Raw genomic sequence first — 280131 nt, 5'->3', positions numbered from 1 at the left:
AAGATGGGTCAAAAATTAATAGGCAAGCTGAGCACGATTATTTTTCAGAAAGCCCTCCTATTCTTCCCTTCCATTTGCCATAGCCAGGAGTGATAAAAAAAAATAATCATTATTCTTCTGAAGAACTATTAAAATAATAAAAGAACGCTCTTAATTGTATACTGGTCTGTTATTCGAATTATATATGCCACATCAAAACAAAAGCCAGATTATTTCTAAGAGATTTCCTCTTCAACTATAGTTTTCACTTATTTTTATTCAGCTTAGTTATTTCAGCTCAATTGAAGTTGTAATCTAGTTACTAAACCAAAGCAAATGCGTAACATCTGGTGTGCTTTGCATGCTGAGGACCAAAACTCGTGAACTCAGCTTTTGCCCATCAAACACTGCGTTCATAGAGCTCTGCTGAAATAAATGCAAGTTGCGAACCACCTGTACTAGAGACATCTTGCATTATCTTATCCTAGTTCTTTTAGGAGTAGTGATTGTAGAATCCTAGAATGGTTTTGGTTGGAAGGGACCATAAAGTTCATCCAGTTCCACTCCGCCCTGCCATGGGCAGGGACATCTCCCACCAGACCAGGTTGCCCAAAGCCCCATCCAGCCTGGCCTTGAGCACCTCCAGGGATGGGGCATCCACAGCCTGTGCCAGTGCCTCACCACCCTCTGATTTAAGAATTTCTTTTGAATATATAATCTAAATCTACTGTTTTTTAGGATAAGATCATTATTCCTTGTTCTATCCCTACACTCCCTGACAAAGAGTCCCTCCCCAGCTTTCCTGTAGGCCCCTATGTCTCCCTGGAGCCTTCTCTTCTCTAGGCTGAACAACCCCAACTCCCTCAGTCTGTCTTCACAGGAGAGGTGATCATTTTTGTGGCCCTCCTCTGGACTAATAGCTCCGCATCCTTCTTGTGATGGGGACCAAAGAGCTGAACACAGTGCTTCAGGTTGGGTCTCACATGAGCAGAGGGGGACAATCACCTCCCTCGCCCTGCTGGCCACACTTCTTTACATTTGGCCCAGGATATGGTTGCCTTTCGGAGCAGTGAGCACACATTGCCAGCTCATGTTGAGCTTCTCACCAACCATCTCATATGTCCTTCTCCTCAGGACTGTTTTTAACCCATTCTCTGTTCATGATACAAAATAGGAAATGAATGGTCCCTTAGTGCCATTGGAATCACATTGTCTTTATTTATAATGCCTTGCTTTCCTCTTTAAAAAAGGTTCTCTCATAACCTGAGATCTCTAGTTAAGTCACAGGCTGTGATAAGGGCTGCTCCTCAGTCAGTGCACAAAGACAGGACTCCAGACTTTATTTAGGCTTCATTTAGTTCATAATTATTAGCACTGATGAATTCTAAGGCTTCTTTATTCTTTAAATCCTTCTTTATACCTTCTGAATCCTTTGAGTTAGCATCAGGTAGAACTGAACCTGTAATATAATGTAACCAGTCTGAAACTATACATTGATAAAGTATGTGATAACCACAGGCATAAGGTCTCCCAACTATAGCACCTGTATTTGTTTAATAAGATCTTGCAATGCTGTAATTAAAGCACTGATTCTACTAAAAGGAAACCAGGCATTAGTACTAATGCTATCTACTACTAACACTGTCTCATAGTAAGGTGGCAAATGATGACTTCAGTACAACCAAAAAAAAATTAAAAATCCCAGTCATGGATATGCTAAAATCTCAAGCAAGGTTTAGTTGTTGCTAGAAAATTGGCAATATGAATAAAAATAACAAAATGAGAATCATTAATAACAAATGGTATGGTAGGCTACCATAAAGATAAAACAATCCTATGCTATTGTTCAAAAATACTTGCAAAATAATTAGATTAACAGTTGCATATTTAGTGGCTAGTAAAAAGGTAATATACTACAATCAAATCTGATAGATACGCTATAGCACCAGCAAAGGAAAACTATTATCAATCTGTTTTCTGAACTGAAATCAGCTGAATAAACTTTTGAAAGAGAAAAAGTACAAGATGTTTAAATAAACATTTGTCTTGTTCTAGAATGCTGTTGGGGGGGGGGGGTCAGAAAGAAACATTTAATACAAAATTTGTTCTTAATAAGTCAGTACAGTAATTCTTCCCAAATCTAACATCAAGTTGTCTGCTTGAGCTCACTGGCATGAGCAATGAAGTTTTACATAAAGGAGCAAAGGTCCATCCAATTACAGGATCAGACTCTCCTTAACTGTAACTGATGTTGACAGTTCCTCAGGACTTCTCTACAAACCTATTTGACAAAAGGTTGGCTCAACTTGGAACACAGGGAATCAGTCACAGGTAAAGCTAAAATTCATGCTCCTGTTGCTAGTGAGACTAAAACAAGCAACATCTCTTCCTCTAATAAGGAAGATACGATAAGTGCTATTGTATATAGTCTCTTTATCAGGAGTTAGATGTTGTCCTTAAGATTTTGGCAATTTCTTGGTGCAATCTTTCACACAGAGTTTACCTACCAAGAAATTAAAATGGGTTTTTCATCTGCTATGACTTTTTACATGTTGTTCTTTTTGTAAGACTTGAACTCAGTGTGAAATTTGAGATATTTGAGGGAGACGTGGAGAAGAACAAAAAGAAGAAAAAGTTACAGTAGAGAGACAACTTCAGAAAGCAGATCAGTCTAACTAGATGTACTTGGAAACAAACTAAACTTACATGAAAGTCATATTTTTCAAGTCACTAATTCTGCATTGTTTCCCTCCATAGGCCACTTCTATATAAACTTTACTGCATCAAGTATAGGAATAACAGTGGCGTGCATTAATTTTAGATTTGTTATTAACATGACTAAACTATATAACCTTGAAAGTCATGCATTTTCATTTTAAGTATCGTTACCAGCTATACAGTTCCTATCCCAAAGTGTGATTCCCAAAACCACGATGTAACATCTTAAGTTTCCAGACTAGCAGAAACTGTAATTGTACTTCAAACAGAACAGATAATGTTAGGTTTTAAGTGCGGTTTGGAGAAGAAGAGAAATACAACATCAATTTTTCCATGGAGATGCATACTATAATTAGACAGGGAGAGAAAAAAGATGATTTAATATCATCACATGGAAGGAATGTTACAAAGAGTTCTTCAACCTGAGCAAGAAGCATGATTTAAAATAAAATTGAAGCATACAATTAGTAAATATCATTTTTGAAAGAGAGGCATTGTTTCTGTCAACAAAAGTTTTGTTTGAAAGCTATGCCTAAGACATTAAAAACAGAGTGTGATGATCACTGTGTTCCTGCTAGGCACTTAGATCTCCTATTCTCTTTTCTAGTAGTTCTCTGAAAAGGATAAGTATTTACCTCTAAGAAAAATCTTTCCTAGAACAGGTGAAGCTACTAACTCCCAACGTTAACAGATAAACACCACTCTGCAAGGAGTATTTATCCTCTCACACAGCATTTCTTTCTCCTATGACCACAGAAGTATTCCACACGAAGTGTGTGGACCAGGGGAGGGTGCTCTGGGTGATACAGAACAGAGAAATTGCAGTACCCCTTTTCTGGGGTGGTAGACACTGGAAAAAATGCATCATAAACACTTAATTGTAAACACAACTCACATTAGAAACAAAAATAACATGTAGAAAAACTCTCAATTTTTTTTTTATTCAAAAGCCTTTACTTTGATATCCATGCTATCAAAGCATTTTACCTTGGCTGAAAGTAAAATACTTGGAAAGGACTAAATCTTTTCTAGCCACACAAAACAAAAGGAAAGCTACCAGCTTACTTTAGTTCCCATGAGAAAGAAAAAAAATTAAATTCTTTTTTCAGGCTATATGGCTTATATACACAACAGTATTTGTTTGGGGAAGACAAAATCTTGTAAGTCTGGTGTCCTGTCATTTTTCAGAACAGATCTGAAAAAATCTGGGTCAGTGCCTTGGCATCAGTATCAGGTGAAGCATGTTCCTCACCTCAGATACATGGTTACTAGCAGCACCTGCTTCACCAAAACCACCTGAAATACTTCAATCACTTCAGTGATGTCAGTCAGCCACCTCTGACTCATAGGCATGGGCAGACTTAACTTAGCAAAAGCTAGTTATCTGTCTCAGCCTTAGGGAAAGTACTACTGAACCACAAATAAGCATCTTCTGACCTAATAAAGTTTGCAACACTGCATGTTGAGTGCCTGTTTACCTTAGTACAGGAGGCTGTAAGCTATGGTTCCTCTAGAGCTGTTTTACACAAAGTTCAGCTTTCCCAGCCATAGAAACAGCCCCTAGGACAGGATAAAGAGCAGAATTAAGTTATTGCCCATTTTAGTTCCACTAAATTCTTGAGAGGGATCAGACAATAAGGCAGCAAAGTGCAAGACAAATCTTTTAGCAACAGTAGAACTCCTGCTAAAGATATCCCCTGTTTGAAAGATAATTCCAATTAAAGTGTTTTAAACCATTCATATATTTATAAACGAATGCTATAATAATAAAGATAGCTACTTTTTTTTTTCACTTACCATATGTTTTACAGATATAACTTTATATTAGTCATTTAGTATAGAGGCATCTAAACAGTAAGTACAACAGTACAACAGCTACCTTATTTTACAGATTTCTTTATTTTCTAAGTGTCACTATGAAATTAAAGAAAAAAAAGCAACACCCAACAACACACCTTTAATAGATAGCTTATTAGCTTCATCTGCTTGATAAGAAGAAAAGGGACAGATGGGAGAAACCAGTTCAGCTGTGCCTTGTTGGGAAAGGAAGGAAGGGATTGGATGTTGCAGCCTTCATTGAGAAGAGGTGGCTTCTTATGACAAACGTTTGGCTATTATAAAAAGGTAGTGTTGCCTACTGTGGGGAGGTTGGAGGATTTTGTTGGTTCTTAATTGCAGTTTTTTTTTTTTTTATTTTTATTTCCTTGTATGGGTGCTAAGAGTGAGAAGGCCGATTCAGAAATTTTACAGGTAAGGGATTCTGCTATATCTGTTCTTCTTAGTAAGAGCTATAGCTTGTCTTCTTTTATGTCTTCTGTTCTGATCTGAGAGGTGTAGTTAGCTCTGAGATGGGAGGAAATTATACTCTGGTTGTGCTTGTGAGTACTATTACTTTGCAAACTTTCTGTGGAAAGAGACAGTCATGTTTTGAGTTAATGTATTATTGGTTGCTTCCTGTATTATGCTGCTAGGTGGCCTCCTTGTTTGCTCTTGATCAAAGTGAATGCTCTGTTTCAAGGATCATCATAGATGAAGAAAGCAATTTAACAGCTTAAGAAAATAACTCATGTTAGAAAACTGAGTAAAGTAAGGGTGTCTAGTGAAAGAACTCATAGTCAAATTATAGAAAAAAATAACAGCTTTTAATTTAGTTTCTTTTAATTGTGGATTTTAAGTAGTCTATGGCTTAAATAGGAAATAAGAAATGTAGGTACTACTTTCAATTTAACTGCTAAAGTGTCTTGATATAGTATAGCAGACATTTATTGTAGTATTTGGGGGTTTTATTTGTTTGCCTTATTAAGCTGCCTATATATGCATCATACCTGTTGCATTCCACTGTCTCTAAGAGCTGGAATAGGGCTGTTTGAAGTGGCAGGTAATGAAACCTTAAACCTTCAAGCTTTTGGTAATGTGTATGATAAAAAGTGTACAAATTAACCTGAAGAAAGTGCTCCTCTCTGACGTAAAATCTAGTATTTTATGTTAAAATGTTGACTTATCTTCAAAGACAGTACTGTCTTTAACCTAATTCTGTTAAATGACCTAAGGTATGTGTTGGCTAGTAGTGTAACTTCATAGTGGATTCTTTATCTTGTGTTGAATACTCCAGACCTCCATTACTTGACACTATACTTAATGGTGTTGTCTTTTTTTTTTTCCTCTCTTACTGAAAATAGTGTGATGTAGGAAGTAATTAACATTGCCACAGAAGTATTTAACTGCTTAGGAATTTAGAGAAATCAGCTCCATTCATGCAAAAGCTAATAACAGAGCTGTAACTGCATTTCAGCAGGTGTTAAAAAGTCACTCTAGGTAATCTAAAAAAAATGAAGTCTGACTTTTGAATAAGACTACCACTGTAGTATGAGTAACATGGACAAAAGTCTTACAGTTTGTTTTGCACACTGTATTTTTCAGAAGTAGTGCTATTCCCTTTTCATAGTGGATCTTATAAACCCAGTTTTATTTATAACATCACCAGCCTTTTTGCATGTTGTTGTTCAGCTCTTGTTTATGTAGAATCAGTAGATCATAACATCGCTGAAAGACTTTAGCTGTCCATAGGCTTCTTGTTGCTGTTAATTGAGAAGAAGAGCCTCATATTCTTGGTTTGAAATGTATGCTTTAGAGCGAGCAAGAAGAGTTTGAAATGTGTGCTATGCTCACTATCATCTAGCCTTCTAAAACAGCACAGTAAGTAAGCTCTGGGGATTTATTATAGTCTGGCAGGGTTTATCACTGGGTGGTACATGGACTGAGCAGAGATCTGAGCCCAGCACAACAAAGAAACTGGAGGATTCTGGGCGATGCCTATTCAGCCTCCCAAATAAAATAATTGGTCATTTTGAAAGTACCTGATTGGCAGTAAAACCCTCTTAGAGTCTTAACCTGTCATGTTACCGTGTCTTTGCTGCTGAAGATAAAAGAGCTCCCTGCAGAACGAATCTTATGTGTGTCTTCTTCTAATTTATTTTTCCTTTACTTAAAAAAAAAAAAAGCCTTTTCACTTCCCAGTACCACTCTGGGACTACTGAGCTTGGAGGCAGACATCTTTTGCATGTGGACCCTGTTGGGTGGAAAGTGATTTTGCTTTTTTCCTTCTTAAGTACTAAACACAGTTATGCTAGAGCTTTGTCATTTTGATACCTGTTTATTCTCTTTTAAACTGAAAAGAAAAATTAGAGTAATCTGTCAACAACAGTCCTTGTAGGAACAGCAAGAGTTGGAGGCCTGGTCACAAATGTGCAATTTTCTGTTGGTGTGATCCCCTCTCAGATGGGGACTGGGCTGCCCCAAGACAGTGTGGGGTGCAGGCACTCTGTGGTTGGGAGATGTGCTTGGGTGAGGGGCAGCAGTTGGCCCTCCCAGCTGGGCCTGCTGCTGAAGGCTGGCCAGCAGCTGGGGAGGCTGTGTGTAGTGATTCTGAACTCATGATATAGCCCTAAAGGCACAGTACTTACTTGTATTTTTCTCCCCCTGTGCATCTGGGGGAGGATTTCATGCAACTAACACAGCAGATCAGAATAGAATTTCAGTCTCTGTTACCTGGAGCTTGTCATCCAGTACCCCAAAGAGGGAGGTGACTTTGTTACCCTTGTGGATTCAATACACTGCACCCTCACTAAAACCTGCTTATTTGTTCCCTTGAAGGCCCTGGATACGTTTTATATTTTGTTCCCTTAAAATAACAACAAATCTTGTTGAATAAAGTTCCCTTATCTGATAGAGGAGAAGGGGACAACATAATGAATCTTGATATCCACACTGTAAAATCTATTATGGACCTGAAGAGTGGTGCATGGGTGTGCTCCCGTTTGCTTTCACTCCTCCACCTCTGGATGTGGATAACCTTTATTCTGGTACAATGTTACTGCATTAGATCTGAAAGGTCCCCTGACATCACACGGCTAATCGGGGCTCCTCAGTGAATAGGATCTGGCCTTTTAGCAGTATCCTGAATGCACTATTGATTTGCTGACAGGAAGCCCTGTAGCGATAACAAAAGAAGAAATGATTCAGCAATCACCGGAAAGCCTCCCTTGATTTCACATCTGTGAGTCCATCTACTTCCATGCCAGCTGAGCTGCCTTCACATGAGAGGGAAGTTTCTCATTGTTCTGTACTTTGTTCTTCTTTTCTTTCTTTTTAGTGTAAAATGTCACATTTTCCACAGGCGCTATCAAAACCAAACTAAAACAACTGCTAGGGTGACAGTGTCAAAAAGTATTTACTACTAGCTGTAGCAGCAAATGAATACGTGAAGACAAAGTGCTGCATTATGAATGTCAGGGCAACTTCCAAAATTAGCTTAAGAAAGTCCAAGGGATTAGGGTATTGTTTTACAGAACTGTGACAGACCATTGCAGTCTCCAGGGTGACTCTGCTGCAGCCCTTTAATAGTGAAATCCCAAATCCTGCTTTAGATAAGTAGTTCTTGGTTTGTAACCTCAACAAAAAGGCACCATTCAAAGTTTAAAATGCTTTTCCTTTGTATTACAGTACCCAAAGTGCTTAAGTAACCAAGAAAATATTAGGGAATTCTTCTATTTAAAAAAGAAAGCAGTAAAGCCAGTCTCTGTTGATCCATGCTTCTGGTCCGAGTTGCTGAGCAGCGTGCTTGGCGTGACTGTGAGAATTCTTCTGCTGTATTTGGGCAATGTGTGTGCTAGAGCATTTTTATACTTATCTGGATGAACTCAAAACATCAAATGTTCTGTTCCAGATACTGGAACATTCAATGTTGTGTGCTTCCTAGTATATTTATTAACAGTTGCCTAACCCTAATTTTGCTTTATGATGCATAGCACAAAGTAGTGTGAAGGCTATGTATCCCTGTTTTAATGCAGTTTGTGATATAGAAATGTACAAATCACCTTATGAAGTCAAAGTAGTTGTCCATGTACTTTCAGTTCTTCTTAATTAATGAACAAGTCCGAGGTATTCCTGAACTTGAATCCTTTGCTCTAAGTCAAGAGGGAAATATTGCTCCTTTCTATAGAGAAAACTGTCTTCTTTCTCAAGCCTAGCTTTCCCACATTGGGGGTTGAGTAACTTTGTGTTATTTCTTCTCTTCTGGGTATTTTTTGGGGGTGTCTATTTTCAATAATATATTGCTGCATCGCTTCTGGGGGTTTTTAACTTAATTTAGGACTCTTGGAATTAATTTTTCTTTTGTGACTATACTGGAACAGCATTGCAGAGAAGCAAGGATTGTTTGCTGAGTCATCCTTAAGATCTGGTGTGAGGGTTTTCTTAAGGACTTGGGAAAACTTTGGCAGACTGATGCTCCTGCAGAGGTGTGGGGGATGCGACCCAGCATCAGAGGCACTGGAGGCCAGCCAAGGCACAGCACATCTTGCACTTGTTCCCTCCAGAGAGAGGGTAAGACGATTATATTTAAAACAATGAAGCAAGTCCTGCTTTTAGGTCTTGTCTTTGGAAGCTGCTAGCTGTCACTCCAGGGCCATGCCTGTGGTAGGATAGGGCTGCCCAGAGGGTGAGTGGATGGCAAAAGCTTTCTCTGGGGACTTAGTGAAGTGGTAGTCTGTAAATTGTGGCAAGGCTACTACGGAGTTAAGCACTAAAATGGTGTTAATCTAGAGCACCTCTGCAGTTGCTTAGTCTCCAGCAGTGTGGCATCCTGTTATAACAACCAGAGGGACTTCTCTGGAGTGGACCTCTGCACCAAGCTCTGGTGCTGCTCCTGCATGGAGTCACACAGGGGGCTGGGGAGTGCTGCAGGACCACCCCAGGACTCTCCCAAGCCCCTCATGGAGGAAAACATGACTTCAACACAAGCCTCTATGAAGGGAACGTCAAGCTCTGTGACTCAGGTTGATCCCTGTGCTGTGGGAATACAGACCATGACAAGACCTTAGGGGAAGAGCACTGGAGATAGTGCTTGCAGGAAAGGATGTCCTCTGGTGATCTGGCATTCAGCTGTGCAAGTGAGATGGGGGCATGAAGCACCTTTTCCATCGCTTAGGGACCCTCTGTTGCTATCTGCAGGCTTTATTTCAAATTCTGTCTGTTCGGAAAGCCTCTGGTCCCCCCCAAGCCCTGCAGGGGCCGGCCGCGGGCGCTGGAGGGCACTGCTGGACGGCTCAAAAACGCGTTGAGCCTGCTTGCAGGGCTGTAAGCGGCTCGCTCGGGCAGAACAGGCAAATGCAGACCTTTGTGGATGACTTGCATGCCCCACGCTTTTTTCTTTCGGGAGAAATCAACTTTTCCTCTCTCATCCCTCTAGCCCCACAGCTCGTTCCTGTGGAGCAGGGGAGGCAGCACAGGAGCACCACCTCCTAGCAGTCAGTGCACCGGCATCCCTTTTCGGCCCATTTTTGCAGAGCTTGGCCTCTGCCAGGAGCTGGCTGGACCCGTACAGGGCCAGAATTTGCATTCCTTGGGCTCCCCAGAAGGCCCTGAGCATGGGCGTCCCCTGGGCACCACAGGAAGGGAAACCCTGGGGAATCGGTCCAAGGGTCCCCAGCTGGAACAAGCAGTGTCCGTGTCCCAATTCTTGATAGGAAGTATCTAATAACACAGTGCTAATTGTTGTGTTTCTGCATACTTCATCACTAATTTTCTAGCAGACAGGCGGATACTGGAGGGGGCTAGCTGATTCTGTTCCATCGCACAGGGGGGCTGAGTGCAGGAAGTTGCATGTTATGCTTTCACATGGAAACATGATTTTTTTTTCTCCTTACGCTGCTATTTTTCCATGAATTCAAAGTAACTTGAAACTTATGGCTGTTCATTGAGTATGTGAAGTATTAGCCAATGTGACAGAATAAGTATTCCATATAAAGGAAATTCTTGATCACTGAAAGTCCATTCTAAAAAAAGCTAAATATTTATTGAATGTTGCTCCTAATGTGAACCTTTTAGCTGCCCTCGGGCAGGAAAATAGTAAATGGAGATGCTCTATAAAACTCTTTTGTTGCATCCAGGTTTCTTTTGTGGTTCTGAGGAGGCTCAAATTCTTTCTGAAGGATCTTTTTATTTATCTGTTTCTTGCCAGATTACTTAAGTGACTTATCTGTTGTTTCCATCACGGGAATTTTTTTTAGTGACCTTTGTGTCACTGGGAAATAATCATTTCTCTTAGCTACTGTTGATGCTTTCTTTCTCTAGAGCTCCCCAGGGAAGCAGATCCCCCGAGTCCCTATTCAGAGAAGAAAGCAGAGCGATTACTTACGGACTTCATTTGTATATGTAAAGATGGCTCATCTTGCTAAGAATCACTGTGATCAAGCCATCTCTGCTGGGACTTCTTACACTGATAAACAACATACATCACTCCTTACTGTTTATAAGCGCAGTCCTTATTCTCATGTGCAAAAAATGGTGCTATGAAAGAAGTGCATCTCAGTTTTCTTTACTGATGAAAGAGGCATATAATTCTTAAGGTGTTTAAATCACAAAAACAATTTGTGGGTGTTTTCTTTGACTTTGCCACAATGATAATATCTGGTTCATACAGCATGCTGATGGGTAACATTATTTTCATTTCTTACATGGGTACTGAGGCACAATGAAGTAAAATAACTCCCTGGAAAACACCCAAGCAGCACATGCCAGAAGTTGGAAAACAGTCAAGTATTCTCAGAGCTATCATCTGCTTTGTGCACAATGCTGCTCCTTCATTAAAACTGGAAGGATTTTCTTTTAGAGATGAGGAGGTCAAGCACTGTGAGTGGCATTTAAACTCTAACTTAGCTCCAGTTAGCTGAAAAATAATGCAATAGTGTGCACTACATTTAAAATGTAAATAACTTTACAAAAATTATTTTTAGTAAATCCTTGTAATGGAGAGAAAGAATGACAAGAAGAAAAAAGTACAGAGATGTCTGTTTAAAAAATGATTGTATGGCTACAATAACTAATGGCATGTAAACTTGATACAGCTAACCTGACAAGACCTATTGAAAGAATGCAAGGCTTGTTTGCTATGAATGTATTTTAGCCCTATAGCTAAGCTCTCATTATCCTTTATTTTTGGAAAAAAAAAGTGAGTGGCCTGTCCAACCTCTGTTGTAGGTGGTCCCCCATCTACAGCGTACTCTGAAAGGTGAAGGATCCTATTTACAGGACAGGTGCCATAAAGCATATGCTTATCAGCCATGACTGAATCAAGCTCTTTATCCTGTCCTGTCACATTTTTCCTTTGAACCTACAAGCCAGAGAAAGTGCCTTGTGATGTTGAAACTGTTTTCACAAAACATCAAAACTCCCACTTTGGACATCAGAAAACAGCCTCACTCTGTTGGGCTGAAAATAGAAATCCCTTTTCTTTAACGATCTGCTTGTCTGATCTCATGCCAGTAGGTCACAGCAAGGATTATCATTATATTGCTGATGCATCCCACTTTTCCTGTCCTCCTTCTCTTGTGACTTGAGGGTAGAGTATTCCTCAGGACCTCCAACCTGCCCTTCTTGTAGCCCTGCAAGGATTTTTCAGGGGCTGGCACTCCTACCAGCCCTAGTGCATGCTAGGTTTGCACCCACAATAGCTTGGGCCTGGCTGATCTGCCTTTTTGTCTGTGCAGAACAGTCATATACTGTTGAGTTTCTTGCTCAACGTCCAATGATCTCCATGTCATTGCAGGAGCAGGGAGCCATTCTCCAGAAAAGGGAGTTTCTACCTGTCCAGGGGGCTACTATTTTGGTACTGGCAACGGCCATGTGCAGTCTGTGGAGAGATTTGTATTGTGGTTTGGCCTTAAGTTGTGAAAGAAAAGCTTGCTTTAAGGTAATAAATGTTCATGATTGCTGTAAGACTACTTGAAAACATTGGTGTTTGTTTCAATCCTTCAGAAAGTGAGCAAATGTGCTGGTTCTGGTAAGTTTTGACAGGCAACCTTCTAATAACCATCAGCATGATGAACACATGATGCCTGTTCACTGTGAGAAAGCTAAGAGGAAAGTTGAATTCTTATTTCCTTCTCATTTTGGGGATTAAAGCTGGGAGGGATCACCTCTTACCTCTTATATCTGGGTCTTCCAGTCCCTTCTCTGCTAAGCTGAGAAGCTTTAAGATGATGGCCAAATGTGCCTATAAAACTCTGAAGGCGAGGGGATGTTGTTTCTGAAACTATGTGCTTGTGTGGTAGGTCTTATCTTTGGTGTTATGGCCCATGTGCAACTGCCAAGACTAAACAAATATTTTCAAATAGATTCAGCTCTGGCAACCAGAAAGTGTGCTGTTTAGCACTGGTGTATCCTAGAGACAGGAAGGGGAGAGAAGGGCAGCCGTGTGGTCTTCCACACTGGAAATGCAGGGAGATGTTCGTGAGTTACTGATTGGAAAGGTATGTGCTGCTTTCCAAGTCATGTTGAGCAAAAGACATATTATAGTTATTTCTGGTGAGTTTGCTAGCAATACGTTATTATTTAAGAATGTAAAAAGATGGCTGTTCTGGTCATTTTAGGAGTAACTTGCTCTTAACAATTTCAGTGTTGCATTTCCTATAACGCTTTATTTTGACGATAAAAATGTAGTTGTAAAATTTATTTTACTTTTTTTAAAGTCTGGTTTGCATTTGAGGTCAAAAAAAAGCTGCAAACGTCTAGTTTTCCAAGTGAGCATTTTCCAGCTCTAATAAAAAAAAATCACATCAATCAATTTATAACTATTTTTGAACAGCCACTACTCTACAGGAGAAAACCCTGTGCATGTGCAATTGTTTGACAGAGTAGCTGCCAGTTATCAGCTAGAATGTATTTTTTGAAAGTGTAAAATAGTGTAAATAGAGATACTTGTTTTTAATCAGTCAGTATACACAGAAATGTCTCAAAACCAGCAGTTGTAACTAAACTAAATCAAAACATTGCAGACAGACTTGTTGACTTAGGATGGAGGGTTTCAATTGGGCTTATTGGGGGCAGAAGAGAGACTGAAGGCTAGGGGGTAAGAGGTGGTCTCTTAGACTGCCTGACCAGATGCACAAAGGGAAGAAGGCTTCTTACAAATAAGTAAGAGAAGTCTCAGGCTCTGGTCCTCAAGGGAGACTCTTACCAATCAGACACTTGCTGAGGGCATGTTGTGCCAGCAAAACAGGCAGTGCCCAGACTGCTGTGATTGTCTTTAGTGACAGTTTCCTGATGTTCACTTTAAAGAGGGCAGGTGGGGTAGCTTTCCACTTGACATCAAGGAACCGGGGAAGAATAGTTGACATGCATGGTCACAAGCTGGCTGTAAGATCGCATTTTGGGCTGCAGTGGCAATGACTATGACATGACTGAGTTCACAGCCCAGAATAAGGCTGGGCAGGTAAACTGTGGAGTCATGACTCTAAGAAGAACAGGCTTTGGCTCATATAAGGAATTGGAGAGCAGAATACCAAGGGAGGCTGTTATGAGGTGGGAGGGTGCTGGGGAGAGCTTACAGACTTTGAAAGAAAACTTAAGAGGTTGTGAACCTGTTGGGCTGGAAGGGAAGGCCAGGAATTTAGGTATTAAACTTGCTTGACTAATAAGGAAGGAGCTTGTTATTGAACTACGATGCAAAAAAAAGAAGTATATAGGAAGTGGAAATGTAAGCCATGGAATGAATGATGAGCCAAGTGCTGTTTGGCTGTTTAGTGATGAATTTGGGAAGGTAACTGGAGATAAAATTAGTGAGGCATGTTAACAGTGACAATAGAGATACTACAAGGAAGCTAGTAGCAAAAAAGAAACCACAAGTAAATGTGACTCTTTCGGTTTACAGGTACGTCTGGAGAAATTGTAGACTAGCTGGCTCACCTCAGGGTCCTCTTGGGGTCTGTTTCCAAATGCATGAATGACAGGAAAGTAACTGGGAGCTGTCAACAGGTTTCAATTTACTATTGCCAAATCCTGCTTGACAAACACAATGACCTTGTATGATGAAACGACTGGCTATGTGGGTGAAGGGAAAGATTAAGGTAATTTAACTTTACTGAGGCTTCTTATGCCATCTCCTGCAGCATTCTCAGATTAACAGATATGTTGAAAACTTTGGACCACAAGATTTGGAGGCTAGGTCTCTGGTGGCTTGAAACGAGCAAAGTGACTCATAGACTAATACGGAATCTAATATTGAAAAATACCTCCTGGTGACCTGGACAATTCAGTGTACCCCCAGCAAATTTGTGGGTGGTACTTGACTGACTGACAAGCTAAATGCTAGAATTTAAGTCCTGAGTGGCCCTGAGAAACTTGGGGACAGGGCTAATGGAAACCTCATGAAATGCACTAGGGAGCAGACTGAAGTCCTGCTCATAGGGTGGAATGACCCCATGTTTGGCCAGGCTGGGGATGGAGTGGCTGAGTGACAGCCCTGCTGAGTACCTGGAGGTTGCTGTGGGCACCAGGTTGCAAATAAGCCAGGAGGGCAGTCTCTTTGCAAACTAGGCACCTACTGAGTTTAATTTTGAGCTGTTATGAATACCTACCATAGGAGGAGCGTGGCTAGCAGACTAAAGGAAATTACTAGCCTCTTCTGTTCAGCACCAGCGTGGCCACACCTCAAATATTGTGCTCAGTTTTAGGGACTCCCCAGCTCAGAAGGATGGGAGACAGTGTCCAGTGGAAATCACAGAATCGAAGGGGTTGGAAGGGACCTCGAAAGATCATGGGGTCCAACCCCTCTGCCAAAGCAGGTTCCTTAGAGCAGGCTGCCCAGGTAGGCTTCCAGATGGGCCTTGAATATCTCCAGAGAAGGAGGCTCCACAACCTCCCTGGACAGCCTGTTCCAGTGCTCTGTCACCCTCACTGTGAAGAAGTTCTTTCGCATATTGGTGCAGAACTTCCTGTGCTCTGTCTTGTGGCCATTACCCCTTGTCCTATCCCCACAAACCACTGAAAAGAGGTTGGTCAAATCCCCCTGTCTCCCCCACCTCAGGTATTTATACACATTGAGATCCCCTCTCAGTCTTTTCTCTATGCTGAACAGACCCAGGTTTCTCAGCCTTTCTTTAAAGGGAAGATGCTCCAGGCCCCGTATCATCTTTGTGGCCCTCCGCTGGACTCTTTCCAGGAGATCCTTGTCTTTTTTGTACCGGGGAGCCCAGAACTGGACACAGGCCTCCAGGTGAGGCCTGACCAGGGCAGAGTAGAGGGGGAGGATCACCTCCCTTGACCTGCTGGCCATGCTCCTTTTAATGCATGCCAGGATCCCACTGGCCCTCTTGGCCATGAGAGCGCACTGCTGGCTCGTGGTCAACCTGTCATCCACCAGGACCCCCAGGTCCTTCTCCTCAGAGCTCCTCTCCAGCAGGTCATCCCCCAGCCTGTACTGATATGTCTGGTTGTTCCTTCCCAGGTGCAGGACTCTACACTTGCTCTTATTAAACCTCATTTGGCTTCTTCCTGCCCATCTCTCCAGCCAGTCCAGGTCTTGCTGAATGGCAGCACAGCCTTCTGGCATGTCAGCCACTCCTCCCAGCTTTGTGTCATCAGCATACTGGCTGAGGGGAGACGCTATTCCCTCATCAAGGTTGTCGATGAAGATGTTGAACAAGACCAGACCCAGCACCAACCCCTGGGGAATGCCGCTAGTCACAGGTCTCCAGCCGGACTCTGTGCCACTGATCACCACCCTCTGAGCTTGGCCAGTCAGCCAGTTCTTAACCCACTTAACTGCCCACTCCTCTATCCCGCACTTTCTCAGCTTTGCTATCAGGATGTCATGGGAGACAGTATTGAAAGCCTTGCTAAAGTCAAGGTAGATGACATCCACTTCTCTCCCCACATCTACCCAGTTGGTGATGCCACCATAGAAGGCAATGAGGTTGGCTGAGCATGACTTTCCCTTGGTGAATCCATGCTGACTACTCCTCATAACATTCTTCTCTTCCAATTGCTTGGAGATGACATCCAGAACAAGCCGTTCCAACACCTTTCGAGGGACAGAGGTGAGACTGACTGGCCTGTAGTTTCCTGGATCCTCCTTCTTGAAGACCGGAGTGACATTGGCTATCCTCCAGTCTTCAGGCACCTCTCCTGTTCTCCAGGACCTTTCAAAGATGACAGTGTAGTTCGGCGATCACCTCTGCCAACTCCCTTAGCACACATGGATGCATCCCATCAGGACCCATGGAATTTGTGTGTGGTGAGCCCACTCAGATGCTCCCGAACCACTCTTGTCAATCACAGGGGAGCCCTCCATTTCCCAGCCCCTTTCTCCCCCCACCAGGGTTGGGGAGTCCTTGAAGTAAAGACTGAAGCAAAGAAAGTGTTCAGTATCTCTGCTTTCTTGGCATCTCCTGTTACCAGGACACCCCCCTTGTTCAGCAAGGGACCCACATTATCCCTAGTCTTCTGTTTACTGTTTACATACTTAAAAGACAATAAGAAGGGTTTTTTTAATCTCTTTTGCTAGCCTCATCTCTAGGTGGGCTTTAGCCTTCCTCATCGCATCCCTGCAGGCCCTGACAACACTTCTATGCTCCTCCCAAGAGGACAGGCTCTTTTTCCACATTTCATAGACCTTCCTCTTCCTTTTGATCTTATCAATGAGCTCCTTGCTCATCCACACAGTTTTCCTGTCCCCCTTCCCCGATATCTTATTTTTCAGGATGCACCGATCCTGAGCTTGGAAGAAGTGCTGTTTAAATGTAGCCCAGCTCTCACAAGCACTCTTGCCTTCTAGCAACCTAGCCCATGAGATACTCCCAAGCAGGTCCTGGAAGAGGTCGAAGTTGGCTTTTCGAAAGTCCAGGGTAGCAATCCTGCTTTTAGCTGTACTTCTTCCACCAAATTCCATCTTGAACTCCACCATCTCATGGTCGCTGCATCCCAAGCTGCCCCCCAACCTTCACATCCCTAACAAGCCCATCCCTGTTGGTAAGGACAAGGTCCAGAAGCACCCCCCGCCTTGTTGCCTCCTCCACTACCTGCGTCAGAAAATTGTCTTCAGTGCATTGTAGGAACTGTTTGGGCTGTGCGTGCCTGGCTGAGCTGTGTACCCAACAGCTGTCTGGATAATTGGAGTCCCCCATGAGAACCAGCACCCATGATTGTGAGGCTACTACCAGCTGCTCGTAGAAGGCCTCATCGACCTTCTCCTCCTGATCTGGTGACCTGTAGTACACCCCCACAACAGTGTCCCCCATACCAGCCCACCCCTTAATTCTCACCCACAAGCTCTCCACTTGTCTTTCACCCTCCCCCAGGTGGAGCTGGGTACACTCCAATTGCTCCTTCACATAAAGGGCAACCCTGCCCCCTTGCTTCCCCATTCTGTCTTTCCTAAAACAGACATAGCCCTCCATGACAGCGTTCCAGTCATGCAAGCTGTCCCACCATGTCTCTGTGATCGCAATGAGATCATGGCCCTGCGACTGAACACAGATCTCGAGCTCATCCTGTTTATTTCTCATGCTCCGCATGTTGCTATACAGGTACTTTAGGGAAGCAGCAGGCGCAGTTACCCCTGGAGCAATGCAAGAAGATTCCGGACGGGGCATCGGGATCATTACCTTCTCCGAGGAGCCCTCAGACAATCCTGTGGAACAACTCAGAGGTTTTTCCCTACTGTCTTCAACAGTGACAGCAGTGACAACTTCCCCCAGCCTTTCTCTGTCACTTTTAGCTCCCCTCCCTTCCCCCGTCAAACCTAGTTTAAAGCCCTGGTAATCAGCCCAGAGAGCTTGCTCCCCAGCACACTTGTGCCCCACTTGCTGAGTTGGAGTCGGTCAGCAGCCCGCATACCCAGCTTCTCAGAGGAATGCCCAAGATCGAAATACCCAAATCCTTGGTCCAGACACCACCCCCTCAGCCAGTCATTTACCTGTCCTGTTCTCCTCCTCCTTTCTGGGTCCCAGTCACCCAGAAGGAGGACAGAGGAGATCTACCACAGTGGTCAGGAGCCCAGAGCACATGAACTGTGAGGAAGAGCAGGGCAGCTGGGCTGGTTTAGTTTGACAAAGAGGAGTCTAAGGGGTGATCTAATAAATTTCATCTGCTGAAAGTATTTTTCTTAGTGGCATGTGGCATTACGGGGGTCAGCTGCAACAAGTTCTTGCTTGGGAGGGTGTGAAACACCCACTCATATCATGGGAAAAGTTTGGGGGTAGTAGAAAATTGCTTTTGCTATGAGGGTGGTGCAGTATTGAAACAGGTACTTGGAGAGGCTCTTCATTCTCCACCCATGTGGTTTTATAGGTTCAGTTGGACAAAGCCATGGCTGATTTATCTAATATTGGCAATAATCTTAATTTGAGACTAGAGATCTCCAAAGGTCTTTTTTCCATCTCAAAAAAAAAAAAAGCCAACAAAAACACACAAACCAACAGGAGCCTGTGAACAGTAGCAACTATCAGCTTTTGGAGGCTCTGATTCTGTCTTCATTCTCTACCTCCAAGGCATGTTTTGTATGGTTGTAACAAAGGTGGGTTTAAACGTAGGTTGGTGTTACAGGACTGTGATCTCCATTGCTTGAGCAGGGATTTCCAAGTTTGTTGCTGTTTGTAGACATGTTTGTGATAGTCAGCCTGGGGGAACAGGTGCTGGGGTTGGAGCCAAGCCATAGGAGGCATTGCAAGCTAGGGGAAAAAACACTCCACAGACTTGGCGTTCTGCTTAATTTGTCTTATGCTTGAGAAATTGCTCTGCCAGTCCCTGGATATGTCTGTACTACAGTTGAAGGTGTGACTGTGGTTCATGCAGGCATGTCTAAGGTAGCTTTAATCTAGCTAGCTCACGTACCAGTAACTCCGTAGCTACAGCAACAGCATAAACCACAAGGTTCTTCTGAAATGCTGAGTAAAAATACAGGTAGCTTTCTTGTGTTAAGCTGTCAACTTTCTCAGCTATGCTGCAAGAATGGAGACTTTTTTTTTTCAGTGTGAAAAGGGCCTCATCTTATTTTTTTGCAAAACTGAAGCTTTAACCCTCACTTGCAAGTTTTTTCTATTCAAAGCTAGCAGAGTTGGACTGTGTAGACTGTCATGATAGGAGAGCTCCAAAGTCCTTGGAAAACAGGCCCTCTAAGTGGTCAGACATGTCCAAGTCTAACAGCCGTGCTGGGTCAGCCCAAGGACGGAGGGGATAAAAGCATGGCTTAAAGCCTTTTCTCCCTGTCTCAGCTTCCAGTATAGCACTGTTTAGTCAGGCCAAAGAATCTACTGGATTTCATCCAGACTTTCCTTGTTCTTAGGGTTGTATTTACTAGACTTTAAATAACAAAAAATGTGAACCGATTTTGTCAATCTGGCTGCTCTTTAGGTCTCAGACCCCTTTAGCCATTCCTACTCTCATAACAAGCAGCCTTTTCCAAGAATGATACAACCACAGATCTGGCAGGCCAGTATGCTGCTAAAAACAAAGCGTGTAGGAGTTAGATCCCAGGATGGAAAAACTGCTGGCTCGTGGTCTGTGGTCAAGATCCAGCTGTGGTATTCTTATATGAGTGTCGGTAACTCTGGTTGATGGTGGTTTATATGTTCAGGGTGCTGCATCCAGTATCTTTCCCAGAGCAGCCTTTGCCATATGAACTGTTGAATAGCATAATGAGCTAGTAGCATAGCCTGGACATGTTCTGTCTGCCTTTCCTGAGCTAGTTTTAACAGGGAGCAGGCAGCTCCGGTCCCTAGCTCAGGAAAGACTCCCAAGTGACTCTATGAAGTAGAACTCATTTGAGAGGGGAAAAAAAAAATTCCTCCTTAACTGAGGCACCAGCTCTGACCCATCAATTGAGGAATATTTGATGGCATGCTCCAGCTCCTGCTACCTACTGATGTCCCCCAGCTTGACGTTGGAGGAACTCTGGAGAGCTGTTATATTGCTGAGTCTTCTTATGCCCCACAAAGCTGATGAGAGAAAGCAGTGTGGTTTACTGGGATATGTACACACAATGGTTTGTGAAGGCAGTGGCCAACTGCCTGGAGGAAAAACATGTGGAAATGCTCATTTCATTAACCTGTGTGAGCTGGGGTGACAGCTCCTTTCTGAACAAACTATGAGCATCCTGCAAGAGATTTGTTAGGTCTTTACACCTCTTCTCCCCTCCAACCAGCTTGCTAACCTGTTCAGAGCACAGAGACCACAGTACAAAGGGGGACCCTGGGGTTATTCAAGTGTGGGGAAAAATCTCAAAATTCCCCTTCTCAGAGCCAGACTCCTCCAAACCTAATATTCAATTTCTTTCTCACTAATTTTCTTCCTTCCAATACTGGTGCAGACTGAAACCATGTAAAGGCAAGCTGTTCATTTGAATACCAAAAATTTAAGAGTGCTCTGATATTCACAGAATGTATTATGGCCTTTACAGAGTCTGAGACATTAGTTAGAAGTCAGGGATTTGTAGGAAATTGGCCTGTTAAGGGGTGCAAAAAGCTCACCTCTTTTTTGACAGCAACAGATCCTTCTTAGTGTATATTAAAAGGGATAAAATCAGAAGGGAGGTAACACAGGTGGGGTGAGACTTTAAATCAGTGTGTGGATTGGTGCATTGGCTAAGGCTGTAGTTTCTTTGACAGAGCTTTATCAGTGCAAATTATCCATGGTCACCAGCAGCCTGGTGTTCATCATCTAAGAACCTCCGTCTTTCCATACATATCTATTGGGCACGATCTCAGGAAGCAGATCACTTTCTAGATGATATAGATCTTCTATATGATGATGGATCTTGAAACTGGAGGATTTTCAAAGTGGAGAGGAATTAGGGATAGTAAGGGATAGATAATATTGACTTTGGCTGGGCTTTCCTGAAAACAAAGCTGAAGGTGCTAGAGGAAAGGGATGACTCCAAACAGAGCTGCCTCCTGCTCTGTGGGGAGCCTGGGCATGCTGACTGAAGTTGATGTGCTGTTATGGGGGGCCACCTCTGGGCATTTCTGCTGTTAGAGGCTGCAGACTCACAGCACGAGCAGGCAGGGATTGTTCCAAAGTTAAAGGGACATGACAGATTGGTGACATTTTTCTGCAAGATAGATCAACAGTGGATTTGACTTGGCCTTTTTCTCTTGATACTTTAATCACTGTACCATTTCATACAATGAAGGTTAATATGTTGCTGTCTTCTATTAGTTCATTCCAGTTTTTAGGTCTTTAAGCCAGTATCATTTGCTTGCTGTGCACAGTAGAAAAAAATAGGGAAAAAAAAAATAGTGGAAAGGTGGTTTTGAGTTGATGGCCAGGAGATTTGCTGGATCCTTAAAGATTTGGTTCATGGTCTTGACCAGAGTTCTGCAGCATGTTGGGGGAAAAAAAAAAGATTTTATTATTTATTATAGGGGCAGCAACAGTCATAATGTAGTGATGTTATCTGGAGGTATCATGTTCAGTTGGAGTGCAGCTGGGAAATATCTCGTGCAAACAACCTGCCAAAATAAATGAATGTATAAATAGATAAATCTCTCCTTTCGGAAGCTTCCAATCCAAGTAGCTAAGACAGAAAAGAAGGCAGCCACTGAAGTGACTTGAGATCAGTGTACGGAAGTGCAGGAAGGTGGTTTGCTTAAGCTATATACCTATCTCTTAAATATGTGACATTATTCTAGCCAAGCAAGCATAAATCTGTCCCTTTCCTGTTTATGGGGCCTCTTCATGCTGTAAGAATGCTGTCCTATCAAAACAGCCTGCACTACAGTGAACATCTAATTACAACAAACAGCAGTAGTGCTCAAAGAGCTTCTGAAAGCACCATTTCTATCATTTGTTTAGCAACAAATGTGGCTGATGTTGAATTAAGTGATGTGGAGCATCTGTGGCCAAGGAAGAGCAAAGACTCCTCTACAGGAGCATTTGCTGTACAGGAAAGAAAGGGTGACTTGCTGCAACTGGGTCACAGCAACAGAAACACCATTGTGTGTATTGCTTTATCTTGTATTTACTAGGAGTTGTCTAGAATATGAAACAATGGGACTGTGTGGGCTCCGAAGCTATGTACAAAATTTCAACAGAAGGCTGAGAATTATTTTGTTGCCTTTTTTGTAAGAGTAAGGTTGCTTTCCCATTCCTTGTTACATGCTGGCATGGATTTTATGCTTTTTGACTGCTCTTGTGGTGACTCGGGCAAAGTGTTGGGGTGGGGGGTCAGTGATCCACAGCTGCGGGCATGCTGGCTCTAGCTTTCCTACACCAGCAGAGTACTGTTCCCAAGCCTCTTCCCAGCTCCCTCCCCCTCAGCATGGAGGGATGTGAATATCTTCCAGACAATAGCTTCTGTATTCTGTAAACACACCAAAGGTCATAAAAATATACAGTGCTAACATTAGCTCCTGTTTTTCAGCCTCTGCTACCCCCATTTGACCCCATATGGTTATGCAAAAAAGGTGAGTAGTTATCTTCAGCTTCAACAGCAGGGAAAATGCTAATGTTTGATCACTTCTGTAACAAGAGAAACTTTCTTGGTAGGTGTTAATGGTTTCAGGGAATTTTGTTGTTTTTTGTTTTATTGCCTTGCCAGCACTGCAAAGAGCTGCAGTAAGTTTCTGCCCAGAGCTTTGCTTACTGTGCATTTAACAGCACAGACCTGCCCTGTCCCACACTGATAGGCTAAATAGGTTTCATTCTGTAAAAGTAATGGAAGTAATTTGTGCTCTTTTTAAAATACTTGATGAGCTCTTCATAGAGAGGCATTCAGTAGCCTCTAAGTAGCATGTTAATAGATTGAAATCAGGTCTATAAAATTGAGCTTTGGTGTTCTCTGACATTCACTGATTTACAGGCTCTGTTCACAGTCTCCCTTAGGGATGGCAAAGCAGTGAGGATCTGTTTCTGTGAATGAGTGGACTCCTTTCCCAGTGAACTGGAGGCGTGTTTCATCCTATGGTACCATCTTTTTGCTCTAATAGCTTCTAGGAAATACAGCTTCTGTGTTTATGGTTGGTGATCAACAATGTGAAAATATAGAAAACTATTTCTTCTGTTTAAGTTGTTCCTTTCCACTGCCACCTCCCTCCCTGCCTTGAAGTTGGAAGTGTCTTTTCTAACCTCTTTGAGACCAAGAAGTGTGAAGGTTCATACTTGCCCCAACCTATTTAAAAGCCTTCACAGATCTGTAACCTCACTGAAGTTGATTTGTCTAAGCAGGCTGTTGGAAAGAGACACATCCCAAACTGCCAACTGACACTTCAAACACTTGATTTCAATGTCTTGTTTGGAAGTGTATTACCTGATACCTGTTTTATTTATGATCGTGTAGGTAACTCCCCCAGCTCATGTATTTCTCTGCTGCTCCTCTTGAGTCATAGAGAAGGAATGGCTTAGCTTAAGCTGTGTTAACTCTTGCAAGATTTCAACCATCTTATTTGGCTCCAGGACTCCTTTTACATGAGACTTGCACTGATTCTGGTCCAGCTCTTTACATCTAGCTTCCTTGTTAATTCTGCCTTTCCTTTGGAATGGACTTCAAATTCAGACCATCACACACTCGCGTCATTAGTCAGAGATGTGATTCCCCATTTCCTTAAAATCATAGAATCACAGAATTGTAGGGGTTGGAAGGGACCTCATAAGATCATTGGGTCCAACCCCTCTGCCAAAGCAGGTTCCTTAGAGCAGGCTGCCCAGGTAGACGTCCAGATGGGCCTTGAATATCTCCGGAGAAGGAGACTCCACAACCTCCCTGGGCAGCCTGTTCCAGTGTTCTGTCACATAGTGGCTTGGGTTGGAAGGAATCTTGAAGATCATCTAGATCCAAATCCCCTGCCATAGGCAGGGATGCCACCCACCAGATCAGGTTGATGAGGGCCTCATTCAATCTGGCCTTGAACACCTCCAGAGACGGAGCATCCACAGCCTCTCTGGGCAGCCTGTTCCAGTGCCTCACCACCCTCTGAGTGAAGAATTTCCTCCTAACCTCTAATCTAAATCTGCTGCCTTTTAGTTTAAAACCGTTCCCCCTTGTCCTGTCACTATCTGAGCAAAAAGTGGCTCTTAATATTTGTCTCTTTTAAGTACTGAAAAGCCTCAATGAGGTTACCCCTGAGCCTTCTCTTTTGGCTGAACAGCCCCAGCTCTCTCAGCAAGCCTTCCTTATAAGGAGAGGTGCTTCAGCCCCTTAATCATTTTGTGTACCTTTAAAATACCTTAATTAAAATACCCTTAATTATTTGCATTAAAAGCAATAATAGCTTAAGAGAAGGGAAATATATATATATGTATATACTTCAAGTAGTCCTAACTTCAATTCTTCCTGATCACTGCCTCCCCTTTCCTAGTTTGTGATATCAACAGAAGTCTTGAAGGTGAAGAACTCTTTGGATTTCACTGTCTGGTTTAGAGTCACCATACTGAGAAAGATTTCAGACCCTTCTCTCCTTCTGTCAAGTGAACTCTTAAGAAGTAAAAACAAAAAAAAAAAAGTATGAAGAAAAGCCAAGGTTTCTACTAAAAGGGTGTGGATGGATGTGGGCCTCCTGAGCAGGGTGCAGCGTACATCTGTCTTCTGGAGCAGGAAGCACTAGTGTATCACCTGCCCACAACCAAGGGTGCTGCTATATCCCTCAATATTGTCACAGTTGTCACTGCCTAATCTAGACTTGGACTTAATCTGCACTGGTTACCTGCCTAGTTGCTCTAGATTTGCACTCTCTCCAAGCACTGGAAATTCCTGAAGAGTTTCTTTTCTACCTTCTCCCCAGGCCATTAAACAAGAACATCCACATTACTACTGTGGGTCTTGGGCACTCATGAGCTTTAATATTTTGAAATGATTGGGGTGGGTGGGAATCCTGTTTTCTTTGGAAATTAAATAAAACTAAATTTTTGAATAACTAAAGATGAGATTGCAATTAAGCTTAATGTAGGATGAATGCAGTGGTATGGTTTTATTCCTACAATGTATTTATATATACATCCAGCACAAGAAACACTTATCTTTTTTTTTTTTTAAGGAAATTATACTGTTATCAAAAGAGAAGCTTTCCATGGAGCCTTTCTAGCATGGTGAAAGAGTCCCAACCTTGCTCTTGTCTGTACTCAGCTACACTGGCAAAGCAAGGCAGCTCAGTGTGTGTGTTTGCACAGTGGCACAAAATCTTATACTCTTGCTGTACAGTTACTGCTGCTCCCACATGCTCCTTTTTATCTCCTTATGGCCATACACCAGGATAAAAATAATGGCTTTTTGGAATGTAGGAAACTCCAGGAAGTTGTGATCAGGAAAGGGGCCCGGGGGCAGAAGGTCCAGCTTCTGGAACTGCTCCTGCTTCCCCCTTCTCTGAGAATGAACTGGCTGATGGAGGGGGCAGAGACCTTCTAATTCCCTGTTATATTTGTATCAGATAAGGCAGTCATTTCTGACTTAATCTTTCCAGGGGAGCAAACTGTCACTTCATTAACACTGGCATCATTAGCGGGATGGGGGTAATTCACTGTGTGATCCAGACCTAGCGGTGACCTGTGTGGAGTCAACCAGCAGCAGGGCTAATTAGTGCCTCATTGCTAGGTGAATGCTTCTCCACCATCACTTTGTCTGAGACCACAACTCCTTTCACGTGAACCACTAAGCAGCCCTCACCTGGGAGCAAACTGGGGCCTCTAACTACTTAGACGAGACCTCCAGCCCTGCCGCTAAGGATAAATGACATCCTGTTTTCATCTGTCCTCTGGACAGCTGTTCAGTTCCCTCAGCAGCTTTGGTTTGCAGCCTCCACTGAAGGATAGTGCTCCAGGCATTGCAGCATGTCCCTGATATGGATGTGAATAATGAGTGTGATTAGGGGCTGACGAGGGGAGAGATGCATTGGGATCACAGGGGAGGAGAGGAGTGTGTTTTGGCAGGGACGTGTAAGAAAGACAACTTGAACTTTCTGGTTAACTAGGCTTTGTAGCTGGGCCAGGCTCTAGAATCCCTGCTTTCACTTCTAGAGATGGGTCTCATACTGACAATGAAATTTCAGTCAGGGGAGTTCTTCCCACTCTGAGCATAGGTTGGCAAAGTCAAAAAAATCTTGACTTTTAGGGGTCAGTCTTTGGCTGCCTGACTGGGCCACGTGACATACCACGTTGGTATGTGTGTTACCTCAGAGGAAAAGAAGAAATTAAGGTGAATCAGTTCTCAAGAAGTCAGTGGTGGTAAAGGAGCTATTACCTCTAATGAGAAAGTATCTTCTTGCCAGGAGTCCAGAATATTAATTTCTCTTTTGCTGTTAAATTATGGTTTGGTGTTTATTCTCAAGGACTGATTTGGTTTTGACCAATATATTTTAGCTATTTTCCTGGTGCCTACTGTATTATATGCTTGAGACAGCTCCTGCCCATTGCCTCAAGAACACATCCTGTTTGACTAGTGAGCACTTCAGTGCACACACACACATCTTGAGAGCGTGTGTTAACTGCTGGTCTTTCACTGAAACCTGCCAACACGTTCGCTTTTATCTGCTGCAGTTGACCATGGTTAACCTAAATGCTGCCTAAATCAAACTTCTGGGGAATACGTTACGAATAATAACAAGAAAAAATGTTTCTTGTAATAATAATAATAGTAATAATAAAATAATAATGTCTTATTACAGAAGAGAAAACTGCTAATCTAGTCTTTTGATTCTTAAACCAAATCACAGCAAATAGGGGTCCCACTAATGCAATATTCAGAATGTCAACTTTAGGAATTTTGTACTGAGGATATATTTTCTGCATTGATATTTTTCTCTGTCAATGTTTAGCTTGCATTTCACCATGAGAAATCAACTATTTTCTCATGGAAGCTTCAGAATTGCAATAGGTGATACAGTAATAACAAGGTAGGAAAATCAAGCAACTGGTTTAAAGTTGAAATTTACAGTACTTTCACAGACAGATTGTCGTGTAAAGATCTCCACATAGTTCAAATAAGGCTAAACAAATGCATTTACAGGCTGGCTTCCAAGTACTCAAGCTGTTGGTTTTCAGCTACAGGGCTGAGCTTTACACTGAGGTAGAAGTTTATCTGCTGGTGAAGGAAGATGTGCCACTGGAGCCTCTGAAGTGAAGCATAAAGTCAAAAATCCCCATTGTTTGCAGACAGTAAAACTTGCATGACCATCTACGTAAGGGGCCTATTCTATGGTTCTGGCCATATTTCAGTTTGTGTTCATGCCTGACCTTCTTAAGATATTTTTTCTTCTGGCTTCTGTACTTCATTGAAGTTGTGCTCTGCCCTTTGCTTTACAGACCATTGCTATATAACATTTAACAATTTCGAATTGATCAAGTTTATTGAAGGATGAAGCGATCCTATTTGTGTGCTTTTTTCTGAAGTACTGCTGTCAAAAGCTATGGAAACATAGCACATGACTACTGTTTATGGTAAATTACACTTGTTCAGCATTTGTCAGCAACATACTCTGTTTTCAATTAAAATAAAACATTTTTGTGTTTTTGTCATTTGGGTTAATAATTAACCTGATCTGACAAAAACTATCTGGCAAAAGTAGCTAGGCCGGACATATGTGGCAGAAGGCTCCTCAGCAGGAAGGAGGCAACCTTTGGAAGTGGCCAGCAAAGCCAGCGTGTTAGCTCTACAGAGGCTCAGAAGCAGTCTAGATAGATATTCTTTTTTAACAGTGAATTGCAGTTTAAACCATGCTTTTTCTGTTTCTGTCACCAGTATGTTCTAGTTTTCTGCCTCTCCAAGAACATTGCTCTGTGTGATGGCAGCCAGGCCAAAATATGCTATATAAGCTGCTGTTCCAAGTCAGGAAATTTGAGAGAATTTGTGGACCATGGGGAGAAAGCTTTATAAAACCTTTGACGTGGAACCACAACAAAACTTCTGTGTTTCTGGGCTTAATTACACTTCTAGTTTACCTTTCTAGTTTATTTTTACCATAAGTAGCCTCCACATGAAAAAGGCAAACTAGGGTGACCTACCAGTTTTCTGAGGGCAAACTAAGAGAGAAACCAGTTTGGATTTTAAGCTACAGTATGAGTTGAAAAGCAGGGAGGATGCTCTGACTGATGGCATGCCAGTTAAGGTGAAAGGCAAAATATGTGTGGTGGGATGTCTTGGATTTTCTGGCTTCTAACAGATTTTCCTTGACCTGCTCCTGCGTGTGTGTTTGTTTGTTTTTATATAAAAATAATAATAATAGAAGTGCTTATGTTCTTCATTATCAAGGGCAGTGGAAAATCTGCAAAAATTTGTGACTTGAAAAACAGAGCAGATGAAGTCAGTGGGTGGTCTGGGTTCACTGCAACATCTTCTCAAGTGTCTGGACACTGAATTTGTTGTAATCACTTCTGCTTTATAAGCATGTATCTGGGTGGGGAGGGAGTGGGGGAAAGAGGAAAGTAACAAATGTTATTTACTGAAACAATATGTTCTTACCAATGCTGATTTTAAAAAAGAAAGTAAAGAGGTTTCCGGAAAGGAAACATGAAGCAGTGTATTGTTAGGAATCATTTATATTTTTGTATTGTGGCCCAGCCTTAGTGCTTTTGTGTCACTGTCTTTAATTTCATTTTAAACCTTTCCTTTGTTTCTTCCTTAAATGAAGCTCATATGTTAAATACTTCTGGTTCCTTCAAAAAATGCTGATCAGTTGTAGGTCAGAAACCAATGGAAATTTCATCTCGTTGTTGTCTAGAAGAGGCGGCCTTTCCTTCTCTTTGTTTTCTGAGGCCACGCCTCCCTTGCTGTGCATTCCCCATAGCGCAGTAGGCTGCAGAGAGATCAGGGAGGTGCAGCTCTACATGAGTGGGCAGTGCTTCTTGTGCTCCTAGGCAGGTGTTCCTAGCTGGATGTAAGCAACAGAAAATTGCTTTTTGTTCTTTTTAAGGAAGAGCAATGAAACTTCTATTTTTAAAGGTGTGGAGAAAGCCATTTTATATTTAGTGTGTACCCACAGCGTACAGTGTAAATATAGCTTGTGGGTAGCGGGGCAAGCTCCACTGTACAACCTCTTCTACGGCGAGTACCATGCTTGTAGATGTAATTCCACGTTTACAAACCCCTGCTGTACTACATCACTCTCTAGATTGTTGTTATGGCCTTCCACAAAGTCTTCTCAATGACTTCTTCGCTAGCAGAGCAAGCCTCCAGCTGAACTATGTTAAGAGAATATCAGACTATGTTAAAAGAATTCAGATATCAGACTATGTTAAAAGAATTTTTGCTCTAAGGTAATTGGGTAGTGCTCTACATCACTGATAGCCGAATCTCACTGTCTTGCAAAAATCATGCTGTAGGAAGTTCCTCAGATAATGTAATTTTGTTTCCTGTTTCTTTCAAAGCAAGAGCCAGGATTTTTTATGTCTACATCCTCTGTACTCCTCTTTCCTTTGGCTTACTGGGCAAAGTTGAACTAAAGTAACAAATGTGACTACCTCACGGATGGGTGGGGTTTGTTGCAACTCTGACCTATTACTGAAGTTAATTCCATTATTAAGTTGCCTCCTGAGACTGTTCTGTTCTGAACTACTGTGTTCTACCTCAGAGCCAAAATAATTAAGCTCAGACACTTTCACACACTTTTTTTCCTTTTTTTTCCTTTTTTTATTATTGTTTTTTAATAATAATAAAACCATATTGGTACACAACATGGTGCAGGGCTCCTTGCAGGAACATGCAGTGTGGTGTTCCTGAAGCTGAGCAGTCCTCTCCAGTTGATGCTTGCCCGTCAGTAAGTAGCAAAAGTCAAGTCCCAGTATTGAGACCATCACCTCTAGGGGCTAGGCTGATGCAGAAGCAGCATTCAACTGCTTTGTGCTACTCTGCGCGTGTGCAGGGCTGTTCCTGCAACCTGTCTCCTTGCACATGTGAAGCAGCAGCAACAATAGTCCTGCTGCTCGTGAACAAGATCTTTTGCAAGCAGAGGAGAAGACATATGCTGCCTGGAAAGCTGTTCCAGTTCTCCTCTGTGTTAGAAGTGGCAGGTGAGGTAGGAACAATTCATATTCCAGATGCAGGGGACAGGCCATTATTTCTGAATAAAAGTAAATTTAATTCTAAATGTACACTTCATTCTTTGTAAAGGTTAAATGCCTCTTACATATTATTGATAATACACAGGATTTCAAGTTTCAAATGTTTTTCAGCTGTAGTGTGAGTGAATTATATTCTGTGCTTTATGTCATGGATTATATAGCAGCTAATTCAATGTGTCCCATAGCTTCTCAGGACTGAACAAATGGATGTGAAGCCTTATATATAAATCTCCTAGCACAAGGTGTGGGGTGTTTTTTTTAAGCTAGTAGGGGATCTGCACTTTTATGTTATACTGTTGCATTCAGCTTGAGCTAAGTGTACCTTCTACAGTTTCTTTAATGTCTCCTTCCTTGCATAATTTATATCAGTATTTAGCCCTCTTTATATCACCAAAATGGTACAAAAGAGCCTTAAGATGCATGAAGACCAAAGAAAGCCTGTTTGCTGGGCTGTACAGCTTTTCCTGCTTTGCATGTTAATGCTGATTATAACAAATTCAGTTTGACTCAACTTCATATTCAGTCTAAGTGCTAAAATTGTGGATTTAACCTGGGGTATATCCATGTCCTTTTTATAGTAGGCGTTTAGTTAATTGTAGAATCAAATGACTTTGTTTTCCACTGCTGTTGGTCTCTATTGAATTTGGCACAAGTTCAAACAGCCTGGAAGCATCCAGCCTTTGCTGGATCATAAAGCAAAGACCCTCCCTAGGAACACAAATGGCATTTCTTTCCACTACTACAGTGAGATTAATGACGGTGTTAGTAGGGTGTTTTCTCTCCCTTTGTCCTGTAAATCCGAGATCTATTCGACTAAACTGCCTTTTAAAGAAAACAAACTCAAGCTGCCCGAGTTCTCATGAGGCACCGCTCAAGGGGTAGGGTTCTGCACACCACACAAACCTTACGCTGCACTGTGGATTTGGGGTGGGAGATGTATACAGGAGTGGGAAAGCTGGCAGAGGATACTGGAGCTTGCAGTTGTGGGAGAATGGGGCCACACATCAGCTGATGCTGCTGATGTGGTGATGGATTAGTGAACAGAGAAAGGTTTGCATTGTGCTAAAAATGGAAGGATTAGCAGCTGCCCTTGTTGACTCAGGTTAGAGGGAGGAAGACACTGTATGAGCCAATGTGCTGTGGCACTGGTCTGAACTAAATTCACTATCAGCATCCATTGCTGCTAAACTCCTTCCCCTAGCTTCAATGAGAGAAATATTTCTGGAGAGCTTCCTTCATATCAGAGAGGGAGAACTCTTATTTTTATTCCTTCCTCTTTGCTTACGTCATTTTTGCTATGATTGATGATTGCATCTTTAATTTTCCAAATATTTTTGTTCCCAAGTTACTCCCAGTAGCCAGGTGCTATCTTATCTGCAAAAGGTAGAGCACAGCCTGAGGTAACAACCAGAGATGTTTGTGCGTATGGATTTATGAAGTGCTACAGCTGTCTGGCTGGGTAGTGTGTCCTCACCGACATACGTTTGTTCCCGTGATGCGAGGTCTGAGTTCAGATCCACCTCTAAAAATTGGGGGTGTGAACTGGGGTGTGAATGGGAGCAGACGTGCTACCAGGGAGCTCCTGCCTGCTGCACCCCCACCAGCCCGCAGCCACGGGGCAAGTGGTGGGGTACCCACACGTTCCCCAACCTGCCACAGCTCCAGGGGCTGTATGTACGTGCTTTGCTGAATTAGGCTTCCACCCCTTCGAGGTTCCACAAGACTTTTAATGCCATTTGGCCCAATGAAATCATACTCCTCAAGGAAACAAATTTGCATCAGCAAGATACCTTTAATCCTAGTGGAGAACTTGGCCTAATGGTTAGAGGTGAACAAAACCCTGTGGAGTCACCTTGCAGTCAGTGAAGTTTTGTTTCTTTATGGGTGATCTAGAGGTAAGGATTCCTCTGTGGATAAAGAGGCATAAACCAGGAAGCTTAAATATCTGGCTGTCAGGTCGTGAGACAGTGTACGACCCAATAGTCTGAGCACATGCAGAACTCATCCTTTCTCACTCATGGAAACTCTCCATTAAGTCAAGTCACACGTGCAGGTTTTTTGGGGGTCAGCAACTTTTTACGTGACCCAGAGCTGCTACTAAGGGCAGCAAAATTGGTCTCATGCTAATACAGGATAATCATCTGTGGTATTTTTAAATACCTGCAAATAGCCTTGTGGATTAGTATTGGCATTTTAGATCTAATCATAGATAGCTTTTAACTGAAAAACAAAACAAAAACAAACAACACAAACTGCTAAAATGTCATAGTATAGTACAGCCAGACAAATGATTCTGAACTACTTGCCATTAGCCAGTGTGCAATATCTTTTGGCATTCCAGATTTCTTTTAATTTAAGGAAAAAAATAAAACAAAATTCAAAACTTAAGAGCCCAAATTTTTAATATGGAACAGTTAAACTCAGAACAGATTTTTTGTTTGTTTTTTTTTTTTTTAGTCCTATATGGTTAATCTTCTGTGATCCCTTCAGAAAACAGGGTTATATGCTTCACTATGTAACTATGAATTAGATGCTTAATTTGCATTTACTCATTTGAAAATATTGTCTCTGTAAAAGAGTTTGCTCATTTGAAGAATTTCATTTAACGTTATTGTCGCAGAAACTAAAAGAAAACTTTTGAAAATAGCTTGTTTTAAAAGAAAAGAAAACAAAGAAATAAAATACCTGCAAAAAATTAACAAATGGAAGTGCTGATCAGATCACCCCTCTTGTCTGAGGGCAGACCAGACTCCTTACGTTGCCTTGGGAAGCTCACCATGTGGGGTCCTCTCAGCCACATATATTTTGAACAATGACAGAGAAACATTTGAAGACAAGAGTACTCCTGCTCACTTGTCAGAATTGTAATTTGCTGCCTGTTTTGTGTCACATAATAATCTAAAATATTTAGGATCTCTGCCTGAAATCAGAGGGAGAGGCATTGTGGGTAAACACAGGAGTGCTGCTGAAGAAAAATAATGAGAACTTGCTGAGTTAGAAAGCATTTAATCACCTGTCCTCCCAAAGTTGCTGGAGATTTTAGGAAATAAGGAATCTAGGCAGAATTTGGCTAAGGCTCACTTCCCGATTTTTCTTCTTTGGGAAACCAAATCCATTTTAAAGCCAGAAGTCATAACTTGTGAAGAAGAGGGGAATTCATTAAGTGTAATTCCTCATTTTGCTGTTTTTAGATTGCAAGAATCAGTTCTGAGCCATCTCTAAGTGTTACTGTTGTGTGTGGCTCTTGTTATAACGAGAAACTGTCATAACTGTAAAGGATGCCTCAGGGATAACTGAAATCAATACTGCAAAAACACCACATCTTAAAGACTTGGAAGGAATCTCTGATGATCCCCAGTTCACCCTCTCATGCGAAGACTAGAACATGCCACTGCATCACACCAACTGAGGCTATTTCTGGCCAAATCTCCTGGGTAGAGACTGCATATCTGCTCTGGGTGCCTGTGCTCGGCCTCCAAAGCCTTCTTGAAGAGTAAAGTGAGAAACTTCTGCAATAATTATTCTCATAGCAAACATACACCTCATGTACCTGTAGACTTTTTCTTCATGGAGGCAAGGGGATGGAGAAGTTTATGTTTTTAGGGATTAAAAAAACAAAACAAAACAAAAGTTCTGTACTCTCAATAAAAGTCAGAAGGTTATTTGGAAAACTTATTAATCTGTTCTAATTGGAATATTTATATCATGTACTTGAAAGCATATTTATGTGCTTATTACTGTGCTAGTGAAATGTATGGGGGTAAAAAGCATGTCTAGAATGTGAGTTTTTTAAACATATCCTTGAAGTAGATGACTTACTAGAAACAAGGAATAAAGCTCTCTCTTGACAATACTAGGTAAATATAAAATCAAGACCATGTAGCTTGTTGAGGTACTTGGATCCATATACTTAGGGCTTTGTGACTTTCTGTTCAGTGATTCATTTAAGCTAATCCATGAAGAAACTGGAAACAAAGGCAGATGTTGCAATCTTCTCACAACAAGGGGACAATGTTTGAGATCCTGAAGAGGTTCTTTAGTAAATACTAATATCTGTAATTTTCAGGATAGTGACTTAAATAATACATTTGACAGAAGAAGAAGAAGAAGAAGAACAACAAGTCCTCCAGCTCATGGTCAGTAATTTGAGTTGCTTAAGAGATGGAAGTGAACCAAGAAGACTTTCTAAGAGTTATCCATTGAACCTCTGATTAATTTCTTCCTCTGTTACAGCTCAAGCTGTTTCATAAATTTCCCCTGGTTTTATTTAAAAAAGACAAAAATGTGGCTCACGCAGGCTGACAGTGTGAGATAGTTGGCATCCCTCCTTCCCTTCCAAGGGCTAATATATTTCCTTCTCCCTGCAGAGAAACAGCAAAGGAAAGCAGCACGTTAGTGTATGCTCTGGGCCTTTGTGTGGGCTTCCCTGCACACCCTGGCTAACCAGGCTGTGGAAGCAGCAGTTGCCAACCTGCATGGAGGTGGATGTGTCCAGCTGGTGTCTGAATGTATTTACACAAAGATTAATCACTTTCTAATGTTAATTACTTTTTACCCATTTAAAACCCCACGGTGAATTGCAGCAAATCCCGCTTCATGGAAAGCTGATGAAAACTTCCATTCATAGGCCCAAGGTGGCCTTCAGATGGAGGAGCAGAACCTTGGTGTGCTTTCTCTAGGTCAGGCAGGACCCTGGACACCTGAGTACATAATGCATTTTGCTAACTGAGTATCTCATTTGTGTTTTAGTTACCAGTGCCTTTCACACAGCTTAAGTGCCTATGCTGGACATGTTTATAACATCTTGAATTTCTGCTGATGTCGCTGCAAGTTTGGCCTTTTAGCAACTGCAGTAAAATGCTTTGTTAAGATGAAATAAAATGTGGATGCTATTACCTGTATTATTTTAAGAGTAGTTTGAATTATTTTGGCATAGTCTGAGAAAAAGTTTAACATTTCTTTGTTCTACAAGGTTTAGATATGAACTGTTCGAAGTATTCTACTTATGTACAGCACAGGCACCAAAGGTGCTGCAAGTTTATATTTTCTTTCACCTTCAGAACTATAATTCTGAGCAACATTCTTCAGTAGTTTGAAAGCAGCAAATGAAATTTTCAGCTATGGATGTCAATTCTTTTTTCTGAACACAGGCGGTGTCAGTTAGGATTGTTAGGACATTATGAATACAAAAGGCTCTCTTTTTTTTTGTGTGTGTGTGTCAGGAAACAACCTTTCCTGAAAAATTTATACCTAAACACTCTTTATAACTGAATTAAGTATTAATACATGTATGAATCCTCAGTTTACTTTGTGTGTATGCCAGCCCTCCATGTATAATTAGTTTCAGTGTTAGTGAGTCATTTCCCTTATTTGTGTAGGTCATTCAGCAACAACAAAAGAAGATATCTCAACCTGAAGTTTCCATTTTTTATTAAATGGGCTTTTGATTATCAGTACTCCTTCAGCCTTAACACTGTCAATGACTCCTCTCTCTTCAAGAATTTTTCATTTGAAATAAATTATGACCTAAGCATGACAAACAATGCCATTTGAGAATAAGTATACCTTTATTTATTTATTTGTTTTTTTATTATTTAATCTTTTGCTGTCTAAAATGTCAGTTCTGCTGTAGGTCTCGGAGCGGATAAAACTACAGCACCGGTGTAGGTGCACAACTTTTCCTAATGAGGTAGGTACTCATGTGTTCATCAGGTTTGTGTGCTTGTACAGCAGGAGAGAGGATCAGCACAGTATCTTTGAAAACATTGCTTTCCTCCTGCCACCCCACTTCAGCCGCAGTTACTATTCAACAAGTATTTTATTCACAGGCAAATGGAAACGGAGAAAGAAACATGATGAAAAACCTCACATACTGTTGGGAGCTGAGGAAATTCATAGACGCCAGTCTCATATCCCAGTCGGTCAACAGCCATACTACAGTGCCATGAAAGTGGCAAATTTTAAAGTGAGGACACCAAATCTTCAGAAGAGTGGCAGAACATCCTCAGCCTCTGATGGTAACGCAGTCTTCATATACTGACTTGACAGCAGCAACGATTACACCAAGAGTGGTGAGCATGGGAAAGTTCTTTGCCCTGAAAAAAAAATAATCATTTGGGAAATATTTTCTGCTGATGCCTAGGGAATAGGCACATGTTGAAAAACTTTCTAGCTTGCAAGCACGGACTGAATGGAAATAGATTTCCCCTGGCTACCTGAGATGTGCAATAAATGCACTTAAGGTAGATGCTTTGTGGGAAAAGGGGAAAAGAATGACGGAGGAAGGAAATGCAGAAAATATGCTAAGCTCTTGACACAGCTTGTACTCACCTCCAAGTGTAGCAAAAGTAATCCTCTTTATTTCTGTGATTAGAATTAAAGGAATCTGTGATATGAAGGTTAAACTAAAACGAGACAGATGATTTAGTAAAACAACAACGTACTTCATCAAAGGGCAGCATGTTAATGCTTTTCATTTATCAAAATATTTGCCATAATACATGCGGTAGTGCAAAGCATATTAAACAAAACAGCTGTATTTCAAATACAGACAAGAAGTGTACAGCCTTATTATCTGTTACCAAAGACTTGAGATTGGGCTCCACTATTTGGACTAATGGTGTATCTGAACACTGACATTCTTTCAAGAGAGCTTAGTTCAAATGCTGCTTGGGATCTAGAGATGGTAGCTAGCACCAGTGAGCAATGCTATTGCAGGAATCTGGCTCAGTTTCAGGTATGCAGGAACTTAAGACTGTTTATCCAAAAGCTTGAATCACCCTCACTTGCATTCTGAGCAGTCTTGGCTGGCAATCAATCAGGAAAGCAGAATTCCTCACCAGCAGAACGCTAGAGGCAGGGATGTGTTTCACAGGCAGGGAGGATGCAAGATGTCATTGCCGGGCCAGGAGGAGAGGAAGCTGTTGCTATGATGATGGAATACAAACAACCAAGTCACTTCGTCTTTGAAGATAACAGCACAACTGTGAACCTACGTATCTCTGCAACCTGGAAATGCTCTAGTTTTCCCCTGTGGCAGTTTTATTAGTTTTTCTCTCTTGCAAGTTTGTTCTTCCTACCATTGCTTGTCTCCCAGCAAGTCTACAGACAAAATAAAATTGTTGATAATGGGATAAAACTTGTCTGACTTCAGATGCTAGCACTGGATATGGCAGCAGAAACTGGCATCTGAAGTCTGTTGGGATCGAAGTGTGAGCTACAGAGATTGCAAAACTGTAAAGCTCCTCTGCAGCCTGGAACTGGACTCACAAAGCACAGGTGTCAAAATAACCTTTTCTTTCATATTCCTTGTTAAGAAAAGAGATTTAAGTAGTATTCACTGTGTGAAAAGAGAGGTGAAGAATAAGAAAGGACAGAAACATTGGGGCTTGAAAAATGGAATTCAACCATTAGAAGTATATCTTGGCTTAGCTGTTGACTTGTTGTGTGGCCTTGGACAGCCTGGTTTATAAAGCGTGGAGGGGAAACTGGCACAGGAACATCTGAGGATTAAATGTTTACAGAAGGCTTTGTACTTACATCATTTTATCTTTTCAAAGTGTTTATTAATTTTGAGATAATCTGTTACTTCAGTGTAACAGCACTGAAGTTTCCACAATTGGATGTGCATCTTCACAAAAAAAAAAAAAAAAAAAAAATCACATGTACATAAGTAAGACACAATGCTCCACACAAGCTCTAACCAGTTATAGAAGTTTTAGTATCATTTTGTGGGTATTTGGTGTGGAAAAAGATTGGAATCTCTAGGAAAAAAGTCTTTACGGGGTAGCTGTCCCATGAAACCTTCCTTGTAACTGTATTTGTTAATTGCTCAGTTAAGGAAATATTTATTTGATTGAGAAATGTTTTCTAATGCTCTGCCATTTTAATTTATATTAACTTAGTGACATCTTCTGTGGCAAGAAGTCTTAAGAGAATTCTGCAACAGACCTTTCTCACTTTTGTATATGAGAATGGAGCTGAAAGTGGGCACTAGTGGATGGTACTGCCTTCAGGCGTTGCCATGCTTGTTTCAAGAGACACGTGTTAATCGTCATCACAGTATGAAACTACTAGCTGCTGCCAATTTAAGAGTTCATGCAGAGTGATTCCCCTAAACCCACTTGTCTGCATAGTCTGGCTGTGTTTCCTGGGAAGCAGTTGGCTGACCCTTGAGCCACTCTGGTGTGAAGACCAGAAGAAGGGGAGGTGGGAAACAACTTGAAGTCATGCCGATCACTGGTATTGCAGTGAACAAAATGCAATAGGTCAAGGGGCTGAAAAGTTGCAGAAATAGATGTATGCTATCATAAACATATACTGTAAACACTCAAGAGAAACAGAATTCAGTTATACAGAAAAACCTTTGAAGACTGTGATCAGTTGTATAAACAGTCTACAACAGAGAAGATACCACAGACACATGAGATCACATTTGTTGTACACATGCATTGAAAGCCTGGAGTTCTTCTGTACACATTAGCAGCGAAGCATATGTTTCTGTGCTCATTTAAATGGTTTATGGGGTTCAGAAGCTCTGGAGACCAGCTATTGTCAAATCTGAGTGTGGTAGCTAGTATTTTGCATTGTTAATCATCTTGCATTACTGTCTGCTTTTGCAAAGCAGCTCTGAATATTCAAGAAGTCATACCACATGTCTTTGGATGGCTGGAACCCTTAATAGCTTTGTGGCACCTTTTTTTTTTTTTTTACATTTCACTACCTTCAGAACTACAGGTCCATTTTCTATAAGCTCAGGAAGCAAACTATAAGGGCCAGGGAGGAGAAAAGTGGGGGAGAAAAATACACCTGGTTCCTGTCCTTGGATTTTTCAGGAGTGAAGTCATGAGAGCAAATGCTTCAGACTCATGTGCCTTGGTCTGAGACTCACACTCGATGTTGATACATAAACAGTCTGATTTCCAGGGATGTCAAGATGCAGAGCAAACTACAGACACAGGTGAGAGTTGTGTGACAAACAGAAACCCTGAATACCAGGACCCTGGTATTAAATGCTGACCATCAAAAACCTAATCTTGAAAATGCTGGCCAAAATGCCACGAACTTGCGCTTCTTTTTGTAAATGCAACCTGTTCTTTTTAAAACTCTCTTGTGTAGTGCTGTAGACAATCTCAATTTCCACTATAATATTGATGAGCAGGTCATTTTTCAGTGGAGAAATAGATTGGTTTGATTTTTCTCTCATTGCTCTTTTTTCCATGGTCATGGTTGAGAGATTTGATTTGAAATGATCACTAGAGGAAGAAAGATCTCTGCTTCTGCCTTTCCAGCTAAAACCCTTGTAAGAAAAAGTGCTTCTTGTTCTTGACTCTCATTCCAGGAGGTTAGATGTCCTTCCATCAAACTGTTCTTCAATTTGCTTGACGTGCTTCCCTTGTGCATTTTACTTAATGCCTGTGTAAAAATGGATGAAATGTATTCTTAGGTTGTTAATGCATATGGCTGTGGGCATGAAAGGTATGAAATCTTAACAGTCTAATGGTTCTCAAACATAGATTAAGTCAGATTATTGTGAGGAAAGCATGGCACTTGTATTCAAGAGTGCTATTCAGTCTCTGTCTGCTAATACTGTGGTATCTCAAACCATTCCCAAACTTCTATTTTTTTTTTTTTTATCTTCTCTATTGTCAAAACATTCATTCAGGAGAAAGGTGAAATGAGACTGGGGTGGAGCATAACATTCCTACTGGGTATATGTGTTGGGTTTCTCCAAGTTATATTGTCTTTGAGCTGCTTCTTCCTGTCCAACAGGCTCTAGTAAGGCTTAAAAATCTGCTTCAAAACATCCTGCCAGTTCCAGTTGCATTGGCATTTCTGAGATTTCAGAAGATTGATTTTAAAAGATAAATTAACTAAAGATTGATGTCAGTAACAGTGGATACATAGGAGAGCTACAGCATTTCATGTGACAGAATTCAGATGTGCATTTGTTCACTTTCTCAGCACTTCCCAGAAAGACCTGCTGAACCTTGGTCTTGCCTGCAGACAGCTGTACGGCTCACCTACTGTCTTCTGCCACTGCTGCAGGCCTGATTGGCACTCACCCTGCTGCAGAGGAAGGGATCCAGGAGATGTAGTCTAACAGCAATAACAATTCCTGTCTGTTGCATAACCAGTGGTATTAGATGCAGTAATAGCTGGGCTTAATGATCCAATAAAACTTAAAACCTAACTGGGTGTGCATATGTTTAGCTTAGCATGTGGCACTAAAAGCACTCTAATCACCTTTCTTTCTTTGTAGTTGCGAGTGCAAAAGCTCTAGATTGACAAGAAATTTATGATATGTATAGGTGATGTTTAGCACCAGCTCAGTAATAGTTACAACATCTTTGTCTTAGCAAAGTTCTCAGGAAGAAATTCTGGGTGTGCTCTTGTCAGGGACTTCAACTCTCACTGCCCACAAATGTTGTGCATTTGGCAGGGCAGGGTAGTTAATGAAGAAACAGAAATGAGGAAGACCTTTCTGGCCAAGGAAAGAGGGAAACTAAAATGGAAGCCTCAAGATCTGTCATGGTATGGTAACATCTTGACATGTTGTTCTTTGTCAACATGCTTGACGTTGCTTCTTGGGCATTACTTCTTAGGGCTCTCCTGTGAAAGCAAAAGGGCTCAAGGAAGGCACTGTCCTAATGACTGGGGTGTCAGAGGCAGCAACATCCCCAGAGTCCTTCCCTTTCTTGCCTTGCATTTATCTGCTGTTGACCATTACAGGAGAAGTCTGTCAAGGGCAGAGATGCGTTACTATAACAAGAAAAAAAATGTAGAAGCAAACCCTTGTCTGGACAGTGTTTCTTTCAGAGCTGGTGTTACCCAGACAAAGCTGAATATAGCTTCTGACTTGCTAACATACTAGAAGCTAGAGCCTAGCTAGTATATAGCCAGAAGATATTTTCCTCAACTGTTTTCTTTCCCTGAAACATATAGCTCAGGGGGCCCTACCTTGTTTCAACATACGATGAAGTGAGACACTATACACACATTCCTGTGGCTACCATAAAACCTTTTATTTTATTTTTTCTCATACAGATCCTTCTTTTCTACCCTTTATGTGCCATTTGATAAATAATTAGTATTTAAATTCCTGTCTGTTATTTATCTATCATTTCTTTCCCATCTGATCCGGGGAAGCAGGTTTCAGACTACCATGCTGTTCTCAGATGAGAGGTAAGAGGCAAGTGCTGATGACTAGGGGTAATAAAACAGGTTGAAGATGAACACCTCAGCCACATGCAGCAGGTATATATGCTTCAGCTGGGAGCCTTACAGCAAGACAGATGGACCTAGGCACTGGAGAAACAGGGATGCCACAGGTTGTGGGAGGGGAAGTGGCTGAGAATAGGAGGCACTTAGAGGCAGTGTCAAGGACAGAGGTCAGAAAGAAGCAAGAGTGAAGCAGAAGATGGGGAACTGAAAAGTGGGAGGGCAAGCAAGGAGAAGGGGGGTTTGAAATAGGATGTATGGGGTCCATAGTGAGCCTAGATTTGGGTGGTTTGGAGGACACACTTAGGAGGAGCAAATAGTTTCTGGGATGGCAAGGATGTGTATGGGAAGAACATTGAGAAAAAGGTGGGTGAGGCTGGATATTCAGGTTGGGAAATACTGGGAAGTTCTGGAGAAAGAGCTGTAGGGATATTTCTTAGGCACGCTGGGACACAAGAAGATGGAGACAGAGTTTGTCAGGCAGGAGAAGTGGGACTGGACTCTGGAATATTTTAGCTGGTAATATATGAATGTAATGTGCTATAATGCAACACAGTGTATGTTACAATATAAATATAACTTAGCTATATGATTCAGCAACTGTAAACATGAAGAGCCAGCGAAAATATCCCTCAAGTAGTGGAACAGGAGCGCTTCTCCTTCCCCATCCTGTCCATACAAAATCTAAGGAAATTATAGAAGTTAATCTCAATTTCACTGCAAATAACATTGCAGGCAAATGCCCTCCATTCAGACAGATCCCCACAGATAAAACGCTGGAAGCAGAAAGTCTATTTTACAGACATTTACAACACTGTATTGAGGTTACCTTGTCCTCTGAACCAGTTACCATCAGTGTCCTGTGGAGATAACAGCTACTAGCCAATGTCACTAGCTATGAGGATAATGTCACTTAATAAGCAGCCTGATTAGTTTTCGGCAAATTTTGCTGGTTTTGAGAAAGCTATTGTTGCTCAGAGAAGAAAGGTTTGTAGTACCGTCAATTGCCATTTTTCTTGAGAATATTTCCCTTCCCAAAGACTGAGAGCCTGTCTCCGTCTAAACGCTGCCATGTTGTCTCTCTGCTAGGAAGAATGACGCTCACCCTGAAGAAGCAGTCTGTAACCCAGTTTCTGAACTCTGTTGTTGGTGGCGGAGAATTGCTTAGGTAAATGTTCAGGTGAATGCGTAGGCAAGCACATCGTCTCACTTCTTGCACTCAGCTTATAACCAGTGTGGGCTTCTCTTTTTGCCTAATTTGTAGTCTGTTCACCTCAAGTTTGTTTATACCTAGCAAGTAGGTTTATTGCTTGTTTGTACTTCACTTGCAGCTTGTTTGCATCCAGGTTACAGTAGGTTTACTAGCAAATTATACCCAATTTGAAATCTTCATATAATTAACTGGTTTGTTAATACCTAGTTCGCTACCTGATTACAAAATTTGACAGAGAGGCATTTTTTGATATTATGCAGATCCCAATACGAGGAGAGGAGGTTTATACAGGTTCAAAATATACATGATTCTGGGCCTTATTTGGCTGAACTATTGAATAGCCTGCCATGTTTGTGGAATAAAGAAATGGGCTGTATATTTTAAGTGGGGAGAAAATTAATAATTCAACAGTAAGGGTCAAATTGTCCTGCCAAGAAAAACCTACTGAAGAGGAAGTACACTGAGTTATAATTATTTGCATTGTAGATAATAATATCAATTATAGTTTCCAGCTGGAATCAAGCCTCTCTACTTTTGGCTTCTGTACAATCACGGAGTAACAGTTCCAGTCGCAACAAGTTTGAGCCAAACAAACACAAAGCTTAATTAGCAAAACAACACAAATTTGCAGGAGCATGGGGTTGGACAATTAGAGACTGATGTTTGGATATAGTTACATATGGCAATTTGGTGACAATTAGCAGCACCAATCAACATTTATAGTTAATGCCATTTTGCAGAAAGTAAGTTTTAACCCATCCCAAAATCCAGATCAAAGAAAATCTCTTCTTAGACCTGACAGGAACCATCTGCATAGGATTAAACTCCAAGGTCCAAGCAAATTTGCCATCCCCACCATGTTTTCTGGTAAATCTCATGCTATTGGCTTCTACTAAAAGCCCTGGCTTCTGGAATGGGAGCAGGTTAATCAGAAATGAACGTTAGCTCTGCCATTTCCCGTGGTGGGGAACCCCTTACACCCAGGGCCAGGAGGGTTGGAGCAGCGCCCTTCCCTCCCCTGCAGCCAGGAGCAAACCGATGGGTGCTGGGGTACGAGCAGCTCGTGCAGACCTTCAGCTGTTCTCTGTTGGAGGGCAGGGATCAGGCTGGTTTGAGGTATGGGTAAAAGCAAGTGAGGCAATCATGTTTGCAGGCTTCTGAGGGACTGTGCCTGGCACAGAGCCCTTAACACCAGGCTGGCACTGGCAAATGCTGGGAGTGTAGGGAAGCTGTAATGCCAAAAGGGCAACCCCCCCTCCAGTCACTCCAAACCTTTCATGGCAGCAGGAGCAGAAATCCTGGCTTTCTGAGGTTCTCCCCTAATTTCCCTTTCCTAGTTTCCCTCAGTTTCCCGTGTCTTTCCTCACCTCCCTCCTCTTCCCATAAAAGTAGCTTTGGTCCCTCCCACCTTGAGTTGCAAAATTCAGTTTTACCTAAATTTCTGAAAAGCTTCATTCTGTTTCTGTTCCAGATGAAGGACTAACTTTCCATAGGATTGAGTAGTGAGGACCTCACAAAATCTAAGAGACTAAAAACCACCAGCAACCTCTCCAAAAGCGAAAATGTTGAAGCAGGGGCATCAGTCTCCTTGGGAGGGACGTCGAGCATTCATGCATGTCACTGACTTCCATGGAGTTGGCAAAGGTCTTGGTACTTCTTGTACCACTGCCTGTAAGAAATAACCTGCATATAAATCAAATGGCTCTGATGGTCCCACTGTGCTGCACAGGGCATTAACTGCAGTTCTCAGATTCTGGGAAAACTCAAGTATGCTTCACTAATGGGACAGAGGAAGGTAAAATGAAGAGAGAAGACATGTGACTTGTCCCTCTGACATTATGTACAACCATAGCCAGCTCTCTAGAGTAGTTAATCTTGACCTCTTCATCTTTGGAATACAGTTTTTATTTATTTATTTAATTTATTTTTCAAGTCAAACCCCACCAACCCTAATAGGCGGTAGCAGTGGAGCCAGCCAGAGACTTGCCTTCTTCTTGTGCCACCTGACCCTGCTGATAGAGTCAGTGCATTGGCTCACACTGTGTTGGTTCCTCTTCATGCGTCCAGTGTCACTGATAGCTGCAAATGCTTCTTTTATAGGACACTAATCCATAATTGACTGCCATTTTAATAACTGAGTGACAGGTGAATAGAAACACTTCTTCATCTTTTCTTTTTCTGGCTGGTAGGAGAAGACATAAGCTTCTCTTCCACTTCCCACCCTTTAGGAAGAGGAAGCATCTTTTTCTTCTGCTGCCTAAAGGACACAGTGAGAGGCCTCACCCTGTGTTACCTTGCACAGTTGTGGTCATCCAGAAAGGTGACCTATTTTTATCTGCCATTAATGTCCCCCTTTGGGGGACAGGTGAGTCTGGCTCCCTTGTCCCTCTCAGGGGAATCCTGCATGCTCCCAATTTCAGATTAGATCTCAAGACTTACATGTTTACTGGCAGGGTTAACATGACAGGACTAACTGGATTTGGCACATACACACCCTTTATCTCTGTTGTGACAGCATTTAATTGAAGTGACTCAGAAAAAGGCTTCTCCGAAACAATGTCATGTTTATTTGTCAAAGGAGCATCCACAGAAGTGTCCACAACAGCCAAGAGCCTGTAGCTTCTCTTGACCTGCTTGTAGGTCTGGCTCTGCCCCAGCTCGGTAGAGAAGCCTGCTACCTGCTATGTTGCCTGTCTGCCAAAAGCTTCTCTGTTCTCTGTGGGTAGCTGCTCATCCCTGCTCCTTGCCAAGCCAGAACCTTTAATGTGCAAATTCCTTCTTGGCCTTAAGAAGGATCAGCACTGCCCACCTGAGAGGAGTGGGCCAAGATTAGACCTTTGTTCTTCAGGAACACTCACATTCTTCACCCTTTTCCTTTCTTGCTTTCTTCCCATTAACAGTTTAATCATATTTTCACTTCTGTTTCTCAGGAAGAATAAGACATGACAGACAAAATGAGACCTACATGATATATGCCAAACAGTACATATTTTTATTACTCAACTGAGATATGGCAGGAAAAAGGAGATACTAATTATTTTTTTAGTACTATATAGAAAGGCATATTCTAGTATAAAAAGCATCATGCAAGCAAAAAAAAAATATCCTGAAACAAAGTCTCTTTCCACTTATATTCACTTAAATGTCATTGAGCCAGATGGACTCTGAGTTTGTGCGGTCCTTTAGAAATATCTGTGAAAGGCCTGTGCGATTCTGGCAGCACTGCTGTGCATGGGAGATTCCCAGTGAGCAAGAGGTGATTCCCCTCACACGGCACAGGTACCAGGGGGACCGCAATTGGAAGCATGGTACCAAATCCGTCAGCAAGGAGAGTGGAATTACTCAGGGCTGCTGGTAAGACAAATATCAGCCTTCTGTATTTAAGGTTTCTCTAAAAGATATTAACATTACTGATGGGTATTTGACTGCCACAGTTTCGCCTGTCACATGTAAGCACAGGAACTGAAAAGAAACATCCACTCTGATCATAAAAATAAGGTACCATCCCTAATCACTGCACAAATAAAAGTAATCGTAGTACAAAAAAGGCAGTAGCCAAAAGAAAACATACCATTTCCTGCATGACTTCTCTTCCAGATGAAGAAATTAGCTCTGAAACCTGATGCACGTATTAACTGAAAGTGCTTTGATAGTTGAACTTCCACCCATGGTGAAGCAAGCAGGTCAGAGGCTGTGTCTTAAAACAAATATTCCTGAGCTGAAGAAAAAGCAGATTAAAGATCTTGCAATGTCTGTGTAGTCTTTCCATTTTATTTTATTTTCATTGCCTTCTGTTTGGGGCACAGAGTGTATGACAACTTTTATTTGAGTATCTCAGGCATTTTTGTATTCCTTATCGAGCTGTTAATTCTGTATGCATGCTATCAAAAACAATCGGTTTTTTGTCATTCACAGTCACTATTCTCCTCAAGTTGTAGCACTGGTAGTCCTTGAATCATGATTCTGTTTCTCATACTTCCATCGAAAGTCTGAAAATCCCTACTTTATTGAGGTGTTAGGTGATGTTCAGAATCTCATTGAGCCCCCTTGGCAATGAAGGCCCTTTTGGGACATGGTACCACTGAGAACAGAGAGGTTTAAGATGAAGAAAAAAACATCAGAATAATCATTTGGGGCTACAAAAGAGGTTGTATAAATTGATTTGTAGACAGCACCTACTCTCTGTCAATGTTATGGTGTCTGACTGGAACCTTACTGGAGTCTTTGAGTTTGGGGAAAAAGAGGGCGTTGCAGGACCATGGGCTTGTTTCAGCCTCATTTTTTTAAGCAAGGCTTAAAGGAATTAGTTTCTTTGAGCTGAAGTTTGTAGGTGTTGGAATATGCGTTGAAATATTTTTTACAACTTACTTTCCTACTGACTGAAACTAACTGAACTTTGTACCCTAACGTAGTGCTCTTGAATATTTGCTCTTTATTCCCCTCTGGTTCTAACAAAATATCTTGCAGTTCCTTTTTTTTTTTTTTTTTTAATCTATAGCTCAGGAATCTGTTGGCATTATAAATCCTTTATGAGGTGATGTAATTTGTCTGAGTAAAAAACAATTCTTACCTGAAATGTAACACAAATAGTGCTGGTCCTGGAAAACTGTATTTTTTTAATATATGGACATTATTTTCATGTTGATTTCAAAAAAAAAAAAAAAAAGAAGAAAAAAGAAAGAAATAACAAAGAACATTATTTATACTGTAGCTTGTCAGAAATAACTTTCCTGGAAACTAAGCATAGAATTGAATACTACTGGATATGGCGATCAGGAAAGACTGATTCCTTAAGGAACCTTCCCTCCCCTCCAATACAAAAAGCAGGAGTAGCTTTGAATGGTAAGTCAGAGCTAGACCTGTCAGGGCTTTTTTTGATGTTATCAATTCACATTTTATCTTCAAGTGATTAAAATTCAGTTTATCTTTCTAGTAAGGAAAGAAGACTCCCTTTCTCAGTATCCTGTGTACGTTTCACATCATGGCAGCTTTGCTCTACAAGTCAGCTTAAAGCTTACATATTTTGCTCAGCATGTATTAAGATTCAGTTAAGCTAACAGACTTTGTATATTCAAAAAAAAACATCTAACAGCAAAATAAGGAATGTATCTACATTTCTTTAAAGGCTGAGATATCCCAACCTCTGTTTTTGCATCGTAGAATCATACAGTCATTTAGGTTGGCAAAGACCTCTAAGTTCATCAAGTCCAACAGTCAACCTAGCACTGCCAAGTCTACCACTATAGGAGCATCCCTGCTCCTGATCAGCTTCGCAAGCATTCATGCTTCCTGGTTCTCCACATGCTATCTGCAGGCTTGTAGCAAAGACAGTTTGATTTAAACACTTTGTACAGAGTCATTTCTGTGCAATTCCACTCTGACATGGGGGTCCTATGCTTAGACAAAAGAAATTCATGATGTAAGATAGAGACATGCATCAGTGACTGAAGCTCTTTTTAAATATGCTTCCCAAGTATTAGTGATGAGAGGTACTCAATGTGTGCACATAAGAACGTGCATGTGTGTTCATGTGTGTGTATATATTTATAATTTATATATCATTTATGTATTAAATAATTCTCATATTACGTCCCAAATGAGTACAGTACAGAGTTTTATTTTTTATTTTTCCAGAATTTATTGCTGTTCTGAAACCATTAATGGTAATTGGAGGAAGATGTCATTATCCCATTCCTTACAGTTGTCCTTTACAGCCTGCAGTATATTAAAGTTGTTATGGTTATGGATATGGTCCCACAGCTAAATGATGTACTTAATCACTCAATATTAATTTACATGTCAGACAGTAACAGTTTTTTAAAGGCTTCTTTCCCTCCATTTGTTGGGAAACTTTTCTGTTAGTCATTTTAAAAACCATTGCTGAAATAAAATGTAAACAAAATGTTTTGTTAGCAGTACTAGACTTGAATAGTTAATCAGAGCAGATATATTTGATGAAACACAATCTTACTCTTATTAAACTTTTTTGTTTGCCAATTTCACATTCTCTTTCTTTCAGATACCACTGAGACAACCATACAACCATCTCAGTGACATTCCAGGTTTGTTAGTTTTGTTGTTTTTTTTTAACTCCTTTCTCTGTACAGAAAAAAAATACAGTGAAATTATATCGGGGAATATAACGTAAAGCAAATAATTATATAGAGTTTTCCTTGTCACTACAGAGATAAAATAATTTAAATTAATTCATTATTATTTAAAAATAGACACTAGTAATTAGTAGATATGCCTTTAGAAATTACTTATTCCATATGAAAAAGTTGCCAGAAAACTGGTTAAGTTTACTGGTCTTTCGACAATGGTATGTCAAAACAAGTGTGTAAGAACTGCCGTTCATTACTTTAGAAGTATTATGAGAAATATTGTTTTTCTAACATATTAAAATTCTAAACTAAGGATTATATCAGAAATAGCTTTCTCCCTTCCCTTCCCTTCCCTTCCCTTCCCTTCCCTTCCCTTCCCTTCCCTTCCCTTCCCTTCCCTTCCCTTCCCTTCCCTTCCCTTCCCTTCCCTTCCCTTCCCTTCCCTTCCCTTCCCTTCCCTTCCCTTCCCTTCCCTTCCCTTCCCTTCCCTTCCCTTCCCTTCCCTTCCCTTCCCTTCCCTTCCCTTCCCTTCCCTTCCCTTCCCTTCCCTTCCCTTCCCTTCCCTTCCCTTCCCTTCCCTTCCCTTCCCTTCCCTTCCCTTCCCTTCCCTTCCCTTCCCTTCCCTTCCCTTCCCTTCCCTTCCCTTCCCTTCCCTTCCCTTCCCTTCCCTTCCCTTCCCTTCCCTTCCCTTCCCTTCCCTTCCCTTCCCTTCCCTTATGTTGTCTGGATGGGCAGGTCACCACTTGAGAACAGTTCTTCCTTCATGCCTTTTGAGTAACAGATTTGTATGTTGTAAGTATATCCATGTCGTAACGATCTAAGCCTGGAAGTCTGGTTATGCTTCATTATGACATTTTCAGTGACAGAATTCAGAGCATTTTAGATCTCAATCCAACATGGCTACAAAATATTTCTCTGCAATGAAATTTTACATCTTCCATTTGCGCCTGGCCTGTGCATTTGTCATATGGGTCATATCCAAAGCCTCGTTTATGTCACTTGCCAATGTATAGATTTTGACAATTATGGGAGGAATTCAGGAGGTACCACAAACACTGTGCTATATTAAACATACTGGTGATTGTGTAGTGTTCTTAAGTGTAGATTAATGAGATTATTACAGATTAACTGCAGTAATACTTCACTATAAGATTAGGTAACTAGCAAAGGTATAGGGAAACATTTGCAGGGCAGAGAGAGCAGTTGGACTGTCTCTGTGAGATGTGAATGAAGTTGTCTTCCTATGGCTTCAGCTTTAAGGTACAGAGTTTATTCTGATGTTTAAGCACCTATAATACCACAAAGGTGATATTTCCATTTCTGTTAACACTATGGTTGTTACTGACATGCCCCACTCTTTCTGTCAACAGTTATAACATAGGTGGGATCCATCCATGTGCCACAGGGCTGTTTGTTCTGTAAATGTTTTGTTTCTAAGGTTAAACATTAATGGCAAAGCATGTTTATGTCCTGCTGTCTTTATGGGAGCTTGAAAATATATTGCAAAAGATGTGTTACAACCTTTATGAAATACTCCAGTGTACCATTATTGCACTAGCACTGCCCTTGTCCCTCCCTGTACTTCAGCTGCACCAGCATTGGTGATGGTGGGAAACTCCACACGCCTGGGAAGACTAAGAGTGCTTTCAGCCATTTGGTGGCTCCAAGCCATCCTCCAGAAGGAGGGGATATGGCTTTGTGCTTATGGTAGCACTTAACTGTATTGCCAAGAGAAATTCAGCTGCTGAAAGCATTTTTGAATAAGGGCTATCATAATTTGTGACCCCTACCATTAAAACAAGTCCAATTCAAGGATGGTGGAGTGGACCACCAGCCTCACCCCACCACTTATGATGTGTCTTCATCACTGTGCTACAAAGATATATTGGGGAGCACATACTGACACTTGTGAATCCTTTAAGGACAATGCAAACCATGGTGAGTCAGACATACCTGTGCTGTGGTGAAATGTGGAGACTCCAGGCAATGGGAGCTGCCCATTTTACGATATTCACTGCTGTCCTCCATGTGCCAATGCCCAAAGAAATATTTCCCACGGTTGAGTGAGATATTAAGTCCTGTGGGGAAGAGCAAGACATTGTGGGAAAATATGTGTCATGTCACATACCTTATACTTGGCGTGTCTGAGGTAATGCTTATGCGTAAGATAACAGCAGCTAGCACAGGGGAAGTGGGTTGAACATGCAAAATAGTCACTATACCCTGAGGTCTTAAACACTCCCGTGATTAGATATGCCCACCTTCAGATCAAGTAAGGATTAGACGAAAGGTGTAACTGGCACACATACTCCACCCTCCCCCCTCCCCCCCCCCAAAAAAAATATAAATAAAGAAGAGCCCTTAACCTACTGAGTCCATAAGCATATGGAAATAAAAATAGCAAACTGAAACTCTTCCAAAAAAGACAGGTGTGTGAATAGCTCCTGCTGAAGGGAGGTATAATGCTGTTTACATTGCTGCTGTTAAGCAAGACTTCACTTCACCACCTCCCAGAGTATAAATATTGAGCTTTTTAATGAAAACAGCTGCAGGATATCTATGAACAAGGAGGGTATCTTTGGATCTGAGTATATTGGCACAGGCTATGTTAACCCCATAAGTCAGGAAGTAATGAAGTAATTTACTTTTTTTTTTTTTTTTGGTTCTAGATTCAATAGCAGAGATTAGCAAGGCAGAACCTTTTTAGAATGTTTTGTCCATGCCTAATTACCTCTACATTTTGATAGTTTAAGATAGATTAAAATAAATAATGACTATTGTGGGTCAGTGTACCAAACTAACTTGGCAAAGCTTGTTTTTATCAATTATACCCTATATTCTCCAAACTGATCAAATCCGGGGGAATCTTCTGTACAGACTAATGGTAACAAACTGGGAAACTGGCCCAGCCCCGCTATGGGGACCCACCATGGTCCCTGACCCCCAGCACCCAGGAGACCTGTGGGTGCTGGAGTGCTGCTACAATAAGCACTTCCACCATGTAGGAAAGGAACAAAATAACCTAGCACAAGACACCAAAAGTGTTTGAGATGAAAACCTACTAGTGGGTTCCCAACCTCAGACAGCTAACCAGCTGTGTCCACTATCTATAGTCTGACCGCTGTTCTCTGCTTCAGTGGCATTGACTACACTCGATTCTTCCAATTATCCTCTTGTGCTGAATATGGAAATTTTTCAAAGAAAATGTAGTGTTTGAGAAGGTATGACAATAAAAAACAGCATTTTATTTGGTTGCTTAATCAGCCAGTTAATGACCCTTGGGAGGAGGAAAACAGAGAGAGCATAGCAGGTAAGCGTGAGCTGACCATTTTGGATCCTAAATCAGTAGTCAGTGATGGACAGGGAATGGATACACTCTTGTTTACACACACGATTGAACATTTGGCATTGGGAGGGTGGAAGAGGGCTTGACTTGCCCTAAAGCAAATTGAGAAAGACAAGTTATTAGGCAAAGAGGATCAGTGACTTTATCCACTCTTGGATATCCTATTTTTTAATTTTATTTATTTTTAATTTAATGTTCACACCTGCCTCACAGAAGATGGGATATATTGGTTAAACTAGTATTGAAATCACACAGCACTACTCCTTGGTGTTACTGAAGGCACAGCATAGGTGCTGGGCTATGTGTTATGGTGTAGCTGTCTAGGATGCACAAAGAGTGTTAACTACGTTTCATTAAAAAAGAGATGTAACCAAAATTTGTTTATCTTAAGAACTATGAGTTAATATAAACTTATAAACTAAGAACTTGGAATGAGTTGGATGTTTAAACTGAAGTCTTTCAAATTCAACAAAACTAATATCTCTTTCTTTTCTGCTGTATTTGCCTATGCCCTTCTAAAACTTTTGAACCATTTCATTTACTTTAGACACAGGCATAAAAAGATATGAAGCTCCCACGCATTTAAGAAGAATTAGTGCCTGAATAGCGGAATAAGACCCAGAGAGGTGTCCCTGCTGAGGAAAAGGCTGCAGTATAAGGCAGTCCATTGACTCACAGAGACATGAGTACCAGCTACGCAGCCAACATGGACCCAGAGCCAGCCACAGTACATCCTGTCCCCTCCATGTGGGACTGGGAGTGCACCGTGTGGAGCCAGGGGTCTTTTTTTTTTTTGGAGGGGGGGGTGGAAGGGTTCCGTCAAGTGTTGACAGAAGGGGTTGCCTGTATGAAGATGCCAAGGAAAAATGCAAATTCAAAAGGAAGAAAAAAGGATTCATCAGGTTTCTCTTCATGGAATGACTTGTTTTGCTTGTATTTTAAAACACACAGTTCAGAAATTATTAAAAAATATAAAAAAGCTCTCTATCTGATAATGTAGCAACATTATCATGTTAAGTTACTGTGCTGGCTTAACAAGCAAAAGTATTTTTCAAATGACTTGAGGTTTCAGAGAACTGTAATTCACACTGACTGAAATACAGCTCAATTTCTTTCTGAAAGGAGCCTTTCTCACAGGATTCCTGGCACCACTTGGGTCCAGCTGGATCAGAAATAAAATACAAATAGCCTCTCTCTGAATTCAGTGTTTCTTCTCTGACCACAGTGTCAATTAGGAAGTCAGCAAGGGTGTGTATGTGTGTGGGTAGCTAAATGAATAAGTGAGATTACTTTAGTTATTCCCATAGATTTAACTGTCACCTTTGTGACAAGGTCTCTGAAAATCTATTTCTAACCTTCCCCACTTTCATATATAACGCTGGACATGTCACTGGTGTCTTCTTAAATCAAACCTACTCTGCCTGCCTTCCTCCATCAACCACCTGGGATCCAGCCAGGTCACATAGCTTCATAACAGCCCTGAAATCCATTCCTGCTGTCACCAGCTTGATTCATCTTATGACTAATTTTTAACTTTGTTATTGCAGGTTCTTTATGTCTGTGTACAAGAAATACATTTGTATTATCTGTAAAGCTTGTGGGTGCACAAGTAGCTGTGTTAGTTATAGGCACTAGCACTGTCCCGTCCTCCCACTGTCAGGTGAAAAGGGAATCTAAGAGAAGGGCTACAAAGATGCTGAAGGGCCTAGAGGGGAAGACGTAAGAGGAGCAGCTGAGGTCACTTGGCCTGTTCAGCATGGAAAAGAGGAGGCTGAGGAGAGACCTCATCATGGCCTACAGCTTCCTCACGAGGGGGAGTGGAGGAGCAGGTACTGACCTTATTCTCTTTAGTGACCAGAATATGACCCAAGGGAATGGTGGCAAGCTGCAGCAGTGGAGGCTCAGGCTAGACATCAGGAAGAGGTTCTTCGCTGAGAGGGTGGTTGTGCACTGGAACAGGCTCCCCAGGGAAGTAGTCAGTGCACCAAGCCTGTCAGAATTTAAGAAGTGTTTGGACTGTGCACTTAGTCATATGGTCTGAATTTTTGGGTAGACCTGTGTGGAGCCAGGAGTTGGACTCGATGATCCTTGTGGGTCCCTTCCAAGCTGGGATATTCTATGGTTCTATGATTCTAATCAAGTTTATTGCTTGTTCATTTTTCATAGAATTACAGAATGGTTTGGGTTGGAAGGGACCTTAAAGCCCACCCAGTCCCAACCCCCTGCCATGGGCAGGGACACCTCCCACCAGACCAGGCTGCCCAAAGCCCCATCCAGCCTGGCCTTGAGCACCTCCAGGGATGGGGCATCCACAGCTTCTCTGGGCAACCTGTGCCACTGCCTCACCACCCTCTGAGTAAAGAATTTCTTCCTAATGTCAATCTAAACCCACACTTTCTTAGTTTAAAGCTATTACTCCTTGTCCTATCAGTATACTCCCTGATGAAGAGTCCCTATCCTGCTTTCTTTTAGGCCCTCTTTAAGTACTGAAAGCCTGCAGTGAGGTCTCCCCAGAGCCTTCTCTTCTCCAGGCTGAGTAACCCCAACTCCTTCAGCCTGTCTTCATAGGAAGGGTGCTCCAGCCCTCTGATCACCTTTGTGGCCCTCCTCTGGACCTACTCCAGCAGTTGGGGGTCTCAGAGCTGAACGCAGCACTCCAGGTGTGGTCTCACAAGAGCAGAGCAGAGGGGACAATCACCTCCCTCAACCTGTTGGTCATGCTGCTTTTGATGCGGTTGGCTTTCTGAGCTGCATATGCACATTGACAGCTAATGTTGAGAATTCTCATTTTTCAGAATCTAGTCAATTTTATTGACTCTGATTTTCTTAGTTAATGCAGCTTGGAGAGTCAGAGCATGAAGAAACAGGGGTAGTTTGTATGTGTTGTCATCATATTGGGTCAACCGTGGGAGGCTCCAATTTGCTTCCTGTCTGGTTGCAGTGCCTGTGTGGCGCCAGATACCTCCTGGAAAACAGGATACAAGGTTGCTACATTTGATATTATTTTTCTATAATGGAGAAAAGGATTTTCTATTATCCACACCCTCCATCTATCAAACAGCTATTTTTTTTCTCCTAGCTGGCCCTTTGAAAAATGAAAGCAAAGACCATATTCACTCAGATTATCCTAACTGAAGTGATATACCCTCATATCCAATAGCGGGTCTTCTGTCTGTTTCTCTAGGTGGGATTTGGGAACTGCTATCAAAAGAATGATTATTTATTACACAGCATTTCCTGAAGACACTAGAGAACTGTGATATATTGTGCTTGACAGTGTAGGATACTTACAATATCTCCAACTAACTTGCCATCTGAACAGCCAAATGAAACAGAAACACAAGGAGCTGAAAGGCACTGCTGAGTCAGAAGTACCACATGGCTGGCAGTTCTGATAAGAAAAACCATGATCATCCAAATTTCACTTCCATGCTTTTTCCACTGGCCTGTTATCATTGACACGTCATCGTAGTTTATAAAACCTTTAAAAAAATAATAAAGAAAAGAGACAGATAGAAATTACATTTAAGAACAAGCCCTCCATAACATTTTCCCAGCTTATCCTTCTAATAGTCCCTTGATGCTTGCAGGGTTAATATATATATATATTTATATAAATACATAAAAAGAGATAAATCTTATTATTTACATTCAGCTGCAGATCTGTGGTATGACTGCCAGGCTGCATGCAGCAGCATGCACGGAGTAGGGAAACTGTGGGTTCAGGCACAGCACTTCCAGCCTAAGCTGTATTCCTTTTTTCTGGAAGCACCTCATTGCTTCAAACGGGTTATAGTCCTCTGTGGCCACTGAACCCAAAGACTCAGCTTGGCCATGAGTCAGGCATGTGAAGAACACACGGCTTTCTCAATGCTGAGAACTTTTGTCGTACAACAAGCTCAATTAGTAACACAGGAAAATTGTCCTGAGGATAACTAGAGCCTCACTGTTCCTCACGTGATGGGATACATAATTCAGTCAGTGCTTGGAAGTGGGAAAAGAAGATATGACAGAGGATTGTTACTTTTTTCATCTAAATTTTCCAGGACTCTTCCTGAGTCCTTGGCATGAACAGTTACCACAGCATAATGGGAGGACACTCAGTTGTTCTCACTCATAGCACCAAGGGAAGAATTTACTGTTCTCTTTTTGCTTTGTTTGCTTCTGTAGGCAGACACTCCCTTCAGTGAATGAGACAAGAAATGATGTTGTAGCATCATAATTTGAAAGGGCAAGGGCAAATACTGTGCTGTTTGTATCATCCTCTTAACCCCTCCAAAGCGACTGTAAACATCTGGATGTCATTTTTTGCCTGTCTACCGATTAGACAGGTTCTACAATGGAGAATGACTCCAATGTTGTAATAATATTGACCTGGAAAATGTCTGTAGAGCTTCTGTATGAAATTCTAAAGCCTTCTTACAAACATTAATGAAAAACATTTCATAACCATCTTGTCAGACAGGTAAGTGTTACTGTCATCATTTGATGTCTGCAAGAACCGGAACAGAGATTATGCAAGTTGCTCAAAGTGCAGTGACAGAACTGAGTATAGTACTCAGCTTGCTGTGCAACAATATACAAAATGTAGCAGATTTCCAATCTGTTTAACTTACTAGCAAAAAAAAAAAAAAAAAAAAAAAAAAGATTAGTGTAATGATGAGGAACATAAAACATAAAAATCAATTTAATTTGTGTGGTGACACAGATAACTATTATTTTTTTAGTAGGAATTGTATGAGAACATTTCAGAGAAATCACAACAGATACAATGGGGATGATGTGTCAGGGTAGTGGCCCTGTCTAAGCAGAGGCATTGAGACACTGGGCTTCTGTTTCTGCATCCTGTGTTTATCTTCTGGTGAAAGCCGGTGCAAGGGATCACAACTCTGACTATTGCTTGATCCTTACAGTTGTTGGAAAAGTCTTAAAAAGAAGTCTGTGTTCAGGGTTTGGCTACTGACAAACCTGCTGAGACTGGCACTGTCCTTTTTAGTATATACAGGAAAAGATAGCAAAAGATGGTTTGTTATCCATGCCTGAACTTTCTTGTAACAGAAGTAAGCAATGATTCCAATCCCATGTGACAGCCAGCACATTTTCTTGCTCTCACCTAGAAGGAAACGGATGAAGTTTCTGCAGATACTAGGCAAGTTGCATCAGGGAGGATTAAAACGACAGCTTGTTCTATAAATCCTTAAGGATTAAGAACACATATGTCCAAACAGTAAATCACAGAAAAAGGACAAGAGGAGCTTGTTTTTGGCTTGGAGCATTATCACAGCTGATAGCAGAGAATAAGAATATATTCAATAAAGTTGAGAAAATGTATAAAAGTAGAATTAATTTTCACTATTTTTACCTTTCTTTGTTCATCAGGTCATTGTCTTGTCATGTATTTATCACAAGTGTGAGCTAAGGTTATATTTAGATTTTTATTTCAGAAATAGTTTATATTCTCTTCTCAGTTAATGCATGCGAACTGTATGATGGGTAGAAATAATTAACCTTTTTCACATCTTTTGCTATGTATTCTATCTACAACAACTAAATTCCTGCTAAATTTTGGATGCTTACCTGTTTGAGCTATTCTATTTAAAAACAACGAAAAAGCATCTCCCCTGAGTTGCGGTGTTTAAACGAGAGTGTGCATTAGCTTTGAAATAATCTTGTCATAAAGTTTTTTTTTTATGATCTTGTCTTTATCTAATTCATTGTATAACCCCAAAATTCATTTCTCATGAACTCTTAACAATTAGCAGACCATGGAAGTAAGATGTACGTATTTGAGAGGGGCAGGATATTGTACTGGCATTGTTAAACTGAATTCACTTGTCACCAAACAGGTGTCAGTTTTCCAGGGTTTACAAAGAGGTGAGCTACACTGGGCAAACATCAGAATGTGCTACTCTCTGTCCCTGTCAGAAGTGTACACTGAAGAAACTCCTTAGCTGTAAGAACAGTTTTTAAATGTAGCTAAACTTTTGGGGATTTAATTTTAGGCCAAACCTTGGTGATGATTGATTTGCCTGTTTAGTTGTTCTGGGTGTTGAAGAATTCTTACTTTCTGCCTTTTGAGTACCTACACCAAAGTACTTTAGCAAGACCCTTGCTCTTTGACAATTTCCGTCTAAGATTCAAAGCTCCTCTAAATGATCAAGATTATGCTTAGACTGTGAGAGAAACGCACTCACGGAACCTTAATGTCCTGTGTTATTGTCTGTCCCAGTTGTCCGTCCCTCTGTTTTGGCATTCAAAACATGGTGATTATCACTACAGACACAGTCCAGTTGTAGCGTATGGTGAAATAGGCCAATACAGTAAATTATATATTCTCCTTGTACACACTCAGACATCTCAGTATCAGATGGCTCCAGAGGGCTTCTGTCCCTCCTCTGGCTGTGCTTGTGCCTCTGCTGTGCAGCTGCAACACTCCTGCTGCAAACAGCTTAGTCCTACTCCTTAGCTCGTCCTACTTGCGGAAACGATACTGCACCATCAAGTTCTCTTTGAGAAATAGCCTGCATGTTCATATTCCTTAGGGACAGTATTGAAAATCTCCAAGAACTATAAAGGTGTAATAGGGATGCAGGGAGCAGAATGATGTAACTCGGTCTTATTCTGTGATATAAGATACTACGTAAGTATATAAACTTTGGTGATGAAGAATTACATCTTTTCCTTCTTTATCTTTAATTAGCATCTAAGCCCTTTGTATATATTTATAAAGAATGTAGCATAAGACATGCAGAGATTTTCCTTTTTTTTTTTTTTTTTTTTTTCTGGATTTCCTTGGTGCATACAATCAACATATATATTTTTTTAATAATAGAGATATTCTTCCTACTACACAGCTCTTCTATAGTGACTTCTTCTAGGTAGAATAATTGTTCAAGATAGCAATATTAGATGCATAAATTCTAGTGATCAGGCTGGAGGAAGCTTCTATTTAGAGGCTCAGTCCTGTGAAGTGCTGTGTGCTGTGGACTGCCTTAGACCTCAGAGGGAATATGCACATCTAAAATGAATGGTTCGCATCTTTTAGAACTGAACTCTGTTTCCCTCAATGGGTTTGTGGGCTGAAGGGTAGGTGATAGTGTTGCTAGTCTCTCACATGTCACGTGCAGCTAAAAACTGGGGACGCTGTTGACCATTTGTCCATTTTCAGTGTCTGACTACAAGATGACTGCAGAAGCTGAATGTTTGCTGCACTGTGTGTCTCACACACCAAAACAAGAGAATTCCTTTTCCATTCACTTCTATGGGTTATAGCATCCATGTGTCTACAGACTAAGAAATATTTGTCCCTAAAACTAGTTTCTTTGTGTCAGAATCTGGCATAAGCAGTCTTCCTTAAAATACATTTTTGAGAACTCTTATGTTTTACGACTCTAATGCAACCAAACCACTATTACCTGAAAGTGAGATTTCATGGACTCACATTCACACAGAATTTATAAATTCTGGATAACTGATACAAAAAGAATTGGACTGAGCAATTACCTTTCTTTCTGTACCCCTTCTGGATCAAAAACTGTTTAGGCCAATGTTCACAAAACTCATCTTGCTGCAAATTATTTACCTTTTCTAAGAGTTTATTATTTCTGATTTCTTTCCTGTAAAATAGAGCTGGAAACTTTGCTGCACAAACTTTTGAGTACCTTTCTGGCTTTCAGACTCCAAAAACCATTGCAGTTACAGGACTGGATGTGCCTCTTTGTCTTCCTGTACATCAGCATGTTGACATTTCACTGGTGACATGAATGTTCCGTGTGACTTTTATTTAGTTATTAAAACCTGCCTGCATATAACTGTTTCAGAGTTATCTACTCTCAGAATCATTATTGTGCTTTAAAATGCTTGCAACTGTGAAAACTCATAGCCAGATGTTTCCTAATGAACAGTGTGTGCCATGGCCAGTTACATTTGAACTGCATAAATACGAACTTTTCAAAACAATACATGTTTTGTGGTCGGGTTTCTCCAAACTAGTAACTGTCCCCACCAAAAGCAGTTTCCTGAAGGAACGTAAGACTACAGCAGCTGTTTGAGGGAAAAACCGACCCCTGTTGCTGGAGTGTTTTTATATCTGCTCGATAGATTTTTTTGAAGACCACCAAAATTTGCACTGAGAATTCACAAAATAACATGCCAAAAAGGATCCTCATATACACTAGGTATGGGATAAAAGTGCAATTGTGGTGCCATTAGTTCTGTATGCAAGGCTTCGTGTTTAGGAAGCTGAGCAAAAACTCAGTTTTCTGGGGGTCAGGCACATTTATTGGTAGGAAAAGATACTTTTCTGGGGCCATATTTCCTTGGCAGAGTAAAATTGACTTTTGGAGGGACTGCATATATTCAGGTCATATTTAATCAATTGACTTACTCAGCATCTTCACTAACTCTTTCTGAAAATTCAGAACAAGCAGAAGTGGTAATTTCAGCTTAAGAGGTATATTTTGTTAACAAGCTGTTTGCATTTGGGTGCTTTTAGGCACATAAATATATGTATTACAAAAAAAAAAAAAAAGACTTTAAAATCCATTTCAGCTATCATTAATTACGGCTTTGGTTTATGCATTTGTCTTAGCTTCTGTATTGATCACAGAAGATTAACAAAGTCAGTGTATTACGTGGGATGCTTCACTTTGTGTTTTTATTAACTATTAATTACATTTTTTATTTCAGTGGGAAAGAGGAGAAGCATACACCATGTTTGTTTTATGATGTTCTAAAAAGCTACAGAATGCAGTCTCAAGGCATTCCCTTATCTATACCAGAACATTACATATTTCCTTGGGTTCTTCCTAGAATATGAAGGTGGTTTTTTTTTCTTCAGTTGAAGTAAAGATGTGTATTTGTTTGTCTTCTTTATTCTGGGAAGCATGTAATAAGGAAAACATTTTAAAATTAATCATTATGCTTCTAAACATATTAAATATGTATACATTTGGATAAAATTTATTCACTTTTGTATTTTATTTTATGACTTGAGTCCCAGAACAAAGAAGGCAAAGAAACTCACGAAAATGCAAGCCGAAGAAATAGCGTGTGAGAGCGTGTGTCTGCATGCAGTAATTTATATACTAACTTCATTACACAGTAATACAAAACATCTAGACAGCAACGTTCCCCTGCTTCATTACACTGTGCACAGAAAAATTTAGTTTTATATTAAAAAACTTGTTGTATTCATTGCCATATGAATCTTTAGCCTCTTTCATTGTTCTGCTCATCTCAATTTAAAACACAGTTCTGATTTTGATCTCAGAGTACTATAAATCCAAAATAAATCTAACAACTTCAAAGAAATGTATTTCTGCTTTACATAGTTATAACTAAGATATGAATCTGGCCCATAGGCACATTCATTTCATAGCAAGTTAAAACATGCACCCTTACTATTGGCAAATCCTTAAGGTTAACAGACATACATGTGCAGTTAGAATAGAAGCTATAGGTTTGTTTTTTTTTTTTCCCCCATCCAGAGCTATTTTTGGTTCCTTCCCCTTTAACACACATTCCTGGTAACAATTAAAAGTTTCTTTTCTTAGTACAAAATTAAAGCTGAAAGCTCTTAACCGAGCACTTTATCAAGTACATTTTCTGTTTAGATGCTGATCTAAGAGATGTACGTAGAGTAGAAATGTGAGGTATGATTCCTCTTTTATTTGCAATGGTGTAAATCAGCAGCGGTAGGTTGCAAGGCATTGGATAGGAAAATGATTCTGTGGATCCATTCATATTTGTTGCCTGTCCATCAAAAGAAGTATGTGACAGAGAAACAGGGAGACCCTGAGCCTTCATGGGCTCAAAATGATATCTTGTGCCTCTATGTGGAACGGCTACTTGGATGAGAAAGCAATGATGAGGTCATTCACAGCTTTCCTCTCCTGAAGGAGCCAGAGCTGACCCTGCAGCACATTAGTGAAGCATTAATGGAGTTTGCTTTGACCTAGGTGGGGAAGGTAAGATCTGCTGGAAAGGGGGTGCTGCCACTGTCCCTGCAGACCATTACGTTGGAGTTTTAGCTCCCATCTCCACTGTGACACAGCTGTTGCCTTTGCAGGTTGAGATGGACCTGGTATCTGTGCTTCGTCTGAGGGTAGAGTCTACCCTAAAGGTGGAAAGAGAACTGGATGACCTTGCCCAGCACAAACTCCTACAGTGGACCTTTATTCTGCCTTCACCCCCAGGGGCTCTACTTATGTAAACTACTGAGTGCCCCAGAGTCTAACTGATTTCCTCTAGGTACTCCATTAAGATGTGACAATATTTTGGGGGGTCAGCCTCAGGGATTCAGGGTTCTCCCCTCCCCGTATGACCTGGTGTAGCCAGTAATATTTCCCGGGATGATGTTATGCTAACTCACTAGGTCTAAGTTTCTAGGTCCAGGTAATGAAAGGCTTTTGGTGGAAAGCCCCTGGGATGTTGATCCATTTCCTCTTTTTTCCATTAGGATCCAGATTTTCTGACTTTCAGTGTGCACAACTAGGAATACTTATTTAATTTAACATTCCTGAGCTTAGGCAAAATGCCAGGAGGAAAAGAATTTATTTTATCAGTGAGTGGGGTTGGCAGACGGTGGCACAGCTTTGGGCACTTGCCAGTGGTTGGCAATATCATTTGTTTATTTTTCTTTAACCGTGCACTCTGCCTACACATGGAATTATGGTAATGGGGGCAAATACCCATGAATAGTGATGAAGGAGATCAGCTTCTAAGATCTCCATTAGGATAGAAGGGTGTTAAACTCACAGCCTACAGTCATCTGTCTTGACTCCATGCAGCCTATGCAGCCTATTAACCCAGTTCAACAACATAAGTCAGTTAAAGTATAAAACCCTGGCTCAGGAAAAGTTTTCCTTCAAGGCTAGTATGAAGGATTTAAGTTTAAGTGAGTGGGATCTAAGCATGTGCTTGTTTCCTGAAGTTGGAGTTTGCTAAATTTCATTCTTTCCAGCTAAGCTGAAGGACTGCTGTCTATTCTTCAGAGAGAAGATGCAGCTGGAAGGTCAACATTTCCACTGAGATGAGCTCTTGCATCCAGAGTCACTGGGTTTTCAAGCAGGTTGCAATTGCATTTGAAAATGGCCAAAAACACGGGGTAAAAGGATGCTGTTTCTATCGTGTTTGCTGGAATAAATGCTAACAGTATGGTCACCAGTGGATGAAAAAGACTTGATGTTGTATCAAGTTATGTTTTGCCAAACACATACTTCAATGTAAGAGTAAGTGTATGGTTTAGTAAAGAATGTAAGAATGAAGAGCGTATTTATGTAAAGACTAGGCTATTTATATACATGGTAAAACACGCAAAGGAAGCTCTCATGTGGTGTGAGTAAGGATCATACAGCTGGGCCTTAAAGTCAATAACTGGACGTGACATCTAAATCACACACTTTAAGTAAGGCAGACCCGTTATTTTCCCTGCTATGACATTATTTGAAATTGTTCCAGTGCTTGCAAGCTTATGACACTCTAGGAAAGCAGAGCACATACAACAGCGCATCTGATCTCCAGCATTGCTCAGAAGACGGGTGCTGCACTTGGGTCACAACAGCCCCACGCGGCAGTATAGGCCTGGGGAGGAGTGGCTGGAAAGCTGCCCAGCAGACAAGGACCTGGGTGTGCTGGTTGGAAGCTGTCTGAACACGAGCCAGCAGTGTGCCCATGTGGCATCCTGGCCTGCATCAGAAATAGTGTGTCCAGGGAAATGTTTGTCCCCTGGTATGTGGCGATGGTGAGGGCGCACCTCGATTACTGTGCTCAGTTTTGGGCCCCTCGCTACAAGAAGGAACTTGGGTTGAGTGTGTACAGAGAAGAGAAATGAAACGGTGAATGGACCAGAAATTAAGGCTTATGAGGAACAGCTGAGGGAGCTGAGGCTGTTTGGTCTGGAGAAGAGAAGGCTGAGGGCAGACTGCACCACAGCTCTCTACAGCTACCTGAAAGGAGGCTGCAGTGAGGAGGGTGTCGGTCCCTTTTCCCAGGTGACCAGCGATAGGACACAAGGAAAGGGCCTCAAGTTCTGCCAGGGAAGGTTTAGACTGGATATCAGGAAGAATTTCTTCACAGAAAGGGTGGTCAGGCATTGGAACGGGCTGCCCAGGGAAGTGGTGGAGTTCCCATCCCTGGAGGTATTTAAGAGACGTGTGGATGTGGCACTCAGGGACATGGTTTGGTGGTGGACCTGGTAGGATTAGATGATGGTGGAACTTGATGATCTTAAGCGTCTTTTCCATCCTAGATGATTCTATGGTTCTATGATTCTAATATAGTGTCACAGTTTCCTGGGATTAAAAAGGCTGCCATAAGCGTTCATTAAAATGCCATCTATGCTTTTATCAGGGCTACATGTTCACAAGTGATTAGTCAGCTACTTCTTTGCACTTTTTTGGGATAATGCTTTTTTGTATAAAGTTGTTTATTTGAAAAATGTTCAAAGGATAAGCATCATCCTAGCCTTGAATGTGCAGTCTGTTTTGTGAGCATTACTTGTGCATGTGACAGCCTGTGTTTGAACCTCAGAAACTGTGGGTGGCTTTCTTCTGAGTGTTGCATGTGCTCTGATCATAGTTCCTATAATATTCCAATATATAAAGACTCAGTGCAGCTGAACCTTGTGTTTGGCTCGTGTTAGTCAATATTCATCATGTGTTAAGGGCCAAGTATTCCGGTTAGATTACACCTGTTGTTACAAACTCTGTTCAAGTGAATCCTGTGATGCACCATGTCATAAAGTCAGGTGATGGCTATTTTGCATCAGTGGAGATGTTGTATAACCACAATGCTCAGCCCAGCCCAAAGAGAGCAAGGTACTTGGTCTAGAGCTCCTATGAGGCAATTGGCCATAGGAAAGAAAAACAACTTAGCTAACTGACTTAAAATGAAACATCTTGAGTCAATTCAACAACTAAAAATACCCTTTTTTTTTCCCAGAAAAATATATATAAATATAATTTTCCTGTGGAAAACAACAACTTCATGGGAACTGCATTTGCTGTTGGGAAGACACTGTAGTGAGTTATCCTTGATCAGCTTTAAACACCGTAACTTTATGGGGTATTATTTACTCTATCAAATAAACAATACAGTGCTGGGTCCTTTGCTCTGTTTTTAACCTGTGGTGTCCTCCTTTCCCTTTCTCTGCTCCCTTTAGTCTGCATTGGCCTTAAAATGCTGACTAGAGAAACAGATCATCTAACCTCACCCATCCAGTCATTTTTCAGCTAATTAACTTGTGCTCCCAACCCCCAAGCAATTTTCATGTAAACATGTTTCAGGAAATATGTTTCATTGTGGATAATTCCCTTGCCACCCTCAAGTTCAGGCAGGTGTTTTATTTGTTTTTGTGCAGGTTCTTATTCTCTATCATTAGTCTTTGTAAGTCATTATTTTTGTTTTAACTGCTTTGATCTATTCACTAACTTCAAACTAGTCTTTCTAAGTAAAAGTTGACTCCTGTATGTGTTCATTGATTGATTTTCCTGTTATATGAATGTTCCTAAACACAGCTTAGCTTCATTCAGCTTTTCATCTGTGCCCAAATAAATAAGATTTCTGCCACAAATGAGACCCACGGATCTTTCTTTCCCACAAGTAGAAATACAGATCATCCCATGGCAGCAGCTGTCAGGTAAAAGCCCAGTCTAAATCTCACTGGGGATGTATGTACTACTGCAGGAGCATCCCTACAGCACCACAGGAGGCTCAGCTTCAGCAGGTCACACCACAGAGAAGACCCAGATATTTCAGAAGAACACAAAAGATAGCTAGGATGACAGCCCCACTCCCAAGGGGCAGAAATGAGCTCAGGTGAAGCAAACTTCCACCTTGAAATCTTCATTCTTTCTCTTACCTCCAACTTTTTCTTTTCCAAACTCTCATCTCCAGCTGTGACTACTAAGCCTGGCTTAAATTCGAAGTAGGTGATGTTGCTTGATGATTGTGCTGATATATATGATTATTCTTAGATATTCTCCAGCAGATGCAGTAGGTCACGCTCCTGATTTCTCATAAGTAGTTCAAAAGATTGCACAGTCCTGGAGGAAAGGCAGGGCCTCTTGGTATACACATCTTATGAAGAAGTATAGGTAAATAAGCTGCCTAAAAATGTGAGTTTTAAAGGATCAAATCACATGACATAATAGAGTACAGGGGTGGTAGCGTGTTGTGGTTGCCAGTGAACATTAAAGCTTCTCTCCTGACATGCTGAAAACTGAGATAGCATGTCAGACCACTTCTAAATTAACTGGAATTTTGTGCTTAATTATCCAAAGTCCCTTTAAAAAAAAAAAAAAAGTCTGTTTTTTTTTTTTTAAACTGCTGAAGGGAAGGTGTAGTGCTAAAATATTTCTGATTTTTATTGCATTTGGTGAAAAGTGTATAAAAAGGTTGCAAAATCACTTAGGGAAACAATGATACTTACCTAAAGCCTTTCATGTCTGTAATTGGTCTGCTCGGGTGTACACAAGCCTGTATCAATGTCATTATACTCCCTGAAATGAGCTACATGTTTTTGTTTTTTGTTTTTTCTCTTCGTAACTGAGAAATACCTCTTAGGAGAATTCCCCATCATCACCGATACTAGTTACACCTTCATTAGTCACCAGTGGGAAATCCGTTAAATCCCCTATAGAAATTCTGTTGATTTCAGCCAAGGGAGCAGCAAAGACACCGTGAATTTCCAGGACCCTGCTGTCAAATAGAGTGTGCAGAAAGCTATGATTTAGAATTTCCTCTCTAGGGTTTCCCCGCAGAGAGCCTAAACACAGAGTGTGGGTTAGGGAACCCACATTCTCCCTGAGGAGATAAAACAAACACTCCCAGCAGCCAGAAAACAATCTGTTCTCATCATATTTACAGCTTGCTTTCGAACCAGCTGGGATTTCCATGCTGTGAAACTTGGATCCAGATAAGAACAACTGTGTGGTACTTTGACCCTAATTTTACTTCCAAGCTTTAGGGTTTTGTTCACCTCTGGGAATAATGCAAAATGGATTCAGGATGGGCATAGAGGCATAAACATACCTGTGCAATACCATTGGCTTCATGGTTAGGGATTCTTGCTGCCTACCTCAGTCAGCAAGCCATTCATGGCGTCCCTTGGATTATTTTTTTTTTTTTTTTTTGCCTCTTACACCAAAGATAAATACAAGAAAAAACTTCTTTTGCAGAAACAGAAGTTTTGCAGACATGATTTGACTTGGCAGTAAAAAACAGTGCTGACATGGCTGCGCCATCAGGGCCTGATGTTGCCTGATGTTAGTTCACATGTGGATGCACTTACCTTGTCTTCTATTCCTGTCTCCATGCTTTATAAAGTATGTTGGGCTATGTTCTGATTTCCTCACTACAGGATGCTGAGATGTCTTTTCCAAATAAGCATAATAACTGCCTTCTCAAGGGATAATACAATGTATTGCCAACACTGTTAGTATGTGAGGAGTAGCTGCAGCATTCCTCTCGCTGTGGTGGCTGACGGATAGGAGAGAGCACTCTCACTTTTCTGTCTCCTACCTACATCACACAAATATCTCATTTCCCCCAGTGCTTACTCCTGTTTTTTAGAAAACTTAGAGAAAATGTCCACAAAAATTCATCTATGGTTAGGATTTTAGTTTACTTCCTTCCCTATGCTTCTGAAATTATATAGGATTTAACAAATTGTTGAATTTAATATCTTTACTTTCTCCTCAACTTGCAGATTTGGAAGCAGAGTGGAAACAGACATGGTTCTGTGTAATCTGTAATATTATTTCCTTCCATTTTCTCTCTTTTCCCTTGAAAGTTAGTTCCCTAGAGCCTACAAATCTGGGACAAATTGGCTGGTGATACTTTTCAATTGTTTGTTGATGGAAAAGGGTGTAAACTGATCTGTGTAACTGGACAAGTTTTAAAGTAAGTCTTCTATGACATGCAAAGCCCTGCTTTGTCTTCACAAAATTAGCTTGTTCTCATAAATAGGCAACGCTTAACAGAATACAGTGTTTTTTTTTTTTTTAATGTGTGTTTCATTAATATTATACTGTAGTGATGTAAGGTCACAGCAGCAGAGAATTGCGTGAATTTACTCCAGATGTTGCTTTAAAAAATCAACTGATTTTTACTCCAGATGTTTGACAATAAAATATAGACCATGACATCTAAGAACTTTTGTAAATGTAACTCACTGTTATAAACTTCTCATCAAGGTGCTAAGGCTCACTGAAGTTATTTAGTGTAGCAGAGGAAAGTTTGTGCCCTTACTGAGGGAAATTTCTAGAAGCGAGCTCAGCTGAAATACCAGCCACTAGAAAATGCCACATGGGAGAAAGACAATGGCAATCTAGAAAATCACCCTGATCAGACACCGTACTTTGTTAGGAAGGAAATAAATCACATGGCACATAGAGCCACCAGAAACTGAAATTCATGACTTCTGCTGTCAACCGATCTCTGATTTAAACAAGCTGTGTTGCATACATCATTGTCAAAACATTTTGATAAAAACAGCAAAAGTAGAAGTTTTGAACAATTTTAAAACAGGAAAGTTGTATGGGGTTCTAGAAACCCAGAGCACTATTTATTCCATCTTTTATTTTATTATTATTATTTTTTAATCTGCATAGCACCTTGTGCCTGGCACTCATGGTATTGACACTATTATTATTTTCCAAGTTTCAAACCTTCACTTGTGGCTCTGAGAGATGCCTTGTGCTGAATCAACCCATGCTCCCCAACAGTGTCCACTGCACCTTTCTACCAGAGCTGATCTTCTCTGCTGCCAAGTTTCCACACAGCCCGATTGCTTGTACTGAGGCTGATCCAGTGCACACAAATAAAAAAGACTTCAGCTAGGGCTGAGAGGCATTTCAATATCCTAATTTAAACCATCCTAGCTATATTCGTCAGCAGATGGTAGCCACTTTTGTGAAATGTAGACAATTGCCAACCGAATGGGTACAGAAGTCAGATGCAGTGGAAGCCTCACCAAGCTCCTTTACAAAGTTAGATCACAATTCAGAAATGTGCTTAGGTATGTCCTCTGCTTTGGGTACTCAGATTTAATTCCAACATGAACCTGTGTGCTTAAAGCCAGGCATGATCTCTAGTGTGTGACTGAATCAGGGGCATGGCTGTTTGTCACGGTTTTGGCTGGGATAGAGTTAATTTTCTTCCTAGTAGCTGGTATGGTGCTGTGTTTGGATTTAGGATGACAACAATGCTGATAACATGCTGATGTTTTAGTTGTTGCAGAGCAGTGCTTACACAGAGCCAAGGACTTTCCAGCTCCTCATGCTGCCCTGCCAGCAAGGAGGCTAGGGGTGCACTGGGAGCTGGGGGGGACACAGCCAGGACAGCTGGCCCAGGCTGGCCAGAGGGGATGTCCCATGCCATGTGGCATCGTGCTCAGCAACAAAACTGGGGGGGTTGGCTGGGGGAGCTGCTGCTGCTTAGTGTCTGGCTGGGCATCATTCGGCAGGTGGTGAGCAGTTGTACATCACTTACTATGTTTATTCTTTTTTTTTTTTTTCTTCCTGTCTTTCTTATTAAACTTCCCTTATCTCATCCCACAAGTTCTTGCACTCTTCTTTTCAGTTCTCCCCCCATCCCACTAAGGGTGGAGAGTGAATGAACATCCATGTGGTGCTGAGCTGCCTGCTGGGTAAAGCTACAACAGTCCTTTAACAAATTTGTTATAAACATGATGTCCATTTAATAGTTGTTGGTCACAACACTGATTTATTTGTTTACAGTGTTGACTTATTTGCTCCAAGGGTTGTTTTTCTTAACCTCTTTCTTGTTTATCACCTCTGGGGGCTGGCCTAAGCTTGTTTATGTTTTTGCCAGTTTGTACGAGCTCATGTTACACTGACTGTGAATTTAATCTGGTGTTTGCCGTCATTCTTGCACTTCAGGAATCCTATCATGGAAACTATTAACAAGTACACTCTTTACCTTTTCTCCTCCAAACTAGTTACAATAGCTCTTGAAATTTTTGAATATTCTTGGGATGCTCAAACTAACATGAACCTATCGCTATGTCTTCTGCATGTGCTTTTGGTTTTGTCTAAGGTTAAACAACTATTTAGGAATACCACCCTGAGATCCGCCCTCTGTCAGGATGGTTATGGGTAGCAAGGGGTGTGGGAACATATAGGCAGGTATCTATCATGGTTGTCACCTCTGATGGCTTTGTACTTCACACCTGAACAAGTGCAGAATTCTAAAAATCTAATAGAAAGTTTAAAAATGGTATGTCCTGGCCCTGGAAATTCCAGAGAATTACAGCTCACCACACTGTGCTGGGGCCTGACCTACACCTAACACTATTCAATACTATTCAGCACTGTCAAGAGGAAGAAAATACCTCTGGATCTGATCCAAATCCTGCAACAGGCACTGTGGCTAATGCAGCTCCGATGACAGACACTGTGGCTGAACCAGAGAACCAACGTGTGGCAGTATCAGTCTTCCCTACATTCAAGAAGAAACAATGGGAGCAGAGGCCAATTTGTTTAGGAAGAAAAGGAACTTCTGCTAGAAGGAGGAAGGAGGAAGGAGTGGATGAGGCAGGCTATTCCAAAATGGGTCCATCATGACATCAGGAGGAGGAAGGGACAGGTCTCATAAACACAGCAGTAACTACCCTGTCCCTGTCCATGGGTGAGCTGCAAGATTTCAGCCATCATCCTGGCAAGTATCTTGCCACCTGGCTGCTCCCTGATCCTTGGGATAATGGGGCCAACAGAAATGGAGTAAGAGGGCAAGCAAGCCAAGCAGCTGGGATCCCTTGCTAGGGAAGGGGGCATTGACAAAGTGATTGGAAAAGGGGCACAAGGCCTTCACCTCTGGAGGCGGGTCCTGTCAGGTGTGAAGGAAAAGTATCCCTTCAAGGAAGATGTTGTATGTTACCCAGGCAAATGGACTGCCATGGAGGGGGGTATGCAGGTAATTAGCCATGTTGGAGGTGATTTATGATGACTTGGACAAGGACCAGATATCCAAAGATCCAGATGAAGTCAGGTGCATGCAACCCATGTGGTGGAGGTCTGTATGGAGCGCACCATCATCGTATGCCAGCTAATTGGCAGTAATGACCTAGAAAGACCAAAAGGGACAAACAGTGGATGAATTGGCTGGCCAATTCTGCCAGTACAAAGAAAGTCTCTCTTCCTCCCTACAAGCCTGTGTTTCATCGCTGGAGAAACTGGTTCATCAACTCAAAGAGAGAGAATGTCTTCTCTCCCACCGCACAGACCAGTATTTCAGCTATTAGGAGTAAGCGTTCCTCTGCTCAACAGTACTGCAGCCAGATGATGTGAGCCCTGGACCTTCTCCAATATTGATTTGTGAATGACCATGCAAGGACAAATCAAAATACTGTACTGTGACATAATTCAGTGAAAGGAAAATATTCCTTCTGCTTAGCTTTGCCTGATAAGCTCAATATTACATTTTTTCCCCTTTTCTTTTGAAGTTTGATTTTCATTAAAGTTAGTGAGACCTCAAAGCGCCTTTTGCAATGTTGTTTTGGGACTGTCTGTTAGTAACAAAAATAATGTTGCTATTCTACTGAAAGGATTGTCTCCAAACTCTATTAAAACAAATCCTGTGATGCACCATATCATACAGTCAGGTGATGCCTGGTTTGCATCACTGGAGATGCTGTATGACCACAACGCTCCTCATGATTGCAACAGCATGATATAAGGGATGAACACCTAATATGCACGTGACATTGTGTGATAGAGATCACCATCTCAACTTGTTGCGTGAGAATTTTGAATTTCAATTTCCAGTAGCATGAGGAATAGCATGCATTTATTTGGCAGCATGGATTTTGATCTCCGGCAGCACTACCAAAGCATTTTGGGAGGAAAAAAAATGTGTGAAAACCACTATCTTTCTATTTGAACCTGGATCACATTCTGTCTTACATCAAATGACAGGCTTAAATACACTTCATACTTCACAGGATTGCTGAGCCCAGTATGACCAAGATGACCTTTGAGATAAAACTGAATGCAGACAAAATCATGGCTGGTATCTAATTTGTAATATCTGCTTTATCAAAGAGCAACTTCTTTTGATTCTTCTCTTTTCTATGGAGTATTCTTCACATGTTTCCAGAAACGTGTGATGTAATCCAAATAGCTGTCTCATTCATTACTTATATATCTAACATGCTTGAGTGGGGTCTTTCTGGGGACTGACTTTTACATTATCACCATCCTGAAGAAGGGTGGTTATTGGGAGACATGGCCCTTTCAGATGTCAAAGAGCAGGCATTGAAGGCTAACTGCCTCAGTACTATATTATGTATTATTACTTGCTTCTGCAGTATCTGTGTTTTTGTTTATGCCCTTTGCCTTCCTACTTTTTGATGTGTAGGGCCTGCCAGCCCCTGTCCCTAGAGTTTCTCCATCCCCTATCACGTTCTCCTTGGCACTCAGACCACCCTACTGCAGCTACTGCGACCCCTCTAGCCTTCAGCTCCTTCCCTGAAACACATGTCTGAATGTTGTTGCAAGGACATTACCAGCACCAACACGCCAGTAACTAAAACTAAATAATCCTGCCTTCTTCTTTGGACACCTCTGCCCTCAGGAAAACATGATTCCTACACCACAACGCCAGGCACGTGCCTGCAGTTTGGTGGTTATCTCAGGCTGGTTAGAAGACAAGCTCCTTGAGGCACAGCTAAACCCTAGGCTATTGTCTGTATCAGCCCGACTGCACCTTTGGCACATAGCTTGTAGGAAAACATGTAATACCAGCCCACAAAAATCAAGAGCTGTTATGCTGTTAAACACTTTCCAAGGTGCAGGTTTCAAAAGTAAAGTGCTTAAGGACTTCTGAGTCATATTGAAGGAGGAGGAATAAGTCAAGTTAAAGGGTTACTAATGTGTATGGAGAAAATAGTTTCAAAATTAAAATAGCTTCATCCAGCATCTCAAAACTGAGTATAGACAAAATATACATAGCTTGTCCTGACTGATTCATTGGAACATTTTGGCTGGCTTGAGTTGTTTCTTTTTCCTTTCCACAGGTGTGTAAATAACCAGATATTTGGACAAATAAAAAGAGATGAATCCTCTTGTAGACTTCTCGATATGCTGAACACATCAGGACTGCACAAGAACTTTCTGCATAGAGATACTATCACCTACCTAAACTTCCTAAAAAAGGTCTGCCAAGTCACTGCTGAAGCCATCAAGAAGACTGAGGTAATTATTGCCATCTCCTGTTTTATGCAAACTCTATAGCACAATTAAAACTGCAAAAGAATACATCACATTCAAAACGAAACAAAAATAAACACGCAAACAAACAAAACCCACCTCAACCAATTTGGAAGCTTTTGATATCAGCTATTAGCCAGGTATCAAAAGACTAAAGAGTTAAATAGGGAGTATAAATAGATGTGAATTCCATAAGGATAATTAAGCATAGCTATAGAAGGATGTTTCCCAAAAGGCGCAGAGTTTTCATTTAGTTCAGATGATATACTCTTAATAACTTGGCTATTTATCTGTAGCTATCTTTTGAAGTGCAGAAAGCTGAACCTAATTCTGTTTGTATTGAAGTTGGTGAGAGATTATTCACTGATTTTCTGTACAAAAACTTTTTGTGTGCCAGCACTGTGCCTCACTTCAGCATTTGAAAAAGAGATGTACACAGCAAATGTCACAGTCCGTGCTCACAAGAAAGTTTTAAAAGACTTTGACAAAGAATAAAACCAACATGTGATGTCTGAGATTACCACCAAATGTGGTTTATTTCATTTAATAAATGGTCCAATGAAGACCATTGGTCTTTAGAAACAGTAGTTGCTTAATATTTTGAAAAGGTACTGTATACCTAGAAGAGTCTACAAAGAAGTTGTCATAAACTGCATGTATATTTCAAAATTATCTTTATAAGTACAAGAACATTAGTGCATTAGAGACAATGGGAAAAATGAATGTAGTGAGGTAGTAACTGCTTTTTATTCATCTGAGGCTTGATTTTATCTCCATTGGAGTGAACAGTTCGGTATTTCAAAAAGAAGTCATTCAAAGGTTCCAGCACCCCAAAGACCACTCATTTGGATAAATGCAATGCAAAATCCCAGTAGCTCCATGAATGCATTTCTATCTCGTTATGGCCGATTTCAACTCTCCAAATTAGAACTTACACTGCTGACCCTCCCATCATTACATTATTACAGCAATGGCATGATAATGATGATAGCATTTTTTGTTACAACAAACAATCTGTCCCACTTCAAAACATTATGAGTTTAATCCTACTCCCATTGAATTCTCGCTCTTCTTGGCTTCAGTGAGAGCAGGATCAGGATGCACATATTTTTCACAGAGATGTGTGAAAAATAGCCCCAAACTCCAGCCATTAGAGACTTTGGTTTACTTGGCAGAGGAAGACAGTATTACTCAAACAAGTCTTCGTTTGTTTGTTTGTTTTTGTTTGTTCATCTGCACTTTTTGTTCCTGCAGCTACAATGTTTGGAGGAGCTAGCCATTGTAAACGGCATTCATGAGAAAAACATATGGAATCAGAAAGAGCTGGGAATGCACTACCTGTTTTTATTTCTGAGATTTTTCCTTTAAAAAACAAAAAACAAATACTAAAAGTAAAATGCCCACTTGAGCCTTCCCTATTTTGTAACTATTCTCAAACTCAGTGCTAAGAATTGTTTGCGCAAGTTGTGCCAGCTGCTTAGTGGTTAAAGACTTTACCTTTCTTCACATTAAAGCAGCAGGGAAGGAGACACATGGGGAGGAACTTGCAATTATGAACAACATAACTGATCATCTAAAGACCATCTGGAAAATATGCCTGCCGATGGACAAACTGCTGGTGAAGGACATTTAACACTTAACACCCAGCACTACATGATGTTTACACAAGATACAGACTTAGAGGCAAGCTATCTGGCACCAGTAGTTTCTGTTTGGCCTTCCACACTGCTTAAACACATGAACCTACATTTTCAGAATTGTTTCTTCACTTGAAGTAAGCTAAATGCACTGATCACCTATATTTTCCAAGCAAGATTTCCCTGAGAAGCTAACAAAGTTTCTCTTATTTACTTTGACTATTTTTATTGTTTCTTATGGGGCTGAATCCTCTTAAATTACATATTACTATAGTACTGAGTTTTATACTTCCTGACTTACAATGGTATATTTGACTAAGAGGAGCTCATCTTTGGATTTTTAATAAAAACAGCTCTTCTATCATTTATCAGGAAGTGGAAATATTTTTTCACATATATGATTTTTCCCTTAAATGAGTCATCTCAGCTTAGCCCACAGCATTAAGGTTTCATTCCACAAAGTACTTAAACACAAGTGTAACTTTAAACATATGACTAGTGGTACTGTTTCAAAGGATGGCTCATGCCTGTGCATTTGCAAATGCTGAAAAACCTTGTTGAATCAGCAGCTTCAGCAAAATTGGCAAAGCTACATTCCTCTGGATCATATTTAGTTGCTTTTTTTTTTTTTTTTTTAAGCATAGGTCTTAAAAACAAGAAAAACAGTGGGAAAAATCCATGATTCAACTGGCATTTCACAGAGGACATAGCAATTATAGTCAAACATACAGTCCTGTGAAACCATGCCCGTTAGTAGATAATTACTCCCAAAGACAGAAAAAAGATTCATGCTTCACCAGGCAAGTCGTCCGTTTCTAAACCTATTTTGTTCAGACTAGCAGCCTGACCTACAGACTGCGTTACTGAGCGTACACTAGTGCAGTAAAAACCCAGCTACCCAACACTGATCACAAAAAAGCTAGAATTTTATCAAAAGATAGCAAAATATTGCTATATAAAAGATTTTTCCAATACAGTAACACTGAATGAAAAGAGAATTGTGAAGCCTTTGGGATATATATATTTTATTTTTCCATTGCATTTGGCTCCTTTCAGAGCATAAACAAAGGGTTCACGGTGCTTTCTGTCTTTCCCCTGCTTCTCCGGGCAAAAGGATTTCTGTTGATCACTTTAATGTGACATCTATGTGTTCGCTGGTTTTGTTAAGAAGAGGTTTGTGTTTTGACACAAACACTGCAGAGGAAGTTGCCGGGGAGCGAAAGGAGCTAGGCTTCAGGCAGACTTACCGTAGGCAGTATGTATATGAAGGATCTCATTCACTTTACTGTCAATTAGGTCGTTCTAGACCAAATCTTGACCATGCCAAGAGGCGGTGAATGGAAGAGCTGCTACTGGCCTCCAGAGCCAAAATTCACCCAGAAATCTGCCAGCATTCCTGAATGGGGGTATACCGTTTCCACTCCTTATGTCAAAATCCTGTAGCATCATTTTCAGTCATGGCTAAAATTACCTTGGATGTGGTCCCATGAGAGCTGCAGGTGCTCAGCTTTGAAAAAACTGCCTGCTCCTCCCTTGTGCAGACAGTGGGGACAAATTAAGCTATGCAAGAGCTTAGAGGAACCCCAGTTCTCAGGGTTTTTTGAACAAATTTGAGTAAAATCTCCTCAATTTCTCAATTGAAATGCCTAGAAAATGTCCCAAATCAACATGTAAATTAAAGAGAGATATTTCAAGATTACTGGAAGGACTTAAGTGTTCAGATCTTGCTAATGTTTATCAGGAACATTGCATGGAAATTGGTGGATGAGCATCTCATCCCACCCACTTCTGAGCTGTGTACATTTACCCTCTGCTGATCTGTTCCTGTGGCTATTGTAGTTGGGGAGCCACTAGGCAACACTGACCTCAGGGGACCCCAAGCTTTCTCTCGGACTCATTATAAATAATAAACCAAGCAGGACTTAGTATAAAAACAAGCATCTTCCAGTGGCCAGGCCCAGGGTCACCTCTGTTTTTCAGAACAAGTCATTTTGTGAAAATACCAGGGGAGGTCCTTACAAATAATTTGCTGTATATGGAAGGGCAGAATTGCTTTGGCACGGGTACGGAGCCTGATCCAAAGGCCATTGCTGCTGAGTTGCTCAGCATATTGTACCTTTTATGCCTTCCTGTGCTGGAGTTTTTTGTCTCTGTGTCCTCCCATGACCATGAAAATCCACTTTAAAACTAAAGAACAAATGCTAAAAGCATATAACGTCATAAACTAAACAAAAATAAAATAAAATAAAATAAAATAAAATAAAATAAAATAAAATAAAATAAAATAAAATAAAATAAAATAAAATAAAATAAAATAAAATAAAATAAAATAAAATAAAAAGTAGGCCCCAAACTAATAAGTTGCAAATACAGCTCTGCGTATGTGGGAGGGACAGAAAATTGAGGGCTGGATTACAGTCTTGAACCCTAGCCGGATACTTGTGCCTTTTCTCTTTCAAGGAGCATGTGAGAGGTGCCAGCCTTCCAACAAAACACTAAATATTTAAAAACAACAACTCCACTCATCTGGTGGCTGCAGTTGAAAGAGCAAGCATCAGTCCATTGTTTGGCTTCTGCCGTCATCTTGTACACACAGAAAGCCAAAGACTCCAAATAATTTTGTGGCCTGGGGCATCAACAATAAACAATGTATATTTGATGTGTTGGCCTAATTTCTATCTGGCAAATCTGCCATTTTGAAGCTATTTGCATCCTTTTTATTTTATTTATTTTTTAACTTAAGTTCTTTATATGCCCCGTGATCTTTCTCCGTACCTTTCTGAAGTCCTACAGTTTCCCATTTAGGACGCTATTCTGAAGAAGAGGTAACCAACATACTGTTTTTATACTAAAAGACCACTGTAGAAATGATTTTTGCAGAAATTTGCAATTCCAACCTGGTGAACTCCTTGATTGTCATGATATTTTTAATTACATTATCAATTTTTGGGGCAAAAGTCCTGAAAGAGGGGGAAAGGAAATATAATTATCCTTGCAGTGGAGACAAAGAGTACTTACTGATTGTGGTTTCCAAAGTTTTTTTGGCAGATTTCAGCTATGAAAATTATTGTCCTGAAGGGAGGCTGTAAACCTATTTTTGAAGATCAGTTTGTTTTAAGAAGAACTATCGTACTTCAGATAATTGCTTTACCCTTTACATATGATTTATAAGCTCTTCCAACACTTGTGGTACCGACATTTGTTTGTGACTTTTATTGCTCTCAGAGCAGTCACTGATTCAAATGACAGAGCTGTTCTTTGGTTTGTGCAAAGCTATATTTTCAGGCAACTAAATAGGCCCTTTTTCCTCTCCATTCCCCTGAGCTCTTCTCCCTAGGGCTTCACTTTGCATCCCAGGCTCAGCATGACCAAAGAGCCAACTTCTCTTAGAAGCAAGAGTAATATACAGTCTAAGGAAGCATCATGTAAAATGTAGTAATTCATTAGAGGAAAAAAGCTTGTGAAGAACATACAGGAAATATATCAATGCTGATCCTTGATGAAGGAATGGCAGATACGAAATTCTCAGCAATGAAGATAAAAAAGCTGTAATGTACAAAGCAAACCGTTGAGCGTGATTTATCATTTCATTTTTGAGCTGTGTTTTACCATACTGGTACTTCACTGGTACCAACAGCGTTGCTGCGAGGGCAAGTGCCACAGAGTTGAGGCTGTCTCCTCCAGATTATGTCCATGTGTAGACGTGAGGAGAGCTGGCCATGTAAGGGTATGAGTCATAAAACCTAAAAGGCTTAGAAGGAAGTAGCTGAGCCATGCCACTAGGGCTAGGCTGGGGAAGTGAGCAAAGTTAGCACGTGAATCCCAAAAAGGCCTTGTCCAGGAGACAGTCACTGCTCTGCAGAGCTTGACCGAGCCTGGCCTGAGGCCCTGGGGCAGCTGTGGCCATAGCGAACCAGCTGTGGTTTGCCAACCTATTGCCCTCCCTCTTACCCCTTCCTGGCTCCTTCTGCAGCCCCCCTGCCACTGACGACTGCCACGCCAGGGGAATTAAGTGGAATCGTTTCCAGAAACCCCTCAGCCGCTCCTGTGCACAATCAATTGGTGATGACACTGTTAGAAGGAGGTTCATTTGGGCTGTACACCCAAAGTTACTGTTAAATACCCTAATCTGAAAACATTTAAGCATGTTCTTGTCATTGAATGTAACAGCATTACTCCCATGGCTAAATTTAAAGCACTTCAGCATCAGTCTTAGTAATTTTCTTAGCGTTGCATGAGCTGCTTCTGAGAGAGCAAGGCTTTGAACCTCTTTCTTTTGAAACTGAGTTAGGCTGTCTCAACCACAAGACCACAGGTATTTTGTGAGATTTCTCATTAATGTTTGCAACATGTTTTAAGGCCTGAAGATTTGACAATGCTATAGAAGATACTGTAGCACTAGCTTGTTTTCCAGCTTTCTAGAGAAACTCATGCTGAAGGTAATGGAGTTTTTGATTCCAATGAGGTTGATTTTCTCTACAGTTGTGATACTGCTGCCTATCTACTTGAAACATTTAAATACATGACAATTAGTGGAAAAAAAAAATCAAAGCTCCTGTCCAGCTACTGGGTGTTATTTTTAAAGCTGAGCAAGTATTAAAAAAAATAAATGTGTATTTCCTGTTATTCTTTTCCACCCTTCCATAAAAAACCTTCTGTTTGCATGTAAAGGTCTAGTGAATGTGGTTAATGCTCCTTTCTTGTATTTCAGAGTCTGCAGATAATTTTAGGCTATGAAGAAAAATGGTTGAATTAAAACTTTTGTGCATCTTACATCCTTTAAAAGATGCAGTGAGAGCATTCTGTCTCCTTTTGAGGCCACACAGCTTTTCACAAAGTTCTGCATAGGCACAGGAACACAGATTCAGCCAGGCTGGCTTCAAGTCCTTTTGTCTGGTGTTTCCTGGTGCCTGAAGACCTAAGTCAGCGGGTGAATAGGAGTTAAAGTGATTTAGGTAGGACATGGGCTTCTTGAATCTGGGTCTGGGTACGAGTCCACGTTTGTGTGCCTTTGATAAATGATGGCTGGAAACAGCTGTAACAGATGGAGCAGATGCTGTTCCTGCTAATTTTTCAAAGTGCTTTCCCCACTACACCTTTTCTTCGCTTGTGTTAAACTCCCAACAGTTGCTTTCCATTTGGGAACATAATTCTTCTGTATCTGATCACACTGACTGGTCGGGTGTATTCCAGCCAAATCTTTCTCCTTATGCGCCATTTGGGTGGGGAAATAAGGGCCAGGTAAAATCTTCTATTAACGTACACAAAAATCTTGCCGTTTACTTTAAGTTACTATTTAAGCATTGACACTGGTGAGTTTTGTAATTTTACACAAATCATGTTTGTGCTCAGTTTACATGAGAGTCAGCTTCACAGCCAGGTAAAGGGACCCAAGGGAGGTCAATGTAAATTTATAATCCAATTTGTATTAACTATGACATATATTTATAATACATTTATATCTTGCAAAACAGTTTTGTGATCCTCTTCTAAAACATATGGTACCTTAGCACAAGGTGCAGTGGAGGAAATGATTTCTGTGCAGTGAATTGAGACTCATTTAATAAAACCACCTTGTGGACTGAAAATGTAAACATATAGTAGTAACTCAAGGCCTATTCCCACATGCTTGAATTAAAATAAATTACTCAATAAAGCTTAGAGGATTTTTCTTTGAGTAAAAACTTCAGGAGAAGACCTTTTTACTTACTGCTTATCTCAGTTTAGCACAGCATCATCAGCATACATGTATATCTGCATCTTTATATGTAGACATATATACACCTATAGCAGCAGGCAGTGGCAAGCAACTTTCATATAGCTAGAAACCCGTGAAGATTATTTTAAACCTGAATGGAAAAAGGGAAGGACAATCCAAGCATAGGATTCAATGCAGCTCCTATCCTAAGGACATAAGTAGTGCAGGAACCTTATATTGGAAAAAAAAAATATATATATATATATATACACATATATATATATATATATGTATATTCTGTAAACAATCCGATAGTCATTGATAAATGTGGATCTTGCTAACTTTACTTTGGTTACTAATAAACTGACCATAAGCATAGCCCTCTTTATACCATACATGTTGTGCTAAGGCCAACTATAAATACACATAAAATTAAATGAATTTAGCAAAACCATTAGAACCACTCTGGTATCCATCTCTTCATCTATTTTTTCTTACTCCTTTGTACTCAGAAACATTTCATGGCTTAGAAATTTTTCCATTAACTGGAGTTAGCAATTTATTTTTATTTCAATAGTTATTTCAGATATTTAGAAAGGAAATAATATACTGGATAAAGAAAAAAAAATGGTATTTCTCAACAATTCATATTATTAACCTTTAAGTGGTGAGGAGATGGAACTATAGAGATGAAATGATTTGGTCCAGGTCACCAAGAGACATGGTGACAGCACTGAGATCAGAATTCATATATTTTTGTTGTTTCCTTTTCCTTGTAATACAGTATTTCATTTACGGCAAAACCTTTCATATAGTCATTCTGATCTGAAATGCTTATTTTTGTTTTATTGAAGAGAAAACTTAATAGCTTTATTCAAATCAATCTGAATTCATGAAAGTAATACATGAAATGACAGTACAACTTGGTCACTCAGTTCTCTCCAAGGCACAGGGAAGGCACAGCCAGGACGTTGTTTTTCCAAAGCAATGAAGCCAGGAAGTTCCTCAGGTTGTCCTCTTTACTCCATCCAGCCAAAAGAGATTCTCTTTGTATACCTAGTATTCAGGTGAGGACTACGCAGACCTATTTGTCATACCAGGGTACACCAAAATCTTCCATACGGTCACGTATAGGAAGGAGATCCATCACTAACAGTTGTGTTATCAAGGTGAGAAGTAGGATGTTGATTCTTGTGTAACAAGTTGCTCCATTAGTGTGACTTTTTAAAATTACATGCTTAATGGAACGAAACCCAGTTCTGTACCTGACTCAGTCTGAGTCATTTAATTTACAGCTGTTGCAACTTCCCAATGAACTTTAAATACTCACTGACCTTACCGGGAAGCTCTAAATTCTAGTTAGGTAGGGTCAGATTCTCTTGCTGTCATGGAAAAAAGTCCTACCGACTTCTGTGGACCATGTGTATGAGTAAGGTAATGCTTGGAAAGTCATATGCAAACACTAATTTTTTAGTAGTGGCAGTAGCTGTGATGTACTCTGAAATATTATGAGTGAGGTCAGGGAATGACCATTTCCCTAATGACCATCTGTGGATTGTCAATAGATGCAAACAGTGGATCTTTTACCCATATACTGGCTTTTATTCCTAATATTTTAAATTTGTCCATTTTCACAGCTTTCAGACATTGCAATATGCTGACTCCTCTAAAAATTGGATTAGGAAGAAAAATAACTTTTTGTGGCCTTGAACAGAAAATCAACTTTTAAGACTTGGTATGTGACCTTTGGCTACAAACTTGTTTATTCATCCCTCTAGAGATAAGTGACAGTGGTTACCTCTGAGGCCAAGGGACCTTCTGCCCAAGTCTGACTGTAGTCCTACCAACAGGCAGCCCATGATGGAGCTACTGGGGGACACCAGCAGCTGCGTGCCCTGAAGCCAGGACCAGGCAGGACCAGTGAGGCAGCAGGAGCTGTCTGTTAAAAGACTGTCTAGGAATGGCAACTGGGGCTGAAAAATGCAAAAAGCGAAAATTCTGTCCTTGCAGTTCTTGACAGCTTTGCTACTACCTGGTACATGGACACTGGAGCCAGAAACTCCTCCAAAAGCATGCTGCAGCCACATGATGTAAAGTGATAATCTGTTCCAAACTCACACAACTCAAAAATGTTCAATGTGTTTTGATGTGTTATCCTTACGCAACTATTTTTTTTTTGGTTTGTTTGTTTGTTTGTTTGTTTTTGGTGTGTGTGTGTGTGCGCTAGATCAGCCATTGTCTGTCACCCTGAAGACAGCTTAAAATTTGAATACAATCCATATTGTACACTTTGGCTACTTTGTGAGAAATGTGATCATCTGTCTGCCATGCATGACTCAAATCCAAGCTGGTGACCTGGTAGCAAGCAGGTTTGGTATTGAAATCTGTGTCTAAGAGGCACGTCAATCAGGCTGTGTTTAGATAAAATGGTAAATCTGATGTTAAACCAGGCTAAAGCCAACATACTGCTGAAATGATGCAAACTTTCCAATGATTCATATATATATATATATATATATATATATATATATATTGTCTTGGAAAGGGAAATTTTTCCCAGTAGACTTTATGTTGTAAAAGAATCACATGTGCTGCTTCTGCTGGCCAGCTGCTAGGATAAAATCCTGAAGGTGACATAAACACCGTAGCATCCTCTGCTAACTTGACAGGGGTGCAGTTGTGGGATTAAGACTGTTTTCTAAGTCTTTGCTGACGGGTGATGTGACAGTGCACGGTGCCATGACCTGTCATGACTGTAGAGCCATGATCTGATCTATACTGAGCTGTGTGCTGCCAGATCATCCATGTGAACTACGCTGTTGTCCCTTTGAACATCTGGTCTGGGTATGGGGAGAAGAAAGAAAAAAATAAATAAATAAAAGAAAAGAGAAAACGAAGAAAACAGGGAATCAACAAACAGTTGGTCTGAACGCTGTTTTAAATCAAAGCACTGTTATCACTGGAAAATTATAACTAATGAAAAAATGTGCACTTCTGGAGAGCTGGTATTGGGCCTTGCCACAGCAACATAGCAATGAACTCCACATGTGGCTGCAAGCAGGGAAAAAGAACCAACATGTTTCCTGATACTCCTTACTGGCACAAAACTTGTAAACTAATCCATAGAGCATCTGAAGATGTGCATGTAATTTTTTGATCCATAGACATCAGAGAGAGATGGATTTATTTATTTATTTTTAATTTCTTGAGGCAATGAGTATTTTCTTGAACAAAACTACCTTAATCTACAAACAGAACTCCTAATTGCATCATGTCAACTGACTACTAGTTAATCTCATCTCAGATAAAACAGGCATTGAGATGATGCGATTATGAGAAAAATCAACTCAAAAGAACAGTTGCAATCTGGGCTTTAAAAGAGCACAGGTACGCAACTTGGCTAGGAACCCATCTGAGAAACTGAATATGTGCTTCTTTCCCCTTTCAGCTTTACTTCGTTTGACCAGAGCAGGCTGCAAAGCAGTTGGTGTTAAGGGATATAATAATGTAATCAAAGAACCCAGAGTCACTACAATATTGTCCTGCTGACAAAAACAAACAAACAAACGAACAAAACACAGCAACAAAAAAAGTAGATTTGTCATCTTGAAAATTATAGAAAATGATAACAATGAATAATGGATTTATCAGATTGGCAATCTGCTAGCAAGTGACCAGATCTGCATGTCTGACTCACAAAATCTGGTGCTCATCCTATCCAAATAAGACATGGGGACTGGCCCAAGACATGTGACAGAGAAGGATGACAGCAGATGACTGCTCCAAACACCAACAGTGAGAGACATTTGCTTTCCTTCCTGCAACCTTGGGAAGCATCTGTGTAGTTAAGACGGAAGCACTGTGACACTAACTGTTGTGAAACCATTAAGAGGGCACATTGCAAGGCCCATCTGTTCATTCGGGCCTCTGCAAGGGTTGGGAGCTGCTGCTTTGTTGTTTTTGAAGTGTGAATGACACACGTTTCAATGGGGAATCAAGAAATTTTGGATTGCTCCACCAATATTAAAGTTGTGGTGAACTGCATTTTAATCTTTCAAATATGCAGAGAGGTGAACTGACAAGCATAGTATTTCACACACCAAAAAGCAAATAAACAGTTTAGCTTTAACAAATTGCCTTTACAATCAAGCACTAGAAATTCACCTTCAGCCACCATGTGGCAAACAGGAGGAGCAAATGACTAGTTTTTAGGAACATATGCAAAAAGGCCTGTCTGTTTTTCACCACTGCTTCCCAAACCTAGAATCTGTGAGGTGCCACTTCTTGACTCCGTGGCCAGGCTCTGCAGCAGGGCAGGCTCCCTCTGCCGCGGCAGGAATGCCAGTCCCATCGGGCACTGCACAACCATACACAGAACTGCCCGTCCCTACACTTCAAGTATATGTCTAGGGACAGCAGATGGATGGAGAAGGGAGCCTCTGAAAACTGGGGTGCTGGACAGTCTCAAATCCCAGCTGCTTACTCACTCTCAGACACTGCCTAGCGAAAATTTCACAGCGTTCCTTTCACAGAAGAGTTCACTCTGCTCTTCTTCACTGAGGAACAGTGAGACCCTTCTGCACGTTGCAAAAGGACTTCGTGATGGATTTTGGTGCTGAGCCAGATCCACTAAGTGAAGCATGTAATAAAAATACATGTTTTCTCCATGTCTCCCTGCTGCATCACTGATGGAAAATGGTCTTCGGGTGCATTTAGGAGAAGGGAGCGGAGCAGTGGAGGTCAGTATCTTGAGCATGAAGCTATGGAGGTCAGCAGTTAAACCTCTAAGTAGACACTCCCAGGGTTTACACAGCCCTCAGGAGGTGGCCAGGGCAAAAGTGAAATAATGCCTGTGAGGAAAGTGAGACTGAGGTACACTGGACGGCTCACTGTAGCTCCCAAGTGAGAACAGAAAAACAGAAATAATCTGTTATGGTGAAATGGCCACCACACCCAAGGGCTCTTCTAAGTGCAGGATTCAGAAATAAACCAAATACCAATACTGGGAGAAGAGCGGTTGATGGCAGCCTGCAGCGGCTGCTAAAATTGCCACAGGGCTGTGACTCACACGGAGCCGCCACTGAAGTGCCTGGCCACCAGGCCACCCTTGGGCAGGTCCTGGTTGTGGGGCAGGACAGCAGGCGGCCCCCTAATCGCCACCCTTCTGCCCGCCCGGCCACGGTCAACCCACCCCTTCAGAAACCGCAGCGAGGAGAAATGTCCCACGTTTCCGTCCGTCCTTCCCTTCCACACAGCACAAAGCTACCTCAACAGCAGCCCCCCTCTTGCACACGGAAATCCTGAGCCTATAAAATATGTTAGTTTTAAAAAAATATGTTTCTGAGAGTTCAAAAACATTGCTTTTTTTCACATCTGCACAGCATATATTGAAATTTAATTTGCCTTTTTGTACACAGTGTGTTAATACACCGACCCCTACAATGTTTTATATAAAACTATAAACGCTACAAAGCAACTGTGACTGTGAAAGGCACAAATAACACTTAGTAGTTTCAAAAGAAACAAACTGCTGTAATTCTGGAAATCATCCCTTTGTTAAAGTCTCTACAGTCTATTGACTATTGGCTTTATTGGAGTCATTCACGTAGCAGGCACATTTGTCATCGTGCTGAACTTTGGAGGTCTGCACAAGAAATGCCAGTGTAAAAGGCAACATTTAATTGCTTTGCAGAAGAAAGGAGGATCTGTATCTGTTTTTGACCCCACTTCACTTTCTTTTAGCGTGCTGTGCAGAAACACCATGTAGAGATTTCAGTCATGTTTACGTAAAAGTGTTAATTATCAAAGTATAATGCCATACATCATGACACATATGTTACAGGGGCTGTGTTCAGCATGTTTTGAAACACACTGTCCGGTACGTGTATATAAAAGTTTTCTAATCCAAAATGTGCAGAGTAAACTGAAGCAACCACGACAGAACTGTTCTTAGGAAGGCTACAGCCTACAAGGGACATGATAGGTGATGGCAGGCTTCTCGGTACTGGCACAGAAAACCACAGTTTTCTTTTCGAAGCCGGGATCTTGAAAACTTCACTTTCTGCGTGTTGGTTTTGTGTATTTATTTATTATTTTACTCAAACGCTCGATCCCTCCCGGAGCAGCCTCCCTGCCCCGCCGCGGCCATTTCCTGCCCGGGCCGGGCCGGCCGCCTGGGGGTTGCCATTTGGAGGGCAGCTCAGACCCCGAGCCCCCACAGGGACTTTCTCCTCGGCGCTTTTCCACATACGGCGCCGGGCCGGGGACAGCCGGCTCTCGCTAGGCCCTCGGGCCGAAACCCGCCGGCCCTCAGGCCAGCTCCGGACGGCCGAGGGGAGCCGGGCGGCAGCACCTGGGGGCGGAGCGGCGGCGGGGCGGGCCCGGCCGCGGCCCGCGGGAGGAGCCGGCCCGGGGGGACGGCCCGGCCGGCGCGGGGCGGGCGGGGAGCGGGGCCGCGGGGATGGGAGCCTGAGAGGGGGCGAGCTCGCGGCCGGAGGAGCGCGGCGGGCGGCGGCAGCGGTGGTGCCGGTGTCCCGCAGGGGCAGGTCCCGGCGGGGCCGAGCCCGCCATGGAGCCGGTGACCAGGTGGAGCCCGAAGCAAGTGGTGGACTGGACCAAGGGTAAGGGCGCCTGCGCTGCCCGGCACGGCTCGGCACGGCCCGCGGGAACTTTCTGGTGCCGGGCTCGGCGGCCCCGTGGACGAGCGGGGCCGGCGCCTCCAGCGCCGCCGCGGCGGTGCCAGCCCCAGCCGCAGCCCCGTCCCGGGAGCGGGCGGCTTCCAGGCCGGTTCCCTCTCCGTGCCCGTGAGCCCCGGGCGCTTTTTCCTCCCTCTCCGGGGTGCGGGGGCGAGGCGAGCCCCGTCGGCAGGGCGGGCGGCTCCGGCGGAGCCCCCCTGGCGCTCGCTCCCGTCCCCCTGCGGCCGTGCCCGGCGGGGGCAGCTCCCCTCCTGCCGGCCGGTCGATAGGCCACGCGAGTTGGCTTGCAGCTTTTCGGAGAGATACCCGCCCGCTGGCCGAAAACACCTTGGCTTGTAAGTTAAGCAAAGTTAAGTGAAGGAGGAGAGCTCGAGTTAAGCAAGGCGTTCGCAAAGCCCGTCCGCTGGTGCAGCTCTGGGAAGCTGTTTCCTGAGAGAAGGGAGGTGGGGGCTGCGAGCTGTGCCCCCAGGTGCCCCACGTCCCTCGGGGGGGTCACCTGCCGTGCTCGGTGGCTGTTTTTATTTATTTATTTATTTATTTGTGAAGGCAGTGTTGGCTTCAGCTGTGTCAAGCCTGGTCGGACACTGCCAGTGCTTTCTGAATGGCAGTTAGAGGACTGCTCTCGCAGTTCCTGCTCTGCAGTGCGAAAATCAAAAGGGAAATAGCTCTGAATTAGGTGAGAGGCTTGTGACTTGTGGGATGGACTGCTGTTGTCTCGCAGGACTGTGTTTTAGGGCCATCACCCTTTGTTACATAAAGCGTTTTCCCAGGCTTTGCTTGATTTGAAGTTGATGCAAAATTACGAATGCTTTGAGAGTTGAAAGCTCCCCTGGATTAGCAGCGGCACTCACTTATAGCAGCCATTACTTCGATGTCTCAGGACCATAATGCTGATTAGACTGCATGCCTGTGGTCAGCACTTGGCAGGAGTTTGGTTCGAGACTGAGTCAAATTTGGAAAGCAGGCTAATGTTTTCGTACAGAGAGCAAGATGGATACTCCCAGCCCTCCTGAGTGTGAACATGTGTCCGGGCGTGCCGGTGCCAATGATGGACTGTGAGCGCAGCCTCTGGAAGGAGAGGAGTCCGCACAGACGTGCTGCAAAGTTGTGCGTTAACATCTAAATAACTTCCCCAGAAAGACCTCTCTTTCTGCTATTGGTATTGGTTTAAACAGGAGTGCATTGTTACAATGAAATAAGCCTTTTGCTTTGGCATGTGGAATATTTATATAATGCTGTTCCCTCATTGTGTCTTTTCTCTTGGGCACTGAAAGTTTGTTACCTTGCCAGATTAAAGAGTAAACCTGCTAATCATTTTAAAAGGCTTTATTATACTTGAGCATGCTTGGCTTGCTTTCTTGCATAATTTATTTTACTTGCAGGTTCCTTGAACAGGTAACTCTTTAGTTGGACCCTCAATTAGTGTTATGCAGAATAATTTGAGGCCTGGCTGTAGTTGGAAGGTGAATCTTCTGACTAATGCTAACGCGTGTCCTTTGAAATGCAAAGGAATAAATTAAAGACTGCTAGTGACTTTTGTTTCTGCTGTTGTTTTTCAGTTTCCAGGTAAGCATTTGACTTCTTCATTGCACGGCGTCTTTTTACGTCACTCCCTGCATGACAAGATTGTAATAAAGAAATGAGATGTGGAAAACTTTATTTTTTGGTTAGACTTTCATCGCTGCTCATTAAAATTGACACTTTAATAGTAGCCTTATTAATACTACGTTTCATGGCTTATTTCTAAGCCAAAATGCTTAACTACTATGTAGTTCACAACCACTGCATTTTATGTTTGAGAAGAGACCAATAGTCTGTATTTTAACTTATGAATATTATCTTCAATTCTCGAGGCTAGTTTTATAAATATACTGATTAACAGAATGTTTGGAGAGGAGCTTATGCCTTTTGTTTGACTATCACTGTCCATCTAGGGACATAATACCGTGATCTTCACTCAACTGGTCAAGCTATGGGAGAAAATGCTTTGGCTGGTGATGTTTGCTGCCTGTAGTTAGTGCTGTGGTGCCGTGGAGATGTATTCTAGGAGAATGACATAAATAACTATGGTGGGAGTTGCCAACTTGCAGTGGGGAGATTGGTTTTGCAGATAATGATGCATGCATGTCATACAACGATAAAAGCATCTTGGAAAAAGTTAAGGGAGTAGTGGAAATAAATGGTCTGATTTAGTCCATTTTTAATGTTCAATGGAAAACGGAGAAGTTCAGGAACTATTTTTCTATTTTGAATTTGTTGACAATCAAGCATCTATTAATTGATACTTTTAAATTGAAAACAAAACAAACAAAAACAGCAACTACAAAAAAAAAAAAAAGACGACAAAACCCCACCTTTTCCCAACTAAAAGAAACATAGAAACTTTCCCCTATTCCAGGAAGCAATTACCAAAAAACCAAGTCCAAAAGTAAGCTGTATAACTACATCTGGACAGTTAGCTTATTTGCTTTTTGTGAACCTGGCTTCCTTTAAAAAACAGACAAAACTTTAACTTTTTTTTTTTAACAGGACAACTCTTATCCTGAATAGTCCCTTTCTATGATTTTTGAGCTATTTGCTTCTATGCAGATTCTGTAAATAGGCTTTATCTGTAATTTAAAATAGAACCTATTTTGAATTAGTTACAGAAAAGTGAATATTTTTAGATTTTTGTAGCCAGATTTTAAATGAAAAGAGCTTTGTCTATCTCTAGCAACAATAGGTGATACCAGAAGCTGTCGCTTGTGTTCTCTTGTTAATTCGGACTAGAATGCTGCTGTTTTTGTGTGAAGAAGGGTGTATTTCTGGCAAAGAGACTGTACTGACAGTAGTAGAATCGCAAAGAGTGGGTCCAGTGAAAGCGCAGCTCCTGCTGAAGGAGTTGTACTTTTGCTCACTAGCAGCTTTGTAGGTGAAGCATTTCTTAAGCTTTTAACAAGGATATGATGAATCTTCAGCTGCCGCATCAATATTCGGAAACTGATAACTGTGTGGGCACCTCTTTGATTTCTGTCCAGAAGAGGTGCTGGTGTAGTTACGGGCTTCTCTTACAGTGTGACATGGACTTGAGCAGTATTTGGGGGCTTTCTTTAGCAGTGGAAAGGTACTTTTTTTTTTTTCTTCTAGGTTGTTGTGTTGAATTGACTTGCTTGCAGATGGTTGTGGAGCTTGTTTAATGATTTGGCCTTCACTGTTTTCTTGGAACTGACTGAACCCAGATGTTGATCTTCTTGAGATGATCCTTTATGGGAGAGAAATTAACTCCTGCCTGGCATTGCAGCTGACCTGCAGCCTTGCTCCTGTGTGGGCCAAGATGTTCGTAGGCTCAGAGTCCTCACTTCATTCTCACACTGCTCTTGTACTTCTCCTCCCCCCCAGAGCTTTTAAAGAAGGGAGTCCTGGAGTAATTCAGTTGTGTTGTATTGTAATTCAGTTCAGTGTTGGGACAGGCTGACAGCCGTAGAGATCACAGCACATCTGCTGTACTGCTGATGGTATCATTTGACTGTGGGCTTGTAGTTTTCTGGGCTTTGGCTATCCTGGATGCAGAAGCCATCAAGAACCCATTGACACAGGGCCACGTGTGTGGAAAAATCTCAAGAACCCACTGACATAGAGTGGAAAAATCTCCAGCACAGAAGTAGCATAACTCTTCTGGCAGAGGAACAATTTGAAGAAAACGTAATAATGTGATCATGTTCAGAAACTTTCTGTAGTCCCAGAAGCTCCTGGCTACTGAAAACCTTGCAGCTAGGGTCATTCCTCAAAAGATGTGAGAGGAAAAAGTTGTGTAAGGGGGATTCTCCTCTGTGAAAAATGTCACTGTCTTACTAGACAACATCGTTGTATCTCCTCTTTGTTTTCAGTAGCCTGATTTCCCTCTTCCCCGCTGCCCCCAGGCCTAGCATACTTATGTGACTTGTGACTTCAAGCCAAATTTTACACGGTAAAGACAGTTTGACATGCTTGTGGTTAGATGCCGTCGTTGTTGTGAGTCTCCATCACAATCTGGCCTTTGTTCCTGTAGCTGTGGGCTCAGCTAGCTCTGGATCGAGCTGGCACTTTGGTCTTTTTATTGCGCTCTAGGTTCAGTTATTCCATTACCCAATAGTTCATGGGTGTCATTTATTCCTGTGGCTGTTATGTCACAAAATACTCTGATTTCCATTCCTGGTAAATCTTGAGGGAAAGCGCATTTATTTATAGGTATGCCTGGAAGGAGGAAGAGAAATATGCTAATTTATTAATAGTTAGCAATTAATCGCGAGGACCTGGTGTTCTTTTTTTAGAGCTATCTTGCTTACCCAGGGAGATTTCAGCAAGGTCAGCCGTGTTAACTGTGTGTGCCGGGAGCCGCAAACCGGAGCTGGATTTCAGCAGCAGTTATGAGTGGCACATAGCACTGAGGTTGTTTTTTATCTTTTTTTTCTTTCTTTCTAAGTATTCTGAACACTGTTGTGTTCAAGTTATTTGGAAAAAAAAATCTAACACTAATAAACTCCTACTTAGTTCTTAAGAGAGTATTTTGCTTTCAATGAAGAGTAGTAGAGAGAGCTGACCATAACTGCAGAGCAGTTTCTCTGTTTGCTTGGTTACTTAAACATATATTTAAACAGCCTTATTAAACAGATCAGGAAATGGCACTGAATGAACACTTTCTCTTTTCAGGTATTTGAACTGAAATTCTGACTGTAGCCGGCCCATAATGTTTTGCCAGCAGAAGGTGAAAATACTAAATAAATCTATTTAGTGCTTGTCTGTGGGATGAAACTTCAAGTGAAAAAGCTGTACAACCAGTTTGTACGAATACTGGTTTAAAATTATTCATTCGCTGTTGCAAAGATAAGTGTGTATGAAAAAATAAAACAGAGGAGTTGGCCTCTGTGTTCGTGTGTTTAGATCACGTTTTCATGTTTTTCTGCTGTGTTGCAGTTTCTTGAGCTGCTTGTGGGTTCTGTGGTGTTTTTTATTTTTTTTAATGATCTTTCAGTGTTCACAGTCAGCTCTGTTTGCTTTGCCATTAAAAGGCTGTTCAAACTATTTTAACCAAACATCACAAGTCTAGAAGTAGAGTGCTGTCATCATAATGTCTTGAAAAGCAACATTTTAAATGCTAAAATCTCCACGGGCTTTACTGGAAAGTTGATTGTAATCTTTATAAAGAAATGTAATGCAACTCTGGATAGGGATACAGGTGGGTGGGTAGTGGGTAAAAAGTATATTTAGGTAGTACCTAAACATTGGTAGTAGTGTTAAATGCTCTGTACTAATCAATTAGAGCTATGGTGGTGGTACAGTTAGTAGGTGAAGTTTCTTCTAACTGCTTAGTGGTAGAAACTGGCCAATGAATTTGTTGCATTTTTTTCTTAAACGCCTTTCCTTCAGTGATCAGAAGTCTTTTGTTTCTATTGTTTGAGACTTCTGGAGCAAAATCCTCATTTGTGTGTGTCAGACTTAAATAATTCTGGTTACTTATGTGCTTGTTCCTTCTGCTTCTTTCTGCTTTGGACTGTGTTTTCAGCATATAAGTCCCTTTGGCCAAGGATCATGCCTGTTTGTACACTGTCTAGCGCACTGCAAGAGCTAATGGAAGACAAAGTACAGGGCACTAGATAAAATGCATGTTGAATTTTGTCATGATGTTTTATTTTCTTAAGTAAAAGAGCCTGACAAAAGGTTGTTATCCAACAGATGCTACTAGATGAATTGCAGTTATGAGTGATGCGTGCAGACAGCCTGTCAAGAAGTGTTCAGAAGCATGTGGGGTTTTCTTTGGGTGGTGTTTGTTCTTTCCTTTTGATTTCTTAAATCTAAGCTTCTCAATTGCCTGATCTAAGTCCTGTTCTATCAGTTAAGCTCCTTCCAGGCACGGCAAGCAGCTGATGACTTGCAACGGTTAAGAAGTGTTAAGAGGTGTTGAGACTGCTCAGTTCTCTGCTGCATCATCTTAGAACAAGATTTTCCTTTGCAGGGAAGCTTCATACAGAAGCTATGTCAGTGCATAAGTCCAAACATCAGTGCCTCTGTGAATTCAATGGTAAAATTTGGTTTCCATTGCATCTTTTCTGTACTCGTGATGTCATTAGTCTTAATTTGTACCTTACGTTTTCCTGACATCATCACATACTCAGATCTCACCTCATTACAGGTTTGTTGTTTTGGGAGTGTCTCTTCTTTCTGTCCTCCAGATACTCCAAATATGTAAGTCATGTTTAAAGGAGAAGGTAGTGAGGTACTGATGTTTTCAGGACTAACTTACAGGGGGGAAAGGAAGGGTGGATAGAAATTAATGGAGCTGGGACCTCTGTAGCAACCTCTTACATATTTACAAGTAGTTCTTTAGGACTCGGTTTCTTGTGGTCACAGGATTGTTCACAGATTTTAATGTTACTTCACAGGGCTGCAATAAGAGGTAGGAAATTCAAATGAAATGCTGTTTGACTTTGTATCTCTGTCTGAAGTTAGGCAGGGTATATAGTCCTTTTGTCATTAGGGCTCTAATTTCTAGCGTGAGATGACTTCTGAGTCTGAGGTATCATTCATATCCCTGGGCCATGCTTGCTTTGCATAAGAAGATTGCCTGCAGATTTCCATATGCCTGCCTCCATCCTTTTAGAATACAAGCAATAATATTTTACAGCTTGGAGGATCTGCAGGAGGTACATCGAATCTGCCTGATTGTGGTTTTTTTTTTTTACTAGTTTTAAACAATCATTAGCTATTAAAATAGATATTTATGATATTATGAAAAGTAGCTAATTTTCATCAAATGTTGCATGTGCTGGATAAAACCAAGCATCTGTATTTGGTTTGGTGAGATCAAATCACTGACCTTTGCAACTTTGGTCTACAGACATTCATTCAGTATCTGACTGATTTGTATTGTAATATTGCATTAGTGCTGAGTTCATGTAGTTTCTTATACCTGCTTCTCCTGCCCTTTTACATAAAGACGGTTCTCTGTCACTGCAATACCAAAATCTTTTTTTTTATTTTGGCTTTCTTATATTAGTAGTTAGGTGTAGGTAAGTTAGGTGTAGGTAAGCCAAGTGTCTGGTGTGGTGTTGCAATCAAAGCTCTGTGGTGTAAATGTGATCTTATCTTGCTTCTTGATCAAAGGAAAGAACTCCATTTAGAACTTAATTGATGCTCATCAAGGGCTAAGGCTTCTGCTAAAGCAAGTGTTGATACACGCTTCTAGGCTAATATGATCCTGATGTCTCTGCCTTGTGTGTGCAAAATGAATATTGCTTAGGCTGCCATCCTTTTATCATTAATGCTAATAATATCTTTCCTTATCTCACCGAGTCTTGTATTACTGGAATGAAGTTTGCCAGGTGAATGCTTTATGAAAAGCTTTGTAATATGCCTATTTTGTCATTAAATAGACGATATCTTGTCTGATACAGATGCTTTCCCAGCCTGAACAGAAGGGCAGGGCTCAAGGTATTGCTTCCTTTGTCTATATCGTGAGGCAGGCTGGTTAAGGGCTTCAGCTGGGCTTTCCCACTTTTGTAGCTTGTAAAAGGCCCCTGTGTGTAACCAAAGGCATCTTCTGCCTTCTGTTGTGATGCTGCTGCTGTTGCCAGTTCCAGAGGTGATGCTCTGTCCTGAGCAGCAGTGTGTTTTCTCCTCCTCTGTGCCCTGGTGTGGTGAAGGAGCTGCGTCCTCGCCGTGACGGCCAGAAGGCAGCCAGTGGTGACAGCTGGACGTGCAAGCAGAAGAGTGAAGCTCTGCTGATCTTCTCCATTGGGGTACCAATACCACAGCTTTGGTGTCTGAAAGACGTCGTTTTGAGATGGCTGCTGTCACGCTGCTCCAGGAGGCAGGGCGCTGTACCTCAGCAGGAATTGCAGGTGTGCGTGTTGGTGCAAGGCTGCAGGGAGACGGAGCAGCAGGGACTGAAGACTTTTTTTTCCTGTCCTCCTGCATAGGATGGAGGGCTGTGAGAGCCAGTTTGGGCATGCCTGAAGAATGCAGACTGAAAAACACGTGAAGGTCCAGGGATGGAGCTGTGCCCAGAGAGCCCTGTAGGGAAACAGTGGAAGCCTGGTGAAATGCACAGGTACCTGCTCCGACACGAGGTTGCTGCTCCTCCAGCCCCTTTCCCCCTCAGGAGATCTAGAGGAGATCTGTATTCACTGCTTCGCTCGCCCGTCCTCAGCAAGGTGTGGGATTCTTGTGGGCTCCACCAAGCAGAGTTTTGAGAGGATTATGGCAAAGCATAACTTAGTAATTGTTGGCATTCCTGATGCAAGCTATAATGGAAACTTCAGTTGAAAGAGGAGACAAAAGATAAATATGCTATAAATTGTGTCCTTGTACGTTTTTTTTTTCTTAGAAATTTTCTTATAAATATAGTACACGTAGTATTTGGACTTCAGCTGTGTTCACCAGAGGAAGTAACATTATACCTCTTGTCAAATACAATGCCTGTGTAAACATAAAAGTATCATAGTTATTTATTTGTATTTTAAAAAAATCCTTTTTCTTTCCTCTAACATACATGATGCTACTTGAGAAAACAGCACGGGATAAATAAATCCATATGTGAGGAAAACAAGAACTTGAAAATGAAACCTGTCAGTAACTTTTTTATGTCTTACCAGTTTTGGTTGTATCTCATGGTACCATGTGTGTGTTATATAGTTGGAACTGATTTAAAAAAAAAAAAAGTGGTTTGCCTTCAGTTACGCTTAGGATTTAACAGGTATATTGGAGGAAGGTGTAGTACTGGCCTTTGAGGATGAGATTCCTTCATCATTCAGGAGGGTAGACGTGGGTTTGTAGATGCAGCAGTGCCCGAGCTGGAGCGCTGCAATGGGCTGACACAAACCTGTGCTTCTGCAGGAGGTACTGGCTGGCGTGGGGGCTCTCACTAGCAGAGAACCTGTTCTTACGGTTGCACTTATGACAGTTTGATGTTTCTTCAGTGTTTTGCTGCCTACTGCTTTATTAGGCTGATGGTGGCTGGCAGGATTCTGGGTAGCTGAGGTACTTTTATAAAGATTTTAACAGTATTAAGGGAAGATGGCTGGAACAGCGCTTTGAGAAACGAAGACTCTAGGTGTGATAAGCGTACGCTCTGTGCCTTGTGCAATTTTTATCTCGATTTAACTGTAATACATCACTATGACAGTATCCCAGGTACTTCAGTCTTTATTTTATTCTTCCTGTACCCCTTGCAGTAGGAAGCTACTATTATTTTAAAGGTCGGGAGTTAAATCTGTGAGGAGTTCAGGATGTGCCTCTGTTACACAGTGCAGTTTTAACTAGCCAGAAGTAGGTTATCTATGTACAAGAAACAGCATGAGTGTGGTTGGCTTGGCTATTTCCATCTGTGGATGCAGTTACATTGCTTCTAAACTCCTCAACACTCTGGCCTGCTTCAGGTGTCCACATATGGCACTGCGCGTGGAGCATGTGGTAAAGGAAAGTGATTTGCCTCTAGTCATACTGTGGGTGGCATTCAAATTGGGATTAAGACGTGATTAATTTATGTGTCTGTACTCTTGTTGTAGTCACCGGAGCCTAGAGAATGGTTCAGAAGATCTCGTGTCTATTTTGGGGTGAGCTGAATGATGCTCTGGGCTCCACTGAGTACCGAGAAGGTCTCTGTGGGGTATCCTGGTAGAGTAAGCGTGTCAGTCCCCAGCTGGGCCCATCCCGTGATGTCTTCAGTGTGGCTCAGTGCTGTTGGTTCCTGGACGGATTCCTCCCTTTGCCATAAGTCACCCAGAGCTGCTGTAGTGCAGGAAGTGACAACAGAAAATGAGGCGTGCCTATTTAGAAAGGGTGTGCAGGCATATGAAAAGAAAGCATGGCTTCATGTAGGGTTGTCGAAATACTACTAATCAATAGGCATCTGCTGTATAGAAAAGTTGTTGAATGTAGTCAAATGCGATCTGTATGTGGGAGAGCTGTAATTATATCTTATGCTATTTAGCATCTGTTGAAAAATTTGGGATGTTACAACACCAAGTTCTTAAAGTATGGCATGAGAGAATAATAATATATGCATGTATGATAATCACTAGCCTCTTCCATCCTTTTAGCTTTGTCTAGCTCCCTCCTGCCCAGTGTCTGCTGGGTGAACTACCTTGTAAAGCTATGCAGAAAGATGAGCAGGAGCACCTGTTTCTTCATGGAGGGGCAGCTTTCAACAATTGTAATTGAGTCAGGTGTAGCTGATACATTTTAGATCCTTGTGGTATAGTTAGAAAAACTTGGAGCAGTCATCTGGGGCTAGTTTGGGTTCTTTTTACAGAAGGAACCATCATATCTTATGGTGCTAGCTGTGATGGGAAGCCAGCAGCAAAACGATTTCCATTGATGTTGCTAGAAGTCAACCTTTGGTGAAATACCTTGATTTAGGATTTTGGTAAGCTTAATATTGTTTAATATTGTACTTTCTTAGACCACATCACAGTGCATAGATACCAAGGTAATGAGAATCTTGGATGTATAAGATTATCCTCTCTTGAAACAAGGTGGCTGACAATTATGTTCTGTGATGTGGCCATAGGACCAGCAGCAACATTGAATATGTTCTTTTAGCATAGTAAAATCTGTACCGGCATCTTAAGGCAGAATGACTGGAGAGGATTTCCAGCTCCCAGCAGAGGAGTCATGTGCCAGACAGGCCTGGAGACTCATTCAGCTGTCATTTGCAGAAGTACTCATTTCCCAGCTTGTGAGCTTGCATGGATGCATACAGGTTTTTCTCAAATTAATATGGCTTGGTTGCTGTAGAGTACTGAATGGACTGTGTGGTTTCTAACCCATGTGTAACTGAGCATAATGCGTGTAATTTTATTGGCCAGTATCATCCTTGATTTTCCAAGGATTAAGCGTGGGTTGAAATGATAGCTGGAAACTCAACAGTTATTTATCTCTTGTGTCTTTACTGAAATACATTTTGCCATTTAATATTCCTCACTGGCATTGGGTATTCTAAAAAATCTGGTAACTTCTGAGAATGGTTTTCTATCAAGGTTTAAACAACTTGCGTTCTGCTTATAGCACCCTTCTAGCAGTTTTGTTAGCTGTACACAAGAGGCCCCTCCCTAGAGATGCTTCCATTGCCTAGGAATTATGCACTGCTTGGAAGCAGCACCAAGGAAGTTGTGTCCTGGAACAGATCCCCCCCCCCCCCCCAAAAAAAAAAAACAACAAAAAACACCAAAAAAAAAAACCACAACTCATTAGAAACAACATCCAATTTATCTGAAGTGCTATGAGAGAGAAGCAAGTAGCCATCAATTAAATTGGCTGACTTTAAAAAAATATTTGATGGTGCTTTGTTGTAAGTATCTTAAAGTATCTTTAAGACTTGTTTGAAGCTTTGGCAGAGGGTCAGAAATATCTTGTTACCATCCTATTAGGAGTAGGTGGAGTATTTGGAGCATTTGCTCTCACTCTTTCCTCTTAATAATCACAAAAAGTGCTGGGTGAAGATGTTGGAGTGGCTGAGGCAGGCACAGGGCTCTCTCCTGCCCTCCTCTGCTCCACTTCATACCTCACTTCTGGGAATGAGGTAGAGCTCCTGGTCAGGCCAGTGATATTTTGGACTCGTGTATGATTCAGAGCTCCTGGTTGGCTTTGCTGCTGCTGATCTTAGATCTCTCTGGCTCTATTATTGTTACATTTTACAGTTGGCTTCCTTACATTTAGGGCGTTGCACTTGCAGTCCGGTGAGGTCTCAGCTATTTTCGGAAGCAGCATTATCACTGCGTGCCTGACCAGGGCTGTAAAACAGCACAGAATAATGAAAATGTGTCAGGCAGCAAACTGTTTGAAGTGATTCCTTTAAATCTTTAATGCAATTATAAAAAAAAAAAAAGGGGGGGGGGGAGGGGGGAAGTGGAAAGGTTTGGTGATTGACTGCCCAATTGATAAATCTTGCTTTTTGACACAGTCTGTTTAAAGGAAGCTGAGATGCTCCAGCGATGTGTTTTAAAGTGTCTATTTTGTTGGGTGCTTCAAGGCAGGTCTCTCCTGTCAGAGGGATGATGTTATCAGTGTGTTTCACTCCTGCAAAGTCTTTTTTGTCTAGCTAATTGGATCTGCCTTTCCCCCTCTCTGCTGCCTCCCCTACTGCTATGAATGTGTGCTAGCTGCTTTCACTCTTGGAGCTCTTCATGGTTGAAGAGCTACTTGCTCTGCATGTCTTCCCTTGTGCATTTGTCCTTGTTTCAGTTAGGACAGAGTTAATTTTCCTCCTAGTAGCTGGTAAGGTGCTATATTTTGGATTAGGATGAGAAGAGCGCTGATAACATGCTGATGTTTTAATTGTTGCAGAGCAGTGTTTACACCAGGCCAAGGACTTTTCGGCTTCTCGCTCTGTCCTGCCAGCGAGCAGGCTGGGGGTGCAGCAGGAGCTGGGAGGGGACAGACCCAGGACAGCTGACCCAAACTGGCCAAAGGGGTATTCCATACCATCTGACGTCATGCTAAACAATATATAGGGGTGGCTGGCCGGGGTGGGGGGCCGGCTGCTCGGGAATAGGCTGGGCATCGGTCAGCGGGTGGTGAGCAATTGCATTGTGCATCACTTGTTTCTTACACATTATTATTATTAATACTATTATCATTATCACTATTATTATTATTATTATTATATTCCTGTCTTAATAAACTGTCTTTATCTCAACTCACCGGCTTCACTTTCCCGTTTCTCTCCCCCATCCCAGAGAGGGAGGGGGGAGGGTGAGCAAACGGCTGTGTGGTGTTTAGCTGCCGGCTGGGTTAAACCACAACACGTTGCTGAGAAACCTCCTGCTACTTTCAGAGAAAGCTTGAAGGTCTTCAATGATCCTTTTTGAGCTCCCGTGAAGCTTTCCACGAAGTCTTCAGCTGTGATGGCATCAGCCTTTGCAGGCAAAGCATGGTGGCACAGCAAAATGACTGCCCGTCCAGTGGGGCGGGCGTTGTTGTTTTGGTGCTTTTCAATGTGTTTCAAGCTCCCTTTGTATAAGGATTTTTGCTCTTTGATCTCGAGACTCCTTGTGTGTCCTGGCTCATACAAACAGTAACTTCTAAGGAGAAGTAGTATTTTGGGGATTATTAACATGGAGTAATGGAGACATGCAAACAAAGGCAGTATATCCTAGGACAATCCAGAAGGGCCTCCTGTGGATTTGTCCATGATGAAGAGGTATGCACCGTCAGCATTCCTGCTAATGCCATGCAGTTTGACATATTCCTGTGATTAGCTGGTGCTGATGTCTGGTGATTCCCAGGTGCCTGTACTTATGCCTCCTCGGTGACTGTTAGGGTAAGGTGCTAGTCATAAGTGTTTCGTAACTGTGTAGGAGATGGCCGTATAAAAGGCTGGCTATCTGGCAGCTGTATCAGCTGTTGCCTTACAAGAAACTGCTCTTTGAGTTGCTCTTGGGTGTAGCAGTAATCACAGTGTTCGTGAGGGTGCATGCAGGCAGGAGAGACAAACGTGAGTAATGGACTTTGTTGCAATCAGCCAAAGCAGTTCCACATGGTGGTGCGAGCAGCAGCCAAACCAAATTAAAGGGATCACCCTGTTTCTTCTTGGGAGCCAAGAGGCGGTCAGTTTTGCAATGTTCGCTCTTGTTTCCACTGTGGGAACAGACATCAGAGTGTTAATTAACAAGGGTTCGAGAAAAGGAGCTCTTGTGACTAATGAACTACTCCTTCAACCACAAAAACCTTGAAACTTTAAAACAGCAAGCTCTTAATTGCGCGCTGGGGATGAAGGCCCTAGGGCAGGGGGTTGTTGCGCTGTATTAACCACACAAAATTATCAGACACAGGTTTCATGCGCTGGAGATACAAACAAGTAACATGGAGTGTACTGTTACGGCTTTTAGAAAACGAAGTGACTTTGGGCTTGACCTGTTAAAGTACAGGATTTATTTTTAGGGTCAACAGAGGCCTTTTTGTACTTGCTAAGGAGTATAAAAATTACTCGTACTGAAAAGGTATTGACCCAGTTTTCATGTGGAAAGGACTTAAACCATGAAAGTACCAGTTGACAAGCCATGGAGGCAGCCACCTTACTATGCTCCAGAGAGGACAGTGTTTTTTGTGTTGCCTGTGGTCAGTGTATAATTACTGTGATTAATATTGCATGGGATTGAATTCTGTGCTCACACTTGTTTCCATTTTCTTCCTTTTAAAGAGTACTTATCCATGCTGTGATGACAAAGCTGTTAGCAATATTAAACCAGATGTGCAGAGGCTCCCAGGTGGGAGATACATAGGGTGGTATAAGTCCAGGTTGAGATAAAGTGGACAGAAATCATGACTTTTTTCTTGTAGTGGAATGGTTTGGTTGTTTTTTGAGTTGGGCTGTGGCTTTGCTAGGCAGTTTTGCTCTACAGTTGTCTCCAGAGGCTTCCCTTCGTGGTGGTTTCAGCACAGGGATGGAGAGTGTGATGTGGTGGGGGTCTGCGCTCTCCCTTTTGTCCCAGGGTTTGTCAGCCTTAGCTGATCCTCCCTCTGGGAAGGGGATGTGCACTGCTGCTCTCAGCACAGTTGTGCAAGTAAATACATGTTTTTGGCTTCTGTGTCTCTCATTCCAGCATCTTTCACCAGGATTAGTCGGTAGGCATGTGCACGTGAGAGGCAAAACAGTCAATGAAGCTTAGTGCCTGCAGACGGAGAGGTTGATGACAGTTTTATATCTATTAGAGTCAAAAACGTTGGGGTTAAAAGGAATGTGTTTCTTATTTCACGTGAGCTGGGTGGGATACCTCAAGAGATTAACTTGGGGTTATAAAGGCTTCCATGTTACCCTGATTATATGCCCGCAGTGCTCTTCTGTGGATTGCTTGCTTTTGAGATATTGATACTTCTGTCAATTTAAAATAAACACCAAGATAGAAAAGTAATGTAAAAAGTTTGTGTGCTTGCTGTGGTTGGAGCAGTGTGACTATTTAAGGGTAAGTTAGACGGGCTCTGGGCAAATTTCTCAAATGGAAATTTTGAGTAGTCATTTCCCAGTTAGAAGTGCACTGCTTGGATCTTCCCCTTTTCCTGCTTGTATGATTTTTTTTTACAGTCCTTTCTCCTCCCCTAGTCATGCTTTTACCATAACCTAATTCTCCTCCTCCTCCTCCCATAGATATACTTGTTGCCAACTTTTTTTTTCCCCTTCTCATCTTATCTCCTGTGGCTGTATTTCCCTCTATTCCTTGTGTTTTTCAGTTTTTTTTTTTTCCTTAGGTACTATTTTGTCATGTTGGCCTTAACTTGAGTAGGAGCAGTCTCACTATCTCCTGTTTTATAACAGCTTTTGGAGGATTCTCGACTTGTATTCTTCAGTAGAGAAGGTGCTTATAGAAGTGAGAGAGCAGGAAATGTTTTGAGGGACCTCATTAGTCCTTGGATTGTGAGTCTTTTTTTTTTGTCCTCCAGAGGCTACCATTTCCTGGTAGCCTCTGTGGTGACTGCTTGGAAACAAGTTGGCACTTCACAGCTTTCCGCTTATGGGTCTCCATTATTTGTGCTGAAGGCACTGCTGGAGTCAACAATTTTTGCAAGTTTCGACAGAGAGCACGTTGAGGCTGCTGTCACCCTCTCAGTAGCGGTCTTGGTTGGGGAACACGAAGCCATGTTTGCATAAGGATAAAATACCTGTGAGAGACCCTTGTTGTTGTCTTGTTGCTTTTCCTAGAACTTCTTGACATTTTTAACGTCTTCATTTTAGAAAAAAACTCTCCTTTCCCTTTCCCCATTCCTCACCTTTCTGTGCTGTTCCCCACCCTCCATAAGACCTAATGATTAACTTGGGTGTAAACAAGGTCGCTGTGGTGCCTGTAAGTGAAGAACAGGACGAACAGTGATCAAACAGGCTTCCATAAATCCGTTTTAAATAAAAGTTTATCACTGCATAATTAACAAACAGGGGTACTCTCACAAGTTAAACCAAATCCATCTGGTTGTGTGTTTTTCCCTTACAAAGTAGCGCACCAAAATATTACACTTGAGTTTACATTTCCAAATACATCTTTGGACACAGTGAGCCATTTCTCATAATTGTGAAGTTTGAAAATTTGTTCTCTAGCTGGAGTTCACTACACAGTACAAATGATGTGGCAGATCAACTTATTTTTTGTGAAAATAAATTCTAGTTTGAAGAAGGTTTTTAACTCAAGTATTACAGAGTCGTATTGGCAATCTACTTAGAGATCAAAGTATGCATTCAGGAGAGGCTGCCCAGGCAGATTTAGGTTGGTGGAAGCAAATAAATCAGTGTTTTTCAGTAAAGTTCATGATATTTGTGGATTGACTAATACCTTGTTATGAGTGGGCAAATCACTTCTAAGTGTGTCCCTTCCAACTCGGGATATTTTATGATTCCATGATTTTAAGTTAACGTGCTATTCAATACAGTCTTTATTTATAACCATCAGAAGTCACTTTTATAAAAAGGATGCAACTTTTATAGGTGGGAAACCAGGAGACAAAAAAGAAAATTATTAATTTTGTTAGCAGTTTTTAGTCTGTCTGAATGGTCTTGTAAGTCCATTCTGTGATTTCAGCTTTCATCTGGAAAGTTATATTGAAGACAAAATGTTCTTGTTAGAATGATGTGGCTCGGCTTCTTCCAAATCTTGTGTTTCAAGGATTAGCAAAGCTTAGAGTATTTTACAATCGACATGAAATACAGCTTGTTTTTTCTTTCTACCCCATTCCTCTCATCAAGTGTAATCTTGGTCACAGACCTAAAATGGTACTCAATTTCACACGAAACCTTGCATTTACTCCTGATTATTTCTACTCTCTGTTACTCTGTACCAATTTGCAAAAAATGACTGAAGCTTGTAATAACTGGAGGCCTCTGAGCACTTAATTGTTGCTAATTTGTTTGAAAACTAAAAAATGTAACTTAAAAGGTAGAGGAACAGTAAGTAGAAGAAAAATAACAAATGAACTACTAGGTTACTGTAAAAATCAAAACTGAGAAGGGTAGCATATTGGAGTAAAACAGAAAAAGGTACAAAAATGGACCCATTGTTTTTATGACAGCGTTTACATCCTTTTGTTTCTAGCCTGGTTTTGACTTGTTTCAGAGTCTTCTGGATTTAGTTTATTTGTTATTAGATACTGTGTTAAGAACAAGTACGTTTTTCCCTCCCCTGCTATTGCCACTTCTCTCATGTGTATCAATATCCCCAGGAAGGGGCATTACACTGAAGAGTTTTGTCTGTAAAACTTTGTTAACAGGTGTCTCATGTTATTAGTGTCCAACTAATCAGCCATACCCTTGTGATTTATGTACCTGGGGTAACTAGAGCAGCGTCTACGTTCTGGAAGCTGGAAGATGCTCTGATTTACCAACAGCATACAAGGAGTATCAGTTTTATTTTTTTTTAAAGTACAAACACAAAGAAGAGCAACTGGATTTGACATGAAGCAGGAACAAAGACCTAACAGAGTGATGCAGAAGTTAGTAGGTGACCTTTTTGTCACTGCTCTTAATACAGCAGCAGAACTATAGGTTATTTTTAGTGCTTAATGTGATGTTAGAGGTTCAGGATCAGGTCCTCTCTGTAGAAGATTACGCACGCACACATGGACCTAAAAGGACAAAATTGTGTCAGACTTCAAGAATTCAAACCATTTATGGGATTTTCATGCCTTCGTGCATCTCTGTTGCAAACGAAGAACTCAGAGCCTTAAGGGGAGATTGTACACAATAGGCTATGGTAGCAGTCAGGCTGTTTAGTGATTAGTTTGATTATCGCTTTCATAAATGTGAACTGTTTATTTAAAATCCAGTTGAGAGGTTCCTCCCCCTGGGATGGTGTATAGCTGTAGGCAGGGCTGATCTGGTTTGCCGTAACTGGAATTAGAGGAAGTTGCTCTTGGGATGAGGGAGAAATGCACTACTTACAAGGTGCATCAGCCGCTGGGTTAGTAAGATGCTTTCTCCATGGGTGGATTGTCAGCTTTTAGGAAGTATCTGCCTATTCTTGCCTCTTCTAAGCGTTGATTTTATGTAACAGTTTGTCCTTTCAGTTGTCCGACTTGTGCTCAACTGAATCTGAAATGGGTAGGTGATTTTTTTGGGGAAAATTGATTAACTTCTTTTATAGGAAAGAAAGCCCAATTAAAAAAAAAAAGTTAACATACAAAGAAAAAGATATTTTGATACTTCAAGAGTAACATTTCTTTTTTTTTTAAGTGTCATAATGGCACTATTGATAATGGATACTGGCATAGAAAAAACTCAGTATGAGGAAATATTTACTATATATGAGAAATCACTGATGCCGTGTAGACAAAGAGAATTGTTAAATGCATGATAGTAATGAGCTGAAGAAGCATTGCTTTGTAGTGTCAGCAGGCAAAAAGTGATGCAGGTTGAAACACAGGTAGTTACTTTCTACTGAGTTAACTCCTTTTCCCCATGAAGCAGGAACTTTTTTCCTCTTTCAGACAGTTTTGAATTTTTGACGCATTGAAGTTTTGTCTTGGGATGGTGCTGGTATAATGTTAAGCCATTAACAACAGTAATGTACACTTGACGATTGAGATTGCAGGAGTTTATCAGGGGAACGACTTTTAAATTGTACAGGAGTGCTCCCATCTCTCGTGCTGTTGTGAAGATTATTTTTAAAATTAGCTGTGAATGACATTAAAGCATATTAAGAACAAAGTGAGGCGATCTAGAAAAGTACAGTAGTAAGGAAGTGCCTCTTGGTAAGTTTAACTTCATATGTGTTTCTTGGAAAACTGGAGCACGGAGACGTTGTGAAAGACGGGGAGCAATCTGCTGAAGGACATACCCCTCGACGAGGAGTGAAATGTTGCTTCACTTGAAGTGATATTATACAAAATCACAGATGGTAACATCTGGGTCCCAAAAGACCGGTCTGACCAGCAAACTGAGATGCTGATGTGATGCAGCACAGCCAGCTTTGATACATGTAGGCAGTAAATGTACTTAGTGTGACTTCTGTGTTTCCTATCTGAGGACAGGGTGAGAGTAGTGTCATACAGGAAGGACTTGTTGATCTGTCAAGCACCAGCACTGCAGAGACCCTGTCTGTCTGTGTCCCGTCTCCTTCCCCTCTCTTTCCCCTGCCATAGTACTTAAAGGATTGTCAGCTGTACCTTCCAGGGCTGTGCATTGCAGTGTTAGCCATGTTCCACCAAATCCCGCACCACACTGTACTCCTCACAGTCTCCTATGTCTTACGGCATGCATTGCCCCTTGTCCAACGTCCCTCCAGCTGTTAATGTGCCTTCTTATGTTCATCAAGTCCATGGTGCCAGATGCAGTCCTGCAGCACGTCACTGGTTCCTCCTGTACGGCACCCATATATTTCCTAAAACCTGTGCCTTGCGCTCTGTCACTCACTGCCAGGCTGTGCACTTGTGTCTTGGGGGTGGTGGTTTTTGTTCCACAAGACAGAGTTTTTCTAGCCTGCTGTCTGCAGCATTTTTCTGGTGCGCTGGCATGCCTCCCAGAAGATGCTCAAACATGGCCAGACCACCTGGTGGGGCCACTCATCACCCCTAGTTTGACTCTCTGTGAGAAACAAGAAGATCAAGGATGTTGGAGAGAGGGGTGGGATGGGCAATGGGAAATGCTGAGACTAGCTAGGCAGTCTTCAGCTATGCAACACGACTTACAGGCTGTTCTAATTCTGTGATTTCCACAGCTTCCAGAGCCCTTTGCCTCTGGGGGCATAAATGATTCCATATTCCTGCTGTGGGTGAAGCTACAATACGAATTTCACTGAAACAATAAAACAAAATTAAATTGTTTCCATTAAAAAAGAAATCTGTTTCCTGTAATCTTGTGGAAGGCTTTACAGCTAGCAATGGGACCGTGTTTTAGGTTCAATGCAATTATACTTCTGTAAGTGAAATGGTAAAGTATTTAAAGGCTTGTTTTGAGTACAAGTTCTCCTGTGTAAAGTGTCTTAGAGTAGTGGTATAAAACCAAAACAAAATGTGGGGAAAAAAAATCAACATGGTTGTGCGAGTTGGGAAATTCTGAGAAATTTATTCCTTTGTGGTTGCATTGATTTAGTGGAAAACATCTGTATCTGTCAGTAGCAGACATAAGATTTCTTTCAAGCTTCCTTTTGGAGTTGTAATGGGTGTGAGGAAATACACCTCCCTGTATGTGGGGTCCGCAACAGGGTCTGGTGGTGAGCAGCATGGGGGGTCTGATGTGGCACGATTCAGGGCTTTGACAGATGAGCTTTGCTGGGTTCGATGAAATCAATTTAGTGAGGTCAGGTTGTCCTCTCTTGTGTGGCCTTCTGACCAAGAGAGTGAGTCAGGGAGTTGGACCAGATGCCGAAATGGTGATGGGCCTCTTGCCTCAGTTATTGTTGCCACCTAGCTGCAGAAGAGCCAAATGCTGTGCGATGCAGTTGGTGGGTCATTTTTGAGATAGTCATCCCAAATATTCTGTGTTTGGAGGGAGCATGCAGTGAGGTAGATTGATTCCCTGCAAAGCCTAGTGCTGTGTGGAGGGATGGACACAGATCTCATCTGTAGGTTCTTAACTGCAGCTCTCAGTGGTCACATACCACCCTGCTTTCGTTCCTGACCAAACCATACTATTCCTAGACAAAACTGTTATTTGGATCAATAGAATGAACAATTTTTCAGTGGAAGCAAGCAGCAGACTTACTCCGATTTACAGAAGTTGTAAATTCACATTGGAATATAATTTAAAATGTGTTGGCCAGCATGTTTTGAAGTGTACTTAATATGAAGAAATAGCAAACCAAAACAGGCCTTACTGGGGTGAGAAGAAGGCATCCTGGAACCATCAGTGAATTTCCTCCACTTCTTGCTTTTGCTTCAATTGCTTGCTTTTGTTTCCTGCTGGAGGAAGATTCAGTGGTTCTTTGAGCCCGTGTGTATTGGGGAACAACTTTTGAGCATCCAGATAAGTTTTTTCAAGTCCTGGGTGGAACAGAGTGCCCACATTTTAACTTCAGTGAATATTTCATTGCCAAAGCTCTGATAGAGTACATGAGGGCGATGTTTTATGTCACCAGTAGCTTGTAAGGTGCATTTGTTTATCCTGATGTACGTGGAACAGTTCTAACTCACAGCCTGAGTGGAATTAATGAAACTGTTCTAAACTGGTGTAAATAAAGTAAGTAACACTCTCATTGATGCCATGTTTAAACAACACTTTTAGATTAGTCGTGGACATCAGTTGTAAGCAACAAAGTAGGATATACAAAGTAGGAAAAAATTTTCAAGGGTGTAGGAAGGATCTGACACTGTTTTTAGATCTCTTAAATCCTGCTGCATCTATCACTCGGCACAGCCATTTAGAGTCAGCTTTCTTGCCTCCACTAATGCATGCACGTGACTTTAAAGCCTCATTGAGTGATTGTTCTTTACCACAGTAAAAGCTTCATATTTGCAGACACTGTCAATCATGTATTTACAAGGAAAATGGTTTTATTAGGTTGTAACAAACACTAAGGTACGTTCACTGGACATTATTGCTGTCAGAGGAGTTCTACTGAAATTGTATGAGTGTATTAGTTTTTAGTAACAATTATGTGTGAATTTTTCTGCAATTGCAGTAGTCTACTACAATATGCCGAGCCATCATATTTAAGCTCTGTGGGTTTAAAATCATTTTTCTGGGAGGATGAGTTGATTGCTAGATATAATACTAAAACCTTGATGGGAAGAGGCAACAAAATTTGGTTGTACTTGTTGGGACTGCTTCTATTTCAGTGGAGAGCCATTCTAAACCCATTTAATTGCAGCTATTTTAAATGCACCCAACAAACAAATAGGCACATGTTTGCATGTATTGCTATATTGGGCAAATCTTGTTTCAGTTTGGAGTTTATAGTAGTTCTTAGTTGCTACTTGAGCAATGAACGTTGATTAAGTAAAAGCTCTAGAAGTGTCTTGTTACAGCTACAGTATACTGCTGTTTGATTTGATTTGTGTTGCCTTGCTCATGCTGTAATGTATTATACCCAAGGAGCAAATGTGAGTTGCATCTTGCCACAAGTAGGATATTGCTTTTACTGTGAAGTCAGGAAGAATGTTGTCAGCAGTGTCCCTGAAGACATCTTGTGGTGTTGGCTAGGAAACTATTTGGGTTTGTCTGTCCAGGGCAGGTATGGTCTCTATTTTAATGTGTTTTGCATGCATTTGCTGAATGTTGGCTTTCACAGCATATTTTGTTGAAACTTAGAGTGCCAGGTCTATCTGCAGAGAACATATGGATATGCTCTGCTTTCATCTGATTTATGTGGTTTGCCAAACAAAATCTGTTATAGCACAGAAAGATTGCTTTTGCCAAATGTAGCTGGTCAGCAAGTGATGTAGTTGATTCTTAAAAAAGAAAACCAAAGCATGAGATGTATTGTGTGAAGCTACTTCATCACAAGAAACTTTGCAGACACGAACCGTTGATGCAGGCAGAAAATATACACTGAAGTGAGCAGAAAAAAATGGTGTATGTACATAATGTTTTTTCTTCTTTGTTCATTCTTCATCCAATGTTTTCCGGTCAATAGTTCTCTTCTGGTGGTAGTTGGGATTAATGAAGAGTTAGAGCTGAGATGCTGCCAGCTGTTTGAGGTCCGAATGTGAGCCCTTGGTTGTGGTTCCCATTCTTCCTTCCTGGAAACACATTTCCTCAAGATAGTAGAGTCGTGGAATGGTTTCGATTGGAAGGGACCTTAAAGACCATCTAACTCCAGCACCCCTGCCATGGGCAGGGACACCTCCCACCAGACCAGGCTGCCCAAAGCCCCATCCAGCCTGGCCTTGAACACCTCCAGGGATGGGGCATCCACAGCTGCTCTGGGCAGCTTGTGCCAGTGCCTCGCCACCCTCTGAGTGAAGAATTTCCTCCTAACATCTAATCTAAACCTATGCTCTTTTAGTTTAAAGCCATTACCCCTTGCCCTATTGCTCCACTCCCTGACAAAGAGTCCCTCCCCAGCTTTCCTGTAGGCCCCCGTTAGGCACTGTAAGGCCGCTGTAAGGTCTGACTGGAGCCTTCTCTTCTCCAGGCTGAACAACCCCAACTCCCTCAGCTTGCCTTCAGACTAATGCTCAGATGAGCATTTGCTGTTGCGCTGTAGAGCCTGGCTGCCTAGGGCTGAGTCCTTAACGAGAGGGTCTCTCATCTCTTCCTTCTTTCTTTGTTACCTCAAAATTTCAGAGGTGAAGTCAGTTGCGTTATCTCAAAGAAGTCACAGAGATTAGCTGGTGTGATTCAGTAAAGCCTGTCCAGGCTGGGGCCTAGTATGTGCAACAGGGACCCACAGCTGCATGCAGACGTCCAGTCGAGCTCTGCTGGTGGAAAACATGACTGTGTATTCTGACCCATCTGCATTCAAATGGGTGGGAATATAGTGCAAAAGATTTTTTCTTTTTTTCTTGGTATTGTCTACTTCATGTCTAGAGGGAATGGCCTGCCAAATTGAAAAAGCCTGTAATTTCTCTCTGTCTGTGGTTGTGGCACAGTGATTTATTTTTCAGTGTATTAAAGTGTGACATGATTGGCTTATGTCTTCACGCTTTTATCTCTTTTATAAAGAGATTTTTTCTGGTTAAACCTGTATTTCATCATGCTGTGCCTGGATGTCTGGATTTTTAAATTTTTTTTAAAAACATGGCATGCCAGCACAATTCACTGTTCAATTTCTATACTGTTCCATTTTAATTTTGTCTTTAATTTGAATCCTTAAAACTATGTCATAATAAGAAGACCCCAAAGGAAAATAGTAGAAATAACTCTCTCCCCTCACCTCAGTTTTTTCATGAGTTCGCTGAAAAAAAGTCGTTAAAAAGAAAGAAAACTCAGCTTTGAGTTTTAGCTGAGAAACCTTTGCAAGTAAAGACCACCTTCAGAGTTCTCATTTACTACAGAATTGCCTTTATCTCAGTTTATTGTTTGGTACCATCCACTCAGGTGAAATAGGTTTTTGCAGTCCTGGTGCAAGTTCACTCATTTTCAACAATTTCTAAACTAATTCACTCTTGCCATTCCCCCCTCACTGTTAATGTCTCAAGCTGGATTACAACCCAAAAGATTCTCTGTGGTCTTTGTCCTAGTATTACTTGGGTTTCTTTTCTTAAAAAAACAAACAAAACAAAAAAATGGTGTAAAAGCTTTGCATGTAACTTTGGGTGAAGTTGATATCACAATTCAGTAATAGGTGTTTAGCCCCGTTTTTTTTTTTTTTGATTCTCCTGCTTCTCTGTTTTTGAGAGTTTTTGCACTTTGGGGAAAATCTTATGCTACTGTTACTGTAAATACTAACATGAGCAGTGGCTTTGAATAGTGAAGACGTAACAATTTTCTTAAGCCTTTGGGTAGAAGTAATTGAAAGCAAGCTGCCACTTACGTTTGGTGCTGCACGTAGCACAGCTGTGGAAGTCCTGTTCTGTCTAGCTCAGTATCCCATCTTGTGCCTTTGCCAGAAAGGGATGTATTTAGGAGGATTGTAGGAAAGATGTAGTGTGTGTTCCCCTCAGCAGTCTCCCTCCAGCCTTCAACTGTTTCTGTTTGTCTTTCAGAGTCAGACGTGATTTCTGAGGCATTTTCTGTCATGTACCTGTTCACCTTCCCCTGAACCCATGTGGATTTTGATCATTCACTGCATGCTGCTGTATGAAGAATCACTCTTCATGGCTTGTTTGGGCCTGTCATGTGCTGGCTTCCTTTGCTTTCCCTAACTCCTGTACTGGAAGAGACAATGTACAGTCAGGTCTCCTTTGTATTACTCTGCCACTTGTGTTTTTTTATAGCCCTTTATCATATTTATCGTATCCTTCTCCTCCCTACTATTTTTTCTTCTCTAAAGACCCTGCTTTTACCTATGTCTGCTTAATTTTCTGAAAATATTTTGTGAAGGAATTCTAAGTAGGTTACGCTTTTCTTTCTTTGTTCGTTTTTTTTTTTTTTTTTTGTAGAGAGAGGTCTTGCTTTGCAAACTTGCTAGAGTGCTTCGAAGGGTTCAGCAGGTGTGTGGACAAAAGCAATTTTCATTCTTCCTTTATATATCTATCTATCATGTGAAGTGTTGAAGCATGTAGTTGTGCTGCAGTGTACAGTCTAGAGCATGGTAATGGGGACTGCTGGGATGTTCTCAATTGTTAACTTTGTAGAGAGGACTGAAAATAGTATTGATAGGCCTTCTACTCTGTTTTCTGAGATTATAATCTGTACTGGAGTGACTGAAGGTTAAAAACAGTCTCTACAGTCCTGGTCAGGATGGTTTACAACCCAAATTTAAGCATGAGTTCTTCTATTACAAGGCGGAGCTTTCAGTTTTGGATTCAAGAGACGCCCAGGGATTTATGGATGGATTGGAATCTAATGAATGGATTTATTTTGAGATGATATGAACACGTGTATAAGTAGTCTGTTTTTACATGCCAAATATGTTAGTTGGAAATACAATAGGAACATGTTGCAGAAGTCTTTCTGTGCAACTGTCAGTCATAGGAGATTATAGAGGGGGACAGTAAGGCATTCATTATCAAAACTGAAGGCTTTGCCCTTTCCTCTGTCCTGGTGTGACCTTTGTGATAGCGTTGCCCTTTGCATCTCTGCTGATGGGGAGAGGCTGGCAATTCATCTGGCTCCATCCCCGCTTAATGGGAGGGAAGGGGCAGGAAGCTTTTGAACCATTCTCACTGCTCTAGGCAATGTCTGCCCCCAGCAAAACTAGGCCTAACTCCTGGTGAGGCATTGGGCATTCCTGCTTGGTTAGGATGCAGGTGGTTAAACAGAAATGTGGAAGAGGTACTTTCAATTGGCTACGTAAGGAGAATTTACTTTATAGATGAGCTATTTTATGCAGGAGATGTGATGCTGGTAATAAGCTGTTCTTGCTCTTCAGTTCTGGTGTTGCTTCTTTTCCTAAGTCATTGATACTTTCGATGGTGATGGTGCTATGAGTGGTTGTGAAGCTATTTGGATTAAAAATTGGAAGAGGAGATTCTTTTACCTTTGTACACTAGTCAGTATTCCAAATCTCTCATGAAGGCCTTTATTTTTTTTCTTCTTGGTAAACTGAGGTGTTTGAGCTCTGTCCCCTATAAATGGCTCACACCAAATGATAACTAGACTTTTGTTTTGAAAACCTGTGGAAAGATAAATGCTAAAACATTCATGATAGCTGAGAAACAATCCAGGGATACGGATCCTAGAAAGTCAGGTCTTACCTAGGGCTCAATTTATTATCAAACTAAGTTTCTGTTGCCTGCTCTAGGTTTATCTTTTATCATTGTTTTAAAGGACCTTGAACTCCTTGTTAAAGTTACCACTGGTTCTGTTTGTCTGCAGAGGAAAATGGCACCCACAGTGTTACAGTGAAACAGTGTTCCCACTACATTGCACAAATTTAATATTAAAGAAAACTGTGTGTTAAGTCTGTTTTCTTTCTCCTGGAGCTTCTTTTCAGTTTGTTCCTCTTTACTCTGTACCTGTTTCACTGAGCTACTTTAGCTTTTCACAGTTGTTCTGCAGACTGTTTTTCCTTAATTTTATCTGCCTTCTCAGATGCTGGTTGATGAATTGGTTCTTTCCTCTTTCTAATGTTCATTTGCTGACTTGATTTCCCCTTCTACTTTTTCTTTAATTCCAGTCATGGAAATAGGTGAAGGAAATGAAGGAAGGAAGCTGTCACAGTAAGTAATAAAAGGAAGTGGAATATAAATGATGATATAATGGCATGTTTCATGGGGTACGCCAAATATTCTCATAGAATTGATGGCCTTTCAAAGCTAGAGAGCATGGATTGGTGTGTGCAAGGAGTCTTTTGAGACCAGAGTTAGCAACTGAGGAGACCCTGAAGGGGGAGAACTAGAATGAGAGTGACTTTCTTATTGGGAAAGGTCAGTTTCTTACAACACTTGTTTTTTTGTCTTTATTTAAAGGGATGGGGCAAAAAAGATTTTGGCAGTCCCACCTAGGCTGCTATCCAAGGTCCTTGGGAGCCCCTCGGTGGGCTGAGGGGCATAGCTGAACCCTACAGCTATGCTGGGACATCAGCTGCTGTCAATTTGGTAGAGAGTCACACAGCCAAACAAGAGATTGAGTACATATTCACAGTAATGAGGCTGTATTTACTTCAGGTGGTGAGTGATGATTGGCATTGTGGTGCTGTGTGGAGAGGAAGGTCTTGTCCTTCCTCTGTTCAAGTGGCTTGTGTTCTGCCAGCTCCCTTATGTCAGCTTTCGCATTTTATGAGTTACCCTGAGAATCTATTCAAGTTCATGAACTTACAGCAAACGATCGCAGTCACCTTCCAGGTTTTACTTCCCTTCTCTTCCTCCTCCTTATCCATCCCCTTGCCCAGTCTATCAGCACCTCCTCTCCCCCAAGTCATGTTTGAGTATATCGACTGTCCATAGTCTGACCGGAGAAGAAAGTAAGAGAGAGTGGGATGGAGGGAAGAAAGAAGAGAAAAGGAGGGTCTGCTGTTTTTTGGCCTGTGGCCATAATACATTAGTTAACTGGTTTTATTGACTTATTGTAGGTAAACTTGTTGCTGATGTCCAGCACAGAAGTTGAGTAAAAGCATGAAACTACTCAATGACCGTACTAGTAGTGTCTCTAGTATTTTGGTAATCAGATATGTCACTGCTGAATGGCTGATTTCTATCAACAGTAGAAATGTTAATTCTCTCTGAATAGTAAACTGATAGTTATGGCTTGGACCCAAGCCCCCCTTTTTATCCTCCTCAAGGTTATTTTTTTCCCCTCAATTCTTATTCAAAATAACTTTCTTAGTCTTGGAAACAGACTGAGATTGCTATCGGTGCAAATCTGTAAGTGTAAGTCCTGTTCTAATGTTTTTGCATGAATGCAAGGTATTGAATATCTTCTGGGATGCTTTGCGTGGTGGTAGAAGGTTATTTTAGACAGAAAAGTCTAGACAGTTCTTAGGATCTATTGCACATCTCTACACCTGCCAAAATTTGGGAGGGAGTTTTGTGCAAATTACAGTCCTCTTCCTGAAAGGGTTTTCAAGATACAAATACCATTGTATTGTACTTTCCTTTTTTTTCCTTTTGAGTCAAAAATCACTGCTACTGTTATGGTAAAATATGGGTACTATTGCAGCTGGTATTTCTATTTCTGTCTGCCCTCATTCTCTAGCATCTCTTCCTAAATAGGAAGGATGCTATCTTTCATGTATGGTGTTCATTTATGTGCATCAAATGATACAAAGATTTCTCACGTGCAGTTGAGACATGCTTTTTAAACATATGTAGAGCATAAAATGAATAGTTTAGACATCAGCAGGGCTTTTGAGTGGGTAAAGGAGAATGTAGATGTCTTTCCAATGTCAGTCTTAATTGTATTTTTGCAGAAATACTAAAACCTATTTTTCTGCTTGAGCCTGCTAATGTTGCACTGATTTATTTGGATATGTCTGAATTTACACTGCTGAACTAGCTGAATTTATTTCTCAGCCACCTTATTGATAACATATTTCAGAATATGCCCTGGACTGTTACAAAGTGAGGCAGCTTGACTTACAGCAGGTTTTTGTTTGCCTTGTCTGTATAACCTATGAGCAAACAGTAAGTTCTGTACATATAAGAAGGTAGAAATTTCCTGTGCAACTTGGGTGTCCCTGTCGGTTATGAGATACCTATTGAAAAAGACCTGGCAACTTGGAAAGTGTATTTCTAAGTAATGTAGGCTGCTTCTGTAGCTTATAATTCATCTAAGTTTCTCAAAAATATCTAGATTTCGCTAATGGGTAATACAAAGTCTAAATGATATGCTGAAGTTCACAATGAAAATAAGGGAAAAAAACTAAGATGTCTTGGAAGAAGGGAACAATTAGAACATTTAGATTCCCAATGACATTTCAGTGCTGACTTTTAAACTTTAATATTATTTAGCTTATTTTATGGAACTGATTTATGAGTCACTTTTCCTCCTTTCTCCTTTCCCTCTTGGGGAAATAGGATTTTTGTTGTTTGCATGTGGTGTTTAAACATTACATTCATATGACAGAAAATTAAACAGTATGCTATAAATGTGGTTCCAATCTCAATTAAAATGTTGAAGATTTTTCCATATGTTTCTTAGAAGAAGTAGTAACACTGATATTAGTAAGAACATCTTAAACCATTAGCGAATGCTTGCCGTAAGTGTGTGGGTTTGTCTTCACTTCCTGCTTTTTATAGGTTCGGTCACTTAAATATGTTTGTCTGAGCAGCTGTGCCTCTGTATTGACCGTTCTGAATTAACACTTGTATGATTTTGTAATGTTTTACTTTACAAAATAGTCCTATTGTGTGATCAGAGAAGTATTGTTATTAAGTACACCTATTAAAAATGTGGTTTAGAAGTAGCTGGTCAAGATGTAATAGACCTTCAAGAACAGACAAGCATGAATTAAAAGAAAGACAAAACAAAAAACCACAGGCAAGCTGAAAACCATAGTTGTATTTTTTTTGGGGGGGATATATACAAATACAAGTCTTATGTTTTAGCACAGAATAAGGGTCCAGAAAGTTAGTCAACGCACACAAAGGATAGCAGGCAAAAGCTTCAATGTGTCCAAGAAACTTGAAAAATACAAAAATACTGCATGCTAAATAGTGTTTCGTTTTAGGCGTTTGTGCAATATGTAATGGAGACTTTCAATGGCAAGCGATGGGAAGCAGTGGTCTGCAAGACAGCATTAAAAATTGGGAATGCCAAATATGTGCTCTGTATGTCAGCCTCGGTTGAGAATTTCTTTTAAAAAAATAAATTGTTAAACAATGAAGGCCAGATCGTTTTATTATTTTTCCTGGGAAAAGAGTTTGTATAGCCTAAGGGAGAAATTGGTGCCTGTGGGAAACAGAACACTGGGCTCAATTTTCAAAATTTATGAGGCCTTGCCAAGACAGATGGGAAGAAAAAAGAGTGCGCCCCAAACAACTGTAGCCCTGGGAGACTGTGCTCATCTTGCATGCGGGATTTCACATTCATAATTATGCTTAAAAATCAAGCTGTACACACCAGTAGCTCTGCACGTGGAGGAGTCGAGCTTGTCCAGCCAGATTTTGATGTGTTGCAATAAAAATTCAGCTCGCACAAGTCATATTATAAAGGGGTGACTTAAGTGCCAGGCTGTCTGTCCTTATTAATTTCCTGGTGAGAGTTACAAAGGCAGGTGATGCCTGCTAAGTAAGCCTGTGCCTCTGAGAGCTCGTAGTCTGCAGATCTCCTGTGAGCAGGCATTGCACGGCAGCAGTGACAGCTCGGGCTGCTGTTAGGAAGTGAGCACGTATCGTGTGAGTCCTGGAGCCCCCCCGGGTGATTTGTCTGGATGGTTTTCTTGGCATGTGCCGGGAGTGCTTCTTTTCCAGGCTGCTACTGCAGCTTGACGACTTGAACTGAGTGCTTGTCCGCTGTCCTCAGTTTCTGTGTAGTTCAGGGGGCTGTTGGTGTTTCTCATCTGCAGCAGGCAACATCCTGTCCATCTCCGTGGCTTCCTTGTGAGCCAACATAATGGATAAACATCCTTTCTACACTGACAAGTTCAAATGTTTAAAACTGAACTGTCAAACAGCATAGCTATTGTGGATGCTACAAAGTAGATGCCAAGTATGTAATCTGAATTTTGTTTGTGTCAACTATTTTCAGTGAATGTGAGTTACTGCTACAAAGCAAATCTAATTGAATCTGTTCCTTTTGCTCTAGCTAATATGTTGTAGTGGAATAGGACATCAAGGGCATTGCATCTTTCAAATAATACATCCATCCAAATGTTTTCTCCTGTGCTTTCAAATGTTTCCTGCTTGTGCTGCCCACAAGATATTTAAGAACAGACAAAATGAGCAGAAGAAAATGGGATTAACACAAAGTTTAATTAAGCAAATGAAAGAGAAAAATCCTTTCTCTAATCAGTTTAAGCAACAAAAGAGGGGAAAAGATACTGTAGAAAATGGGATCATATAGTCATAATTTAAAGCAAGTATATTGGTGTGACAGACAAATGCTCTAAAATGTTTTAAAAATACTTTGTTACTATAAAAATAAGTTAGGTTTCTTGCTGATGTATGCTGCTAACTTATCAAGGGGGCGAGAACGGCTGATTCAGGAAGCTGTAGGGGCTCATAAATCAAGGGAGTAATGAGACCTGAGCCAAACATCATTTTGATTGCTTTGCCTTTGATTGTTCCATTTTCCTCTCATCGTTCAGCCCTTTTATATTTAAGTGGATGGGGGACTGTGGGGTTTTACTCTTTTTTGTTTGCTAGGGCTCTGGGCAAGCTCTTTCCTTGCCTTGTACTTATTTTGGTCGGTTATTTCTTGTTGTTGTTGTGGTTGCTCTTCAGGGTTTTGGGTAACTGTGAGAGCTGAGTCTGTCTATGCACTTCTCGTGATAGCTTTGCGTGTGCTGACACCAAAGGGATGTTCTTGCCTCATCCCGATCCACAAAGAGCAAAATGGGTTGCGCCTTGACTCAGGTGACCCCAACATCCACAAAACCTGAACTCTCCATTGCTGCGCTGTTGTGGTACAACTTCCAATCTTCAGTCTCACTGCAAGTTTCTTTCATTTCTTTCATGGTTTGGCACCACATATTGTCTGCAGTTCTGTTTGCACCGTTTGTATTTTTTTTTTAATGGGGTGGGGAAGGGAAAGAAAACACAGCAAGTGTAATCACGTCCCCTTCACACTCTTTCTCTCTCTTGTGCTTTGTTAGGCCTGGATGATTGCCTGCAGCAGTATGTCCATAAGTTTGAACGGGAGAAGATAAATGGTGAACAGCTGTTACAGATCTCTCACCAGGATCTTGAAGATTTGGGTATCACACGGATTGGACACCAAGAACTGGTTTTAGAAGCTGTGGATCTCCTGTGTGCACTGGTTAGTTAAGTGGTGAACAGACACACACAATTTCTTAAAGTGCTTTTCTTCTGAATATCAAAGGCAAATCTAATGAAATCAGAATACCTCTCACACTTGCTTTCTGTTGCACATCATAGTAAAAGAAAACTGTAAGAATTTGTTTAATTCTCGCAAACTTTGCGTAAATAACTCTTTAACATTTTCCTGATAAGAGGCAGTGCTGATTCAGTTGCACTTCTAAAGAGATGTGTTGGCTGAGCTGCGTTTTTAGGTCATGTGGGTCCTGTTAGTGATTAAACAGTGATTAAAATTGCTACTGAGTAGGGTGAATTTGTTGTAGAGGGTGGAATGAAATGACAGCTGTTAATGGCTCCTCACATCAGCTGAAATGAGTTGAGAGCAAAATTTTTGCAGTCTCCATACAAAACGAAGATGTTCTTAAAATAAGGAATGTTTTGATTACTCAGTTACAGTGTGAGTTCAACTCATGGGATTCAGATCATAAGTTGCTCCTCTGTTTTACCCTGAAAGCGCAGATGCTTTTAAAGCAACATACTCCAAAAATAATTAATATATTTCAGATTGTTTTGCTGTGCAGCATTATCAGTGCAGGATTTATTTAAAAGCCATACTTTGGACACGGTCTTGAAGACGTGTTTGATGTAATGCAGTGAGCAAGCACCAGAGTTATACACAATGAGATCAGCCGTGAGGGCTGGGAGAGGGTGCCCTGCGATTCCTCGGCCAGTGCTGGCCTGCCTTCTGTTCATTAGGCAAGGCTCGCAGCACACAGCATACTCTTCTTAAAATGGAGAGTCTTTATGGCCCGTGTGGCACGTGCTTTATTGGCTGCAGGGAGGTGCTACCGGGGTTGTTTGTCCTCCGTAATCAGGAACAAATTGCTTAGTCCAGGCTCAAAGAAATGTGTTTGATAAAATAGCTGTTTATAATCTGAAACTCTTGGGACGTGTTTCAAGAAAACTCCCAAAGAGTTGCTCTTACATTTGCAGAACTTTTTTGTTTGTTTCAGTATTTGATATAGCACCTTTTTTAACTTGTAAGGTGAAAATCTAATAGAGGAACTGAATTAGCCTGAAATCCAGTTCATGTGGGAGGGGATAATCTCTTGGACAAGTGAGGGGTCTGACGAGTTAGTAAATGTACTGTGTACTGTATACAGTCTTGACTAAAGTACTGGATGCGGCAGCCCCCGAAGGCACTTTTTTTCCTTACTTCTTAAAATATTAGAATAAAATGAACAAAGCTGGATGACCGCCAGAACCTAAAGCTGTGTTTTATCTCCTACAATTTCCTTCTAATTTCCTTTGTAGACAAAAGTTTTGACCTCAAAGTCGTTTCTGGAAATCCTTTGTGAAATGCAGTTCAAGTTAATGCATTAGACAGAGTTCACATAGCGTAGCCAAAATGTCCTTCTTCCCTTTTAAGAAGTGGAGGAAGAATTCCTGTATTTTATCTATGCCCTTTCTCACCTTCTGCGTGCCCCTTCCCTGAAGTTTTTGGGATAGTGGTGGAAAGTCCAGTGTTGATTTTTGTTTCCAAGAGGGTGGTGTGTCTTGGATTCTGGTGACAGCCAGTTTTCCTTGTTGGTCTGTTTTCTTTCTGTGTGAGAGTACAGAGATTTCTCTGTTCCACCTGTACTAGTTCTTTGAAAATGGGTTGAGGTACTGCTATGATCTAGTGCTTTCTTTTTTGTCTGCATACATGTGATGACGATTCCCTAATTTTTGGGAACTTGAATTAAGAAGCAAAGGCATTACGAAGAACCTGCCTTTTGTGACTTTTCCACTACGCTTTTAACTCATACTGTGGATATGTGGCATTGACTGGGCTGGCCTGGGGTCAGGCTTTGCAAGTTGTTGTTCTTGGCAATAGGTAGAAATTCTGTGTTGTTTCGGAGGTTCCCCAGTCCCGGAGTTCTTGAGAAGAATTTACCCCTTTGTCTAGTTTTGCCTTGGCGGGTTTCCAGCTGACCTTCCTTCAGATTGATGCTTTGGTTCCCTCACACTGCAAGAACACTCGAGTCTCCAAAGGCAGTGAAGTAGCTGTCTTTGGAGCGTCTTTCTCTTGCGGTAATTCTTTTCAAGCATTTGTTTTACAGAACTTTCCCGCCTTGTTAGGCTAATGGAGAAAAAATACAGTGTGAAGGTAGTATGTTCCTTGAGAAATGACACCAAAAATACTTTTTCTTAGATTTTTGTAGGGATAGGGCCGTCTTGCGCATGAATTCTACGCTGTCAAACTGAAAATGTCTGGAAGATACGATGTCTACTGCTGCAGTAAACAAACTCCAGAATTAATATAGCTAAAAGAAAAGTGAATTTTCCTTTGCTGTTTTGGTTGTTAGGCAGTGTTTCCTGATGTCACCTTAGCAGCAACATATGCAACAAAGCAGCAACTGAAGAGGCATTAAGAAAGGATAAAAGGTGAAGGTTTCTTGTGAACATGCATTTCTGTTGCTCTTGAGCTGATGCAACAGCGTCTTCAACACCTGTTCAGAAAAATCTTATTTAGGGAATTTAGAGGACATATCAAAGAAACTGAATTCCCTGGAGGGAATGGGTGGGTGGAATAAACAAAGAAAACCACAAACACACCAACTTGTGTACCTCCATCTTTTCTGGATGACAGTATTTGCTTGGGTGAGAAAAGGGATGGGAGGAAGATACTTCTTAGTTGACTGAAGTGTTTTGGGAAAGGGCAACAAGTATACATAAATGTGCTTTTTAAACTCATGCAAAACCACAACAGCAGGGGCAAGGATCCAGAAAATAAGCTTTCCCAGTCAAATATGTAGGACCAAAACCATATAGAATGGTGATGAATCTGAGTGCTTACTCATCATTCCCTGTTGAGTAGACTTGCCTGTTTGGGCTTAATAAATATAAAATAATGCAGGCATTAACAGGAAATTATATGAGAACAGATTCACTTCTAATGTATTCTTTGGATTAGATTTCTGAATCTTTAACTAAGCTGTATGATGGTAGAGTTCGGAAACGAAAAAGCAGCTGGCTTTTCCTGAGGTTAGAATGAAGAGTTCAGTTTTAAGCAATTAAAAAAAAAAATATATATATATATATATATTTTACTAGTAGTAATGTTATGCCAGCACATTAGCAGTGCAGCAAAATATAACCTTGTACAACAAGGTCGTTGTACCAAGTAACTCCAGGATAGCATTTTTATAGAGATCTTACTGCTGTCATCCTTATAAAAGGTGTTGCAAAATTGACCTGGAAAGTACAATTGCCCTTTAAATCCCAAGCTGAATAGTTTACATACCTGAAGACTCATGTGGTTATTTCTTATCGAAAGCACCACACCTATGCATCAGCTGAAAAGATTACAATTTTCTAGAGGTCTCAACTTCAATTTTTATTAAGAAGTTTGGGGCTCGGGAGGATTCTCTAGGAAACATTTTTGTTAAAAGCGAGAGAGCAAGAATGGTGGCTGTAACCTTGGGTTAAGTCCAGTGCTTATGTAGGCATACAGTGAGTTGAATCTGCTGTTGAACAGGTGTTCAGTCCATTTTTATTCATTTCTTTCCACAGAGCTAGTTTTCAGTTGGATAAGCCAGCAGAGCCAGCTGTTCACACTGCAGCATGTGAGGATGGCTGTGAAAGGGAAGGTGATAGTGCCCCTTGGCAATAGCCGAGCTCTAGATCGGCCCGAGTCAAGCTGAGACACGACTCCTGTGCTCTTTTGACTTCGGTTAACCACGCTTTATTTTTTCTTTTATTTCAGCAGCCTGACCTTGAGCAATTATTTGGTCAGTGTACTATTTCTCATTAAGCGTAATGGAGTTTGGAAAGAGTGCGCTTTTGTGCGCATGCCCTCTCATGCACACGTGCACGCTCTCTCTTGCTCTAGTGCTGTGTGGGGCTGCCCAGGTTAATGAGTAATGAGCTGGGAATGTTTGACATGAGGTGTTCTTGACCGCTGGCTTCAGCCGCTGTTTTGATGAAAGTAACTTTGATATTTTCACTCTGAAGCGATAAGAAAATGTAAGGTGTTCTGTGGTTCGTGAGAAACGTCTAAGACTTTCTGGTTGCTTAAGTCATAATCTGTTAGATATTATAACCTCAGTTCTGTAGAATGCTTCAGAAAAGCCTGCTGAGTTTTTTCACTAGAAGCGTGTGTCACTTTGAGGGCTCATGGGCTTTTTGGTGTGCTGCCCACACTATCAGCATTCCTATCTGTCCTGAATTGAGGCTCCAGCTCCGTGACAATTTAAATTAATTTAAGTCAGGTGCTCCCCCCCAGCTCTGGTTATTGATTCTTTGTGCTTGCACTCAAATGACCCTGAGGTGAGTTACCTCAGGGAACTAAACCAGCTGAGAACACCCTACAATAAAAAAGGGAATATTTTTTTTAAATGGTTTGGTTCCTCAAACCAACAATCCAACAGAGTGGGCAAGCAAGAGTGGCACTGCAAGCAAAGGAGTAGAAATAGGTGATTGTGTGAGATGGTCAAGAATAGTGTCAACTGGGATAGAATTACAGCCAGAGTACACAAATTCTGTTAATACTGTTTGTTTTCCCACTCTTTCAGTGAAAAGAAAAATGTGCACTATGGCAAAGCTATATCTGGTGAAGGAGCAAAATGTTTTCTGTGCATTAGAGAAAACAGGTCAGGACAGCAGCATGCCTTTGGAACAAAGGTGGCTTGGGTTGTGATGACCATTTGTTCTTAAGAAGTTCATTCCTCGGGCTGATCTTAAGTTGGAGAATTCAGTTCCCTGTACTGATGAGCTGTAATGTTCTGTTGTTCTAGATAGACACAATTTTTAGTCATGACTTTTCCTAGAGCATGAATTGGTGGTTTAGGTGTCTAAGGTGCCCTCCATAGGTAGTCTCTGGGAGATGCAGGAAAGTTTAGTGCAGTGACTGGACATCTTGGCTGCGATGTGCTTATGAGAGACTGTTGGGGAAACTGGTTGCAAGAAATGCACCTAAAGGATGGTCTTGTATTTTTCGTTAAAATTAAAAGTTTACAAATGACAGTATGCAAGTACTTTAACATTATTTATTAATCTGAATCTTTCCCTCTCTGTGATCCTGGAAAATTTAAGGATATCCTTTGCTGTTGCAACATTTTTGTTGTTGTTGTCTTTTTTTTTGTTGTTGTTGGATATATCCTCTTGACCCCTACTCCTGGCTGTACTTTCACAATGCTTCCTTGCCAAGAGGCCTCACGGAAAGGAGGGGAACGTGTAAATTGCTTTCATTGGGATGTTCTCTATAGGAGGTGGTGGGTATTGTAAAGGCAGCTGTGTAGCTGAAACTTCTTCCACTGGCCTATTTTTGAGCAAAGATTGTGTTTTGTCTCTTTCAACTTAACTAATCTAAAATTAAAAAAATTGAAATGAGATTCAAGCTGGTTTAAAGAAACAGATTCTCACTCTGAGGAGAATCAGACCATGGATCAGGTTGCCCAGGAGGTCTGTGCAGTCTCAGATCTTGGAAATTTTTAGGCTCATATGGATGAAGCCCATAGCAACCTGGTCTGAGCTCACAGCTGAGCCTCTTGTGAGCAGGAGGCTGGACTGAGATCTTCTGAGCTTCCCACCAGCCTGGGTGGTGATATGATCCTAGGTGGACAAGTTGGGAACTCCTAGAGGCTTGGAGTTGAATGATATTAAGGTTTGCTTTAGTTGCTTTAGTTTTTCTGAGGGAAAGGAAGCAGGAGTCTAGTCTAAAAGACCTGAGCATTGTGTGGGGCATAACTTTCAGAAGATACCCACAGAAGATGCCCACCTTTGTAGGATAACTCGAAAGCAAACGGTAACCAGTATTGCTTGTAACTCATGGCATCTGCACACTGACAGCAAGAAGAAAAAAAATCTTTGTTATAAAATTGAGTGAGTTGCCTTTGGAATAGATATATAGTGCAGCATTTCTGACATGTTTGGAATGAGACAATCAATGTTTTGCTTCAAACAATTGTATTTTAATCTTATGGAGTGTGGTGCGGTTGTATTTGAATCTGTAAACTTGAAGTTACAGGCAGGACTTGCAGATTTGTTACATTTCAAAACTTTTGAATAGTGTTGAATGAAAAATATGTTGTGGATTCAATTACTAAGCACAGTGTTAATGCAGTCCTCAAATTTGTAAATAATTGCACTGTTATAATCAAGAAACATCATTACTGAAAACTTATGATTGAAATATTTATTCCATCTTCTAACTATGAAGTTACATTTGCTTCCTGTAGATGTTTTTATCGCATGCCAGCTTAAACTATCCGTAGTTGTGAATGAAATGTTCCTTCACTGTTTATGTATCACATTTTTTAAAAAAAAAAAAAGAAAAAAAATATTTTCCTTTAACAAAAACAACACAGCTCCGTTACTCAAACTGCATGTTTGAGTAAACTACATTATGCTTGATGAGATCACTTTTAAACATCTCAACTTGCCTTTTTGCCCCCCCGCCCCACTTAAAGGGTTAACCCTTAGACCTTTCAATATGTCCGAGTTTGGAGTGTGGGGTATAATAAATAGCAGGATCTTGATAGGGAGACTTATTGAACTTCATAATATTTCTTGCAGAACTATGGCCTTGAAACAGACAATATGAAGAACTTGGTTCTCAAGCTGCGAGCGTCATCCAATAATCTGCAAAACTACATCTGCAGCCGTAGGAAAAGTTCAACTTATGATGGGAATACCTCGCGAAAACCCCCCAATGAATTCCTTACTTCTGTGGTAGAGCTTATTGGTGCTGCTAAAGCCTTGCTTGCGTGGTTGGACAGGTAAGAATAAAAGCCTTATATTTTCATTTACCCTGCAAGGAGAAATAATTCATTATAGCAGTAAGTTCTAGATGCTTGTGGTAAAGATCTTCTTGATTTCAGTCACCTTTTTTTTTTTTTGATTTTTCCAGAAGATCTCTGGTGGGCAAATTTAATTACCTAGGACATCTACTCTTGCATTTCCATTTCTGTCAAAACCAATGAAACTAGTAACAATGCATCCAAACTAGTATTTATAAAAGTAATGAGTTTTCCTGTTCAGGGGAAATGACTTGTTTTCAGTCCCAGATTTTCACATATACATGACTTCCTTCTCTCCTCTTCTCACCAGCTACATCAGTTGTCATTGGCAGGTGCCTTTTTTTTTTCCTTAAATAAATATATAGTAATAATAAAAATCTAATGTTCTGCTGAAATTTTGGCCTGAGCTCTGTGATTTGAAAAACAGAGAGGAGTAGAAGAGAGAATATTTTTTTTTCTTTAATTTTCCTGGCAAGAGTTAGAGTTGTTTTGTGACAGCTGCAGCAGAAGCGAACAGGCAACAGAAATGATAGTGTTCTGGCCGTAGTGCTGGACAGGATAATAGATGGACATGAAGTCCCAAGACCCTTGCCAGCTTTCCTGAGAAGGAAGGTTAGAAGGAGAGCTGCATGAGGACTGTCAGCAAGGAGAGCTTTTATTCTTGAATATCCCTGCAGTGACATTAACAGCTTGTGCCTCTCACCTACTCCTCTCCTTTCACCTTGGTGCTTGCACCTTGCCCTAAATTTCTTCTTCAACTCTCCGTCAGCAAGACAACTGCCTTTTCCATTTCCAAACAAGGTGGGGTAGCTTTCAAACCCTTTAAGCTGTCTGGAGTGTCTGAGGTGAGTCTCTGTAGGCTCTAAATCTGGCTTACCCATAATAAGTCACTTAGAAAATTGAGCCTTACTGAACTTGTGTGTTCGTTTTTTTTTTTTCTCTAGAAGGAAGTTATTGCGCAAGATAAACTTTGTGCAGTGTTTTTTCACTGAATGAAAAGAATATATTTAATAGAACTTTCTCTCAACTCCCTCACTTCATTATTCTCTCAGGTCTGAGTTCAGTAATCAAAGACTGGAAGGTAGAAAACTATGCACTGGCAAACCAAAGGTTGCGATTTCTACAGCAGAGTCAGTGTGGTCTGACTTGAGCATGCAGCTGAGACAACTATAGTTTGGAAAACTGACTGAAAATCTTTCTACAGGTTTTGATGTCTGAAATTGCTCTCCACAGGGCTAGACATACACTATTTTGGTGCAAGGATGAAGTGGAAATACGGAAGCAGGAATATTTATATCATAAAACTGTCCTTGCACTTCTGTGGATGTCAGAGTTACAGCTCTGATTCTTATATGCCGTTCTTCAATGCTATGGTAGGACAGGAGAAGACTTGTCCCTTCAGTCTAAGAAGAATTTTCTCTTGTTACAGGACCCCATTTACTGGTATTGCTGACTTCTCATCAATGAAGAACAGAATCATTCAGTTATGCTTGGATCTCACTACTACTGTTCAGAAGGTCAGCTGATTTTTTTTCCTCTTTGCTTTCCAAAAGGGAAGGAAAGTGGGTGTTTGGGGAAGTAACGTGTTTGCTGTGTGCTGAGTGCTAATTGGAAGGCAGGTGTGGAACTGTGATCTTTTTTCAAAGCTTGAAGAAGTCTATGAAGGTCAGTTTGTTGTCCATTTTTCTGAGATGGTTTGTTTTGTTAATTTCCAATTTTGCTATTGTTGATTTTGTTATAAGTGACTACCATTTAAAAGCTACTCAAGTTTTCTTGAGCTTTAATGGGAGTAGGGTTAGTTTTTTAAAATAGTTGGTCTGCATTTGAAAATTATCAAGTTCCACACAATGTGTTGAAAAAAGTTACCAGTGTGAAAAATGTAATAAAGTATACTACATTAGCTAATATGCCCACCCATGAAGACTTCTTGGGTCTTGTTGTCCCATACATAGTATTTTAGCCATCAGATGGGAAATGCTCCATATAACAAAAGGAACTGCTACCTTTATGATGCCAATTCCTCTAGTCAGGCTTCTGCTGACAGTAGCATGAGATGGCAGTGTTTTGTTTCAAAACTTTCTATTTATCAGCTGTGGGGTGAGCACTTACATTGGTAATAGCTAAAACGATGCTTAGCAACTGTGGAAGTCTTGGTAAATTACATCATTTGATTCTCTGAATAATATTGCCTGTCTTCTAAACTGTTCTGACAGTATGCCACTGCTTTGACTGTGAAGCATTACACACAAACTTTAGCTTCCGCAAAATTTGCTTGTAGTTGTGTAGTCTGTGGCTGTATGTTGTTAGAACTCTGCAGAACCATGTCCTGCGAAATTCGTGATTCCCTCTCCATTTTGGGGAGGATGCTGCCCAAGTCCTGTGAGATGTCAAGCTGTGATGACACCCAATTTTATCTGTAAAAGAAGAGCGTCTGGATATTATACCTTCAAAAGTACACAAGTTTGGCTTACTGCTCGATGTCCTTCTTGTTTGGGCACTGTGTGTGCAGTTGTAGCAAGTTAGTGATTTACAGATACAGATCTGCAGATTGCGAAGTAGAACAGTAAGCATTTCTAGCAGCAGATGGTGTTCACCCAAGAGTGCTACAGGAACTGAGATATGAGATTGCTGAGCTGTATTAATTAAACTACTAAAAATGGTGTCTAATCTGTCAGTTAAATCAGCCTTTGATGGCAGGAGAATGGAAGTTGGCAAATACAGCCCAAGCCTTTTAATGTCAGAGTACCTCTCTGCCAATTTAATAGGAGCTATAATAAAGACTGCAATCGGTATGTATAAGGAAAAAAACAAAACACATTAGTAGTGAAGAATCAATCCTATTTTGCACTGGGACATTGAAGATGTATTAGTATGATCTGAAAAAGTTCGCTGCCATGTGGAGAAGAGAGAGAGTAAGATGAAATTTTAGGTGAGTTTTTTAGATGTCAAAAGCCTTTCTTATTACGAAATAGAGTATAGGGATGTATTAGAGTTTATAGAGTAATAGCATATAGGAGTGCAGATGTATGTAACATAAAAATGATGCTGACGCACAATGCTAGAGTCTACATTTGGTAGTATCATTCAGGAAAGATCTTGAAGCTTTTGGTGACAGGTTGTTAAAAAAAAAAAAGTGACCTCAGTCCTCAGTGATCATCAGAACAGTGAATAGGGTGTTAAGAGTTACTATGAAAACATAAAAGACAACATAGGTGGGCTATTTTATATATCTCTGGTACCTTCATATTTGGAGGATTGTGTGCTTTTTTGGACTTGTATCTTAAAAAGCACAGAAAAGAGCTAGGAAGGAATGAAACTGTTGAAGACGAACAAAAATACGCAATGGCTTCAGTTCACAGCTCCTGAATGCATCTTTTGGGCATTATGTGCTAGCTATGCACAGTGAGATGTGAGTAACAAATATCTTAGAATTTAAGATTGTTTTAAATCGTTGCTTTATTTACTTGCTGTTTTTACTTTTTAATCTGAGAGTCTAATACCATTCTCTAGTTCAGCCGTTCTTGCAGAAAACAATGAAGACTTCTGTAGCCTGTTACATGAACTTGTTTCAGTTCAAAGACTTGTACCTAGGCTGTGTAAATAATGCTTTGTATGCAGTCCTGTGGCCCTCATGAATGTAATCAGTAGCATGTTTTTAAAAATTGCTTTTCATGCCATTTGTAACAATCTGTTTTATAACTGTTTGACGGCTAGAACAGGGGAATGCCTGAATCAGTGTTCAGCAGCGTGAAGGCAAGTTTGTGTGCCTTCTGAGAGGCTAGTTTTATTGTGCAGGGTTCTGCCTTTCTGGAAGAGTCTGCTGCTGTAATTGAATCCCGTGTTCTTAGTTTTAAAGGTTTATTATTGCTTTTTTACAAGGCCCAGAAAATAGTTGTTTAACAGTACATTTGAGCCCTACTGGATGAAATTAATCTGATTAATCCCTGCAGCATGAATAACTCTATTTCAGTTCAAGGTTAAGGTGGCAGTTCTGCAGAGTTTTTGTAGATGATGTGTTTACGTATTTATGGTTAACATATTGTTTTTGTTCTTGTTTTGTTTTCAGGACTGCACTGTCGCTGACATGGAAGATAAAGTTCAGACTGTAGTAAGTACACATTTCTACTGAAACTCAGCAGCTTGCTGTCACGTTTAGTTTAGTGGTTTCTGCACCAATTGTACTGACAACAGCTTTCCAAGCCCAGCAAATCATGCAAATGAAATGTTCTTATGGGCCATTTTAATAATACTCTACTGTAGAGGAAATCAATGAAATTTGTGACTAGATAGATAGTGTGTGTAATAGCACTAAGTCAAGTATTTAAAGTTTCATTGCATAGTTATTCTTCAAGAGAACTTGGACCACAAATTCTAGAGGGAAGGGGTAGTACTGTAGAATAGGCTACATAAACCAATTATGCCTGTGATGTGCATCATGAGATGCTTAGCGCCTTAATAGATACTATGCCTTATTAAGCTTCTTCATGTAAAAGAACTGCTTTGCAACAGAACTGAGGTTTCGTCTAAATGTACTTGAGCTTGAAAGATTGGATTTTTCAAAATGATTTGAAGCAGCCTTGTGACCACATGAGGAACGTAATGGAATGCTTTTTATATTTTCTAACAGTTAATCATCGCTTCCTGCTTTTGACATGAACCAGGCTGTGCTCTTTGATAAGGCCTTCCGCTAGCTCATGGATGCTTAGGAATTTAGTAGCACAATAACTAAAAATAATTTTGTCTGTAAATAATGAGACCACGTAAAAGGGAGTTTTTTGCTTCTTTCTTCTTCCGTTTATGCACACCCACTCTGGAGTGGGTATTGTTGTTTGGAATTCCCTTGTTTGACCAGTTCCTCGTATTCACACTTAAGCATTGTTTTGATTTATTTTATTGCTGTTCTATAAATCCGATGTAAAACAAAACAAAAAATGTTGGAACTATTGTTTCCAGAGACCATTGTAATTCCAAAGAACTGTCTTCTTACAAGGTAGCTCCTTCCACCTTAATTTCTTATGTCTGCTTTGACTGAAGGATTCAAACCCCCCTGTGAAAGGTGGTTTACCTTGCTGGTTCCTAAACTGTACAAATAACTACTGTGCTATGTACTAATCCTCCCTTCTCTCCTTTAAGCTTCTGTAACCTACTTAGAGTTTCAGCACTGCCTCAACTAACAATGATACTCAAAACACAATGTGGGGCATTAGAGAAATTCATGAGTGTGCAGGGAGGGTGCACGTTTTCTATGATATTTTTAATGATTAATTAGCTATTCTGTTACTTAAAAGTTGTAAAAGACAAAGGCATTCTGCCTTTCTGACATGCACAAGGTCAGAGTTTGCCTTTAGTTACAATGTTGGCTTCAGATCAATTATGTTTTGGTCAAAAGGAAATATGAACCTTGCCTGCATAAGCATTCCAGAAGAGGTCAGCTCAGAGGCATGGTGGAGAGAAGTAATGCTGAAACACTGAAATGCTAGATGTCCTACCTTCTGTAAAGCCTTGCATAGATAAGTCAGTGGCCTGCACCTTTTTTTTTAAATAGCCACCTTGCCATGGCTAATTTTATTTTTATAGCAGAAATAAAGAACAATATGAAAAATGGTCGATTGTTTGCACAAGGAATTGTGAAAGTGTTTCATTATTTTAATAGGTTAACTTTTGTTAAAAATGAATGAACATGAACCCCATTTTTCAGCATTTTATGTGTTTATTTTCTTTTTAAACAGAGGGTGTACTGGCATCTGTTAGTGATGATGAGGTGGCACTAATGGAAGCAGATCATCTGTACTAGGTTACTCTAGGGAGATAAACATGCTACAGGTTAGATCTGTGCAAATTAATCTCAGTCTTCTGTTTTGGTAATTCTTGACTATGCTTTATTAGTGGACCAAGTTTTAGAACTAATTTCCTTTCCAAAGGAAAAAAAACTGAAAGAAGCAGCAGTCAGGAGAGAATTTTTGTAACTGTTTTTTATGTTCTCTTCATAGTCCAAGACTTTAAATGGAATTTGCGATAAAGCCATCCGATCAACTACGGATCCATTGATGAGCCAGTGTGCGTGTCTGGAGGAGGTTCATTTAACCAACATTAAACCTGGGGAAGGTCTGGTAAGAACAGTTCATTAAGTGTATTCCACTTAGCTGAGTACTGGTTATGAAAACTGAATTTGAAATCTTGTTGGATTTTCTGGCTGGGAAATACTCATGTCAGAGTTGGAGGCAATTTAAATTCCTAAGTGCATTCGTATTCCTCCATGAAAAGACCAGAGAGATGAACACCTAAAGGAAGTTTTACAGTCTGACTGTGATACATATTTTTACCTAGGCCGGTGGATTTGACTGAATCAGTCATGAATTTGTGAAACTATGAGGAACTCTCTTATTGCTTAAGCTACCTTGAAGCTTGCACTCTGCCAGCAATGAGGAGGCAGGTTCACAGAACCGAGTACTAACAGGCAAGCTGGAAAGGAAGTTAGCTGGAGAGGACCGGGCAAAAAAACCCACATCTTTGTGTGTTTTCCTACACTTCTAAGCAAGCATGGTAACTTCAGGCAGATAAGCTACATATGACCCCTGAATAACACTCAAGTTCTGTAGAGCTCAATGTGAGTACTTTTAACAACAGGTGTAGGTGGGAATAGTAAAGAGATGTGGTTTTGTTTATAAGTGGTGAAACCAATGTACTGGTCACCTCCTGTGCGGAAATGTATGTAATTATTAGTTAATAGCCTGTAGGTGAATTATACTTTTTCCATATGGTCAACGCCAATTTCATCTGTGTTTATTCTTGTATTTACACTCAGCATTAACAAACAGTCAGAAATACTTAGTTCTGCCAGGGCTTTTATTGCTTATGTCAGCATTGTGTTTACAAGGTAGTTTGTATTTTGACTTGCCAAGAGAAATTGTAAAAGAACAGATGTACGATATTTGTAGCCCACCTGTGTAAGTGTGCTTTGTATGGAGAGAGCTAGTGGCTATTTAGTCAAGCTTGCAGTTCTCTAGTGTAGACAGAGCAGTAAAGAAATAAAGTTTAGTTCAAGGCCAAAGACTAGTAAAAAAAAAAAAAAAAAAAAAAAGCAAAACTGGCAGCATTTGGTGTTACCATCCAAACAGTATTTCTGAATTGCGTTCCATGTGTTAGTTTTTCTAAGTAATTAAAAATACTATAATTACAGTAAAAGTCATCTGTGAAGAGGTTGAGAATGTTGTGGTATTAGTGATATTGGATTGCACAGTTTTCTAGGGAAAATGTGTGAATCTTTAAGTGTCAATGATGTTTTGAATCTGTTGCCAACACTTATTTAATCAAATATGTTACAGTGTTGTTTTACCTTTGAACATGTTTTTCATTTTCTACTTATATTTAGGGAATGTACATCAAATCAACTTATGATGGATTACATGTAATTACTGGCACTACAGAAAATGTAAGTGAAGTAAATGTAGATTAACTCAGACTATCTGAATGTAGCTTTGATTTAGTCTGACTTTTTTTTCCACTGCTTTTTCCTGTTTTACCTGTAACTTTCATGATATTACTGCTTTAAATACTGTGTGATGCATCATTTGTGTATCCAGCACTTGTAAATATTTTTGTACTCATATTTCACTGTTAGCCTAATTAAACCAGTTCCTGCAAGTAGGTGAGGTACTTCAAATGCTTGGCATTAGAATAGAACAGCAGCTTATTTAAGTCACTGAGAGCTTCTGGTATTTTACTTAACAAAGTCTTGGAGGTATGCTTGCTCACTGCTTGCAAAGGAAATCTCTCCTAATGAGAAAACTTCGGTGGTTCTGTCCTAAATTCAGCAATGAACAATTTAGTCATTGGACAGCTCACTGATTTAATTACTTTGCAGAATAAAAAGACTACAAAAAAGTAAGATTTCAAGAGCAGTCTGCTGGAAGGATATGGTCAAGCATGATAGACAGCTGTGTTTTTTACTGCAGATGGTTTTTTGTTTTACTCTTGCACTGAATTCTCTGTAGCTGAGACTTTATTAAAGGCCTTCAGGAAGTCAGCACAGTGAACCTTTGGTCAGCAAGTGTAGCTGGTGGCTGATGCTGTGGTATTGTCATCAATGCCTCCCTACAAGGGCAAAAACTGGAGGGAAACAAAAAAGGGAGCTGAGGAACTTGGCCTTTGAAAGATGCCCTTTCTTTGTGAATAGGAAAGAACCAGTGGTTCTAGTTGTACCGCTGCCAAGTCCAGGGGCCTGGGAGGAGTGGGTGGAAATCTGTGCTTGCAGTTCAGAGTGAAAACTGAAAGCTTTCCTAGCTGCCAGTTCACAATGCTATTGTCCTGGCATAACTCTGCAAAGGATGTGAAATATAGACCAAGTCCACTTTGACAGCAATTTCAACATCTGGTAGGTATAAAAGAATGTAATGCTGTCTGCTGCCAAGCTGCCTATACATCTAGATCACGTTCTAGAGGCTGTGACTGGGGCTGTATTACTCCTATTACTAGCTGTATATAAAGCTGCTGTATTAGTATAGCTTTGAGTGTTGACCTAAACTTCTGCTTTATGAACGCTGGTTCTTCCTTGGGGGAGCTCTTTCCTTTGGAACAACAAAACTTGAGAAGCAACTGAGAGAGCTGCACACAACTGGTGTCTTTCTGGTGACACGGGACCTTTTAGAGTAGGCTGTCTTAGCTCAATTTTCTTGCTAGGTTTGGAGTGGTATCTTAGTAGCTATCCCCAGAAGCCAGCTTATTGGAATGCAGCGGCATTGCACCCCAAAGTCATCAGTACTGTATGTTAAAATGTTAGGGAAAATCCACGCATTTGATAATGTCAGCCAAGAGGATTCCTGAGTCATGCCACCTTACTTGTGACTTTCCATGTCATTTTGGCCTCAGTCTAAACTTTGCTCTTTCCTCCAGTCTCACAATGTGATGGCAACATTGACTGTGCTTGCTGGCACTTGTTATAGAAGTCGTCTGTGCGAGTCCCCCACCCTCACCCAGCCAGGCCGTTGATTGCCCAAAGGACAGCTTGAAATGAGCTTTGTTTTCCACAATGTAACTGTGGCCCAGAAGTTTTCATGTGCTTGGTTGAATCGTGTATACATGGCCTTTCCACTGAGGCATTTCCTTTCAGAGGAAGCGAGAAGACAATGAAGAAATGGTGTTACTCATGATAACTGGAGCCTCCCATAAATTCCCCTGTGTTGTCTTCCCATGTTGCCTAGTTTATTCCTACAGTTCCTTCTAATAAAAAATGTACTTGAGCTCTGAAGGTGTGGTAGCGAGGAGAGGGAGTCCTTAATCCAAATGCTGAATTCTGGAGTTGCTGTGAAGAGCCTGCCCGCTGCCAGCTGGTTACGCCTGGAGGGGGGAAATGGGAGGAGAGTTTTTGCTGAGAGTAGGCTGTAGAAGCCCTGCAGTGCACCAGGCCAGTACACCTGTGTGCTCTGGGTGTTGCCAGGGCTGTTCAGAGCTGGTACGTTATGGCAACGAGAGTGGTTTTAATAACTGCAGCAATAGGTGGTGCATGGCACCAGCCCTAGATAAATCTAAGTAAATATTGGCCCACGTAGCTGTTCCTTGCTAATGGGTACCCAGAACTTGTTTTTTGTCCCAAGCAAAAGGTATTTTAATGTTTTTCAAATATCTATCTAAGCACACACTTGGATGTATACAGGCATATATTTTGTCTGTTGACCTCGATGATGCAGGCAGGTAATTTCACATTGAAGTTGGTAGCTGTTATTCACATTAGGAAATAGAAAACAAAAGTGGGACAGGCCTATTTTGTGGGTTGGAGGTTTTCTAGGCCTCTGGCCTATATATTCAAAATCTTATTTTTTTGTTGTTTGATCATTTTTTCTTTCACTTTTAAATCAATATACATTTCAAAGCTCTGTTTTAGATGGCACCTGTGTTAGGACAGGCATAATCTCTTCAGTCCTCTCCCACTATTGTCTGGAACTGTAGTACAACCTGGAGACAAAAGGACAGTGGAGAGAGTCCCACAATTGAAGGTTATGCCTTCTTCCTTTCCCTCTAGTTCCCCCAGTATCAAAAATAAGCCATAAGATAAGTGAATTTACATTTCTCAAGTCATCGGTGGTTGTAATGTGTAATCTAAGTGTATGGAAGTTTTCAGTGCTGCTCTCTATTGTGTATGCAACTTAGCCTGGTGGGGATTGTTATGGGAGGAAAGAAAGCCTGCTGAAGCATGTGCCTCCTGTTTTCCTCTTTGTAGTCCCCTGCTGATCGATCTCAGAAGATTCATGCTGGTGATGAAGTGATCCAGGTTAATCGTCAAACTGTGGTGAGTAACAAACAGCCTTACCCACTTGTCCTTATGCTTGTTCTACATGCTCTCTGCACAGGTTATTAATGGATAGCAGTCTTGTTGCATGTGAGTTCTTCTGGTGTTTTTCTGTTTGGTTTTAAATGTCTTTTTATGAAGACAAATTTTACTTAGCTTTAGAATTTGTTCTTTATTTTTTTTAAGACTCGCAATATTTTGCATTCAAATACTATATACATCGTTATTAAAATCTTTCATATTGTGTTAAGGCCTGTTTTAAAATGCTTTATTACAGTCTACTGGGATGCAGATAAACTTTTTTAAAAACTATTTCTCAAATCATTTGCATCTGGGAAATCAGATAAAATGATTACACTTTTACTTAATACAGGTAATTAAGTCCTTTCAGTGTTAGAAAGAAACATCACTAAAGGAGTTCACTGTGAATACTTGTGTTACTCAAATTGTTGCACATCCTTGCATCCATCTAGGACCAGAGCTGAGGTATAAAGAGTAGTGCTTGATATCTCAGTGTTTAATTTACTGCTTAAGTGGATCTCTTCAACATAAAATACAGAAAACCCTTCCAAAAAAAGGTGCATTACAATTTTTTCTTCATTATGTCTTTTTTTGAATCTCTTTTCTCTCTTGAAGTCCATGGAAAAATAGACAGTTTGACTTAGCAGGGGAGTTGTTTGTTCACTTTCAGAAAAGCGATACCAAATAAAAGATGTCATTATTCTCTTCAAGGTTGGATGGCAACTAAAAAATCTGGTGGCAAAGTTGCGAGAGAACCCTGCTGGAGTTAGGCTGCTTCTCAAGAAACGTCCAACTGGCTCTTTCCATTTCACCCCCGCTCCACTGAAGAACCTGCGTTGGAAGCCACCTTTAGTGCAGGTGAATAGACAGACCTCTAATGTCTGGCTGCGAATGCCTTCGTTTTTAACTTGAAAGAGAAATACCAGAAGTGCTCCCAGTTACTCATGTTTGAGTGTAGGTCGAGGAAGTTTTTGTGAAATGGCTGTCCTCTTCTGGTTCCTAGATAAAAGGGAAAATGTTCTTACCCAGATAATGCCCCCTTGATTCACAAAGGGACTAGGTGTGTTGAGCTTTTTAATCAGCATGCCACTGGAAGAACTTATCTGAGGCGAAACTGCTGATATGTATGGAATTCATCAGCATGGAGTAATGAAGGCTTCCTCTATTTAGCAGAGTAAAGTTTTTTTGCTGAAATAACTTTGATTATTCGCTATATTCCTCCTCTTCTTAGCCTAGTGAAGGGTGGGGAAAGATTGAGTTTTTCTTTTCAACAAGTTGTTTAAACTACTTGTTTAAATAAGATTTGTTTGTTGGACAATTCACAGGTTGGGTATTAAGCAGACAGAGAAAATGATGTTAGTAATTCTTTAATTAACCATTTTGAGGAATGGTGTGTTGTAAAAGGAAGTTTAGGGCTAAATGTTTACAGAAGGAAATAATTATTTTAGGTGATCAGTTTAGATTCAAAGAAAACTTGAGAGAATTCCCTTTCTTACTTCTGTTCTGACATAGATCTCCCCACAACTGTGAGGATAAGTTATCAACCTGTGAAATGTCAGTGGATATCTCAAGTCTCAAGGCAGGCAGATTTTTTCAGACTGGGTACAGGATGTATGCTTTTTCCCTGCTGCGCCTTCCCCTTCCCCCCTTTCCTTTCCCTAATGCCTGTGGCATAGCGTCTGTCATTTAATCAGAGCCTGCCTCCCCCACACACAGAGCCTTTGCTCTGCTCGAGATAGACAGGAGCCTGACCCACAGTGAGGGTGGCGGAGCACTGGAACAGGCTGCCCAGGGAGGTTGTGGAGTCTCCTTCTCCGGAGATATTCAAGGCCCGTCTGGACGCCTGCCTGGGCAGCCTGCTCTAAGGAACCTGCTTTGGCAGGGGGGTGGACCCGATGATCTTTCGAGGTCCCTTCCAACCCCTTCAGTTCTGTGATTCTGTGAAGACGCTGGGGATATGGACGTGAGTCACAAAGACCAAATGGCAAACTTGCTCTCATGAGCTATACTAAATATATTTTTCCTTTGCTTCCCTTACCATAGTTATATTACTTGATGTAATTTTTGGTGAACTTTCCTGCGTAACATTACAGTGCCTGGTGCATGGACATTGGCAGTCCATGCACCAGGCATTGGATTGTATGGAATAAAGTTAGTGAGTGCTGACTTTGTAAATGGTGCAGATCATGTGTATATTTAACAAATCACATTATTTAAATGGATCTAAAAATAAGGGGATTTGTCTCTTACATTTTCTATGTATGGAATTTGCACAAAAAAATAGAACTCGAAAGCATTATTAGAACTGTTTAAGCAATGTGGTAGGATTTCTGTAGAAAGACTGCAGAGCAAGCCAAAACTGGGAGCAAAGAAAATTGTAAATGCTAAGACATTTTTTTACATGTTTATTAAGCAGACAAGTATGAAATGGTACTATTGATTATTGACTTATATTTTTTTGTGAATAATAAATGCTCAGATGTTTGATAGCTATCTAACATTTCAGACCAGTCCCCCGTTAACTTCAACCCAGTCACCAGAAAGCACCACGGATACCTCACTGAAAAAAGAGAAGCCAGCCATTTTGGATTTGTACATACCACCTCCACCAGCTGTTCCATATTCTCCTCGGTATGCAAATAGACATGCACTGAACATACTGAACAACAACTCCTTTATTACATTTGTTTCTGAGCTGGTTTTCACTTAGAGCTCTGTGTAAATTATCTTGGGGAAATAGCAGATATCAGACTTTCTTCTAGTTTCGTAAATGTGTAAGATTACTTAAGCGTATGCTTAAATGCATAAACTACCACTATTGTAATAGACTTTTATTGCTAGAAATTTTTTGTGTGCTGTATAGATCAGAGTTTTTCCCCAAACGTGAATGGATGTCATTCCTTGTTTGGTTGTGGGGTTATGTATTTGCTTTTGTTTAAATCCAACTGTGCGTAGGAAGAAGTCTTTTGTCTGTAACTTTTCCACCTCTGTTTTTAGCAAGTTTAGTAACTGTTGAGATAGTTAGGATTGAAAAGAACCTATTCTAAACTATTGAACTTGCAAATTATGTAATACAGGAATTTTCCCACTGAAGGGAAGGGAGAGTCAGTTCACTTAGCCTCACTTTTTATTTCCTGCAGTGTAAACTATAAAAATGCAGACCTGTGTGTACAAAGGGGGGAGGTTATGGTATGGCTAGCTCTTGTTTGTTCTCAAGTCCTTGTTGACTAATGCCAGAACCCTGCCAGCTGACCTGAGAAAGCAGTGGATGAAAGGGTTTCCAGGCAGTGAATGCTTCCTGACCTGCCCTGACACTTTAACGTACACGTAGATGCAGCCCAGAAACTTGGCTGACCTTTTGCTACAAGACTCCTATGGGAGGAATGCTGGCCTCCTGTCATTTAAGGCCTGATACAGAGTCAGAGGTGGTATTAACTGCAGTCTTCAGGGCAGTATGGAGCAGGTGGAAGCTGTCTATAATGTCAGGGTCTCTACTGAAGTAGACCCATCTTGACTTGCTGTTTCCCTGTTTTTCACGTTTATGCATGCTCAGTTCTTAACTAAAACAAAACAAACAACCCCCCCCCCCACACCAAGTCTCTTAGCCGAAATGTAAAATGTATATAGATTTAACAGCTGAATTTATATCGTTTTGGTCTTTTAAGTCATTTAATTTCAAGTACACTGGTGAATTAGGTTCATGTACTTGGTTTGCTTGTGCATGTCTTTTCTAAGGAGTCACAAAACTAATAAAGTTTAAATGCCTTCAGATCTGAATCCCTTTTGACAGGAAAGGATACAGCAATATGAGCTGGGAAACTTGTCCTGGATGATGCAGGGAAAGGTAGTGGCTCACAAGAAATGCTTAAATACCCTTAAATAAAGCAAATGTGGGAAGCAGTGACAGCCAGCAAGAGGGAAAAGGGCATTTCTCCCACTTTGTTTGGCTGTTTAATTTTGCTTGTGTGTGTTTTGCTCATCTCTTGAAACTGTGATGCATTCGTGTGATCACTTTTGCCCTCTGATTCTCATCATCCTGTTCTCACTTCCTGATATGGACCTTTTCTGGTCCAGTACTTACTGCTGGCACTGAGGAGAGGCAGGGAGAGCATTAGCTGTTTGTCTACCCCAGGGTGCATTCTCCACATGGTGGTGTTGTAGGAGAACTCTCTGCTTACATGTAGTTGTGGTGTAACACTTCCGTTCAATCTTCGGTCTCCAAATCTCCATAAATAGCTCCTTACCATTTACTGAGCTCTAGCATTGTTCTTGATGGCTAGCTAGAAAAAAATGTAAATATTGAGGTACGTCCATGCTTAGTCAGCTGTGTATTTTTATGCCTGACTTGACTGGTTGCTTCAAGCAATGACTGTAGCATGTACAGGAGAGGGGATTAAAAAAAAAGTTACAAATCTTAACTTACAGGGTGGCTTTTCTTCTAAAAATGCTAACAAGGACTGGTTCTGAAAATGGATGTTATTTGGGAATAAAGGATAGCTCTAGGAAGGCAATTCCTGCAGAAATTGCTCAAAATTGTATTTATATATGCTATAAATTTATTAGTGAATATCTCAAGGGTGTCTCGCTTCTGGATGGAGAGAAAGTGATGAATATACAGTGCCAATTATTGGCCTCTTAAAATGACTGAAAAGCGTAGTTCATCAAAAGCAGGCAGTAGGTATTGCTACTACATAGGGTTGGGAAACCTATGAATGCACTCCTCTGCCAGAACTGTGTGCTGGACAGGCAGTGAGTTGGGAGCTTTGATACCCTTAGGGCAGGAAGGTCTCATTTCTCAAAAGCTTTTGTAGAGCTGGTACCTAAAGGAACCTCTAAACTTCTGTTAAATTACAGGCTCATTAAAAGTGAATTAGTGTGCAGGGGGGTAACTTTCTTTTCTCCTTGATGAATATGTTTAATGAAGTCTTCCATCACCTGACTTGTTTTTTCTTCAGCATGTTTGCAGCACAATGCCAGTTGTCAGGAGCATGACTATGGGCTAGAAATATCTTTCAAACTTACTCATGTCTATAGCGTGAAATTCCTTTTAAGCTGCTAATTGAAGTGAACTGTTCTTTCAGAGATGAAAAGGGGAGTTTTGTCTATGGAGGAGGCAACAAACTCAGTCAGCCACTACTTGGGTCCAAGGGCGCTGAGTCTCCCAATTCTTTTCTGGATCAGGAAAGTCGAAGGCGAAGATTTACTATTGCTGATTCTGATCAGTTGCCTGGGTATTCCATGGAAGCAAATATACTGCCAGCCAAGATGAGGGAAAAAACACAGTCCTACGGTGAGTTCATGCACTTCAGTTGGTTTGGAGTAGCTTGTGTTAGGAAACTGCTTGTTAGATTTGGTAGACATTAAGGACAGTCTGTAGGAACTGTGAATGTGAATGAAATTCCACATCTGAAATAATTTAACTTTAAATGATGTTATTTCTTTAATGGATGTCATTCAGCTGGGCATTGATGCCATTGCTGTCCATTTCCATGCATGTGTTGGTTATAGCTTGTGGTCATTAAGTCCACTGCCACTGTAAACGAGCTAGAGTGTAGCTGTTCAATCTCAGCAGAATTCTGTCTTGTATTTTACTGGTAGAAGTATCTTAAAATATTTTTTCTGCATTTTTAGCTGCTTATTGCGGTATCTCTCCCTTGGTTTAACTGTGAAAAGAATCCATTTAAACATGGGTCTCTTAAACTTAATGCAATTCCGCATAACCTTTGCTCTGTTGCCTTTAGGAAAACCTCGTCCCTTGTCAATGCCTGCTGATGGGAGCTGGATAGGAGCTGCAGAACCTTTCTCAAGGCCACGAGCACCAGGGAGAAAAGGCAAGATTTTAAGTCTTGTCCCTCTTTCTCTTCTCTTCCTCTCCAGGATTTTATTAGGGTGAACTGCATGAAAGTGCCTAAATTAGGAATGAAGTGTTTGCATACTGCTGAACTAATCCAAGATGATTGTTGGTTTTAACAGAAATGCCAGATGATAGTTGTGAATTTGTGAGCCTATTCAGTGCTGAGGCTCAAACTTTTGCTCTGTCTTAGAATTCACGTGAGCGTTTAAAAGTAGTCTGAACTGACTACGACAGACTTGTCTCCTTATAGTAAGTTTGCCATTTTGCTTTTACATACCTTCCCGTCTTCTGTATTTAATATTGATTTTGAAACTGCTTTTTTTGAACAGTCTTTGTTTAGCTTACTGTGGAGGCTGTTACAGAAGCAAATTTGTTCTCAGAAATAAAATGTGGGATACTTCAGGAGTTGTTTTTTTCTGCAGTTGCTGTTAGAAAACAACATACTCTGAAGTTGTCACAGAATGGAAGAGACAAGGGCTGATGATGTTAGCTGTCAGGTTGGGTGGTTTTTTTCCTTCCTGTACTGCCCTTCTCTTTAACATACTCCCCCTTTGTATCTGAAAAGCTACGAGGCCTGCTAGAGTGGGAAATGAGAGAAGGTGACTATTTAGTTTGTTCTTGAAATCAGTTATGAAAGCTAATGTGTAGTTCCAGGAAAAATAGAAGCTGAATTCTATTTTTCTGTCATGAAAGTAGAAGTTGATAACAACAAGCATTGACCTGGAGGGATATTAGAAACAGAGTAAGTAACAAGTCTTACAGAATGATCACCAGGTGGCAGGGCTGGTAGATTTTAATTTTGTTTGTTTTTCTTTGCTTGTTTGTTTTTAACATGAATTAGCATGAATAACTTAGCATGAATCTAAGTCCTCCAGGCTTGTATGTAATCTACACTGGGTCAGAATAAATGTCCATCTAGCATGGTAGGATATTTCTAGCAGCAGCCACGTTCAGTTGTCTGGGGAAGAATAAAAGAAGAGCAAGCATCACAAATCAATGATCAAACCCTGGGAAATACTTACATTTTTATCTGTAAAATTATTTTCTTTTGTCCAGAGTAGCGCTTTTAAGGTAGTCATGAGTTACATGTGTATAAATATAGTTTCAACTCTGGTCTACAGCAGCTTGAATGAAACATCACAAGGATGTGTGTTAGGTCTGACATATGGTAATGATTTGCGTGAAGTTGCTCTACATTGGCTGTTTTGGTTTGTATGTGTGAGAATTTGGAATTTAACAGTCAAACAGTATTCTCTGTGTGTGTGAATTTACTGTATTGTTCTTTTGCTACTCAAAAAAACAAGATGCCAAAAAGCCATAAATTTATTGACTGCTGCTGGTGTCTAGGTGTGTTATGAAAGGTAACCAGAATCTGGGAAGTGCCGTTAGCAGTCCTGAGGGGCAAAATTTTTTTTTTGAAGCCAGAAATAATGGATTTTCCTCCTTCCTCTACTACAGGTGAAGATGTCCTCTGCAGGTACTTCAGTAATGAAAGGATACCCCCGATCATTGAAGAAAGTCCCTCCACACAACACCCGTTTTCAAGGCCAATGTCTGAGAAACAGTTAGTGAGGGGAACGGATTATATACGAGCCAGCAGGTGTTTCATGAATACAGACCTCCACAATAGTGCAACAATTCCTTTTCAAGAGGAAGGCGCTAAAAAATCTTCTGTTACATCATCCACAAAATCTTCCTCTGCAGAGCCCTCGCTGCTGGTCAGTTGGATCACGAGACTTAAATTGTTGACTCACTGACTGTTGTTCATGGGATGGTTACCAAGTGCCTTTGTTCATCGGTCAGACTTCTCTGCTTTTCAGCTTAACTGACGCATAGTGACTAATGCAGTGTTCTTTTCCTGGAGAATTTTATATTCTTGCCTTTTTGTTTGTGATTTTTTGATGCGTCAGAGGGTTTTGTAGTGCAAGGAGGGAAGAAAGATAAAGATCAAGTTCCTCTTAATGGCCGAAAGTTGAGAGCATTTATTCCCATCAAAATGAGTAAACTTTAAGTGATATAGAAACCACACATGACCTGAAATCTGCATAACTTCTCAGAAGAAATCTTTGCATTACAGTAAATTCCAGTGGCGCTTCATTTGTCCAAATGCTCAGAGGCTGTTGTGACTGGCTGGGTGTCAGGATACATAGGGATCAGCAAAAATTTTGTTACCCTCCTGATCAGGAAAGGCAAGCAGGGAAACAGCAGTTTGATGCAACTGTTAGTGGTGCTGTTGCAAGTACTGCATGAGGTCAACCTTGTGAGGGTGAAGTAGCATTTCCATTCTTTCTCTGATATCCAGAGATCTTAGGAAGAGAGATCTTTTATCCAGAGGTTTTAGGAAGTTGGACTAATTTAATTATAAATCAATTCAACCTGGTTCATCATCTATTTTATTGAAATCACAGTACAAATAAAGTGCATTGAACGGCTGCAGTGCTCATCTGTAAAGAAGTATGGATTGCTACAACATGTCAAGGAAATGCATCTGTAGAGGTGATAAAAGAATACATATTTTTTCCTTAATTGTTTAGGATTGATTTGCTGTTAACCAAAGTAATCTTTTAAAGACAGTCCTGTAGGACTTATGAGATCTTTACAGTGGTTCAGTTTTTGAATGATGTGTTGTTTTTATGAAAAATATGTGCTATGATACATTACAATTGTAAGACATCTTGCTATTTTATATATAGCTCTTTTTTTTCCCCTCCAGAATTTTAGAATAGCATTGGGTATTTTGGGAGGAAAATAAAACTTGTTTAACAAAAGAAGAAGATATTAAAGAGGTATTGTTTAAAACTGAATGTACATAAGATTGTTAGTATGCAAACAGTTGTGTTTAAAGTAATTTAAATGTTAAATATAGTTGTACATATTTTTCACTCTTAAACTGATGGAGTTTGTACCTTCATGTCTGTGGTACTGGGCACAAATTAGTCAAATGAAAACAAAGTCTTTTATATTCCCCGCTAATTTTAAGACTATTTTCATGAATGTTGTGTTGCCAACAGCCTTTACTCCTTTGGTCTTTCTGAAGAAAAGGAAAAACAAACTTGTATTTAATAGTTTGTGGGGAAAGGGGGAGGTGAAATAGTAGTTTGCACTTTGAACTGGGGCAGGAATTGTATGTGATAACATGAGTGTTAAAAACATACCATAATTCTCGCTGTGAAGATGTAACCTTTCTGCTGCAACAGGTTCTTGAAATATGCTACAGCCCTTGTAGAGACATGGTGTTAAATTCAGTTCTCAGTTAATTAAATTTGCTTGTTATTCGTTGGTGATTTAAGTGGGGGCTGTTATGGACCTTTTTAATCCTAGCAGATTATAGTATGTCTGTCTCGTGCACGTCTTCTCCACTCCCCAGACCTGGCATCGGTAGTAGAGACATGGGCAAACACAGCTGCAGTGTCTAGACCAGTTTGGTCCTGCCTCTGAAAAGAAGGCTCAAACTGCCATGTTGTAGGCACTGTGTTGTAGCAAAGTCCATCCCCAAATTGGCTGAACCACTTGAAATAAGTGATGCTCATTCAGTTCAGTAACTGTGACTTAGGCATGTTATCTAAATGAAGCTCTAAAACTGACTTTTTGCTCATCTTTAATGTTGCGTTCTCCATGGTTTAAAAATGACTGGGGAATGATACACTTTGGTATATGTGTTTGTGCATGTTGATGTGGAAGAAACCATTGTTCTACTTGATTTCTTTAGGTCCTGCCAGCATGTTTTTAAGACAGCGAAAACTCAGACGTTTGATTCCTTTGTTCAGTTAGGTTCTCTTGCAGTTTGATCTAAGAGCAGTGAAAGGAGCTTGCCCTAATTTAACAGGTAGCTTTCAATCAATTCAGCTATGAGGAAAGAGGAATTTGTAAATATTTAGGTAGAGTGACACTTTTCAAAATGTCTTGTTGCCTTAAATACAAGCTTAAAGGATGGTAACAAACAGAAAAGAAACTAACCGGTGTCCTCTCCGTGCTCCAGTGTCATAACTATGCTGAGTTAAAGTACTGAATGTGATCTTTTGTCAATTGTCAAGGGTATCCAACAGTTGATAGCAGCTTCTATAGCAGAAGGAACCTCACTTAATCTCTTGAAGGGCTTTCTGGCAGCTGCTCTGCCTATGTAAGGCACACCAAAACTTCTCCTCCATCTTGTGGGGTCTCTTACTATTTGGGGTGGTTGTATATGTGTGTCTCTGAGAGGAGACTGCTGAACCAGGGTGTTTCTTAGTCAGGTATGTACAAATAGTGTCCAAATTATTTTCTTTACCAAAGAAGGAAGCATGTTGCTCTTATTTCCTTTTATTTATTTGTTACAAAATTATCATAATACCAGAAACGTTTTTTTTTCCCAAGAGAACTGAGGAAGTAGATGGTGGAATCAGGCTGTGATACAAAGACAGTTGGTGTTGTGAAGAGAACAAGTATGCTGTTGCCACTGGATGATAATTCAAACAGTTGAATAAGCCGCTTCAGATGCGTAGTGTCAGCTAATCAAGTCCTGTGTTTTGTTTCAAAGAGATATCAAAGCCCCTTACTACCAAATGAGAGGGAAAATACAAGTACCAGTGTAGGAAGACAAAGTAAAAAGCAAGGAACTAATAGAAAGCAGATATTTAAGAGCAAGTTTTAGTATTCTAAGCGCTCTGCTTCAGATGGTTTACTTTCCTATGTGACCTGTCTTCCATAGCAAAGAATAAAGATTAAAATACCTAATCTTCTCTATTTTTGTGCAAAACAGGAAATAATGAGAAGCTGATTCTTGTTCATGTAACAACATGGCACAGATCATTTACCATTACCATATAGAAGTGCTGCTGTTGATTGAGAGAATGGTTTAAAATGCAGCAAAGACCCATGGCAGTGACTGTCATAATGTTCCGGAGTGTGATTATTTTTCTTCTTTACAGTAGTGGTTCCTATTAGAAGATCTAGTGCATTGAGAAATGTTAAAAATTCAACTTTTTCAAATAATTCCTTTTTCATTTTGATATCGTGTGGAGAAGATGAAATCTGCTCTGCTTGTGAAATATTTTTTCTACCCACTTGCTCTGCTCTCCCTCTTTGTACGATGTTAACTTAAAAGTGAGGCGAAGTATCTGAAAACTCTCAAATCCAAAAGACTAGTGCTCTGTCTTTGTCCAAGAGATTAAACTTGAAAGATGGCGATCACTTAACTTCTTACTCTGTATAGTGAATATAGAGGGTGCACTGTAGTTTTGGAGGGGAAAAATAAAAGATAAAGAGCTAAGAATAATTGCTGGCTTAATCTCAGAAAAACGTAGGCAACAAGTTAGGAACTGTTACTGTGCAGAAACTTGGCTTGTCTCGGTATCGAAGGTACGTGCATCTGCTATATTAAAAAAAAAAAAAAAAAAAAGCTGTGCCTAGGTTGACTTTCCTATTGAGCGCAATGTGAGTATGCAGATATCCTGCCATCATACACTACCCCACAGTACTCTGGTCTGAGTGCTATAGCTTGGTGGCCAAATGACATGATTTGTTGGAAAAGATCATAAAGGACACAGAAATGAAAATGACTAATTGGTAGTTTTGCATATATGTATAGTGATGTTTCAGGAACATACACCTTAAAAATATTGTGTGGGCTTTTATTTTAGCCTGCAGAGTTCTTGCAAGCCAATATAACCAATAACCAGGAAACAGATGGTGAAGTCGATTAGCTTTATCAATGGAGAGGGCAAAGAATTTTCATTTTATGAAAATAATTTGTCTAAATCTTACTCCCTGTTTTATCACAGGTTGACAGCAGGTAGTCTTCACAAACTGCTCTTGTACGTGCAGTCACATCCTGAATAGACCAAGTTAAACTTCTCGTCAGACTGTAACTCAGACCTTGATGCTAAATCCAGCTTAAACTTTTTCTGAAGGATTTACTTTCTCAGGAGTTTTTCAGTATTCATCGATTTTCTGAGTTTCTTATGCGTGATCTGGGCAGCAAAACTTGTATGCAGAGCTGTCTTTGCAAGCACAGGGTTGATGTCATGCAAGAGGGTGGGTGCTGGCTTTGCTCCCTGTGCTTGTGATTTATGCAGTTTGCCAAGTATATCCCCCTCCAGCTTCCACCATAAGTCCTTGTGCACCACCTCAGAGTATGATTTAAAAAGGCTTATGCCTAAATGGAAGGAAGTACTGGATCCTTTGGAGTAAAATGATTTTGTCCTGCTGTACAACTGAGAAGAACGTGACTTCTTTCTTCTCTTTAGTCTGAATTTTCCTTTGCACTTGCTGTGCATATGGAGCACCTGTTCCTAAGATTTGGGTCATCACACAAACATTTGCTGTCTTGTGGGCAATGAGGTTTTATAAAGGACAGGAGCTCTTAAGAAAGCCTTGAACTGAAATGTAGAAAGAGCAATCTAAAAAGACGAGGTTTAGAGAATGAAGAAAGGAGCAAGGCTAAGCTGAATGCGTAGGTCCGTGTTCTTGTCAAACACCCTGTCAGCAGCATGGCAGTAGCTCCACAGAGAAAACAACCCACACAAGTGCTCCATGCCCATTTGTTTCTACTGCTACATTTGTGTGGTGGTGGAGTATGAAACAAGGGCAGTCACTCAGCATAGATATATATAGCTATGCACAGCACTCGAGCTGTAAGATGCATGACATAAGCAGTCAAGAGCCACTGTCAAAATATAATTTTCCCCAATTCTGCTGCCTACGCTGCTGCTGTTTTAGTTTAAAATAGTAACCCTTGTCTATCCTCTTACCTACACAATGCGGGCCCAGGTCCCTTGGAAATGTGTAGCCAACAGTTTTTTCTTCTGTGATAGTCAGTGACTGCTGGCAGCTTTGTGTCACTTTTTGCTGGGCCTTGCATAATGGTCCAAAAGATTAGCTAGTTTGGGTTTCTATGGAGTCAGTCCAGAAGTATGAAGTCAAATCTGAAAACCATATTGCCGGGCCGATATCAGTTAAAGAGCTGTTTGTTTTATACATACTAAATATGAAACAGGCAGGAGTTGTCTGTTGCATGTGCTTTGCCAGTAGGAAGAAAAATGAGAATAACATATTCTGTGAAGGAAAAAATGAGACCCTTGGGTGTCCTCCAGTTCCTGCTGGTGGGAGAGATGTGTTTGTTTTAGCACGATGTGGAATGGATGTAAACATTTCTTAAACCTCCTTGTGTGGCCACCTCAGTCATTGCTCAGGATAATATAAGCCACTGACTTTCCCCCTTAAGTGGAATTAATCTAATGTATAGTTTTGGGAGAGGGCAAAGATATCTTATAGGTGCTTACATGTTTTGTTAAACTGGGGTTGGAATTGGAAGAATTAACCACAGGAGAAATGAGGTACAGTGCTGATTTTCAGGGAAAATCCCCAGCGTTGGTTTATGACTAAAATTCCTGCTTGCTCGTCGGCCTCTGGTGAGGATGAGAGCTCCCCAGGCGTGATGGCAGCTAGGCAGCCGCCAAGGAAGGGGAGATGATCAACTCCAATGCACAGTGCCACTGTAACAAGCAAATAACCCGTTTTGCTTATTTTTCGTGCTGTAAGAATGGCCCTCCCTCAGGATGGATAGGTCAGAGGAGGAACTGCTGGGCCCAACACGCAGAGCAAGCCTGAAGAAGGCCCAAGGTGGCAGCAGGCCGCGCTTGCCGCTGGCTCTCAGCCTAGTGCCTTTGGAGCTACTCTGGTAGTGCCCTTGCAGGTAATGAGCCTCAGACCCTTGTGACCTGCCCTTAGAGGCTTTTTCATTTGGGAAATATTTACTAAGAGGCAGAAAATGCCGTAGTCTAAATTGATATGTGCATTTAATGGCTTTTCCAAGTAACTGTGTGCTTCTCAGTGCTACTTATTAACATGTTTCCCTCACCTATCTCCCATTAGCTGTTTTCAGTGCAAATATTTCTAAAAAGAAATCCTCACATGTTTCCAATGAAAGTTAATAATAGTCACAAATGGGGTGTAAAGCTTTATGTGTAAACAGGGAAAAAAGCAACCCCAAAGAAACCCCTTTTTCTCTGTTACGGGTAATAACTTCATGAATAATGAGTAATAATGAAACCAAGGCTCTTTGCCCTGCTGAAGATGATCAGCCAAACATTAGTGGCTGCGTCTTGGATGACTATTTGTTTTTATTGAATGGCCAGTGGTTTGGATGTGGTAGATTCTTGCAGAGCAATTGTGGGGTTTTAAATGTCCCTCCACAGAACTTGAACACAGTCTTAGGCATAACATGGCTCTAGCTGAGACTGTCTCAAGCCCCCTGAATATCCCATTGAAGTTGCAGAAGTTTTGAAATATGCTGGCATGGGTCTTCACCATTTGTGTTTTGGTGGGAGGTAGTTTAACTGAGGATGATAGCAAATCTCCAAAATTTATTGTTTCCCTTCCATCTTCCTGTTTGCCCTCCTCCCTAACTTAAAGCCAAGGGACTTTCCAGGAATTTATCGCACGAACAAACAGCTATAAAACTTTTAATATTTATAGCATGATCTAGCTTGTTTCATTGTCCAAGCTCTCCAGTGAAAATAGCTCTGCCTGCAAGCTATTGGTTCATCTAAGAATTTTTCTCTTCTTATTTAGCTGCCAGCTTCGGCTTCACTTTGAAGCTGCTTAGACCACCCCAAGCAGTAGTTGGCCCTTGAACTGCAAGCACGCAGCTCTCTTACTGCTGGATGGTAAGAAAGGCCTGCTTTTTCTCCTGGCTCTGAATTTCTTAACCCTGGATTTGCACGTCCTGTTGGGAAGATGGGTGTGGACCTGCCCCACAGGCCCCCTCCCTTTTCCAGCCTGTTCCTCCCCTGCTGCCTGTTAATTTACTTGGCAGCACAGAGAGAATAAAAGGCAAGTAGGAGCCTACCAGCTACAGCAGCAGCCCCTCTCTCCTGCTGCTCAGCAGCTAAGCAGTGGACCTGGCTCAGCTCCCAAAATACAAATCTAGAAAGCTTTCGGCTGCAGAAGAAACAGGAAGCGCAAACATTTAGGATCGAGCCCATCTAATTATTTCCCAGTGGGGAATGCTTGCCTGGGATGCTGCCAGAGTGTGGCTGGGCATTAACCCTTGAAGCGGCAGGCCACTGGTGAGCTCGGTGGTACTCTCTTTGCTGGCATGCAGGGGCTGCTCTGTGAAGCAGCTCTGTGGCTTTTTAAGGAATGGGTTTGACTTTTTTACTAGCAGCATCTGCTCTGAGAGCTTCCTGCTGCCCTGTGGTCAAGTAAGGGATTTCCTTCCTGCCCTGGTGCTTCTGTTTTGTGAGCTGGCAGCAAGGTGGGCCTCATGCCCTGCTAGCAGTAAGAGAGGGGGAGAGATGGGTGTGATAAGCTGGGTCATACAAAAGGTTTTAAGAAAAGGCAGAAAGGCCTTTATTGAAGACACGGAAGCTGGGGTTGGATAAGTGAGACTTTGCAAAATGAGGCAGACACCAGGGGTACTCACATATGGGTAGACCCGGCCACAGGAAAAACACTTGAGTTGCTTCTGACTGAAGTTTGCCGTCGTGTTTTTGATGGATATGGTCTGTGTGGGGGAATCCTCTAGTAGGATGTGGAAGAAGCTCAAGTTTCAACATCATGGCTTATTTCCCTAGCGGTTGACCAAAGGAGGGAGTATGATGGGAAGCCATGATGAGAAGTTACTCCTGTTACTACCAAGAAATGGCAGGGGAAAAAAAAGTTATCAGAATTCTGAAGTTCAGAAATCCTGAACCAGCTCTTGTGACTGACTTGTGAAATCTCCCCGAGTTCATTCCTGTGACTGTGAATTTCTCATCAAGTTTCCAGTGAAATATTTGACACATTTTCAAAATTTTGGGCACCCTCTGGTCTCACACAGTGCTTGCTGCTCATGTAGCTGGGTGAGATCAGAGATGTTTGGGGGAGGGTGGGTGAGCCTGGCAGTGTTGACTCAGGGCAGGAGCTGCAAAATGAGAGTGGCACCAGCCTGACTAGTTTGATACGAGCTCTTCAGGTTGCACGCACATTAACATCTACATCCTAAAATGAAGTGAAAATCAGTTAAAGAAAAAAAAAGTGTAGGTTACAAGCCCATTAGTAGAAGAAGAGATGCTATCAGATGCTACCTAAGCATGGTTCTATGGTGGCTTTCTGGTACTCTTACCTACCTTGCATCCCTAAGACAGAATCCCATGTGGTGCCCTGATGGAAAGGGACAAATGAGGTGACCCCAAAGGCTTCCTTTTTGCTGATAAAAGCACCAGGCCAAGCAGCATTTCTGCTGTTTTCTTCTGGGTCTTGAGCTACTTCCAGTGATGACCAGTCCGTTTGATCTGTTGCCACCTTCTCCGTTGGCTGAAGTGCGGTGTCATGGTGCTGCACGTGTACTCCTGGGTGCACTCAGCAGCAATTGCACGCTCCCCTAGATGGCTTCGGTTGACCGCCCCTGCAGAGCCCCTGGGGCTGTTCCTGCATTGTCACGCTTGTGCCCCGGTGGAAGGCAGAGTGTTGTGTTCAACATGCTCGTGCTGCTTTTGTTCTCTAGGATAAATAAGTGTTTCTCCTGGTAAATAAATAGGGCTGGTCTGGCAGGAGGTTCTTTCCAGGGCAGCATTAGGACTGATTCTTCTTTTTAGTTTTTGTGTCAAATCTGTTTGGTTTAATGGGTTTGCTTTTAATCTGTTTGGCTCTTGACTTATGGCTGCAGGGGTGAAATAAAATAGGATCTTGTTGATGAACAGGAATCTAGTGAACTTTTTGAACAAATGAGAAAAGGAAATTAGAGAAGTAAAAACAGGCACTATTTCTTCATCTTTGGGCATTGTTAAAACAAAAATACCGTAAGTAAATATGTATGCACTTTGCATTTGTGTGTTCCTTTGCTCTTAGCCTACTGTCTGGAATTTTTAAATATAATTCTCCTACAAGTTACTAGACAGCGAGAGCATCTTGAACTTTCAAAAAAAATGTAGCTGCAACTAACCCTGTGGAACACTTGAGAACATGCAGCTGCTTATTGTGCTGTGATAATCTGGGAGAGCAGGGTGCTTGCAACATCTGGCTTTTCTGTTCCTTCCCAGCCCTCCCACTCTAAAACCAATGCACATCACATCAGGTGGCTTTCAAAATGATGAGCTTGCCACTAGATCCTCTTTTCACTGCCCTGTTCAATGCAACTTCTGAGAACAATTTTAAATGGATATTTAAAGCCTGGAGATAGTGGAGTGTATAGGCACAGGTAGATCTAGTTATTAATAGGCTTGAGAACTGGAACTGCGTTGTAAGGTAACAGACACTGCTGCATTTCAGACGAAAAGTTCTTCAGATTGAAGTTTTGTTGATATGTACTTGGACTATTAATTACCCATTTTGATTCAGAAACGCACAAGGCACTGTTTGTGTGCATCTTCAGCAAAGTTCACGTGGAAAAACTGAATCATCCAAGTCATCTGAATGATGCACACTATTCGGTGGTTGTTTTTCTTCAGCAGGCAGCTGGTGATCTCTCTTCCTGTATTCACGGGGCGGCTGGAGGGGGGGTGGTAAGAAAAGGAAGAGGGGAAGGAGTCTCCGGGGTGGGGGGAGCCCTTTTTGTTCATACATGCAAACTTTATGATTTTCCTGAGCCATCTCTAGACTTGTGGTAAGTTAAAACTATATTCAGAGGATTGAAGAGGCAATGTATGTTACAACTAAGTTATAAAGTGTTTTTGTTTTAAAGTGATAAGGTTTTATACATTTCAGGCACGATTTTCTTAGTGCAGGTTATGTTTCAAGCAGTGCTTCTTGGGCTTCCTGGGGAGGACATGGGAGTTGTGCTAGGGCTGGGGATGCTTTGGACTGGATAGATTTTGTCTCCTGCTCCCCTCTCAAAGTCAGGAAATTTGGAGATTCTCGGCCACCGGCCAGGAAATGGAAGCTTGACCTCTGCCTTGTGCTGACCATGCTATAAATTTAATACTGCATTATAAATGTTTACTCTCTAAGCTCAGGGGTAGTGAAAGGTTGTTTAATATAGGAGAAACTAATGAGAAATGATCATACATTATTAATGAGATAAAAACACAGATAATTGTGTTGGTTTGGGGAGGGTAGGGGGGAACAGTAGTTTACAGACACCCTCCATCCTACTCATAAAACAGTTTTAGCTTTCCAACTGATAGGATACATCTAGTTTTCGTGGGATATTTTGTTGGCACTGGCAAGCAAGCTGTTTTTTTTCAATGTTCTAACCCTTTCTTACACTCTGTGTACCTTATTTAGATCACATGCATTCTGTAGCAAGCAATACCTTAAAGGCGTAATGTCCAGAGCACACTGGGTCCATGATTTAATTGGCTTTTAGGCACTATGGTACTAAATAATAATAATATAATTCAAAAGGCCTAAAGGGCAGAACTAAGTGTCTTGGTTTGGAATGGAAAAAACAATGTCAGAGATGCTTTGCTCAGAGATTTTCCTGGCTGTTGCATAGTCTTAAGAAGGGGCAACTGATTTGATGTCATAAGAACAAATGTGATGAGGTTTTCTATAAATAAAAATGACAGGACCGATTTTTATAGGACAAGAGGCTTCAATTACAGCATGGAGCAAAAAGCTAGTAGAAAAATGTCTACCAGGAGAGTTAAGCACTGGTTTAGAGAGCTGAAGGAAGCTGTGGCATCTCCATTGCTTGTTGTCTTTAAAAACAGGTTAGACAGCCCTCTGTCAGCAATAGCCAAGTCTAATTGATCCTGATGGGAGGGACAGACTTAGTGATCTCTTGAAGTCTCTTTCCAGCCTTATGAATTTGCAGAGATGTGAGTTGGCTCTATGTAAATGCATCCTGGTACAGTTCATCAAGAACTTTCCGGTCATTCTAGGTGAAAGCCACCATGTGCACTTCAAATCACTATAACTATAGTAAGTTTTGAGGTTTAAAGGAGCATGAGGCAATGGAGCAACTGTATTTGAAGATTTAGCTCAGTGGCACCAACAAGAAAAAAGGCCAGGAAACAGTTGTATATATTATCAATACTTTTGCACTTCTGCAGTTTTCTAGAATAAAATTTTAATCTTCTGCAATTGCCACTGTTGTTCTTTCTGTCAAGGCACCTGTCAATCATTTTTTAAAAAGCCATTTAATTTGAAAGACTGTTTCCCCCTCCACACCCTAAACAAAATGGAAGTATTATGGATGACTCTATTCTTCAAGTAAGAACATATTGATAGTTTTTTTATCTTTAAAAATGAACAAAAATAAAATATAAAATAATAGATTTTATAGATCTGTTCTTTTCATCACTTCCTTTGATAGAATTGAAATGACATTTTTTCCATTGCTATTTTAATCCTTAATTTTTTGAAAAGAAAACTTGCAGAGTTACAGAGATAGCTCAGCACTTATGGAAGTAGCTTGTTTCTGTGTATGATAAGTTCCTTGTTCCAACAAACTGAGAAGCAAACACTTTCATGTTCTATCAGCCAACGGGTGGCTCAGGGGTGCAGGATGTGTGGGGAGACACAGTGATGGTGTTATACTGAGAAATGAATTCCCTGTACAGTGCAAAACACCAATGGCCAGAGTCTTCAGAAAGCAGCACCAGATGTCCTGTATATTTTGGCATGCGAGTCTGTCAAAAGCTCCAAAGAGAAGGAAGTGAAAGAACGGTGGCAAGTCTCCTGCAAGCAATTTTAGAGATGTGCGACTTCATTTGCACATGAGTGCGACAGCTCTCTTCAGCAAAAAGCATGGGATGGACTGTCTTATCTATCTCTCAAAGGAATGAGCCATCTGCTTTCCAGTGTCACTGAATGCTGTCTTCATCTCCTCTGTGGACCATTCATATTTTTCCATAAGTACCATGCATGCTTCTTCAGGCCTGTGACTATTACCCTCACTGTGATCTGATGCACATGGGAAGGCACCAGTTATTTCAGGAAGCAATAGCTCCCTGAGTTTGTGCATCAGATTCCAAGATACGTTCTCGGGCAAGTTTTCAGATAACCCATTTTATATGCAGTTAAATTGTTTTGAAGTTGTGAGGTGCCATGTTGCTGACAAACACCGATTAGTCATGCAAATAAGTGAAAGTATTTTAATTAGACCAATTTCAACATGACCTGTACTGTGGAAAAGAAACTATATAAATATATTAAATAGGTAACTTATTAGTGGGTACAAGCTTTGATTTAAGGGTGTTGCATTTAAATTTTTTTTTTGGGGGGTAACATACATAGCAAGGTAGTAATACAAGAAAATAATAATCTGATAAATTAAAAACAAAACAACACAGCAGTAACTAATAACTTCCATTTTTTCAAAGTCTGCAGAAAACCCCACATGAGATATTTTTGGCTTCTCCTCTCTACTTGAGCCGTGCTACAACTCAGGCTACCTTGGAGGTGCTCAGACATGTACTTCCTGAAATGGGGCAGCTTTGCCAGGTGGTTTGAGTCTACCTGCATGTCCTATGGTGCCACAGTGGTTTTGTGCTAGGATTTATTACCACTTTTCTGCCAGGACCCTTCTTTCTTGCAAGGTCTTTTTGTGGGTGCTCTGCCAGCCTTCTGCCTGGGAGTAACAGAAAGTGGCAGGACATTTGACACAAGGCCTTCTGGTGCTATGTAGGACATACATGTAAAACGTTGCCAAGTTATTTTATATAAAATTCACAGGTGAGGAGAAACGGAGGACCAGAGTCAAGGCATGTGTATTATGCTGCAGATGTTCAGGAAGCTTTGGAGAGTTAGATCTTAGATGTTCTTGAATGTTCCTATCATTTTACTTCCCTTGGAAAGCAGGATTAGGCACCACTGATAGAGAATAGAGAAGAGCATCAGAATATTGTTATTGATACGTGTGTGTTCATCACCTTTGACAATATATCTGGGCAATGCAAGTGATGAATGTGTAATGGGCTGTGGGAATACATTAATGAAATTATTCTTAGTCTTTTTGTTTCTGGTGCCAGAGCTTGTTTAAAATAGAGCGTGCCAGAGTTCAGTTAACCTCCAATTAAAAATCAGGAGAAGGAACAGTTTGCCTCATGGTTTATCAACATCGTGTAGCCACCGTCTGCTAGTTAGTCACAACGCCCACAGTCTATTTAATTTATGAATAAAATGCAAAGGATCGATGTAAAGTGAATCTTCCAGTCCGGCTTCCTGGTTTCAGTGGAACTTGCTGAGCTTTGTATGAGTGCATTTACATGTGTACGTTTGTGGGTATATGTTTGTATACCCATGTGTTTTTGAATCCTACCCAAATTTAAACTACCCTTCTGTAAGATTTCTCAGAGATGGAGTTGCAGGACTTGTCGGCTCTGTCTCTGAGTCACTGTTTCACCCTTTCTATAACCCCTCCCAGACAGCTTGGACTTGTAAAGTCAAAGCGCAGGTCTGCCAGTTGCCACGTTTCCCTGTTATCGCAGCAAGTCCCCTCAACAAGAAAGGGAAAAAAGCCAGGCTCAAGTGAAATCTCTTGCTACAGCTCATGTGTAACTTGCAACTTTATGCCTGTACGAAAGGTCTGTTTCTCTTGCTTTTTATTTTTCCTCCCTTTAAACTGAGAATGTACAACACTTTTTTCAGTTGTTGAGATTGATGTCTGCTAGGAATTTTGAAATAATATTTTTCATGCCTGTCTACGCAAGGTTCAGTGCAAAACATCTTGTTAATCATTGCTATTCTTTTTCTAGTGTAAGGCTTGCACTCCAAGTGCAGCTGTGTCTGTCTCTGTTTTTAAAGAGCGGTCAAATTGACATTTCAAGTTGGGCTTCAAAAAAAAGTGTTGTGACTTCCTGACCTTTCTAAAACTGATATTCTGTGCCTTTTAGATAAAAACTTTCACTTGAAGGAATTTACAACAAATTTTCCTCTCAATCCTTCACACTTAGGTCCTGGCTTGGTTCCAGATTGTAGAAACTAGACTTGTAATTGCCATATTTACAAGGTAGGGTTTCTTTTTTTCCCCCTTGTTTGCTTAACTTGACAGATTGTAGACTATCAGGCGCCACTTAACCTTTTTAAAAAATGTTTTATTTCAGTTCCTTTTGTCTGAAAGATCCATTTATCCTCTCAAGAAATCCTCTTCAGAATGAATAGAAAAAGTTGATGATAATGGATTAAAATTATAATACCAGAGTGAGTCAAGTTATGGGTTTACAAGAATGGGGTAAACTAAACAGAGCTGTGTTCAGATTTATTAGCAACGAACTTGGCTTAAAATTCCTGTTTATTTTTCCCATGAATTTGCAGATTTTGATAAAACTTGGGTAAAATGATGTTCTGATTTTCCATGCCAAGCTTAAAACAGGTCTCAGACGTGGTAAATATTTAAGGGAACAAAATCCTTACCTCAAATGGGTCCTTGTTTGAGTCTGCCATGGGAGATAGTTGGTGGGTGAGAGATGGTCTCGTCCAAAGTTTGGCTATAGGAAAACTCCTGAGCGAGTTGCTTGTCCTTCCATGTCCATGGGTCTTTGCTGGGGTCCTCCAACCCTGGCAAATGGCTGCAGCAGCTGCCAGGCCCTGGTTGCAAGCGTGGAGGTGAAGCAGGAATGGTCATAGACTGGCTGAGGTTGGCAGGGACCTCTGGAGGTCCAACCCCAGCTCAAGCAAGGACACCCCAAGCACACTGCCCAGCAACACATCCAGGTGGCTTTTGAAGATCTCCAAGGAGGGAGACCCCACAATCTCTCTGGGCAACCTGTGCCAGTGCTCAGCCTCCTGCACAGTTGAGAAGTGCTTCCTCATGTTCAGAGGGAACTTCTTGTGTTTGTGTCCACTGTGTCTTGTTCTGGCACTGGACACCACAGAAAAGAGCCTGGTTCAGTCTTCATTGCACCCTCCCTACAGGTATTTATATACATTGATAAGATTCCCCTGAACCTGCACTTGTCTAGGCTAAAAATTCCCAGCTCTCTCAGCATTACTTCAAAGGAGAGGTGCTCCAGTCCCTTGATCATCTTCGTGGCCCTGCTCTTTGCCATGGTAGGGACTGGGCTGTGGCTGGGAGGAGCTGGAGCATTTGTGGGGTTATTCAGTAACCTTGGGTACGATGCTGTGCCAGGAACACTGGCTGTTGCTGAAGATCCTTGATGAGGGCAGTAGATTGGAGCAAAGAGGAGGATACCCCACAGCAAAGCATGTTTGATGTCAGCACAGTTCATCCACGCAGCACTGTCATCGTGTGAGGTGAAAGCCAGCGCAGCAGTGTGGTGGCTGAAACTCACGCCTCCTCACTTCTCTGAGATCAGCACCGGGTGATCTTCCCAGTACTGCTGCCCTCAGGCCCCATGGTGCTAGGCTGGAGTCCCGGCAGGCCTGAGGAGGGTCTTTCTGTTGGATGCAATGCTCTTTTGGTGCTTGCCTGCTGGAGCATCCTCTCCCTGCTCCCTTTGGAGACCATATGAGGATGTTGGAGGTCCACCTGGAAAGATCTAGTGCTTTTCTGCAAACGGCAGCATCTTGTGTTTGTAACCCTGGCAGAAACCCTCTGTCAATCCCTGTTGGTTGTGGCCAAGGTGGGAGTTGTTATGTGAGCATGCAGAAAGTGACCACCTAAGCATGTATTACTTATACAGCATACTTTCATATCACTTCCTATAACTTTATTTCAAAGAGATCCATGCAAGAAGCTATCCCTTATCCAGAATTGCTGACAACATTTTGTTGCTGTGTTGTTTAAGTTTTTTCAAATATCGCTGTGTGAGCAGATGGTGTTTGCCGTCTCACCGGTAGGGCAATTAGGGCTTTATCTACAACTCTGCTGTAAGAAAGCACAATAACAATTATTGAGCTAGTTCAGCTTTTGAGGATGTGGTGACAGCGCTGCTTGGATTTGCTGGTCTGCTCAGCCCTCTTGTATTTTATCTCAAATAGATTGCATGAAATTTCTGAATCTTATAAATTGACTTGTTGTTTGTAACTGTTTAACAAGCAGCTCATACAGAAAGGCCTAGTTTACGAGTCCTTCAGAAACTGTTTGCTTCTATTGTTTTGTATTTGTTTTTCGTGGTGTTTGACTGCCTGGCTAAGCTCGGTGGGACTCTCTCTGCTCCCTGACAAACTTCTACAGTGGGAGAAAGATGACTTATTGTCCCCTGTGGATGAATGCATGCATTCATACAAAACACAGACTCTCCAGTCATGCACATCAATACAAATCCATTCAAGATGATAATAAAAATGAAAAAGGAACATAACCATGTAAAGTTGAATAGATCATCTGTCAATCTGGATAATAGTAAGGCTTGTGGAATCTCCTTAAGGCCCTAGTCCTGCAAGTGTTTCTCAGCATGTGAATACATTTATATAGCAGTGTTGACTTCTAGAGGACTGCTAGAGTTCATAAGATTAGTCTAAAGGCTATATCCAAAGTAATTTCATTAAATCTCATCTATTTTTAATATGTTTAATGTGTTGGTGTCTTCAGGCTGTGGTCGCACGTATTTTGTATTTCCTAGGAAGGGGAAGGCTATCCTAGAGGTGAGTAACTGTTAACTGGGAACTAATGCTTTCAAAACTGTGGAACAGTCGAGAACTAGCCATGGCTCTTTATGTTCCTGTTTGTGGCTGAAAGCTTGACTGTCTTTTGACAGTCTGGTGCGTGTAGCTTATTGCAGGGTTGGGATAGGAAACTTTATAAAGAAATATCTTTGGGCTTGCCATCAGGAATAATTCATATAATTATTTTTGGCCTCATCCACAAACTAAAACAACCAAGTTAAAGAGGCTTTGGACTTAAACAACTGTTAAAAGCACTTAAGTAGATAAGATCTAAATCAATAGTTGTTTTTTTTTCTTTTTTGAAAAAAAAAGATGTTTATGGCATGAGAAAATAAATATGATGACAACAAACTTTGATAGCCATTTATAACTACATAGCTTTTTGATACATTGAAGACGTGTAAGTGTGGTCTCTCAGTAAGACACTGAGAAGAAGAATGAAGCTCATTCCTGTACCACCATTGCTGTTGAACCGAGTGAAATATGGGAGTCCAGATGACTCTTTAGGGGATAGTCTTGTGCTTTATCACATACATGTGTATTATCAGCATTCGTCTCTGAGTTGGTTCACTGCCATTGAAAAATAATGTACAGCTGAATCGTAATGGAAGTCTGGATACAATGAATACCAAGCGAAGGGAGAAAATGAGAACAGGAAGTCTAAGCTTCAGCTTTTCTATATATAGCAAACACCTCAAGGGTAAGCACATACTGTTTTGTATAAGTACATTTAAAATGTGTTTTGTAGGCACATATTTTCAATGTGCTGTCATGATTGGAAACACATGTAGACTCTGAAAAATTATGTGAACTATGCAGAGCCTTTGCCCATGCACATAAGTAAAAGCTATGTACACGGTATATGTGTGTAAATATTTAGTTGGAGGAACAGCCACATGAGAACTCCTTCGGAATGATCCACAAGTCAGGAAGCCACAAATTATAGGTCTGAAATTTACCACCATGGCATGTCTACCTAAATAAAACCAACTGGAAAGATAGGAGGGATGAAAAATGCATTTACAAATAACATTCGATTAGAGAAGAGGAAAAATGCTAAGCCATTTTCTTGGCTCTAATCAGAAGGCAGGATAATTATTATAGACAGAAGCTTAGAGACTTCAGCTAAACGTCTTCCCGGCTCTAAGTCTTGATTTTTGTTTACATGTATGCTCACATTCAGGGCTTTAAGCATTCCCCCTCACATAATCATTATTTTGATAGAGGCCAAGAGGGGGCATGGTTGGGTTTGTTTTTCTCCCTTCCAGGCACATTGCGATCATCTAACTCCCTCTTTATCTTCACCAGGTATTTGGGCTGGGATGATGTCATCTTCTGTATCTATCTAGTATCTACCATGATGAGGCCTTGATCCTGGCTGAGGGTGTTGGCTGTTTGATGAATGCTGAATTGGGAAGCAGTCACAGGAAACCTGAATTTCTATTGCAGTCTGCAACACTTGAGCTAGAGTAAATACAACTGATACTTGTAAAACCACCGAGACAACTGCTAGTTGTCACAAGGCCTTATACAGGCATTGGTATGTCAGTCCTCTTCCAGTCCTCCCACCCTTAGCCTATGCCAGAGCAAACTCCTAGTGCAAACTCCCTGCTAATCTGTTACACTTGCAACTTGGACTGGGCTGCTGCTGGACTGCTCTGGGCTCAGAAGAAGTGGCTGCCTGGGACACTCAGTTGCTTCTCAGATCCAGTATTTCCTGGAGCTGCAGGAAGAACAGCAGGTAAAACACAATACTTTAAACTGAAGAGTAGGAAAGGGCACATCACTAGGTCTGAAGAGAGAAAGCACAGCGCTGTCTCTCTCTGTCTGTCTGGAGTTGTCTTTTCTTTCTGCCTCCGTGAAGAGAATTGCTGAGTAGAGGTATAATTGCCTCTGGTGCGGAGCATCCCCAGGCGGTAGAGGAAGTCTGGCTCTCACCTCATCTCCCAGCCGGGTCTGGGAGCTTTGCAGCACAACTGGTGAGAATGGAGCGAGGACCGCTGCTCTTCCTCATGCAGGCTTCTTGGGCTTCATCTGTGTCCTCTGCTTCATCAGCTCAGAGGATGTAAGGGGAGAGGAGAAAGGAAAGCGCTACGTGAGTTGGGGAAACTCTCTTATTATCTAGCAGTGCCTGAAATTGCTAAATGGGTGGCAGTGGTGGGAAAAACGCAAGTGTTTTCTTGAGATAGCATGTTGTGAAACTAGAATTTGAACGCATAGGTTGGGCTGTGTCACCTGGCTTCTCTGGAAAGGAGATATGAGGAGATTATTCTGTAAATGCTTGGAAGCTGGAGGCTTGGTGTGGAGAACTCTCGTGTTAAAGAGGAAGAATTCTCTAGGTTTAGGAAGGTTAGATCTGTCCTTGGGCTCTGCTGTCAGGGGTTGTAAGTGGGCACTGCATAAAACCCTAAGGAAATGACTGTTAAGAATGTGTCTGCATTAATGTTTTTACACGGCAGCTCCTGGGAACTGGAGCACGGGAAGCAGCTGGACCAGAGGGGTTTCTGTGAGAAAGTGCCTTCTGCTCTCACACCAGGAGCTGAATTCTGTCTAATTGCAGCTGTGGCATTGCCATGAGCTTTACTAACTTAAAATCAGGAGAGTTTGGTCAGCAATTACTAGTTTTCGCATCTTTTTAGTTCCTCCAGTTGAAATGTTAACTGCTGCTATTAATGAGGTAGATTGACTGTGACTGGGGTCTAATAATAAGTACTTGCTTTGGGTGGTATCTGGGGGCTGTTGTCCAACAGCTGGGGAGCCTGAGTTCCTTACACTGTTTAGTGGCTTTATGCCTGCTCTTCTCATAATGTTTCCATGTGCAGGAGAGAACTGCTGTTGCTTTCCCTGGGTGATACGGGGAACTGAGATAGAGGCCAGCTGAGTTTGCTCACCACTGCAAAGCAAATTTGGGAATGGAAGCTCTTGAATCATAAACCAGTGCTCTTCTACAGCTGGGCTGTCTTCCCTGCTGTCAATCCAGTAACTGTTCGGTGGCTGATGTTCATTCAGGAGTACGTGGTGGTGGCAGCTGCTAGCTGTTTGGTCATTGAAATGACCTTTGCTTGACAGGGTTCCTATGCCTGCAGGTAATTCATCAGAACTGTACTTAATACTTAATGAAGAACGCTAAAAACTTATGTCTGCAAGTTAACACAGGAAAAAAAAAAAACAAACCACAAAAACATTTGGTTGGATATTTCTCTGTCCAGAATGACTTCTAATTTTCTGCTAAGATTTTAATTCACTATTTCAGTGTGTTTGTGATTCAAATTTCTTTCTGTGGTAAGAGAAATGGTCAGGGTCTAAGTCTTATTTCTGTTTAATTCCTGGATTAGAATGCTTTCAGTTCTCCTTACTGGAGAAGGGGAAAAGAAATGGTTTGATCTGTGGTACAGAAAAGTTGTGTAAAGAGAGGTTCAATATTTGTGGTTTGTGATGCTTCCACTGCGTGGGTATAGAGCATGGTCTCTCTGAGGACAAGATATGCTTACAGCTATCTGCTGCTGCTGCTGCAGAGGCTGAGTCTGCAGGACTCAGGAAAGGGCTTCTGGCTTGTAATCACTGAAACAACCCTTTGTCTTCTACAGTTTTTGAAAGGATCTTTGACTTGTCTGTGGCACTTCTTTCAAAATAACTTTCTTCTTATTTCTGAAAAGGCTTTTAGCTGTGTGTAGTGTTGTTCCTTTTGCTTTTGCCTGTATATGATATATCAGGATTGGGGAAAGACATCTTAATATTTAATCTGACTACTGTTCATGGGATTTAAAACTGTCTATAACTAGTGCTTTTTTGAATTCTTTGTATAACCATAAACTCTAACATTTTACACAACTGAATATTGTTCCAGCATAACCTGCTTCTACTGTGCTTTGGTTACATGGATCTGATGGACTTGTGCACAGAAACTAGATGTCTTGTTAAGGCCCGTGCCTGTCCTTATCTCTGCTCAGAGCACCAGAGGTTTAAAGGAGCCTCCCACTGAAACCTCAGCTTTCCACAGCGCGAGCGCTGCTTGCAAGCGTAGGTCCCTGTCTCCCTCTTCCTCTGCTCCAGGAGGTCACTCTGCAAGCTGTCATGTCCCAGGACTGATGTCCTTTAAAGTAGCACTTCATCCAGCCATAACACAGTGGCTAGAACAGGACGTGTGCTGTTGTTATAAATCTTCCACGGTCCAGAGAGTAGTTAATAGTTAAATGCTCTATGGCTGGAGGAGGCTGGGTCATATGCCGGTTCAATGTTTTTATGTGGGCTTAGGCTAGAGAGAAATCTTGAACTGCTGCAGTTGAGTATTTCTGGCAGACAGCCTGAGGGAAGGGGTGGAAAGACTCTTGTAAAAACACTGCTGCACAAATGTATGCTTAATATGTGCATGCATACGTTTTAATAAACAAGGAGCTTTGCATAGCAGGAGAGGCAAGCAGCTGTTCTGCGTGCGGCTGGGGCATGGTGCTGCTTCCCCTGCCCTCTCCTGCCAGGCAGCCCCAGACAGAGCCCTGCTGCTGCAGGATGTTGTTGTTCTTGTTTATTATTGTTATTAATTCTTCAGTTGAAGACTTCTGAGAGAGCAAACATCAGCACCAAATCAATGGGGATTTTCCTTCTGAGGACGCTCTCAATTTTATATGGACAGTTTAAGAAGAAGTGCTTATCAAAAAGAAAGAAAACACCCTGGATAACATTTGAATTCCAGATGTCAGAAACAACAAAAAAGGATGTTTAGGGAGAATACCAAAGAAAGCATCACATCTCTCATCTTCATTGGGTTAAACAAGTATGGATCTATTACTGTAGACACCATAAATGACACCTTCCTGAAATGATTAAGAAGGCAACCCATACGATGTGTTTTCAGGGGAGTCTGAACAATGTGTGGTGTTGGTATAAAATGTAAGAACCATATTTTTAATACAAACTATAGAAACCCCAAATTCATTATCCATCTGGTAGTTAAGAAAGAAAATAAAGTAGCTTTAAAGAAGTGGAGCTAAATGATATGAACAAGTTTCTTGAGAGAAAAATAAGAGGGGCTAAAAGGTTAAACTGTTTGAAGTGGCATCAAGACTGTTTAAACATGCCATTATTAGAAGCTAAGAATAAATGCTTATCATCTATCAAGGGAGATTTAAAAAAAATACCAATAATAAAATGAAAAAGACTGTATGTGTAAACAGCAAATTACAAGATTCTATTAGAAATAACAAGGCAACCTCCCAAAAATGAAAATCATATTCACTAGAGTAAAATGGAAAAGAACATAAATTCCAGTAAATAAAGTTTTTTAGTCAAAGTCTTTTTGGTTTGATTGGTAAAATTGTAAAAATGGACTAGGAAAAAAAAAGCAAAATCCTGTCAGACCATTAGAAACAAAAAACAGAGAAAGATATTGATACGGTTTGAGTAGTTAAAAAAAAAAAAATTAAAAAGGTGGTGTGGGGGGGAAAGAGATGACAAGGCCATAAGAAACAATGCTAAATGAGCCCTTGTACTAAATTTTTCTAGAGGAGTGCCTTTTTGTGTGGGAGAAATCTCTGGAACTGTCTCAAAGTGAAATACTACCAGAGGATCTTTTAGAACAGAAGTAAAAAAGGCTGATGGAGCACCAGGACTTGGCAGCATTCATGCAGAGTTCTAAATCAAGTGGGAAAAGAAAATACTAAATTATGTACTATGGTATGTAATTTATTTGCTTAATTAGTTGCAGGGTGCCAAAGGAATGGAAAGTAGCAAACTAATAACCAGCTGTATTTACACATATCAAGGGAGAGTAATCCTAGTGTTGTTTTTTGGGGAGTAAAGAAGACATTCTTCACAAACCTGGAGTTCCTTGGATTTGTGAGTTAAGTGAAGGTGCATCCAGTTGACAGAGGATGTGGTGCCATAGGTGGGTTAATATGGATTAGGAGTGCACTTAATGAAGCATCTGGTCATCTGATTAGCCCCACTTGCCTTGCCATGGTTCACACACTAGACCGATACCATATCACACAAAATTAGTGTCCTTTGAATAAAATTAAACCAGATGTGCTGCAGGAGTGCAGTGCTAATTACTCCATGAGACTATGGCTACTCATCTGCAATACTCATCAGATGCTTGACACCACCTGTTTCGCTCTACAGATTCACTGGCCTATTGCCCTGCTTGCTTATGTACACATAAACACAGTGGACTTGGATTTCCAGAAATCTTTTGGCAGAGCCAGTGTCAAAGGCTTGTGATGGCTTGACAGCCACAAGATAAGTGAAGTGTCTTTCATGGGATAGCAGCTAATTAAAAGATGGGGAACAAAGGACAGAAACCAGATATGGAAAAGAGGAGCTAGAGTTTCAGTACATTGGGACTCCTCAGTTTGAAAAAGAGGACTGAGAGGTAATGTGATAAAGGTCTGCCAGTTATGACTGGCACAGAGATCATTACAAGGCAATGAATGCTCGCTTTTTTACATACAAAAAATAACATGCACCATACAATTTAAAAAAAAAAAAAAAAGAAAAGAAAAAAGACCAGACAGAAAATTTGAACAAAAAGTAAGTACGTTTTCATACATCACACAATTAAATTGGGGGGCTTGGTATGGATTTTGTTTTGGTAAAAGCAGAAATCTGTTCAAAAAGAAAAAAGGTAAAATTAGTGGAAAGAGTAGGTGTTGAGAGCTAACATGCACAATGAAGTTGTGCCAAACTTCCTTCAGGGTGTCCCCAAACTGTGGAAGGCCAAATGTCCCCATAGAGGTCCTCCCTTCACATTTTCTGTGTTCCTTTGCTATCTGCTTTGGCACCTGCTGTTGGCCACTGCCAGAGACAGGATTTGGGATGACTTTGATTTTGATTCAATCACAGCACTGAATAAAAAATCCATTTTTATTTCCCTTTCAAACCTGGCATGTAAGCAATTCAGGAAGAAAGAAAACAACATCAACAAAACACCACAAGATCTATTTTCTTCAGTTTGTTATAGAAGATACAGATACTTCACCTCTTCATCTGGCACCCAGATTATCCATACTTCTTTTTACATTAGAGGTCTTGGGCAAAGCACCTGAGACAGAAACTGTTCAGAATGAAATCTGCATGCATACCTTCTCAAACAACATTGCATTATCTTGCAATGGTCCAGGAAGCTTGTTTTAGTTGTGGAGATCCTGCTGATGCTGTAAAGACTTGTCCAAGGGCCTCTCTGCCTTCCTGCACTGCCTGTAATCCCCTGTGCAGAGTCCTGCTGTCGTGTCCAAGGACCAAGGTGAACAAGAAGAGCCAGAGGGTACCTGGGTACCTTCTGACTGTGAGGAGCACGAGGGGCTTTGTGGTTGGGGTCACAACTGTTTGAAGCAGGCAGTACATACACAAGACAGGAATTACTTTAAAATGATGGCACTGGGGAAAACATACAGAGCTGAATTTGGCACACCAGGTGCGAGGGTGTCCTGGCAAGCAGAGACTGCCTAAGGGGCAACGGAAAGCTCCTCAAGAGATACTGTGATCCTCCACGGTTCAAAGACCCTTTGAACTCTTCAGCAAAGAAGTGGTGCAGGCTCCTGGAGAAAAGACATGTGGCAAAGCAGGAATCTGTACCAGGGGCTTGTCTAATCATGTGTTTAATATATAGTTTCTTGCTTTCCCATTTCCCCTTTTTCTGTAATCATTCAGCTCTTGTCCCCAGCATCTCTCTTCTGATTAGACAAGAAACTCCTATACAACAAGAGCTACTGGAACCAAGATATATACTGTGAGCCCGAAGTGTTTGCTGCAGTGCTGCTAGGCCCAAAGCCTTGTGTGAGGAGGTGTTTGGGCCTCGGCAGCTGCTGGTGGTGGTGGAACAGCTCTGTAGGAGTGGGGTGGTGGGACGGGGGAGCTCTGAGCCCTGCTGGGGTATGGGGTGTAAGGGAACGCCGCTGAGTCACCCTGGCTGTGGGGGTGGAGAGCAGCGGGCGGGCTCCTCGCTTCATTTCCAGCGTTTTGAGTTGCTGCTTTTGGAGGAGCTTGCCCGAAGAATGGTCACTTCTGGTTTAAAAGGAAAATAAACTTCTGCTAGTGGTGATAATCTTGAAAGTTAATGGGCTGGCTGTAGCATAGATAACATTGTCCCTTTAATCAAGGAAGATTTGGAGGACTTTTCTGAGAGCTGGTTAAGCAGTTGTGCCCTATTCCTAAGCAAAAACCAGTGGGATATTCTCAGTGTGCCTGCACAGGAAGCTTTCTGTGCTTTTGCACAGACTTGCTATCATTAGCAATGCAGAAGTGTTGGGAGAGTTGTAATTCAAGATCTTTTTTTTTTTTTTTCCCCTCCTTGTTTGTTTTGTTTAACTGGGGTACAATCTAGTCATAACATTTCACTTTCCTCATCTATACAATAGGCTTAACGCAGAGCTGTCTTCCTCGAGATGTTTGGAGATCTCGAGTTGTAATATCAAGGTGAAGTGCCATGTTGAGGGACATGTGAACCTAGAGAAAAATGGCTCGGTAAAAAAGAACAGACTCCCACCTATATTTCTTGAAACCTAGTGCTTAGGTATTAGTATAGGAAGCCTATTTGAAATAGAAAGATTTTAACCACTAGACCACGCTAACTCAAACGTTTAAAAAGATGTTTCACAAGATACTTTTATTCCCTTATCTCACCTTACGGCCAACTGTTGATGATGCAAAATGCAAATAGGGTGGGAGAGTGGAGGACAAGTACAAGTCGTAGCTAGGTAGAAAGAGTGGCCGGAGAGCATCCTTCACCCTCCTTGTGCTGACAGACCCCTCGCTGTTCTGGGGATGAGTGCTGTGGGGGAGCAGAAGAGAGAAAGAGGAAGTAGCAAACGTGGCTGCTCTGCAACCTCAGCAGAAAACACTGGTGAGAAACAACAAGCAGGCAGATGAGGTCTGTGCTCTTCCCAGTGAACGTATCGGCGTTGCCACATGAACCCCTCTGCCGGGAGGTCTGGGAGCTCAGCGGCTGGCTGCTCGCATCCAAAGCAACCACATGAAGGAAAAAAGTTGGGAGGGAATTAGGTTTGGGGAAATTCAATTAATCTCAATGATAGATATGATGACTATACATCTGGTGATGGTACCACTTTTAAAAAGCCATTACTTGAGAAATAGGTGTGCAAACAAAAAGACAGCAGTAGGTCAGCCTTTTCTTACTGTTGTTTCATAAATGGACTTTTTAAAGTTAAATATTTTTGAAGGCAATAATTAAACTCTGTGTTTCAGATAACTGTTTAAGGTACAGTATCTGAATTTAAATGCAACTCAGGTGACTCTAAATGTTGACCAAATTCAGTGCGCTCTAAGTGAGTTGCATATAAGGCAATCATTGTTTTTTGATGATGATTCAATTCATCAATTTTTGGTGGATTATTGATATTGATGATACAAATCAATACATCTGGATTAGCTTTTTATCTATTTATTTATCTTACATTTGGGATAGGACATCCTTCTGGGTTCTTTACAGGTAACTAGGTGGGCTAGCCCTGGAAAGCTCAGAGAACATCTTTAGAATTATTTGAAAAAATATATTTGAGATATGTGAAAATATTTTTTTTTCGAAAGACTTTAAAACATTTAAAAATGTTTCCAGCTCAAGATATGTACCAGTATCTTTTTTTTTTAATTTTCTTTCATTTTTTTTTCAGAATCACCCTGTTTGAAATAGATTGTCAAATGAGAATGCAAAAAATATAGTGTTTGTTTTATTGTTTTGTTTTTCCCATTTACCTTTTTTTCTTGCTTTTCAAGAAAAGCATTACAACCAGCAACTCCCCTCTTCTCCCAAACATTTTTTTTTCTAATATGAAAAGTTGTATAAAGATCAGTGTTCCTTTTCCTGTCTGTGAGAAAACATTTTTGAAAAACTTTAATTTTGGATGACTTGGAAAAACAGCTGAAATGTATGAATGACAGAGAATGATGTGTTGGCCTATGAGAAAAGAAAACTTCTGAAGGAATATAGTTTTGAAGGTGTATAATCTCAGGTAATTGCCAGCTCCCACGTAGTGATATTTTGTGGTTGGATTTTAGCATAGATTTTTACAAATGTACACAAATACACAGGCACTCCTAAATGCATATTTTTATTAATCTATCTCCTGCTCTTTGAAAATACACGGGGTATTTCTACGTCTCTCTCTCTTTTAATATCTATACTGCAGTTCTGTGGATGATCACCTGTGTGATGACCTCTGCTCGTCAGAGGTAGGTTGGATCAAACAGGGCATCAGGATCATTGCACCACCAGGGAAGCTCAGGAGGTCTCACTCCAGCTGTGAGCTCAGACCAGGTTACTCACTACTTTGTCCTGTAAGGGCTTGCACAACTTTGAGGACAGAGACTGCACAACCTCCCTGGGTAGCTGTCCTGATGTCTTCATGGGGAAAGAAGTTTTCTTTGTCTGAAGCTCTCCTGTTTAAAGTTTTGCCTTTGGTCTCTCCTCCTCCTGCAGTACTCCCTGTGAAGAATCTGTCTCCATTACCTTCCTGACTCCCTCTTAGGTGCTTGGAGTCTGCTCTTAGGTGTCCCCTGAAGCTGTTCCTCACCCAGGCTAGACAAATTCCAGTCCCTCAGCTTCTTCTTGCAAGACGACTCAACCATCATGGTGGCCCCTCCTGAGCTTGTTCCAGTTTGTTAATGCCTTTCCTATTTTGGGGGGCTCCCAAACTGGATGCAATGTCTAGATGTATTTCAAACTGAGCAAAGGGGGATAATCATGTCCCTCAATCTCCTGGCTGTGCTCCTATCAGTACCAGCCCAGGATGCTGATGGCCTTCTCACAAGCCCACCAGGCTTCCAGTGTATCAGGAACACCCAGTTCCTGTCATTTGGTTAATGACGAAATTGTCTGTGTGGAAAGTTATGGTGGAAAGTCAGTGCAGGGTCTCTGACAGATCAGTGCTTTTTGAATGTATGCAGCTGCAACAAACGTCTGTAGTATTAATACAACTGGAGCTGCAGAAGGCTTTTTATCAAAGATGAAAGGAAAGTGGTGGCATAAAGTTGTGCAAGAAATGACTGAAGCAAATAGTGGGATTTAGGATTCTGTGCATATGTTAAACTCCTTGATTAGTATAGTGTTGCAATAAAACCACTGTCTAATGTTTAACTTTGGCAACCATTTGTTTTCAAGTCACTTAGGCAATTCTCTGGTCACTTTATAGATGTTCTGTTTTCCTTTGCCAATAACACTGTTATTAAAAGATGGCTAATATACTGCCCTCCTGTGAAATGATTGTTTTGGGGGAACTCCAGACACTTTAGAGGTATTAATAAGTGATTTTTGTATTTTCCTCTGATGTGAGTAGTTACTGTGTACATCCTGTAAAAGGGTGAAAGTAAAGCTGTGGAAATGGTGGGTCAAAAAGCAAGTGGTGAGTGAGTGCCAGAGCTGGGGCTGGAGCCTCCGAAGGCTCATTCCCCCTCAGAGGCAGCCAGTCCTGTGGAAGCCATCAGCATTTTATTCTCAATGTAAGAGGTAAAAACTAGGCTAATTTCCCCTGTGATTTTTCAAACTGTACCCCCGTGATGTTGACTAGATCCCAGAGAGGGAGGGACACAAAGCTGAAGCGATGTGTATGAAATCCCACCGCTCGCTCAACACGAGGGTGTTTGAGGGCTGGCTAGCTCTCACTGTGTTGTGAAACAAGTTGAAACAGAAAGCAAACCTCATAGGAAGCTGGAACATCTTTACTGCTTCGGAGGAAAACTTTTCAGTAGTGGGAGTCGGTAGCTTTCTATCATAAATGTTAAGTACCAGCAACTACTGGTTTGCATGTAACAGTCGGGTATGGCAAATATGAATCATACTGGTTGACAGAGACTCATCTCATCCCACTTGCGGTCTCTGCAGCCTGTGGCAGAAATCACACAACCAACAGAATATTTTTTTGATAAGCGATAAGTAATCTGCTTTCAGTGGCTTTCCCATACCTTTTTGTACATTCATCAGTTACTTATTTGGCTGAATAGGCAAAGGAAGGCTAAAACGATACCTCACTTTCCTACCTGGTAAAAAACAAACTCAGAGCAAATTTGAGTAAAAAGATGTGGTATCTAATGGGATTCTATTACAAATAATCTGTGACCTGGGGCACTTTTTTTTTTCCACTTTTTTTTTTTTTTCTGATTCCTGTGACGACTGCTGCTCTGCTCAATGAGAAAATAGAGCTACTATGTCTCAAATTCTCAGGCAGGCAGATATGTTTTCCCCTGCACAAAACCCTGATCCAACAGATTTGAAGCTTGCTGTAGGAACAGAATGGAAAAGTAGTTTAACGTGCCTGCTTTCACCAGGTCTTACATAGCTCATCTCTGTGAGCTGCCCTCATGTTCCTGGCACATATTGTGTTGGTTATTTGGCTTCTACAGTCCTCTGCTTCCTCACAGGAAGTTTGCCAGAATGGGAATTGAGAATTCCTACTTTTTTTTTTCTTTTTTCCAAATTTTCATGTGTCCTTGTAGCCATATTGGCAAACTGTCAAGGACTTGGAAGTCCCATGGGTTCCAGAAATCTCTTCTGCTCCAGTCTCCCCTATCCCCTCTACCCCGATGGAAGCCTAGGGATTTCTACAACATGCATGTGCACAATTCTCAGCATCATTTTTTTTTTAACTCCTTGCATCACTCACCCTACTGGATTTTTTATTCCTGTGATGCTCATCATCTACCTCAAAACTTGGTGAAGGTCTCTTATTTCTCAGCACTGCTGTGGCCATGAGAAGAAGCTAGAAACAAAATCATTTTCTTATGCTGTGAAATTTGCCATGTATATTTCAACCTAATGTTCCTGGAAATTACTTTATTTACTGCTCTCTATACACAGTGATTCACTATTTGCTCTGCTTCATAAAGTAATTTCAGTTCTGCCCAAACTTTCGCAGTCAATTTATCACAGCAGTGAGTTCCAAATACTGTGCTAAAATCCACTTCCTTCTGTCCATTTTGTTCATCACCTTTCATTATTTGTTCCTTCCTCCTGCCTTCTCCAGTTTTTGTTTTATATGACTGAGAGATTTATTTCCCTATCTAACTCATATTTTTAAATATTTATGTTCAAATTTATGTACAATCCCCTATCAGATATGCCATGTTACAAAGCATTGTTATTTTTTAAATTTATTTTGATACAAGCGATTTTTTTTTTCCCCCTGGCAATTCTTGATCAGTCTTCTCACTCTTCACTTTTCACTGTTATTTAGTCTCAGAACGTTCTTCCCATTCTTTCTTGGTGATGATTATTTTACAGAATATTGTACACAAAGCTGTGTCATCGATTCACACAAAAACATTCTTACCCCCATGATATTATTCACTATTCCCTTCCTTATTTGTCTGAACATTCTGTTCTTTTTTTTTTTTGACTACAGCTGCACATTAAGCAGAAGCTGCCTTTGAACATGTTGTACACCTTCTCTTTTATGTTGATGTTTGCAGCAACAGAGCCATTAAGTTAATCAGTTGAGTATTTTCCACTTCAGATGTTGTTAATGGAAATCTAACAACAAAGGTTCGTGCACTTACCTTTGTCTTACCGTGTATCTTCAAATGATATATTGGAGAGAAATTTTTACAATCATCACCTTAGATGTAATGTGTTAGAAAAGGTGGAAAATAAGAGAGAAAACAACATAAAAAAGTTTATTATTATGTTCTGAAGTATTTACTAGTGCTTCCTAATGCTGATGCAAAGTACCATATGCACGTAATGCAAATACCAATCTCCAAAATGTAATGCATAGATGATTGACAGCTAAAAAGTAATGTTTAATACTTTATTATTATTATTTATTTATTTATTTATTTATTTTTTATTCTTAAAGAAGATGAAAAAAGAAAGAGATCTTGCAACCATAATGGTAGTTTTCCTCAGATTTGTGTGCTTGAGGGTGATCTCTGCATTGGCTGGATGCTGTTGGGGATGTGATGGTTTTCTCCTGGCTACAGACATGCAAGCTCTAAGGTGGATGGTCAATGAGTTCATTGTTGTGGTACATCTTTAACCCACGAAAGATTCATTTTCACAGCAAAATATCTTCATCTTGGTGCACTGATGTACTGAAAGCAATGCCTTGTTGCTCAGTGTGAACCAGGCTTTCAAGTTACTCCCTATAGGCTGACATGACTCATTTGTTTTCTATGTACTTATGCTTCTGCCAAGACTACTAGAAAGCCTTATAATTATAACAACCGACATTCCTGGCATCAGCAAAGCCCAAATTAAATTTCTTCCGGGTGTCCTACAGGTGGCACTGTAATTTCAGTGTCATGCATAGTAAAGCAGTCAGATCTCTGAATGGTTCCCGTACCTCCCTGTGGACCCTGGAATTTCCCTGCCACAGCAGAGGGAGATCTGAGGAAACACAGGCTCATCCCTAGACAGCACAACTCCATGCTGCTTTGAAGAAACATGTCTGTAATATTCCCGTGAGTAAAAAGAAAAATCACTTCAAAGCACAAAACAATCTGCCTTATTTTTGACAGTGTCCATCACTTTGAAGAAGAGAGAGGTTTATCAGAGTGTGCACTCTGTCTGTTCTATGCAGTATGTGGAATAGGTAAAGAATTGTGTAGAGAGTGCAAATATTTTTTTTTTTTTTATACTATAGTTAATTGTTGATTCATTCTCAAAGTCTACATGCCTGTGAATGAAACTGTTGAATGCACAGGCCAAAAAAAAGTACACAAAGATACAATTTATTTTTTTTTTTTTTGTCTACCAGACTTAGTAAAAATATAACTTTATAAAAACATCTATTTCATATTTTGAATAGGGCTGTTGATTTTGATTTATCAGTGTACCAGTTAGTCAAAAAGGAAAAATGGGAAATAAAGATTGTTGATGTGACCAAGGTGCAGACCATGCTGTCAGCCTCAACCCTGCTTGGGATGCTGTTTCCTGGGACACACCTTGTAGGTGACCCAGAAAAAACAAACCGGTTGTGCTTCATGCCCCATCCTTCCTGTTGTCCCGAGGGCGTCACTCAGCATGGCTGGTCTTGGGCTGCCTGGAGTCCTCCTGCACCACCAGGTACACGGTTGGACCCTTGAGGACCAAGGAGACCAAGGCTGAAGGGGCACCCTGGGGAGTGGGTCTGCAACTGAGACTATGCTGAGGCTTGTGCAGTGGGATTTGTTGCAGGGCACCTATACTATGTTTGCTCCTGTCTCCCACCATGCACTCAGAGCCTTTTCTCAGAATTACGCAATACAAGTTTTTTAAACCACTTTCCATTTGTGAAACAAAAATTTAAAAACTAGCTAACTGAGAATATTTCTATTTTTTTATTTCCATGCTCCATCCTATTTCTACCTAGCTCGGTTCCAGTATTAATGGCTCTGGCAGGCATGGCTTTTAGCACTTTGATGCCTGGCTTGTGGTTTGCATAGTCATGACTTGTAAAAGACACACCAGTTTCCTCTTGGGCAATTTAAGCTTTGCAACCAATTTCTGTAAGAGTTTCCTCTCTGCTCTGCAAGGTATAGGAGTTGACAGGACAAGTGTGGCTCTTCGTCAGAATTCTGTACTGGTAAGGCTGTGGCTCCTTTCTTTCCTTTTAAGTGACAGATGTAGGTGTTGCTGTCTGGTGATATCTACTTTCTTTCCATTTTTTTTTAAACAAACAAACAGTGGTTTTAATTGATGAGAAGTGGCACTTGGTACGATGAAGGAAGTTCACACTGGCACATAACTGCTATTTTTTTCTACATGACAGTGTAAAAGATCTTATGCTTCCCTTTTTCTTCCATTTTGTTTAAAAAATGCAAATGTGTTACTTGGAAATTATGAATTCATTAGAAATAATGAGGCTTGTTTGTGGAGTGAGGACAAGTGTCAGCATGTACGTGAACAATTTCTATTCTGAACAAGTTCAATTCAGTTATGTTTCAGCAAGATCCAGCAAAAGACAGGGTGACAGTGTAGGTACATGCATTGGGTAAATCAGATCTTTGTGAAGAGAGGCATGTAATATGGAAACAGAAGCAGTTCCTTTACTGATTTAGGGTTTTGGAAGTGTACAAATCTAGGATCATGTAAAAAGTATTTAATGTGCAATATGGGGGTAGAATGTAACGTCTTGTGGTGACAGTACTGGGTAGACTGATTTCTGTTTTTAATATGAAAAGAATTTTGGAATACATTAATTTTAATATTTTTCTCATAGTCATGAAGTTGTATTGGTAGAGACACAGCAAAAGTACAATGTGAATGGGCTCATCCTCACCTTGAAAAATAGGACATCTGGAATTACAATCTTCTGTCCTTTGCCCTGAAATACAAAACTTAAAACACCGACTACATTTCTGGACTCAAGTTTTCTTCCAGTGAAAGCTGAGATTAACAGCTTGTTTAATCATTTCCTTACCCGCTTGCTTCCAGTAAGTCCTTTTTGGGCAGTAGGGCAATACTTTTCTTTACTGGGGGCAGTTATATTAATTGAAGTTCTTGGAAGGCTCATTATCTCTGCTCAGGGACTGCAATTCAGGTCAATAGGATTTTCTTGTCTGCTAGTTATGCCAATCTTCAATGATTTGAGACAATTCCTAAAGGGGAGAGAAATTGCTTGGTTCCTTCGCATGAATATCCTTTCTCTACCTTCCCCTGTGGTGACATTTTTACACTTTTTGGAGGCAAAATTTGCCTCTGTGGAAAGGAGAGGCTTCCACAGTGCCCCTCTCTTGGTGCTGACTGGTGACACAGCTGCACACCATTTGAGCAGGTGCCTGTCCCGTGGTATTTCTGGGGCTGTGTGCCTCAGGTCAGGGATTTTGAAGCTTTCTGCTTTCAAATGCTTCATTACTGTGACCTTGCCCACTTGCTGCCTCACCGCCACCTCTGAGAGAGCAGTTCACTCCTTAAAGCAGGGGAAGTAGGTACTCCCACACAGTGCTCCAACAGCTGCTTTCCACTTGCAAGTCAGCCTGATTTCATAGGTGGGAAAGGTGAAATGGCACATTAAAGTGTATACTGTCAGCAAGTGCGTGCTCCAGGACTGCATCAGCATGGGATGGTGGAAGAAATAGGGTGACAGCCACTTACGCCAGGCTGCTAATGTTCTCATGAACTTCTCGTGCAAGCTGTCTGCTCTTTGTTCCCATGCATACTGGGAGATCTGACTTCTTGTGGGGCTGTCCAGTGGCCAGACGGCAGCATGTGCTTCTCACTGTTGAATGTGTTTCCGCTAGTGGGTGCAGCACCCTGCTGCTGCATGCTCAGGGCATGCTCTCCACCTGCATTTGTGCATTTGCCACAAGGCTGCTGGGGAACACATTGAGCTGACAAGGACTGAAAAGCTTCAGTGGTGGTGAAGATACTCTGCTCTATTTCATCCTGGTTAATTCCAGATAGCAAAGTGTTCCCACCTGCCCCCCCAAATCCATCTCCTTCACGCTACTGTATGTGCTCTGACTAAAAAAATAGTGGCATGGTTGTGGGTGAATGAGGTGAGGATTTGTTTGGGTAGAGAGTCAATGGTAGCACACCAAGAAACTGTACAGACAGAAGTATTGGCAGGTCCCTCTGTTAAATGGTATGGCCGTCCAGCCAGCTGTGAATCAGTGTGCCATGTGGAGGTCCGAGCAGATTCTCTCTTGCTGTTGGCTCTGGAGATAGGAGCAGTCACCCAGAGCATGTCGTGGGGGGCCATGCTGCTACATGACAGGTGAATAAGTTTTCAATTGTTTCATTTTTGTGTGTGGAGATGTATTCAGGGGATCATTCACCCATCTGCTAATGTAGCTGCTACTATTTATGGGCCAATGTGGCTGGTACTATTTATGGGCCTAGAGAATGGGCCCTCCCTGCCTGCCGCATCGCTTACTGCTAATGAAATCATGCTGCATGTGGTTACACAATTACTGAACAGGGAGACGGGCACTGAAGTAATATTTATTACCTATTTCTGCATCTCAATTTCCCTCTTGGCTGGGACACATTTCTGTCTTTTAAGGATTTTTCTGAAAAGCAATGCATGCAATTAAAGGCATAGCTCATCTAGCTGTTGTTCTCAAAGTACCTATATGCGTGTGTACTGTGGTTATGCCTTAGTGACATGCATTTCTAAAAATATTTTCCTTCTGCAGCCTCCTCTACCCTCTAATCATTCACTTCTCTTTCCTATCATCATGTTTCAGCCTGTCTGCCCTCCAGTGTCTGCTTCTTTTGCTTTTGCTGTGGGGCATCTCTGGCATAAGTCCCATGAATAAACCGAATTCTTCTGCTACGATGAGTACGTCTGCCCTCCTTGAGCTCCATCCCCTGCCTCTGGCATAGCCAAGTCATGCTTTCTCTGTGGAGATACCTTCAGTTATCCCTGTGCTCGTCTCTTTCATCTCCGAACAGGTCTTGCTGATTGCTTCCAAGGAGAAAAAATCAACGAAGTGACATGGCTTTTTCCCACCTATGAGTGTCCCTTCTTTAACTGCTTCTCCTGCAGATACAGCTTCCTCATCTGGGTAGAGCTCACCTTCCTTACCTTCCTTTTCCCCAGATCCTCCTCTAGTCTTTCTCCCTTTCCTCAACTAGCATTTTTTTTTCTTCTGTTAAATGCAAGAAATCATAGAATCATAGAATCATAGAATATCCTGAGTTGGAAGGGACCCTTAAGGATCATCAAGTCTCTTGACACACAGGTCTACCCAAAAGTTCAGACCATGAATCAACAAAAGTCTCTGCTCTCTGCCATAATTTAATCCTTGATTTTGTCTGAAAATCTCTTCTTAAAATCTTATTTTCTGTGATTCTTTCTGCCAATGGTTCTCCACCTGTTTTCTGAGACACTTTAAAATTGCCTTTCAGAAGATCCTGGTACACCCCAAAATGCTGTCTTTGCTCTACTAAAAGATCCTGTCCTCTGATTCATTTTTCCTCTACACTTCATGCCTGCATTATTTCATTCACAAACATCAGTTTAGCTTCTCCATCTACGAAGGGAAGATCTACTTTTTTTTTTTTTTTTAGATTTTGTTTATTTATTTGTTTACCTATTTATTTATTTATTTATCTATTTATTTTTCTGACTAAATGTAGGATTTGGCCTGTATCTCTGATATTTTGTGGCTCAGCCTTTAGCTGGACTCAGCAAGATTAATTGCTGCCTTTCATAAGTCATCATCTCTCACTACTGACAGTTAAACTATGGTCCAAGTGCCTTTTTCAATTTTCTACATCTTTGCTTCCAAGCTACGTTTATATTTTGCACACGCTTTCAAATGTCTTCATTCTCCATACACACAAATAAACTGTCATCTAAGTTGTCATTATTTCATGTTCCATTTATTGAAATCTCCAGTTCTCTGGCCTTCACAAAAGCAATTTCACCTCCTCATATCAATTCAGAAAATCACTAGAAAGATAATTTTCTTACCCTGCTGTTTTGTTGAAATCTCAGCCTATTTACCCTTCTGGGCAGCGTCAAACATAACTGAGCTTTAACTTTGATTTTGAATTCTCTGGCATCTTCCCTTTCTCTCTTATAACACTTTCATATGTTTCACAGTTTCCTAAAAATGCTTCATTATTTTTCTAAGTCAGTTGCTAAGACATTAACAGTAACCTTGACGCTGTCTGAGACCCAACAGATGATTCTGGTGCCTGTTTCACCATTATCTTGGCCTCCTGCTTCCCATCTACATCCTCCTGCTGTAACCTGCCTTAAACTGGAAGCTGTCAGGAGCAGAGTTACCTTCTCTTTTTTTCATGTTCCTACAGTACATCACACATGGTGTGTTACAGTGGAAATAAATAAGTTGCAATCTCCATTGCTAATACTTCAGAAAAGTTCCTATAACAATATTATGTGTGATAAAGCTGTGAATCATTTTACATATTTCTCTGGTTTGGTACATTGTGTAGCTGCTTTGTTATCCTCATTCCTTCTTGCAAGGTCTCAGGAGAACTCATGCTCTTACTCTTTGGTATATCCAAGTCTACGAGATTCTTCTAGGAATAGCTGCTGGGTACAAGCACCATCAAATACCGCACCAGCTGAGTCATATTAATTGTGCTTATTTTCTCTTAATCTAAAGCAAATGCAACTGCCAGGCAATTCAGTTTAGCTTAAATCTCTTCCATAGTTAGTATGTCTTGCCTGACATAGAGTAACTTGCTTGAGTGTCTGAGCTTTCTATATCTCCGTAATACAGTCAAATTATTTGTGTGGATCTCACAAAGCTCAAGGAGAGTGGAGATGATGTCAAATCGTCAGGTTTTCTCAGAAAGCAACAGTGTGAAGATGCTTGCAGCAAGTAGGAATCTGCACTTCCAAAATTTGTTGTTGAACACCTCTTCATTTAAGAGCAATTAGGGAATTGGGAGGGGAAGGAAAGGGGGTGGCATTGAGAAGCAGAAAGTATTATTATTATGATTATGTATTAGCAATTTAGTGCACTAGAGGGGTTCTTTTCAGGTGTGATTTTTGTCTTGTGTCTCCACCTGGGATCTTGTGGATTGCACCCAAATGCACAGTCGGTGCACTTAAAGCACTTTCCCTCCTGCAGAGGCTAAGATTGAAAACATAAACTAAAGTGCCACATAGCATGTGCTGTTGCAGGGGGATGCAAGATTCTCCATAAGCTGTCTGTCTTCCCGATATGTTGTTTGTACCTGGCATAAACCAAGTTGCTAGTGAAGATGCATTGTGGAGATGCAGTTCTAGAACAGTGGATGACAGCAACGGGACCCCGATCGTGGGTTTCTGTAACTGCAGAAGAGACATCTTGGTATTGTGTCAGTTAATTCCTGAGTCCGTAGAATTTACTGCAGTTCCCCCACATGGTTGTTTTCTGATGAGATCAACTTTCAGATTGGGGTTGCATGACAGCTTGTTTGTCTCCTGATGGAAACCTTTGGACAGCTTTAGAGAGAGCTACTCAGCATGCTTAACTTTGCTCCTACTTTGGTCCATTACATTGCTTTATGCTATATTCTGTTGCATTATATTTGGGCCCTATATTGCTGTCTGTAGATGTGCAAGGACACTGGGCACTCAGTTAAAATCTGTACCATTTCTCCACTGTTTCTCACCCCTTCTTTCACTTTTAATGAAGTCATACAGTATGAAAATATGGGCTACACGTGCAACGCTTTACAAAATGTGCCAAAAACTTGGCTGACATCCAGTCTGAACAGCTGTTTGACCTACTGACCTCCCTTACAAAGCCCTGTGGAGTTTCAGCCTTGGCTACCTTGAATTCAACCTTTCAGCATTCCTTTATCCTAATATTTGTGGTCAGCTAGCTTTCTTCTGCTAAGAACTGGTGTTTAAATCCTGAAGTGGCAGACACTTTAAAAAAAAAAAAAAAAAAAAAAAGAAAAGAGTAAGTTCTTCTCTTTGGAGTAGTTAGATTTATTTATTTATTTATTTTGGAGGAACATGTATTTTTTCTTCCTTAAATCTCATCAAATCACATTGATGGTCAAAACTTTATCCACTTCTTGAGAGGTGAGTTTCTTGTGCTAACCTTCTTATGAGTTTGTCTGTATTTCATATTAATGCTCAATTGTATGTGAATAATAAAATTAAATGTAAAGACTGCAATAGATTTTGAAATATAAATATCTTTAAACTAGGACATAATGAGCTTTAGTAATGATATGATTTGATTTCACTTTGTGTTTTGTCACCTTATATTGGGGTACAGGTTTCAACAAAAGGAAAGATTAAAGGGGGGAAAAAAAGGAAATACGCATGTGAGAAAATATAAATGTGAAATTATTATTTTTGTCTAGTTAGTCATTTAGTCATTAGATCATTTATCTTATCTGTGTTTTTGGATAAAACAATTCCCCTCATTTTTTCACCGTAAGAAGGAAAGACTTTTTTCCAAAGCTGTATATTTTCTTAACAAAGTTTGTTGCACTTTGTCTTTTAAGATTTCTTGTTTAGGGCAGGAAGCTTATTGTATTCCATTTTATTTTATTTATTTTTGTATTTTATTTAATGAAAACATTATATTCTCTGAGATTCTCTATAGAAAAGAAGTACAGAATAGGACTAATGATAACTTAAGATGAGATTTTCTATAAAGTTCATAATAAAACTCTTGCACTGCCTGATAGGATTTAAGTTTGTCATCTTGGTGTGCTAAAGCCACTGAAGTGCAATGGTTATCTTGCTCACATTTAGACTTTCTTCAATGTAATTCTCATCACTGAAAAAATTAGCATACTTTTCGATGTTAAGGAACAGACAGTAACGGATCTCCTCCAGAAAGACAAGGTGTTTACTGGTGTTTCAAAGGACTTCCACATTCATATGCTCCCCTCAGAGCTGTGTGAGTTTGCTGAGGTGTTTCTGGTCGTGCCGGTGTGCCCCAAAAGCACCGCTCATGGGGTAGTAACTCAGTCATGTTGTGCCAGTGATGCACATACAGGAGTTGTATCCAAATCTTTTGGTGATCTTTGAATCTTTCAAATCTTTTCAATGTCTTTAACAGGGCAGGAGGATTATAACCTCGTTGGGCTTGATAATGATTGCAAAAGGCATGAGAAGCTATTTAGCTGCCAACAGAAACAGGATGTGTTGCAGCACTTGAGGAAAGCACGAGAGATCAGCTAGGAAGACAAATACACATCATTGCTTCCCCGTGTCAGAAAAAGTGTGTGCTGAAAGTTGTGTCATCAAGTGAATTGATTTAAACAGAGACAATTTAAATTACGGGTGTTTCAAATCCTTGTATTAGCCTCAGACTCTTTAACTGGTATAAATTATAGCTCTGCTGCAATGGGAAATCCAGAGCGTAGGGTAGCTTTTCTCCAGGCATTTACTACTCGTTAATTATTCATTCTACCATGGGTGTTTTGTTGCCAATATGGCACATGGCATGAGAGGGAAAACTCGAGTAACAATTACAAATAATTTATTGAAAGAGGATCATAAAAGTAAGATTAACTATTGAGGCTGCAATTACCGTGAGCTATAAACTGCCATGAAATAGTTGATAATATTAATTTTAGTTTACATTTATTAAAATTTGTTATCACTGAATAGTCTGGTAGTTATTTTGGCTATTTACTTTTCTTCCATAAAACTTGAAAGATATATGCATAGGAATTAGGTTAAAAATGGAGGTACTTTACATTAGAATACACAGATCCAAATATAAAAGCATATAAACAGCAGGGGACTAGTTCATTAGAAAAACAGAGAGAGAGAATCTCTCCTTAGAAGGAGAGAGATAGAGACTTGTCCCAAAATATTGGGACAGACACAGCAAGGTGGAATTTAGACGGAAAATGTTTCATGAAATACAGCTTATGACATCAAAAAGTCCAGGTCTTCTGAGAAAACATGAAAATTGTTCTTGTGAAAGAGCAAGTTCATTTTTTAGTTTGGTGTAAATAGTTTTGCCACATTACCTTCCCCTTTAGAAAAATGCTTGATGCTTTGCTTCCAGATTTTACTATGATGAAGACAACCCCTCAGGAAAGGAGTAACTCACTTTTGTAAGTTTCAAAAAGCAAGTGTCTAATGTAGTCAGAATCTACATTTGCAGGAGTAGCAAATTGTCATTTTTAATGATTTATTTCTGTGTGCAGATGTTTTGGCAAAGGCTATAGTGTTTTAAAAACAACAATCATAGTAAATCCTGTATGCTAAAGGTGCTGATGGCTGCAGAAAAGAGTTGTATCAATCTTCTGCAACCAGCAATAGTTTTTTTTTGTAAATTTTATTTCAGTTCCCAGGGCTAGTTGGTTACGCTACCCGTCTTGGACAAAACCCTTTCTCATGGTGGTGGGAGAATATCTTCTAGCAGATATTTCTTACTGTGATCTTCTCGTGTGATGTAGCAGGCTTTTTCCTCTTGCTCATTGCAAACATAAAGTAAAAAAGGGCTGGTGCAGCCAAGTATTGCAGTGGTGAGACTTGCGTACCATGTGCGTTCTTGGTGTACTGTGAAGGTTGGAAGGAACATAAATTCTCCTATGCTCCTGACTGTTTAATGAAAAATCAAACAGGACTCTTAAGAACTCTGTTTTTGGTGAACTTTGAACATTGAGTGGAAATCTGTGATGGAAGAAACAGCAACTCTCCCAGCTGTTTCTTTCTTGCTTCATTCTTGCTAATCATCAGCATAGTTATTTTGCTTTACTTTTTAAAAGCTATTTTCTCGATGTTTCTCTGGAAAAGTGAATGCTGGCCTTTTGTGTAGAGCTGTCAATGTAGTGAACATTGCCTGGGTGGAAGGAAGGAGGAGAGAATTCACACATAATACTCAGAGAGTGCAAATAGTAGCAACTTTCTGTGGCCTTTTGTTCTTAAACACAGGAGCCAAAAGTGTGCTCCCGTTATCCTGACGTACTGCACTGCAGTTGTGGGCAGCCGTAACAGGACTGAATGTCCTCATTGCACCTCTTGTCAGGGTGGGTCATATTGCTCAGGTAGCTCTCTGAGTTTTGGGCATAGGAGAAAACTCCATTCACAGTGCCTGGAGAGAGGACAGCTCTAAGCATAGGATGGGCTGGTTGGCTTATGCTCTAGTCTTAGCTTCACGACCTTAAATCAGAAAACTAGCTGAGGGTGGCTGGCTGCCCACGCGCTGGCTCTGCCAGTACCTGAGAGGGGCTATGCCTTTCCCAGGAAGTCCTGCAGAGCATCATGGCAGGAGCAGCTGCAGATGCCCTCCCCAGTGCTCCTCTCCAAGGCTGGTTTACATTCCCATGGTGACTGAGGGGTGGTGTTGCTGTTGGAATTAAAGGTTCTCCAAATAGGAAAGTCCCACTCTGTGTGTTTGGGGGAGGTCCCCAAAGATGGTTTGTCCTTGGGGTGGCGTGGGGCAGAGGTGGAAGGCAGGGTGTGCCAGGCAGCCTCCCTGCCTGTTCCTGGTGGAAGGATGGTGAAGGATGTAGGGGAGCCCAAGGGAACTGGTCAGCTCCACTTGGAAGATTTTTTTTTTTTTAAATTAACTTTGTTTTAGTAAATTTGGTTCATTTGGATGAAAATACATTTTCTTTTTTCTTTGGACCTCTGAGTCTTGTCCTATTCAGAAAGAGAGCTATTGCTTACTTTCCTTTAGACCAGTATCTCAGAAGGGTCTATAGTCTCTGGACTTCTTCTTTTCCTAGGCCTCCTCTCTATGTTTCATTTTCTGGGCTAACAGGGAATCGTGCATCTTTGGAACACAGTAAAACACCCGGGAAGTGCTCCCCTAGATCTGAAGTGTTTCTTTTCCCCCTAACTGCACTGACTTTTCATCCATTTCTGCAGCCACCTTCTCATCTTTGCTTGCTTTTATTTGCCTGCCACAGTGAAAGAGACAACTAGGAGACCGCGGTAATTCCAGCATTGTACTTGAGGTTTTTGCAAAATTCCCACTTTTAACTTGGGATTTTGTTGGCCTTCAAGGAGCAGAACAGCACTAAGAATCAGCACAACACTATGAGGAGTCTGTGTGCAAATTCAAGTTTGGAGGAGGAACACTTAGCTAAGCACACCATTTTGAGTTCTCTCTCTCTCTCTTTTTTTTTTTTTTAATTATTTTTTTATTTTTGCCATTGAGGCCCCAGAGGCAGCTGGAGCATCTCTCTTCTGTTGAACCTTTCCTTTCTTTCCAGCCGCTCTCCTCCGGAAGGCAGGGAGCGTGGGCTCCTGCAGCTGCTTTCGTGGAGCTGTCGGCGCCTGTCACCCGCCACTCCTGGGCTCCCTGGCTGGACCTGGCTGGACTGACTCCCTGGCCGCGATCCCAGCAGAGCGATGTCTCCAGACCCTTTCTGTCTCCGAGGCGGGAGCAGTGAACTTTGTTCCAGTTTTTCCTGGCCCTCTCCCAAACAGAGCCAGAAGTTGTCTTTTTGAATTGCTTGCAGGTGAGGGGATTGAATTGTTTCAAATGCCTTTGAAAATAAGGTTATAACTGATGGGGTTATAATGTGGCAGATGGATTTTCTTGCTGCTAGGCCTGCTATAAGAATTCTTGTGGCTATTCAAAGGCTAATTTCTATTTAGTATGGTTAAATTTATCCATTGTGGCCAAAGCTGAAGGTACTCTCTGGCAATTATGACTTATATTTTAATGTTTGTACTTTAATAGACTTGTTTTCAATCTCAGTGGTGAATTTTATCTGCATTTGGGAATGTGGAGTAATGGAGACCAAGGGGAGTGGAACATAACTGGGGTGACATGGTCCATGAGCTTGTGTGAAAAGAGCATCCATGTCTGTTTGTCATTGCCCCATGGCACAGCACCAGCTCACTACCTGGCTTTCCTGGTGAGACAGCAAATGAGAGAAAATCTGCAGGTCACGAATCAAATTGTACGAGTAGGACAGTTGATTTAGGTAGTTAATTAACCAGTTAAATAACTGACCAGATCTGATTAATTAGTAGCTAATGGTAAGATTCTGTCAGATTAAATTGATATTTGGAAACCCAAAGGACAATTATTAGCTTATAATCACTGTGATTATTTTTTCCCCTGCATTATTACAACAACCCCAGTTAGAGGTAATGGCATAATTTAGGACTGTTATATAAGGCTGTCTCCTTGACACAGGACAATGCTTCGAGCACTGCTATTATGTGGGGCAATGCTATTCCTAATGCTTGCAAGTGCGATCTGTGATTAAGTAATCATTGATTTTTCTAGGCAAATTTTTGTAACCCTATTGCTAATTTCATATTGCCTGTCAATTCATTGCCCATTGAAGTGCAGATAGTGGCGCACAGCAGAAAGCCAACTGAGATGTCAAAGCTGGTGACCAATATGAGGAATGGAGACAGAAGGAAGGCAAAGAGTTTCTTTTCCAGGTTGTCTTACAGCCTTGACTTGGTACTTGGTAAAACAGAAATTTTTTGAATAGTTTGTGTCAATGCCATCTGAACAGGATCTGAGCTACACACATTATGGGTGTTTCTGCAATACAAATGATTTGAGTCATGTCGCATATCTCAAATATTTTGCTCAGAAGCAGAAGGCATATGCCCACTTTGGATGGCATCTGAGGGATGCTTGGAAGGCATGTGTGGCAGGCTTATACTAATGTCATTGCAACCAGTATGACAGTGTCAGGCCACGTAGATTTTGACTTCCACAAGAGTATTATTATTAATGGATTAAGATATATATATTTTCCAATGAAAATCATTGACTCCCACCACCCCCCACCTTTAACATTACCTTTGATCTTTAACAGAGATATTTCTATTTATTTCAGAAGAGATGATGCAGTCAAATGGAAATGATTGCAAGATATTTCTGATAAGTCACTTGCCGTGTTTCCACATTTGTTGCATCAGCCATTACTCATGTATCTACTTGTTAATTATTCTTGAAAGAACAGGAGTGAAGCGGTACAAATAAATAAAGATATGCAAAGTGATGTTTATAGTTCAGTTGTTAAATCAAAACATAGCAAAACAAAAACCTCAGAAATTTGAATTGGAAATCTTATACCTGAAACCACTTTTGACATAATTATTCGATTCAGACTGAAATTAAATGAGTTGGTTTTGACACCTCTAAGAAAAGACAAATAAATATAGGTTTACAAACTGGTAATCTAAAACCATCTCATTTGCTTTTATCCAATACATTTGTTGTAGTTTATATTCCAGGATTTGAGAGATTAAAGTTTGTTCTCTCCTTTATAAAGCCATTTGAACTGGGAGAGGTTCCACTGTATTTTATTTTCCCTCTCTCTTTGTTTTATCCCATTTTCCAGTTTTAGAGAATTGAACATCCACCACAGCAGACTGCAATCCTGGTGTACATTTTCGGTGTGAGTGCCTCCATCTGTAGACCGGAGGGTTTTCCTCTCCTTTTCCCATATCTTATCTCGCTGCTAATGCAGAAGGTTGTGGGGAGGGCTGGAAAGCCACATCCTCATCCTGATGTTTAGGAAGTGAGACCCTGCTTCAAATTCAAAGTCTATCTGAATGAGAGCAAGGATATGCACGTTCCCGTCTTTAGTCTGTAAAGTGAGCTATGAAATGAGATGGTCTGGGACATGTGTTCTCCTGCTGTAGCTGTTCCAGTTAGGAATCAGGACACCCTCCTGGCAGTATGAACTCAGGTGTTGTCTCCTACTAACCTCTCACTGGCTTGTCAAGCTCCGGAGCTCAGATGTAGCCTTCATGGGCTGGAAACCTCTTCTGCCAGCCAAAGCACCAGCTGTGGGTGTGCTCCTGGGCTACTGTGGAGCCCGTGGAATGGTGTGACCACCTCATGTCACACACATGGCATGGGATAGACACGGCTCGGCAGGGGATCCTAACTGCAGTGTGGGGAGGGGAATATTTGGGGCGGGGGGTTACAGTTGCCAGAGACAACCCTGGTAGGTTTGTCTATACCAATATCCAATAGGGTGGTTATAGAATAACTCTACATGAGAGGCTGTATTTATCCAGCTCCTATTTTGTCTGTCTGCTCAGAAAGGATAGACTTGTCCTATTGTACGGCTGTGAAGAATTGAAAGGAAACACTTATTTTACTGCAGTGCAGAGATAAACAGGTCATGCCCTTCCGAAATGTTGGTTTTGCAACAGTTGAGTACACTTGAGTAGGCATAAAAATCTTAACATTGTTTCACAGTGCAACTAATCTCACTCAGGTTGGGTTTACTTAGGAGAAATAAACTCAGTTTATCTGTATGAGAGCCAGTCTGCAGTGAATGTATTTTTACAGCTTTCCATACACAGGGAATAATAAATTTTACACTTAACTAGAATGAGACAGAAGTCAATGCTGCTTTTGAAAATTAGATGCTGGCTCAAAGACTGCTTAGCCAGTTTCTGGAAACTAAACAAAAATTTGAGTTAAAGTCACTGAGAAGGATCTGCTGAAAGCCACTCCAACTCCTTTGGCACAAATCACACAGGCGGAAATGTTTCCTTGCCAATTAACTAATGCTTCTCCTTGCATAGTGGCTAATTCAGATCTGTGCAGTTTGTAAAATTACACCCCACCCCCCTAAAAACCCCAAAGCATGCATGAAATGGAGAACTGACAGGAAAAAAGGCCAGATGTCACAATAATTACTATAATTTGGTCTGTTATTTCCTTGCTTTTTGGCTCAGCATTTGAAGCTTGATGTTAATTTGCTTGTATAACTAAAGGTGTTTCCTCTGCTTGTTTACACTAGCTATTATTTCTAAACATCCTTGAAATTATTTGCTATAACATCTCTCCTCATCTTTATATTACTTCAATTTGAGCCACTTTTAGAAAGTGCTTCCTTCTATTTTTGAACAGAAGCAGTTGGGAGCCAGAAAAATATGTTTTTGTTTGCATTTCTATTTTTGGTTTGAAATTGCTGGAAACCAGTAGGTGGGTTTTTATTTTCTAAGACTTTATTTTCAAAATGAAACAAATATTATGTATGAGGAATGCCACATATCTTAAATTACTTGTTTTAGTAACAGGAAAAAGTTCTTGTTAGAAATTCTTCTGAAGTGTGGCTCTATTTCCGGAAATCCTATCTTGCTCACTTCAGCAGTCTTGTGTTCTCTCCCATTTCACTGAGTGATTCTTTCATACATAAAGAGATGAGGAGTTCATAGGAACATTGTAGGCATTACAAAGTCGGTATGTTTTCCTTTACCTTCTGTACTGCACAGATTCTTTTGTTATGTGTTCATTCTACCAGCCCAAGGAAAATCATGTAAGGAGTTGACTATTGGTTGTGTATACTGAATGAAATTACATAAATGGGTAACTAGTGGTTTTGGATATCCTTGGGATATAATTCCTACCATATGTTATCAGACTGTACAATTTTTGCTCTCCAAAAAGGGAAGAGTGTAATTCATTATAGGGTAGTCAGCTATGAAATCTCATTGTGCTCAGGAGAGGGGAGCAAATGAGCTGATTAGAACACTCAGAAAACACTGGGAATATCTTAGCTGAGTGGAAATAACTTCATCTTAGTGGGAATAAAAATCCTATTGATTTCTTTCACAGTAGGGGGAAAAAAATGACACCTCAGGATTTACTTATTTATTCTCTATTCATTTCTAATACAAAGCGACAACCCAACAAACCAAACAGAAAAACTCTGAAAGCAAACAAACAAAAAGTACCCTCACCAACCATATCTGTGAGTTTTAATGTGTTTATTTCATAGAAAAGAATTGGATAGCTTTGAGTTAGTACTCCTTATCAATAATTGCCTTCTACATCAGTAAAATCTTTTCACATAATATGGCATTACCTTTGGAAAAGATATTTTTTTGAGAGGGTGGAAGGAGATGGGAGGGTGAAGTTGGCAAGTCAAATCACATTAACACTTTTTTTTCATCTATTGTCAGGACTAATTTATGAAAATATAATGCAGAACTCAAGCAAACAAAACTTTCTCTTTTTACAGCTTTCCCTCTAAACTTTGAAACCATTCATGGAAGCTGATGGCAATGCTCTCGTAAGTATATCTGAAGTTATGGCACAGTTACTGATTAGTTGAAGAGATCATAGAAGACTGAGGACAGCATCAATATCCAAAGATCTTGCTCATGGGTCAGGCCAAGTGGTGAGACACTTACAGGCTTCCCCATATTCTATTCTTGGGATGAAACTGAATCTGTTGTATGGACCCAAAGCCAGGGGTCCCATCACTTCCAAGAGCTACTCTTCAAAGGATGAGAAAAGAGTAATTTAGGATACATGAGCTTAGCAAAGGACTTTTCTTAGACACACATCTGTCTAGTCCTTGAGGTTTTAGGAAAATACAGCTCTGTAGAAGACAAACTGATGATTATAGCCTTTGGTACCACTTCAAACTCATGAATTGTGAGTTAAACTTCAGGAGACATGAAGCCTGGTCTTCAGCAGTAGAGCAATGACTGCTTTTGCTTGTAGAACAAACTTTTCCTTCCCCCTCAGAGAGCCTCATACACCTATTTTGCCCCGCTTCTTCCTTCGGGAGCATTTGCAGGCTGCAGTACACCTGGACTCTAGGCAGAAACATCCCAAAGACAAACTCGACTGCTTCTTGGCAGCTCTCCAGAGGGATGCTGCCCAAATAGATTTCATTCCCAGCAATAATTGCTCAAGGCCACCCATTTGAAAGGGAGGCTGGAAATTTGTAGCACCCCTGCTATATGTTTTTAAATCAAACATGGGATCTCTAAGCTGACGGAAGTCTCTCACCGAAGATGTCACTTCTCTTGTTCATTTTTGCTTATCCGTGGAGCCAGCCTGGCACAGAAGTGGTTGTGAACAACGCTCAGTTGTACAGCTCCCTTTGCAGCTGGCCCATGGTTGTATTTGCCAAGTGGAGGAGCAATGGACAGCAAGCTTGAAGCCTGTGTTTTCATGCAGCATCACTATCCCATCCTGTTCAACCCTTAGATCTCACTAAACAGATGAACAAACAAAACCTCCCCCCCAAAAAGATGAAAAGCTAGCCTGCATTGCCAGCCTCACAGAAAAATTATGACCCTTCTAAAGTTACAAATAGCTGTGATGTTTTGCATTTATTTCAGACTCTTCTGAGGATTGTTGTCCTCAGATTTTCCCTGGAGCTAGAAATATTTTTTTTTCTTAATTTTATTTTTCCTGATTGAACCTGTGATATTGAAATACACATCAGGAAATTTGTCTTTACAGAGGAACATTCACCATTATCAGAATAATAGAAAAGTATGAGCCAAACTGAACATTTTGTTCACTTTCAGGTTGTTCCAGTGACTATGTGTAGTAGTTACGATATGTTCACATCTGAAACCGCTGTTATGCCCCTGGTCAGTACCATTGGTTTTACTGGTAATAACTGCCTTCCACAGTCAGACTTTTCTGTTTGTTCTGCTCTGGTGCTGTAGTCTGCTAGGACTGAAAATTAAAAGTATCTCTTAATCAGCATTCATCCAGGTTAAATGAAATGAAAGATTTCCAACTCGCATAAGCCAGTTTTCAGAGGAGGAAACTTAAATTTACTTTTTGAGGAAAGATTTACAATTGGAGATGTGTTAAAGTGTTATATTCTTGTGGAAAACTGAACTGAAATCCTGCTGCTGAGGCAGTACATGAATTTTATGGTAGATTAAAGTAAATATAGATTTTTCTATTGTTTTAAGATGAAAACAGTCTCATTTTTTTTCTTTTTTAATTAAATAATTTCATAAAATATCTGACTACAAACACTGGTGCTGTGGGGAAAGAGGTTTATTTTGTTTTTTCAAAGATCTGCAAAATTTGGGAAACCAATTTGTTGAACAACCCTGATTTTCTTGGCATATTCCATTGATGTATTCTGTTACTAGAAGGTTTTCTTGTGAAGAACAAACAAATTATTTTTTATGGGTTGACACTGGGCTTCTCTGCAGCACTAGAAACATTTAAAAGTTGTTGAATTCCTGGTTGAGAATTAATTCGATGAAATTTATGTCAGCTTTCAGGAATCCTGGAAAAGAAAAACTGAAATGTAACTTAATTCATGAAATCTCACTCAGTGACAATTTTATTGTGGATTCATCACTGATTTTATCCAGGCAAACTAAATGTAATGCTGGCTTGGGAAACTACCCTTCCTTCCCTGATTAGTTTCCCAACTCCTCCAATGAAATATGAAGATATAGAGATCCATCACCCCTGTCAACCTGCAGCAGGAAACAATCATTGCTACTGAATAATAAATGCACATTTGTGAATTCCTTTTGCTACCCCAAGCTCTTACTGGGTAATCAGTTCCCACCTCAGTCTGTATATAGAGCAGGCCCTAACAGATAATTTAGGTAATATGGATATTAACCCTCTCTTGACAGATGAGCCATAGGCCATAGATGCTATGTTGATCATCAATAAGGTTAGCGGAAAGATCTACTTCTTCCTCAGCTGTTTACAGAGAGCCACATCCTGTGTTAGTGTTGCTCCTGTCATTGTACAATTTTATGCTGGGTAAAGATGAAATGACCCCACCGCAGTATCATGGCAAAGATGCACTATCACCCTGCTTTGCAGTTCTTGCTTATGGGTAGCTGACTCAAATTTGCTTTCCTTAACACCACTTTGGTAGCACTGAAGGAAAATAATGAGTGTGATTGCATGACCCATTGCTTCGCTGTGGCTGTCTGTTATTTCCATGTGTCCTAAATAGGGTGTTACTTTCTTTGGAATGAAGACATGAAAGGTGGCCTGTACAGGACTGGGAAATCTTGGAGCGTCAGTATAGCTGATATGTTTTCTCATTGCTTTTCTTTGTCTGTTGTCATGGAGAATAGTCAGGGAGACTGAGAGGCTGTGGTAGAATTAAAAAAAATATGGTGTATAAAGGGGAAGAATACATGATGATTAAGCAGGAATCTGGGATTATTCATTCCTGGTAAAGCCACCCACAAATGTGTTGCTCAGGTCATCTCAGATAAGCACAAGATAAGCCCAAGAGTTACGATATGCAGTTCTGCACTCCGATATATGCTGCAAGGATAACTGGCTAGAGAATGCTTCAGCTCTTGTAAGTACTGGTGGCAGTGGTTTCTTGTGTTATTGTTTCCAGATGGTGTAGCTTTACTCACCTTTAATTTACCTGTGAGAAGAGGCATCAGATCCTTCAAGAAGAACATGAAAAGGGGTTTTGTTTTCCTCCAAAGCTGCCTGTTAGGTCCGGAGACTGCATTAGTAATGTTTCTAGCGTAGCTCTGCAGCGGATCAGGTAGTTACCCACTTTGCATAGCAACATTGTGGCCAAGCATATTAAACCATACATCACCTTATCCAGCCTTTGTCATCTGGAGGTTTCAAAATCTTCCTAAAAAATAGAGGGTGAATGTTTTTGTTCCCATGCTAGAGATGAAAAGGTTGAGGCCAAGAGAAGTAAAGTGCTTTGTCCACAGCCAGCCAGCCTGCCTGTGGAGGATTTACTCTAAAACCCAGACCTTATATTTCTGATGACCTCTTTCTCAGTCTCTGGTCTTCTGTTTTACTTTCATTTTCTGTGTGTTTACGTGGGATGAAATATGCACACTGATAATAAAAATATAATTCAATTATGTTATTTTTGCAGAGACTCAAAATTCTTATGTATGGCATGGCAAACTTCTGGTATTTTTATATCTTAGAGTTTGGATAATCTTCCAAGCTTGTGTGATTTATTTACCTTTCTTTAAAAGTATGAAACTCTTACTTATGTAGGGGGGAACTATGTTCTTCCGTACTAAAAAAAAAAAAAAAAAAAAAGAGCAGAAAATTATTTTTTTCTTTTTTTCAGGGATAGGGGTGCTTACAATATGCTAAGGGACAATAAAACACCTGCCATGCATTTTAATCACCCTATGTTTGTAAATCCCCCTCATGGAAGCATTAAAATGTTGGATTTCTAACTTTTATTTTTTAACTCTGAACACAGAATACGATTCAGGGAAGCAAAGTAGAAGCTGCCTGTGGGTGTGAAACAGGAAGCACTAGTAGACAGGCACATGTATAATAGTTAGATTTGCCCTGGTTCAACTCCACATACATCAATTCTAATTAACACGTTTTATGCTTCGGCTACTAACGTCCCTTCAGCAGTGAGTGGGTTATGCATTTCCATCCTGCATATACCACCAGCATCACCACCACGTCCTTCTCTAGCTTCCCCCTCCCCTTTCTAGACAAATGTTGCAACACAATCTGAAATTTCCTCTTTTCTTTCCTTCCTGCATTTCTTACAGGTTCCTTTGCGTCAGAAGACAAAAAAGAAAAGTCAAGGTAATGAGATATTTTTTTTTCTTTTCTCTTCCTCTTTTGTTATTTTCTTAGTATGTCTTGATCTTGGGAGGGTGAGGATTTTATACTGCTGCTCAGCTGGTGGAAGGCTGCTTTTTAACTCCACTGTTTCTTGAAGCAATTCTGAAAAAAATGACAACGTGCTGTTCTTTTGGACTAAATCCTTGTGGTATGTTAATTGTTTCAAAGCTGGAAATCAGTGAGGTAGAATCAGATGCATGCACACACACACACTGACGGTTTTCATGTACTTGGCATAATAGTTTTCCCTAGCTGACTTAAATAGATGTATTGTTTTTCAGTGCAGCTATGTGAAGAGGAATATATGCATGCTTCTCTTAAAAGGATTCAAGGATATATTTTTAATTCACAAAATAATCTTGTGTATGGTTATCTAAATGATAATTAGTATCTGCATTATCTATAGCTTACTATTTTGTTTCTGCACATGAGAATGGCTTTCAAAGGCATGTGTTACTGTCACAGCCGTTACAAAACGGAGTGAGTTCTAAGTATATTTTAAGATATGCTTGGATGACTTGTTAAGATCGCTAAGTAAGGTTGATATCTTTAATTGACAGCAACATCTTTCCTGGTAATGTACTTTTAAACAAGCAGAACACTGTATTTTTAATGGCACAGGGTTCTTCACAATGAGCCGACGGAGGATATCATGTAAGGAGCTGGGGCAAGCCGATTGCCAAGGATGGCTGTACAAAAAGAAGGAAAAAGGAGCTTTCATTGGCAACAAATGGAAAAAGTTCTGGTGCGTGCTGAAGGAGTCATCGCTCTATTGGTACAGCAGTCAGCTGGTGAGTACAGCGTCCATCCAGCCCCAGGGATGGATGAATGGCATTTGCTGGGACCGAGACTAGGGGAGCTGGGGTCACAGTTTAAATGCACCCTGGAGAAGTACTAATGACTGACTTTATTTCTCAGCCCTGACATTTCTTGTAATTTGGAAAGTGTCTATTTGAATGTGAAACATGCAGAAAACTGTGTTTTCTAGTTCAGTAAGTACTTGTGAAATGTTAACTTGCAGTCTGCTCTGCCCTTTGAAGAGCTGCTCTTCACAGGCTCTGCTGGCATTTGAATCTGGTAAAGGTTTTCCTGGGTCAGGCAGTTTGCTATCAAGGCTTGAAGCAGTACTGCTTCCTCGCTTCTAATTTGCTAAAATTTTAGAAGTCTCTCTCCTGCTTCTTTATTCATTCCCTTCCACACTAAGATTTATCTGTTTATTTGTTTGGTTTTGTTTGCCTCTCTTCCCTCTCCCTCCCCCCCTCCCCCCCCCCTTTTTTTTTCTTTCTTTTTTTCCCCTGTTTGAAATGGTAGGATTCTAGGTATGTGCACTGGCACTTTGTGATGATTTTATTCCTTGTTTGGCTGATGTCTCATCCATAGCATTGTGATTAAAGTCTCTCACGTTCTGCTGATTTTTAACTTCCTGCTCTGATGAGTCAATGCAGAAAGTCAAATTTGCAAGAGGACACAGTGTTTTGAATTCAAGGTCCAGCTTTCTGTTCAGGGGATGAGCTTTCCTCAGGACAGCTGGCATAGATAGCATTCCTCTTCCTGACAATCCAACCCAAATAGCCTACTCCACTTACAGTGTGAGTGGGAAATACTCCGAGACAAAGAACAGCAGGTCCTGGATTTATGTAATCAATTGAAAAAACTAGGAAGTAAAAACTGAAAAGGGGGAAAGAAATCATAGTGAGAAATTCAGAGTAACCCTGGAATCCCCTTTGTAGATCACTGTGCTCTGCATCTGGCAACTTCACTCTGCAGATGTGCTACCTGGGTTTTTAATGGAAGGTTATGGCTGAGTGTAAAGAGCCAACGGTTCCTAGGGAACAGCTGATTTTTATTACAGGCTGTTGCTACAGCAGAGAGAGTGTCTTGCGTGTCCTAGGAAGATTCTAACATAGTTATTCCCTTTACTCTCTTGCACTGCTATTTCTAAGAAAGCTTCTGTTGTATTATAATGATGCTGGCAAAGCCCAGAACTGGCGCATGCAGAACATTAGGGGATGCTAACAACAACATCAGGTGAAACTGAACAGATTCAGTGTGGAATTGCAAATGGTCATCAGGATTCCTAAATGCAAATGTGTTGCTGTGGAAATCAGGATGTCTCAAGCCCAGCAAAGGATGAAAGATTAAAAAAACAGAACTGTCTTAATTATTAGAGCATTTGAATAAATTCAATACAATTTGGATTTTTTTCACAGGATTATTTTTATTGCAATAATCCTTGTTAAAGCTCTTGCTGTCTCCTTCAAGTTACAAATAAAATTAAAAAAAATAAAAAAATATTAAAATATAAATTAAACAAATTTACCTATGGGGCAATGGACTCTGTCAGTGATTGTAGTGATACAACAAAGAGTAATGGTTTTAAATTAAAAGAGAGTAGGTGTGAGTAGATTTAGATTAGATATAAGGAGGAAATTCCTTACTCTGAGGGAGGTGAAGCACTGGAATAACTTGCCCAGAGAAGCTGTGGATGCCCCATCCCTGGAAATATTCAAGACCAGGTTAAATGGGGCTTTGAGCAATCTGGTCTAGTGGTCCCTGCCCATGGTGGGGGAGTTGGAACTGCGTGGTCTTTAAGGTCTCTTACAACTCAAACTGTTCTATGATTCTATGAAACAAATCTTTGTTCTGATAAAGAGTTTGTTTACCATTTTCTCTTCAGCTATGATTTTAACATGATAAAAACTTTAACAGACCTTTCTTAAATGACTTTTAAAAATGATATTAGATATTCTTTTTTAGGCAAAAATGAAAACAACTGTGCTGGTCATGGATTGTTATTTTTTTCGTGGGGTTGTGGTAGCCTGATTTAGCTTCCTTTCAAAACCAAGTTAAATACACACATAAAAAGTGAGAAAAGAATTAAGAAGAGTAGAAAAATAGGAGGAAAAAAAAAGAGTGTTTTTTCAATGCTTGCTGTAATTTGCTTGAAAGGCTTGGTCTGGTAGATACTCCTCAGTGGCGTTAATATCCTGCAAATCCATTGACCATTCTAAACCACTGCTTGTAGTTGTTCCTCTGGCCAAGCACTGTTAAGAAAAGTGAGCTGGATGGCTAGCGGGCATTTTAGACATGAGAATTGTTGGAAAGAAATTATTCTGAGGAGTAATCAACCTGAGAAGAAACAAAATGAGGCAAGATAAGGGAAATTTTGCATTCTGGAGAATGGGGGGGGGGGGGGGGGGGGGGGGGGGGATGGAGGAGAGAAGGTGCAAAGTTGTCCGCTTCCTTTACTTGAGTGGTCTGGCTAAAGTCCTCTCTCAGGATTCAGAGAAACCATGGTCATACAGATCCCAATGCTCCTATACAGCATTTGCCATGTGAATGAGCTTGTCATTTTAGTCCATGCCTCCTTTCCTATTGTCATTGACTGCCCCAAAATAAACAAGGTTGAAGAACAGGTAGCAGTCTCATTCAGATTCATTTCATATATTCTAAAGAGCTCATACAGCTTCAAAATACTTCTGGCTTATATCCGTCCTGACTTCTCACCTATCACAGTACTTCTCGTAAACGTGCTAGCTGGTAGAGCCTCTTTGCTTTCAACTTCTGCTGACTCCTCTACACTATTTTATGTTAAAAATCTGAAGTTTCTTTGGACAACTTAGAGTGCAACTTCTGCATAAATTTAGATTCAGGTAACATTTTCAGAATCACAATAACTATAGGGTGTTGAAAGGAGGGGAGGTGTCCTTTGCTAAAATATGCTTGCTTAAAATGATGAGACCAGAAACATGTTTAGTACCACCCCTGGAGTTACATCTGAGATGGATTTGACCAATTGTATTTTCACAGATATCTTCACCTTGGTATTTAGGAAGAAAAAATATCAGTAACATATTCACTGGCTTACTTGATATTTCTTTTTACTTCTGCACGTGGCCTGGCTTTAATACTTCCATCTTCAGTGGCATTAATCCTTGGTCACAACAGGGCATCCAACATGACAATAAAGTTTGTGTGTTTGTTGAAGGAGAAGGAGCCTTGCCTCTCCCACACTTGAGATGTCCCATGATGGGCTTCTTAGAGGCTGAAGTGAAAGGCAGTGATGGAGGACGGGGGCCGAGGTCAAATGAACTGGGTTATGCTGACTGCTTGTAGCTCTGCCTGACTGGTTTCGTTCTTGTGAGAAAAAAGTATGTTTTGTTAGTGGCCGTGTAGAAAATGCAGTCAGCCAGACGTTGGCAACTGTAACATAGCAACAGGGTGCTGGACCTAACCTTTTTTTTTTCTAGCAGAGCTGGAGAAAATAAGGAGTGGGTGGAATTTGTAACCGAATGCGCATTATCCCGAATTTGGGTAGGTAACCTCAGCTGACATCACGTTCTCAGTGAAGTCTGTCTTGAGGCTGCCTCCAAAGCTCTCGGAGTTTCTGTTGCTCAGGTTTAATTTGCCTTCAGGTCACTCCAGTTCTGGGTCTTTCACACCAGGCATATTGGAGGAGGCAATGTAGGACTCTCCGGTTGACATTTGCAGACAATTGTTCCTTCAGTTTAATGTAAAATGCCTTGTGAAAGTAACAGATCAAAAGGAAAAATAATAAAATACTGAGAATGGCCAGCAATCAGACACCTTAGCAGTCAAGCTTCTCACCTACTGAAAGCAAGCATGAACAGATAATCAAATCCAAATTAGCTTTTGAGTGGCTAGCTGAAGTATTGAGAGACAAAAGTTAGGGCACCTGTGGTCTCAGCACATTTGGACAGACTGCTCTGAAACATCTTCCCATATGTACTTGCTCTTGTTGTGACACACGGATATCATATGAGGCAGGGAAACTTTTTTTGTAGCACGGACATTCCCCCAGTCTGGGGAGGGAAAGCTGTTTGAAGTGGGGGTGGGGGTGGGGGGTGGGAAGAGGTTGGTTTTGCAATGGCAATAGAGAAAATTTCAGAAAATGAATTTGAGCAGTCAGACTTTCTGAGTTCATTCGGGATACCAAACTCTTTGGAGAGTTGTTCTCTCTTAATGTTTGCTTCCCTCTTTTCACTACTGTTCTCCTTAGTCATGTGTCTTGAAAATATGTTGAAGAGGACAGTGTGTGATCCTGCCATACCCTTTACCGGTTTTAGTTCTTTCCTGCCCCCTCATACCGAAACCTTTGAGGGAATCAGTACTTCTGCATATGAAGAGGGGTTCAGGGGGAAGATCGGCATGTATAATCCTGGGCTTCTGGCTCATACTGTGCTTGTTGCAGCTATGTGAATAATGTTGTCTGGAAAGGGACAGAGGGCTAAAAGCCTCTGTCTTGTTAGGCCTTTTGGATAGCTTGGTTGGTTTTCAAAGTAATGTTGAAATACAGTTTTACAGGATGTGTTAATGATGGTTGTCATGGGGATTAGGCTGAAAAGAAATGTAAGTATAAAATCAAAGGGTTTCAGGCTGTGATCTACTGTCACTATTTGTCTTTGTATTTTTTTCCCTGCATTCACTGCATTTAAATTGGTCCTCACTCCAAGACCTTTGCCAGGAACTGTATAATTGCAGTCTTTTAAAACAGGAATCTTTCACCTTTGAGTTATAGTAACTGCTTGCGTGCATGATATGAAGTCATTGATGTTGGCTGATTGTGTCAAGGGTTTCAGGGACCTCTGATCTAATATGCTACACAAATTATTCACAGCTCTACAGGTCACCCCACTGGAGTACTTGTCAGAGAGAAAAAAAACAAACACACACACACACAAAAACAAAACAAAAAACAAACAAACAAACAAACAAAAAAACAAAAAAACACTAAATAGGCTTGAGGACTGAACTGCTCCTCCAGCATCCCTGAGGTCTTCTGCAGGTAGTGCTTAAACACTGTGATGAAGCCATCAGGTGTAACTTGAGATGCAGAATGGAGCTGTCCTGCAATAACTGAATATTTTCATTTTACGGCACTATTTTTTTAACCTTTCTGCATTATTACATCCACTTTAAATATTGAGAAAGATCTATTACATGATTTACTAAACCTGCTAAAGTTATAAAATTTGTACTGTATTTTGAGAGGCAAGCTAAAAAGGGCATTAGCCTTTTTTTGTTGGGTTCCTTCAATATGTTTCATAAATATATTTGATTTTTTTTTGGACTAAATGGTTTTGTATGTATGTGTGTGAAGTGGTTGTTTTCTTTTTGCCCTCTGCATTTGCAGAGACAGTTTTTATTATTGAAAATATTTTCCCATAATTGAGCATAGCAAAAAAAGTGTAGATTTGTATGTTAGTCTAACTCATGTAAAAAACACAAGATGTAGCAACTTATTCTTTTAACCATCCTGATTAAATAGGATACAGGTCAAAGTCTCTGACTTTTTAGGGCTATTTTACAGCATTGCGCTAAAATCTTAAGGAAGCTTGAGTGAAATGGGGGAGTTAAATAATAGCATGTTTAAAATTACATTAGCAATAACATTTCAGAGAAAAGAAAATATTTAGGACTTCTATACATTTCTATTGTCTTAAAATGTCATTTTTATCCCAATGATGACCAAAATGATTTCCATATGTTCTGTTCCTCGTGTTTGTTTGGAATTCAGTTTGTTGACTGCAATGACATTCATTAGCTCATAATGTTTGGCTGTTAAGTTTTGTTTTCCTATTTTTTTTTCTTTCCTTTTTTTCTGATACTATAAAATGGAACTACATGTCCATCAACTGCATGTCCATGTTTTCTATTACACAGATGGCACATCTGAGTTGCAACCAATAGTGCATTAAAAACAACAAAAAGTTGTCCTAAAATTCACACCATTATCTTCCTTCCTTTCACTTGTACATAAAATGAAACATTAAAATTTTCTTGTAAATGAATATGAAATCACTGACAGAAATAATGTAAAGACAGAATGTGATGCATTGAACATCATATTCTACTAACTGGAACATGTCAGATACTGCATAAGATGAGATTTCTCTATAGTAAAACTGGTAAATGAAATCAAAGCCTACAGATCTGTCTCCTTGAGAAATTTAGAGACTGTTCCTTTAATTTACATAGTCATGGAATATATTAGTCCTTCAAGTTTAAGTTCCATCTCTGCATGAGCTGGAGCACTCCAGGTGAGTGTCCCCATGCTGAGTAAGAGCATCCTGTTGATTCAGTGGCCCAACATAATCTGAATGCTCAAATGCTTGTATAAAGTATTTATCTAATGCTTGGCTTTAATCTCCTCATGATTGTGCAGCATCCTAAACAATTTACAGGATGCTGTCTTGTCATCTAGACTAGTGCACCAATAGTAAAACTGGCTGAGTGGTGATAGCATTCATACATTCATAACATGTCAGCTCCCCCCCCCCCCCCCCCCCCCCCAACCAAACAAAAAACCAAAAACTAGTCACCCAGTCTCCCACGGGATGGTTTATTGTGGGTGAGAAGGTGGTTCAATATATTCCTTTTTCAAAGTGTCTTCTGGATCTCCTATTTTATTTTGTTTTGTTTTATATTATTTTTTATACTGGACACGATTGATACTACTAGAGAAGCCACTAGCATTGTAGAAGTTTCTTATCCAACAGTGTGTGCAATAACAGCTTTGATACCACATTAACAGTTTTTTTTAAGGTCAGTCTCTGGTGTTTATAGACTGATCTTGAGAATTTCAGTGTCCCTGCTGCACTTGGCCTAGTAAATGACCACTCTTTGTGGTACAGGAATGCAGGACAGTACATTTAGTATCTTCAGTACAATGCAGCCCGTGAACAGAGCTCCTCATTTACTCATCTCTGTATACTTGCTGTAGTATGAGGTAGAAATATTAGCTTAAGGTCTAATTGTTTGAAACACACATTTTAAAAACAAACGTTTTCTTTTTATCTTGTATTTTTTTTTAATCTTCTAATTATTTCTTTTTAATCAGTTATTACTATTGTCTCCATGATTTTAGTCTCACTAAATTCCAGTCTGGAATGGCAACAAAAGATCCCCAGACAGGCTCTGAACAAATCTGATAGGTACAAATATAAAAAGAGAAAGTTAAAAACCCACAATAACAAATAAGCATTTTTCTGTACAAATGAAGCCACATTGCAAAATCAAAGATTTTTCAGCTCAGATGCTGATGAACATTACTGTTTCTCGTGTACCAAAAGAAAATATTAAATAAATAAATAAATACCCCTTCCACTGCTTTTTTTGGTCTTGGAGCAGGCAAAACCATTTACTGGTGAAGATGTAAAATATAAACCTCTGATTTGAATATTTAATGCATGTAAACTAGAGGAATAATGGTTATATTGTGATTTACCGTATACAAAAGAACAGATATGCAGAGGTGCAGGGAAGCCGCCAACTGAAATATCCTTTCTGTATCCATATTTCAGTTCTAAGAGATTTATACTTTCAAACATTAAAGCTCAAAGACTTGTCTTGATGAACATCTTTTTATAGTCTTTTCATATTCATGCATAATATAGCTTGAGATGCTGTCAGTCATCTATCTCCATTTATTCTGTCTTTGTAATTATTGTGTATATTTTACCTGCTTTAATTCAGTGTACAATTTCAGAATTGTAATATGGCCAGGGATAAGACCTGGGAGCTGTAAATAATTGATTCAGGAATGAATGTTTTCTATATTTTGAAAAGTACATTTATCATTTTTTTCTGATGTTATATGCCAAAGGCTTTTGTCTGCTTTATTGATCCTCTTAGGAGCAGTCCTAGTCTCTTGCAGCTGATTGGGTAAATGTAGATAGATATAGTAAAAGAAATGTTTCAGCTGCGGGCAGGAAAAATGGGGATTTGGGGCCAACTGGTAACTTCAATATTGCTGAAGCCACTCTGGTACAGAGTCCATCTGACCTGGAACAGAGATGTTACTGCTCGGTAAATGCTCTCCCTTACAGAAAGGGGCAACTGTGTCTAAATAGTTTACTTGAAATGTCTGCCTGGCTTTTGCTACCTCCTGAACCATGGCAGAGAATTTTTGGAGGGAGTGATTGCTGGGTAGTCAAAATCATCTGGGTCTGGTTCACACAGTCTGCCAATGCAGCCCATCTGTGTGGGAACATCCCCTGGCTCTGGTACCTTCCCACCTCCTGGAGTGGGAGCAGCCCCTATTGCCTCTCTCTGCCTTGGTCATGTACAGGAGTAGATAGGTGACCCAACAAAATGGTCCATGTTACAATTACCCAGGGGAGACCCTCCTCCACCCTCCTTGGGTCATTTTGGGTAACGTTTGAATTCCTATTGCTACAGACATTTAGTTTTTGAATATGCATAGATCATTATATGTGTTGCTGTTAAGCATCTGTACAACAGACATGCATGCTGTATAATGGAACATATGCTTGCTTGTTTGAGCTTGCATGTAACAGACACACCAGAAATGATGATATAACTCTTATTCCTTCTCTCTTTAGTCACCCATCTCTTCTGGGTGACTTCTGATTTTAGAGCTGTTTTTAGATCTGAGGTTCAGTAGTTTCATTTTCCATGCTATGTGCACAAAGCTTGGCTGGTCTCTTTGTTGAACCAGGCTGTGTGATCATGGATGGCTGAAAAGGAATTGGGTTCCTCTACCTCCCTGCTACTTTTAGTCCTTGTTTGGTCCAAACCTAAATTTTGCCCTTGACAATTTTAGACTGGACTTGACTTATGACTTAATCATGAATCTTAGAAAAAGATATTCTGATTTTAAAGCAAATAAACAGCAACAACAAACAACTCTGAAGTGAGGAGGCAGGGGAATCTATCTCAGCACTCTTATATGAGCCGAGGATCTTTCCTTGTTCAGGTTCTGTGTTATTTGGAAGTTTACAACAAATCCTATGCTCACACTCTCTTGCTTACATAGACAGGAGTGTAAGCTCCTGAGCTTTCTTGCATCCAGGACTTGCACAAATAATAGCTTGCGTAGGAATAGTTCTTGTTTCCAAATATCAGCCAAAACTTTGGGTGTTAATGCATCCCCATGGTGATGAGAATATATTTTACAGTATAAAAAAGCTGTCAAAAACGAGCAGTTGTATGTTAAATAACGTTAAGCATTGGAGTCTGGTAGTTTACCAATTGGTTGATCTGATTTATTTATTCATTGCAGGCTGAAAAAGCAGAAGGATTTATCAGACTTCCAGACTTCAGTGTGGACCGAGCAACAGAATGCAAAAAAAAGCAGTAAGTTTATCTCTTAGCCCTGTTTTTGCATGATTTTTTTTTTTTTTAACAGTATTGCAAAGAGTTGGATCTCAGTAGTGCCTGACAATGGAGCTGTGGGGAGCTCTTCTTTGTTGTATAAATAATGGGATTTTAAATGTGTTACTGAAAGAGAACCATACAGTAAATATGCTTTTGAAAATTCTGTCAGATGTCCTCTACTAAAACTGCAATTAAAAAGTAAACCAGTATGCTTTTTTTTTGTTTTGTTTTGCTTAGTTTTTGGTCATTGCATTGATAAGTGTCAATCTATCTTAGATGCCTTCTCTTGGGTGGTGAGTTCAACAGTGATGCAAGTAATGCTGCTTCCCTTTCAGTTGGGACTATTCTTTAAACTGCTGTGGTGCAACTTAGGGCTGTACTTGGAGCCTCTGGTTGTGCAGGGAGTTAAAACCTTGTTTAGCAGAGTACACATCTAAAAATATTCTCTCCAAACTCCATGTGCAGCATTGACTTCCTGCTGCTTCTGAGCACACTTCAAGGGTTTGGAGGGGTGCTGCTGCTATTCAAAGTTATAAACCTCAGCATGATTTTTATTTTGTCCCTCAAGAGAAAACCTTATTTGTTCTGTTTGCATCCTGTTCTTAGCCATAGAAGTTCTTGAGATTAACTGTGCATTTGAATCCTCCAAAGAAAGGGGGGCAGAAATTTTGAATATGGGGAGCTCCAATTTGTTTTCTCAGAAGAATGGTGGTTGAGTCATTAAACACAGGACCAGGATAAAATGTTGCCCTTCACTTCCGTAACTGTTGACTGTCTGTGACTGGGAGGAAAATGCATGCTTGTCACTTACTGAATATGGGGTAAATAGGAGAGGACTCTGTTGGTCAAAAATAAAGTATGTCATCAACCTTCTAGACCCCTGGAAGTGTGACTAATACCAGAAGAGGAGAGAGGAAAAAAAAATGCGCTTGGTTTTAGGTTTTAATTGCTGCAGTTCATGATTGATAGTGACAAACTGGAAAGGGTGTTCTTCTGGTTATAGTCATTACACATTGAGGATACTGTTGGAATTGCTTTTTTCATGTAAAGAAAGCACATTTCCCTATAGGAAAGGTGCATGTAATTCAAAAGTAGCATTGTCTTAATGAGGTGACATACCATAGTCAGAACAGATCATGTACCAGTGGATATCTGCCAGTAAAAATAAGAAAAGTTGATGACTATTCTTTCATTCTGCATTTCCAGAATGTTTGAGTCGGCTATTTCAGTTTCCAGTGTCTTCCATCTTCCTTTGTTAAGTTGTTGATGATTATTATTATTATTTATTTTTAAATATAGACACAGTAGGCAGACAGAGATCACTGATGTTTACATATTTTTACATATTATATGTTTACATACTGCAATAAAGAATCAATTGGTTGGATTCACTGTCAATCATTTATGGCAGCTCCCACCTCTATGGACCCTGTTGTATTTTACTCAAGAGAGTCACTCTTGCACTTTGATAGAAGGTTGTGTGTTGTGGCAAAAGGATAAAAGGACTATGGGTGGATTCCTGAGATATGGGAAGCTTGCTTCCTAAAGGAACTCAAACCCGTGTGTTTCCCCCTGATATGCCTGCTATGACTGTCAAGGTATACTTCCAAGTATGTTCAGTAGTTGGTGAACCACCAAGTGGTTGATATCATTGGAACAGCATAAGTAAATTTCCCTTTTTCATTCCTCTTCTCCATTGGAAAAGACAGCTTCAAAACACTGTTAGTCTGCTAGAATGACATGTAAGAAATATACATTGGTTGGTATTTAGGTGAAAGTGTTTTTTCAAATTTGATGTTTCCTTCTCAAGGCAGTGTTAAGAACAAGCACACTGGGTCAGACCAAAGCAGTCTAACCTTGTATCCTGCCTTCTAAAGTGGCCCAAAGTGGGTGCCTAGCAAAGATTAAAGAAGAAAAACATATAGTGTTATTTCCTTAAAATGTTCTTTCAGACTTCAAACCATTTACTGATGAAGCTTCCTGAGTTAGAAGTATGTCAGTGTATTTACTAACTTATGGTAGATTTCCACCAGTTTGAAATTATTAGGACTGATTTAGCAGCACTCATGAGGGTACCCCTAACATCCTGAGGTGGAGTTGCAGAACATAATTGGTGGCATGTCAAGACCTGCATTTTGTTTGTGTCAAACCTGCCACCTAATTGCCTCTTTGGTACCTCCTAAAACTTGTCATGGAAACAACAGTGAAGAATCAGTCCCTATTCACCTGTTGCATGCCACGTGTGATTTTATTGTATTATATCTCATTTTTACCATCTGTTCTCTATGCTGTGGGATCTTAGTCTGATTAATCACCCACAGAATCTGCCTGATACCTTGGGTCATCCCTGTCACTTTCTCTGAACCTCTTTCAAGTTTGTTTATTTTTCTGAGCTGGGGAGAAGAATGAAACTGCACACTGTTTTCAAGATGTGGGCACACAACAAACTTATGGGGTTGCAAAATGAAAAACTTAGTTTTATTCCTTTTTACATCCTTTTTTAATTCCTATATTTTATATTCTCTGAATACTTTGTAGCCTCGGAAGAGCTAAAAATAATCTTGAGTTTTAAGGAACTAACTATATGGATGGATAAGCAGATCTGGATTAATATAGTAGAGTGAATAAATATTTTAAATAATTAATTCAGCTATTTTTTCTTACATAAACTAGTTTTCTTCATCTCTCTCTTATTTTTATTTTCTTAAAGTGCTATTAAGATCAGCCACCCACAGATCAAGACATTTTATTTTGCGGCAGAAAATGTTCTGGAAATGAACACGTAAGTAGGGAGCGACTGGCCATGTTTCATCCTGTCTCACATCTGAGAACACCCTGAAAGTTCATTCTCTTGCTGTTAAGCAGTTGTTGATGAAATTATTCTGGGTATTACCAAGTCTGTTTCTTTTCCTTTTTTTTTTCTTTTTTTTTTTCCCCCCGATCATTAAGTAGAAGGAAACTACTGTTATTTATTCACTAATGAAAGTTGGAATCGGAATCTCATTATTAGTGCAATTCTGATACTAGTCTTCCTGAAATTTGTAGATATAAATCCCTTTCCATTACAAAAGTGAACTAGCAAGCTCATCACCGTGGGAGAAGTGAAGGAGGAAAGGAAAGAGAGGGGAAAAGCATTACATAGTTTTGTTCCAGAAATGATCTAGTATTTGAATATAATATTGCTTGTTTTCAGAATAGCATGTCAATTAACAAGGAGGGTTAGAGCAATATAAATAGCTGCTTTTTAAATCTAAGCAAGCATTTAATTCCCTGGCAAACTATACTGCAGTTAAACAATTCTCATGCCAGGTTAGAAATTTTCTTTCCACGAATGTCTGTAGGAGCAATAATTCATTCATGTTTTTTTTTTTTTTCTTAAATGAAAGAAATAAAAATGGGTACTAATACTGCCATTTTAGAAACCATCAAGCTATCCGAAGTAGATATTACTTGCTATTGGTCCAGTTTGGGCCTATTTGTATATAGCTCATATTTTCCTTGTCTTTATTACTTCAGATTGCAGTCTGTTCACAATGCTATTGCATAAAAAGGCCAAAATTCAGATACAAAGCAATAAAATTTAAATGGGAAGAGAGCTCCTCTGATAGATAATTCAAGATTTTAATCATGGCTGTACTAGTGACCTTTGTGTTTCTTCATAGAGCATTGACTGTTCTTCCCCTCTATAAGCAAGAGACCTCAAAACTATTCACCACAACATGAAAGGAGAGATGCTGAGAAAATGTGTGAGACCTTCTGAAATGGCTATAGAGACAGAAATGTACTGTAGTACAGCAGTGTACATGCATAGATATTTACTCATAAATCTGTACTCTGTAGGTATATACATGTAAATATAGATGTAAAAATGTGTTGCCCTTTGTAACTTGGAGAAGTCCAGAGGCTGCTGGTGGGGAAATAACCATCTATATCTATATGGCTGCATTTCCTACAAGAGCTCCTCAGCACAGTAACAGGTTCTTGAGGCAGGTGGTCTGAGGAGGACTGAGAATGGAGGACTGCTGGCCAGAAATACTTCTGTAGAGAAAGTGACTGTGTCTGAGAGAGAAGAGGAAAGGATGTAGGGGGAAGGTAAAGGAAAAAGTAGAGCTAATGGGGGACATATGAGTGTTAACAGCCAGTTTGGAGCCCAGCTGGAAATTCTCAGTGTCTTAATGACACTTCGGAAATGTTTAGTCTCATGTGAGTGAGTGATTGAAATCTACACAGGTGTCCCAGCTCTTATACCCCAGAATGATTTTCTTCAAAATCCACTTCTGGAGTAAATTTCATTTTGGCTTAAAGCTAGGTAGCCTAGTGTTAGAGCAGCTTGCAATGTACTGCACTAGTCCTAATTCCTCGCTGTTGTAACTGATGATGTTTTGCTTGGCAAAGTATAAAATACATGCATTTAATACAGAGAGTACACGCATACTCACGCATATGTCGAAACAGACTAAAAGACATCTGTTCGCTTGGCTCCAGTCCCACACATACATATGCGTGTGAGTGGTTCCACTGAACTCACTGGGGCATTCGTGTGTGTCGAGTTACTTGTGTGCATAAATGCTTGATAGATCGTGACCTTTTGCAACTCTTCATGCATGTATATCTATTAAGTCAATGGTGGGTTTATTAGTATAGTCATTTGCTTCATTCATTTAGCATATATTTGCCATAGTAGTGCACATATGAAAAGCAGATTTGTGCTGGCTAGCTCCATGAACTTACCTGGCCAAAATGTACTCAATTACTGGTGTCTGACCTTGTATTTAATGAATTCCTGGATTTCTTAGCAATTTTTTTTTTGTTTAGATTTTTTTTTTTGAATAAAAAAAAATCATTCTCTTACAATTAGCTGCTACAAGAAAGTCATTAATCCACTCTTATAGAAATGGCACTTTTTTCCCTTTGTTATGTAGCTCTATTATTTATATGACAGTCTAAAAATCCAGTTATGGTGCTACTGATCTAACAGACAAATTCTCATTGCTTCAGTAGAATCAAGATCCAACATGATGTTTTCTCTGAGTCATGAATCTTAATTCGTGACCTTCTTACATTCCTTATTTAGGCCTTGAGCTTTAATTTGAAGGGCTTGAGCTTTTTTAGTTCTTAGTTTTGTTAAAACCTGGATAGATCTGAATGACTTATAAGCAAGCATAGTATACGAAAAAAATATAACCAGGGATTTTTTTTTAACACTAGAAAAATACAGCTACCTACGAAGAGAAATAAATTTAAAGAAAAAAGAAAAAAAAGGAAAAAAGAAAAAAAGAAAAACCAAAACCAGAAAAAAACAACCCACAGTTAATAGCTTAAAGCAACACGGGAAGTGAGACTTACTAAAAACAAAAGTAATAGGGAGTTGAACAAAGCAGTATGTGATGGTCAGAAAGTCTAGTTTTAAATGGTTTAGATTCTTAGGCTGTGCAATGATAGCTTTGGCCAGGGCAGCTGACATCATCTTGTATGGCTCCTATGCCTTTTGCTTTACCATGGGTGAAATATAACACCTCAACAGTGGGACTAAGCCACTGACATTGTGTTATAGCACTAATACTTGACTTCCAGAAATGCAACTCTTTCTTCACCAGTAGTGGTGGTTTTGTTTTGTTTTGTTTTGTTTTTCAATTTCAGGAAGAGAAAATGTCCCAGGCAACTAGTCCTGCTCACCATATACGGTCTGAGAAGAGCATAAGGGCTATAAAACTGGGACTGTCAACCTGTGAACAGCTTGCTGTTGTACCTGATGGACAGTGGTTCAGAAATCCATGCACAGAAAAATAAAGTTCTAGGTAGTCTATTGCATATTACAAAGTGGGCCTGTGAGCTGTTCAGTGCATTTCTCCTCTTGGCAACTGAGCCCTCCACAGTTGATACAAGGAATGGGAATGTTAGCATCCAGGTAACTGGTGCCTTTCTAGAAAATTCTTTGAGATACAGAAACTGACATTCAGACTTGGGGTTAAAGAAAATAGTCGTGGTAATGTGGAACACATCTGAAAAGTGAGAAACTGTGTCAAAACAGCATGCAAGTATTGTTAACGATGTATTCTCTCTGTTCTGAACATAGGTGGCTAAGCAAGCTGGGGATGGCTGTAGACCCTCAGGCACCCAATGGGAAGAATGAAGAAGGTATGTTTCTAATCTTGGTTTTAGTGTGTAACTACAGAATGTCCTTCACAGTTTTTGATGGGCTGAATTTTTGTCAGATCTTTCCTTTCTTTCAAATTGTCACCTTGGGTCTGTCTGCCTATTGAGCTCAGCAACACCACACTGGCACAGCACAAAGTAGCCATAATGAAAGATATGCTGGTGAGATGTAGCATCACTGAAAGATGCTTGCTGTTCTTGCGAGTGATGTGTAACTACCATCTGGCAGTTTGCTGGCTTGCTAAGCCTACAAAGAACATAGAGAAACATCTGTGCTACTCTGGATTTAGAGCTGGTAAGGTATATGAGAGCAATTGTGCAAAATTTCTAGCTTGGTCACATCTTGTGCAATGTAGATCTGTCCCTCACATCTTCTCCATTTCTGGGGGTTTCAACAGCATTAATATTGGGTGGTGGTGGTTGTACTGAAGTCTACGATTTTCTTCACAGTCAAGCCCAAAAGTTAATTGTGGAATGAATAATTTTTAAAGTTCCATAGCAATTCATTTATTGTTTTAATTTGTACAATGACATAACAGTACTTTTTGGTGGGAGGATACCTGCAGTCAAATCATGAATCTAGGTAGATAAAGAACAAAGAAAGTCCCTTGTTGGAGTGCTTGTTAAAGCTGCTGTGTGAGGATGTGCACGTTGGGAACTGATTTAAAATGAGAAGCGCTGTGGGTAGTATTGTGTTAGCAAACCAGGGGCGGACTCTGACCTAAGGAATATATATCTTCTTCTGGGCTTTTGACCCTCCTTATTTTTGTTTGTTTGTTTGTTTTGTTTGAGAACAGGTTGTGAAGGAACAGGCATTATGAAGAAGAAAATGGTGTTTAGAGTAATATGAATCGTGCTTAGGTGATGCAGCCTATTTTGTCTAAGCACTGAAATGCTCCTCTGTACATTCCTTCTACTATTTCCCAGAATGAGGTTGTGGTTTATGTCCGGGCTTCAGACTTGTAATGATGTTATTGATTTGCCTCATCTAGCTCTATTTTTACTCTGCCATAAGAAGCAGCTTTGTACTGATAAACACAGATACCACTGATTTCTGGTCATACAGCAAAACTCATAATTTTATTTGTTTTCAATTCATGGCTCCTATTTTGTTCTTGTCAGGAGACTTTATAATTCCTATACCCTTGCACTCTACCAAAATGTTTTTGTCCTCTTTGAACCTAATTTTGCATAAAAAACAATCTGTGATAATTAGTGTAAGGGGCTGCATTCAGTATCATATTGCACAGCAAGGCCTGCATAGATAATTGCACCTGGGGAGGAGGTATCCAAACATTGTCCATGCAAAGGAAGAGTTTGTTTGTTTGGTGAAAGTGATCAAAGTACTATACAGAAAAACAAATACATTTTTTTTAAAGCCTGTCCTGGTTCCAGTTAGGACAGAGTTAATTTTCCTCATAGTAGCTGGTAGGGTGCTATGTTTTGGATTAGGATGAGAAGAGCGCTGATAACATGCTGATGTTTTAATTGTTGCAGAGCAGTGTTTACACCAGGCCAAGGACTTTTCAGCTTCTTGCTCTGTCCTGCCAGCGAGCAGGCTAGGGGTGCAGCAGGAGCTGGGAGGGGACAGACCCAGGACAGCTGACCCAAAGTGGCCAAAGGGGTATTCCATACCATCTGACGTCATGCTAAACAATATATAGGGGTGGCTACCCGGGGTGGGGGGGGCCGGCTGCTCGGGAATAGGCTGGGCATCGGTCAGCGGGTGGTGAGCAAATGCATTGTGCATCACTTGTTTCTTACACATTATTATTACTATTATCATTATCACTATTATTATTATTGTTATTATTATATTCCTGTCTTAATAAACTGTCTTTATCTCAACTCACAGGCTTCACTTTCCCGTTTCTCTCCCCCATCCCAAAGAGGGAGGAGGGAGGGTGGGCGAACGGCTGTGTGGTGTTTAGCTGCCAGCCGGGTTAAACCACAACAAAGCCTCAGAAACTGTAGTGGATTGGTTGCATTGGCTGAGTTGATAGTTATAAAACTTGACACAAAATTATGACCAACTAATATTAATAAAAACAAAACACAGCAGAAAGATTACAAAATAATTTATCAAAAACTTCTGCAGCAGATTATCTAATTATCCTGGAATGAACATAACATAGCCAAGATTTCTTCAGTTTTTGAAGCTGGTGGGCCATCTCCCCTTAAAGAAAAGGGGCTCTGATTTGGGTGATCAAACACCCGTTTATCTTTCCGTGTGTTTTGTCACACGTGCTCCAGCATCTGTCATGAGTGGGGTTCAGAGCCCCATTGATACCCCTCTGTGGATGTGCCCTTGCAGAAGCACTGCTACATCCTGCATCTCAAAAAATACTGCCATTACTGACAGTCACTTCTGCTCCCAGCAACCTGATTTGCCCCTCTTTCACATATTGTAACTCTTCAGGAGGGTCTTTAGTGTATCAGAAACAGCTGTTTTGTTTTGTTTGTTTGTTTTGTTTTGTTTTGTTTTCCCAGTTCTTCTGCGTGCCTGAAAGGGGAGCCATAGAAAAATAAGCTCTTTACCAAGAGTAATTCAAGAATGCATTCACAGAGCTTTAGAATTTGATATGGGCTGTACTGCAGCCAGTCCTCAGTGCTAAGATATGCCAGCAAGTATTTTCAGTAAACAGAATTGCAGCTATGCTATTAAAAATCCTATAGTTCTGCAAAGAGTACTGGGAGAAAGCTTCACTTTGTTATCGTCTTAGAAATCTCTCCCTCATATAAAATTGCTCTCCTACAACATTTTTTTTTCCTTTCTCCTCTTGCACTGTGGTTATTAACCCGCCAAAATTACATGCATGAAAAGTAAGTGTGCCAGTATTAATTTAGTTAACAGATGTGGTAATCACAGCCGATTGGATAATAATGTGGGTCTGGAAAGCTGGTACATGCTGGGATATTTAGTAGAGGGAAGTGATCTGGTCCATTATTTATAACCAGGCCCTGAGAATATGATCCAGCAACTTGCTGCCTCCCTTTGTGTCTCATTTTATCAATGATTAGCACTTCATGTAATCCATTGTTAAAAAGCATCTGAGAAGTGTTGGAAAATACCTCCACCTGCTACACATGTAGTTAAATCATGTGCCTGCCTCTCTACCTCCCAAGAGTTACTGGGGCTCTATCAGCTTGCTTTTTACTTGAAAAGAAAAAGATGAGTGGGGTGTATAGTCGTAGAGTCCTGTGTCTATGTTTATTGCTAGCTCAGCAAGTGTACTCCTGTGCCATGTGGCATGCTGGTGTGAGCTACTGTGTGGTGACAGAAGTCCCCTGAGAGTGCTTTATGGTTTTCAAAGTACCATACGAGCAATCTGTTTTTTCGAAAATCATAGCCAAAGCCTGTTGCCAGCTTCAAGACAACTTGCTGGTTACAGAGTCTATGGGACAGCATGGGCTACTTGCAACAGGTCTCCCTAAATTATGCACAGGTGATGCAGCCTTTCTTTTAAAGGTTTTTAAGGGAGGAAAGAAGAACCCAAATTTATTCGTGAGGCTATCTACTGCACTGCCACCTAGTGTTTTTTGTTTGTTTTGTTTTTACTTAAATGGATAATTAAAATAATAAGAGAAGGCTGCTATGAAGCAATGGAGTATTACCATAAGTGGGTTAATTTTCAGTGTCATAGGCACTGGCATGTTACAATATGGTCCTCAGACCTCTTGGTGACCTTCGATGACCACAGTACCGTGAGGAATAAATGAATGTTGTTTTAACACCTTGTTTTTGCTCATTTTCCATGTCTGCCTCAGAATGCTATAGTGAAAGTGAACACGATGATCCAGAAATAACAGACACGCCACCTCCCCCCTACATGGCCCAGTCACAACCTCCTCAGTTGGTAAGTGTTACTCTAATTAGCTTTATTTGGTAGTTGGTTGGAACAAATCTTTCACCAGGTGGTGGGCCATTGGCTAATAACCTAAACCAGAGGCTGGAGACATCCACTCTGTGTGTCTGAGATGTGGATGCACCAGCTGTGACGGTCCCTGCCCTGTGATGTTCCCTGCAGTTATTGTTGCCTGTGCTGTTAAGAGCTGTACACCAACAATAATGTCTCCTTCTGAAGGAGGCATATTTACTTTCTTTGAGAAAGAAAGGTGTCACTTTACCTCATACACGTGATGAGTCTTTTCGTCATGGGATTTTTAACACACTACTGTAACCTAGTTTTTCACAATACTCTTCTTCCTTTTTTTTTTTTTTTAAATCCAATCCAAAATCTTCTTTCTTTTTGTGACCCTGGTAACATCATCCAACAGATTTGCATTTATTTACTCAAGTGAGCTGTTCTTAAGTCTGCTGAATTTGAAGCTGCTTTTGTGCCAGTGAGGAGAAGTGAAGAGAAAGAGGCATCTTCTAACAGTAATAAAATCAGTTACTTTCCTGTACCTCTGAGAAAGAGATTATAAAAAAGAAAGCAGCCATCCTCCCTAAATTTACTCTGTTTTTCTCCCTTGCTGTGAAACATTTGTCCAGGATATTCCCTCCTGCCTAGCTTCTTTGCATAAATTAGAATAAGTTGTATGCACCTTCATGTGTCTAATAATATTGCCTCTCCTATTTAATAGCCACTTATTGCCCTATTAATCTTGTTTTACTATTGATGTTCTTCACGGTGATCTCATCTCCACTTATATGCACTTCAAGGTACGAGGTTTACCTAATTCTGTGTTTGGAAATGAGTAATCCAGTTGGGGATGGTAATACAGCTGAAATATGAAATCCTGAGTTCAAGCCTTTCCCTTCCCTAGCTGAAAGTTAATATCTAGTGGTAAGTGGTAATATGCTTGTTGCCAAATTATCTTATTACATCTCATGGTTGAATAAAAAATGCAACAACTACTTTGTTGGTGTGACCCAGGCTCCTGTACTGACACCTTGAAATGACACCCAATAACTGGGGTGGTCAGATAGGCAGTGAAGCAGGAACAAATCTGAAAAATATAGATGAGCTGGAGCAGCTTGCGTGGTCACAGTCAATAATAAAAGGAGATGTCATGCACAGAGCTGCCTGTCCAGCAATCTTTAATTAGCTCACATAAAGCTGGGAACGTATGTCACACTGTCACCTATTTGCCTCTGCCTGTTTCAGTCAGATAAGTCAGTCTTCACTTCCTCTCCTAAAACAGTTGTGCAGCATTAATCACCGTGAAACAACCCACCTGGCACTCAGGGGATGCGTGGCGTTCACTGCTGTATAAAATGGGATTCTTTATTGCCTGTATTAACTGAAAGTTAAATGTGGCCAAGTGGCTATAAATATTGGAGAAAATAGAAACCTTGACAATACATCTCCAGGAGTTATTCTGGGCCGAAGGCCGATAATGAAGCGTCTTGAATTTTATGCCTCAGTGGCTTGCCTTTAAGAGGCGGTAGATGTCTTTCCCGTCTGCTCACCTCTGAGCAAATGCCGGCATTTTTCCAGATGACGAGTTTTAAACAGGTGCTATTTTTTTTAGTTTTCTGTTTTTCTGGCTTCCTGCTGCTTGTCAGCCTGTTGCTGCAGAGGCGATCTCCGGTTGTCTTCCTCCCATATGCTCTTCTTGAGTGCTGGCCTCAATGTTTTAGCAGGGGACACGTGGGACGCAGGGAAAAGTGCAGGTGCTGAGAGGTCTTGTTTCCTCAGCCTTTCCTCTTGAAGGTTGTCTTCCCTCCAGCCTCTACCTCTATCTGCAGATTTCCCTTCTCCTCACCTCCATCTAAAACTCCCTTCCCCATGGACAAAGGTTAGTGTCTCCTCAGCAAATTAATCAACTTTTCACCTCAAGAGCTGCCACTGGAAAAAGCTCCAGCTGCCACTGCTCTGCCCTATGCTCAGATTGCTCATGTGGTGGGTAGGGAGCTGTTAGGTGCTGTCAGAGCTGCATTTAACTACAAATCAGAGTCTTTTTTTAACTATCTGATATACTCCCCCCCACTCCCTTCAGATAATTACTGGAGGAAGAAAACCTCTGGAAAGACTATGGAAGCACTGTGTTTGCTGGGAAGCGAATTCTAGGAGTGGAGCTCTTGTTTGTTTCAGGGAAGACTGGTTAAATGTTGCTTACTGTCTGTTCATTTGCTGTGGAGTTTTTGAACCAAATTATGAGGACCCAAACAAGTAATGGGTTTGGGTTGGCACGGTGGGGGTACACCTTGTTCGGATGGCCTGCTTGAATCTTTTCCAACTTCTCCAAGTGCTACTCAGACCACTATCAAGAATGAAGAATGCCACAGGGACTTAGTTGGGGTTTATTTTTATTTTTATTATTTTTAAGTTGTACGATCATCTCCCAAGTGCCAAAGGCATTTTCCAAAATAGAAATTAGAATCTATGGACATTTTGGAAAACCAAATATATGCTGGCTAGCAGGAAGACCTCCACACTTGAAATCAATACCAGATTGGAAAATATTAGTCTGGAAAATAACAGCCACCCGGGTGCAGTCTCTGTTACATGTTAGATCAGCAAACATTTTGCTGTAATTCTTGCACAAAGTTTCAGTTGCTCTGCTGACCCAGATTGTTTTGGAACTTGAAAAGCAAGAGTAGTGATTATGAGATTTCTATGTTTATGAGTGCTTGTGGGTATTGTTGAAGAAAAAGCAAGTGAAGAACAAATAAATTTTGACATCTGTAGGACAAAAGCTTAACTGACCATCTGCATTCATTTCTCCACATGTGAATAGATTTATTACTCAAAAATCAACAGCTATATTGAGTTAATAGATTGCAGCAATCCCAAAAGAGCAGTTGAGGTGTTTTGTGGTGATAATTTTTTCTCTAAAAAATGCCTGGAGACTCATTGATCTCCAATGGAATCCTTATGATCTCCTAGCCCAAGCATCTACTTTTTAAAATGTCCCCAAATAGAGATTTATTGTTATGTACATGAATGCAAAACTTCCAAAGGAAGCACCCTAGTACTTTAGGTAAACATTTGTCATGCCAAGAAAAAATATATATTCATATGTAGAGAAAGAAATACATTCTGGTAGTCTGCTTCATTCTCACACAAATTTTTTATTCATTGCAAAATGAAAATAAAAACAAAAATATATTCCACTCAGTGAGATACAGTTTTCATGTCAGCAGCACTTTCTTTTGTATGGACAAATGCCAGAAAAATAGAGGTGAGATGTAACATCTTCCTCTCAAGTCTTTAAATAATTGAAATTAGACCATCAGCAACATGAGCAACAGCTTTCACTTTTTTTTTTTTTTTTTTTTTTTTAGTTTTTCTGCTTGTCTGTACAAACACTTCAACAATTTGTCTTTGTTATATGATATCTTAGACAGATAAAGTGCTTCAGGTCATCTGTATTCCCAAGGGCTTTTTTGTTATTCACACATATAGTTTATGGCAGCATCACCTTGTCCTTTGCTTTAGGGTGAATTTGTAAAGGTTTCATTTTTAAAAACAAATATGCACCTAGAACACAATGTTGTACTTGTAACAGGGATATAAATAAGGTCCGGTCCTGCAGTGTTTGTAACAGTCTTGGAGGAATGACTTTGAAAATTTACAAAAATGAAGAAAGTGCTGCAAACAAATGGTGACCCACAGTCTCCTCATCTTATGAACTAATTAGTAGTTGCTGGATTAGAAACACAGGAAGGCAATCTTACATTTCTTAATGTAAAAGGGAAGTAGTATTACAGTAACACTGAATTGCAGAAATTTGTACAGCATAATCCAAAAAATTGTCACTCTTGTTTTAGTTTATATGAATACATCTTCATTCTAGTTTACCAGTGGATTATTAATAGGTATTCCAGACTAGTCTCTCTTTTGTGTTTGGAGCTCCTCCGGGTTTCCCTAGCAACACCATTTCAGTATTTTTCAGTGCTTCCAGTTTAGTTATCATCTATTTCAGTCCTTACAGAGATCTATTCTGCATATGTATTGAGAATACAAACTTTCCAGAATCGTGGTCCATCAAGTCTGGTATTCTGATTCTGACTCTGTCCAGTAACAGATGATTTGCAGAATGAATAAATTTCTGCTGTAACGATGCAAGAAATCTGGCTTTTATATTACGTCTCATTGTGGTTTCTGCTAGGGGCTGCAATCTGAAGAATTATCTCCCCATGCCTTCAGTTGCTTTGTTTATTATTGTTAATTAATCTTCTGGGTATTTGTGCAGATATTTGTGTGTTTGTGTGTGTATTACTTGTGCATCTGACTCTTTCTCGATTCATCTTTTCAGTGGAGTTTGGTGATTAGGAAGCAGAGTAGTGTTAGTTCTTGTATGAGCTTGTATGGTGACCAGACAATCGTACAGCTCAGCCAATGCAAATGCCTAGTGTAGACAAATGTAAGCATATATTTGCTCATCTGGGAAGCTACATACCTCTCAAGACTTTTTCTTCTCTCAATCTTTCTTTATATGTAATTGTGCATCTATTGCACCCTCTCTTGTTCACCTCCTAGTTCCTGAGGATGACTGTTAGTTGTCACTGAGTCTGCTCTCTCTAGTTGTATGAACTCATGTTGAGGCAGGGTGACAAGTACAGCATGGAGAGCCCTAAGATATGCTGATTTCTGATGTGTCTTTAGTGAAGTTTGAGTCCCTTTTCAGTCTCATGTGCTCAAGCATGAATCTTGGCAGGTGAATGAGCAGCATAAATCTTGCACCATCAACCTTTTCATGCCCTTTGCCCCATGGCTGCCTGCTTTTTCTTTTTATCACTAACTTGCCAACATATTACCTGTCGGCCTTCTTGGCATGGTGAATGATTAGTCCCCAGAATGCACTGGGCAAAATTGCTTTGGCTGCTGAGAAGATCACTTCAGTGCTGCTTCAAAGCTGCTTGGGCCGTCTGTCTGTGGCTATGACATTGATGGATTTATTGAATGCTTCAAGACAGCTTCATGTTCAATGGCTAAGTCAGGGTTTCACTTCTTCACTCTTGATTAGACTAATAAAGTGAGTAGAAAGAAAAGAGTGAAAATAACAGTGAGACCTAGCATGGAAGGCTGCATTCAACATGGTATTTTTTCTTGTTCTGTTGTTTCTAAGCCTTGTAAGCTTTCAACTTGTTTTACCTCTAGCTTCCTTGTGACATAGTTTCTGAAGTTACTGCTCTGTGAGAGATTGGTTACCTTACTTCAGGCTTGCTTGGATGGATAATCAATCACATTACATCAATTTTTGGTTACTTTGCATTTCAGCTCCATATCTATTGGGTATAGAGCCTAGAAAGAAGAATAACTTGGAATAACTTTTTTTTTTTTTTTTTTCTCCCATTTGTTTCTGGAAAGCAGGATCAACAGAAGTCCTCTTTGACCTCGACTCTGTCAAGTGAAGCATCTTGCTCTCTCTCATCTCCTGAAAGCACTTTGAACTCCCAAGAGTCATCATCTTCCTTGACGTCCAAAGTAGTTTATTCTGAGAGGCAGTCCTGGCTTGATATTGTTAACAGCTCAGCTGTGGAAGAGGGTGATCAGCCTTTAACCTTCTGTGTGCAGATTCACTCTGATGAGCAACCAGAAGTAGACTGTGGAGAAGCAGGAGAAAGCCAGATCTGGCCCAGTAGTGGATCCCAAAACACTTTTTTAGGTCTGGATACACATTGCCTAACTGTGCCAGATGCAACAGGACAGAAATCACCAGCCAAAGGTGAGCTAATGAGAAAGGAGATTACGTCTGCAGAACCATAAAATGGGAGTTTGGGGTGTTCTTCAACTTCCTTTCCCCTTTCTTCCTTTATATTTTTGATTGAAGAGTTTTCCTGTGGCACATCATTTATAACAAATGTGGTTTATTGTGCCTTAAATATGCATCCTAGAATCAAATTGGTAAGTACATTTAGAGTTTTTCTCATATGTTACCCGTATGTTAAGATCATAGCCTCTGTATAAAATCATAACATAGACATATTTTTATTGGCTTTATTTATTTCAGTGCAGCTGTCATTTACTAGTTAGGGTTGAATTCAAATTTTAGGAAAGTTTAATGACATGAGGGTGGAACCACAGTATGTCACCCTAAGAAAACGCTGTATGTAAGACATAATGAATGTGAAATTAGGTCAATCCACCTTTAAAAATGTAAATTGTAGTGTTTACTTTCACTATGTATTCCCTATTCATTTGATTGAACTTCATTGTAAACAAGGGGAAACAAATGTGATCCTGAATCAGGAAGTCCTTAAGGACTGGATTTTATTTAATCACATAGGTATCTGTATTGTCATTTTGCTATAGAAATATACTGCTAAATTTATAAAGGTGCTGTAGTCCCAGAATTTGGTTGTTTTTACAGTTAATACAGCCATAGCGAGGCAACGTATCTTACCTTTTGAGCAAAGCTTCTCTTCCCTGCATTAAGAGCAGTTGAATCATAAGAGGCATTGAAAGGAGAAGATGTTCAGTCCACTAACTAGAAAGGAAATACACAAGGAAAGAATGAGGTTCTTGTTCAATAGCTTTGCCCATGATTCAAAATCCTTGCAAAGAATTGAAGAGAGTATTCTATTAAAGAGAGAGCAGTGTTGTCTCAGTCCAGTGCAAAACAAAGATGCATCCAAAAGCTTAGGCTGAAGGAAACGCAAAGATGAAAATAAACTTCACTGGACTCATGGGGAATTTATTTATTTTTTCTCTGTGGGTGAATAGAGCTGAGAGCTGAATCACGGAAGTGTAAGTGTAAGGCATATTAGTTTCATTGTCACAAGTTGTCACTGTGATCATTTCAGGTTATTTTGCACTCAGCTTCATTATCCCTAGAGATCTAAGCTGCCCTGCTAGAGAGTTCTGTGGCAATGAAGATCAGTAAGAATTAAAACTGAGAGTGAGCATATGTTTTGAAAATCAATGTTTTGTTTCTCACAGGTTTTGGCATTGCAAGTAGTTAAATAGCTGGGCACGGCAGAAATGGAGTCCCTAATGAAATTGTCACATGTATTTTATTATATTCTGAAATTTTACTTTTAGGGTTAAATTTGACCAAGTGATTCCTTTGGGAAGTATTCTTTCTATGGACTGAGGGATACCCAGGTTACATTTGAGCCTATATTTAATTATATTCAGGTGGATTGTTGGACTGTATGCCATATAGGGCACAGTAGCTTATAGATCCCATTGAGAAAGATTCAGTGGTTGCTCTTCAGAAGTATAAACTTCACCCTTTGCTTTGAATATGCTACTCTGGTATGGTCAGCAATTCTGCAGCAATGCTCAGGTTAACACTTTCCAACATGACTGTAAGGATGACAAGTACTTTTATGGATGTTGACAGATTTAGCATGACACTTCATAATCATTTAAAGCAGAGTTTTATAGGCTCATACAATGATATAGTAATACTTACCAACAAAACTGCCTTGACTTACATTTTAATCCTCATTTTGGTATATTCCTGCCATTTGCAGGGTGGTTTAATTGTCCCCAAAATGTTCCTGGGGAAATTAATTCACTCACTGTTCACTGCTTAGCTGTTGGCCGACCCTAATCGCAGAACACATCTGTGCTAACCACTCTGCTGATCTGTGATGGAATTCCAGAAATAGATCATTTTAACGAGACAGTCACTATAGAAACTGTATAACCTCACTAGTTACTATCTGCATCATAACCATTGTTGAGCAAGTAAGATATATATGAGGAGGGGATGGACAGTGGTTTTTTTTTGTTGTTGTTGTTTTTTTCGATTTACACTAAAAAACTACATGAAATAATTTGCAAAGAAATTAATGAAGCCATTTCAATTTGGGAATGAGGTGAAAAATAAAGAAAAAAGATTAGAGTAACAATTCAGTTCCAAATGGAAATTGTCAAAAAGGATCCAGTTCTGGTTCTGTGTCTTATCCTCCAAGAATTTCCATCTCCAGTTAGTTGACAAGGATGTACACAAATACTGTGAGATAATTTCTAATTGCGGGATGAAAACTATCTGCAAAACTTCATAATTTGCAATAAATTTTAAGAACACCATTGTTATCTGATGTGAAACAAAAAGGTATACCTCAATGATTTGCTAGTGCAATGCATCTTATTTGCTTTGCAATGTTTCTGAACAGTGCATGGCTGGCAGCTCTTTGTGTTCCAGAGTAATGGGACTGCATCCAGAAGGAGCTGGGTCCACCTTGCAGTGGCATGTATTCTGAAAGCATGTGTCCCACGCACATAAAGCCAGCCCTACTGTTATCAGAACAGCCCTGTAGTCCTTGAATGCTCTCCCCACAGAGCCTTCACGTGTGTACATGCTCTCCTTTACCTCATGAGGATAGAAAATCACCTTTCACGCACTCTACTTTGCAGCTGTGTTCTGCTTAGCAAAACCCCATGAGGAACTCGTGGCTGTAGCTGACAAAAGCTGAGAGCTGAGGGGAAAGTTTTTCAAGAGCCGAGGAGCGTTTATGTTGGCAAAAGTCAGAAATGGAAGCCAATGGAGGCCAAAAGTTGTTGCCTAGAAGGAAGAAAGAGTAGCTGTGGCTTTGTGGGAAGAGCTTATTATGTAAATAGGAAAAGAGTAAAGAAACTTTAGAGATGAAATAAACAGTGAAAGAGAAATTTCTCAAAGAGGATAAATGCGTGAATCTCTGTAAGAAAAACAACAGATGCAGCCAAAGGATTGTAGATTATTTTGTTAATGAATATTATTTAAAGAAAAGTGTTAAGCAACGGTAGGTGTCTTGTGCAAGATGTACCAAATGATATTTTAACGACCTTTTCAGCAACTCTAACACTATGAACAATCTCAATCTCAATGCTCAACTCTTGGGAAGAGGTTACATACCAGAGGGTAGCACAAAGATACAGAAAAGGAGAGTTTAACCTTTTTCTCTTTTGAAGGAAAATCAGCATTATATTGAAATTTACTTAGTGGGAATATTTAATACTTCAGTGTTAACAGCCTTTTACATGTACAATGACAAAAGGATTCAATGCTGACATAAAGGAGCTGATAGGTAAACAAGAAACAGGAATACAAACAAGTACGTGACTACGTGCTTGGTGTCCAGAAGCTGGCCTTGTCCTATCTGGGATGACTAGAAACACTCTGTAGCCAAACTCCATCCTTTGTGTTTCTTCTGGCAACCGCTGGAACAGAAGGTATCTGATTATGGCCCACCGCTACCATCATCAAAAACAACGTTAACAAAAGGAAGCTGTAGACATGGAGAGGTTACTGTAAGTGAACAGGAATGTGTGTTTGTATTTATGTGGGGACCTTCTACTGTAGCAATAACATCCTTCTTCCGTGCGGTTCCTGAGTGCTTTATGATCATGGCCACATGAAGTTAATGCGTCTTGGCAAGAAACTTTTACAGTACCACTTCTGGTTTATTTATTTTACTTTAGCTTATAGTAGCTAGTAGAAGAGCTGGCATGTGCTGATATTTTAGGAAACCTGGAAATCTTTTCACACACAATTTGAATTTTATCTGGGTTGGTTTTGTGGGAAGGAGTTGGTTAAATAAGAGATGGATGTAGTCAATTCCTTCTTTTTTTCTGAATTGACATCCTCTTCCCTTCTTGAGTCTGCCTGTGCCAGTAATAGCCAAAACAGATCCTCTAGTGTACTCTAGTCCCTCTGCTCCTGCTGCAAAAGTTACAGAAAATGGATTGTGGCTAAGACTAGCTAAGAAGCATGCTTATAGAGAGCATTATTGTGTGGAAGAACAACTGTATTTGAGTGATTATTTTGCTTCTGATTAAAAAAAAAAAAAAGGAATCACAGTGAAAATTATGGTGTTAACATTCTCTGAACTTGGAACAAGACATACTTATTTCTGTTATTTCCAGTTTAGTCACAGCTTGTTAAAAATGACATCCTTCGCTGCTGAACGTATGCTATGTAGTCAAGAGCCTCTGACTGTTGGTGGTAATTTCCCTGTAATTTTCTCCCACTCTATCCTACTTCTTAGTTTTGTAGTTCTGCATTTACCAGTGAGGAGTTTGCCCTCCTAATTCAATATTTCCTGTTCTGTGTAGTTCTGTGGGAAATGTGATTTCCCTGAGGTGTCGTCATATTCACATTAGAAACTCCACTACTACTATGGAAAATGGATAGGGAGTATGAGCAGGGGTAGGTGAGGGCAAAAGTGGGTTATGATGTTTTCCTCTCCTGTCTCCAGCCAGGGTCTATATGCTGCTCAATTGACATCAAAAGGTTTGGCGGAATCAGAAATAGGGGTATTAGCACAGCCACAATAAGCTTGTAAGTATAGCAAAGACAGGAGGAAGAAGCACATTATATATTTTTTTCCTTGGGATTAATGCACAGCTGGAGAGTTATCAGATCCAGTTAGAGAATGGAAGAACATTTATATTTCTTGGGTTCAGTTTAGAGTTAGTAAAATATATTCTGCTGGAGGTGGTTTTCAATGCAAAATGCTCTTTCTGCAAAACTTTGCCAATTTCTATTTCTTTACCACTGAGAAGAAATCAGCTTGATTTTTCACAGCTGCTTCTTGAAAAGTTCTGGATAATTTCACTTTTGTGAGCTTAAAGAGCCTTACAGTTGAGAGTTTTCAGGCAGGCTCCTGTGTTGCTGCTGCAAGGTGGGGAGTCTTGATGCTGTAATGTCTCCCACCTGTGGCAAGTTGGCCGACACAAAGGTGGAAGCTGAAAGCTGAGGAGGTGCAGAAGTGGTGTGCTGAGCCTTTGGCATCTTGCTCTTGTCTGTGATATCTCCTGTTAGGTAGAGGGAAATTCCACGTAGGTGGCATCGAGCCACCAAGCTGTGTTTTACTTCTCCTGAAACAGTTGGTAAGAAGTTTGGGTCAGCCTGAAGTATTATTTTATTTTCATCACCTGAACATAGACAGTCTCTTTCTCTGCAGTGTTAAAATATCTAAGAGCAGGGCTTCCCTTTCTTGGGTCAGGACGAGTTTCTTTCCACTTTCCACTCTATGGACTTTGACAAAGTTAAGAGAGCTATACAGTACTATATAATATGTCCAGAAGTGCTGGGAAAGTGAAATAAGTATTTCACTGATCCTTCCAGTGGCATCACCCAACAGAATTGTTTATAGTTAATGTTGCCAAGGGATAGAAAAAATGTACAATGTGTGGTGATGCACATGCTCCAGTATGTAATAACCTTCCACTGCTGCTGTTTGCTCTTTACCCATAATCTTTCAGTAGCCCTGAGAGAAAAATGAACATATTTTATCTTCAAAATAGGATGAGACAAAGAAGTGCTGTAGTAGGGTGTAGTAAAATTCCTAACTTGAATGCCTGAAACAGAAAGTGTTTAGCCTGAAGTGTACAGGTGGAAGAGATAACTTGCAATATTTTGAAGTGATTGTGAATATGCCTGATGTAACCTGTATCAGCCTGGCTTAAAAGGCTCACTTCAGAGCAGCACTAGTTGGGCCTGACCTTTCCATTTTATGTATTTATTTATTTGCCAGCAGAATATATACATCATTATAAACATTCCGAGCTTAGCAAAACTCAGAGAAGAGGTGGCTCTTTTATTTTTGCAAGACTGACACAGACAATCTGTTTGTTTTTTATACCAAGGCCTGAGCTTGATTGCTATATGCATTTTGCATGAATTTTTACTTTGTGATGCAAAGCAAATATTTTGTAACAATTCAGTAGCAAGGTTTAGACATGCCAGGTTTCATAAGGGGAGTCCAAGTCACTGAAACCTAGAAATACAGAACTGGTGGATGCCTGTGCTTGCATTAGAGACGTGTTCATGTGCAGGTCAGTGCTCTGTCTGCAGGTACAGAGAGAAATAAGCAGCACAAAGTTGTGGGCAAATGTGCTGTGAATGTTTAAATTTGGAGAAAATATCCAGTCTATGCTTAAACCTTGAGCTACTTTGCTTTATCTCTGTTACCCAACCTAAATTTTCTTTCAGACATTTGGTGAAGAAAACAAGAAAGCAAACTGTGGGTAGTGCTTCAGTGACTTTCCTGGCATAAAGAGGCTTGTGAAATACTGTAATACACCGTTGTGCGAGTGAGGAGAAATATGACTCTTTTTTTTTTTAAATCACCGATCATTTTATTGGGCTTGTTAATTGATTGCTAGACATAATGCCTCTTCCCTTTCTCCATTACCTCTCCGCCTTCCACATTTATAGTGTGAATCTAGTAGGTTCACTGACAGCTTCAAGCCAGTGGAAGATGATGGGCTTTGCTTTCTGAGGCTGGCTCAGGGACACTAGGGATAGTGGAGTTAAAAGTCCAGATAGTCTGGCCTCAATTTGTTGGCAGACCTACTCTCTGTCAATACCAACAGTACCTGCTTCAGTACAAAAGCACAATATTAAGGTACTGTTTTGTTATTTTTTTTTTTACATGTTGTGGGAGAAGGTTGTTGCTCATCAGTGTAAATAAAGGTAGAGACCAGAGCACTGTACAGCTCGTACCTAGCTCCACACAACCTTGCAGATTTAGATTTACTTTTTTTTTTTTTTTTTTTTTTTCTCACAACTGTTTCCTTAAATCCCATTTAGCTGCTTCACTGGTACTCCCTTCATCTGCTCCATATCTGAAGAATCCAATGCTTTCTTTTCCCTCTGAAATTAGCTGGCCCTGATCAATCCTTCTGGGGATGGGAGTGTTGGAAGAATAAGAAATAGGAGAGGAGTTTGAGGATGCAACCTTGAAAGGATAAAGGAGCAGAATGCACAGTGTTGATCACGTGCATGGCCAGGGAGCATTTTGCTGGGCTCTTCTCACCCCAGCTCCTGCTTCTTTTTCTGTGCTGAGTATTTCTGTCCTCCTTACCTTTACCCACAATTGCACAGAAGATATTGGAGTACTTAGAATGGAAGAAATGTGTTCAGAGTGGTGTTTTCTCAGGCTTGATGCTTTGTAACCATTTTAGATGTAGCACCACAAGTTAGATGCGAAAAGTATCTGGAACAGGGACTTCACATTCCCCTGGGCTTGACTGTTTTTTTTTAAAGTTGATGGACAGGGTCAATACATCATTTTCTTTTGGTATGGTCTTTCTTGGTTACCTGATAAAGGTTAATTTATCTCTGGAAGCATTACTGTGTACAGTCCTGAAGGGTGAGGTCTTTAGCACAGCCGAGCCAGTCTTGTGAAAGAGATGGCTAATGAAACAAACAGATGCTTCATCACAAGTAAGTAGGCAGGAAGCTAGTTATAATTACAAGCCTCATGGCATGAGCTGACAGTTTTCAGGAAATACTACTGCCGTGTATTATGCCTTACTCTTGCATTTTTTTTCTATTTCCCACAGCTTGTTAAATATACAACAGTTCTCCTTTTCCTCCCCCTGCACTGTACCAATGAAGGAAGCTATATTTAGTCCTTGTCAAGTTACAGCAGCTTTTTTGTAATCAAAAAGTAGAGAAAAAAAGGCCAGCAACAGAGTGAAGGCAAATATTTGTAGCATATCATAAACCTTTCTTGTAACCTAAATATTTAGAAAGAAGGGGGATGTAGGTGGATGCTGTACTTTTTAAAACATGGAAAAGATAAGGAGCAGACTCCTTCCTAAGTGTGATGACATGCTGGAGGATTCTTTTTGCTGCACCATAAGAGAGCAAGAGGACTTCTTCCTTTTTTTTTTTTGCTGACTGGGGATGATTTAGAAAAGTCAATGTTTAACTTTCAGTTAAAAGAAAAAATGTACTGCAAGTTCAAACAGCACATGGAGGACTGCATTTGAGAAGAACTGCCACTGCTATCTCCAGTAGAATAAACATGAACGTTATCCCGGTAGCTCTTGAGGGACTCATTGGCATCCTAAAACCACCAAATTTAGGAAATCTTGAAGTAGAAAAGCTTGCAGTGTGGACTGTGGAAGAAGTGAGTTGCACAGCCTGTTGCTGAAACTGTCCTTCAGTTGCCCCCATCTATGCCTGGTATATTTTGCATTCCTTGACTTTCATTTTTAAGTTGTTTTATTCTGAAAAAAAAAAAAAAAAGCATTTGCTTTAATTTTTATCTTATTTTATCCTATTTAATTCCAAGCTTCTTGCTAGCTTTTTCTGTCATATCTTCTCTGTCATGGAAGATGGTGCTGCAGCTTAGGGCTCATCAGAGCTATTAAGTGGAATAATCAAAGCTTTTCTGTGTGGCACCACAGGCAAATTCTGTGCTGCAGTCTGTGAAACTCAGGTATCAGGTACCCCAAGGGTTTCTGCTTTAATCTGTTTTCTAGGGACCTTCTCTTTTGGCCTCTGGCATATTACTGTGTTTCATTTCCTTTCTCAAAAAAAATTTTCCTTGTACTTTCAATAATTATCAATGCCTGACAATAAGTTGGTACACCAAATAGAATCTGACCTGTGAAATGCCATGTAGAAATGTAATTAACCGTGTGCAGCTTGTAAGGGAAAAGTGAATAAGTGTAGATGCTATCAAAATGTATTCATTCTAATGTAACGTTACTGACAGTTGTTCAAAGTCTGTGATATATTTAGATCATTAAAGCAGCACTCGATCAGTGGAAACATATGCTCATATCTGCTTGGATCATAACCTGATTCTTAAAAAGTCTGAATTTGGTAGTACATCATTCTCATACGCCTAATTACTCTAAAAATTACCCTTGGTTTTGACTCTAATACCATTACTTTTTGACTTGGCTAAGAGTCTGACAGCTGAATGCAATGTTTCTGCTATCTGCTGCCATATTCATATTCTCATACACACTTTATTCTTTGCTTTGCAGATCAGGAAAAATGTGACGATGATGAGATGGAGCGACTTTACAAGTCATTAGAACAAGCAAGCCTGTCTCCCATTGGTGATCGTCGGCTGTCAACCAAGAAGGAGCTTAGAAAGTCATTTATCAAACGGAGCAAAAACCCCTCCATTAATGAGAAACTCCACAAAATTCGAATGCTGAACAGCACATTAAAGGTGAGGTCACAGAGTGAGCCAAGGAAAAGCCTGAGAGAAAGAAATGGTTTGGCTGAAAAAAGAAGCAAGCCTTGACATCAGCCAAATTCTAATTACATATTTATTTAAAGCCCCAGAGAGTTTGGTTAAGTTTTTGAAATTGTTTTCTACTTTATTCAGAATAGTGATCTGTGTTTTGTTGTTAAATCTGAACTGGAAACAGAGGGAATAGTTCAGAAGGGACCCTTCTTGCAGAAATTCCAGCCCATTTGGAAAATTTAATAAAGAAAGCTCCTCTTGGTTAGCTGGGAAACCTGCAAACTCAGCTGAATACACTAAACAAGGGAGCCTTAAAAAAGGAAGAGCAGAAAAAGGACATCGATGATAAAGCACATGAAAACGACCCTGAGCCAAAAAAGTTTTCCTTATGTGATTATTGGGGAATGTACAGGATGTGCCAAAGCTATTGTAAAGACCTCCTGTAACTAAATTATTTTTAATAACAAAAGCATCCTGCTTTTATGTTGGAAGCGTATCATGAACTGGAGGGGTGGAGGGGTTCAGGGGACATTCCATGAAAGGGCCAATAAATTTGTCTTGAATATGGAGATTTATGAGGCTGTTTACCTGCCAGCACCGTTTTGAGTGTCATGGGATTTCAAAACCTGCTTCTGAACGGTACTGAGGCAAACAGAAATCTTAATCATAACATTTAAATTGTAAAGAGGAGAAAGAACAAATCCAAACCTGGGGCTTCACTTGATATTTTTTTTTCTTTCATTATGTTTATTGCCCAGAGAATTTCTGGATGATATTTAAGGTCCCTTCCAACCCAAGCCATTCTATAATTCTTTTTGTATGCATTAGAAGCAGGAATTGAGTATCATGTTTCAAGTATGTGTATTTGGCTTCAAGAATTGTACCCTGGAGAAATACATGTAAAAACTTCTATCAGCACAATAGTTGATTTGATTATTAGTTGCAATGTGAGGGTTGGCTTTGGTGCCCCGGCCTGCCTTAAACTTCCTGAAGACACATTTGAAAAGACAAGTTGGTGTACAGGCATCCTGCCTGTTGCAGGGCTTCCAAGCTACGTATGAGACCCAGTGAAGTCTCTACTCAGTATTAATGAGTCTTCAGTGAAGTGGCACTGACTATAGTTTTATTCTTCTGCATCAGTAATAAAGTGAGCCCATCATACAGCAGAAATTTAGTTTAAAAAGTATGCCAATTTTATGGCACAGGAAAATAAATGTAGAAGCATACTTTGATGTTTTTCCCTGATATGAGCCTCCCTAATAAATCTAAGAAGCAGTTAGTACAAAATGGAGCTGTATTTTCTGGGATAATCCATTTTATTAGACTGGAGCTGAATGCAAGCCTAGAAGCCTTTCTGTCAGACATGAGCAAGAAGGACAACTTTGCATTGATTTAACCCAGGAGTATTGTATAAATTGTGATTAGCAGTGTTTATAACCTTAGGCTTGTCTAACACTTGTATTTAATATGGAAAAAACATTTTTGGAGTGTTCATAATGCATAAAATGTGTTGATTTTTTTTTTCCTTCTTCAAACCAAGGAGTTGGAGAATTGACAAGACAAATATAGCACAGACATTTTCTCACAGACACGAACAGAGTTGCATGCACAGCAGTGTTTGAGTTAGCCTGTCTAAAAGGCAAATGCTTTCAGTGGGAATGTGCCATATTCTTTACATCAGTGAGATTATGTGCTTTTAAAGTCAACTTTTTTAACATAAAATGTGAGACATGAGACAATTGGAAATGATCTATTGGAAATTTCAAAATCAGAAAAGTTTTGCATCTGATCCATATTTACTCTGCTTTAGTTAAAACCCTCTTAGTTTTGAAGCAAATGATTTATGCAAGCTTCAGTGCAATTTTAATTTTGGCCTTTTGACTCCACATCTTTAACAACAGATTAATGTTCCTGCCACAATATATCATTAACAAAACATGCTTAGGATTGTTTGGAAGAGAGAGAAGCTGTGTGCAAATGCATCACAGGCTTAATGAATGTGGGAAATAGATTTAAAGCAGAAGAAAAAATCCACAACATGGCTTTTTGCCACCACGTCTGTGCATTGCAAATACTTCCCTCTCCCTTCTACTTCCCTATCTCCTCTTCTGCTCTTAGGCTATCAGTGTGTCTCTGCATTTATGCCAAAAGCCCTCTTACAAGGATTAGTCTTGAGGGTGGGACCAATGTAAACCAACCGTTTAACAAGTTTTTTTTTTTTCTGTTTGAAAAGTGGTTCAGGCATCATAGGGGTTAGAGTAGTTGAGGGTTGATTAGGGTAGTAGTGTGGAATATGGATATGAGAGCAGCCTGTTGCTACTGCCAGGGAGTGTTGTGGATGTGTGAGTGTTCTCACGGTGTTTTGAAAGCAGCCACTAGCACAGTGTTCTCAGGTGTTATGAAATTGGTGGCAGTACAGAGGATGGCAAGAACAACCCCATTGCTATCACACATAGACTTGGGGGGATGGAGGCAGGCAAAAAGAAGTAAAGGTTTGTTAGTGCAGCATTGTGCCTCCATTAAGAAATTATAGTTGCTAACTGAAGCTTCTCTATCCTGTGATCCACTGCATGGATCGGCAATAAGAGCTAGAACAGCAAAAAGATGGATTGCCTTAGAAAATGTGAGGGCATGACTAAATACCTGAGGGGGGCATGCGAAGAGTATGGAGGAAGGCTCTTTTGAAAGGTGCCCAATGACAGAATAAGATGCAATAGGCACAAACTGAAGCACAGGAGTTTCTGTGCAAACATCAGGAAACACTTCTTTATTATGTGGGTGACTGAGCAATGGCATGGGTTGCCAAAGAGGTGGTGGTGGGATCTCCCTCCTCAGAGTAATTCAAAAGCTGCCTGGATGTGGTCCTAAGCAACCTGCTGTAGATGGTCTTGCTTGAGCCAGGGGGGTTGGACCAGATGACCTCCAGAGGTCCCTTCCAACCTCACACATTCTGTGACCTCAAGGTTCTCAGTTTCCCTGTATCATGACATGACTGTTCCTGTCTTACAATTGACCCAGGGTCCCTGCAATATACAATCTGAGCTGCTCTTGTCTAACAGCAGAGACCAGATTTGTTAACAGTATCTGGTGGTAGATGTATTAACACCCACACATGATCTAACTACCCATGAGCTATACTGCCAGTGCATGGATTTCGTCCAAAAGTATTTCCTGTGTAGCTTCCAGAGAACAGGAATTTGTAATTGTGCTCAGGCGGGCAAGTATTTTTTTTCAGAAAGTTAGGATTTGTCTGAATTATAGGAATAGATGTCATCATGTCTAGTTTCATGCAACTACTAACTTGTGAGGTAACATAACTAATGTCTAATTTTCATGACTTCTCATTCATAAAATTTTACTAAGTATCTTGTAAAAACAAAACAAAACTACATGAAATCATAATCTTGCCTTCAACTGGGAGGAATTTCTGCTGTGGACTTAACTTTGATAAACTTGGTTACAAAAATAGGAACGAATTGCCAGGAGGATGGATAATTGGTCATCTCCTTGTGCCCTGGTTCTGCAATGTTCCCAGAATGTTATTGTTATGGACAATGAGCTTGACTGTGTCTGTGGGAAATAACCACTTATTCTCTTCCTAGTGTAAAGAACATGACCTGGCCACAATTAACCAGTTGCTAGAGGACCCAAAGTTGACGGCAATGAAGTACAGAGAATGGAGGAACACAAACATCATGCTGGTCCAAGATATCTATCAGCAACAGGAGGTCCAGGATGCGTCCACAGAGAATAGTGAGGAACAAGAGACAACACCATTGGCTATCACTGAAAGTGCTATCTGAGGCTGTGTATCGACAGTTCACTGCAAGATTTTTTCCCCACAGGTCTTCATGTAAAGACACTTTAAACCGTTGCATTCTGATTTTTTTTTTCCCCGAGTGTTCTTCATAAGGAAAACAACCCCTTCTCCAAAGCTTTAATTCCTTTTGCAAAACTTATTTCATGTCAAAAGAACAAATCCTTCAAATTAAAACAGCATGCTGGAATCTGGGCTGCATATCTAAGAAGAATATTTTATGAAGCAGTGAAGAAATGTTTTTCCATATTGGGAGAAGTAAATTGTAAATGTGCAACTTCTGGAAGTCACAGTGCTATATAATATGGACTGTATAAATGTCAGATACTTGGGGTTGTTTTAATCATGTAACTTGCTCATAAAGGAAGCTACAACAATTCCAAAAGGATGTAGTTTACTCTCTACTTTTTGACCATGCAGGGTAACCTGATATATATATATTTTCATTTCTACATTCGTTCACTTTGGTCTACCAGTTGGAACTGAGACAAATCGAGTAGCAATTATGTATGAATTTATACTACAGACTACTGTCAGGCACCCAGTTTGTGTCATACCTGACGTTTTATGAATTAGACATTTATTTACGGTCCAGACCAAGGTACTGTCATTCTATATCAAGAACAGAAGGTCGCTCAATATGTTTGTTAAAATGTAAATTGCTCTTCAGTGAGGCAAATAACGTCTCAACAAGTTTCAAGCTTTTCTGATGGACCTAACAGAACTTCCTGGAAGGCTATTTTCTTCTTTCATATTTTTGAACCATCATGAATATATAAGGTACAAGTTCACCCCAAACTCCTAGATAGCAAGGTGATCAAGTTTGCAAGGAAGAAGCTAAATACTTAAATTCCTGATGTGGAACTGAAAGTGTAAAGCATAGCTGCAAATATCTTTGTAAATATATGTCATTTTATGGCTTATATGAATGTGACTATGTACTGTATATATGTTTTATTTATATATTTATATATGCTGAATTTGCTAATGTAGATAGAAGCACATGGACCAGACCCACTTATGTGAGTGTACTTACACAGTGACTTGAAATGCTTCTCTGTTCTTTTTTCCATTATGAATCACAGTAATGGATCTTGAATGAAGAGTACCCTGGGACTTCTGCTGTAAATTCTTCTGTCTTTCAACCTAACTTTGAGATTTTGATGAAGAAAATCTGTGTAATTTAGGGCAGGAATATAAGTTTGCTATAAAATTTTGGATTTTCTCTTTGGACAAACAAAAATGAATATGTTAAGAGATTTTGCTACAGGATCATTACATTTTAACATCACTGTTCTCGGTACAGTTTTTTTTTTTCCCATCTTCAGCATGTGTGCAAGGATGAGGAACTTTGCAGAGTGCCAATTTCTGAAAAGCAAGAATTAATCCACCATTCTCCAATTAATGCCACTACAAGAACTCGGGGAATTTGCATTTCTGTTGGCTATTTTGTGAAGATATTGTCATTGGTATTCAACAGATTTTATCTTTTAAAGTAAAATACACTATACAGATGCAGCCATTTTCACTTGTCTTTATACATGATATGTTTTATTGTATCTTGATTAAGAAAGCAAATAGTAGTAGTATTATTGGTAAAGTGAAATATTTTTCACCTGCCAAGTAATATATCTGATTGTTGAGATGGCATTATTGACACTCAACAACTTTCCTTTGCTACAGGTATCACAGGGGAAAGGTCAGGGAAACGTGGGCTTGTTGAATGCAGAAGCAGGACTGCACTCAGGATAGTATCATTGCCTCAGGTATAAAAGGGTTTAGACTTAATAATTGGAACTGGTCTGCTGGTGGGGAACAGAAGTTAGATGAAACTTAGAAGTGAGTGACAGTAACTAAATGGGGAAGCAGACACAAAAAGCAAGGTGGTTAAAGAGCTAACATTTCCAGGAAATCTTCATACAAGTGGTGCTTTTATCGTTTCATTAATTCTAACTAGACATTGATAGAAATTAAGCAAGCTCAATACCTGGTGTAAATTGGTTTCTAGCAATTCCTCATTAAAACACGAGCCCATTTTAAAGTATTTTATCTTTGACTACTCTCAGAAGACCCTCTTGACAGTGGGCATCTGCAAGTACCCTGTTCCTGAACATAATTTTTCAAAGGTGAGAGAGGGATACCTCCTGAATTTGACGTGATCAATTATCTGCTGAGCACACACTGAAAATTAGGAGAGTGAGGACTGATCTGCATAGTCCTTCTCAATTTCAACTACCTGCTGCTAAATAATTGATAAATAATGGAGGTCAAGTTGCTTGTACACTTCAGATTTATTCTTACAAGTGCAGGCCCTGCAGTTTGTCATATAAATTCCATTTCTCTTCAAAAGCATCTTCACTACTTAGATCTTAAAAACAAGCACTTGCTTAAGAGTTCCATTGAACTGAGCCAGACTAGTCAGTGCCTTGCAGTTCTGAGCAAAATCCTAGCCAGCCAACTCCATTTGCTGCAGTAGATTTGCACCCTACAAAGGAGAGCACTTTGCAGCCTGTATAGACTGTCAGCTTTTTTTTTTTCTTTTTTCTCCCCACAACTGTGCTCATATCAAGATATAAAAAACAGGTTTCCCAAATACATTGACAGACAAACGTCCTCAGACTGCCTAAACTCTACTATTTTTTTTGATGAGATTGAATAGCCTAAAATAACTTTTAAGTTGCTTTCTTTTCAGAGGGTCAGTAGGTAATTGCTGTTGCTATTGAGCTTTTGGAATCCAGTTGAGGATGAATTGTATCACCCTCTTAGAAAAGAGCAGAAAATTATTGAACAGGGTTCTTTTAATGCAGTTATTTCTTTAGAAATTTCCTGTGTGTTCAAGAAAAATGTATTGGTTTTATGGAAGTGCAGCGTTGGAAGCCTATCCCCATTCTCTTCAGCTACTTTTTAGACCAAAAACAAATGGAAAGCATGGGAAACATAAAGTGAAAATGGTAGTAAAATAGGATTAGTTTTCTAACATTGCTAATTAATGTGAAAGTTTTCACCTGGATTCATCACAAAGGGCTGTGCAGCCATGTGAAAGACACAACCGGAGAAGAACAGTGCACAATCTGACAGCTACAACTGGTAGATGATATGGCAGGGAGCCACGTCAGCAAGAGAAGCTCGGACTACTGTGTGCTCTGCTCAGTCATATTTAGGGCAAATGGTATCTGAGCATAAATTCTGCTGGTCTGAATTTGGAAGGCTTCTATTATTGACTCATAGTGTAGGGAAATTGTGTCCCTTGGAATGTCCAAAAATCTTTAACAGCCTGCCTCATGGGACTTCTTTTGTACTTTTCAGGAGAAAGTGTGCATGCACACAGCTATTCGTCCATCAGTAAAACCTTTTTGCATTAGTGCAGTAAGTCTAGCTATGCAGACTTTGGAGTAACTAATTATGATATCTAATTTCAGCTGTTTCTACAGCCTGTCTCTGGTGGCTTTTCTGGAAATCAAATCTCTCTCTGTTTTGGTGGTGTAGATCTCATGAGGTACCAGCATGAGATGGGATCACATTTCCTTTTCCTAAGATGGGAAAGGTTTCATGCTGGGTTAGCAAATTGTTTCTGCATGTAATTCTGATAATTTACTTAATCCCAGATTTCACTGAAAACAGGAATAAATGATGTGATACAACCACTTTTTACAGATTATTTTCTTTTTGAAGGAAACCTTCTTATGGGAAAAAAAGCTTTTTTAGGACAGCAGGGAGAGGGGGAGGGGAAGAAAAGAGGTGATGTTTGATTTAAAACTATGTAGAATTTTGGAGTTTAAAATTATTTTGTAACTAGAAAAAAATATGGGCATGCTGTATCTAATAGGGGAGCCTGTGAGCTTACATGTCTATTACAGATTTAATATAAAAACTTTATTTTGTGTCTCTTAAAGTAACAAGGAAGTCCATGTAAGCAAAATTTTTATGTGAAGAAATTCTTGTGCTGTGGTGGAAGTTTGGGTTTGGGGAATTTTTTTTATTTTTTTTTTACTGTTTTGGTGGTACAGGAGTGACCAATTGCAGTGAGAGCTTGGGCTTGCTTCATTTATGTGAGAAATGTCTTTCTGTTAACAGGAAACCAAAGTGGTTTTCTTGTAGTAATAGAGACAAAGTTTTCCTGTTTCCTGTTTTGTGTGGGGCATTTTGAAGCAGCAGACATTTTAAGATGTCATTCAGCAGTTACTTGAACACTTGAAGATTTATCCCATTTTGGTCTTCTCTAAGCTGCCACATTCCTGCATTTTCAAGAATCAGCTTCCCTACTAACTGAAAAAAAATTTAGGTAAAAAAACAGAACCAAAAAGCTCTGAGCTATGATCAGTCTGAAATTCTTGTCTCTGCATAAGAGCAACAGGAGCTAAGCTTGCCAAAAGTTAGACATTTAAAAACTGAAAAAAAAAAGAAAAAAAAAAAAGAAGATTGTCGGGTGTTGAAGAGAGCATTAAATTTCTTGAAATTTGCTATGGGTGATGATTCAAAATCTTTCTGTTCTGGAAAAATAATTATTTTTCTATTTTATTTCTTCCTGGTAAAAATCTAAAGGGAGTGGCTTATAAGCTGGCAGAAAGTTAAAAATGAAATATGCATATAATTCCTTGATAGTTCATCAGCCTTGATGCATTAACATGAAATGTTGGCTTTAGATGACTGACCGACAATGCTGAAAATCCATTTCCTTGGGAAACTATTCTAGTTACCACAGTACCAGAGTCTTATATACCCTACCTGGCCCATATGAGATCCATATCGAGGATGTAGATATAAGGCATTTCTATAGGGCAAATAGCTTATATCATTAGACCATAGCTTAGGAGTCACGTGAGTTCTAGTGCTCACTGTGTTCTTGATGCCTTGAGACCTACATATATTATTCTGGCTCTTGAAGTTGCTTATGATTGCTTTACCTTCTCACACCTAAAAATAAAGAAAAGAGATTATGAAAACATCTCCAACTCTCATGTAAAGACAAACACTAATCAAGCAAAAGATTCGGGTACTTCTTGAACGCTTAGCATAATAACTCACCTGATGAAATGCCATATATGCATAATAATAGCAGTGTCCTTGTGTAAAACTTTCAATGGTGAGGACTGATTGAAGAGAGGAATGGGATTTCTATTCCATTAGACTCTGTGTAGACCGAGAAAGACGTCCCTAGAGGAGTATTTCCTAGGATATCTGCTACGCAGGGGCAGGGCCTGCAGCAGCATGAAGATATACAAAGTACCAGTTTGGTATTATATCTGCTAAATCTATTTTATCACTGGTTGCATACTCAAAGCACAGTGTTTGCACTCAGCACTGCCTTTTCACTGCTTGTTGCCCACACGTGTGACTCTCCATTTTAATGGAATGATGCACACATCCTGGAGAACCAGAACCTTATGTTTGCACTTGTCAATTAAAAGCTGAAATGCAGGAGCATTTTGCTCAGCCTTTTTTTTTTTTTTTTTTCACTGCCCTTTTTTTTTTTTTTTTTTTTTCTTAAAAACAAATTCTCCTTGGGACTATTATTAATATTAAACTGAGTAATCCGGAACCAGGAAGAGCCAATGAGTGGTTTGACTGAGGAATGACTTCCACTGTCTGGCAATGCAGTTTTTGAAGCTCTGCTGTTAAATTAGTTAATTTTATTTCATTGGTTGCTGTTCCACCCTTAAGGAAGGATACCCTATGCTTTATGGTCTCTTCCAAGAGGTGTGGGACAATGCTGGATATTTTCAGCTCACAGAGAAGCCAGTTTCAATTAAAAGAGGACTGGGGTCTTTGTCAGATGTTTCAGTTTAGCTGGCCAAGCCAGGCAGGCAGCACCTTAGAGGTGTGTTTCCTAAAAAGTGAGCTCATCTGAGAGCTCAGCTGCCCTGAAAGACGTGTGTCCCTGTCCCTCTCTGTTCCCTCAACCTCCTACATGCTCCTACTGCTTGCCTCATGCTATTCTGCTCATCGCTTGGCACCTCTGTCAGCTAAGCGGAGCCAGCCAGCAAGAAACAGACCTAGCAAGCTGGATAATTATCTACAATGATGGTGATTTTATTGGCTTGTGGAGAGATTTGGTGCCTGCCAGAGCCATCACAAGAGAGGCAGCTGGTTTGTGTGGGCAGAAGCATAAAAGAGAGGGAGCTGCATATGCAGGAGGAAAGAGGGGGACCTCCTGTGCTTAGGAGAAGGGCATTAGATTGATGTAGCCTCCCACAAAGCTGTAGCTTCACTTTCAGCAAATGGTGCTTTCATTTTACCCTACAACACATGCTTGTGAAGACGACCCAATGGACAAGTTTTCATGTCTGGTTTGGTGTGATCTCAGACTGTATTTTTGCTTTCCCTGTTTCATGCAGAGCCAAATCTTACTGCTTCCTCTTTTGGTCTTAAAGATAAAATCCTGCAAAAACCCTACAAAAAACAACACTATACTTCTTTAGGATCCTTCCTTGCATGCTTTCTGCAGGTATGCTGTTGTAGACATATGAGAGAAAGTAGTTTGGAGTGGTGGACCAGTTTACACTAGCTACGAAATAGCACCTTACGGGCTTGTAAGGCCTCTTGTTTTTTGCAGGTATTTGATATACACCCTCCTGTGGTAGCATAAAATATAACCATTTCCAAAGTTTCATAAGAATAGGAATAGAGTTTCTCATCATGAATCAGATATTTGGTTTGTATGTGCTTAAAAATAATAATAATAATAATAAAATCTGTAAAAGTGCTGGGCTTCTCTGGGCATCCAGGCATTCCCAGTCAGACTGAGGATGATGTGTTTACTGATGACACAGAGGGGATGGGGCTATCCAGTCCCATTCCTGGCATCTGACCTGTCCTGTTTCATTATTTCATGTTTTGGAAAGTGCTTGTCATTCTTCTGACATTTTCATGGGCTGTTTCTTATTGGTAGAAGAAAGTATCTACTGATAGCTGTCAGGGTAAAATTCCTGAATTATCTTCCTGTGTTCAAGAAATAACCTAGTTGTCACTACAAGGGGATATTTAAAATTGTGAGATGCAAGCCATGATAATACCCAGAATACTGTGCATAGTGACAAACTGCTCTTTTATTTTGTTGTGGAAATAGATATCTTCCCTCTTCTGACTCCTGGGCAGAGTGGGTGTCAGTCTGGCAGGAAACAGGTTCTCTGTGTAGCACCTTTGGGGACACGCTGTCTTGAAAGCAGTTCTCAGCAAACTTTTCTGACAGAGAAAACTGATCCCTTAGCACAGCCTGCTGGCTGTTAATGATACAGCAAGCAGATATAAAATTACACGTGAGTGGGGAAGTGATAATAATATCAGGCTGCAGGCGTGATGGCCTCCGTCTACAGAAGAGTAATTTCGAGAGTGAGGGGAGAGTGGTTGCTGCAGGTGGGAAGGTAGAGACGCTGTCTGACACACCAACCTGCTCTAGATCTGAAGCAGCAGCAATAAATCCAAGCACAGTACTGTCTGAGGGGGGGAAAAAGTTCTGCAAGGTAAAGGAAGTTAACACCCGTGATGCCAAGGAAGGTGCTAGGAAGAGAGCAATGGTAAATCTGAGGAAAAAAGGTAGTTATTGTGTGCAGACTAACAAAACCTGGGAAAATAGAGGAAGTACATAATTTGCCATTAAACTGATTTCTCAGAGAGGATGACTTTTAGTATCTGGCTAGCTAAAATCCATGAATTTCAACCAGTAAATTGTTAAACCTGTTCTGTAGACAACCCTGAAAGATCAGGGCTGAGAAGTCAGAGGCTTTCTGTTGAAAATGTTTACATCTGGTGTTAAGGACAGTGGCACATTTCTGTCTATCATGAAATGTCTGTGCAGGCTAATAAAACCCAAAAGCCACCATCATGATGTGACACGGGAAGACAGCTGAAAATTGAGGGGCATCTCCAGTGTCCTAGTCCTTGCAATGGCAACCATATCCCAGTCATCTATGGGATTATTTACACTCTTGCAGAGTAGAGGGTACATTTCTAAGGTGTGTTTCCTTATTTTTTCTTAAATTCTTATTTTTACAGTAAATTCAGTCCACCTGGGCTAGCACTTAAATTCCTAAATTACAGCTGTGATGAAAATGGCCCAGGTGGTCATGTCCTTTTCTGTGTGATTTGAGAATTTCACTCTACAAATGCCAGAAGGAGTCATGAATAAAATTCCATACTGCTGTAAAACACACTCATCACTTTTCCAGCTTGATGTGATATTTCATCAAGAGCATCATTTTTTTTTTTTTTTTTTTTTACAGCAGAATAATTTTTTCTGCTTATCTTGCTGATGACAAGTTGAGGCAATTCAGGTAGCTGTGCTTTATGTGCTGGTTTTAAAACAGGCTTTCTAATACAAGAAAAAGGATGAATGATGATGCTGATGCTAGTTGGAAAAAGTACGTGAAAATCTTCAGGAGTTTGGCAGAAAACAAACATCAGCACTTTGGAGACAGTGACACAAATGATGTATATGCCTTGAATATGGGGTGCAAGCATATCCCTCATTAAACAAAGGAAGAAAGCCAGTCCTGTGGGGAATAAGAGGAGTAATAAAGACAGGGTCTGTGCAACACCACTGTTCATACAAAAACCTGAGGGTGAAATTATCCCTGGGAACAAAATCCAGATATAGGAAGGTATTCGGGTATCTCATGTTGGCTGGTCTGGGTGATTATTTTAAAGTTAAGATGAGCTTTTATTTCAGAGAAAATCTGAGTTAACACTGGGTATAGAAGAGGTCACAGAGAGCACTGCATCATGCACCTATCTTTGCTTTCTTTCTAGCTGTGGCCTTGGTATGTGCTAAGGGGATGCTCATGATTGAATTTAGGCTTAGACTCTTTCAGGGTTCAGAAGAGAAATAATTTAGGATCTGTATTATTAGGTCCTCCATGAACAAATGGGATCAGTTCAAGACAGGAGATGCAGTGACATACTAAAACATTTCTGTAGTGTTTGGTTTGGTTTGGCATAATGAGAGATAAAAGTAGAGATTATTTTCTAGGCATCAGAGAAAGCTCAGAGGATAATGTTGAATGTACATTTGAGGGACCAAAGCTCATTTTCCAGTCACAGATAACATGAGATTTTGATTAAGTTGCTCCTACACAGTGACTCAGACCCTTGTTTGTAATATTGTGATGAGAAGTGCATACTACAGAGGGCTGTTAATGTGAATTAAGACCAGCAGTACCACTCCACTAATTAAATAGATGATAACGTAGAGTTCCCAGCATAGGCTGTGACAGTCAATGGTAAAATGATGAATTTTTCTTATCTTGAGTACTGACAGTTCATATGTGGGTTGTTGCTGGCAATATACTTGCAGAAAGGGTGTGTAAGGGAAAAGGAAAGTTAAAGAGATTTCTTTCTTAAGCATCTCCTCTGACTTGAGAAATTATGTTCATCCTGGGCATGATGATATCCACCATGAACTAACTGCAGAGTTAGACCCCATGAACCAGATTCTCCTTGTGTGACTCCTGAAGCCAGAATATGGCTGTATGCAATTGAAGGTACAATTGCAGAACATATACAGCTGAACTGGTGTAAACCCAGTCATGACTCAAGAATTCTTTACTTCATTGCAAATTAACACATTTCCACAGGTACTGTGGAAATCAACTACAGCGTGCCAGCTGCAGTGGTCCAAATACTACTGTGGTGGTCTCAGTTGTGTCCCTGCCCAAGTGTAGGTTGCCTGCAGCCACAGACCCTAAGGGGTGTGTCTGTCCCTCTTGGTACTTATTATTCACTGTTTTGAACAAATGAAGGTTTTTATATAGGGCTATTGCTTTGGTAAATTAATTTGAAAAAAATTAGCTATATTTATCCAAAGACAATTCAATAATTTTTGCAGTGACTCATGTCTAAGATATTTGATTTTCTCAGAACTACATTTGTAATGTTCTGCCGAGTTCTCTTGAGAGCCTTTTCCTATGAAAAACTCATTCCAACTATATATATATATATATATTTAGTACGAAGCTTTTAATCATGTCACCTAGGATCAAATTGAGTACGCATGCGACAGGACCAATAACTGATTGGAAAATACATTCTATTGGGAATGTCAATACTAAAATCTCCAGTCCAGGAAACAAGGCCAACACTTGACCTCTCTTTGGTATGAAGCTTCTAATTTAACCCTCTGTTGTTTCTCTTGAACTTTTAAAAATTCTTTCCTCATGTCTGTCTTGCATTTTAACAGATAAAATGAAGGTGAAACTACTTGTACTCTTGTACATTTTTGCTGAATTTTATCCAAGCACAGAATCATATTTTTCAACCTTTTCTGCCCCTGAATTTTCTAAAAATTAACGCTTTTTTATTTTTATTTTTTATTTTTTTTCTTTTTTAAAGCAGTATATTTGTGGATACAGGATACATAACACAAATTTTGTTTCACTGTTTAATGGGTCTGCCAGTGCATGTAATCAACCTCTTTTACAGAATATTTGCTTAGATTAGTCAATAGTGCAGACATGATACAGGCTGCTTAAATTTAAAGGTTTTTTTTTTTTTTTTTGCATTTCTAAATTGGAGTTTTTCCTTGTATCTCACTTTCCAGAGAGCAGAAGACAAAAGAATATGGAACAGGAGGTGCTCAAGGCCCTCTTGTTCACATGTAAGTGATGTATCCTTCAGGTGTTTCTGCACTTCTGTCTTCTCTCATAACCTCTTTTTATGTAAGTCTCTATTTTTCTCTTGTAGTGTTGTCAGTATGCAGCATCAAAAGAAAGCATTCCTCCCAGTTCTCTACATGTTCAGTCAGAGGGGGAAAAAGGTGGATCAGAATATTTTTGGTGTCTGATGACTAGGACAGTCAAACCCTCTTACTCTGAAAGATGTACCAATTAAGAAGTAGAGAACGGTGACATCAACTTGTGATGAATCAGAATTTCATGCATTGACGTTAGTTTTTTGGTAATGGAGAAGACAAGTGTCGTCACTACATGAACTCTGAACAGGAGAACTTCTATTAGTGATGTAGAAGGATTAGCAATATAGCTATAATCTCCCTCTGTGCTGATGGCCTCTGGCTTAATGAAGTTCATTATAGAGAAACAAAGACATTATTATTTTTATTATTATTATTATTATTATTATTATTATTATTATTATTATTATTATTATTATTTTCTCCTAAGAAAGCTATTCCTTAGAGTTGGCATAGAATCTCCATGAAACTCCATGTTCATTGTATAATACATCTTTAGGAGAAGGAGCCGCAGAATTATACCTTCACAGTCGCATTGTCTATATTTCTGTCTACTGGATATACTGCAGTAAAAGTTTTAAATTTGAATGTGAATAGATAATATATATATTTTTTTTAATTTAAATAATTTATTTTCTCACTTTAATTTTTTCAAATTAGTTTTTAAGAGATTGAAGAGTTTGCTTCAACTTCATGTTTAAATTCTTGTTTGAATGCTCATTATTATTTTGGTTCTTAATGATTGATCTTGGTAAGGTAGACTCATTTGAACTTTGTTTGTCTTAATACATGCAGATACCAAGTGGATCTGGGAAAAAAAAAAAAAAAAAAACCTAAACCAAAGTAACTGTGACACCTTTATAGATAATAGCGAAAAATTACGTGGGTAAGAGCTACTGGTGTGATGCTGACAAAGTGAATAAAGCCCTTGGGGAATAATATCCTTGGATGAATATAGTTCCCTCCCAACCCCCCATGTATTTTTCAGGAAGGACAGAAGTTAGTATATGAATACTTTACTGAAATGACATGTATATGGCGGAAACTTTGGGTCAAGTTCTCATTTTTACACCAATACTGACACTGAGAACTGGCTAGTTGACAGTAATTGATATAGCATGGGTGAAAATTTGAAAATCATGTCTTGTAGGAAGAATATTAATAAGTTCAAAATGGTTCATTTAGTTGATTCATAGAATTAAGGAGGTTTTGCAATAGTATGCTTTTTCCTAGTGAGGCAGAATGTTATCTTGGTTCAGTTGAGGTACCCTACTGATAAATGTTCTGGACTGCCCTGAAGAAACCTGCCTCTCTGCCTTGACTTTACTCAAGGGAAAGCTGGGAGAGTGAATTTGCTAGATCAAAGTTATCCCTGTAACAATCAATCCCTGACTCCAAGTGCAGTCTAAAAAAACTCCAATAAGCAGGGAAGTTGTTTCTAATAGCGGGGAGTCCTTGAACAAGGAAAAGGCATCAGAATAGACAAGAAGGAAGCATTGGCCGATTCAAATAGTTTAATTGTTTAAAATATATGTAGCGGATACATGTTTTGGGCTGAATTATCATGGGGATGTAATGGGATTTCTGTCCTCTAAGCTCATTCAATCAAGAATAACACCCCTCCTACCCCTTAAAAATAAAAATAATAATAAAACAAAACAAACAAAAAAACCCACACCACTACCACCACCAACAAAAACAACACAAGATTACATCATGCAGTGGGATTATTTGGGATTGGTAAAAGACTAGCAGAATGGTTATTCAGAAAGTCCTAACAGAAGGTTATAGCACATTGTCTTCAAATCTATGGATTGTAAGTCTTCCTGTAAGGGATGAGCAAAGCCCTGTCTGAAAAAATCCTCAGTGTGTTTTTGTTTAAAAATAATAATGCAGGTCACTAGTAGCAATAGATTTTACATAATACTGTAAAACTTCAACAAACCTCTTATGGGTCTTGAATAAACATATCAACAACGAAACATAATTTAGAAGTGACAGAGGAAAAGAAAAAGGAAACACTAAGAGAAAAAAAAAACAACACAACAGAACAGCATATGTAAATTTCTTATGCAGGAAAATTCAATGAAAACAGGATTACCTACACTGAATTAAAAGCCATCATGGCAAATTTTAAACATGATGGAGGGGGTTACCTCCACATGCTGTTTTACTAAGCTTCCCCCTCTCCTCTACAATTCCCCCACCCTATTCCTCCTTTTTCCTTTAACATTGCTGTCCTTGTTTTGTAATTGCTGTATTACCTCCTGTCTGGTGCAAGCTCAGTGAACCTACTGCTGCTTCTTGCCCAACACAACAGCAATCTTCTGTTCATTACATAAAGCTTTCCTTTCCATTTCTATTCCTTTCTAGAAATGATTGTTCTTTTTAAATGTGTAGTTTCTGTTAATGCAATTGATGTCTGTTGCTGGGATTTTGCAGAGAAGTTGATGAGTGTAAAGAGAAGTATTGCTTTTTGCCTCTGTCATGATGATGAAAATAACAGTGGAAATAAAGCACGTTGTCTAAAAAGTGTTATACAGAAAAAAAAAAAGAGTGAAATTTCAATAATTTTACAGACTTTACCACACCTTTCTTCAAGCTCAAGATGTTTTGTCCTCTCACAACCAATATGTGCACATTAATAAGTGAATCTGTGGGTATGTGCAAATTTTTGTGTACTTCAGAAAAGGGTGTTGGATTAGAATGAATTAATTGGAGTAATACACAATAAATTCCTGTCTTTCATCTTTAACCTAAGATAGCATTCAGGAACTTAACCTGAGATTTCAAATCCAAAAATGTCTCTGAACTGTCCAATAACATCAAAAAAAGGTTTTGCTTCTTCCTAAAATCGCATTTTAGGATGCTAATGCCACAGGTGAGTGTGTTGGAGTGAAATTAATTTGATGCTGCATCAGAAGGTGAATACAGTTTTATGTATAGTTATTGTGCTGATCCTTACTGTAAATTGTAACAGAGAGAGTAGGAATAGGGAATGGTTGTAAAGATCCCCGTGATAAGAAAAACACCATGTCCTGCCCCTAATCTGATGAGTCATTTTACTGTGGGTCTTTTGGGGATTGCAGGTGGCTCTACATCCCACAGGTCAGCTGTGTCTTACTGGGGAGCTGCACAGTGTCTGTACAGTCTGTACCTAGGATCATAAACAGAATATAGTGCTGCTGCCTGTCTGGGCAGTAGACAGTATATCAGGGAAGCTCTAAGCTCATGTGGTGGGGTTCCTTTTCTTTCAAGCTGACATAACCGTTGAAAGATTGAAGGCTGGCTGAATTGCCAGTGCTGCCCAAACTGGCATCACAGTTCAGGTTGTGCTCCACAATTCAGGCCTAGGGGACTGACTTATTTTGGCTGTCAGCTACATCCAAATGTATCTTTGGGAACCAAACCTACTGTGGTATCTCCCACATTACCTCCTAATCCTTTTCTGACACCAACACATACATGGTTTGCTATGTCTGTAAAGCTCACATTTTCTGGCCAGGTGCTGTCTTTGAAACAAATGGAACATAGGTATTGATGCAGTTTTGCATCATCTTTTTTTTTTTTTTTTTCTCTTGATGTGGGATCCTGTTGCCTTGTGTCATTAGGCTAGTAGGATTGTTGGTGTCAGCTGATATGCTTCTTGAGGACTACGGGATAGAGTCATAGAAATAGGATTTTGGAGGAATCTCTGGATATAGTAAGTAAGTTACTTCTCTGGTATTTGTGACTTTTCCCCAAATTGTGCTGTCTGACTGACAGTGCTTATAGATAAGTTAGCATTTTTTGCTATGGACTTCCACATAAAAGTGTTCAAAATGGCAATGAGCATGTTAGGGAAAAAAACAATTACAATAAAATCTGTAAAATCACAACTGTCATGGAAGTAATGATGTTCATTATTATTCCTTATTGCAGAGTCATATTTATATTGTCTTGCTCAAATGTCATTCCTAAGAGTCATTATTCACTGTTTTTCCTCTCCATGAAAAAAACAAACAAAAAATATGTAAGTTTTGCTCAAATACAACCTTGTGGCAGAACTTTTAAAATCAATAAAACAAGAATACTTCAGCACAACTCAAGAGCCTGGGAAGCCTCTTAGTCTGCCAGGAGCTAGGAAGAGAGTTTCCCTCTGCTCACCTTGTCTTTCTGTTACTGGAGCCAGGCTCCTGCACCAGCTGGCTCCTGGAGCTGAGCCTCTCAGCACAGGAGGAATGTACACAGTTTATGTCAAAACAGAATTCTGACCATATGCCTTTTATTAAAAACAAGCAAACAAACAAAAAAAGCAAGCAAACAAACAAAACCACCACCAAAACAACAACAAAAACCACAACCACCACCACAAAAAAAACTCAACTTATCTGGATGTCCCTTTTTTAAAATAAAACATAAGTATTTAAAGCAGTCAGAAAATTAATCCATGAACCTTCAAGGTGATGTATTGGCATTGGTGCACTACACAGTATTTTCTAAAGTTGAGCTATTAAAATAGGGCATGACATGCTGATCAATGTGTACTGTGTTTTGAATATAGTATGTGCAAATATACAGGAAACACAAACTTTTTTTATTAAAGGATCACAGCAAAGATACATAACTTGTGTAATATGCTACTTACTCCACCGCACTTCCAATGACATTCATGCCTTTTGGAAAACAAAAACAAAAACAAAATAAAATAAAACGAGACATTTAACTTATTTTTGCTAATGCTCTGCTAATAAAATTAGCTTCCTCATATCCTTAGACCATTATGCCCACAACAACATTAGTACTGCTAAAAATATTTACAGTCAGATTGCTCAATTAATTATTGGACTGTTGAAACCTAAAATATCTTTGAAAATATTAGGCCGTTATCGAGTCATAGGATTTTACCAGTGAGCTTCATTACATTCCAAATACAGAAGAAACAATGGCTTCAACTCATTATGTAAAGTCTATGACAGCTAATGTAGTTTGAACTAGCCACTAAACTATGAGCTTAGGTTTAATTAAACTTATTTCTCTTCTTGATTTACCAGTTAAGGCTTTTCCAATAGTTGGTCAATGCATTTCAGTTTGCCGTATGTGAGCATGGCAGACTGCTCAGAACCTGTCAGACTGCAATGACTTTGGACGATGCTAATTTGCTTCCATTTCTAGTGTAGCTTATGTTCTTCTTGTTAGCTAAATAACACTGCTGTGTAGAGCAAAAGAGCATGCCCAGTTTTTCTGAGTGCCCAGTTTTTCTCTCTCATGCTTTAAAAACTTAGATGAAAACTCTCTTTCTTAAGATGATGACAATTCTGGTTTAAACTTTAATAATGGCTATGAAGAGATCTTGCTATACTAATATAAAATTAAATATTAAATCCCTCTGACAGCACAGTGTGTTTTTCAACAGAAAAATAATAATAAAAAAGGCACTTCTGCTATGTCTGGTTTCATATTCTGCTGGTATAAACGGCTACATATTGAGCTGCAACACATTGATGAAACTCCAGTAGCATTACTTCAATTTACAACTTGAAAGGATTTGGCCTTCAGTCTTTATTACACAGTCCATGGCAGAAACAAAATATTTCACACTAAAAGCATATTCTGTTACACAGATTTGAACAATGAATAGAAGAAATACACTTTTGCTGCAGAAATTAAAAAAAAAAAGAAAAACAAAACAAAACAGCAACCCCATTCCATACAGTTGTGTTTTAGAATATGCTTAAATTCATCAAAGTATTCCCCCCATTACCCCCAGTTAGCTACTGATTATTTATTTACAAAGCAAGTAACAAACAATGGCTAGAAAATACCATTGCACCACAATTATCTACATAGATATTTCTATATTTCATACTAGAAAACAGCTAAGATGGCATTTACTTTGGTACAATGTTTCTTTCATAAATCTTAATGTGTTTTAGTAGCTAATACAAAATGGAGATGCGGACTGTACTACCTTAGTTAGAAAAGCAAACATGGGTTTGGTTAAGAAAAAAATAGATTTTTATCAAAATGTAACTTTATTTTTATTTTTTAATTATTATTTATTTATATATTTTTAAAGCAGCTCTAATGTGTTTACTCTTCCAAGCACCTCACACAGGGACTGTTGCTGACTTTCAAATTTGAGACGTTGCTGACAGGGCAGTTGAAGTTTGAGAAACTAGATGAAAGAGAATTTATCAGCTGCCTGTGCCAGCCCTGACAAGCTTACAGCTGTGCATCTATTCGTACTGGAACTTATAGTAATAGAGTCAATGCTATTTTGGGGATCATTCTGCAATCAATAACAGCATGGAATACTTCCATTTATTCATTTATTTCAGAAGAACTGACACTTCATGGTTTTCATTGTAAAAGTCTAGTTCTTATGTGACAAACAGAGGAGGAAGGTGAAACTTAGGGGTTTGCTTTATTTTCTTTAAATGAGCACTGAAAGAAATATTTTCCCTTTGAAGCTGTGGAACATGCAATCCTTGTAAGAGATGACCTCTTGACTTGCCAATGTGTTGTTATTCTAGATGATCTTGTGAAACTTCACCACACAAATAACCTGCACAGAAAACACCTCTACAGAGAAATTTTAAATGTAAATTGAGTACCCAACAGTATTACAACTCAATTTCCCATTATTTCCTGTTGTTAAAAACTCACCTTCACTTTTCAAACTATAGTTGTCTGTCCTTTTAATTTTTGTCTCCAACCTGTTTAACACTACTGTAACTTGTCAGAGCACTTCAGATAGCTACAGATACAGTAGTTTCACTTTAGACTAACATATGTATTCCTGGTTAACATGACTGTTTGGAACACTGGAGATTGGAAAGCCCCTGTATCTCTTGGCTCTGCTTACCATTAAGTTTCATGCTTCTGTTATGCGCAATGGAGAAGTGCTGCAGAAGCAGTTTTTGACAGACAGGAAAAGCAGGCACTTTCCTCTTTTTTTTTTTTTTTTTTAAATTATTAGTTATTTTTTTATTTTGAGGGAAAGTGTATCCTATACCTTCCCATAGCATACTGCACAGAAACACTGTGGCACTGGTTTGTAATTGCTTTGAGAGCTATGCTGCAGGAGACCCTGTCACGGCAGTGGGGTGGTTTCAGCTTCTTGGAGTTCCAACTGAAAGGAAAGAAATTGCAAACACAATGAGCAGTTACTTGATTTCTGCCCTCCCACCAGTTTGCTTGTGTGTGTGTGTTTTGTCTTTTCAAGAATAATTAACTTATCATTTGCAGCTACTGACCTGCCCTGTAAAGCTGAACTGGTAGCCCAGGCAGCAAGGCAAGAATATGCCTTTGTCATAAAGCAACAAAGGCAGAGTAAATGATTAGAGAAAAGTTTTGTGTCTTAGCTTTAATGACAGAAAAACATTAGATCGGCAGTGCTGTTGTATTTGAATTAGTCTATTTCATAGCAAGCCAGTTGTTTTCTTTATAGAGGGGAACCCTCAATGAATTTCACTTGCAGGGAAGGATTTCACTCCCTCCCTGTATTATTTCTGTAGCAACCGCAGGTAAGTCGGTATTTTACGTGCCTATTAGTATCTTTTCTGTGTTCACACTAGTAAATTGACTGACTTCTGGATTCGAATTTAAAGATCCAGTGTGAGATGGAGTTTAAAGATTCTGTGTCAGATGGAGTTACATCAGCAAACAAACACAACCATCCCCATGCTCTGGGCATCCATGGTATCCGCACCAAATCTTGTTCATATACAGGCATGATAGAAAATCTACAGAAATTTTTAGGCAAATCTGCCTAAGACACATCATGTCCTGAAAGTCTGCAACCTGTTTTGCTGCCCAGCAACCAGAACTTGTTGAAAATTGGGCAGACACTGTCATTAAAGTGGTTATGGTATGGAAAGCAGTCACAGATGAAACCTGATGGACACAAATGAGGGAAACGTATTACACGTGGGCAAGGATTTTGGGGTGGGGAGAAGATGCATTTTCTAACTGGATTGTTTTCCAGGTGCTTTCTGCAGTTGGCATCCGTTAGGACTTCTGACTGGAGATATTTTTTTCCAAGGCCAAAACATAACTCAAATGCTTGTTCAATTCAGCATGCTATATTTAGGGATTTTTCTTTATTCTGTACTGGAAATGCTCCTCCTCAGGAACTTTTTGTCAAAAATTGACCTAAATGTGAATACGAATCTGAGTCTTTTGGAGAAGTCTAGATCCAGAAATTAATTTTGAAGTTCATAGTCACTTCTGAATTGAATTAATAGAAATTTCAGTTCAGAAAGCATTTGGAAAATGGTCTAAGTCATGTGGTTTAATTTTTAGGTAGTTCTGTTGTCTTGTGGGTGGAGCTAGGAGTTGGACTCAATGATCCTTGTGGGTCTCTTCATTCAAACTCAGGATATCCTATTGTTCTTTTGTGGATTGGATACAGTAGTGTTGTTTTTGGTTTTGTTTTTCTTTTTTACTGGTGAACTTTCTTTTTCTATTTTCTTATGGAAAGTGTGAATGTTTTTGTCTCCATTTTTTCTAACTCTCAGTTCAAGAAATGCCACAAACACAAGCAACCTTACAATGCATCTAACTAGTTTCAGTGCTCATAGCATTGTTTATAGATGCTGCCTTTAATGAAATTGTCTAGCAAACACATTCTGTTTTCTTTGTTACCTAGAAGATTCACAAGGGTCCCATGTCAGTACAAATGTTCAAGCTTTTTTTAAATCTAGCAGATAAAGTAGTGCAGAGATTCTCTGTGCACCTGAAGTCAAAGCTATTTCAAAGTTGTTAGGGTCTTTGTCATGATCCAGGTTAATGCTAGTGACATCAAAAACAATTCAGACATCTGCAAAAGCTAATATTAATCCCTTTTATTAGCATTCCCTACTATTATTGGGTCATGCAAAGAAAAGTTTGAAGTAAGCAGTTCTGTTCTGCAAGATTTTCTCCAGTGTTCTATTATTCCTGTTTTCTTGTTTTAATCTTTCATGCAAATGCACTTGAAAGATTGCCCATGCTTCCCTGAAAATTAAAGTGAGTTGAGCCTAAGCTCTAAGCTCACTCTGAAACAATGCAACCTGAACGTTCTGACACAGGCGTTAGCCCAGTAACCCAAAATACATCCCCCACAGATGTAAAGCATCTCATTGTTAAAATTCCAGATTTTGCATGCCTGACTAGCCGCTGTCTTTTCTCCCTCAGAAATGTGTTTCTCCACTGGACATGTACTATTTTTCATAAATGCTCGCACCATCAATGTTTCATTTCTGGGGGAGGTCAGAACTTGTTTTGCACTTTTCCTATATGTAGATAAAACAATAATGCAGTTCTTAACCAAGACCTTTTTGGTAATGTCAAAGAGACATAACGGAGGCCAAATGATAGTATCTTAACTCAGAATAATATGAACATTTGTATCTGTTCTTTTGCACTGATAGAAAACACAGTTGTTGTTCCCACAAGTGAGTGCTTATTTTAAGTGCTTCAAGACTGTGAGGCCCCAAGCAGTTGAGTGCTTGAAGCTCTCATTAACTTTAGCAGGAGTAAGAATTCTCACTTGGGGAAAAAAAAAAAAAAAAAAAAAAACACAAAAAAACAACTTGTAGAACATCTGTTTCTATGAAAATAACTTGAGCTGTGCTGAGCACTATACACTGCACAATTAGGATTCATACCAAATGCTCTCCAAGGCCCTGTCTACACAAGAAAGAGCTTGTCAGGATACTTAGATCAATACAGATATACTGGCTAGACTTGCCTGTACAGAAAGCACTTACCTGTGAAAAGAATACCCTGTGAACAGAATTTACAAAGCTCACCAAGTGTTTGAGCAAAGTGTTTTTTTGTTGTTGTTGTTTTCTGAGAACAAAAGATGGATTCACCCTAGGGCTTTCTCTGTCTAAAATAAATAAATAAAATGCTACATTTGTAAGTACTACCCAGAAAACCTTTCCAGAGCAGATTAGTCCTAAAATCCTTCTGTCATTTGGATAGTAAGAGACACCAAAAATGTCTTTTACAGAAAAGTTTGTTGGAGAAGAAAATAAGTAAATGAAGTTTAATCTGGTTTGAACGTGGCTTGGTGTGAATGTATTTCATAGCCTCTGAGGAGGGTGAATAGGACTGCATCGACTAGCTGGTGTGCTGCTCTCCACAGAGCGCAGCAGTCAGAAGGTTCAGGTCAGCATCCATCGGGCACATCTGGCAGAAATAAACCAGTGGCAACAGCTGCTCAAGCAAGGACTGCTGCAATGATGGTGAGGGAAGTGAAATTGGGCCCATTTAAGAGCACTTCAAATTCTCTCAAATACCAGACCATGCAAACAGACCTGTCCACACATCTATGAGCACAGGAGTTTCCAAGTGATGGCTTCTCCCTAGCCTGGGGGAAACATGCTAGCTAGCTGCTAGGAAGAGTTACAGAAGTAGTGAAAGCTGCATAGTCACACGGTTTCTTACAGTTCTGAACACATTTCTTTCGTTACATGTATATTGGCTTTTTGCTTCAATTTTCTCCCTTGCTTCCTCACTCTGACCTTATTCCTGATGTTCTCCTTTCTCCTCTGCATTCTTCCTGTCACCTGTCTTTCTCTTCAGCATCTTCCCTGTCACTTCTCTTTACCTGTACTTTATCTCTTCTTAACTAATTCCACCACTATCCCCTGAAGGAAACTAACACAAAATCTCCAACTATGTGATTAGCTTGCTCCTTACTTCCATTCTTACTTCCATTATAAAGCTCACTTCTATCCCTGCCTCAACTAGCTCTCTCCCTTGTTGGTGTAGGTTGAAAGATCTTTGTGGGAAGGATCACCTTCTGTTCTGTGTTTGCTCAGTGCCCAGTGAAATAGACTTTATCTCAGTCAGACTCTAGGTGGTACCACAGTAATCTCTGCTAAGGTAGAAGTTTAGAAAGCTACAGCTCTCCTAAAACTAATGTAAAGAAGCATAAGTAAATGTAGAAAATGTTATTACACACTGCACTGTAAAAAGCTGAAAAAGCTAGACATGAACTAGATAAAGATAAAACCCCATTGTCAGACACATGCACAAAATTGACTCCATTGAGGGTTGCAAAAGCCTTAGTGAGAGCTGAATCTGTCTACTAAACTTTTGCTACACATAGTGAATACTACACGTATATACACACATACATATATGTATGTGTCCATGCCAAGTTTGGCAGTTCTGCTCCACCACTGAAGTGTGGGTAAGACTGAGCAGACACTAACTGATTCCTCAGCCTGCAGCTTTGCATGTACAAATCATGTTCTGGTGAACGACACCACCAGCTGCAGATGCTCAATAGACCTTCCTCTTCTCCCTTTTGCTTGCTCCTTCCTCTTTTTCTGCTGCATTTACTTTGTATGGATAAGATAATATTCTGATCTGGACTTCCTGATTGCCTGTGTGACAGGTAAGCTATTTCTTTCACGAAAAGCCACTTCTCTGCACCTCGAGAAGGCAGCTAGCTTGTGGGTGAAGGGGCAGCAGTGAGAAGCTCATGAAGGAGCAAACTAAGGATATTGCTGATGTTCCAATGAAAGATGATGTGGCAAGGAATAAATTAGGTTTCTGCCTTTATTTCTTCTTTTTAATGAGTTCCAGATAAGATTCAAACCTTTTCTAACAATTGTTAGGCTTGTATGTTAAGATTTGCCTTTGTGTTTTGCTTGATGTTCACCGAGGGATGTGCTTTGGAAACTCTCAGGAATAATCACAGGTGCATGGATGTCAAATATGTAACAAAAAGGATTTTTTTTTTTTTTCCCAAAAGCTAAGCAAAAATAGCCTGAATAAAAACAATCTTTATCCTGGTATCTGCTGTGCCATAAAATTCCTACTCTGTATACCTTAAACAGCAAAATGGCACAATACTCCTTAATATGTGTGTGTATACATGTATATTTATATATTTACATATCTATCTATCAAAACCTACACTAGCCAACACAGATATTGATCTGGTACAAGAACTGCATGCAGATGACCTTTGTCTACTTCTTGCACCTCTTACAGGAGAAACACGGCCTTGTAGGCCTTTCTTGTACATCAATCAGAAAGTGTACATGCAGTTTCTTCTCTTTTCAGTTTACTGATGAAATGGTAGGAGAGAGACGTGTATATTGGCCCAACCATGTCTCCCTCAACAGACAGAACAGAGAAATCTTTGATTATTCTCTAACCGGTTCTAAATCAGAAACCTGTTGTAAACCTTCTGCAAATGAAACACTCTGTTTTGGGTGTTGTGTATACGCATGCACGCTGGACCCTATCATGCAAGGTACCTTTGAAAGCCCTCAGCTTTTGGGCATCAACTAGAGTATAGAACAACTAGAACCATGCAGGACTGGGGGCTCTGTGTGTGAATACACCAGCTTCAAATGTAGCCCTGAAGGTGTTTAGATGCTCAAATAGCTACAAATCAGTATAAACTGTAACTTCGGAATACATGTCATCTCCAAGCGGGTGGCCTGGATCCAGAGATGACATCTCCACTGCTAGTCATACCTGATGGTTAGTCCTGTCCACAGTGTTGGCAGTGGAAGCATGGTCACGAGTGTTTTGTCGGACTCGGGTGGAGTTTTGCTGCTCAATGGTTGAGGAGGTGGGGATGCAGAACTCTCTGAAACACCTTTTGAAATTCTCATCTAGAAATGCATACAGGACTGGATTAAGGCAACTATTTGTATACCCTAGAGCAATACAGAAGTGCCAGGAGACAGTCTGGAAAGTAGTTTCTGGGATGTTGACCAGGGCTTTAACGATGACATAAATGTGGATGGGAGTCCAGCAGACGATAAACACTGCCACCACTACAAGAACCATCCTCGTGATTCTCCGCAGGTTCCTGTCCTTCTCCTTGGAGCCAGATAACATGCGAACACTCTTCAGGCGTAAAATCATCAGCCCATAGCACACAGTAATGATCAGGACTGGCATGATGAAGGCAAAGATGAACACACAGATTTTCAAGAGGTTCTCCCAGTACCAAGCAGGGTGGGAGAACTTAAGTGTGCAGTCAATAGAGCCTAGAGATAAAAGAAAAGAGCAGAGAAGAACAAACCGGTCAGTTTGGCATTTGCTTCCCTTTAAACCTTTTTTGTTAAATATCATGAGCAAATACATGAAGATTTACTATGTAAATAACTAAAACAAAGCGATCTGTGATCTGTCATTGGCACAAACATTGATAGAAAACAGCGCTGCAAAATATGTATGAAGCTTTATTTAGAAAAACAAGAGCAAAAAGTAACATTCTCCTTTGCATTATATTGCTTGGAATTCCGCATATATTTAACAAGAAAAAGAGTTGAACTGTCATAAGTGTTCAAACATTGGCTCATTTTCACTTTTAAGATAAAACCCGGTGAAAATAAGATGATTTCAGCACTGTATCTGCTGCAAATTTGGGCATTTCAAGGCAAAGGGGCAGAGGATGACATAACGTGGTAACTGCACTTTGGAGTGTTTTTGATTTATGTTGAGAGGCTGTCACTTGAAGGACACCACTGAGCACCAGCAATCCAGAACATGCTCTCAGTTCTGTACCACGTCCTGTTAGACGAGGTAGAAAATGAAGACCAGCAACTTCAGTGGGAAAATCCGTGGTAAAGCACAATCTCCAGTGCTTTAACAGAGTGCATATTCCCCTATAGCTGAAGGTAGGCACAAACGCTTTTCCAAACACTACAGGGGCTGTCTAGGGCAACAAGACTCACGTGGATCCCGCTGGAGCTGCTGGTCGTCAAAGACTGATCACATGCAGAGCTGTCTCTGGTCAAGCAGAGCCAGCTGCAAAATTTTCCAAGATGGCTATTTGCACTGCCTGCTTCATACAGCTTGCAGGTCAGAAGTTAGTTCAATGTCTCTACAATAAAAAGAAAGAATGCAGAAAAAAGTTTAAACACTGATATATTCAATTTGGGGATGAAAACAAGACTTACCGTGCCTGTATTTAGTAGTTGCCATGAACATAACTGGCAGGCCAATAGCAGAAGAAAGAATCCAGTTGCAGACGTTAACAATTTTGGCATTTCTGGGGGTACGGAAATCAAGGGCCTTAACTGGGTGGCAGACAGCTACATAGCGATCCACACTCATGGTGCAGAGCGTAAAGATACTGGTGAACATATTGTAGTAGTCTATGGATATAACAATCTTACAAAGGATTGTACCAAATGGCCATGTTCCCATCAAATAATTCACGCTCTGGAATGGCAGAGTACTTGTTGCTAATGCATCTGCCAATGCAAGATTGAAAATATAGATATTGGTGGCAGTCTTCATTTTCGTGTACCTAGAAAAAAAAAAATCAGCAAAAAAAGTGAATGACCACAACTAGCAATGTTAAACAAAATTGAGGCAAGAGCACCACCTATAAGAAACTTCTGTGAAATAATGTTAGATGATATCAAAGACAACCTCTTCTGCTGTTCATTTTTTAACCAAATGATCTTGCTATGGTTTATCTACAATATTATTTTGTAATTCAGTCAGACATTAGGTAACAGCTGTAAGAAAGATTAGAATACATTAATTTAACTTGTGCAGAGAGAAAGGACACTTGCAGAAGAAACAATATTATGATGGCTAAAGAACAGAATCACAGAATCACAGAATCATCTAGGTTGGAAGAGACCTCCAAGATCACCTAGTCCAACTTCTGACCTAACACTAACAAGTTCTCCACTAAACCATATCACTAAGCTCTACATCTAAACGTCTTTTAAAGACTTCCAGGGATGGTGACTCAACCACTTCCCTGGGCAGCCCATTCCAATGCCTAACAACCCTTTCAGTAAAGAAGTTCTTCATAATATCCTACCTAACCAAGAAATAAGCTGAAAAAAAAATATATTTTCTAATACTGGATGCTGTATTAAATGGATAGATTTTGTGTACCTTCTGATGCCATGTCAAGTATGAGAACTGTGGTCTATACAAATGGAGAAAGCATTTCTAGGTTGTGGAATAGTAATGATGTAATTCCTTAGGGAATAAGTACCTGAAAGATTAGTGTAATTATCAAACCCACTACATCTGAAAATTTATGCTTTTGCTTTAAGACTTTCTTACCTGCTTGTAATCATAGAAATTTAAAATAATTTGTTATGATGGTTACTACATTGCTTTGCTGATTTCAGTGTCCTATACAAATTAGACAGATGTTCTTCCAACTGAAAAAGAAGACAATCTATTGAACATATGAACTGAATATTTCAATAAAACCACCAGCCCTTTGTGGATGTTGCAGCCCTATTGCTTGAAGTAGGTGTACATGCCGTGCTCTGCTCCACAGTGCCTATTGCAGCAGGAGGGACTTCAAGCTACTTTGCACTCCCTTCTTGCTAAGTCTGATACCAACTATGCAAAAAACACTTTCTGAATTTTAAATGTGTCACACTTCAACCACAGCAGAGCAGACAGAGCTTTACGTGTTTTAATTTGTGTTTGCATTGATAAAAGTAGAATTCAAATTCTTCTGTCATTTCATCATTTTTTTTCATTAGCCCTTTATAGTTTCAAGTCATTGTGTCATGTGAATAGCCCCCCCCCCCCCCCTTTTTTTTTTTTTTTGATAGCTATACTTTTGCAGTGTCACAATGAATGTTTTACTACAAGCCCTGTTCTTGGCTAGTCTTTTCTGCTCCCCAGTCTGCTGCTGAGTTTGCTAGGCACTGGGGCCATCTGGCTTTGGGGAGGTCATATGGCTTGCTCCTTTGATGAAACCCTCCTGTGATCCTGCAAAGTAATACAAAGTAATAAGCACAGTATTTGTTCAGACATTTTATAATGTATTGACCGATTTGCAAGTGGAACAGTACTTTAAAAATATTTTGGGGCAACTTGCTGGGGAAGACAAAGTGTAAAATACAGTATTTCATGGTTTGTTTTTTTCTTGTTTTTCCCCTGATCTATCCAGATAATGAGTCAGTTGCAAGGAACTGGTGACAGCGCCATGTGGGGAGCACACTTTTGGAACTTTTTTGGTAGGGGCTGGAGGAATGCAGACTTTTTACTGAATGCATCTAGATAACTTTTCTGATGAACATCTGAAGAAGTTCATACTGTATTTGTTCTCTCATTTCATGGCACTATGCAGGAGGAGCCACTAACAGCCTTAATGTCAAGCTAGGGTGTTCTGCTAGAATATTTTTAAGTAGATCCAATCTCTTACTTGACTTCTGTCTTGAGAAATATGATCTATTATACTTCCAAGTTTTAAATAAAATCTATACTCTGAAATTAAAGTACTCTAAAAACTTTTCTTAGGGAAGCCCTCCGTTTATTCAACAAATTGCAACAACAGTTTAGGAAGCTGAAGTTGTACTAAGTCCTTTATTTGCTATACCCCTTGCTTCTTATCAAAAATGAATGTCTTCTCTATGGGTCTGACAACAGATCCAAGATTAGCTAATTCTGTGTCCAGAGAGCAAACCTGGATGTTTAATGGCAATGTGAGCAGACATTCACAGCTTCCTCCAGCCTAATTGGCTCAGGCAGTGATAGCAGTGGACGGGCAGTGACTCTGAACCCTCTGTGGATGAGAAAAGGCAATGTGCTCTCATCCAGGCTGCTGGTCCATACTCAGCTCTGAGATGATTGCCTTGTCTTTATGGCTGGAGAAGAAAACAAGCTTAGGTATGCTTCTCTGTGCTGCTGCCATCACACCTGATTCTGGTGTAGTTCTGTCCAAAAAGAACATCAGCAGCAGCAGCAGCAGAAGCAGATTATAATGATTTTTTATCAGTAATTGAAAATATTCTTATGCTTTAAAGGCAGTGCTTGACACAGCAAACAAAACAGATCAGCCAATAGGTAAGTGACTTTCAGATTAGCATGCCAGAGGATGGGTAGAGAAAAACTCTGAATAAATGGAATAACATCTCTTCACTGACACTACCATGGGCCTTATTCCACTTAAATACGACACAATTTTTGGTTTTGGTATCTCGTTTTCACTGTTGGTTTAAGCCTTAAAGTTCTTGGACTTTTCATTATTTCATGTAATGGGCTCTGTAGGCTATTAATGAAAGATTCTGCTTGATGTACTCCGTAATCTTTGTGTTTCTAATCACCGTTTTCTTACAAAAAAAGGAATCCAAGCTTTTTGTGGTGATAGAAAGCATTTGCTTCCACAATTGCTTAATCAACAAAAGCCTACTGAAATTCACAATATTCCTTTCAGTGATTTCTATGGGATTTGAGTATTTCTCTGTACTGAATATTTAGAGATTTTATAAAGAGCTTATTTCTAAAAAGCACATTTTGTTAAAGGTGTATTTCTCCAAATAAGTAGATTATCAGTGTCCCCAGGATTGTATTTTTTTTTTATACGAACAAATAAATACTGAAAGAATTGATTAAAATAGATTTTTAACAGCATGAAAAATAATGGTCCTCAAAATGGAGCTCTTCAAAGCCTTGATTCTAGCTTTTATTATATCTTTTCTTAAGGTATCCTTAAGTCTACCTATTTGAAGAAGCAGCACAAACAGTTCCATCATACAGACATACACATGTACGTGATCAAATTGCTAAACTTCAGAGGGACTGGATTTTATATGTAATTAAAGTCACAGGCTATCTGTAGAGCTAACTTATAATGCCGAAAGCACTGTGTTTATAAATGTGATCTTTTAACAGATACTGTTTTCACACTTTCATTCAAGACCATTAAAGAATCTTAAACCAAACATGTTTAGCCTGATGAATATAGTAATGTATATATGTCATTACAAATTCATTTGAAAGCTCCTATCTGAAGAGCAACAGTGAGGAGAAAAGCAGAAACAGCCTTTTGCACTTAGGAGATAGGATGGCTGATGGTAGATTGGTAACAACTACTTTCAGCAACACAAAGTCATACAAGCTTTTGTCCATAGAATGCTAATTTGGAGACGAAGGCTGCTTCAACTGATCTGTGTTTAAGTAAAATGCAAAATATATGAAAAACTAGCTTAATTAGAAAAGATTCATTGCAGAAAGCCGCCATTTGTGAAACTTGCTTGGCTGCTCAAAGAAACAACAGGCAGCAATTAGGTCTTGCATTCAGACAACCTCACATAACTCTTGTTGATGCTGGAGATTAGGTTAGCGTTCAAATTCATGTTCTTCCTGTATAAATGACTTGTTAAACAAATGAAGAATCATTATGTGCATGCATTAGATTTGTTGAGGTCTCCTTGGGTGGGAAGATTAAAACATGTGAAGCATGCCTAGTTAAACTAATTTAAATGAACATTTATTTTCATGGCTGTTCTGGTACATCTTGTACATGCAACCCAAAAAAAGTAGGAAAGGATTTTTTTTTGTGTGTGTGCTTTCCTAAGACATGAGGTACATTCAATTTTTATTGAGCCCTTAAAGCTCTCACAAAGGTTTAGCCTGGGCTGGACAACCTTTTCTTCTAACAAACAATCCAGCGAGCATGTTTGACACTGAAATGATGTCTCTCTGCTAGGTCATATCCTGTAAAGTACCTTTGGTCTCAAGTAATAGAATTAACTGATGGCTATCCTTTCTAATTGTCCTTTTCCTTTCTTTGCATTGTAGTGGGTCTCTTTCTACAAAGTTAAAGACCTGCTCAGTATCTCAGTTACAGCTGTGGTGTCGTAGGAGGCTGCTACTGATTAAAGCTTTGAAAGCTTTGAAAGTAACATATGTTCTGTAAGAGTCTAATCTACCTGTCTGGGAGCACTTGCTTTCATCAGCTTAAAGACTTGGTCTCTGATTCTTCTATTCATGAATACTCCAGAATACTTATGCTGTAAAGCCACTAAACTCAAGCTTTACGTACAAGCAACATAAATTTGTGTACAAACCTTACATGTTATTATGCAGTCAGGCCATCTGGATTGGAGGTGACATACTGTGGTTAACAATCCACTCGTCCTTTTGATTTATGTTCCCCATAGGAGATTACATACGTGGATGTAATTCAAAAATAACAATCCCTCAGGGAAAGCACACAAACAACAAACAGAAAACAAAGCCAACTCCAGCAGGTACAACATTACAGCAGAAAATGTTCATGCTTAATCAAAGTGAAATTCTTCACATTTGCTCACTTCCTGCACTGACCCTGAGTTTGGGGGCAAAAACTGAACTGGGGAAGGGAACAAAATGTACTGCCATTAAGACAGACAACCGTTGTTTGTTGCCATTCAAGCCCTGCCAGTCACTGCTGTGAAGGAGATCAGAGTGCAAATGCTGAACTCTGTTGGTGAATATAAGGCACCATGAAGTTATCTGTTGCCTAAAGATAAAATTCATCTGGCTTCTCTCTCAGATTTTACACGATTGCAAGACAGCAAAACCTAACTGAGCTTTGGGGTTGTGAAGTGTGTGTTGGTGGTTTAATTAGAATCATGAAAAATTCATACAAATATCAGGCATCACTTCATGACATACTAAGGCAGTGTGATAGGCCTAAGAGTGAAAGGCATAGTTATTTGATGTATTTGGTGGGGAATGCAGCAAGGCCTCCAACCACAGGATGCCAGAGAAGCTGTCCTCTAACTTCCTCGCACACCAGCAAGTGGATGCACGTTTGCTAAAGAAGCTTCAAGGTATGTGCTCAATGTGGATCCTACATTCAAGGACACACAACTGCTTCAGCTGCTACCTCTTTTCTCCCTCGTCCTTTGTTTTCCCACTGCCAAGTCCCTTTTTCACTTTATTCTCCTCCATAGCACAAGTGAACTGAATCCAGAATTTCACCAAGGTTTACTTCCTAGGCTATCTTCCTATCTTTGACTTCCCAGCTTGTCCTTTCCCTGTGTCTAGTTCTATTAAGGTACGTGCAGACCCACCACTTGGTGGCATTTGCCTACACAGCCCAGTTAGGAGAAGGAAACAGAGCACATCACTTTTCATCGAAGAACATCTGCCCAGGTCCTCTTCTCCTGTAGTCAGTACCAATTAGCAACTTCAATCAGGCCTCAGCTTTGGGACAGAGAGAGCTAAATGAAAGCCTCTGAGGCAGACGTGACTTTCTTCAGACTCCATCACTGGTCTTTTCAGGAATGTTGCTGTGCCAATAACAGAGAGTCCTGAGGGCATCTGACTCATCCTGTTTTCAATTAATTACAATAATGTGTTGGGCTTTGGGCTAAAATTCTCTTGCTGCTGTTCCTGGTTTTTTTTTTTTTTTTTTTTTTTTTTTGCTACTGAGACGGATCATATGGTGTTCCTCTTTCCGTTGTTTAGTTTGAATTAGTAAACTTAGTCTCTTCCCAGGGGAAAAAACAACCCCCCCACCAAAAAAAAAAAAAAAAAAAAAAGCGCACACAACAAAACCCCACAAAGTCAAACAAACAAACAAACAAAAACACAAAATAAGCTTCTATCTTTGGGAAAAACAGCTACTTTGCAGTGGAAGGCTGGTCCTTTCCCTTCAGGTCTGAATGAAAGGATTAACTAGCAGGGAGATTAATCCAGACAAAACACAAACTCCACAGTAGCCAACAGGTAACTATTTTATTATCATATTTCTCTCATTATTTTCATGCCTTTTTAATTACATGTATATGCACAATATCCCTGGAGCCAGCTAAGGACAGGTCTTTATATATATATTCACATCAACTTGCCAGGCAAACATTCAAGATGTTGCAATGTCTTATAACTCCTATTACCCTAATTTATTTTTCTTTTCCCAGACACCACCAACAGCTATTTAATAATAAAAAGAAATGACAGCAACACGTATGCTCCAATTCCCATACAGTCAGCTGCTAGTAAACTGAACCCTTCCCCTCAGCCTAGTAAAAAGAGGGAAACATTATCCCCAAATTATTCCAGTACTTATTCTGGCCTGTTTGTTAACCCACCTTTAGCTCAGTTTCTGTGTGCTTGGCATTGAAGTATGTATGGGTCGTTAGTAATGGCTGTTGCTTTCACAGTTATTGTGTAACACATCTCTGAGAAATAAATCAATGGTGCTAAAAACAGTAACTCCAATATATTGCCATTATCAGGCAGCGGGTGCTTATTGCTGAAGTTTTTTGCTTTGGCAGGAAGACGTGCAAAGGAAAACTGTCAGCATCTTTAACTTAACTTTCTCCCCTGTGCATTCAGGGAAGTGTGATTGGGGGTGAAACCACTGACTACGTCAACGATAACTGAGGTGACATTTTTATAGGAGGAACAAGTTAACAGCTATTTTGCCTGTTTTCAGAAGAGAAGCGATCTTCCAGGTGCGGGTTCCCTCCTCCTGGTTTGTGTTCTTATCTCCTCATGTGAGGACTGTACATGAGACATCCCCTGCTTGGCACACAAGCTGGCAGGGAAGCTTTTGAAGGTAGTTTTACTGCTAGCGGATATGAGATCCACAAAAGACTGATGAGGAACAGTAGTGGTTATCCTCCCTGGTTAAAGGCTATCATCGTGAATATACAGAGATGTGTATATATACAGTGTGTATATAGATACACAGATGTGTGTAGATACACAGTGTGTATGTATATAGATACACAGTGTGTATCTATATACACAGATGTGTATACAGTCTCTTGTGTGCAAGAGACCAGGATTTTCTTGTGAAGGTGTTGGGTGTGATCTGGAAAGGAGCAGCAGAGGTGAGACAGAGGCTGGAGAGATGGTAAAGCCGCAGGAAGATGTGCCTGTGAAGTGAGAGTAATGGTGAAAGCTGGAGATGGTGGAGAAAGACACGACAGACAGAGAGAGCAAAACTATGTATTTTGAGAAGAGCAAATGAAAAGTACAAGGAAATATGGGTTTGGTCCCATGTGACAAGGATGAGATTGCACCTGAAACTGGAGCTCTGACAGAGGCACTGAGTCCATCATTTTAGGAGAAGGATTTGTGAAACTGGCTTCCTGGATAATTTTTCTATAAAGGCAGCAGATCCCAGGGCTGGAGGTCAGCACCAAGCAAGGGGAGAACAGGAAAAGGCACCTTAACTGCTGCTCCTTGCTCTGCTTCAAAAAAGAGGCTCCTGTCACGCTGGGATTGCTCTGTACCATGCAATGAGGAGAAACACCCCATCCTACACAAAAACAGCTTTGTTTTGAAGTTTTATTCCTGATCTGAGGTACAAGATCTTATAGCTGATAATTGAACACTTCTCAGCGAGAAGGTGGAAAAAATACGCTATTTCATGTTCTTCACAGTTACTTGAGTAGCTATAGTCTGTCATCTTTATTTTTTTTTCATCATGCAAATTCAAAGGGAAATATGAATAAAATTTAAAAGTGTTTATCATTAAACAGATGAATGAGAATGCTTTTTAACAGTTAGGCTAAGCTGTGGAACTCCTTGCTAGTGAATACCCTTAAAATCCAGCTTCCAAAGGGAAGCAGGGTCTTTGAAAGATAATGATAGCATCCCCACTAATACATCAATAAAGACAAATTCCATGGTATAGGCAAAGATGATTATGAGAAGAACTTTGAGATAAGCCTAATAGCAATTCACTAAATATTTGCTTTCATTTTTTTTTAAAGATATAATGAATGGATTTGTGTTTTGAAGATAATTATCAAGGACTGAAAACGTTTTTTCACTTGGAATCATAATGAAAATAAATTGTTTTTTGAAAGTGTCCATTAATCAGGATCTCTATAACACCCATCTTAGAACACCTAAACTTAAAAATAACTAATCTAGAAACTTTAACAATGTTTCAGAATTCTGAAGTTTAAACTTTAGAAAATGATTGTTTCAGAACAGCTTTGTTGCAAAGTGGTAATATTTGTGACATTTTATTTCCAACCTTATTTTAGATTGTTTTATTTGAGAAATGTTCACATAAAGCTGTTGATAAACATGCTGATGCAAACTGCAGCTCAGAAAGTCTGTCCACAGTGTAACAGACTGTTAGAAGGAGTCTCACACAGCGAAGCTGCTGTTTATTCTACTCTTTGTCTAAACACCAGCTACTGGCTATGGCTGGAAAAGAGGTCATTAAGTTAGAATGATACTGAAACATTCATAATGTTTTGTTTGAGATATTTGTAAACATGTCATCTTTTCATCTAGCTGCCACAAAAAGTCAGTAATATTAGACTGTTTTTTACGAGGAAAGTAAAAACATTTTGGAAGTGTTTAACATTATTTTTCCTGCAGGCCATCATCAAAATGATACTCCAGAAAATACAGCAGGATCAGAACAGTTTTTCCAAGAGGAATTGAAAGAGAGGGGAAGTTTTCTGCCCACTTCTGCCCAGGATTGCCAGGGGGCAGCTGCTGGCCCAGTGTGGGGACCTCCCCTGTGGGGTCAGCCCCATGTCCCACAGGTGGGAGCTGGCTGGGGCCAGGTGCCAGCTGCCCGTGGTGCCACCAGCTCTGGAGAGGCTGCTGGATAGCATCCAGCACCTGCCTCCCGCTCCTCAGGGAGACCAGGGCCATCCAGGGGTCTTTGACCATGGTCCTATCAATATAATTTAAACAAAATGAGAATACAAAGGTATTCGTGGCGTTTTACCTATCTGCTTTCCTTGATCCTGGGGGAGGGAGGGGAGCACCTCAACAGTCAAACATTTACCCATTAGCAAAGGTTGGTAAACTTCTACTGCAAACAGTGTACGGAGACACCTGTCATTCTGTAATGCAGGATGCTAAGGCTCACCCTCTCACTGCACCTCTCATTTAACTCGGCATCTCTGCTGTTCCTGACCAGTCATGCTCCTTCAGTTATGTCCACAGATCTTCTCTGACTTTTACTGGTGAGCACCATAAATTCATAATTGACATTACTGGTTAAGGCTGCTGGTAACAACACGGAGGTGGAAATTTTTATTTTCAGACAGCTGACAGCATTAGCATACACAGTGCCACCCAAATGCAGAGACGTTCAGGTGATTGTGGGCAGGAAAGAAAAGAATGAATTTTATGGATTTCTTGGTTTCTGAATTCCCTGATGTATGCTGCTACAAGACATTCTGTGGGCCTTCTTTCACACTGCATCTGTGACTCCATGTTGCCTTGCAAAGAAGAGCTCCTGTTTTTAGAGAAATTGTCTTCGCTTCAGCCTCTTTCAAGCTTGAGATCACTTTCAGCTTATTTCTCTAATCTGACTCTCCACTTCAAATGCTATAACCTCTTTGTAAACTCCTCAATTTTCCCCTTCTTTACATGTGTGATAATACTTATTCCTCTGGAGACATCAATTCTTCCTACAATTGAAATTTCACCCCAAATTCCCTTCCTAGTAAAATACTTTTCCTGAAGCTTGAGTGGGCCAGGTTGTAGTAAACAGAGCTTTCAGTACGGTGTAGTCTTTCCAAATTAGATGATGTTTCAGTCACAGCTTTTTTTTTTCTTTTCAAAACATTGTGAAGATGTTGGTTTGAGAAATGTAAAAAGCCCTTTGCTTCAAAGAGGGTTTCTTTCCCTATTTTAATATTTTATTTTATTTTATTTTATTTTAACCAGAGTAATCATTTACTCTAATGAAACAAGGCATTTCTCTCCTCCTGTGAAGGACCACAGAGTACCTCAGGCTCCTTTGTTTATGATATGTGACAAAATTAATAGCAAAGCAATCAAGGCATCACTCTTGACTTGAGTGGCACCAGCAGCTACTGATGGAATCACAGTCCTCTCGGGGCACTTCACATGGTGGAGTGCTGGGGCCTTAGAGAGCTACTCTACTCTTCCAGACCGGCGATGCCAAAGATGTTCAGCAACAATCTCTCACAGCTTTCCAGCATCGTGCATGCGGCCTTAATCACAGGGCACATTCTTCCCACTCTGATGTGTGACTAACATCCCACCGAGTTGACTAGAAGGCAGGAAAAGCCTATAGATCACTGTGCAAATTAATTCAATACCACATGGTACTAATTGTGCACTGTCTTGTTGCACTCTGCAGCAGCTAGAAGTAGCGTTTGTTGTTGAAATGCCCGTAACTACACTGTGTTCATATCAGTAATTCACACTTACACAAAACACATACGGAAAACAGATAATAAAAATTATCTACAGATTTTTCAGATTACTGGAAATTCATAGCTGGCAGTAAAACCTGACTATTATCGCTGTCACTCAGAAGACATATTTTACACTTCACAAAGGGAACAGCTCGGTGTTAGTAACACGGGGTTCAGCTTCACACACTGCAGATCTAACATGCTGTAAATATTAATTCAAGGAGGAAAATATTCAGCTGAACAGAAAGCATTTGGAAGAATGAGGGGGGTGGTTGATATTGCATTATTTATAAAGAAAGAGGTATACAAAGCCAATGTCACTGTGGATTGATAATGACATCAATTCCACATCAGGCAAGCACTTGCATGGCTCCAGCTCCAAACCCATGGATCTGCTTCACGTGGAAGAGTTGGAATGACTGGATGGAATTTTAAGGTCATCAGTTTATAAGAATAACATTATAGTTATTCCAAAACATATTTCTAAAAAAGCTAAACATGTCATATTAACACGCAGCACTCTGAATAGGAAGTCACTGCTGCTTTTACCTCTAACCATTTACCTCCCAACTCTTAGGATTTTAAAGGTAAACTAGGTACCAATATCACTTTAAAATCTTTTTTCTAGTAGTATTAATTCTTCTCAAAATTAATACAAACTTCAAAACCTCCTTCTTCTTGAGCAGGCATGGTGTGAAAGGTAGATAAAGAAGGGGAGCTTTATGTTATGTCAATTGCAATTCAGTGAAAGGTGTGCCTCCTATCCTTGGCTGGATCTAAGGATACATGAACGTAAGCACATAATCCCATAATTTCATATGAACATTTAGTATGACTGCAAATGCTGTCATGGTAGTATAGCTTTCAACAAGAAATAAATCAAAAAGCTCCCTACTGCAGCTCAGGTATACTAAACCTATACAGAAGCACAGAAAGGAAAGGCATTTTGTGATGCTTAAACCACAGATCCTATTCAACCATAAAATGTAAGCTCTTTTTCATCCCAGATTGGTAAATAAGTGTACGACAGTAACTTGGAAGGAACTCTGTCATATGGAAAGCTGTTCTTGTGAAAGCACAGGAGACCTGGATTCAGTCCTGTCTTTGCCACAGAATTCCTGTGTGGTTTTGGGGAAGCCATTTAATTGATTTGTGTTTTCCTCTGTAAAATGAAAACATTTTTTGTCTTCTATTACTTCTGGCTTTTGTTTTTAAGCTATAATCTCTGGGAAGGATGCTCTCCTAAGACAGAAAGCTAAATGCAGGTGCCTTGTTCATTTTAGCTTTGTGGTGTAAGTGTAATTGAGTTAATTAATGTAAGAAATATGAACCTAGAACAGGTTATGCCCGCTATAAATACATAATTCCAGGGACGACCTGTAGCATATGCTCTGCTGACTACCATCCTGGCTCTGTTATATTGTGCGTCTGCTTTTTCTCCCAGAGGAATGCATTCAACGCTTGCTCAGACAACTGCAGCCATGGCCCTGTTCAGAAGCACTTCTGCAGCCGTACCTTTGTACAGCGTCCAGAGAGAGCTTGAATCTCTGGCTGACCAAAACCACACGCCAGTAGAAGAACTTCCCAGCTCTGCCTATTTAAAACATAACCTCCGAACCATAGTTTTAGCTTGAGCCACTGATGCACACAGTGCGTGCTCCCATCAGGTTTACGAGCTGTACAGGCTTTGCAGTGACATCCCCAAGACATGCTGCCACATGCAGACGGAAGCATCCTCCACCACGCCGCTGCACCCTCCTCAGCTCCGGCTTTTTACGGCCAGCACTGCCTCCACCGACCCCACCACGGAGCCTCCAGGTGCCTGCGGTGCTCCTGCTGCCCGCTGCCCGCCTGGTACCCGGACCTCTCAGCGCTGCTCAAAGGGAAACGGGCTGCTTCCCGGAGCCGGCGAGCCTGGAGTGCCGGGGCGAGGGGGGAGCGCACCCCGGGGGCACCCTCCAGCAGCTCCGGCGGAGCTCGGCGGCTGCGTGGTGCCTCGGTTCCCACAGGCAAACACCGGTCCCGTCCCGTCCCGTCCCGTCCCGTCCCTCCCGTCGCGTCCCGCCCCGCCGCTCCGGGAGGTGGCAGTGTTCCTCCACGGAAGCCGCCTGCCCCGACCCCGGGCAACCAAAGGAGCGCCCCCCCCCCCCCCGCCTTTTTTTTTTTTTTTTTTTTTTTTTTTTTTACGACGATATACGGGAATGAGGTTTGTCACGCGTGGAGGACGCGCTTGCGAGTGACCTTGTACAGCGCGGCGGCAGCTTGCGGGGGAGAAAGTCGCGACACGCGACAGCGCAGCTGGGAGCATGGGCTGCTGGCAGTGGTCGCGACCCCCGCGTATTTACACACGTGCACACGCACGGAGGTATACACGCACATACAGATACATACGGATATAAACATGCACAGCACCACTTGGGGGAGAGGATCTGTGCATCCTGGCAGACAGAGGCGTTCAGCCGCGAAGCCATTTGTATTTTTGCTCCTGCCTTTGGTCTGGGGTCAGCCGCGGGGATGTGCACCGCCTGTCTGTGAGCGCATCCTCACACGCAACGACCACAAGCCCTAAAACCCTCCCTGCCCAGCGGAGAGGTGCAAACTTCGGCCCCGGCCGGGCAGAGAGCAGCGGGGCCGCAGCACGGCGGGGCCGCAGAGCATCTCCCCGCAGCGCGGCGCTTCCCGAGCGGGCGCCCAGCCCCGCCGCCCCGTCGCAAGTTTCTTCCTCTTCGCTTTTCCTCCCTCCCGGGCCCCTTCCCCACAGCCCCCTTCCCCTCCTCTCCCCTCCGCCGCCCCAGCGCGACCCCCGTCCCCCTCCTCGACGGCGGCGGCGGGCCGGGCGGGGCGGGGCGGCACCCACCTGACGATGACATACATGACCAAGAAGTTGCCGAAGAGCCCCACGACGCACACCACGGAGTACAGGGCCATGATGGCGATGGCCGTGACCACCGAGGGCCCCCCGCCCGCGGGCGCGCAGGGCCCGCCGCCCCCCGCGCTGCCGTTGGCTCCGCCGCAGGGCTCGGAGCGGTTCCAGCCCGCCGCCGCCGAGCCGTTCCCCCAGGAGCCCGGCGGGAGGGCCGCGCAGGGCGGCGCCGAGGGGCGGCAGGCGGCGGCCGAGGCGTTGGCGACGAACGGGTCCTCCAGGGCGCCGGCCAGGAGCGGCGCCGAGCCGTTGCCCAGCAGGTAGGCGACGGCCATGGTGCGAGGCGGTGGCAGTGCCCGGACCGGCGGCGGCGGCGGCGATGCCGGTGGCGGTGCGGAGCGGGCGGTGCCGGGGAGGCGGTGGCGGCTCCCGCCCGCCCCGACGGCGCGCCCCGCCGCTGGGTGCAGGCACATGTGTGCGGCGGGCGGGACGGGGAGGAGGGGCCTGCGGCGGCGGGGACGGCAAGGGGAGGGGGGGAGGTGGGGCTTGCCCCCCTCCTCGGCACCCCAAAAAGGCCCCGGGGGGGAGCGGGCAGCCCCCCGCGGCGGCCGCTTCCCGGTGGGAGAGGAGCGGGGTCCGCCCGCTGGAGGGCACGGGCAGCGGGGGCACGCCAGGAGGTCTCCCCTTCCCTGCTAAGCTGCGGTGGCGCTTGATAGAAAAGGGTTTAAAGCGCTCCCCTTCCCCAGAGCATCCGCGGCAAACGGCGGGGGGGAGAGAACCCGGCGACACCTCACGGAGTGAGGGGGCTAAGGAGCGGGGCAGGGAGGGGAGGGGTATGGCACTGATGAACGTCGTGAGTCAGGGATCGTGACAAAAGCGTGCCCCCTGTGATTATATAGCTCGAGGAGGATGAGACTGGGAATAAAACGTGGTGAACTGCACGGCACCGCACCGGGAGTTGAGTGTGAGCCGAGCTGTGATTTGGAAATGACTCGGATCTCATGGATCCTCAGGGTTTTTAGAGGAGTTTCTGCTCCAGAGCTCTGAGGATCTCCTCTCCCAGACATCGGTGCGATTGTTATTGGATGTGATAACATGGAAAAGGAAGGCATCAACACCATGCTCTGAACCAGAAAGCTTTATGTGCGTTGTACTGGCTGTTTGAGTGGCCCACTGCTTATTTCCACCAGCACATTTCTGTGATCAGTTTGTTCCAGATGAGCACAGAGATGCATCTCCAAGAGTGCCTGCTGGGTGGCTGCTCATTAATTACTAGGACCCAGCTCCTTTACTGTCTCTCATCAATGAAATCAGAGGGGATCCTTCGTAAGGCAAAAGAAAAAAAAAATCAAAACACCTCCTAGTGAGCAGGAAGGAGACAGACAGGGGTGCTAATTGCTCCTGCTGCTGCATCATAGACCCACGCTTAGTGCATCTGCTTACCACAGGCAGAGCACCTCCCGCTACTTCAAGAGTGGTAATGGTAGAAACAGAGAAAAGAGGAGGGTTGCACCCTGCCAGAAAGATGCAAAAATACAGGCATTTTAGTCTGAGGAGTTCCTGTGCTTCCATGTCAGAAGCAATGGCAGCCAGTGCTGATTAGGGCAGGGAGGACAGGAAGGGCACACAAACTCTTTAAAAAGTCTCTCTGACCATTAGCAGTGGGGAGGAAGAAGAGAGAAAGTGAAAGGGGTGTCACTGGACTTTGGGAGGGACATGGATCTGGATAAGAGGTGTTCGTTTTTTTTTTCAAGTTATGTACTGGTAAGTCTTGTCAGAGATACAGTGGAATGGAGGAAGAAAATCAAGCGAGCTATTTAGGGGCGCTTTTTGTAGATAGCATGTATTGCTTCATGGCCAGAGAGAGTATTTTTGGCATCCTTTATTGATGGGAGAGAGCTATTTAGCATCATATTCAGAAAAAGAAAAAATGCTTTAGAGTAGAAAAAATTGTGGACAAGGGGAAATGAAAGCAAGAACTGAGATTTCAGATGGTGAAAGTCACTGCCTCTTTATCCCTTTATGAAGTATAGTATGTTTTAGTCATAGAGCAGGAGGAACAAGGCTTTAAAACTGCACCATTCTCAGACTTCTATCTCTGGATATGTGCACAGGGCAAGACCCTCTCCCACTACTTCCCCTTTGTTCCACCAAAGCCATCAGAAGAGTTTAATGTAAGCCCAGACACAATTAGTGCTTAGCCCTATGGATACACCTGTGCCTGGCTGGGTAAGATGGGCAACAAAAGTCAAGGCTGCTAGGGACTTTTTGGTGTACCCTGTGTAACAGCCAGATTTGTATCATTCTAGATTATCAGAAGGGCCTTTGATTCATTAAAAAAGTTTTAAAAATAGATGCCCAGGTAAATCTAGTGTTATATACAAGGCTTTATTATTAAGATAGAAGAATTATTATGTCTGATTAAATCAAACTTTTGGCAGGTGCAGATGAAAACTGAGATCTCAGAGAGGATTGGCAACAAGCCTTGGGAGTCGAGCCCATTTAAGATAGGCCTCATTAAGCAAAGTTTCAAAGATAAGGGAATGATAGCTAAATGCACCTCGCTGCAAAGTTATTATGAATGTTATTGCTCAAGGACATAGGCATTATGCAATAAATCTTTACAATAATGCTTTCAGATGGTGAAGGACAAATTGAGTATAATAATACATGAGACCCTTTCTTCAAATAATTTCAGATAGTGAAGGGCTGCATAGACAAGATTCTGCTGAAAAGATATTTGTAAAATTGCAGACCAGTAATCCTGTGGATAGTATTGCAGGACATGTAGAAAGGGGAAGCACACACATGTACATCTTAAATGGATGTCTCGACATCAGGCTGGGGGCAGAATTACAACCTCCGACTCAAATCAGATTTTTTCATGTCTGTTTTCTGCCAGAGCACTAGGGATAGTTAAGCTCTCAAGGCTGTAACTAGAAATGGATGGGGTCAATACTTGCAGAGAATTTTAGGGTGAAAACAGTATATCGAAGACTGCCCTAGGAGTACTGGTCAGAGAGGTCACTCTCATGCAATTAGAGATGAGTCTGCAGCAAAACCAGATTTTCATGTAGCAGGTTCACTTCCACAGCCTCTCAGTGAGCCATAACCTAAATGGAAACCACGTTCCTTGCTTACAGCTCAGTTAATAAATAGAACTAAGAGATTGGGTGTGGTGGCTCAGCACTCTGTAAAGACGGCTGCTCTATTGGTACATGTAGTAGCATGTACTAGTAGCCACTAGTAACATGGTGGTGGGACTTATTTCTTCTAGGATCAGGGCATGAAAGGGTCTGGAAGCAAACTGTGCTCTTCTTCAGCCTTGCTGATGGAACTATTCCCTCTCCTCACAGAATGTTAGCCTGTGCTGCACCCATATATCCCAACCAAACTAAGGAGCAGAAGTTATACAAGACTGGAGAAGGTGGGCAATTTCTCAGTATGGTAGCCTTCAACTGGTTGTGAACTCCGTTAAAGACAGATCCTCCTTTCTCCCCTCAAAGACGTTCTCAGTGATGTAGTCATAGTGTTTTGGTGGCAATATTGTGAAGGCTATTTTAAATTATTTCACCATACTAACAGGCTGTGTGACCTGGCTTCAGGTTTGGCTGGGGTTCGGGCAGAGCAAACCTGTTTATGTCTAGAATAGACTAAATGTGGTCCTTATGTCTTGGTTCCTTAGTTACGTAACTTTCCACTGTGCAAAATGTGTGTGGAATTCTACCTTCTGTAAATAATGGCATAAGGTCCTGGGCTAAAGGAAGATGAGCTCTTTCATCTCCTTACTGTTTCAGACCAGTCAGCTCTACTCATCATGCAATACAAGGAATGTGTAGCATGGAAAATGCAATTTAACAAAGTTCAGGTAAGTCTGTTAATTATTATTAATATTTCGGTGGCCACAAGGAACTACTGTGGTCATATTGGCTTTTATTTTATCTAACATAGCTCAGATAACTTCTCTGTGTCTTTCTTATTCTTTAAGTCATGTACCCAAAGTCACACTATTTGAGGTGAGCATATCTCCATCTCCTTAGTTTCAGTTGCAGTGTTTTATCCAAAACTTTCCTTTCTTCTCTGAAGTAATCAAAACCTCAATTGTTAAACATGTAGGGATTTTAAGTATGATTTTTAAATAGATACTACATAATTCTGGGACTTCATTTTAGGTTTCAGAGTTCAGATGATGACAAATAATTAGAATAATTTAGAATTTTTCATTTCAACTCTTTTTTCATATAACTTTAGGATTTGTAAAAATGTTTAGCATTGGCTTATGCTTTTTTGATAATTCTGCTTCTCATCTTTATAGACAATGAAAAGCAGTTGTGTGTGAATATGTGAACAGTTGTGTGCGAATATGTGAAAACATATTCAAACACCTATGTGACGGCATCTACATAGAAGTTGTGTCTAAGACCCGTTGTGCTCAATATACCTGTAATCATCAGAGGGCTTTTCAGCTGACCAAATGTGGGTACGTGGGGTGAAATGAGCCCTCTCTGGACACCACTGATTAGATCTCCATTGATTGTGATGGGAGCTTAGACACCTAGTGCACATGTAGATACCTAAACATAGGACTCTAAATCTGGAGCTGAATCCCTCTTACTTAGGCCTTAGAACTGCCTGCAGTTCTGCCTTAAGTCCTGTGGGTCATCTGTAAAATAGGGCAGGGGTATTTGTGGGAGTAGATGTGCTGGATGGATATCCACATCTTTGCTTGAGTTTTGCTCCTCCTCTACAGAACATCTTGCTTTGGTGACATCTGGATGGATAGGAAAAATGTCTGTGTCAGGTTTACTGTTCTCTGTTGCTGTAGCATTACATCTTATGGCATTTGGAATCCTCCCTTCCCTGGGTAACCCATTCCAATGCCTAACTACACTTTCTGAGATGAAATGAGGACTTTGATCCCCCAGCCTCCATCTACGGGTTCAGGGAAATGAAAGACTTGGGAAGCCCATCTACCAGTGCAGATGGAGGCAAAGTTGTTGAGTACCTCAGCCTTCTCCATGTCTGTCATTACCAATTACTCAGATGTAGAAATTAACTCCTAATATAAGAAATTAGACACCTATAATTGCTTACACACTACTATTTTCACCCCTCAGTCTATTTTCACAAATGTTAAAGGTGTATGGTGGCCCTCAGGGACTCCTCCTGTCACCCCAGCGCAGCAGCCTGAAGGAAGCTGGGTCCTCTCTTGTGCTCTTCCTCGAGGCTCTGTGCAGAAGGAATACCACCTCTTGCACAAGGGCTGGGGGGATGGGAAAGAAGCACTCACACAACCCCTGAGAATCGGCAACAGAGTTCTTTATTGCCGGGACCCGCTTACCTGCGGGATGTCCGTGGTGTTTGGTGGCTCCAAGCTAATGCTTGGGATGGAGCTTGCGCGACGAGTAGGGAGCTCACCGGGCACTCCTGCGACGCTGTTAGTGCGCTCGGATGGCAGAAAGCGAAGACGTGCCGGGGTAGTCGCAGGTCTGATCTGGCCGAGGTGGATCCATTTCCATCGGTTCCTCCACATCTTTTGGTGGATCCACCTCCATGGGCTCCATGGTGTTTGGCAGAAGGACAAGCGAGTCCTTGCCTGGGACTGCCCAAACGGGATTCCTTCCGTCAGGAATGTTTTCCGGCCAGGGTGCTGAACCAGGGGGTCGCCCAGTTCCACCCCTAGGTCCCATGCCACTGTCTGGTTGATTTCCATCTGTGGGTCTCATGCTGCCGTCTGCATTACGGCCATGGCTGGGTCCCACACTGTGTCCTGGACTATGGGCACACCTCTGCTCCACCTGACTGCCTGCCTGACGCTCCTGCCATCATCCCATGCCACCATTGCACCAACGGGAAGGCCCAGGCCCCGTGTCGCTGTGTGGCTGAGGGGGTGGCCTGTTCCCCGCGTCATTGCGGTGCCAGTGGTACCGCCTGTAAGTGTCTGTGGGCTGTGCGCCAGAGGTCTCTCGAGCACTGGTGTCTCTTGTGCTGCAGGCGCGATCCCTCTGCCCATGACACTTCTCATTCTCATTAAGTGCCTTCCTTCTCGGTGCTTCCTTGGACTGCATCACCGTCCTCTCACACCGAGGAGGCCTGCTGCTCGCCTTCCTGCTTCTGGACTTCTTCCTGCCGCACAAGCTGGCTGTCAGAGTGCCTAGAAGCTCAGCGAATGGTGGGCCAGCTGCAGGGGTTCTGTTTTATAGGGCCCGCAGCAAAGGCGGGGCAGTGGTGGCCACTGTGACCTCGGCAAGCCTCTGTGATGGAGTGGCCCACACATGGCCAAAGGTGGCTGTATTGGGAGCAGCCTGGAAGATGCCCTCACGTGGAATAAGGAGGAGGGTTGGGGGGGCTGAGGGTCCTTTTTCTGGGGCAGGCTCCCCCAGGCCATTTGTCTTGCCAGAGAGAAAGGCTGCCCCTTGGCCACAGGGATGGCCCTCCACCTCCCATCCTGTGCCCTGGGTTTATTTTTAACACTGGGTTTTAGGTAATTTCATTCTATTCTTTATGGAAAAGAACAGAAACAGGGTGCCACTTCAGCCCTAATTCCCATGTGCGCTTTGTGCTCTGAGTGAAGAATTTCTTCCCCACGTCACATCTAATCTAAATCTCCCCTCCATTTGTTCAAAGCCATTATTCCTTGTTCCATGGCTACACTCCCTGACAGAGTCCCTCTCCAGCTTTCTTTTAGGCCACTTTTACGGGTTAGGTTAGGTGGCAAAACTGCAGGACCTTGCAAATTGCAGCCTTATCTACCTTGTTCCACAAGTTCCACATGGCCTTTTCCAGCTCAGGCTCTAACCTTTGATCAGTGTAACACAGAATCATAGAAACATTAATGTTGGGAAACACCTCCAAGATCATCTGGTCCAACCACCCACTACCACCAATATCACCCACTAAACCATGTCCCTACACACCAGGTCCAACCTTTCCTTGGCTACTAAGATGGTGAAGGGCCTAGAGGGGAAGACGCATGAAGAGTGGCTGAGGTCACTTGGCCTGTTCAGCCTGGAAAAGAGGAGGGTGAGGGGAGACCTCATCGCGGTCTACAGCTTCCTCACGAGGGGGAGTGGAGGGGCAGGCGCCAATCTGTTCTCTTTAGTGACCAGCGATAGGACCCAAGGGAATGGTGTCAACCATTATGAACTTGATAGCTGCTTCTTAATTCTGGATTAATTTGAGACCCATAGGTACCTAGATTTCCACCTTCAAAGTTGCTCAGAAACTTGTTTGTGCTTAAACATACCTCAAACATACCTCATCCTCCCACAAAATAGATTGAGAGAGGTATTATTTTTTATTTTTTCATTATTT

General features: G+C 40.7%; 3 protein-coding genes and 1 long non-coding RNA gene across 16 annotated transcripts; 3 read left to right on the top strand and 1 right to left on the bottom strand.

Moving 5' to 3' along the window:
- Positions 1-4809: 4809 nt before the first annotated feature.
- On the top strand, positions 4810-45096 carry LOC106034209 (uncharacterized). Of its 3 annotated transcripts, none has more exons than XR_010830354.1 (5): positions 4810-4947; positions 36345-36587; positions 39351-39475; positions 42826-42904; positions 44421-45096. It is a non-coding gene; the product is annotated as an uncharacterized lncRNA (long non-coding RNA). The 3 variants fall into 3 exon arrangements; XR_010830355.1 differs by lacking the exon at positions 4810-4947 and adding an exon at positions 36147-36205; XR_010830356.1 differs by lacking the exon at positions 36345-36587 and having other exon boundaries at positions 4814-4947.
- Positions 45097-87388: 42292 nt separating this feature from the next.
- On the top strand, positions 87389-147147 carry CNKSR3 (CNKSR family member 3). Of its 2 annotated transcripts, XM_048076890.2 has the most exons (13): positions 87389-87584; positions 119330-119493; positions 126051-126253; positions 127704-127791; positions 130341-130382; positions 132265-132384; positions 133647-133706; positions 136491-136559; positions 137292-137438; positions 139087-139211; positions 141662-141870; positions 142322-142411; positions 143893-147147. In XM_048076890.2, the coding sequence occupies exons 1-13, from the start codon at positions 87533-87535 to the stop codon at positions 144189-144191; spliced, it is 1668 nt and encodes a 555-aa protein (XP_047932847.2). In that variant the 5' UTR covers positions 87389-87532; the 3' UTR covers positions 144192-147147. The 2 variants fall into 2 exon arrangements, with proteins under 2 accessions (XP_047932847.2, XP_047932848.2); XM_048076891.2 differs by lacking the exon at positions 119330-119493 and having other exon boundaries at positions 87430-87584.
- Positions 147148-147301: 154 nt separating this feature from the next.
- Positions 147302-235938, top strand: IPCEF1 (interaction protein for cytohesin exchange factors 1). 10 transcript variants are annotated; one of them, XM_048076895.2, is made up of 12 exons: positions 147302-162586; positions 186377-186625; positions 191123-191173; positions 195402-195438; positions 196099-196268; positions 205523-205596; positions 208328-208399; positions 211694-211755; positions 215542-215630; positions 221037-221394; positions 230391-230581; positions 234202-235938. In XM_048076895.2, the coding sequence occupies exons 3-12, from the start codon at positions 191150-191152 to the stop codon at positions 234400-234402; spliced, it is 1278 nt and encodes a 425-aa protein (XP_047932852.1). In that variant the 5' UTR covers positions 147302-162586; positions 186377-186625; positions 191123-191149; the 3' UTR covers positions 234403-235938. The 10 variants fall into 10 exon arrangements, with proteins under 10 accessions (XP_047932852.1, XP_066850310.1, XP_066850312.1 ...); XM_066994210.1 differs by having other exon boundaries at positions 161823-162586; positions 221040-221394; XM_066994207.1 differs by lacking the exon at positions 147302-162586 and adding an exon at positions 176233-176351.
- Positions 235939-249097: 13159 nt separating this feature from the next.
- On the bottom strand, positions 249098-273152 carry OPRM1 (opioid receptor mu 1). Its single transcript, XM_066994206.1, has 4 exons — positions 272812-273152; positions 259002-259354; positions 257566-258086; positions 249098-252211 (listed from the first exon to the last, which is right to left on the bottom strand). The coding sequence occupies exons 1-4, from the start codon at positions 273150-273152 to the stop codon at positions 252173-252175; spliced, it is 1254 nt and encodes a 417-aa protein (XP_066850307.1). The 3' UTR covers positions 249098-252172.
- Positions 273153-280131: the final 6979 nt, after the last annotated feature.

Source organism: Anser cygnoides, chromosome 3, assembly GCF_040182565.1.
Source record: "Anser cygnoides isolate HZ-2024a breed goose chromosome 3, Taihu_goose_T2T_genome, whole genome shotgun sequence".
NCBI classification, from domain to species: Eukaryota; Metazoa; Chordata; class Aves; order Anseriformes; family Anatidae; genus Anser; species Anser cygnoides.
The sequence above is the reverse complement of the archived record's forward strand: the minus strand, read 5'-3'. Positions and strand labels throughout refer to the sequence as shown.

Bases quoted from the DNA above. Each gene is read 5' to 3' on its own strand.
- CNKSR3 (XM_048076890.2), top strand. From the start codon at position 87,533: ATGGAGCCGGTGACCAGGTGGAGCCCGAAGCAAGTGGTGGACTGGACC. The intron at 136,560-137,291 runs GTGAGTAACAAA...ATTCTCTTCAAG, and splicing joins AGGTTAATCGTCAAACTGTG to GTTGGATGGCAACTAAAAAA. The intron at 137,439-139,086 runs GTGAATAGACAG...CTAACATTTCAG, and splicing joins GGAAGCCACCTTTAGTGCAG to ACCAGTCCCCCGTTAACTTC.
- IPCEF1 (XM_066994209.1), top strand. From the start codon at position 191,150: ATGGAAGCTGATGGCAATGCTCTC. The intron at 205,597-208,327 runs GTAAGTTTATCT...ATTTTCTTAAAG, and splicing joins ACAGAATGCAAAAAAAAGCA to TGCTATTAAGATCAGCCACC. The intron at 208,400-211,693 runs GTAAGTAGGGAG...TTCTGAACATAG, and splicing joins AATGTTCTGGAAATGAACAC to GTGGCTAAGCAAGCTGGGGA.
- OPRM1 (XM_066994206.1), bottom strand. From the start codon at position 273,152: ATGGCCGTCGCCTACCTGCTGGGCAACGGCTCGGCGCCGCTCCTGGCC. The intron at 258,087-259,001 runs GTAAGTCTTGTT...TTTTATCTCTAG, and splicing joins AACTACTAAATACAGGCACG to GCTCTATTGACTGCACACTT. The intron at 252,212-257,565 runs GTATGACTAGCA...CTTTCCTTTCAG, and splicing joins TGGACAGGACTAACCATCAG to TTGGAACTCCAAGAAGCTGA.